This window comes from Anopheles cruzii, chromosome 2 (assembly GCF_943734635.1).
Source record: "Anopheles cruzii chromosome 2, idAnoCruzAS_RS32_06, whole genome shotgun sequence".
Lineage (NCBI taxonomy): Eukaryota > Metazoa > Arthropoda > Insecta > Diptera > Culicidae > Anopheles > Anopheles cruzii.
The window spans coordinates 39,364,137-39,589,136 of NC_069144.1; the positions used below are offsets into that span (position 1 = coordinate 39,364,137).

At 47.2% G+C, this 225,000-nt stretch overlaps 21 protein-coding genes across 24 annotated transcripts; 13 read left to right on the forward strand and 8 right to left on the reverse strand.

The window, feature by feature from the left end:
- Positions 1-17,175: 17,175 nt before the first annotated feature.
- Positions 17,176-28,098, reverse strand: LOC128279044 (prominin-like protein). Its single transcript, XM_053017765.1, has 12 exons — positions 27,804-28,098; positions 27,456-27,729; positions 26,961-27,313; positions 26,766-26,890; positions 24,756-25,201; positions 24,176-24,668; positions 23,952-24,095; positions 23,513-23,851; positions 23,312-23,433; positions 21,686-21,736; positions 20,860-20,988; positions 17,176-17,418 (listed from the first exon to the last, which is right to left on the reverse strand). Exons 1-12 carry the CDS (start codon positions 28,096-28,098, stop codon positions 17,304-17,306), a joined length of 2,886 nt encoding a protein of 961 aa, XP_052873725.1. The 3' UTR covers positions 17,176-17,303.
- A 24,922-nt stretch (positions 28,099-53,020) lies between these two features.
- Positions 53,021-53,947, forward strand: LOC128279045 (fibrinolytic enzyme, isozyme C-like). Its single transcript, XM_053017766.1, has 3 exons — positions 53,021-53,235; positions 53,313-53,709; positions 53,768-53,947. The coding sequence occupies exons 1-3, from the start codon at positions 53,021-53,023 to the stop codon at positions 53,945-53,947; spliced, it is 792 nt and encodes a 263-aa protein (XP_052873726.1).
- A 272-nt stretch (positions 53,948-54,219) lies between these two features.
- LOC128267650 (brachyurin-like) lies at positions 54,220-55,174 on the forward strand. The gene is made up of 3 exons (XM_053004536.1): positions 54,220-54,461; positions 54,522-54,930; positions 54,995-55,174. The coding sequence occupies exons 1-3, from the start codon at positions 54,220-54,222 to the stop codon at positions 55,172-55,174; spliced, it is 831 nt and encodes a 276-aa protein (XP_052860496.1).
- Positions 55,175-55,580: 406 nt separating this feature from the next.
- Positions 55,581-56,604, forward strand: LOC128267344 (chymotrypsin-1-like). The gene is made up of 3 exons (XM_053004155.1): positions 55,581-55,897; positions 55,963-56,359; positions 56,428-56,604. The coding sequence occupies exons 1-3, from the start codon at positions 55,581-55,583 to the stop codon at positions 56,602-56,604; spliced, it is 891 nt and encodes a 296-aa protein (XP_052860115.1).
- Positions 56,605-57,162: 558 nt separating this feature from the next.
- LOC128267859 (serine protease 1-like) lies at positions 57,163-58,177 on the forward strand. The gene is made up of 3 exons (XM_053004806.1): positions 57,163-57,476; positions 57,542-57,938; positions 58,001-58,177. Exons 1-3 carry the CDS (start codon positions 57,163-57,165, stop codon positions 58,175-58,177), a joined length of 888 nt encoding a protein of 295 aa, XP_052860766.1.
- A 190-nt stretch (positions 58,178-58,367) lies between these two features.
- LOC128277878 (chymotrypsin-like) lies at positions 58,368-59,437 on the forward strand. Its single transcript, XM_053016474.1, has 3 exons — positions 58,368-58,878; positions 58,956-59,197; positions 59,261-59,437. Exons 1-3 carry the CDS (start codon positions 58,368-58,370, stop codon positions 59,435-59,437), a joined length of 930 nt encoding a protein of 309 aa, XP_052872434.1.
- Positions 59,438-60,356: 919 nt separating this feature from the next.
- Positions 60,357-62,373, forward strand: LOC128279047 (phenoloxidase-activating factor 3-like). The gene is made up of 4 exons (XM_053017767.1): positions 60,357-60,792; positions 60,860-61,267; positions 61,528-61,738; positions 61,803-62,373. The coding sequence occupies exons 1-4, from the start codon at positions 60,357-60,359 to the stop codon at positions 62,371-62,373; spliced, it is 1,626 nt and encodes a 541-aa protein (XP_052873727.1).
- Positions 62,374-62,473: 100 nt separating this feature from the next.
- Positions 62,474-63,373, reverse strand: LOC128279048 (collagenase-like). The gene is made up of 2 exons (XM_053017768.1): positions 63,129-63,373; positions 62,474-63,062 (listed from the first exon to the last, which is right to left on the reverse strand). Exons 1-2 carry the CDS (start codon positions 63,371-63,373, stop codon positions 62,474-62,476), a joined length of 834 nt encoding a protein of 277 aa, XP_052873728.1.
- A 317-nt stretch (positions 63,374-63,690) lies between these two features.
- On the reverse strand, positions 63,691-66,869 carry LOC128277989 (SAGA-associated factor 29-like). 2 transcript variants are annotated; one of them, XM_053016610.1, is made up of 3 exons: positions 66,747-66,834; positions 64,341-64,660; positions 63,691-64,279 (listed from the first exon to the last, which is right to left on the reverse strand). In XM_053016610.1, the coding sequence occupies exons 1-3, from the start codon at positions 66,783-66,785 to the stop codon at positions 63,691-63,693; spliced, it is 948 nt and encodes a 315-aa protein (XP_052872570.1). In that variant the 5' UTR covers positions 66,786-66,834. The 2 variants fall into 2 exon arrangements, with proteins under 2 accessions (XP_052872570.1, XP_052872571.1); XM_053016611.1 differs by lacking the exons at positions 63,691-64,279; positions 64,341-64,660 and adding an exon at positions 65,537-66,684 and having other exon boundaries at positions 66,747-66,869.
- Positions 66,870-67,702: 833 nt separating this feature from the next.
- LOC128267729 (uncharacterized) lies at positions 67,703-71,052 on the forward strand. Its single transcript, XM_053004619.1, has 6 exons — positions 67,703-67,761; positions 67,843-68,978; positions 69,059-69,259; positions 69,333-70,020; positions 70,095-70,255; positions 70,349-71,052. Exons 1-6 carry the CDS (start codon positions 67,708-67,710, stop codon positions 70,944-70,946), a joined length of 2,838 nt encoding a protein of 945 aa, XP_052860579.1. The 5' UTR covers positions 67,703-67,707; the 3' UTR covers positions 70,947-71,052.
- An 863-nt stretch (positions 71,053-71,915) lies between these two features.
- On the forward strand, positions 71,916-74,582 carry LOC128269131 (mitochondrial thiamine pyrophosphate carrier-like). 2 transcript variants are annotated; one of them, XM_053006502.1, is made up of 2 exons: positions 71,916-72,211; positions 72,288-74,582. In XM_053006502.1, exon 2 carries the CDS (start codon positions 72,422-72,424, stop codon positions 73,343-73,345), a length of 924 nt encoding a protein of 307 aa, XP_052862462.1. In that variant the 5' UTR covers positions 71,916-72,211; positions 72,288-72,421; the 3' UTR covers positions 73,346-74,582. The 2 variants fall into 2 exon arrangements, with proteins under 2 accessions (XP_052862462.1, XP_052862463.1); XM_053006503.1 differs by having other exon boundaries at positions 71,916-72,206.
- An 89-nt stretch (positions 74,583-74,671) lies between these two features.
- Positions 74,672-86,044, reverse strand: LOC128269130 (palmitoyltransferase app). The gene is made up of 9 exons (XM_053006501.1): positions 85,744-86,044; positions 83,224-83,764; positions 82,802-83,147; positions 82,592-82,703; positions 82,352-82,506; positions 82,155-82,276; positions 81,957-82,086; positions 81,667-81,742; positions 74,672-76,544 (listed from the first exon to the last, which is right to left on the reverse strand). The coding sequence occupies exons 2-9, from the start codon at positions 83,379-83,381 to the stop codon at positions 75,340-75,342; spliced, it is 2,304 nt and encodes a 767-aa protein (XP_052862461.1). The 5' UTR covers positions 83,382-83,764; positions 85,744-86,044; the 3' UTR covers positions 74,672-75,339.
- A 908-nt stretch (positions 86,045-86,952) lies between these two features.
- On the reverse strand, positions 86,953-89,243 carry LOC128269051 (actin-related protein 3). Its single transcript, XM_053006397.1, has 6 exons — positions 89,038-89,243; positions 88,640-88,820; positions 87,806-88,574; positions 87,658-87,740; positions 87,506-87,589; positions 86,953-87,430 (listed from the first exon to the last, which is right to left on the reverse strand). The coding sequence occupies exons 1-6, from the start codon at positions 89,079-89,081 to the stop codon at positions 87,335-87,337; spliced, it is 1,257 nt and encodes a 418-aa protein (XP_052862357.1). The 5' UTR covers positions 89,082-89,243; the 3' UTR covers positions 86,953-87,334.
- Positions 89,244-89,577: 334 nt separating this feature from the next.
- LOC128269357 (MICOS complex subunit MIC13 homolog QIL1-like) lies at positions 89,578-90,281 on the forward strand. The gene is made up of 3 exons (XM_053006799.1): positions 89,578-89,699; positions 89,767-89,917; positions 89,976-90,281. Exons 1-3 carry the CDS (start codon positions 89,692-89,694, stop codon positions 90,180-90,182), a joined length of 366 nt encoding a protein of 121 aa, XP_052862759.1. The 5' UTR covers positions 89,578-89,691; the 3' UTR covers positions 90,183-90,281.
- A 42-nt stretch (positions 90,282-90,323) lies between these two features.
- LOC128269356 (proliferation-associated protein 2G4) lies at positions 90,324-94,213 on the reverse strand. The gene is made up of 5 exons (XM_053006798.1): positions 93,947-94,213; positions 93,286-93,383; positions 92,209-92,823; positions 91,517-91,649; positions 90,324-91,215 (listed from the first exon to the last, which is right to left on the reverse strand). The coding sequence occupies exons 1-5, from the start codon at positions 94,038-94,040 to the stop codon at positions 90,890-90,892; spliced, it is 1,266 nt and encodes a 421-aa protein (XP_052862758.1). The 5' UTR covers positions 94,041-94,213; the 3' UTR covers positions 90,324-90,889.
- A 3,039-nt stretch (positions 94,214-97,252) lies between these two features.
- On the forward strand, positions 97,253-99,947 carry LOC128277709 (vitellogenin-1-like). Of its 2 annotated transcripts, none has more exons than XM_053016209.1 (6): positions 97,253-97,446; positions 98,262-98,557; positions 98,620-99,018; positions 99,079-99,313; positions 99,383-99,420; positions 99,500-99,947. In XM_053016209.1, the coding sequence occupies exons 2-6, from the start codon at positions 98,311-98,313 to the stop codon at positions 99,712-99,714; spliced, it is 1,134 nt and encodes a 377-aa protein (XP_052872169.1). In that variant the 5' UTR covers positions 97,253-97,446; positions 98,262-98,310; the 3' UTR covers positions 99,715-99,947. The 2 variants fall into 2 exon arrangements, with proteins under 2 accessions (XP_052872169.1, XP_052872170.1); XM_053016210.1 differs by having other exon boundaries at positions 98,281-98,557.
- A 526-nt stretch (positions 99,948-100,473) lies between these two features.
- LOC128278340 (nedd8-activating enzyme E1 catalytic subunit) lies at positions 100,474-101,973 on the forward strand. Its single transcript, XM_053017052.1, has 2 exons — positions 100,474-100,658; positions 100,722-101,973. Exons 1-2 carry the CDS (start codon positions 100,502-100,504, stop codon positions 101,912-101,914), a joined length of 1,350 nt encoding a protein of 449 aa, XP_052873012.1. The 5' UTR covers positions 100,474-100,501; the 3' UTR covers positions 101,915-101,973.
- A 242-nt stretch (positions 101,974-102,215) lies between these two features.
- LOC128275534 (centrosomal protein cep290) lies at positions 102,216-109,601 on the forward strand. Its single transcript, XM_053014079.1, has 11 exons — positions 102,216-102,393; positions 102,431-103,562; positions 103,634-103,789; positions 103,856-105,333; positions 105,403-105,556; positions 105,621-105,849; positions 105,919-106,132; positions 106,193-106,581; positions 106,659-108,086; positions 108,155-108,327; positions 108,948-109,601. The coding sequence occupies exons 1-11, from the start codon at positions 102,216-102,218 to the stop codon at positions 109,573-109,575; spliced, it is 6,159 nt and encodes a 2,052-aa protein (XP_052870039.1). The 3' UTR covers positions 109,576-109,601.
- Positions 108,395-110,646, reverse strand: LOC128275544 (charged multivesicular body protein 5). Its single transcript, XM_053014090.1, has 2 exons — positions 110,480-110,646; positions 108,395-110,391 (listed from the first exon to the last, which is right to left on the reverse strand). The coding sequence occupies exons 1-2, from the start codon at positions 110,546-110,548 to the stop codon at positions 109,783-109,785; spliced, it is 678 nt and encodes a 225-aa protein (XP_052870050.1). The 5' UTR covers positions 110,549-110,646; the 3' UTR covers positions 108,395-109,782.
- A 2,416-nt stretch (positions 110,647-113,062) lies between these two features.
- LOC128278201 (homeobox protein orthopedia) lies at positions 113,063-140,151 on the reverse strand. Its single transcript, XM_053016876.1, has 8 exons — positions 140,118-140,151; positions 133,343-133,587; positions 133,088-133,249; positions 115,222-115,291; positions 114,967-115,101; positions 114,621-114,749; positions 113,377-113,603; positions 113,063-113,248 (listed from the first exon to the last, which is right to left on the reverse strand). Exons 1-8 carry the CDS (start codon positions 140,149-140,151, stop codon positions 113,063-113,065), a joined length of 1,188 nt encoding a protein of 395 aa, XP_052872836.1.
- Positions 140,152-180,652: 40,501 nt separating this feature from the next.
- LOC128267542 (retinal homeobox protein Rx) lies at positions 180,653-222,887 on the forward strand. The gene is made up of 8 exons (XM_053004398.1): positions 180,653-180,866; positions 180,993-181,106; positions 190,361-190,642; positions 190,853-191,032; positions 191,069-191,644; positions 191,757-191,923; positions 221,657-221,822; positions 222,184-222,887. The coding sequence occupies exons 1-8, from the start codon at positions 180,653-180,655 to the stop codon at positions 222,885-222,887; spliced, it is 2,403 nt and encodes an 800-aa protein (XP_052860358.1).
- Positions 222,888-225,000: the final 2,113 nt, after the last annotated feature.

Sequence of the window (225,000 nt, forward strand, 5' to 3'; positions counted from 1 at the left end):
CTGGGGCGGCTGGGGCGGCTGGGGCGGCTGGGGCGGCTCGGATGGCTTCCGGGTGCTGGTCTTCAGTGGAATGATTATCGGATGACCATTCCTTCGTTTTTATACCCAATTTTTCTTAAACAATTCTTCCATTGCTTCCGTGGTGCTGGTGTGCTGCAAAGGTTTTTTTTTCTTTTTTCTCTATCGGCCCACATTCTGGGTTTTTGTATCTGTGTCATCGGTGCCAAAACCTCTTTTTGTTTGGATTCTTCTGGGTCGGTTGCAGTTTTGCGCCTGGTCCGTTTCCAAGTGTTTTACTTTCCTCCTCCTCATAATATGAAATTGTAACCTGTGAAGTACTCAGGGTTGTATTTGGAGTTAGGTGCATTATCCCGGCTCCAATGATGGACAATGTGCTCTGCTCTGTTCCCTTTTGGATGGTTAGTTTGGTTTGGCGTGGGGCAATATACAGCCACTCATTAGCGGTGAGCGTGGCGATCCATATATCGTTCACTGCTCTAGCCACTCTCATTTGGCATAAGGCCGTGGAATTCCTGTAGTACATTCCCGTAATACAGTGGCGACTGTCGCGTAAGTTTTCCTAGGGTTTACCGAGACTGCATAGGTTGTGGTTACCGAGTCTCTTACAATTGTTGAACTCCAAAAGGGAACCGAGCAAAGCACCTTGTCCATCATTGGAGCCGGTATAATGCACCTAACCCCAAATACAACCCTGAGTACTTCACAGGTTACAATTTCATATTATGAGGAGGAGGAAACTGATGTCGAACTAACACCGGGCTATGTGGATTTGCAGCTCGCAAATTTTACCCTAGACCAAGAGACAATTGACAGTATTCCCGCAATAAACCACAGCGCGTATTCATTCCTAAATCAGAAACAGATATTTGATATACCCACATTCCCGGTGCTCTAGATAGTCTAACCTCTAGGCTGTATATTGCCCCACATCAAACCGAACTAACCATCCAAAAGGGAACCGAACAGAGCACATCGTCCATCATTGGAGCTGGTATAATGCACCTGACCCCAAACAAGCCCCTCTATTCCCGTTCTTAGTGCTTCGAATTTTTTCTGCATCTCCTGGATGTGCATGTCTATACTGGCACTAGCATTGGTCACTGCATAGAAAATATCGCTAATGGCTCGATTTTCGTGGTCCAGAGTGTGTCTAATGTTCTCTTCGTTGAACCGTAACTTGTCCAGATCACTGGAGTCCATCCCCCCTATATACTATATGAAGCCGCTGGCGATTCTGCGTGGGAAGAAACTTCTTATGTAAGCCTGTTCTGCCGTGATTTTTCCGGCCATTATTTTTATATTTGCCTGTAGTAAACTGCACTTGTTTACACCTAGTTCTGAGATTATTTCCTCGCATGCCTTTCCATAATTCTCTTCCGTTTCCGCTAATGAATGTGTTTGGGCAAGCAGTTGGGTCAATTGGATGGTGGTGCGGAAAGTTACTGACCCTTGCACCACCAGAGTGTCCCCCAGCTTCTCCAAGTACAGTATAGTTTTTGATTTTTTTTTTTCTACCAATGTGACAAGATAAGCAAGGAAGGGAACGGGGTCCTCAGTCCCATAGTTCGATGTCCTGCCACGATGGCAGAACATCGCCCTCTTCCTCGTCTGTCTCGTCCTTTATGTCTATGAAGTTCTGCCTGTAGTCCTCGTCCGACATTAGTCGGGCGATGAGAAAACGGACGTCCCACTGCGTGTTGGGGTCGGTGAGGAGGATGTCTCGACGCCTGGTGTGGTGTTTGTTGTATTTCTTTCCGAGCTTATTTCAATTAGCCAACACCGGCACATTCGTGTTCCGTGTGGCGTCTCTGCCAACACTTACTTTATTGAGTTCTAACTTCGATCGAACGCCCTAACATCGATCGATCGATCATCTTGTTCCGGGCGGCGTTCGACAGAGCTGCGGCGTTGTCCATCGGGGCTTCGGGCGACGTTTGGCGGGGCTTGCGGCGTCCGTGTACCGTGCACTTTATTATTTATACTTGATTTTTTCGCATGCATTTCCTTGGAAGCCTTCGGTGCAACGCAAATTCTTTTTCTTTCTGACGGTGTCTGGTGGTTGCCGCCGGGGTGGCGTAATGTTTTTCTTTCTTCCTTCGGCGGTGCAGCATGGGTCTGGCGCAAAAATCGGAGCTGGGTTGCAGGAATGGCTCGTGCCGCGGAATGTGTGTTGCAACCGAGCAACTTGATTCCATGGCGAGCGCCTTTTTGTCGCGCCTAACTGAGCTGGCTCGTTGATGCTGGGCATTCTGGAGCGATCGTATGTTCGGCGCGGCGTTCTGTTCCCTGGCGCATTGTATGGGGTGTCGCAAGGGTATAACGGGACTTCCTTGTCATACGCCGCCCGTTGGTAATCAACAAGCCAACTATGGCTTGATGTGGCTATCGGTTTTCCTGCTCGACGTGTTGTTTCAAAGTCCCAGTCTTCTCGTTTTCTTCCCTGTTTTCCTGTAGGTTCCTCGCCTTCTACCTTCGTTATAATTATTAGTATTTTTTTTTCTAAGTCTCAGCCTGGTTTCTTATTAATGGTAGCTCCGGGTAGTGTTTGGTTTAGCCTGTTGTGTCCGCGGTTGCGAGACACTTTCGGATCGATCAAAACAGGTCTACTCGCTTCTATATCCAACTGAAGACTGTTTATAACCGATTAACGATTATGTAGACGGTGATATATAAATTATTTGAAGGCACTCCGTAATTGTTGATCGTCAACCGTTCGGTTGATCCACCTCTTTATTCTTTAGCGGTCTCCTATGAACTGTCTTAATCTAAAGTGAGTTCGTTCTGAGAGAGTTGGACTAGACAACCTCGAATGGTTAGAGAGAGAATCGAATGGTGCGAGGGCGCGGTTTTGCATGCTCAGTGGTTCTGCGTTCCCATGGGTGCTGAACCACTTACCAATGCTTACTTTGCGTGGGAATGGTCAACGGATTGCAACGTCTTCAAATGTTGCAATCGTGACCGATTTGGAAAGGGTTATTGGACGAAGTAATGAAGTAATTGGATGAAGTAATATACTCGTGGGAAACTATGCAAGTTACGCCACAATTAAGATTGATTGAGGATTTGGATTGGGTTCTATATATATAAATCTGCATTCGCGCTATAATATTCCCAACCCCATTTTCCTTTCATTTGATAAGAGATTTCCTTAAGGCCAGAGCGTTTTCTTTTTCTTCAATTATTCATGTTTTTCTTTTTATTACCCGCATTATTACGGAAGAGAAAAAGGTTATAAAGGAGCGGGGCCTGTTCCCGCTGTGTGGGGGCCCCTATCAGTCCCAGGTCTCCCCGTCGAGGGAGGTTTGCTCGGGGCTCGTCGTCCCTCTTGCTCCAGCGCCTCTCTGAAAGTGATAACGTAACGGGGGCCCATTGCCTTTGGGGCAGAACAACGTTCGCCGGGTCTGCTAGTTATCAATAAGCCTATTCATTGTGCTGTTAATAATACGCAGATCTTCCGCGTCTGGGGTCCCTGCTAGAAATTTCCTATAGCTTCCTAAAACGTCCCACCTCTTACTTCTAGCCTTACTTGCAATCTTGTATAAATTTGACTCGACTGCGTTAACCTTATCATGTAAAATGTTCGTCATTGAGTTCAATGGAATGTGAGTTTCATTTGCTACTTAGACAATTTTGCGAAACGTTTCTTCCAATTCTGTTATGTTTACATGGTGCCCTATTTTCGTTTCACCTGTTTCTATTTTGCAATGCCCGACTTCCAGCATCAGTACAGGGTCATTTTTTAAGTTTTTCACAAATAACATCTGACCTTGGATGCTTGCTATTATAAAAAAAAAGAATTAGTAGCCCACCAGCCATCTTTTCTCCGTTGTTTTTCCTATAATGAAGGAGAGAAAGTTTTTGCAAGTCGATCAGTCGATCGGCAGCAGTACACATTCTGTACACACTTACCCTTACTTTTTGCTAACTTTTCACTAACGAATAGCACTAGCAATGAACCGCTCCACCGAGTTTTTTCCGAGAATCGCATGCACTTTTTTGTAATTCACTATTTGGGTTTTGCTTAAAATATTATTAGTGTGGAAGCGGATAATAAAAATTCGACGTGACCGTTTTTTAGTGCTTTCTTTCTCGTGTTAGTGCTAATAAAAGCAACTCCATTGGTTTTGGGCCACCGTACCACGTACCATCAAACACAACTGTACATACCAACTGCCGCAACACTGAAAATTGGAAAACCTACATCGAATGAAAAATGCAACACTAATAATCTGGTTCACATACCAAAGTAATTTGGTTTTTTTTTATTGTTACACGTCATTTTAACACTTGTCCGATGAACGATGATCAAGTTTCTGTGACTGTATTTTTACAACCAAATTGTAGTACTCATCGCACAGTATGCTATGAGTTTGGCGATTCCGCATTGTGCCATTGTTCCATAAGTTGTAAACCTCTACCACTTCAAGAGGAACACATACTTGTTCTTTGATTGCCAACAGCATCATGTCGCGGAAAGTTGCGCAAATGTCCTAATCGGAAGGAAATCTGTATCCGTGCCTCCTAAAGGTGCGTCGTGAAATTTACGCAACACTGTATCGATCTCATCCCCTGTTATTTCTATCTTTTTCATACCTGCATTGAAGACTTTAAAGGAAACTCCATGTTTGTTTCCCAAAAACTGTAGCATTTGCAATATTTTGAGCTGCCTAATCTCTCCGAAGGAGATGACGTCGATTTCGACGCTTAATCCTTCCTTTTCGGAATACGTTAACAATACCTGATTAAAACGGTTAAAGAAAGTTAATCGTGCGTGCCAATCGCTGGTATTGGCATTGGGCACATCCGGTGTAACAACTCGATGGCTGTTACAATCGTGAGATGGAAGGCCGTTGTCGGTGGCCGAGGAGCGCGAACCTGAAAATTTCGGATAATCGCAAAACCACTCCGATTCGCGTCCAAAATCCAACTAAAATTTATTAACTAATTATTCACACTCCGGTCTTCACACTCGCTGCCGTTCTTGGCGCCCCGGCACCTCGCTGCACCTCCCCGCTCGTACCCGCTTGTACCCCCTCGCTGAGCTGTTGTTTCGGCGCGCGCCCGGCCGCTTGTCGGGTCGGTGTCCTCACTCTCGCGACGTCAGCCAGTTGGCGTCTTCACCGCTGCGAACCGGGGCCGGACCGTCGGGGGCTCATGCGCGCATCCGCGCTGACTTGGCGGTATCGGCGAGTTGACCCCAAATTCGTGGACCACCGTTTGTGTCGTCGGCTACGGCGCCCGCTGTCGCTGGGCTGTTGTTTCGGCGCGCGCCTGGCCGCTCGTCGGGTTGGTGTCCTCCCTCTTGCGGCGTCAGCGAGTTGGCGTCATCATCGGTTCGGGCGGACCGTCGAGGGTTCTTGATCGCACCCGCGCTAACTTGGCGGTATCGCATTTCGGCTTCCGCGTTGGTGCGCCGATCGGGCTGGCGTCCCCGTGTTCGCGACGTCAGCAAGTTGGCGACATCACCACGTTAGGCTGGACCGTCGGGGCTGTCGATCGCACCCGCGCTGACTTGGCGGTATCGGTGCGTTGACCCAAGTTCGTGGATCACCTGTTGTGTCGTCGGCCACGGCGGTCGCTGTCGCTGAGCTGAGTGTTTCGTTTTCGCCTGGCCGCTCGTTGTTGCCGGGGAGGGGTACAAAAAAGGCGGGGGGGCCGCGTCCAGTTGGAGCGACCGAGAGTTAAGGCTGGAGAGGTGGGTGCAGGTGGGTCGGGTCGCTTCACCGGCATTGCACTTCACACCATGGTAGCGGCTATGGTCGGCACGTAGTGTTCACTTATCGTCCTGAATCCCGCGCAATTGCTCTAGCCAATGCGAGCCCATTTTGTATTGCCACTCTATCAGCACGATCAAGTTGTGGTTTGCAACATTCCGCGATGCCGCCGCTGCTCCTATCTCATAAAGTCGCTCCACCAATGCTGTGTAGACGGTTATATGAATTATTTGAACACCACTTTTGATGGTCAACCGTTTGGTTGATCCAACAACTTTATTCGTCAACGGTCTCTTATCAACGGCTTAATCTAAAACTCAGTTCGTTCGCAGAGAGCTGGACTAGTCAACCTCGTGGTTAGTTAAAATGGTGCGAGGGCGCGGTTTTGCATGCTCAGTGGTTCTGCGTTCCCATGGGTGCTGAACCACTTAGCAATGCTTACCTTGCGTGGGAATGGTCAAGGGATTGCAACGTCTTCAAATGTTGCAATCGTGACCGATTTTGAAAGGGTTATTGGACGAAGTAATATACTCGTGGGAAACTATGCAAGTTACGCCACAGCTGCCTTTGCGAGACACTCCACTGTTTTCCACCGTAGTATTGGTCGCGCGCTTCACTTTCCAGACGTCTTAATACTGACGCGATTTCGTGCACTAAATCCTGGTGGTACCGGTCCGCCATTGTTGGTGTGTTTCTTCACTGTGCAGTCTATCACTCTATTATATCGTATCTATCGTATAGTATTTGCACTTTATACTTGGTTCGGGGCGGCCGCAGATTGGCAAGCCTTTCTAAAGGCACGCTTTGCCATGCGTTTTGAGTGTCACCGATACAAGGTCATTGCCAAATGTATGGCCACTGCAACACTGCAACAGCACGGAAGCTGTGCATGTGCGTTTTAAGGTGAGTTGGGGCATAAATGACGTTCTCGAGCATGGGTCTGGATTGCTTTAGATCCGCCACGTCCACAGCGTGCTGCAAGAGCATTTCCTGTGTCAGGAATGGTTTCAGGCTGATGTTGAGGCTGGGCACCATTTCCCATGCTATCGCCTTTTCGGTCGTTAAGCCTGACACATACCATTTGGCCGATGGTTCGAGAGCCGTCTCATTCCCGGTGTCGGTTACGAAATATGTCACGGATGTGTGCAGGGTCGTCAGAATTTCACCCGGGTGAAGGGTGAGCATCCCGACGCCCTGCAAGGTGATCGTTGTTTCGCTGCTTTCGTTGGTGACTGTTGCGTGGGTACGTTCCGGTGCCAAAAAAATCCATTCGTTTCTTGTCGGTGCCTTTATCCAGATTGTGCGGCTGGTCCGTACGATTTTTAATGCGCATGAAGAGGTGTGATTATGGTAGTGCAAGGACCTACCCTGTGTCTAGGATCCTGCAATTCCTCCTAAGTGGAAAAATACCTACTTCTAAATTACGTTGAGCGATCGGGCGGACTGACGAACCTAAGTCTCGAATAAAAGATGTTAGACGTCGAGGGGTCAACTTAATAATCAGCACGCGACGACGTTCCGTCGACTTTATTATATATATACTTATGATTCTTCACCCGTTGGGGTGGATAAAAAAAACTTTATTTAATTGAAAGGATGCGAATAGTCGCGAAATGAAAACCGTCTGACACTTTGAGCTGCTAAAACTGAACTAACTTCGAACGCGCTAAGCTAAACCTAACTGACTTAAGTCGTCGCTCTGTCCTGGCCCTAACTTGATGACTTAGCGTTTGGCCTGGGAACGGAATGTTCGATCGCGCCCGCTGTTGGTTTCGCGTCGCCGTCGTCGTGAAAATGCTGCGTTGCGTCTAGACAGCTGGACGCTGGCACCTGCTTCTGGGCTGCACGCGTGGAAACTCGTCCTCTGCTTGCCCGCTGCCGTCTGCTGGTGATTTCGCGTGGCTTCTTGTCGTCGCGAAATTGCTGCGTTTGGGTTTCTTTGACGATCGTTGATCATGGTTTATCGCTGTGGAGCGACACCGTCCGTAACTATATATCTTACAAAAAATTGTTGGTCGCCCCTCAGTACACGCACACGCTTATTAATGCTATCCTACTCCCTCACGCTTTCCCCAATGTTTTCCAACTTTCCCTTAGTACGTTTTCCGGATCCGGGCTTCCGGGCTCATGACTTAACCTAGTTGCGTTTACGTGCCGAGGTTCCAAGGGTGTCCCGCTGTGTTTGACCCACCCTAATCTACCTGCCGTCTGTCAAGGTCGCGTTCTCCGCTTCCGCTCCGTCTCAGTTGGCGCGATCGCTGAGGGGTGATAACACTGTGAGGTGGGATGACACTTTGATAAGTAAGTCTCGGGCACCAAGTATCCCATTTCCGTTCTAGGGTCCCTGAATATCAGGTTGTCGGTCAGGGCTATTAAAGTAATAGTATTGTTTGGCACCGGCTTGCAATGCCCTGGTATGCCTGGAAAGGGTCTCGTTTGATTATTGGTATGTTCAGGGTAAGTTGTATTAGCAACCCCGGAACTACTGTTCGTGTGGTCTTGATAACTTGGATAATTTCCGGAGCTATCCCCCCGGTATTGCGGCTGGGGAACGCCTGGCGTGGTGGCAAATGTTGTGCGTAGTCTTCCAATTTCTCGATCACTTTAGTAGGGTTAATGATTTCCAGTAGTTCCGTCCCACTTAATTGATCCTTCAACAGTACTTTTATGAACAGCTGTTGCTGGTGGTGGATGTACCGTATCATTTCAGCTATCCATAGCCCGGCCTCACTCAGGTCTTGGTCCAGCGCGAACATTGTGCGGTATTGGTTCGTAAGATTCAGCCCGGCTTCTACCTTAGTGCGGATGGATCGGTCTTCCGCTTGTATCTGTTGGAGACTATTATTCACTTGCTCGGTAGCCTTTTTAATTTCCTTGTATAGTGTCTGAACCACGTTGGTTTGATGGGTGATCACCGTGCTTAATCTTTCCTCGTTGCCCCTCAGAGTGTCCATGTTGGTGTCGACCCGACTCCGATCTTCTGAATCTATGACTCCCAAATAGGCCCATATTCCTCTCGGTTGACGTGTGGAAAAGAACCGACATAAGTACGTTTTGTATGTTTCTATTTCTGTCAATTCCATCTGTAGAGTCTGATTCAGCTGTTGGCATCGGTTTGACTGGGTGTACTGCGCCATTTTCAGGCACTGATTATTGTAGAACTCCGTTGCCGTTCGGAGGTATCTTATTTGCCGTTCCATGGGTTTGTAATCCATCACCGCCGTAAGGGAGAATGTAACTTGCCGAATCATTACCGGTCCCCTGTCCTGCAGGAACAGGGTCGCCGGTAATTCCCGCATCCCTTGCCCCTGATCGCCATGGGTTAGAACCCATAGGATTGTGATCCACATCTTGATGATCGCTTTCAACATCTTGATAGCACGGTTCTTTTTGTGGAGCACAAGTTCGTGTTTATTGTTTGCACTATTGTTATTATCGCGGCATAGTTACACACAAACAACAACAACAAAAAAACAATGCGTGACGAGTTCACTATCCACCGGATAACTACTATCGACACGGATTCAAGGTCCTGTCACGGTCGCCAGATGCAACAGCACGGAAGCTGTGCATGCGTGAGTTGGAGCCGGTGTCGGTGGCCGAGGAGCGCGAACCTGCAATCTTCGGATGCAGTGAAAGTCTACACCGTTTCGCGTCCAAAATCCAACTGATTTATTAAAACCAATTATTCCAACTCCGTTCTTTAAAATCGCTGCCGTTCTTGGCGCCCCGGCACTTGGCTCTTGCACCTCCCCGCTTGTACCCCACCGCTTGTCGCTTGTTGCCCCTCCCCGCTTGTCGGCCACGGCGGCCGCTCGTCGGGTTGGCGTTGTAGACGGTAATACATGAATTCTTTGAACACTTTTGATAATGTCGCGAATAAACTGTTTTTATTTTGGGCTCTACCCATAAACTTGTACAAATTTACTCCTGTCCTGTCACGGTCGCCATGTAGACGGTAATACATGAATTCTTTGAACACTTTTGATGGTCAACCGTTTGGTTGACCCAACACCTTTATTCGTCAACGGTCTCTTATTGACTACCTAATCTAGAACTCAGTTCGTTCGCAGAGAGCTGGACTAGTCAACCTCGTAGTTAGTTAAAATGGTGCGAGGGCGCGGTTTTGCATGCTCAGTGGTTCTGCGTTCCCATGGGTGCTGAACCACTTAGCAATGCTTACCTTGCGTGGGAATGGTCAAGCGATTGCAACGTCTTCAATGTTGCAATCGTGACCGATTTTGGAAGGGTTATTGGACGGACGGTTATCGTGGGAAACTATGCAAGTTACGCCACAGCGTCCTCACACTCGCGACGTCAGCAAGTTGGCGTCATCGCCGGGTTGGCCGGACCGTCGGGGGCTCGATCGCACCCGTGCCGATTTGGCGGTTTCCGCATTTCGGCTTCCGCGTTGGTGCGCCGATCGCCGATGCCACCGGCCGTCCGTTGCTGCCGGGGGGTACAAAAATGCAGCTTCCCCTTGGAGCGACCGAAAGTCAAAGGTAGAGAGGTGGGTGCAGGTGGGTCGGGTCGCTACACTCGTATGGAGTAGTTTCTACCAGCAACGTGGTAAGTATGATACTGATCTTTTCCTCCTCGTACTGTACGTGGAACGAAGGGCGACTCTTAACTACCGTTATATTTTCCGGTAGCTCGGTCTCTATTTGTTGGAACAGCCTATCTAGTTCGTCTGGTTGAATTGGTTCCATTCTTAAGATACTGTATTTTCTCGTTATGTTATCCATTGCTTCGTAGGCTATCAGTGTAAGCTCCATTATACGCAGTCTTGCAAGGAGTTGTTTCTGTTCTGGATTTGCATCGGCTATCTGCTGAACTAGGTCTCTACTTTTACTTTTGAATTATTTTTCTATTTCTTTAGATTTCTCGTTTACCGTGCTGAGCAAGCTTAATATTTGTTTACATCTCATCTCATATATATCATTTTCATTTTATATTTTATTTATCATTTTATATCATTTTATGTTATTTATATTTATATGCCCCGTTGAATTAAACACGTGGTTCAAGGTGGTTCAAGAGGACGCCGCCGTTGTCTACTGGATTTATATTGTAGCTAGCAACGGTAGCTGCTCCGAGGTACATGAGTATGAGCGCGAATTGTGTCGGGGGTCGGCTTTCGTTGAGACCATTGGTCTGCCATGTGCCTCAACGCCTTTTTGATGTCTTGGATGGGTCCAAAACTCCACCGAAGTGTGGAGCTGACGGAGGGTTGAAGCTGTCCTGCCAAGCATTGTAAACGGGAAAAGGCGTTTTGATAACTTGAGGGTAGCGTTGTGTCATCAGTTTTCCATAAAAGTCCGACCTCGTATTGTTCTCCCTTTCGAACTAGGGTTTTGTCTATGATTTTATTAGTCCTTTCTTGTTCCATAGACAGCAGCTGGTTCGTTGCCCGAACTCCGAAAGACTCCGAGGAAAAAAATTTTTTTGATCAGCTTCTTCCGCTTCATGGATCATGAAATACTGCGGGTTCTCGCTGTAACTTACTTGTTCCATCCCAAAGGCTGTCCAGCCTCCTGACCGCCATAGGTTCCTTATTTTTTCCGTGTCAATGTTTTAGTGGTATCACGACATGGCTGTTGTTTAGCCCTTTCAAAATAGTGGGATGTGCATCGTCGTAGGATGTTACGCTTTTGTCCCTCAGATGATAATATTGAAAGTCTATCGACTGAGTCGGGAGTTTTAGATTGGTCACTGTTCTAATTGTTTGTAACTTGTACTCTTTATTTTCCTTCCCCCCCTGTAATAAATGTTAAACTGATCACGGTCGCCATGTAATAAACGCGACAAACTGTCCCGGCTATGTTGCCGACCATGTGATGAACGTTAAATGACTGGACACATCTTTACAGTTCAACGTCGATCATTCGACTGTCCGCTTTATTCATCATCATAGATAGGAAAGGTTCGGAATTCGCTGTGTCGAAGAGTGTGGACTGAGAGGAGAACTTTCGACTCGATGATCTATTCCACTCTTCAAATTCACTCTTACTTTACGGCACGATTCGTGCCGAGTCACGGTCGCCATGTAAAGTCTTAAAACGCGGAGATGAAGGTTCTTAGTTTCGTGACAGTCCTCCGAAGACTATCTTCCGACTGTGTTCTTTATTCGCAAACATAGCACTCCAGTCGTTGGAGTGGGTCATCTGCCTGACCTACTAACCTAAATTTAGGGGTTTGCATTTGGCTTTGACCAAACATGCCGGTGGTGTTTAGTAAACACGGTCCGCATGTTTGGTCAACGCTTGCAGTCGCGTCCCCGAAGCCCTGAACAATCAGAATCACACCATTCCGTTAATCACACCTTCCATCCATAATAATTTATTGACAAAATTAAATTAATATGAAACAATAATTCACAAAAGAAGAACAATAGAGGGGATGAGTAGAAAAAGAATAAAATGTAAAATAAAACACTGACTAGAAAAGTACGTACGTACTGTACGGAGAAAAAACGGGTCAATAGAAAAAAATCACGGAACAGTACAGTATCTGTAGCCAATGGAGAACTTTAGAAATAAGCAAAAGAAGAGGGAAATTGATTCAAGATTCTAAACAAACATACATCTTAACCTAAAACCTGAGTGTAACACTAGCAAACTATTAGAGGCGGCAGTGTACTAAAAAACGAACGAGTGTTTGGCAGTACGTATCAATTTGTTTCTTTTCTTAGGTTATCGAAAATAAAGCAATACAGTAATATATACTGGAACGATAACTGTTTAAATGTTAACGATTTTATGTCTAACTTCCAGGTTTTTCCAACACAGACAAGAAAAGGAAAGATTGAGAGAAAAAAATCATGGAAGAAGAAAATAAATACATACATAGAAAGTAAACGAAACGAAGAGAAACAAAGGAAAGAAAAACTAACAAATACTGATAAATTGCTTTGTTACGCACGATACAATCGGTGTAGTAACCAAACAACGGTTAAGTACGTAGAGGGACCGTAAAAGCGTAAAGCGAAAAAGAAATACGTAAACACGTCGAAATAGCACAAACATATGAACAACAAGATGCTATGTTTATCTTAAAGAACGGAATGGGACCTATTTCATGAATTGATTGCTCTTCCTCAATTTGTTGATTAAAAAAACTTACAGGCATGGAAGATGCCAAATGCAGTGCCATTTCCTTCACAACGCAGGGGGCTTAATCCGGTTTACTAAATTAGGCTAAGAGCCAAAAAAATGACACCAAAAAACAAAATCAAACAATTCAAAAATAAGGAAATTAAATCGAGGAATCACAAGAATGTGAAGGAACACACGCAATACAGTAATGAATGCGTAAATAATGTAAATTTATTTGAGAACTTTAACACAAAGCGCATAACGGACTAGCTGCCGTAGAATTTTCCTACAGCGCCATAAGCAATTTACATTTTAAGAGTGAAAGCTGACAGAACACAATAGCACAATCCTTTTACAATAATAGATACACTAACAACCAGACAGAAACGTAAAGTAATAAAGCTAGTGCTCGGTAATTGATGCTCCTAAATTTAATATTAAGTCAACACAGCCAACGAATCGCGTAGAAGCAGCCCCCAGCAGTACAACCTCCGCATCAACGATTAATAAGGCATAATACTGCCAAAAATCCTCACTCAATCAACACGACGCCACAGAACATAATCACGACCAGCGGCTTGATCCCGTTGTGCAAAACTTGACATGAGCGCTAGACAAACAACGATCAGGACGATACAGGCGCGCGCCTAGCAGCATGCGCAACCGCACCAACTTGAGCCGCTTCTCGCCTAAGTGAGTTTCAATCACCGTAAGATGGAAAGGCTCCGTTACCGCATCAACTCTTGCCTCACTCTCATGCAACTTCCTCTCGGCCAGTCTCTTGTCGTCTTGTACCTGATCGTCCATCATCACGCCAGCCAACGCCGCAGCAAAACACCGGTCAGTACCATGCAAAACCACGCTGCAAAGGCCACAGACGTGAATCACTCGGCAGACTAACGAGAAATATAAGCATCGTGAACACTAACTGCATTGACGCATTCCACCCGCCATTTGGCCACAGCGACATGCCAAATTTCTAGTCGGTAGTCACAACGCTTGCACCGTTCAACGAACGAACCTCGCAGTAAAATGTGCAACATGGCTTCGAACAAGATCAGCCCATTAATGAAGCAAACAACTCCGACCCGTGACACCGCGGCAGTTTGACCGACACTCCGAGCAGGTACACACCACCACAAGGCGGCCAGGCAAGGAGAAAGCGATAATGGATTTATTGGTCCGTAAGAAATGGATTTATTAGTCCGTAATTGATTTTAACAAAACAAACTGCCGCGCACATTCAGTGCCTGATCGAGACTCGGGCATTGTTAATGTGATTTATAAGGATGCACTTTACTCACGTTAGGTAATGTAGCATCGGGTGAATCACAAGCCGGTTGAGACGTTCTCCGAGATGTCGCCGCGTCGTCCAACTGGATGTAAACTATGCTGTCGCGTGATCTTACACTCGCGAGTATCCCACTTCTGACATCATAAGTGGACCACAGGAAGCAAGCGACAAGCAAACGAGAGGAACAAGATCGAGTTCTGCCGCGAGTCGTTGTGGAGAAGTTGTCGGAAGCTGAGTGGCTGTTGGATGGAACTGCCCACAGGGGCATGTCGTCGAGATTCGAGTGTGTAGAAGGAGAGCGTGAATAAAAGTAACTCTGCGTGTAACTTCGACGGGGAATGGATCCGGTCTTCTGAATAAACCAGCAATACACTATTCAAATCGTTCTCTGTGAGTCTAATTCAAAATCCGAAAGAACTTTGAAAGGTGGAAAACCCTGAAAAGGTAAGTGTGCCAAAGTGTTGGCCGATCTCTTCCGGAACGGACGACTGATGCGATCAAAACTGGAGCGGCTCGGTTCGGTTCACATTGGTCATCAAAATTTCTTAGACAATCGCCCAATACCCTTGGTGTAATTTTATTCATATTATCACTTTATTTTGCTCCTTACTCGCGCACTAATTTACCGTTCTTTTGCCGGGGTTTTTATATACTTTCGTGCACGTTCGCCTTGCTGTCTGTCTAAGTCGTGTCTTTTTTCTCGGTTTCCAAAAACGCATTTTTCTCAAGGCTTTCCCTGGAAACCCCGCGCCTTTTTTGCGTCGTGCCGGTTTTGGTTGTATTCCATCGAGGATCCAAACGATATCTTCCTATGCTCTTTACGTGGTTTATTCCAATTCGGTGATGGTTATTAAACTGTGTGCCACACGAAGATGCATACATATGAAAGGTACACTTACAAATCGGTTTCCTGTTTCCATAATTCTCGTCGAAAAACGAAAAGCACAACAGACACACATCAAAGTTAGTTGAAAAGCTTCGCCAGCCCATCATGTTGTTTCCGCGTAACGAGTTCTATTGAAATGCGCACATTTTTTTACTCTTTCTTGTCTTCATTTGTTTGCGGTTCGCTTCCGTTTGCACCACACCACTGCTCCTTGGTGCCATTAGTCCTTTCGTACGTACCATCATCTAATTATTGTGAATAACGTTGCCATTTGGTATATTATCCATTGTTTTGTATCTTCTGTTTGTTACTAGTTCCTGTTGGTTTATCTATGTAATGTCCGTGTGTGTCTTTGTGTTACGGTAAATACGTGATTCATAGGCATTTGCGCGCCCCTCGATAAGGATGGGTTTTATAGAAGGATAAAAGTTTTGTTTTATAGATTTGTTACTGTTGCTCACCACAACATTTTTACGCTCTTGTTCGTCTCCTTTTCGTACTTACTGCCCGCGTCGCCGCAAGCACACACGTACACTTATAGTTTGGGGACAGTTTTTTGTAGCAATATTTTACGTTGAGAAGAGTTCATCCAGCAGCTGTATCGTAAGTTTACATCAAATTCGAGATGCATTAATGGGTGTAGAAGTAAACGTGAGACAGTTTATAAAAATGGTTACCCCCTCACTGTCGTGCACCAGAGGGTGCGCAGCAGATCGCGATCGATCTCTATTCATTACGAACAAATGCGTTTCTTCTTCACTACAAAATTAATCCATCGGACGTATTAAAGGGTTACGCTGCTATTACGCAGCAAATGCTCCATAAACGCACAACGATGACAAGATGGTTGTTTTTGTCTATCGTCATCGCATGTGGCCCTTCCCTTTTTCAGTATCACTAGTTGGCAACATAAAATTCGCTTTAAAAACATTCCATTTTCCTGCTTGCCAGAGAGTTCGAAAGGCTAAACTGTTGCTAAACGGTCGTTTCTGTTCGATATCAAAAATGAACAATGTCTATACTAAAAGCTAAGGTGTCAATTCGATTAAAAAAATTAAAAAAGTAATTCAATAATAGCATTTCAATAAAATAAATTTACGAATACGCCAGTAACTCTAGGTGAGATTCTGCTAATATTATACAAACGACCTCGGCTCAGCTCAATCGTAATCTAACACTGTTCCTTTGCACAGCTGGAGAGCGTTGACCCCGTTTGTTTGTTTACTGATCACTTCGTCGAGTAGTATATTTGAAAGCCTTGGTCGGGTGTATTTTACGGGGTGTGGTTTAGAGTAAAAATAATCAGCCTTGGTATGTCTAGTAATCGATCGATTTTCATTCCGGTACCGGTTTTCGAGCAACAATTGAAAGCAGAAACGCCGTTCAAAGAAACACTTTTGAACCAAGCTTCTTCCGTCTCACATTTTGCTGGTGCCTTCAGTCGAACAGTGGCAATTTCTTGTATAATTGGCTACGGACCGATAAGCGCAAATCGATCACATTCGACGGTACTTGACAAACTGAGAACACATACTAGGATCACTAAACGATACATTCGGAAATCCGACAGCTAGGTCGCCACACTCTACTGAAAGAAACTAAATCGATACGACGGTTTTCGCACGCGCAAGCCGATGGGTGAACTCAGACCGATCCAAAACAACCGCGGCACGGCGGATCGAGGTTTGGTCGAGTTTATACATTGAGTTTGTGTGTTTGGAATGGCTTTCGGTAGACTTTTTGTTTCAGTGAGCATACGTAAAAGATGAACTTAAATTCGGAGTCAGTATCGCGTCCCCTCTTTTGATTAAAAATATAAGCAACTTTGCATCCTACGTTGCAACGTGTCACCAATTTCCATCGATCAAATCAAATAAATTCTCGCATAACGGATAAGTTAAGCAAAAGTTCGCACGCTTCCCAGTTTTACTCGAAATAGAAATGCTATAAAATTCCAAACGGTGTACATTTGCGCCCGAAGTCCTTATTCCTACCATTCTTATAATTGCGCCCTGTTTTGATGGTTTTCCGAAAACAAATGCATAATGAGTATAAAATCTAACAGAATCAGTGTGTTTAGTGTGTGGTTTTACCAAAAAAAAAAAAAAAAAACAAGGAAACAAAAAACATCTACAACTTTGCGTTCTAGCAAATGTTACGCTCTGAAATGTTGCGAAAACAGAGTGCCACCCGGCGGCGGCGGGCGCTCTTGGGTATGACGCCGGCAATTGGCACTGTGTGATGTGCATCGCCTGGAACTCTGCTTGTTGTTGGTCGACTGGGGGTGCACCCCCTTACTCGTGTTCACTCGGGGCCCCTGGATAGTAGTACGGTGGGGGGCGCTCGTATTCTGCCGCCGGTGGAGCCATCGGAGGGTTCTGGTAGCGTGGCGGAGCACCGTCCCAGTTTCTGCAAAGACGGAGACGGTGAAAATTTACAGAACACGTGCAGTGATAGGAGCGCTAGCTAAAGTTACTGTGTTGGGGGAGGACCGAAGCTAACAAAATGTCTCGAAGGCAAAATGTAAAAACATGTAAAAGAAAGACAAATTTTGAATCTATTTACACAGCCACACGTACACGCGTCACCATCATTTCGCGACTCCATCAAACGATCGTCGAAGGCATACACCACACAAAGAGTTCGCTAGGGCTCTTGGACTCCTTGGACACTCTTTCAGACTCAAGGTTCTGATGGTTTCCACATGCCAATACTGCTTCCTTACTCCTAAAACAGCCAATCAGTACCTGTGTGCTCTCTTTGTCCAAGAGAACTAACTTTTAGGTCTAAGTTTTGTTTCGAACATTTGAACACCATTGCCATTAGTAAACTCGGAAGCTAAACTGACTCATCCACAGCAAGAGGCGCAGCAGGAGAATTCCGGAATAGGATTCGTATTTCCGCGACATCGACAGTGCTGGTGGTGGTGCAGGGATTGCTAATCGCCACGAGAGGAAAAGACTACGGGGTTACGGGAAGGGACACAGTGTGCGTGCCGTGACCATTCTCAGTCGTTCGTGCGCGTTTTACTCACGGATCACAGCAGAGTTAGGCACGTCAGTGATCTCGTGCCTTTGTGTGTTTGTGTTCGTGTTGTGTTTTTGTCCCCCAAAACGCGGCTCTACGGAATGGGACGATAGTGCTGCTCGTGTGGTAAACCGAGCCCGCCGGACCGCAGCCGACTATCGCACGGCATGTACTGGCACCTTTCGAAGACAGCGTTCCGCCGGGGGAGGACACAACACGCCCGGTCAGGCAAATGTTAGCGGTAAGAGACAACGGTAAATAATACATTTAGATGATACCCATTCACATTGCGTTCCCTACACAACATGTTGGAAGGATTTATCTAGTATGGCTCGCCATCAGCAATAGAGAGGAACTAGAGAGTGATAGATGTAAGCGATCCTGAGGGGGGTACTAGGGTAAAAGGAAACAGTCAAGGGCGCGAACTGGAACTACTACACCAACAGCTAGAAGAACGTACACAACACAAGCGTGCACAAAGTGGAAGTGGAAATAAAAAGGATCGAAGCAAACCGCGCATAGCAACATTCCGTTAAACACCTAGGAAAAGAAGGGTCGATCAATGGGTCGAATTGTAGATGTACAAAATGGTGCGTAAGACGCCCAAAGTCCAATCAACCTTTAGAGACCGTAGTGCAGCAGAAGGAGCAACTATAGGGTGCGCAATCTTTACCATTCTTTTTATCTTATTAAAATAATGGCTGAATGTACACTAGAAAAACAGGACAACAGTGCGGCCAGAAGAGGAAAAGAGAGAGATAATGTGAGAAAAAGAGAGATAAAGAGAGAGAAAGCGAAGAAGTTAGCACGACCAGTGTGTGAGAACAACACCCAACAGGCATACAGAAGCATTGACGCAGTGAGATGGAAGGATAGAAAGTGAATCAGAGTCAATCAAAAGAAGGTCCATAGAGACACATGAAGAAACAATGGGAAAACTACGGCACAACAGTAGCACAATAGATCGGATCAGATTAGTCAGCATCACGGTGAGACAGCGAGAGAGAGAACGAGAGAGAGACAATAGCGATAATGATCGAATGATTTTCTGAACCTGTCACGCTCTCTTAGTGTCGATCTTCCTTACGATGCATCTTTCCTCGTTCCTCCTTTCACTCTCCCTCTTTTTCTTTTGCTTTCTTTCTCTCTCTCTCCACGAGGGCCACTCCTAGTACTGGCCATCCCGGGTGGGCTTTCGGTTGGCCGCAACCGAATCAGTCTCAATATCGCACAGGATGACCTCTCTTGCTCTAGGAGAGCTCGCTGCGATCAGTACTTTTCATAGCCACTGTCGGTGCGCGCCGACGAGTGCTTCCCGCTTGACTCTTCACTGGCCAACGAGCGGGGCCTCCGGAACGACATGGTGCGGAACTCGAGCGGCGACGGAGTTCGAGCCGGCAGCAAGGCCATCGAACGCACCGAACCAACGCTACTACTATTGCTCCGGCTAACACCGCCACGCTGGCGATGTGGGCTGTGGCCGGGCCGATTATGGTGCTGGTGGTGCCGCCGATGCCGTGGCGTAGGTGGCAGGTATGTTGCCACCGTCAGCAGATCGGTCGAACCACCGACCGCCGTCGCCACAGGTCCCTCGCCCAACGAGAGTTCGCCGGTGTCGTACTGTTTCAACGCTGAGTGGAAGTCGTCGAAAAAGCTGTTACTAAACAGGCGGCTCAATGCACGGTTCGGCGAATCGGTGACGGGTGCCTCGTGGTGTCTTCCCCGGCCGCCGCCACCGCCGGATGACTGAAAGGACGACGAGAACGACTTTCGATCGCCGCACACCGGAACAGGAGAACCGCCCATTGACGACAGTTCCTGGGGCGATTCGATCACCAGCGACATGGGCAGTGACATTGGCAAGGGGGTCGAGTGATGACGCTGGTGGAGGTTGTGTTCGTGGTAAGCCGGTTGGTGGCGCTTGGTGGATGTTAGTAGTAGTAACGACGGTGAGGAAGCCGACGGTTCACCAGGAATTAGTACCGAAGGAATGTGCGACTCACGACTGTCCAGAAGAGCAAAGATGAGAGGGAGGAAGGAATTAGCGACGGATTGACCAGCGCCAGGTACCCCGTCGGACAGAACGAGGTAGAAACGCATGTTTCTTGTGGTGGTGGATGTATTGTGTTAAGGACTCAGGACACTTTACACACACACACACACACACACAGGCATGAAATCTAGCGATGCACATGGAAATGCACTAAACAACTTCGTGCATATGGTCATTGAGGTAGGTGGAACTACACAAAAAATCAGGCTTCCTCTCTCTATCCCTCTGGCCCGTTGGAGTGTGTTCGTCCCAGTTTCCCCTTTTTCTCTAGCGCCTATCACTCTGCTGCTAATCTACGCCACTATTCTAGCACAAAAATCAAACACGAATGCACGAGAAGGTGTCGATCGGATCTAGGCATCAACTTCACATACGTTGTATGATCGATCTTGTTGATTGTCAACGATACTCATCAACCTTTGCAATAAACACACGCACACAAACACACATCGTTGGGGGCTTCAAGGGTCGATGGAAATGCTCCAACAAAAAAAAACAGTACATTAATGTGTATGCTTATGCTCGATAATGATGGAGATTGTGGCGATTGTACGTATGTTCGTATGTGAACCGTGTGCACGCTGTTTTGTGTGTATGTTGGGCGAGGGGTCCGAAGAAAAAACGCAAGCGGCCTCCCTTTCGACGGGGGGCCTCTTTTCGTTACGTTTTTCCTTTCGCTTCACCCTACTCTGGCTGGCTCGTAAGTGATCGGTTAGCCGAAACGTAGTGCCGTATCTCTCCGACAGCAACGGTAACACAGGCGTACTTACTTCGGGGCCATATCATTGTAGCGCGGGTCGCGGCTGTGCGAGGGGCTGCCTTCCTCGTAGTATATCTCCCGCCGGTCGCGCGAATCCCGACGACGGTCCTGCTTCTTGCGGCGCTTGTTTTTCGGTCCACTAGAAGAAGCACAGTTTGTGAGAGAATAGGGAAGGAAAAATAAATATGATTTCAACGCGATGCGCGCGGCATTGTTCAGGCCTCTATCAAATGAAGGCGCAGTTTTTGCGCAGTTCATCACATTAGGCACTACTCGTAAATATACAATACAGAAACGGAGGAAAGTGAAATTCCCGGACACTAACTAGGGTGTGAAAACGTTTGAAAATAAAACTTCAAATTATATTTCGTTATTCCTATAGTATTTTGAAATGCCGAGGAGCCTCTCTGATGGCACGATAAGAAAAAGGACGATGGGTGGTAAAATAAAGCAAGTAAGGAACCACTCGCAACCCAAAATGGAAAGAAACTAAAACGATCGGAACAGAAAACACGAAACACATGTAACGCAGGCAGGCAATCAACAGAAACAGGTTATGTATGGACGGTTTTGCTACAAACAAGATGCTAAATGTATGCGCTGTTACTGATACTGGTTAGTGTTTTAATGGACTCATATCACGACGACCTGGGGCGGCCCAGTTTGGCACAACCGTTTCGACAAACATCGAAAACATTTTCCAAACAACTGTAAAATAGACCGCCCGCTACCGAAATTCCATCCTACTTGGGCCGACATAGGAAAGGTTCGGCCAACAGTTCTATCATCCCGTTGGCAGCGTTGTATGACTTTTCGAAAGACAGAACAAAACTTACCTCGCCAGAGGAATATTATCACGCTCGGTGTAGGCGTCGTACAGATACTCACTGCGAATGAAAACGGAAAAGTGACAAGAAGAGAAACGATACCACAAAACATAAAAAATCGCACTTTAAAGCTGCCATCACCACCACACGCACGCACGCAACACTTGCACACAGCAATAAAGAGGATTGTGAAAGATTTTGGCTTATCAATATTCTCGGGGGAGTAACATAAAATACCACTCTGGGGTAGAGAGCTCTCGCTTCACAAGCCGGAAGCTGGGAGAAAATCGACCACAACCAACTGTAATAACACATAAACTTAAAGAAATCTACGATTAGAGGTCCAAAACAAGGAGAAACTAGGTGAAAAGGGTGAAAATGATACCATACCAAACCATAGCAGAACAATGCACGTTTTGCTTGTACAACGAACGTGTAATACAAACTCGAGTGCAATATGCTTTTTCTAGCGGCGTGAGTGAGTAGATGTTTGCCAAAAAAGGTCCCTCCTGTGACCGCTTCGGGTCGAGAAAATAGGGAACAGCGAGAACAGTTCACGACAGCTGCTGCGCTTTGGGGAGTTGTCGCGGGACCAGTGCCATCATGTACTGCTTTGTCCCGGGGCCGAAACGTGAATCATTGCCAAAAGAACACGTTTAAAATTTTCGAATTTAAAAGTGCCAAAAGCTCTCTGAAGACAACAACATGTTCGGTCTCCTCTTCTTTTCGTGAACTGTTTGCTTTGCGAAAAAAAAAATCCTTACTTTATCTACACAACACGAGAAAAAAGGGGACATGAACAGTGATGAGGGTTACATATGAATGTTGCCTGGCAAAAAGCAAACGTCACTAAACGGCTCTAAACTTACCTATTCTACTATCGCTTCCCAAATAACTTCTATAATACATCCGCATCCAACGGGCCAAGGATAATGCGCTACATTAAGGGGTATCATGCTCAACACATGCTTTTGGTTTTAAAATGCAACAATGCTAATAGGATTAACAACACCAAATAGAGATGAAAGTCGATGAAAACAAGAAGAAATGATATATACAAACAAAACACATCCCCATCAGTGCCTTGCTAACTACTCAAGAAAACGAACCGACCGCCTCTCGTCTACTTCCGTTTTAGTATAGATAACGATTGTTTATTGCACCACAGTTACTCCTTTGCTCCTTGTCCCGGTGATGATACATAGTTTTTTCGGCTAGAAATCATGCGTTTAGTAAGCGACCAACTGCTGCTGCTGGTGGAATGGAAGCGCGTGCACTACACACCTCTCATCGTAATACTGTTTTATTAAAACTAAGCGTTTGCCGCTGTGAACATGCAGGGAATCTTACTCACTAATAGGGCACATGTTATTATTGTCTAGCAAACAGCTACGCGGTCAGGAGTTACAACGAAACAACACTACGCCACACACCTACGCCTTAAACTTATGGTAAAACTTAAAGAGCTAACTAAAAAAAAAAATGATTGCACTACTGATTGGAGATGTTTTAGAAAATATTCAGCTCTTTGGATCGATATCGATTGGCATGCAGTGGAGTGGAAATATCTTAACTCCTTTACAAGGAGTACATTCGGGGATTGGAGAGGATTGGAAGAATATCTTTGGCACTTACGATTCTACCATCGGCCCCGGGTAGGGGTCCGACTTTTGGTACAGCGTGGATAGTTTCACACCGAAGATGATCGACGGCAGGAAGAGTAGCAAACACCAGCCAACACCTGCCCAGAATCCATTCTAAAACGGAGCGGAAAAACACCCGATTAGAGCGTAAGATTCTATTGTGACAATCGAGGCAAACGGCTCAAATACTTACGAATGGATCGACGACTCGTTTGCAGGACGCCACTATCATCGACTGGTAGACGTTGTACACTGGTCCGCAGAGACCAATGTCACGCTGGGTCGCATCGATCACCAGGTTAATGTAGGCGAAGATCTGCTGCGTGAAGCCGTTCACCAGCTCCTCGGTGACGTTTTGCACGAACGTTTTACCGTACTTGTTGATGTACTCCTCCGCTTCGGTGATTTGGGTGAGAAATTTGTCGATGGCATCGGAGAATGACTTTTCGCCAAACTTCAAACTGCTGTCCAGCGAAGTGGACAGTTTAATCAGTTGGTTCGTCGAAGCAATCATCGGATCGACGAGATTCGTCTGCAAAAAAGAACGCACAGCACACCGACATGGATTAAACCAGTGCCCAACGGATTGCTGAAGACGGACACGAGGGGACGCGGGCTCGCGATCAGCTTACCTGATAGGAAGACAGGTGGAGTGCTTGATTTTTGAGGTTCACTTTAATGTCATTCATTTCCTTTCCGGGTGGCACACGGTTGGCTACTTCGCGCAGCTTTTCAGCAATCTCATTCAGGTTGTACTCGGTAATGTTGAAAGTTAACTAAAAATGCCCAAGAAATGGTTTTAGTGTTTGATCAAATGACACGACAAGTGCGATTTACTCCGCGCACGAACACTCACGTTGTCCGTAAATTTATCCACATCGAAATCGTTCAATTTTGACGAGCCCAATGTTTCGATGTCTCTTCTAGCCTCGGGCGTTAGAATTTGTACCGGCTCGATCCGGATCTTGTCCTTCAACGCTTCCAGCTCGCGCGTTATTCCATAGTCCTCCGGGTAGTCGCGTATCGTTCGTATGTCGACAAAGTTGTGCATCTTCAGCACCTTGTAGATGGATTCGTTTCTTTCGCAGGAAACAATCACCTCACCAATGTGAATCGGTTCAATCGTTTCGCTCGCACGCAGCTTTGCCTTGGAACGCTCGGTTTGCGACCGCAGTTCCGTGTACAACCGATTCAGGTTCACGAATTGATCAACATAGTTGATCAACTGATCGTCGCCCGGGTTGCGTAGCGAATCACATGCCGCGCGGCGTGCCACGGTACCAACGAGGAACGAGGCCAGCGATACGGCCAGAATCACAGAAAACGTCAGGAAGATAAGGGCAACGGCACTGCAAGAAGAGCGAACAACAGAAGGATCAGGATCGAATGAGCACACAGAGGCGGCGTCTGACGATCGTTTTCGGTGCACCACTTACAAAATTAAAAACCGTCCACCGGCACCCTTGTTGCAGCAATCGTCACCGTAACCATCCGGGCGTTTACCGCAGATACCGCACAGCAAACCAAACACCAGGCAGATCAGAATCAACAGCAGCACCGAGCTAATGCCGAGCCCCGCATAATACCGGTAAATACTGTACTGCTCGATGTACTCGTCGGCGGTGTCCAAATGCTTGTACGAGTTGTTTCCCAACACGTTGGCAACGTCATTCAGACGAACCGTGAGCATGTCCGACACCTCCTTGATGGCTTTGCCGGTCGAGTCGGATGCGGCCTGCACTTTCGGGATGTTTTCCAGCACCGTTTGCTTCAGCCTGTTCTTCAGCTGGTTCATTTGCTCGACGCCATTGTAGATGGCACCGCCCAAACCACTGTCCGTCAGATCCGTAACGCTTTGAATGATTTGCGATAAATCTGGCAGCTGGTGGATGGGAAGGAATTTAAAATACAAACGTTAGAATGCTGGGTCTAACTGTACAGTTGAGAAAGCAATGGCACGTCGAAAGAACATAAGAAAACCAATTATTAATACAGGTAAATGCTGCACAAAGGTACACGTGCACCGCGTTTCGTTAGAGATTAAGTTTGCATCCTTCGTAACTCGATCTGGCAAGGCGCTTTTGTAGATGCTGTATCTGTATTAAGTTAATCCTAAGATTTCATTTTCCAATTAAACCGTTTATAATCGGTTCCGTTGTTGATTCAGGTTTGGGCACTTCCAATTCGGTCCAATTGTTTTACAGCTCCAGCCAAAAGTATGCAAGTCAGGAAAGAGTGATAACAAACAACAACGGAAATACATACTGACACAGAAGATAAAACAAAATCATCGTTTTAATACACACATACCAACAAACACACTAAGTATTATAAAGTGTAAAACATATTGCAACAAACAATGTGTTAGAGATCATAGCATACAAAATGAGAAGATAATAAGAACAGCACACACACACACACGATCGATTGGAACGAAAGAATAGACAATATGAACGTAACATAAACTTGTCCAACACTAGCACAGAAAAGCCAAAAGAATCACCTACCCTGGGGAAGTATCTGTCTTGTATCTGTTCGATGATGAGAATGTGGGGTTGAAGAGAACAATGTCCGAGATGAATAAAATTTCAAGAACCGGTTAGTAGCACAATGGTTTGTATAGGTGTTTCGCATTAGTGGTGGTAGTAGTGAAGGTGATGGTGGTGATAAATAAAGGATGATATACCTGATTCCCGTGTCTCTTCCCTTCAAATGTACTGTTTGTTTAGGAGAGTGTTTGAATAAATTAAACGCAAGCTTCATCGATGGTTTCGAACGACATACGGTGATGACGAAAAACGATGGAACATAAAATGATTTAACTTGCTTCATGACAACAAAGCTTCATGACATGATATTATCAGATGAACAATGAACGTATAAATAAATGTTCAAATGAAAGCTGAATGCCATGGACGAATGAACAATTGTTTCGTTTTCATGATTCAATAGAGTGATAGAGTTTGATCGCTTGGAATTTGAGGAAACTAACACAAAATTACACAAATAAAACAATTAACAAAATTCACAATTAACAAGATGATTTGTTGCATGATCACGATGCCGATGTTTTGCATAAACAAAAACTGTTGCTAGTCGAAACATAAATTAAACGAAACTTGTTTAAATACCAATCTCTATACGATTGAGATATCATATCTCGTGGCAAAGAAAATATCACCAATCCAAACCAGAAGGTCCTTTGCACTGATCTGATAAATGATGAAATCAACGAAACCATCCACAAACCAACTGTGTTAGTAGTAGCGCCCACGTATGTCAATCTCGGTGGGCCGCGAAATTAGGATTAGTTTCAGCATATTCGATTAGTCGAATTGGCCGCCACCTTCCACCACCATCACCAACACACACTCAAACGCATCAAACATTATTATCAATGGTGCCTGACGCTAAGAGCACCAGCTGCTGCTGCTGCTGCTACTTACCGAGTTGTAATCGATACCGTTCACATTCAGACGCCCAATCTTGTAGTCGTCCATCACTTTGATGCACTCCTGGGTGCCACATTTGTTGAGCGATGTCAACAGCTCCCTTTTCACTCCTCTTAGACCTAGGAATGAAGTGAAAAGCAATACCATTAAAATATTATCCATCAACATGGAATGCGATCCATTCCTTACCATCGTTCAGCTGGGAAGCGGTGATTCGCAGATCACTCGTCAGTTGCTTCATCTTTTCCAAACTTTCCCGGATGCCCGGTAGCTTTTCGACGAACTCGTACAGCTTGGTCAGCTTCTCGGCCTTCGATTCTTCCTCCAGTCGCTGGATGATGTTGCCGGAGGCGTCGTGCAACATTTGCTTCAGGTCAGCGTTCAGTTCCTGATAATTCTTGTTCAACAAGTGGTCGATGTGCGTCGAGGTGGTCTGCATGAAGAGTCGCGTATCGTGCACTCCCTGCCGAGCGGAAGTGGTTATGTTCTCTACGCCATGCTGCATGTAGCTGTTCGTAACAAACGCCACGACAACCCCAAATCTGCACACGGTGGAAACAGAACAGAAAACCTTAGTGTCGGAGAATGCACGCTTGCTGCGCTTCAGGCCCAAAGGGCATAGAAGCCATTTAAAACCCCGACGGGTGGGTCAGTGGTGGCACCGTCGTCAGGAGGTTTACTTACACCAGTGCCGAGGAAGAACAGATCAACAGGAAACCCAGTACCGCTCGGCGGCAGGTGTCGTGTTTCTTGTCGAAGGGCTGCGATCGGCCACCGCATCCGCCAAAGCACCGACAGCAGCACAAACAGAGGCCCATGATGGGCATGATCGCGATCGTTACTACGCAGATGGCCGTCACCAGCAGCAGCGCCCAGTACTGCTTCAGGAGCGGGCCCCAGTTGTTGTCTTTAACATTTGGCCCCGCCTCGATTGAGCCTTCCTTTACGATGATATAACCTAAGGCGAAACGAAAAAAGGATTATTAAAATCCAGTTCGTCATCGATTTGTTTGCTCCATCGTGTGCACCTACCTTCTGGAATGGGAGTTTCATCGACGAACAGGTTGATGACGTGATTGGTGATTTCGTACAGCGGCGCCATACCACGCGCATTGTACGACTTTGAGCTGAGATAGTCGGCAGTATCGTTAAATCGGGTAAATTCAGTCGCGCGGATTTTCAGGATCGGTTCCGCCTGCGCCACCGCTACGAGCGCACTAGGTAGGATGAGCAATAGTAGAGGGAAGCCAGCGAGCCGCAGGCCCTTGAGCAACGGTTGCCGTCGTTGGGACACGGTCGCAGAACCGGATACGACGTGTGCCGCCATTGTGTGGTGTTTAGGTGATGATCGTGACGATGGTCACTCGGTCCTCGATTTCGGGTGGTTACGTTTCACTGTTGGTGGCAGACTTTACGCTGTTGGCCACTATGGGTTCCGGTAATTCTGGAGAGAAAGCACCAAGAGAGATAACGAGAAACATATTACACATGATGCTTAAGGTTATACCATACTTAAAAGTACGTCTGCAAAAGATAATATCGCTGAAGGTTACAATCGTCTAATGGATGGCTATAAAAACTATGGCCTATAATAGTTTGGTCTTTTGGTTTTCCCAGCATCACGGACGTATTGCGAGACCGCTATCCACGACCAACCGTAAAGCTCGGAAGGCTTAAAGAATCTCACAATGCTCGCGTTGAGAATTAATATTTTTTAGCAGAATCATAAAATGATCACAGTAATAAAATTGTTCATGCGTCGGCCTCGTCTCAGGGTTTTTCCCATTTTCGTTTCGATGATGCTACGACTGACTTGAGAAGAAAAGCATCGCAAGCGACAAAAGAACATACGCACCGTTCAAGCGATGTATTTCTGCTGTTTACAACCAATCGTATGCGTCATAGAAATAGCTTTGGGGACAGCGTTGTAAAACCGTCTTGTCTTTCACGGTCCACCACAGAAAGGATTCCGATGTTGCGGTACAGTTAATCCTGTTCACGCCAGATCGTAAAAAACCCTGTGTCTTGCACCAATATTCTCTCAGCAATAACGGACACATTTTATGCGTGTAAGCGATCGCGAGACGGACCCAGAGGCGACGGCCAATGACTCATTTGACCAGGTTCTGGTACGCTACGCAGCAAACACCGTCGAATTGCACGGCGGAACTGAAGGTCCAAAACCGGAAAATGGTACACGAGAGAGAGACAGACACTCACAGCGGAACCTTCACCGGGTCCACAAATAAAGCGGCACGCCATTCTTCAGTCAAACTTCACGCGAAACGGTTTGCGGATTAAGAAAAAAAAAGAATCTTTTCTTTCCCAAGTCGCACTAACATTATTACTGCTAACGATGCCGATTTTACAAGCTCTCAACCGCAGACTCTGTCGAACACCATGTCCATTTATTGCTCCGTCGACAGCACCGTTTCGTGATTTATTTTCCGCTCTGTGCGCGTTTGTCCATGTCGCGGCGCCGCTGAACAGAAGTCAGTGTGAAATACCGGTTTTCCGTTTCGGTTACGGTTGGCCAATCATCATCAGCTGTTCTTACGGAACATTACAGGGGACGACAGCGGGTAAAGGTTTTCAACGCTATGGCCATTCGAACGGGAATGAAATATTCCATAACGGGGGCCTCTACCGGAGAGTAACGAGCTGGCCAGTACCAGATAATGTTAGGATGTGAATTGGACCAACTACCACAAAGACAAGACACTTACAGGCCGCCAAGAAAGGGCAAAAGAATTAAAAACATATCGTACAAAATCGAGTCTCATTCGTAGATAGTTTATTGGAGTGAATTCTAATGCTAAGGCTCACATCCAACATACATAAGGCGTAGTTAAAGCAAAAATAACACAATACCAGATGCGCTCGAATCATAAGCCAATTAGCCAAATTAGATAAGATAATACCACACCCGAAGGCGCGAAAGTGCAAGGAAAAAGCATCGAGCATCGCTGCAGCATGAGTCATGAAGGTAGCAGACAACTCTGACACACACATGAGCCAGCGTCTCAGGGGTTAACCGACTTGAAACCCAAACGTACATGCTCTAAAATTATTCTCTCTCTCAGCTTCCCGACGGTTCCCGCCGCGGTGTCGTTAACAATTTTCTGTGCCAAGGAACGTGCCGTTCGAGTTCGGTGGATGCCCAACAAAACACCGTGGCGTATTGCACCGGCCCAAGCGGCTTTGCGTGGGTCCGCAACAGCACACGCGCGTGACGTGATGCGACGAAAGTGGCCAACCTGAACGTGCCTTCGCTGCCACCCATCAGCGCCGTTGAGAAGTTGGGAGTCGCCATCACCGCATGGGGTACACAACTCTGGGGAATGTAGAACTTGGCTGTGTCATTCGGCTCCCGGGGGGTGTACCGACTGACTGTGGGACGCTACACCCGGGACGGGACGGGATGGGAAGTTTGACTTCTTTTAACAAACTTTCTTGCGCACAATTCGCGCTTATGAACACGCTTTATTTTCCAAACAACTGTAACGGTTTCGCACGTCAAGACGAGAACCCCCCAAAAAGCCCTCAGTGAGTCAAGTAAAGGTGATGGAACGCACGTCTACGGTGGCGTAGTTCTGCCGCAAAGCGAAGCAGCATAATACATTCCATCGGACCATGTTTTCATTATCGTGGTCACCACCCATCCCATGCACCCCCCACGAGCCACCCAGCAACGGTTCGGGTCGACATGTTTCCGCATCGCCCAAGGTCCACGGTGCGTTACGAGCTATTGTGCTTTTGCATATGCCGGTGTTGAAAAACCAAACAACAACATACTTTTCCGCTTGCTAAACCACTCGTTTTTCTACGCGGGCGAGCGACTCAGAAGTTGTGTGTGGTAAGGGCCGAAAGGGTTACTGTTTCATCATCATCTCGCACAGAAGGTCCACGGTGCCGCGCCCAAGAAGAAGAAAACCCCCCCAAAGTGGCTGCCAGAAGCAGGAAAAACAAAACGCCCGTCTGTTCTCAGGAAGACAGCTGCACCATGTCTTGATCGTGCGCCGCTGTGTAAGATCTTTGCAGTACATGGCTCCCATGAGACGATGGGGCGACAGCCATTTGCACATGGAATCGGTGGTCATTTCATGCGATTAATGTCCGTCCGCCGCGTCCGTTGCAATCAAAACCGATTCACACATTCTGCCAAAAGCGATGTGAAACGATCACCGAAGCCAGTTTTGGAGTATGTGAGTCACAAGCGTAAAGTTGTGGAAAACGTCCGATGAAAGTTTGTGTAAATTGCAGACTTAACGAAGAAACAGCTCTCCAAATTTGGAACTTCCCTCACCAAATCGGGAAAAGCCGATCAAGTGGGTCAATCAGTCGTGAGACTGCAACGTTTCGCATGCTAATTTGAAGCGCATACAGAAAGTTTTGATGAACCATATGAAATCAATAGATCAAAATGTCCTTTATCAACGCTTACTCCCTTCTAAAATGCGAATAAAAACATCAAAAAGGGTACCGAAATGCCTGAAATCGTGCTAAAATATTACCAAAACGCAACTGTAACGTCATTCGCTCGTAACACGATGATTCACAGAGGAGTTCAATAAAAAAAAATACAATCGTTTCATTTCTTGTTCAATAAACACAACACCGTAATGCGTTATCGCTGAATAAAGAGCATTTCTCGCCAGTAGTGATAACAAGAATCAGCGCCAGTGTTTGTTCTTCTGCTATCATGTGTCGTGGAGCGTGGAGTGTAGATCAAACACGGACAAAACACCACACAAACGGTGGTTCTTTCTGCGTTCAAAACTAATTGCTGTCCTGCGCTGAGTAGCGAGTGACAAACATTAATCACTCGCGACACATAAAACCTGACACATGGCACAGCAAAAGACGAAATATTGAAGGGCCACAACACGGCATGTGGAAACGGTCGAAACTATCCACTCTACCAGCACACGTTGTGACATTAGGAAAGCTATGTTTGAGCGATCCATTACTCCGTTCACCGCTAATGGCCGATAGAACCGGGAACTAAATTAACCCATCCAATCGCAAGCTGGCTTCCCCGTTGACGTCGTGTCATGCCACATGGCACCCACCAACGATTTGAGCAACAGGGCGGGCGGTCAGTCAAGTAGCAGTGGGCTGACCAGCGGGGCGCGAACGTTTAATTGCTTCTAAATTCTTTCGGCTAGAGAACCACGGCCACAGCCAGGTGGCCCCAGATTAGAGAATGAAGTTAAAAGTCGGCTTCTTGTACCGATCATAAAACGGTTACGCTGTGTGCGACGACCATTCACTATTCGCTTCCTTGAAAAACCTGCTCCAAGAAAGATAGTGATCTGTGGACAAATATTGTATTGAACAGTTTGTCGTGTTAGTAGACGGACAGACAGATAGACAGACAGATAGACAGAGAGACAGACAGACAGACAGACAAACATAAGTATTTATATTTTCTGTTCTGTTGTTCTTTCTATTTCTGTTCTGTTGCACATAAATAATAAGCTGCACGTGGCAAGAACCTTTGTGGATCGCATTGCGGAATTGCATAAGGTAACTATTACAGTTGATGGAAACACGTTTCCCAGAACCTTCGTTGATCACTTCAGATCAGAAAGAACTCGTGCTGTTGCTGACAATTATCACATTTCTTATAATAAGTAACCTAATAAAGGGTACAAAAACCGTACCTGAATTTCGTCCATACCTGAATGTGCCTATCGGACGACGAAAAGGCACGTATTCTTGCGTAACACCAAACCAACTTATCATACGAGAAGGAAGTCGCCCAAGTTTTTCCCTCAAACTTTAACCACGCGCGCCACCAGGCACGGGAAGCCACTCGTTCAGCGGTCCGGAAGTCCGGCCGTTCATAATGTGGGCACACCAACAACAGGCACATCCGAAACCAAAAATAAAGGTACAAAGAAAACCACCGCACGTCAACCGTAAAAACCGCGACGCAGTTTCTTTTCCGATCGCATAACCTGAGAATGTAGGTTGTTCCCGCGGGAGAACGACCTCCTCGGTCACTCTCCGCCAGCAGTAGTAACACGATGATGTTTATATTTTCTTTTCGTTTTGAGCCCCCCGCGGGCCCTTTGAGAGGCACTACTGCGGAAAGGGAAATTAAATCAATAATTTTATTACCTTGCACCGCCAGCAGCGTTGGCACAAACAACATCTCCGCAGCGCGCGGACACGGTGATGCATTCTTTTTTCTTGCGCAACGAAATGAGGTCTCGAGTGCGTCTGAGCAGTCGCGCGGTGTCTATCATCGGCATTTCTGCGATTTCCGCCTGATTGTTGACTTTTCTTTATTGGCAACCCGCAACAGAAGCGCAACGGAACCGGATTGTATGTTCTGCTGATAACACGTTTGAGCGCGATAATCCTCTCTCGGTCCAATTCGATCGGTCGGGTTGGTGCATATTCATAACAATCGCATTGGAATGAAACATAATTATTTGCATAAAACTACTCCTCGATATGGTTCAAAAAGTTGCAGCATAATTTAAAAACAATTTCAACGTCGTGCACAACGTTATGACAATTCTCTACTCTTTCGCATAGGTTGGCACCTGGACAAGTGTGACCCCCGCCGGGTTTTCCCACATCTTTCGTGGGGTTTCGATGACGATGACCACAGTATTCGAAACGGAATTGAGTGTGGGCAAAATCGACAATGTGGAAATGAAATGAACTGGTCCTCTAAAAAAAAAGGCCACAACTCACTTTCGGCCATCGAATATCGCAGCCAAATAGCACAACACAAACCCTTCCCGACCTGAGCCGACCCCGGGAGACGGGGAAACCAATTTTCTTTCGCTCGATTTGTGGCACGGTTTTCGACATCCTCCCGCAGTGTAGTGGCCGCCGCCGCAGTATTTCTTCGGAGAAAGCCACACTTCCTCCGGGAGAAGCCCGAGACTTCCCATCGAACAAACGCTTTGCCAACCCTCAGCCGTCGGCGGCGGTTGCCTACCATTGGCACCCTGATTATCGTGTGGTTGCCAGCACCCGCGGCTCGGCTAACAAACCCGCGAGAAAGTGCCAACCGAGTCTAACAAATCAACCGACGGACCGACCGACCGTCAGCGGACGACACTCTCTTTTCCGAAGTGGGTCACCAGCCACTCCAAGGCGAGCGGCGCGTTGAAAACAGTCGAAAGAAACAAAGTACAAACTGCTGCGCTTCCACGATGCCCTGCTGCTGCCCCTCGTGAGCGGAGGGACCATCACAACTTTTTGTGAATCTCCAATGAGCCCTTCCAGAAAAATGCTTCTGCGGGAAGTGTACTATTTTCTTCGAATTGGAAACGGGTCTCGAAGTGGGGCCACAGTTTTATGTATTTCTTTCTGTTGGCCATTTGCTGGAGGTCGTCACTTGGAGTTCTCTACTGACCGGGGCTTCTTGCCATTGTCAATAACATAAATTTTATTTGACTCCAGCACAAACAACTAGTCCGGTCCGGTGGTAGTGATTATCCATCGCGACAAACGACCCAAGCTGACCGTAATAATACGCCATAATATTGCAAATTCTTTTCAAAGTCCTTTCCAAATGTTGCAGAAGTTAGAACAGCCTTTAAAATTGTTTGTACAATAAAATATCATTGATTCAGTACATATGGATTTGAGCTACCAGCTACCAGCATTTGTGAATCGAAAGAATCCCACCGACCGACGCATATATTTGAAAAAGCGCCAAAAAAGGACTAAGAGATGCATGATTTTAGAAAACGACTAATAATAATCACAATGAATAGCCTGCTTCCGCATCCAATGGAGCACAAATTGCAGTTCATAAAATGGTTGAGATAGAAAAATGGTACACAGCGGAAAAGAGAGAGAACCGAGAAAGACCCACCAAGAACGAACTCTTTCAGATGATAAATATTCATCAGTAATACTCACAAATACCAATCTTCCATCAAACCAACACACACACGTGCCTCCAAAGTACCGATCTATCGATTGGATAGAACATATCTTTTATTAAACACGCTGTCTCTCTGAGGGGGGATTCAATTTCCTGCCACAAGATTGTGTTCCAGGGCTCAGCATGCCCCAACGCGCAATGTTGTGTGCGTGTGCCCCGGTGAAAATGGACGCGCGGTGATAGAACCGCAAAAAAGGAAGATGTCGAAAGGGACACAGATGGTGGTGAACCTGTCACCAGTGCACGGCGTGGCAAGTGAATACCGTCCGTCCCCGTACGCCTTCCGGTCGAGCCGCCGGGTCCATCCCCCGGTCATCAATCATTCAGAGCATGACGCTCCTCGGAACCGCGGCGTACCATTACCATCTTTCTCACGAACGCGTCCCCTTCGCCCCGACTGGTCACTTTCACCCAACAACGGGTGTTGGGTTGTTGACCATCAACGCCACAACAGACTCTGTGAAACTGCCCCCCGGGAGCCACACAAAAGTCGTGACTTTTGGTCGTGACACACGCCGCTGTTCCTGTGGTTGACGACCACTGGAGAGTCCTCGACCGCAAATTGTGCAAGAAACGCGCGTCAGGAGTGCCAGTATAAAGGACATAATCGAAAAAATTGATTGAAAAATCCTACCATTCAACCACACAATGCACTCTATCCCATCCCAAGCTTCATCGGTCCCATCTCTCTGGGAACAATGGCAAGTGGCACACACACAATCCCGGGGTGCTGCATGCTGATCACCTATTAATTCTTCACCCAACCCGGGCTCCGTGGCAATCAACGTGGCAACATCATACCATTAGTGACACCTGTGCGCGCCGAGGGAACCCCACTGCGGACAACATCACTAGGAACAAACGTGGCCGGCCGCCCACTGTCTCCGGGAACTGTACGTTATCGGTTTGAAATATGCCAACAATCAACAGTGGCCTGTGTTTGCGCTGGAGACCTGAGGTTGACGAGCAACTCTCAGACGGACTCTCTAAGAGAGGCCTCCGGTAACGCGTTCGCCACGATAAGCTACTGCTGACGACGCGACATAGACATTCTTTAGGTAACGGACAAGACAAGGAAGCCACAGCCGACGTTGGACCCAACTGTTGGTGTTGGCTAGCTCCGTTGGAGACAAAATGTGGTGATATGTGGGCATCGTAAGACACGCTAAGCCGTGTCGTCCTTCGTCCAAACTAACGTGTTTCAATAAAAGCTAACGGGGCGAGCTTATCGCCGAATAGCGCTACTATCCACATTTATCAGCTGGCAACTGGTTTGGAGGTGGTTCTGATTTCTGGACCTAAACATGTGTCATTTGCAAATGATACGCTCGGACGCTTCGTGACAAAACCGCGTAATGGTTGATGGTTTCTCCAATCCGTTTTTGTAGTCCAGAAATGGATTATTTCCCGACGCCCGCCACAAAGTATGGTTTCCTGGTTTTGGACATAACTCTGAATCAGAAGCGCCTGGGCTTGGCTTCGACTGACTTGATTGATGTAATAAAGAATTACACAGGTGCGTGTTTTTATAACACCTCTAATCGACATTAGCTTCTACGCCGTTGTTGACGCCCTCCAGTATGTTTGATCGAAGGTTTTCCTAGATTGTACTGGGTTATTCATTAAATTCGGAGCCTCGATTAGAAAAACACATCTTCATGATTTGAAATACACTTTGAGATTCAGTATGGCCTTCCTGAACACCAATACACTTGTTCCAAGAAGACTCCAATTTATAAATTCTATCTTCATGGATTTTTGCCATTTTCAAAATGCTCTTGCGACACGGTACATTGTTTCATTTTTAGCGAATGCGGCGCCCATTTTGCAAACAGTTTTCTGGAACCCAATACTTCAGTCAAAATATTGATTATACTGCTCAATGAGATACCATTGAGGCTACTAAATCTCAGACGTCAGACGATACTAAATCTCTTTAAGTGATTCGATGATTTTCCAATACGATATCCGCTATTTTTTACGATTTCAGGCATTGTGTCTGTTTTTTTAAGTGGATCGTCTTGAAGGCTTGCACGACCACGTTTAAGCTCAGAGACCTCCCTTTAAATGTACTAATTGAAGGCGAAGAATCCTTATACACTTTCAACATTCGTCCATAAACTTCCTTTGCTTTTAACCTTCTAAAAATAAAAGTTCAATCACATCAATTCAATTTTTCAGTTGTAAAAATTACTGTGACACGTCGATACTAAATGGTTTGTAGAAAAATATTAAGTGACCGATTGAAATGAAACTTCACATACTTTCATATGTACGAAGAATGTACCAATATAACCAAAAAAAATTAGGCTCGTAGCAGCGCTCTTTGTTACCGAGGATCCGAATTTAATGAACAACCCAGTATATAAAGTATGGTGGACCTATAGAAAGTGCATATCCGGCAGGCGAAACGTCTTCTCAACAAACATACTCTGCGCAGCTCTGAATCGGATCATATTGTCCGCCCTCAGCAGTGAACTGTCAAATATCTGGCCCGATGAGGCATTACACGTCCCGCGTTTGAAAACTTTGCCCAACCAACTTTCGCGGCGGCGGCTTAGCGTGAAGTCGAAGAAAATAACAGAATTCTGTCGAGGAGGGTTTAAAATGACACGAAAAGCTGACATTCGATACATTTTTCCCATTTGCTTAAAAGAAAACCGAAGACTCTACTGCCCCGTGCAGCAGCTCCCAGTGACCCAGTGACCTCTTGTGTTGACAGCCGACGCCGACGAAACGCTCCCCACGCTTGCGGGGCCGGGAAAAGTTAATCCAGAGACAGTGTGCACACCCAGGGCACTCTGTATGTGCCGCCTTTAGGGGTTTCCCCGAAAACCCAGGCCAGGTGGGCGTGTGGTGGTGCGCTACCAGCTGTCCTCCACAACAAGCTCCGTGCGTTTCATCGTGGACGTGTGTTAAATAACCTCTCAAAAGCGGGCGCATATCGCTGCACATGCGTATGGGCTGCGCTCTAGCGACGTCTGGCGTTAGCAAAAATGCAAATGCAGCAATCTCAACCGGTTCTGTGAATGCCACACAGTGCTACGACCTACGACCAGCGGCGCCGCCGAGGATATCGCGCACGACTTGTCTGGGGAATTGCAAAGTTCTGCGAAAATTCGTCACACCATCGTGTGGACGTGATGCACGACGAGAGACTTTTGAGCGAGGTAAAACGGTGCATGATGCATACCCATACCCATGACCCATGGTGCATGATGCTACATACCCAATGTGTGAGATATGATGGATCTGAAATGAAACGGAAGATAACATTTATTAGACATCTCCTAGCATTCAACACGGCAACAGCGAGTACTTCAAAATAAAGCCATGACTCAGTCGTAGCACGGAATGTGGACTTTCTTCTGGTGGAATTCCCAACTGTAGTGATTCCCCCGGTCGTCGTCGCCGAGTGACCATCACACTGGTCTGCTGTCTGGTCACGGTTTATCTCCCCGACGTCGAGGTAATTCAGCATGAAATGAAAAATGTCGCCCCTGTCCGCCGTTGTCCAATCTACAGGGGCCGCGCTCTTTGCAGACCTCAACAAAGTGCTGGCCCACAACAGCTATTCCCTCCTATTCTTATCACCAGACTTTCACAGACCATCATCGGAGACGACTTCACCACCACCGGAAGGCGGCTATAGTGTCTTGTCTCCCAAAGGCAACTAACGCGCAAAGCAGCCCTCTTGTAGGTCAGTGGGCATTTCCCACACCGTAGATCCAATTTCCTTTTCCAATTGGCCAACAGTCGCGCGGTAAGTCGGAAACCTTTCCTTTCAATGTTGGCCGCCACGCGCAACCATTTCACTTTCAGCGTGTTCCGATGGAATCATCAGAGCCTTCGCGGCGGTGGTACGGCCGTCCTTAACTCAATAAAATCCATCGGAAGTACTTGGCCTGTGGCCTTTGCTTATCGCGCCATACCCAGATTACGACCACAGCAATCGCGTCGCTTATCGACGTAGAAAGTGCGCCAATCTGTTCCGTGTACCCATGGACTGTAAATACTTGATGGATTCCCCTGAAGGGATGGAAGCGCGCAAAGGCACCCCCCGGGGGGGAGAGTTTCATAGAAGGTCCTACCGAGAAGTTTGCAAACATCAAGCACAAAAAGCCTTTCGGAGATAACTCAACGCGGAATGCTAAAAGGTCCAACCAATTTCTTTTACTTCTTCGGTAGCAATGTTTACAGAGCTACTAGGGGCCACTCAGCTCCCACCAGACAGAAACCTCGCGCCGCTGGGGATTTGTAATGGAAAGATTGCTTCATTGATTGCCTCTGGGCAAGAGAAACGCCCTTCTTCATGGAAATAGACGAAAGCCAAATTAGATCTCTCTTTCCCCGGGCCCGAGTGAACAACCTGTGTCACCTCTGATGGTGTGGAACCTGAAACAGCTGCTCCAATGAGAAACCACTACCACACACACCTAGGATTCGAAATTCAAAACACTGTCCTATTTGTGGTCTCTGCTCCACCTGCTTCACTTACCTCCTGTGTCACACTCTCGCCACGAGCCGATATGCACGGAGGAACCCCTCAATTTCCACCACGTGCGGAGGCCAAATTTGTTTCGTTCCGCTGTTTACGGCGTACGACACCGAAGCGCCTGCTGTTCCAACAACAACCACCATCACCATCGCCGCACAGTTGGCAGGAAATTGCTGATAAACGCATCATCATCGCAATCTACGCATGATGGAGCAGTCTGATGACGATACCCACCAGCAGCACCGGCAGCGGCCCTGGCTCTGGCTCTGGGCGAGCAAATCAGATCAGATTTGCCTTGCTACGTGCGAAAATTAATCCACGGATGATTGCTACCCGTCGGCGGGGAAGATAAGCCAGACAACCGGCCATATGTTTCCATTGGGCTATAGGACCCTAGGCATGTTGTACCTCGCGCGGGACTGTTGTAAAGTGAAGTACGTACTTACGAGTATTTTTAATATCCCAGAACAACGTGCCTCGTCGTAAGTCGCTGTCGATCAGGCGCTGATCTTGGTACAGATGATATGCCCCCTCAATTCTGATAGCAATTCTCAATGAAGGTCATCCATCCATCAATCATTATCTTGTGATTAGCCCGCCCCCTTTAAAATAATGCCAATCTGTCCCTGATTGGCATCAGCTCATCGTTTTGATTTGTTGACATGTTCAAAAATGTTGACAATAAATCTGCAAACAAGATTAGATTAAACTCAAAAGGACCGAAAGCTACCGTCTTTGACGGGCGCACTTAGCAATGATCGTAGATCCTGACTTTTACAAGAAACATTATAAAATTACTGAAAATTAATACCTGGAATAGACAAAATGTGGAATCGACTGGGTAAGACTTTTATGAAAAACATCCTACTCCCATTGCGTACTGCTTATCGATAATCCCTTAGATGGAATCCACTTTCGTAATGTACTCCAACAGAGTGCCACGTGTCGGCAGTAACCGCGTCCCACAACCCTGTCTGTCGCTCCACAAACAGTCCGTTGCCTTCTTAACGTCAACCGACATTTGATCCTGCAGTGCTTTGCAGCCAAGACTGAAAGTGTCATCACGTCCAAAGTGTGTTTGCGAAACATTTAATCCTGCGGAGGGATATTAAATCGCCACACACCGGTCGGTGGCACGTGTAAACCATTTGCGGGAGTGTGAACTTTCCGCGCTTCTTTCAGGCAAAATGATAGCAAGTCCGAGCAGTAGGTGGATAACCTCGTATCGAATGATGCTACATTAAAATGGCGCAACAAGCGTTATGCAAAAAAACAGACCCACCTTCCTTCGTCCACTCCGCGATTAATCATCATCACAACGCAAACCTGCGGTCATTAAACTCACCAACCAGCACAACCAGAGAACCGCGCCGAGAGTCTGGTTCCCGCCGACGGGTGTAAGCATATGCTCTCCCGTTCTATCTGGACGATGCAGAGACCCGCGCCCGCACTGATATAGCATTTCTAAGTAAACATAACAATGGCCAACAACAAGCCCCACGGAGAAGCAGGTCCCTCCTAGAAGGAACCCCCCCGCCTAAGAGTGCGGCGATGTGGCCATCGAGCAGAACTAATTAAAAGTTACACCGCAAATGCTACTTTGCAGCGAAGCAGAAAAAACCCTCCCTGGCAACGGAGATCGGATATGAGCACCGGCTGCACCGAACAAGCCGAACCGGAGTTCTGGGCGAGACGGCGCGGTTCGGAACAACGTTTTTTTTTCTCTCGTCCCACTGTCGTTAAGCTCCAAAACTGAGCATAAACAAACTCAATCTTGAAGATGCGCGGCGCGATAGGTTAAATTTGAAGCATAAAGAATACATCGAGAGGGGAAAACAAGACAGTAAACACCGACGAACCAACAAGAGAAATATATCTTGCGTACGGCGGCGGCGGTCACAACAATTTATCGATTCGGGAGGGTTTGTTTAAACATCACTTGCGTTCGGTGTTATTACTTCTTTCTGGGCCGAAGGGAGTTCTATAAACAAACGTTCGCCAGAGTAACAATCACTGCAAAGTTTAATAAACCGACTAATTGTAGTAGACGTACGCCACAGCCACCATCCTTACGGTCAAAAGGATGAGTGCTTTGACAACGAGTTTAACCGAGTCGGCTTCTATTCCTTAAATGTCAGTTAAACTGTAGCTTTATTGTAAGTTGCATACTTGTAGTAGAATGTGAGAGAATGTTTTAAAAGATTACCTGAAAATGGAACCTTTTGAAGTAAATTCTAAATGTGTTCCTTTCGACTTCCTCTTTCTATCCTTCCGTCGACAGTGCTGGAACTGTGTAACGAAAGCCTTCCACAATGAGTTGTTTATGTTGGTATGTTTATGACCTCTGGTTGTTAATCATTGATAACTAATGTTGACCCCTGGGTGCAAGGGTTTTACCCTTTGGAAACCTTTTAAAAGTCGGAATTTGCATCCCAGGTCCTCTACAAATTATGCGTCATGGTAAGATAATGGCACGCGGCCTGTTCTCTGCACTCTATTCCTTTTGGTTACCGGAATGTTTTACCCGTCACACGGAAGATCCTACCGACCAGATTGCAGTGTGTGTACCTGGCCACGTTTCCTGAAAGGCAGCAGAGAGGTTTCCTGACAGGAGAGATTACTGCCTTCTTTTCTGTACCTCTTCGAGCAGAAAGAGCATGCGTCCACTTGTGGTCGTTTAGAAACAAAAACACCGAACCCACCGAACGGTCGTCTCGGAGACGGAAATTCATTCTAAGCAGTGCCAGGAAAACCCACTTCACAGTGCGCACCTCAGAAGGTCTAGAAAAAGGCTCTAGAAAAATCAAATAAAAATATTTACACTACCTGCGGTGTGGGCGTGACACGCGATCCGTTTCCGATCGGTGCCATGCGTTTTCCAATCATATCAGTATCCTTATCGCTCCCATAACATTTAAAATCCTTTCCACAAACGCGGTACACGCTACGAATGGATGTAAAAAGGTTGTTTTTTTACCTCCAACAAAAAACAATAAAAACCGAAGAAATAAGGTAAGGTCGGCAAAACGAAGCTAGGGAAAGTGGTGGTGGCCACCAGTTTCGAGGCTGCCCTTAATGAGATGCCACTAACAATTGCCGGTTCAATGACGATACACACTAAAGACGCTTACGTCTGGCTCGATCCTTCGTTAGACGTTCGCCCAATTGGTCGGTACTGGCAGCCAGAGAGTCAAGACACGCTAGTAGTTGACCACGGCCATGATGGGCGAACATTTCACGAAGGGTATACGAATAGTTTTTTTGGACCATCACTGTGTAAACCCCCAAAATAAGGTCATCTGGCGCGGCCCGAGAGATCACGAGATTCGGACGGAGCTCGGAAACGGAGTCCGCGAACGTACGAAGTGGTGGAGAAACTGTGAAGGGTTTTTATTTTGCGAGAATCGCCCCTCACTGACTTGCCTCATTCATTCGGCCAAACGGAGTTCGGGCGGTGGCCATTGTAGCTCAACGCAAAATGCAAGCGGATACCAAACCAAACCGCGGGGCGGTTTGTGCTAATGTTTATGACTCTCCCAGCCTCTCAAGCCGAGAGACCACTAGAGCGCATTGTTTTGGCGCGTGGTCGTCGAAGAATGGGTCAGGCTGGGTTGCACAATTCTGTATCTTAATTCGAGGCTCTATCAAAGTCAGTCTGGGCTACCATTCACCAGTCCCCAGGCGGGGATCCACTTCCCCAGGCGCCGCGCACGAGATGTAGTTGAAGGTTTGGTCAGGTTTTGTTTCATTGTCGAGCTGCTGAGTTTCAGGGTGGATTAGTATGACGCCTGTGATTTTTCAAAACCTTAACTTATCGATAACTCAAGGTTGAAAAACATATTTTAAAGCAATCGATGAAAAGAAACTTTACCTGATCCACCTCACGCAAAATGATGGCACAACAATCTGCATAATCCAATACCCATCTTTTGGCGTCGCCGACCAATGTTTTGCTTTTTTTGCCCAATTTCGTACTCGCCAATTTTACGGTTGTATCATCGCTGAGATGCATGTCTATTTATTTTTCTGGGGTTTGTTGGTTGCTTCCTTGTGCCCCGCTGTTCGAGTTAATTGAAGTTTGCTTTTGCAATTACAACACACCAAACGTTTTGCCCGTGCAGTGCTGGACCGCGACGAGGCACATAAAGTATAATTTTCTATCACCGTTGATGATCGTCTTTTCTTACTCCTTTTTTTCATTTGCATACCGCCCCCAGCCAGTAGAGTGCCATGTGATCTCCTCTGCAGGCTGCCTTTTTGGTGGGTGCATTTCGCATGACGGACAAATTTTCCACCCACTTCACTGCATCGTTTTCTCACCACACCAGTACTATAATGATTTCATTTGTCTGCCGACCCACCACGAGTCGTCCAACCCCCGCGTCTCTTCACGTTCGTTATGCTCACTTTGGCACAGAAAAAAGGCGTAGAGCAGTAAGTAATCGCAGCCGAGGACCGGAAACCGAGAGAATTTATAATTGGATCTTCAAAATGTGCAACGCTTGGCAGACACTCCCGTGGCCCGGCCCGGGGGGCATGAAGACGTTTTGCTATGCGTCCTCGCCGGCCGCCTTGCGGGGTGGATAGGGTTGGTACAGAAAGTCACACTTGCACTTTCTTGTACAGTAAAGTTCGAACCGAAGTCGAACAGCAACCCCAACCAACTCTGGTGGGAATATTCATTCTGATTTCTCAACCGGAAAGTGGGGTTGGCACTGGTCGGTGCCCCGCCATTTACAGGAAAGCGACACACAACGCCAATCAACGGAAGCGAACCACCGGCACCAAGATTTACATAATCCGGAGCTCTGGCCTTGATGAAAGGAGTCCATAATTTCAGGGTGACTTCAGGGTGCTCTTTCCTGATTTTCTTCGGAATTGTTGTACAGCTATGTATAATTCATTAAGATTCTTAGTCGATATTAGGACTTCAGCACGGAACATTCTGAGCTGAACGAACCGAACACACCCGGCGATAAATGTAATGTTTCGAAAAATAAGGTCAGCGCGTCTCTTCGATTGAAAGAACCTGCGAACGCAGCTCACTAGGAGCCCTGAAGGGGTCACGAAACGGCGCAACGGCTCCCGGAGAGCTGCAATAAAAACGCACTCTTTCGATGACGCCGACTACCACCACTCCGATGGAACCAATTACGCTTTTAACGCTAGTTGTCTTATTTTGTCGTAACTTTCACGGTGACAGCCCGTCGTCATGGGGAGCGAGTTGCGCCACTCCCATGCCGGTGGCCGACGTTCGGTGGGGGGCACCCGCGATCCACCGGATTTCGGGAGGCCCCACAGGAAAGTTTCTAAGCGAGGAGAATTTAATTAAAACACATATCCCCCATCGCGCGCCATGCTGCTGCTGCTGCTGGGGATCCAGTGTGCAGTTCGTGTCAATTGATGTTGACTCTCTTTGGTTGTGTGGCACGCGAAGAGTAATAAAACCACTCCGGCGGTAGTGAGGAATCCCCTCGGAAGACCGCTGTCTATGATCTGCGTGGCGCTATGCCGCTCTGTGGCGCAAACAGCGAGATATTAAAGAAGCCTAACAACAGACCTGTCCATGGAGCAATAGTCACAGTTCCACATCTAGTTCAGTTGCACCAAAGTTATGCCACCACATCACCGGCCGCAGTAGTCCTTCTTATGGCGCCCGTTTGAAAAGAAGATCGATCAAATTTGGATCCCATCTTTCAATGACAGGGAGCCACAGGACCAGCTACCATTGGAGAAATATCGGTACACGTATCAGCGCTGCTCCACAACATTGCGCGCCTATTATCTTCGATATGCGCAGCGCACTTCTTCGGCGCGCTTCCGACGGTTGCGATGCGGTCAGCGATGTACAACTTGCGAGACATGTGTCTTTTGGTCGTGGCGTGTCGCGTTCTTATGTTCGCTTGTTGACCACCACCACCACCACCACCACCACAGTGCTAGTCACTGCAGCAATTTGCTGATAGTTATCGATTTTCGTTTGCCGCAACGTCCCAGTTCCATTATTTTTCCCCGATCCCCGACAGTTCGTCCGACAGCAAACGTAACAGGTTTTTCCAGGTGACAGAAAAATAAGCGCCTAGCAAGGTGTATTACTTACAAAGTAAGATCGGAAACTCGGATTCTATAGCTGGGAAAACGGAGGGAAAATGTATGATGCACTCAAACATTACAGTGACACCAGTTGGAAAAGCATTACTATTGTAGCCCAAATACTACAATAAGTTAGGCAAAGAATATGTAAAATGACAGAATACGTTAGTTTTAGTATATAAGATGAAAAATTGAGATCAAGAAAGGATTGTGAAAAACATTGCTAGAGTTTATCGCCAATAATGACCAACACTTCTATGAGAAAAGCGTTCCGAAGCTATCTTCAAAAAAGCAATAAATTTTCCAACTTAACGGTGCATATTTAACGCAAATCGGACCATTGAAAGCATCATAAAGTTTTGAAGTACAAGCAAAAATAATGGATTACTTTTTCTCCAGCCGTATATGTATTTACGTATCAACTTCTGTTTCATGAAATTAAATTCTGATTGCATCACTTTTCAATATCTTGGGCATTTGCAACGTGGCACTTTGGCCAATTTATCACAAAGAGTCCGTGTTCGTTTGACTTCATTAAGTCGGAGACGAGAGTACTATTCTCACAATGAATGCAATCTGTTCTGATAGTAAAGTTTCAGCCTTGTGCATTCCAGATTTACGAGAATTTCAACAGAATAGTGACATTGTTTGCGAGGCAGAATATGGTAGAAATGAAACTGTGTTACCCATAGAAAAGGCTTTAAAAAATTAATCTCTGCCATAAGATTGCGCTCCTACCTCTTCAGGACCCACACTGCTGCACGTTTTATTGTTCAGTTCAGAAGGGTAGCTTGGCTTGGAAAAAGTAAGCAATTCAAACCCCAGCATACGATAGCATAATGCGTGGCAGATGCGAGTTTGTTGAAGGGTGCACAACTAACTGAACAATCATCCACACATTCTACCTAGAACGCTCACTTCTGGCCATTGTTGGCGAAATGGCTGTAGGCGCAAACGTGAATGAGTCACAACACGTAAGATCCCGTTGAACCATCCGTGTGCTGTGTACCGTTGTTTCTGCTTAAGACCCTCGAGGTATGGGCACAGACAAGTTGCCATTTTTTTCTCTATCACACCGGCAAACCCCTTTTTGTTCCAATCGGCTTAGGACCTCCGCTTTCCGGCCATCTTTCTACAATGCAACGCGTGCCCCGCTTGCCAACCTATTCGATGTTATGTAAGAAATGTGTACGCTTTTGTAGAGCACAAAAAAGAAGGATTTATGTGGTTGATGGTAAAATTATCTCCTAAAAAGCAGCCTTAAAATGAAAAGCGGACTTCTGGACCAACCGATGCTTCGTAAAACCACCTATCTATCGGTAGCAGTATGCTGCTGCTGCTGCTGTATCTAACAGGTAAATGACCGGCAACCGTCATCATCATTGGCATCAGCGACTGCTCCACATAGGGGCGAGTTCCACCGGGGGACAGGGTGCGCATACGCTTACTAACAGCAACGAGCGAAAATTGACCCTCCATTTTATGCGCCCATTACCGGCCCGCGGACGGCGTTTATTGGGGTCGTAGATGCATGAACTAAAAACACACACATGAAGCCGGATTGAGACGGTGGCAAACGCCAGCGTCAGGGACTGGGAGTTCTGCCACCACCCAACCTAGTTTAATGGCGAATTGCATTTTCCATTCTAAAGCCCGAGCTGAGAGCTACGAAAATTGCTTCCGACACGCGATATACTCTGGTCCGGGGTCGGAAAATCCGAACCAAATCTGGTGAATTGATGAAAAGTGGGGAAAGAATATTTTAGAGAGAGAGAGGGAGAGAGGTGGCATAGAAGCCGAAAATTGGGTTGCACCAAAGAGCATACCGAATGAGATGGAAAGACTAACTGTCCGATGCTGTGTTACAGAACCGCTCGGGCGGCGTGGAAAACGGTTTCTTACTCAAACCCAGAAGTAAACACAAGCCGTGAACGTTGCAGCGGTGAGTTGAAGCGACAAGAAAACCCAAAACGGTGCTCCGATGGTTTAACACAAACACAGATGTTGGTGCTCGGCCAGAACGGAGGCCGACACTAGAAGTTGTTCGGTGAAGGGTTGAAGATTAAACGCAGACACACACACCCGCCCGTTTCAACTCCGAGAAAGAGAGAGAGGGCGTCTCCGTGAACCTCTTTCCTAGCCCCGGACACCATGCGGGCCATTGTGACAAGATTCAACATGATGCTGCGCTCCGCTCTGGTCGAGAGTTTATGCTTGCCGCTGCTGCGACAGCGGGTCTGAAGAACAGTTACGTTAATCATCATTAACTCCTTCGTCTGCGTCATCGTTCCACGGTTTCCAAGGGGGGGCCAGCAGGAACTGCAGTCGCAAGAGCGACACATGAGGCGCGCTCGCCGAAAGGAAAAGAAAAACGGACACGTGGTTAGAAACCGTAATGAAGGTTAAACGAAGACCACGCGGCAACGGATCTCTCTCTCTCGCTCGCAGCAGACATTTTGCCTTGTGTTGAAACCCGCTACTCAACTTAATCGGCCAACGCGTAGTGGCCAACTACTTCAAACTTGAAACCAAGCGTTGCCAAGTATTGCCAAAACGCGCTGAATCGGCAGCAGACCTCAAGAAATCGATTTCGTGGTCCGTGTTCTTAGCACAAAAGAGTCCCCCAGCCCGCGCCCCGCACCTGCTTCAATTCCAAACTCCTGACACACTTCTGGAGATCGGAGGATCCGCCGACGAGCGATTAGTGTCGAGTGTGGCTCAAGAAGCCATCTCGTCTGCCGTGAAGTGGAGGGAACTTGGCGAGTCAGCACGGACTCCGCGCGTCTGATGGCACACTTTCCTCCTCGGCACGGGGCGCAGTGTGAAAGGAATGACATCTTTTGGTCTATCGTTCGGTCCGCTAAGGCGCGCAGCTTCAAAATAGCGGAGCATACACACCGGGGATAACCTGTTCCTGCGAACATACCAGAAAGCGGAAGCGCCGACACCGTCGCCTATGTGGCATCTTTGTGGGAAACGGCACGGCTTCGTGCGGGGATGTGAGAACTTTTTCTAACGGAACCTTCGCTAATGATAAGACCATAACGCAACCTGTCTCTGAGCTACTCTTTTGAGCATTATCTCTTCGGGTTGCTTGCTTTATGCTTAGATTTCCGCGTCTCTATCGTAATGGCGACATGGCTTTCTGGCGCGGCGCGTACAATATTTCTTCATCCTTGGTAACGGAGTGCATTTTGGGTCAGGTGGTGATGCCGCCAGAATGCTTACCTAATTTACCGGTTTCCATGGCCATGGTCAATAAGTGAGAACGCAGCGCTCCAAAACAAAAAAGGATCTAATTGTGCTGGCCAGACACGCGATGGACCCCACCAATTCGCAGTACATAACGCACATAACGAAGCGCGAAACGAGGATGACCTTTAAGATCAGTGAGCCACAAAAACGCTTCGAAGGCAAATGTTATTAAAACCATACGACGGCCCGACCCGTGGCTGTGTGGATAGCCTCTCCAACAAAAAACCTGTTGGCCTCAGCTGGTCAGCTGTCAGAAGTGCGAAAAGTCCGAACAGACACCGGTCGTTGGGCAGTTTAGCCGAGTCGATCGATATGTTACAATTCCGAAAACTGTCAACATCTGGTTTTGTCGCGGAACGTGTGTTCCGTGGTGCCCAAATAAACGTACTCGTATCCTTTGTTTACAAAACAACCAACGACACTTCGGTAAACGGTGGTGAAAACGACAAAAAGTGCTCATTTGAAATTACCTACGCAAGCATCCTGCAACACCTGAAGCGGTTTATTAGCAAACAAAATTCGTACGGCCACATCATGCACGCGCCAGGGAGTTAGCTTTCCGGTAAATAAACTACACACACACACGTAAAACACACAGCGCAACAGTGACATTGTGCGACAACAACAGAGTGTGAGAGCATTAGCTACCATTTCCCGTTTGCGATTCTACCCCAAAACATGACCCATTCTGTCCAGAAGGCTGTGTAAATGGCAAACAATAGCAGTAGAAACTATCCGGAAACGGGACCTCTCGCTCTCTCGCTGCCGATGAAGGCTAAACAGCAACATACTCATATTCGCGCGACACCGGAAAAGCATGAATCTACAAACGAAACTCATCTGCCGGAAGAGGGGCACCAGTTTACGAACACACGCACGGCTGACAATGACGGCGATTTCAAGGAAAAGTTCTAAATGAACAACGCCGTCCATTTTCGGGCGGAACAATTCGCAAACGACCGTCAGCAAAACAATGGTGGCGCAGGGAACAGAAGGTCCGAGCTTCGAGCTCGGGCGGTCGTTCCGCATGGGTGGCAGCACCAAGCCCATCCATTGGCACCCGCACCAGCCCCCCCAGTGCAGGTCTCAGCGGTCAGCGCAGTACGCCGCGCCGATGGCTTGCCCTCTTCCGGTAGGGCAGCAGGCAAGGCAAGTAGACTTATCGGGGCGTTGATATGACTTCTGATGATGATAGCCCTCAGATAGCCGACACCCCACACATTGTTGCTCAACGTGTTGCACCGCCGATCACACACCACCGCCACGGTTTGTAATTCGTTGAAACAACACAAGGTTCTAGTAGTGGGAAAACCTTCACCGAAACTGGTTTCATTCGCGCCAACGAAAGCACACCACCACGAGACTAATAGACTGGCCGATAAAACGAAGAATTTGGGTTTGAAGACGTGCATATCAAATGCTTTAGAAGAACTCTGCGCTAAATCGTCACCGGGTGAAACAAAGCAAGAAAGATCATGGCTCAACACACGTCCTTTGGATGTTTCGTCCCGTTCGTCCTTCACAGACGTTAGTCTCCCCGGTGCAACATCAGCAGCAGCATAATGCACCACTTCTTTGTTGTCTGCCGGTTTACGGGTCGCAGCAGCAAGTAGTTCGGTTGGACAACGGAAGATGATATCGAAAGTTTTGTAGCACGCAGAAAAGGTGGCACATTTCCAACAGCACACGGTGGTCTATATTTTATGCTATCACCTGGCGGGTCTGCAGACATTTGGCCCTGCCGTAACCGCAGAACGGTAAACAAACTGTGAGACAAAAAAACCTTATGAAAAATTCTGATAAGTAAATGTTACGTATTGTGAAAGTGGTCCTGTTTGTCATGGATGAATCCGACAGATTCATATATTTTTTATTTTAAACATGTGTGGGGTTTTTGCATAGTTTCATCCTTTGTGTCTCGCATCGATTAGTTTAAAAGTGAAACAATAAATTAACATGAAACGGACTACCACGAATTGATCGTTTCCGTTGTGTTGTCGCAAAAAACAAAAAGGAAACTAGCATCTCCTAGCGCAAGCTTTTACTGCCCTTATCATACGTTTGATAGAAGAAGAGTGTGAAACGTGGTTTTGAACTGTTTCAACAATCGGTTCACACTCTCCTGTAAAAAGTACATTGTGTTTTTTATACAAACCAACCAACATGGGTCGACCCCTGAGCCGTTTCGGTTCCCGTCATTCGGTAAATAATCACGTTTCGGTGATGTGGTGGTGTGTCCATGCTCTTATGCGATGCGTAAAGTGGTCGATATGACCAACAGACGAACACGCACGTAAAGATAACTCCTCGTCAGCTTGTTCCACGCCCGTCAATGGTTGCGTGTTACATTTTTTGATAAACAACAAAACAAGGAATATCCCAATGTTTTCCATTTTTGGCTCCGGAATGCTTTGCACTACCCCAGGATTCACACCACGTTACACATAAGAGTAACTTTTCGCGTAGTAATAAAATTACGTCAAATTAATTCCAGTAAATTGAATCAACTCCTTTCGGAACCTTGGAAATATCCCATCATCGGTCAGCGGCGAACTTCCGCCTTCGATCATGCAAACTCCATCCGAAAAAAACCTTGCGGCAAATGTATGGCTCAGCAGAAATGACCACTCAATGGCCGAACTAATGGCAAACCGCGTCTTACAAAATCCCATAGTAAACGGAAAACGGTTCGTGTCGGTAGCAAAAGCAGGAAGAGTCGTCATCGTACACCGTTTCTTGGCGCAAAGTTTACTGAACTTCCAAACAACCAATAAATTTGAAACCAATTAAGTGCTGAAGATTCACAATGACTCCGGCGGTCGATTTGGTTCATGGCCAGCACAAGGCAATCAAGCGCGCCCGACCCATGCTGCTCGCGGCGGCCTTCGATTGGAAAAGCTAGTTCTATTTTTTTGCAACGGATCCTAATAGTCCTGAGCATAATACAGCCTGAGCTTTCCTAGAGAATGCAAGAGACTAATTTCAACTACATTTTGCCCATTGATATAGATTTTGTTGAAACTCCATTGTATGATACAATAAATTACAACGCATTTTTGTACAAAGTACGGAAGCTAAAAGTAGATACCGAAGGATACCATTACAAAATTCCCAAAGGCGTACTCAAACGAGACAGGATGGCCTGGATGATACATACCGTCGTTTTTTTATTGCAATCTAGTAAACCGGCCGGAAGCTCACATGCTTTGTGTACACTTTCTTTCTCGGGTTGCAGCCGTGGTGCGTGCGAGAGATTGCTCTCGTGGCGCTCGTCGCTCTCTCAGACTCGATTCTCAGGATCTTCAGCACAAGAATGGCGTGCTCTCACGCTTTTTCCTCTTTCTCGCACTCGCGAACCGCGCCGCCGTTCTCACTTTGCTGCGTTTCAGCTAGCCCGTTCTCGCTCTGTCACCTGGGAAGGACGTGAGCCGCGAGTGAGAGGGAGACGTACGCACACAGTGTGAGGAGAGCCCAAAGCACCGCTGCACAAAACAAAGAAGCCCACCAAAGAACGGCCCTCTCAACAAAGATGGCAACCGACAACGCACTTCGGATATCTATTTGCTTTGCTATCGAACTAACAACATTTCACAGTGGCAGGATATACTTTTCATTCATCTTTTCGGCGCGTGCGGGACACTTCTTGCGCCGCTCTATTGCACTAATCTATCCCAGCATAGCACACGCACACATACACACTCACCCACACACGAATTCTCGCACTCCGTCGTCGTGCAGAACACACTACTCCAGAAGCACCTTTTCACACAGCCTACTTCATTGTCGAAGAAATCTGCGGCAAGGATTGAATCTGCCGCAGCAATCAACACGGGCGCTGTCTCCTGTGCTGCTTAGCAACCGTTCCAATTTTCGGCAAACCGATCAATCAATCACGCACACTCACACGCCGGGACAGCTCCTTGAATTTGTTTTGAATAACTCCGTGAATGTGCATGTGCAAACCGTTCTCTCTCACACAGCACACACGAGCGCACGCGTCCGCACGCGGCAAAAGCTGGAAATTTCTGATTTTTTTCTGGGCTGTTTCTTGGGCCATCCGATTTTTGAACCTAACTTTGACACTGCGAACCTGATTTTCAAACCTGACTTTCGAACCCGCTCTCTGCATTTCTTCGTTCTTCTCTTTTCTCTCCGTATTTCTCTCTTCGTTGGCGTTGCGTCAGAAATGTCATCGTGAAATGTCAGAATACATTTGAAAACCGCATAGATGTTTGTTAACGGTTTCAAACGAAACGGCATACATTCAAGGTATTTCTGATTTTTGCAAACTCAAGCTTCAAATCCAGCTGGAAATGTATGTAGCATTGTTGCTAGCACATAGTTGCAATGTGATTGCAAACTGGAATTATCGAGTGGTATCAACGGTATCAACGGTTGATATCCTTATCAATCAGTGCTGCCGGTGTACATTGAACTTGGAACCGCCAACACTGTGCTCAGTTCGAAATTGTTCGTCAATCAATGATGAAGCTCGTCTTAGTGCTGTGTGCCATAAGCGTGGCCAGTGTGATGGCCATGGGCCGGCCCGAGTCACGTATTTCCGGTGGAACTGATGCTGATCCACAGGCAATCCCCTATATCGCAGGGATTCTAATTTCAGGCTCTAACCGCCATTCATTCTGTGCCGGTATACTAGTTTCTCCAACACACGTTCTCACGACGGCCAGCTGTGTCTCGAAGTAACGTTCAATCCAATTTTTTAGTGCGCGCGTGTCTCTTTAAATCGCCGATTTTTTTTTATTGGATCATCCAACAGCCAACCGACGATGACTATTCTTCTTGGTGCCAGCGATATGACCCGCATACAACAGTTCATTGGTGTGGCCAACACGCTCATCCATCCTAATTACAGCTCCCTCCTGAACAGGGATGATATTGCCATTCTAACCATGGATCGTCCGACACCGCTGAACGAGTACATTCAGATTGCGAATCTGCCGCGCTGGGCGCACGTTGGTAACTCTTTCAACGGTTTCGGTACCACCGTCAGCGGTTGGGGCAACACCGGAAACCGAGACAACGAACCCGTACCGATTCAGACCCTACTTTCGATTCGGACGCCTGTTGTTAGTAACACGGTGTGCGGGCTGTCGCACAACTTCATACGCGACGATCACATCTGCACCTCCGGCGACAACGGTGGACCCTGTGATGTAAGTTCTTATGACTTGCTACTTGACTTCCTGTTCCTTAACGTACATTCTAACCCAGGGAGACGATGGCGGACCTGTTACGATCACGGAAGGGGGCGAAACCGTCGTCATTGGCATGCACTCGTTCCACTACTCGGGACTCTTTGGGTGCGATCGTGGCCGGTCGGCTGTTCATGTGCGACTCACCAGCTACCTAAGCTGGATCGGAGCCAACTCGGACGCCATCATTGGACTGTAATCCTGGCAATCTGCAATGAATCCGCAAACCCCTGCGAAGTACGTCATTGCAAACCTGCGATCAGTCTGGATACATGCCCCCCGCCGTTTGGCCTGCTATCTTATCAAACTGCAATAAACCATAATTCGCATTATCACTGCACAACCCGGCGGGGGATAATCTTTGGCCTTTTATTAACTCCTCTGGGAAAGTCCATTCCTCGATACTGCGTCTTCGAGGTGCGTTTTGAACAGTTGAAATTGTGCGTTCGAATTTGGTGCACCAAAGACAACATGCGTTCCTCGTTCGGAGCAGTCGTTCTTGTGCTGGCTTTAGTAAGCGGCTCGCTTGAGCGTACGCTGGCCATCGATCATACGGTGCCGTCACCTCGCGTCGGTGATGGAGAACCTGCGGCCCCGGGGCAGTTCCCTTTCGTAGCTGGTATTCTGATTTCGGGCTCCTCAGCTCGTTCATTCTGTGGCGGGGCCCTCATTTCTACCCGTTTTGTCCTTACGGCGGCTGCATGTATAGTGGGGTAAGGATTTTTAATTGACATTACTAGAAGCTGGTAATACATTTAACTCAATTTTCCTAGTGGCAACTCGTTCACCGTTTTGTTAGGTGCTACCGACATGACGCGTATAGAGCAGATAATTCCAGTGCTCAACATTCCGTCCCACATTATCGTACACCCGGGATACAGCTCCTTGCTAAATCGGGATGACATCGCCATACTGCAGCTATCCCACGAAGCTAACCTAACGCCCACCGTACAGGTGGCCAACCTCCCGCGCCGCTACCACACAGTCTTCACGTTCAACGATTGGCCGGCAACGGTGGCCGGCTGGGGTAATACTGGGAATCGCGACAACGAACCCATTCCACTGCAACAGCTGCTGTATGCGATCGGCCCAGTAGTGTCCAACTTCGTCTGCGGCATCTCGCACAGTTTCATTCGTGACAACAATATTTGCAGCTCCACCGATAATGGTGGACCGTGCAATGTAAGGATAATTTAACATTTCTCCTATTCCTGAAACGCTAATGAATTATCATCTTACGCAACAGGGCGATGAGGGTGGACCAGTTTTCGTGACGGAGGGCGGCGAGACGTTCATCATCGGTGTCCACTCCTTCCACTACGATGGACTATTCGGATGTGATCGAGGCCGATCGTCGGTACACACTCGCGTGACCGAGTACCTGGACTGGATCGCAGAAAACTCCGATGTTGTAATAAGGGCGTAAAATATAAAGCGAAAATAAAGCATCCCTACTGTAAACCTATAAAGCTAATTTTTTGTACCATCTCCGTTAATTCGGGGTATTTCAAGGGGTGGAATAGAGCAAGCTGGTTATGCGATTAACGACATGTAATCGTGTTTTATATTCAAAAACAGAAAAAGAAAAGATCACCGCAGTGATCTTTTTCGCCATAACGGAATCAAAGAAAGTTACCATTACCTTATCAGGAGTGGGATTAAGATTATTTGGCTTCTCCTCATCTGTACCCCAGATATCAATGCTGCCAAATCACGAAGTATGGGGATTAGATTAGCGAATCTAATCTGAATATCGATCATTACCTGGTATAAAACGATCAACGCACGTCAGTGACTTGCCTAGTTACTGTTCAGCCGACAAGTAGGTAACGATGAAGTTGTCCATAGTGCTAGTGTTAGCTGCCGTTGTTGGTGCCGCGTACTCGGTGCCGGTCGATCCACAGGAGATCGATTGGACACTGGTGAGGACGCTTCATCAAACCGATGCTATCCGCGCAAAGCAAGGACTACTTCCGGTCACCGATGATGAAGTTCGGTCCTCGCGCATTGCCGATGGACAGATCGCTTCCTCGACGCAGTTCCCGTGGGCAGCTGGTATCCTGATATCCGGCTCATCATCCCACAGTTTCTGCAGTGGAGTGTTGATCTCGCGACGACATGTGCTCACGGCCGCTGTGTGCATTTCTGGGTAGGATTCTTGAATGAAGTCACTTTGAAGAGACCAAGCCTAACGCTTAGTTCAATTAATCGCAGATCGAACACCCTCACCGTCCTTCTGGGTGCAGCTGACATGACGCGTGTGGAGGAGTTCATTGGTGTCACGAACATCCTGTCGCACCCGAACTACAGCTCTTTCCTCAATCGGGACGATATCGCCATCCTCACGCTCGATCGTGAGGCACCGCTACGGGACACCATTCGCCCAGTTGATCTCCCACGATGGAGTGACGTTGGCAACTCTTTCAACAACTGGGCTGCAACGACCGCCGGTTGGGGAAACACTGGCCGCCGAGAGAATGAACCCATCCCAATCCAGAACTTGTACTTCGCTATCGACTCCGTAAATACCAACTTCGTCTGTGGACTTTCACATACTTTCATTCGCGACACACACATTTGCACATCCACTGATAATGGAGGAGCATGCAACGTAAGTCGTAAGGAGCTGTGAGAAGGTGGAAAACGGAGTAATTTTCAGAGATTCATGTATCTTTTCAGGGTGACGAAGGTGGTCCAGTGACAGTTACTGAGGGCGGCCGTACGTTCCTCGTTGGTATCCATTCGTTCCACTTCTCCGGTCTATTCGGTTGTGATCGTGGACGATCCGCTGTGCATACTCGTATCACCGAGTATCTGGGATGGATCCAGGCCAACAGTGACGCTGTGATCCAGTAGAGAAATGTGCGTTGTGGAAGAACAAGAACATCGCACTTGAAGCTCGCAAGGGTGTTGTTCTCGGATGATAGTAGAAATCATGGAAATATGTGTAAACAACAACAAGGATTAATGATTGAATAAAACCAAAATAGCTCAATTTGATAGTTGAAATTGGCTATCAATTTTGAGATATTTAAAAAATATTAAACAAAAGTCTGTTAAAAATATTCCCTATGACATGCAGACAGTCAATAAATCATAGTGGATTTCTTGCAAAATTACCATCTTGACAGGATTGTGCGATAGCCCTGTCGAACACTGTATATTCCAACTGAGATTTAATCGTGAATACAACCAACACACAAAGAGGCACAGTTTAATAGCTTAGCCTGGCGAACTACAAAACAAATCAGACAAAGCTGTGTACTCTTATCTTTGGTGGAAATAACTAGAATAAAAGATAACGAACGGGTGAATTCGATAAGAGTTGCCGACATAAATTTAGCTGCTCTCAGAGAATAATCGAACAGTTGTATTCGGTGATTAGCCCGCTGTTAAACGCATTTTAAAGTGAAAATGCGATCATTGCTTCTTCTAGTTACTGTTGTGGTTGCCACGGTCAGTTCGGTCGCCGTCGATCCACGGACGATCGATTGGACACTGGTGAGGACGCTCCAGCAAACCGATGCTGTCCGCGCAAAGCAAGGACTACTTCCGCTCACTGATGAGGATGTTCGGTCCTCTCGCGTTGCCGATGGCCAGATGGCATCTGCGACGCAGTTCCCGTGGGCGGCTGGTGTTCTGATATCCGGCTCATCATCTCACAGTTTCTGCAGTGGGGTGTTGATCTCACGACGACATGTGCTCACGGCCGCGGTGTGCATTTCTGGGTAGGATTCTGGAGAGAAGTCACTTTGAAGAGGCCAAGCCTAACGCTTAGTTCAATTAATCGCAGATCGAACACCCTCACCGTCCTTCTGGGAGCATCTGACATGACACGTGTGGAGGAATTCATCGGGGTCACGAACATTCTGTCCCATCCGAACTACAGCTCTTTCTTCAATCGGGACGATATCGCCATCCTGACCCTCGCTCATGAGGCACCGGTCCGGGACACCATTCGCCCAGTTGATCTGCCGCGATGGAGTGACGTTGGAAACTCGTTCAACGACTGGGCTGCAACTACCGCCGGCTGGGGCAACTTGGGTCGTCGCGAAAATGAGCCCATTCCAATTCAAAATCTACACTTTGCCATCGACTCGGTGTCGACCAATTTTAGATGCGGTCTGTCGCATACTTTCATTCGCGATACGCATATCTGCACCTTCACGGACAATGGAGGCGCGTGTAATGTGAGTCATTACATTCGGCTACTCGAAGAAACGTGTTTTTATTCTATTTCTATTTTGGACAGGGTGACGAAGGTGGTCCAGTTACTGTGACCGAGAGTGGTCGTACATTCCTCGTTGGCATCCATTCGTTCCACTTTTCCGGTCTATTTGGGTGCGATCGTGGACGTCCTTCGGTCCACACCCGAATCACCGAGTACCTAGGATGGATTCAGCAGAATTCCGATGCTATTGTTAATTGAAAAAATAAAATACTTCCCTTATCACCATTTGTTGATATTAATCCCAGCAGGTGGTCAGTCTGCGGGACTTCCAGAAATGCGTCAGTTGGAGTCAGTGCGAAAATACGATAAGATTAGAACGGCAATTAACTGGCGAACGGTAGCAATGGTTATAAACATTCAGGGAACGCTTATCCTCCATCAGTGAACGATGAAGTCGCTATCCGTAATCGTCCTGCTAGCGCTTTGCGTAGCTGCGCAAGCAGCTATTACGCGCCTGGAAGACATTAACTGGGCTGAAATTCGACCGGTACAGGAGAGTCCTCACTTCAAGGCTAGCCGAGCAGCGAGCAGTGTCGGGCGATTTCTGGCCAAACTTGATGAACTCGAAGGTCCTCCAACACCAACACGTAGCGCGCGCATCAACAATGGAATCGTCGTTGGCCCGACAGATATTCCGTACATTGTCGGAGTCCTTGTCTCCGTCGAACGGGGAACATACTTCTGCGGAGGTGTTCTCGTGTCGGAAATGCATATCCTAACGTCCGGTTCCTGCGTCGAGGGACAATCGTCCATCACCGTGCTACTCGGAGCGAGCGAGATTGCTCGCGCTCAGGACTTCGTCATTGTCAGCCACGTCCGGATGCATCCCGATTTTAGTTCGTTCTTCCAATCGAACGATCTAGCCATCTTGACCCTCTCGCGGGCGCCGCGGTTCAGTGGTAAGTTCAGTGGCTGGACGGAACAGAGCACAATAGAAGAGAATAGTTTGCTTATCGTACGGCGTTGGTTGTTTCAGATCAAATTCAAATCGCACGACTTCCACGGCGGGCCAATGTAGGTGATTCGTTTTCCAACGCCTGGACCACCATTAGCGGCTGGGGCGAGACGGCATCCAACACCGGTGAAGCGCTACCAATGCAGCAACTTCGTTCCGTTCGCTCGCAAGTCATAACGAACTTCAGCTGTACGATCAGCTTCCCACTGTACTTGCGTTCAAGCAATGTCTGCACCTCATCTGACGGTGGTGCGCCTTGCGTGGTAGGTCGCTTAACTCCGGTGCCTGGAAAGCCCGCATGATGGAAAACACTTTTCTTTTTCAAGGGTGACGAGGGCGGTCCGGTGACTATCGTTGAAGCGGATGGACAGCCGACGGTTATCGCAATTCACTCGTACACGTATTCTCGAGGATGTACCAGAAGTTGGCCTGCGGTGCACACCCGTGTGACGGACTACCTTAACTGGATTGAAATTTACACCGGTGCGAATATTCGCGCATAAGCTTTCGGCTGTCGATGACTTTGAATAATGAAAAGATTTATTTCGAATAGAAAACAAACTACACGATGGTTGTTAAACATTTTGGAGTAGATAAATCGGTATTATTATTATTTCTTATTATCATAACGGGTAGAACCGTATTGAGGATCAACTTAAAGGTTTGCTCTCAAATTGACGGGGGTTTGATTGTTAGGGTTTGAACTGACGTCTTTCGCTTTGAAACCGATTAATCGGCGCAGCGCAGACTGATGATCTACGGACGAACCATAGATAAATCGGTACGTTTTTCGAAACAGACCGTCTTCTATCTTGGCATCCTTACGCTTGCCGGTTGTGCGCTGGTACAACTTGTATTCTTCTGCAATTATTTACCAAGTGGATAACCAGAATCAAAAATTTTCCTAACGATAGTAATACTAGGACTTTCAATTATATCATTTTTTGAATAATATCATTAGGTTTTAAATGCTCAAAGTATACCACACCTTTCATATCCCACCATATGCATAGCATAACCTTTTCACAGTGAATATTTCGCTTTGGTTACGATCGACCTGGTACCTGGTTCACCAGGGATTCTGGTGAAACAAAACTCAGTCACCTTTCTTTTGTTATTGGTGCAAGGTGTTAATAGTGGGCGAGAAATGTTATCATTTTGCTGCTCCCCCGCGGGCGTAAACAATACGATTAGGAAGGGCAACAGTGGCCATCCAATCGTTAGGGTTTTAAGGCCCAAGGGTGTCGTGCGCCATTCGGAAATTGGTTTTTGGTACGCAGTTCATAGTCGAACATTGTGCAAAATCACGGCCGATAAGCTAATGAAAACCGCGAGCAGCGATTACAATCAGTGGCACTGGGCATTGAGTGGCCCAGAACCCACAGGGCTGTTCATTGTACGTCTGTTGGTAAAGGAAAGAGGATGTCCAGGTGCTTCGTTTTACTGCTGCTGGTAGCTGCTGTTGCAGCCACTGGGGAAATTCGCAACGCCCAGGACGTGGACTGGACACGTGTTCGACGGTTTTACGATCCGCATGCAGATGCACCAGAGCGGCGCATCAACAATGGCGCCATTGCTGGCCCAACCGATGTTCCGTGGGCTGTAGGACTGCTGATATCGTTGTCCTCTGGTACGAACTTCTGTGGAGGTGCCCTCATTTCGCCAACCCATGTGCTGACAGCGGCTTCCTGCGTCAATGGACAAACAGCCATTACGGCCATGCTGGGCGCGAGTACTATGGCTACGGCATCCGATTTTGTTCCAATCTCACACGTCCGCGTACATCCGGACTACAGTTCGTTCCTGGATCGTGACGATATCGCCATTCTGACCCTTGCCCGTGAGCCTCGCTGGAGTGGTACGTTCCCTTTGCCGTGCAATCGACTCGCAATCCCTTTCTATAAATGCTAAACCCCAAATTGCAGATCATATCCAAATTATCAACCTGCCGCGGCGGATGTACATCGGGCACTCGTTCAACAACTACGTCACCACTATCTCCGGCTGGGGTGAAACCGGAACCAACACGGGCGAACCGCTTCCGATGCCCAACCTCCGCTTCATTCGCAGCCCGGTCATCACCAATTTCAGCTGTGGCTTGAGCTTCCTGTTGACAAACATCCGCAACCAACACATCTGCACGACCACCGACTCAGGAGCTCCGTGCGTTGGCGATCAAGGTGCTCCGGTGACTGTGACCGAGAATGGAGACACGTTTTTAATCGGTGTTCACGTGTTTACGGCATCGCGCTGCGAACGTGGCCGTCCTGCAGTGCATGTCCGCCTTACGGAGTACATGAATTGGCTTGAACTAAACACCGACGCCATCATTCGTCAGTAGAGAGCGAAAAATGCCACCGAGATAAACAGCTATTTGGTGACAATCCAATGGCTCTTTATAAGGGGTTAATAAAGATACTTTTGTTAACTAATCGCAAATGACGTACTTTTCTTGGTCATCTTATCAGGTGGGAATCTGTGGAAAACCCTAAGAGACCTTGCGTTATATACCTGTAGAGACAGTTTTCGAGGGTCCTTTCTCAGAGTGGTGTCAACATGGGGTCGAAGTGGTTTGTAGCTGTACTGCTCCTAGTGGTTCTCATCTATCAGCTGGCCGCTGCAGCCCCCGAGAGGTCTCTGGCTGTCGAACCGAACAGACGCATTAACAATGGCGCCGAGGCGGGACCGACGGATATACCGTTCATTGTCGGTGTGCTTGTTACGTTTCCTTCCCGAACCTATTTCTGTGGCGGAGCACTCATATCATTCTTTCACATTCTTTCATCGGCCAACTGTGTCGATGGGTAAGCAGGTTTTCGACTTAAAGCCGCTCATTCCAGGGTTTTTAACGTATTTCTTCATTTGCAGCTACCGCACAATCACGGTGATGCTCGGAGCATATGATATGTCGTTGGTACAGGACTTTATTACCGTTTCGTCGGTTCTGGTTCACCCGAACCATAGCAGCTTCTTCGACTCAAACGATCTTTCTATACTGACGCTTTCTCGCATGGTCCGACTTAGCGATCGAGTGCAGATTGTCAACCTTCCTACGCGTCTGTATGTAGGTCATTCCTTTAACAACTACGAGGCTACCATCTCGGGCTGGGGTCAGACGGGTTCGAGTACCGGTGAGCCTGTCCCCGTTCGACGGTTACTGTATTTCCGCGCCCGGGTAATCACTAACACCAGCTGCTTGGTGAGCTTCCCGTTGTACTTACGCTCGAGTAACATTTGCACATCCACGGACACGGGTGCAGCCTGCGTAGGCGATGAGGGAGGTCCGGTAACGGTGACGGAAAACGGCCAAACCTTCCTGATTGGTGTGCATTCGTACAGCTTCTCGAGAGGTTGCGAGCGTGGTTGGCCCTCCGTGCACACGCGTATTACCGATTACCTAGATTGGATCGAAAGCAACTCGGATGCTGTTGTGGCATAGCTGTAAAAAGCAAAGATTTCATTCCTCCGACTTTACGCAGTTTGTACATTTCGGAAGTAATAAAAAGCATTTTACACGAACTCAACTCTTGTTTCACATTTTAGTAGTCCTCCCGAATAACTACATCCGAGTTTTCGCCGATCCACGCAAGATAGGCCGAGAGCCTTGTGTAGACAGCGGCCCGCCCCGCATCACAGCCGAGGATCGAATTGAACGAAAACACTCCAATTTGTGTGGTGGTGCCGTCAGCGTCCACAATGGTAAGTGGTGCTCCGTTATCCCCGGCGCAGGGTGAGCTTACTGCCCCATCAGTGCACATGTGTCCATCGAGGATCGTGTTCGTTGGCAGATTGATTCGGCAAGCCAGATTGGTCAAAACATCGGCCCTACCGAATCGCAACTCGGCCGAGTTAGTAATTCCTGATCCGAAACGACCCCAGCCGAACACGGTACCTTGCTGACCAGCAAAGGTGGCCTGCACTTGCCTCATGTTCGGCAGACGAATAGGCCGAATGCGATCGGTTGAGGCCACACTGCGAGGCAGCTGACCAAGTGCCACATCAAAGCTGTCGCCGCCATCAACGAAGCTCGAGTGCAGTATGAACCGTTCGATCAGCAATCGCTCCTGGCCTTGCTGTGGTTGATCGTCCATTCGTAACCCTCCAATGTAAGCAAACGCAGTCGTAGCGCTGAAAGGCGACGATAAAAAAATTTCCCATTAACTGATGGAAGTTACGGTGAATGGGAATGCTTACCTCTGGACACAACTTGCAGCCGTGAGAACGTAGTTGGACGAAACCAACGATCCGGCACAGCGGCCTGTGAAGAAGATGGACGTCGAGTGGGTTATCAAACCCACGGCATACGGAAACTGTCCAACGGATGCTAGATCTCCACCGACGACTCGCTCATTAGGGTGTCCTGAGAGTGAAGCCACAGAATCACATCCTACGATCCATAGAATCGCCCCAACTAGCAAGGCTTTTGGACTGATTCCCATTGTTTCCGTGTAGGTATAACGAGAGTTAGGCTACTTCTGACTGGCAATTATGTCCTGGGATTGGTTTTTTATACAGACTACCGATATTGCTGATCAAACGATTAGATTATCAACCTCGAAACGCAATAACAAAAAACGATTGGATCACGAATTGGACGATTGTTCTAGTTCTCCTGTGGTTGGTTGGCAACAGATTTTCGGCCGTCATCAATGACGTCTAGCATAAAGGTAGATAAGATTAGGCCAAGGGTACGTTTATTTTTTGCACTTTATCATCAAACCCCCCACGCTGGTGATCCCTGGGATCCTAGAACGCTTTAGAAGTTGTCACGGATCTCGACGTCCGAGTTGTCCCCGATCCAGTTGAGGTAAGATGACATGCGCGTGTGCACTGCGGCACGGCCTGATTCACAACCGAGGATCGAAATGAACGAGAACACTCCAATCTGTGTGGTGGTGCCGTCAGCGTCCACAATGGTAAGCGGGCCCCCAACATCACCTTGGCATGGCGAGCTGCCCGCGCCATCCGTGCACACGTGCTGATCGGCGATCGTGTTCGTCGGCAGACTAATGCGACAGGCCAGCGTCGAAATGACTTGGGCGCGTCCGAAGCGGAGCACCTCCGAGTTGGCAGTTCCTTCACCGAACCGACCCCAGCCAGTGACGGTGGCTTGTTGACCGACGAAGGTCGCCTCCACCTGGCGCAGGTTTGGTAGACGCACGGGGCGGACACGATCCGAGAATGGCACCGGAAGTGGCGTTCGGACAAGCGCCACATCGAAGATGTCGGGCTCCGATTCGTACTGCGGGTGAATGATGAAGTCCGTTACCGTGACTCGCAGCGCTCCGGCTTCGCTCGCATCATTGATGCGCAGGCCGCCAAACACAGCGACGGCACTCTGGATCCTGTAACGCAATTTTAACCATAAGCCAGAAGCTTGATGTACGCAAACAAAATACGTCCTACCCGGAGACACAGCGTGCGGCAGTAAGGATAAAGTTGGCCGAAACCAACGATCCAGAACACTGGCCAGTGAGCAGGATATTGATGCGAGTGATCAGACCGACCGTGTAGGGGAACTGATTGAGTGTGGCCACATCGCCCCCAACAACGCGCTTGTCACGTGGCAGGTTCGCCGTAACAGCGACCAACAGCAGTGCGAACACGAGCAGCGATTTCATCTTGAGGATTTCACCAAAACTAAGCTCATACCGAGCGAACCGATGGCTTTTTAACGGATAAGCGCTACCAGTCTTATCGAAGCCGAACGTCATGTTCCACCAGCGCTGATAAAAAAAGATACATTAGTCGAATCGAACGCCTCGATGCAGGTGTGCGGTGTTCGTGCGCAATTTCGTTTAGGGATTATGTGCCTTTGAAATGGGCGGCTAGTTTGCAGTACATGATCATATCTAGAAACTTGGAACTGCAATGAAGCATCAATACTTCGGCAAAGGATCATGCCAAACGGCGCCATGAAGACTCCTAGCCTCACCAGGTCTATGGGTTTTTCCAAGTCGGGTGATCGAGCTCAGGCGATGTTCTTCGCGCTATCATCTACGAGATGCTGATAGCACTTGTAGTAAATCTGTTGCTAATCTCCTTTTCGACAGTTAGCAAATAATGATGATAACAACTCAAACTGGATGGTTACATTTCTCGACTACGAAGCTATCGTGCTGTTTGCAGGTATTTGATAACAGAAAATATTAAATCAAACGCGTTGTTTTATTCCCAATGCCTAACGGATTCGCGGGACGATAAAGGCATTGCAGCAAAAACATAGCAAAAACAAAACATAAAACCAACAACCTCTCCTGATAAGCTGATATTATTGCATCCTTTTCCTTTTTGTTGGCTGCATATCTTGGCCTAACGCTGGTAACAAACAATAATGAACTAAAGCTTACTTAATGATACTTTACTTGAAACGTTTCGTGATTGGAGATAAATGATACGTTAAATTGAAAAGAAAACTGGTTTCTTTACGTTTCTATATAAACGTTTCGTACAAATAAGAAAATAATACAAGGCTGGATAAATTCAAAACTACCGAGGCATAACAATGAGTGTTTTGATTCGGATCTTTATTAGTATCGATGAACCATCGATTATTTATTGATATATTCAAATGGGGCTCAGGAGCATTCCATTTTTAATAACCTTAACGTATTTAACTACCGAAGAGGATTTTGTAATGTTTGTGGATTCAAGAGAGTGTGTCGCCGCAACCAGATTCGCTTTATTATAAAACAAACCCCTTCGTGTTTGTTGTGAATGCTTTTGCAATGAGCAATTAATATTGTTGGTCGGCATAAAAGCCTTCTACTATTGGCTCTTCCTTCGTATGCACGGAAGTGTGGAAAGGAAGGGTGCTGCCGGTTACTCCCGCAACGCATCCCGCTGTTGGAAAAGAACCACCACTGACCCCGGCACTGGTCATAGCATTGGAGATATGCGTTTGGGACTGTCCTTGAGGCTGTCAAGAGGTGGTTTTTTTGTTCTGCTTTATCGCAATCACGTAGCGCTGAGCGACGAACAGTGGCGGCGAGTACCCGTCCGGGTAGGAAGGATCTTCGAACAGCACCTCGTACTCTTCGTTGGCCGTTTGTGGAAGTTGATTTATAATGGCTTTATAAAAACAAGTCGTCTGGGGATAGAGCGCCATCACGGTGGTTCCTTTCGGAAACAGTGCCTGGCCATCCGTTTCGGGATTGGCACGCATAAGCGGAAGTGGCACGATCCGTCGTCGGCTCAGAACGTGGCGGTCTTTCTGCTCTTCGTCTATATCGTCCACTTCGTACTTACTGGTTGAGGACACGTACAGTACCACCTCGGCGAGAATCCAATTTTCTTCTCCCTCCTCGCTCTTGACCAGCGCCGCCACCATGTCGCCCGGTTTGGCTATGTAGCTATTGTCGGCAGGGATAGAACCGCACAGTGGTGGAACCTTTTCGCCGGGTTTGCTAACGAACAGAGGCAATGTTTGGGCCGATATTAGCAGCATTTTCATCAATGCGCCTCGCCGGATGGTTTCCTTGTTTCCAGCGTTGCGCGCTTGTATCCGTCGCTCATTGCGTATGTTACGAATGTCCTGAATTTTTGCCAAAGCTTGACGTATAAGAGCTTCTTCCTGTATCGCATCTTGTAAACCGATTTTGTAGATTGTTTTAAGCTTATGGTTCAGGGCAGGAGATTTATCATCACTGGCAATCTTTGATAAGCGCACCATATTATTGATGTTCGGTTCAATGCGTTTGCGTTCAGTTTCGATTTCACAAACTAGAGTCTTGAGTGATTTTAGACGGTCCTGGGAATCATATACGCATTTAAGCCAAGCCACCGTGTGTATAGAGATTCTAGGAAACTTACCTGCACCTGTAGCATTGCTTGCTCCGCGGTTAGAGGCATAATTTAACTCGATGAATGTAATGGATCCAGAAACGGAAATTTGTTTTGCTTAGCTCACAATGTAGTTGTTTACACTGATGGTTTACTATTGTTTACTGTTTTGATTGCGTCCCGACTTCACGGCTGTCAAATATTCGAGAAACAGTTCTCGAATCTTGCGTGCAAATTTGTTCTACTTTCTCATATAAAAGAAGAAAAGAAACTTTGGAAAGTATTTTAAACAAAATACATTGTCTAATTTTATTCGCAACTGGTAAATATCGTACAGATTGGCCAGGAAACGAAATTTAACCACCGTCAAAACAGGTGGTTTTTTTTTTTTTAATTTTCCCGATTCGGGAAGGTGGTTGTGTTTTTCCGTACGACAAATGTCAGAACACAGTTCGAGAATTAAGCCCGCCTCATCGCAGCAACCGCGACTGTACAACATATTTATGTTTCGAAGTGGCCAGATGGTAAGCTAGATGCGTATTGGGTTCGCGCATTAGAAATAATATTTCTCGATTAACGGACGTAAATTACTTGAAAGAGATTAGTGGAGCCGTAAAGACTTGAGTGCGGTGCTATTTTGACAAATATCCAGTCACAAAATTTGATGACGTTGATGACAAAAGATTTGCCGCCCAGCAGATATTGCACCGTGCGCACACACGCACCCATCATAAGCTAGGTTAGTGACATTTTTGGGCAAATCGCGCCGAATTACCTGGGCTTGTGCAGACCTGATCGATTAGTGAACAAAAGAATGTGCCTTTCGCTATAATGAGGTCACCCTAATTTACGTCCGTTGCGAGCATTATGAGTGCAACGAATGAAACAATAATTTTAGTTTGACGATTGCACTTTTCACGTTCACTTAGATGTGTATTCTATTAACAACCTTCAACGCACTAAAAGAATTGTTTGTTACAGAAATACAAATATGATAACCAAAGAGAGACTAAGTGACAATGCGTTACTAGGCAACATATCGACGGTAAGTGATCGACCCTCAATGGTTGCTGCGCGGCTGCGGGAATCATCCATTAAGCCATGGTCCCTGTGTCTGCATCCACAGAATTCCAGCTTCGGACAACATACTAATTTGGATGGCGAGAGTAACGAAAATGACGCTACTGTGAATAGTACCAACCATCCGTCGCAGGAGTATAAAAGAAGTGACGAAAGCAATGGCAAACATCAATCGACCGAGCAGAAAACCGAAAGTTCTAGTCACAGGATACGGATTACGGGACTGCTAGCCACCGAAGACAGCTGCAACGCAGTGGACAACAAGATAGTTGCAGAGGACAATGTAGAAGAGGACGCGGGTGGCTCGTCCGTGGACAGTGATCTTTCTTTCAATGGAAAAATTAACAATTTGAAGAACGACCATGGTAGAGCACCTAACAACACAGTGTTTACTCTCAATGCTGGCGTTGGTCAGGGCACCGGATGCGAACGCATTGATACCACAAAAAGCATCGATACAGAAAGTATCGCCGAGAGTAAAGAGGCAGGAACCGAGCACAATCAGCAACAGAAGAAGCAGCTAAATGCTTCGGCAGAAATATTGGCGAAAGAAAACAGCTCCTGGATGCACTACAACAACGAAAAGTCTCCGGATTTGTTTGCTGATGATGATACGGTCGATGCCGTTCAAAACTACGACACTGACGGCAAGATTGACCGAGCAGATGAATGCGAAGAGCTGAAAAGCGACACCTTGCGACGATCGAAATCATGGAACAGGTCCGGACTGGGACCAGCCGATTTGGAATTTCTTGACGACGCAGATCGCAACGATCATGTTGAACGTATTCTGCTCAAACGTTTGCAAGGGTCGCTTTCTGGAGTTCCACCGCCACCCTCTCTCACCTTCTCGCATATCGAAGTCGACCACATGTTGACGCTGTACCACGAAAACTCGCTCCAATATTTCACTGCCGCTGCCAACGAAAACCCCTTGAACAGTAGAGAACATCAATGCCTCAGCAAACCAACGCACACCACTGACCAGCTGCCATCGATCGGATGGCCCGAACTTTTGCAGTATCGTGCGCATGGAGTGCATTACAACAAATCAACCGTGACGGAGAAACTGGAACTTCTTGGACTGAAGTATGTCGAACGGTACATAGGCGCTGAAACTAGTTCGTCGTTTAATGTGACCAAGTCGCCGACGAGTGCGAAAAAACGGAACCAACGCATGAAGTACGTGTACGCAGACCCGTTGTTCTGCTCATTTTGCCTTTCGGAACGATGTTTTGTCATTTCTTTCACTACCTTTGCAGGATGTTGAATAAATCGCCTGGCAACCGTCTGAGCCATTTGGCGAAAAGGCGTGCCATTTTTTCGTCGGCGAATCTTTTGAACAGCAGTGTTTGTGGCAAAGCCAACGACAGCATTGCGGGGAACGGTCCCTTAACCGCCACTTCCCTATCTAGATTGAATTCATTCCGACTGTGCAATAGACAGGTGCTCATGGATCCCAAGTAAGTATGCGCTATGCTGCAGAGAGGTCCCGAAGAGATTTCTGTAACATATTGTTCACTTTTTCGACTGTAGAAAATCCGACAACCGACGCAAAAATAAAATTAAAACCCCAAAACGTCGTACGCCCGGACTTGCAAAGCCGTCACCTCGCCGCCGAACACCGGGATCGTCGGCAAAAAAACTTACACTTCCGGCTGCTAGTTCAAGTGCGCGATCCTCGCAACAGCTGCACGTACCAGCAACAAGAGAATCGTCCAAACGTGCCCTGTTCCTTAGCCCACAGAACGGTTCAGCCACTTCCAGCCAAGATCAGCAGCACCTAGCAGCTAGCCGTAGCAAACAAATTAATCGTTCGCTCTTTTCGGAGACGCGTTTGCAGAAGTCCAAACGCTCGCTATTTTCACCTCAGAAAACTGGTGTCGAAAATGATAGCGAACGTTGCTCTGCTAATCTAAAGCGACGGCGATCGCCTGAAGTTGTCGACGATAACGAGAATGAACATGGGCTTGGCGAACGAACGGAGAAAATACGGCGCACGGATGGCGGGTTAGCTGAGGAAGATCTAACACCTCGCTCACTCAAGCTAGCGCGCAGCAAGAGCTTCTGCGTCGGAGCGCAAACCATAAGGAGCGTGACAGCGCAAACGCAACCGGGAGGTGAACCAGGAGTCAGCGGTAAACCACTGTTTCGTGCAAACTCCGCCACAATTCCTGATGCCGGTAATCGACCAGCGGTGACGCTCACGGAAGTTCAGAGACAGGTATCAGGCGGTGTCAAGCGAAACATAAGAAATCGATTACCAAACCTTTGATTTTTTTCCCCTTATGTCTACAGAAACTATTTTGGGCTGTTTCCCAGGCGTTACAAAGTAAGCAGATATCGGTGAAGCACGAACTGTTCAAGGAACATGCGTCCAGATTGGTGCGGGTGGTGAAAAGACTGTTTTTAGAGTTTAACGATCCCTTGATCAGAAGTACGAGTGAGAAATTGCTAAGGTAACAGAAACATTTGTCTTCCTTCCATTTTGGGTGCTTGCTGAAAGCCAAACGGAAAGGAGACTAAATTCATCTCTTCTCCTCCCTCAACAGACTGGCCAACAAGCATGTGTACGAAGTGATACAAGGCAAAAGTTGGGACGATATTTATTTTCGCGAAAAGACGCGCATACTGAATGCGCGAAATATGACTAAGTTGAAGGGCTACATCGGTCCGGACGAGTATGAGATGCACAAATCGCAACGTGCCGTCTCCATGGCCAGCATAACATCCCTGGACAGTGCATCCGTCGATCGTTCTTCACAGCTCAGTGCAAGCCAGAGTTGGGCCTCTTCACAAATTTCGTCCGTTTGCGATCTGTCCCAAGTTTCAGAGGCGAGCAGTGGGACAAGCGGTTTAAAAGCGCCGGCGCGGAACGTAAGCTTCAGTTCGGATTGTGTGTCCGAAACATGGGCTGGTGTTCCTACGACGACGGCTCTGAGAGAAAACATCGACAGCGAACTTCGGCAACGGTCGTCAGCGCAAAAGCAGGCGTTCGCCTTCTCTGGGAGGGATCAGAAAAACCTAAGCCCGTTTCGGGCGGACAAGGCGTCCTGCGGGAATGTGCACACCCATAACAACAAACTGCTGGTCGGTGGTGCCCTTACTTCTAGTATCCTGAAGGCGAAACGGCAGATATCGTTCGAGTAGGCGATGACTCTGATAAGCTATCTTTTGTTACCTACTCGTTATCCAAGCAGGCGCTTCACTTTGCATTTACACCTTTTTCTTACATTATGTGTGATCAATTAATCAGTTTACGGCCACGGTTAGACTTTAATTACTTTATTTGATTACTGGCTTCATTATGGCCGTCTTTAAATTAAAACAAAAACTTGGTAAGCATTTGTTTTGGCTTTTCTTTCGGGGTCAAACTTAAATTCTTATTGAGTTCCGTTGTTTTGGTTCGTTGAAAGCCAGCCAAATTCTTCGTTAAGAATTGCGAGAAAAGTGACACCGGCTGTCATGTTGCAGAACGTAAACAAACCACGTTCGTAGAGTACGCAAGGGCTGCTCTCACTCACGCCAATTGCTGCGCTCCAAAACATTACCGTCCTGAGCGTGAGCAGTTTGTTGTCGTTCGACGAATGCCTGTGAATGGGCCTTGCGACCTTGTTTTTACAGTGAAAGTGGGGAAACTAAAGGATTCAAGGGGGCGCACGTGCGAGTTGTCACGGGCTTGGATCCGTTCAGCAGTCTTCGGAAAGTTTGTTTACGAAGCAGCAGGCTCTGTTTCGTGCGCGGTGCCGGTTAACTTTGTGTGTGACGCGCTCACGCAAAACCCTGCCAATAAGCATCGTCAAATGACTGGGTGTGTGGAAATCAACACGAACTATAAATAGCCACGCACATGGTGCTTGGTGGTGTGTGTGTTTTTGTTTTTCAAATCGTCGCACGTAACACCACGAGCTGCCGTGAACCGCGCACGACGGTCCCAAAAAGAACCCCAATCAAACGTAATTCGAATGCACGGCAACGGATCACACTTTCTCGTATTCGGGTCGATTCGTTTCGGTCGCCTTTCAAAGTGATTCGCGACACAACTTTGTCGCGGCAAGTGAATGCGCATCTCCTTCAAATTTGGGCCACGAGCAGAGGAGGGCAGGGGGCGGGGCACCCAAAAGCACCTCAGCACAGGGCGAAGGTACCGAAACGCTTGAGAACGTGACCTCCCGCGCTGCTTCGTCACCGAAGGCGGAAGCTTCGATGGGTCAACCTTGAACGTGGATGTTGTGGAAATGGAACGATCAGCTGTGTTTCCTCGGCTGCTGCTGCTGCTGTCGCTGTGTGGGCGCTTCGTCGGCAGTGTAACGTTGCTCGTGGTGCTAACCACCTCGCCGGTAAGCGACAGCGAAAAGTGGTAGTGAGCTCGGCCAGTCATCGGTTTTCGATGGTGATATAACACCCAAGGTGAGGTGAGAAATTCCGTCCGTGCCGCGTTTTCCAGGCGAGCATACGTATCATCGTCTTACGCGAGACATTCTCATGCAGAGTGCGAAGTACGGTGGCGGTGGACGGTACCCCTTGATTCCTGTGGAAACGGCCTCCACTCATACCGAACGAATGCATTGAGAGCAGCCCACTAAGATCCTGTGCAGCCGGCTGCTGCTGCAACACGTGAAAATATGGATCGCGAAAAGAACGAAACGTCTTCCAACTCGGGCATCGCGGGAGGCGCTGCCGGGTGTATTACTCGCTTCATTTGCCAGCCGCTCGACGTACTGAAAATACGCTTCCAGCTTCAGGTGGAACCGCTCAGCGAACAGCACGTGACGTCCAAATACCGCACCATCGCCCAATCGACTCGCCTCGTGTACCGCGAGGAGGGGCTGCGCGCTTTTTGGAAGGGCCACAACCCGGCCCAGGTACTGTCCATCATTTACGGTGTGGCACAGTTTTCGTCCTACGAGCGTTTCAACCATGTGATGCGCACGATCGACGTGTTCGAGCGGCACCACAACGCGCGCAACTTTATCTGCGGTGCCGCGAGCGGCACGGCCGCCACCGTGATTACGTTACCGTTGGACGTGGTACGCACGAGACTGATATCGCAAGACCCGGGCCGAGGCTATCGCAGCTCGGTGCAGGGGCTGAAGCTAATCTACCTGCACGAGGGTGTCCGCGGTCTGTACCGGGGCCTGGGGCCAAGCGTGCTGCAGATCGCCCCCCTCACCGGCGGCCAGTTTATGTTCTACAACATCTTTGGCAGCATGTTTCGACAGTATTTTAATATAAGCACGAGCGAAACGCTGCCCGCCATCGAGCTGTTCATCTGCGGTGGGCTGGCTGGTATCTGCACCAAGCTGCTGGTCTACCCACTCGATCTGGCCAAGAAGCGGCTACAGATACAGGGGTTTGCCAAAAGTCGCCAGACCTTCGGCCGGCACTTTGTGTGTGATAATATGTTCCACTGTCTGTACAGCATCGCCCGGCAGGAGGGCTTCATCGGGCTGTACAAGGGCCTCTATCCGGCGCTGCTGAAGGCGTGCTTCATGTCTGCTTTCTACTTTGCCATCTACGACGAAATGGTGCTCATCTTGAACCACTGATAGTAGCAGTCCTGAACGCCTTGTCCTTCACGCCTTTGCCCAGCACGCGATGCATAACGTTTAAGCAGCAGCACGCCGACTACCGTTCCTCCCGAGCGGGATCTTTGGTTGGAACGCTCGAATAATGCCTTCTTATCGAATAACTTTACTTCATCAAACGTAGTAGCAAAAAGACTCTCGTAGGGTTTTGGGGTGTCGTGCGTGAGAGTGTAGTACTTTAAACTGCGAAACAAGAATGCTTACCGAGCAGCAGCTTGACACAGAAGAATGGTCTCTCTTTCGATGGGGCTGCGCCTCTTGCACAATCGTTACTCAGCGCGCTCAACACAGATTACGTTAAGCCATTTGTTTTTAAATTAATTCAACTGAACCCCCTAGCATCGGACACGATCCCAGTGATATCTTGTCCGATACCGATTGCGAATGGCTGAACAAGTCTCAGGAAGTATAATTTTAAAGTAACAAATACACGCTTAAACGCGGAAAATATATTATTTGCACTACATCTGCCGCCACCATCGACGCTCTCAAAGGAACTGGTTACAGGGGTCTTATTAATATTATTATTATTATTATTATCATAATTATTATTGTTTCTCGCGCATCCAGCACACATTATCCTCGACGTCGCTACATTTTACAGCTTCATTCTGCAATGTGTTAGGATTATGCAAAACTTGTAGCGATGTGTAGAAAGCGAAATGAATCTTAGACGAGCACGCACTGATGTACGAAAGCATACTTAAAACCCGTCAGTGCTACTCCAGGCAAAATTCCTGTAGAATGTAACGCTTAATGTAGTTGGTAATCGCAACGACGAATCACTCAAACACCCCTCTTAGGCTTAAGCGTTGGCCAACGCTAGGATATTCAAACCTAAAGTGTCGTAAAGAAGGACGAAGGATGTATAAAGTTGTGTATTGAGAAAAGCGACCGCAGCTAAACCAGAAGCTAAACCAGAAAGATGTAGAAGATTGTATTGCAATGAAGCAATTAGCTCAGTCTGCAGACAGAAATGGGCAAACACGAGCGAACTTTGGAAAATTTTGTGAGTTTTAGTTGAACCATGTAAACGCGATTGTTTAAGCGCATGTTTTTGGACGACAATAATGCGAAAGAATGTAACTTCAACATAGCCAGATCGCCGTGAATAGACTGTAAGGATGCATACTGTAGGCGCAGTTCAACAGTGAAGTGTCAATTACGTAACAAAGAATAATGTTCGGAATAAAATTACATCATATCTAAATCCTGTCCCGTATCTCACTTTCAACTCAACCCCCATTGGTCATTTCGGTTTGCATGATTCTCTTTATTATAATTGCTTCTATCGAATACAGAGACATCTACATTCTTCACCCGCGTTCGGTTCAAAAATATTCCGCTCAGTAACAATTGAAACACGCACAAGTGTTTACTAATTTCAACAAACTTCAACTCATTGCAACAATGTTGTGTATTTCCCGCTTCGATTTTAGTCTATCAGAGGGCAGTAGTGAACTTCCAGCACTGCTTAGTGAGCAAACCTAATGTACATCTGTAGTTCCAAAGTGTTCTATTCAAACGCAAAAAAGTCGTTGTTTTTAGTATCACCACCCCCGGGCCTTGAAGCAATCGTTTGGGAGTTCAATATAATTACTGACTGAAAATGACACGCTTTTAGAACGAATGCTGTTAGTATGTTGCTGTATTTTGTTTTCAACCTATTCGTTGCTACATCGGTTTGGCGCTTTCGGTCCACCATTTCAGCTGCCGCCGTATCGTCCGTGTCCCAATCGTTGTACTTAGGTTCAACTAGTCGTTTTATCCTGTCCCGGCGTCCCAGCGATTCCTCGTTCTTTGCGGGTGCCAAATGCTGTTTTCTCTGAGATTTTCCTAACGATTCATGATCTATTTACACTTTTTCCCTGCCGAGCACGCTTGAAGTTTGTGTGTTTGAACCAACCAGAAGAATGTTGTGAACGTGCTCTGCCTGCGATCGCGATAGGGACTTTCTACACGATCGCTGTCTTTACGAGACAAGACTGTGAATGGTTGCCAATGGAGCCGTCCAAGCTGTCGAGATCGAGCGCCGTGTCGATCATGGTCGATTCTTGCAGCAATCGCATCCGACTGGCACTGGGCGAAATGAACCGGGGGGAACCGTCCCCGTCGTTGGCGTTGTTGTTGCTCGTCGCATTTTGCGCCGTCGTCGATGTGACGGTGGTGCTGTTCGTCGGTCCGATTCCCATTCCGTTTGCTGACTGTTGCTGAATGATCGCGTTCGGATCTAGCATTTTGATGACATTCTTCATTTCGATCGTACTGATCGGTTGCGACGCTTTCAGTGCCGGTAGCGGTGCGTGCGACGCTCGTTCGGAAGGATGCGGTTTCCCCGAGGATGGCGCCGCTTTTGGTGTGGCGAACGCACTGCTTAACACGGGATCGTCGAGATCGAGATCGTTGCCAATGAACGAGGAACTAAGCAAGAGTGTGGGATCAGTCAGCGGTTGTTGCTCGATTGCAGGATGGTTTCCGCTTGACGAATGCTTGGGAAGGTGCTGTGTTCCGGCCGTTAATTGGTGAGAGTTGGCACCCACCAAACTACTCGCCGGGGGCTGAAAGTCCAGAACAACGCTCGCACCCATCCCGGCCGCGCCGCTCACGTTGGAGTAGACGTGCTGGTGATGATGCTGATGTGTGCCACCGTTTCCGACCGAGAGCTCGACCCCCGATAAATTACTACTTCCCTGACTGGTTCGTTTGGGCGACAACAGCCCAACTGCTGACCCGGACGGTGACACCTGGGCTGGCGGAATGTTACTATAGACATTCTCGTGCCCACTGACGCTGCATACCATCATCAGCTCGCTAACGTTAATGATTTCGTCGGCGCTCTGAATTTTGTCACAATCGTTCATCAGCAGACTACCGTAATGCAGCTTGCTCGTGCTGTGCGAAGTCACCGGTCCGGGACCACCACCGGGCACTCCGAGCGATGGATCACGGAATAGATTCGTGTAGCTACCGGTCAGCTGATTGCTTCCGTCATCCGGCGAACCAATGTGCGGTCCATCGGCTAGGGTCGTTGGCTCTAGTTCAATTCCATCTTCATCCAGCAGGATGGTGGTGGTGGTCGTATCTTCTATCGCCGACACGTTGCCCGTCGTAGACAGTGGCGCTTCATTCTCCACCAGGTGAGCTACGCTGTTGGACTTTCCTGCATTAGAAACGAAATGCGAACGGGAGCAAAGTTAGTATCATTCTGTAATGATAAGCCGAAGTCATTTAGAAACAAAACTGTTTCCTTTGTTTTTAATTTTGATAGCAATTGATAGTTCAGGTAGTACAATATGCTTGTGATAGCTAGTTTGAAATGAAAAATCTAAAAAACACGAGATGCAACTTTCGACTACAAAAGTACAATGCGCAACGATTTGCTACCAAATGACGACAAATGCAGACTAAACTAAAGATCAACGAAATATGAGTTCTAGTGTTTATAGTCTCATCCGTAGCATAATGTACAGGAATGGATGAACTATGACAATGTTCCGAAATCAAAAAATATGTAGTTTGGTGGGCCATTTTAATATGATAAAAATATTTGTCGGTATCGTAGGTTAGGTTATATACAGCATTATCAGCGTTGGTTTAGTTCTTTTAATTTAATGTCCAATATTTAGTATACGAACTTTCTGTGGTGTGTTGTTAAAAATGTTTAAAAGTGCATTTTACACTAAAATGTGCAAATATAATCACAACCCTTTGCTCCATCAGTTTGTGTATAATGTTTCTTTGCGCTCGGTGGTACAACCTTGTTTATGCCGAATGGGTTTGTTAGAAACGAGAACATTTTATTTCAGCAGAAGACCGTTTAAGACTGGAAAGGGCAACACAAGAGCGGTAACCCAAACCCCCGATTGTGTAACCCAAATTAACATTAAACATCGACATCAGAGCAAAACGCAAAACAATGGCAACAAGCAACCAGCTATGGGGAGAAAAGGATTGATTTAAGGGGCAAGAAGGACAGACTAAAGATCGCAGACAGTAGGATGCATACTGCGCTTCTCAGAAAGTAACAGCAAACGAAGTCCAAAAGCCCGATATCAGCCAGTGGGGCAATTAAGAAAGAAAGAAAGGTCAGGACAGATGTTAAGCAAACGAGAGAGCGAGGGAGAGAGAACAATTTGGAAGGGTACAAAAGTAAAAAAAACTGCATAAAAATTACTTTGAAATACTGAAGTGTATCGGCGAATAGGGTAATATGATTAAATATCGTTACACTCACCCACCACCACCACCTACAGCGCCTAACGTGTGTTAAACCGCGAGATGTGCACCATCTCTTACGGGACTCGGAGCAAATAAAAGTTGTAGAATTAGAGAAAAGTATTAAGAATGGGCCTTTGCTCAAAGCTCCCCACTGATCCAACAACAACGAGTGCGTGTCTGCTTAAATTTTTATCTCGCTCTGACTGAAATCAGTAAATTTCTTCAATCTAACTCAAGTGAATGGTTATTAGTTTATTTTGAAGTTCATATTGGTAAAACCACAACACAGCAAAGAATGCACTTTCATCAAGAAACCACAAACAATCAATTAACAACAACGGTCGACGGTAAATAATGTTCCGAGGCATGGTTTTAAAAATATCGTTTGCAAGGAATGACAATCTGACTATCTTTCTTGTAGATATCACGAGCTAATGATTCCATATTGAGTAATTTCTTAGCACGCGGAGGTTGCTCTGCGACCTGCGGCTCAACTGTACGATAAGTAAACGTTGCTTTTTTATGTAAACTATTAAAAAAGTGTCAAACTGTTGTTAACACGTGAAAACCAGCACAAACCTAAAGAACCTCCACTTTAGGATATTTTCTTATGGCATTACTGTTTAGGTAACTTCATAACACAACCATATCTTTATTGTTGACGGCAAACTATGAATGCCAATAATGGGAGACTTTCAGAAAATCTTCTTTGTGGTCAGTATTTACTTCATATTGTTATTAGCTCTCTTATACAGTGGTTTATTTAGTCATTCGCGCGATTCACCCAAGCCTTTTAGGCTTCCTTACTCAGAACGTCCTAGGGACGTGGAAAACCTTCGTTTATCACATCATGCATAACAATCAACTTTCTACCATTTTTCATTACCTGTAAGGATTCCGTTCTATTTCGTTTTGAAACACTTTCCTTTGCTCTGTGTGTTGTGTTTTGTTTTTAGAAATTGTTTTTTTTTTGTTCTTGGAAAATGGCCGTGTCGTAGAAGAGAAAACAAAACAAACGAATGTAGCAAACAAGCAACGGAAACATAAACCATTAAAACGCTCGGGGCAATCGGCAATCTGGCTTACATACTGGCGACCTGCATCTATTCCAGCACTATAGCTGTTGGACACTACTTTCGGCGGATCTTAAGACAATGCGCTATGAGCAAAGTATTGTGCACTACTGCAGCAACGGCAAGGGAGTCAAGAATGCTCGAACGATGATGGACTAATTAGTACATTTTTAGAAATTTTGTAATTTTTTTAGTTAATGTATTTCTTACATGAAACATTATGTAGGCCCCTTTTAGGGGGGGGCCGTATGGTAACCATGAACTATGAGATTCTTCCGCGATTCCGTTCCAGAATGTCGGCATAGTAAAAAATTTGACCCAGTTCTTCTGCTTGCATCCCCGGGAAAAATAGTTGAATGCAACAACAGTTGAGTCCATCAACACGCTACACGTCCCATTTTCGAATTCTGCCCTCTGTTAGGACGGTCCTGGATTAGAACCACCGTAGGGCAAAATTGACTACCGATTACCGTGACCAATGCATTCCTAGCCCTGCGTTAGTTTAAGACGTAGGTCCGTCAAAATCAAATAAGTAAATCACAACATCTCGAGATCGATGCTGATGACAAGCTTGTAGAACAATGATCTTTGAAACAAAACCATCTTTGCCCAAATTCAAAGCCATTATCCACGGTCAGTGCCAAAGGTCAGCACAAAATAAGCATTCATTCATGCAATGACCAAACGTATCGTATTACTATGCAAAGCAAATGCAAAATATGCAAACGAAAGCCAATGTTGTTACCAACTTGCTGCGCGAAGACGATGCAAAAGTGTTAGCATAAAAGAGGCAAATAGTTTCATGTTTGTATAGGGCAAAAACCTGTGCTGTGACCTGCGGCCAGTGTGGTAGGAACTGGAAGCGGAAATAATGATGCTGTGTGGCGTGACGATCGAGATCGAGAAGGATTGACGTAGGAAATTATAAAAAATTACAAAACTAAAAATGTAGTATATGCTAGGTTTCGTTCGTAGCATCCTCGTGTATCGAGTTTAGGTCGAAATTGTTAAACTGATACTCGAAAACGTTTGAGAAGCGCTTCTCGCTTCCGCCACGCCGCTGTACGTACGGACTGCTTCCGGCACTGGGACCATTGTTGTTGCTGCTGCCACCGACCCCGGACGATTTGTTTGCCTCATCGTATTTATGATACACCACTGGCCCGCCACTCTCATTGCCAACCTCGACAGCCGACGATCCTCCACCACCGGTGGCCATATTGATACATTCCGCGTATGCGGTGTTGCCACTATTGGCCGTGACACCACCAAGCGTCGACGTGGTGCTTAACAAACTGCTCCGGTTGCTCGACACGCACGTATTAGCACTCCAGAAACTGGGACTGAACTGACTGAACGACAGAGCCGGCGATATCGGATTGGTGCCAGCCGCTCCGGCACCCGATGCCAATGGTGAAGCGAGTGCCAGCGGCGGCGTAGATTGCGACGATTGTACTTGATAGTTTGTTTTCTTGTAAAACTTTCCACCGTACAGCTGCTGGCCCCCCGTATCAGCTTGGTGATGGTGGTGCCGGTGGCGATGGAAGCTCCCGGAGCGTTTGCCCACTCCAGCTCCCACCTTCGGGTGGAGCATTGGATCCAGTTCGCTCTTACAACTCGGGCTGCTGCACCGCATCGTCCGTGGGCTACTCGGGCAAGTGTGCGGTACGGAGGATCCGATCGTGTGCTGATCGGAGAGCGTAATCGTATCGTAGCTGGCCAGATAGGAACCGGAGCCGGAACCGGACGGTAGCAGGCCATTGCCGCAGCGCCGGTCGAGTGACGAAGTAGCTGAGGTCGTGTTCGATGATATGGTTGCAGTCGACGAAGACGCCGAAGATGATGATGCCGTCGACGAGGAAGATGCCGACGAAGTGTCCTTTGTCAGCATTAGACCGTTAGTGTAGGGAATTGGACCACTGTGGAAGTGATTGTTCAAGCTATTGTTGCTGCTGCCTCCTGCTACGCTCAGGTGCGATGCGCTGTCACAGCACGCAGCAGTACCGTAACCGGTGGCGTTATAGTATCCGGATAACTTTGTGCCCATCGGATCGTGCGGAAGTAGCTGCTGCTGCTGAAGTGGATATTGCAAATCGTGTGAGGATTTCCGTGCTCCGATTGCCCGATTTCGATGATACGGATATCGAGGCAGGGTCACATTGAGATTCATGTGCAATGGTTGATGTTGCGTTTGCTGCTGCAAGTGAGCCGTCCAACTACTTCCAACGGTTCCGCCGCCGCTTCGCTGCATCGAGGCTAACGAGTGATGCGGATGTTGCAAGAAATCCGACTGACTTTTTAGCAGCGGGATCGACACGCCACCTCCCAGCATCGGGGCCGAAATCTGCGACGGTGACATTCCGCCGCCGTGCGATGAACCCAACAGCTGACTCTGGTCGCTGTAGCAGTAGTTGCTGCTACGACTAACGCTACCCGTGTTGTAGTTCGATTGGGGAGCAAAATACTTAAAGTTCGACGGTATCGGCACTGATCCGGCCGACAGGTTGTGGTGGTTCGGAACGCACAACGAATGCAGCGACACGTTATCGTAAACCGCCCGGGAACAATCGATACCATCCCCGAAGAGGGATGTGTTTTCGTTAGCCGTTTCCCGTTCGATCGCATCGTTTGCGAGTGGCAAGTTATTAGACGGTTGCAGAAGTTGCAGTTGTTGTTGTTGTTGTTGTTGATGGTAGTTGTGGTTATGATGTGCATTGTTACGAAAGGACGCGTTGTCGGAGAACGTGGAAGTGTTATTCGAGAGAGTAAGAAGATTGCAAGTTGCGGAATGGTACAGTTGCGGTTGTTTTGGCGAGAGGTTCACGTAAGACAAGGATAAATTATTACATTGTGATGGAGATTGTGATGATAATTGCAGATGGTTCAGTGGTTGGTTAGTGTTAATTTTAGTACTCGCTTTGGTTGCGTTAATTAGGTTCAGATTGTTTAAATATGTAGCGCCGCTACTAGCGGGAGATGATGGCGACTTACCATTTTGTAAGTTATCGCAGCTGCGCTGACGATACACGCCACCGCCAGTTCCGTTGGCCGCGTTTTGGAGTTCATGCTGAAACGGGAAAGAAAAAAATCACAAATCACACATTCCCGCAATTACGTTTCTATACAACAAAATGTAGATCGAACTCGATCTAACTCTAACTCGGTACCGAGGAACTTGAAGAATAAAAAGTAAGCCGTTCTCTAGGAGCCAACATGCGAAGAGAAAACTTACACCAAATTGAGCGTCGCCCGTACCCTTTCGTGGATAGTTTTGTACTTACATCTAAACTATAGTGTTTATTGAGCGTGTCCATTGCCGGTTGCATCACGACCAATGGCGGCACGGTAGCACTGTTGTACTTGTCAGTGGCTTGCATTTGCGTGCGATACTCGTCCGTAACGACCCCCCGTCTGCAATGGTTGAAGAAATGTTCTGGTCTGTCCCTTCAGTTGGTAAAGATCGTGACTAAACTCCTTACCTGTCGATCAAGGATGGCGTAATGGGACCGCAAAGTATGTGAAAACAGTTTAGGCAAATGTTGCCTTGTGAGTAGGGATTGATGGATTGCTGACCTCCTTTGGAGCTGAACGATCCTTTGATCTGGAAACCCAAAACAAAGTCATCAGTGGATATTAGCCTTAGGATACGTTTGACTCGGCTGTGCTGAGTGCATACATCTTCATTCGTTGTTTGATCACTCGTCGTAAGATAAGTGTGAAAACCGGCCAAACCGATGACAGACCACACGGAACAGAAACATATTACGGCTATTATCACACTGGAAGGAGTCCGCTTGACAACGTCAATAAACTGATTATCTTCCTTCAATACTGAAAAAGTGGCCCGGCAGGCGGAAGAGGGTCAGCTTTGTCCGCAAAGAGAGAAGTTTCCAGGCTGCTCCACGCAGATACTTACACATTACTACATGGGTCGTTGTGCAGGAAAATATGAATACTGCTAGGAACGCCAGAGAGACGATAAACATATAGAAGAATCGGTAGTTTCGCTTACCGACACAGTTGCCCACCTAAAATAAGAGATGATGAAGGATTTTAGGGATTACGTTTTTCCAAAACGTTTTACGGTTTCAAAGTTTCCAAATCCAAATCCTCGTCCTCTACGCACCCACGGACAGTGATGATCGAAACGATCGACGCAATTATCACATAGGCTGCAATGCGAGGCCCGTGGTGGTCGGAAGATTTTGCAGGTGAAACAATATTTCAGCTTCACCGTTTGGCCCTTCACGAACACCTCTTTCGTGCGGGGCGGTGGTCGATAAGTAGGGCTGTTCAGCGAGTTCGGCACCTCGATTTGCTTCTCGATGTAAGCCGCCTCATCCTGGGAAGCACGTGGAATGATGCCCGGGTCACTGAATGCCGTCCTAAAGAGGGCACTCAGCGTGAAGACGAACAGTATACCGCCTATGATCGGTATCGCAGGTGTTATCCGTTGCGCAAGGAATGGACAGCTACCGAAGGGGAAGAGAAGACCACAAATACGGTGACTAAACAATGGTCAAGCTACATTTATCGATGTGAACTTACTCGAAGACAAAAAATAGTCCACTTGTAACGGTTATGAGTATCACCGTAAAGTAGAACACTCCCGAGTTCGGTGCCGTCATCAGGTACCCGTCGCAGTAAAACTTGTTCCTGCCGGCAAAAATTTCCCACTTTTTTGTCACTTTTTGACTCGGGGCCATAGTTTTGCTATGTTTTACTATTTTCGCTCTGAACGGCTGCTAACCGGATCTTGGATTCATCAGGAGACGATAACTCCCTGTGTTCACCAAACAATTGTTAGTTTGTACTACAAAGATGTGAGCCCGCGGGAACCATTGGTCGTGTCGAGTTGGAGGACGATTTATTACTCCTTATTTATCCTCCTAAAATTAGTCAGCTGCAACGATGGATTCAATCCTCCGGCTTCTGAAAGCTCGAACAACAACGTATTTTGCTTTCGAATGTCACTTGAATGGTAGTTTCCGGTTTCTGGCGTACGCTTTTTGAATTTTTGAGCGGAAATGATGGATGTCTTGTTTCTTGCTTTTGCTCCAGCCAACGAGCCAATTGTCGTATTACATTTCTGTTAAAAAATAAACATGATTACATTTTCAGTTGTTTATCGAAAGTACTGCGAAGAGAGGAAGAGGAAGCGAAGAAATTGATTTGAATGTTATTTTTAACACGATTTTCCACAAGAACTGTTGCCATTCAATTGCCATTTAACATTATTCTTGAGCATCTTCCTTTTTTACAGTCTCAGTTTTACAGTTTCTATTAGAAAGTGAATCAAAATCGCGAACTGAATGCAAACTTACGGAAGTGCTCAAGAAAGCCAAACACATTTTCGCAGCATAACAAACAACAACGCCTAGCATGCCATGATTCACCGTTCGCCAATGAAGTGTTAACCTAATTATTATAGGTCTGAGCAGAAGGTAACGTACATTGACCCAATGGTGATCGATATTTTACAAGGTGGTTGTGTGAACATAGAAATGAACATATACATTTTGTTGCTTAAATAAAAACAATAACTAAGCGACTAACTAAGAAAACTATAATTCATATAATATTCATAACAAGCGTTGAGTGGTTGGGTTGTTGGGTTGTTCCGTGTTTTTGGTGATTGTGACACTTTGAATATTTCCTGATCTGTTCAACATATGCTGGTTTTTGTGCTTTCTACTCGAATAATTTATGGACGAAAATTAAAGACATTTGCATTAACCTAGAACACATATACATTCTTGTGGACCTTGGAACTTGGATCGATCAAATTCACACCATTTTCTATAGCCCCGTGCATCGGATTACCAATACTCTGAACTGGCCTGTCAATATGTTTCATTTAATGCTTCAACAATGGACATGTAATGCTTAGTACAGACGGTGGGACCAAAACACGAACAGTTGGCAACTTGCTTCGAAATAAATTGGGTAATTTTCACCGCCTCTTGCTGGTTTCGAAACGAGATTGGCACTCGGTCTTTTGGGAATGCCAACGCAGGCTGCTCTATGCTATGGATAGTTTTTCGAACTACAAACCCCCAGGAAGTAACTTACTTATTCTACTGGAGTAGATCAACAGGCGTGACAACGACAAAATAAAATGACTTCCTTGCCGTGGAATACGTAGACTTGTGAAGAGAGGTGAAAGGTGTTTGCAGAAACGCAATGATAAATTACTTCACAGTAACAACGTAAAAGTGCGATAGCGGCAGGGAAGAGGTTTACTGATAAGATTACTCCTACACGACCGTCACATCATATTGATTTTTTGGCCACGGCCACACAAAATCGTGCAGTTTGATCGCAGATATCGATACACCTAGCACAATTTAACAGTCATTGTTCAGGGTCCGAAACAATTCTGTTCTGAGGCGAAACATTAATTTGATTAAATATTATACCTTGGGTCGCGAGTTAAGATGATTTGCCAACAAATACGAGAAGACGATCAGTTGTTAAAGCAACAAAGCAAACATCAAATGAGACAAATTCAAACAACAATGGTCAAATACACATTGTAACGCTTTTCCCCATCTATTAGTTCAACAGTACTGCACCTTGATGCAGTGTATTCAAACGATTGGAGTTTGTGAAATATTGATTTTTTAAGTTTACTTTCTTAGACGATTATTGCGGGTGAAATGGCGCAACATTATGTCGAACCTGCTGCATTAGTCTAGCTTGCTGCGATGCACTCCACAGCCCTACTTTAATCGGTGTTGTAAAAACCAAACACACGTTCCAACCACCGTCGGATCTGATTGCGAATTGTACGTGCCACTTTCGATATTTGTCAATTTTCTCTTCTTCACCTTCTCGGGCGCATTCTTTAGAAGTCGATTTGTAGACCGCTAACAGCACGGCAACAGCGACACACACAATATAATGGAGAGTTTAGGACTGGAAAGATAATCGCTTTCGATTTTCAAGTCGGATCATGTTTAGTTCACTTCCACAGCCCTTTCAAGGGCAGGTGACAATTAATATCGAGACATTAGCAATGAGCGATAACAGAACAAGCGAAAACAACGCACGCACTGCGAGGCATACCTTAAGCTGAAGTAGTTGCAAAATTTCGATGCTGATGATGATTTGCGATGACGACGTTTTTTGTTTTGTTTGTTATTAGTTTCTTCCTTTTCTTCTGCTTGGTCACACTAAATGCCCCCTCGACAAAGCGGCACAGTTTCGTGAAATAGCGCACAGTAACAAGTGAGATATCGACAGTCTGCATCCATTATTGCATTATTGTTTTCCGTGGCACTGGTTTCGATTGCGAATCATAAGGCAATGTGATGAAAATATGAAGTGCTTCTGTTGTTGCCCACCCTTCTGTGAACAATCGCTGTGTTTTTGTGTTGGCCCAAAGAAATCACTTGCTCTGGACGAATAAACGAATGCTGAATTCAATCCACATGATGGCCTGCGGCTGCGGCACACGACCACTGGAAACGCGATGGAAACACTCTTTGCGTTCGACCTTTTCCCCAAAAATAGGCTCCTCCACTGAAAACTCCGCAACTCTTTCTGACAAACTAATTCTACGAACACACCAACACCTACGCATTTTTTTGCTTTTGACTGGAAAACGATAAGATTCGGCATCGCTCAAAAATCGGAAAGGAACATTCCGTCAAAGTGAGACTGGGGGACCACACGATGCATAACTGCGCTGCCACACGGTGAATAACAGCAGATATAACAGCCTCATATAACAATTTTGATAGTACAGCGACCAGGCGTCAAAAGCGTTGTGGCTCAGCAGACCCTATAACACGACGTTATACAGGGCGCATACCAGATTTGACACTATGTTACGTGTTACGTGTTACGTGTTATAGTTATGTGCCGTGTGGCAGCGCAATTATGTTTTATAGGGTCCGCTGAGCCCCAAAGCTTTTGACACATGCTTACCGATTAAGTGTCAAATTTTGTTATGTTACTTTATTGTTACTGCGGTGCCACACGGCACATAACAACGGATATAACAGCCTCCTACCGCGACAATTTTGACAGTAAAGCGATCAGTAGGTGTCAAAAGCGTTGTGGGTCAGCAGACCCATAACGTGTTACGCGTAACCGTTATGCACAGTGTGGCAGCGCAGTAACATTCGTAACACATAACAATTCACATAGCGCCATAGATTCGTTCATTTCGTTGGTTTTCAAACCATCTCGAGGCGCATGAAGAACACACTGAGAAAACAAGGGTTTTGTAATGTAATTTTATTACCGAATTGATTCTATATTTAAACGGCGCCATCGATAGGTTACAAGCATTAACTCGCAACCGACTGGTTTTGTGCAACAAAGGAAAGATCGAGAGATATAGTAATTGTACAATACTGCCAACTTGAACTTTAAATTTATGCTATTGACTCTTTTGCTTGTATTACGCGTTTTAAAATACATTTTTTGCTCTCGTCAGTCTCTTGAAAGCAAATGAATGCCGACAAAGCTGACTGATGTAATGTTCGATAGCTCATTAAGAATATTGAAGAATCGATGGAACATAATCAGGATTCAGTAGTCCACGGATCGCAGATTAGTTTGGTACATAGTGTCCGGAAGTGCACCTTGTTTTGTTATGGTGTCTCATTTTGTTACTTCAACGATGCACTCTTTCTCGCAGCAAATTGAACTATGTCATGGTGCCGAAAACGGGATTGTGACGACAGATGCCCGGCCCGTACTCCTCATAAGCGGCTTTGGTGTGGCAAACCTGGTAGAACTCCGGCTGAATAGATAGGGTTTCGAAAGAAAATAGACGCTATATGTCTGTGATAGGAAGAACTAGACCCAGCATTCTTACCGTAGAAGCAAGCATGCTACCACCAAACCAAACGGCGTATCGTTGCATGTGATGGGAGATAACCGAAACATCAATCGGTTTAGGCTGCAGAGAGAAATTCAAGTGGTAATTTTAGTTTTAGTTCGTGTTACCGATCGTGCGCCGAATAATACCTTGATTCTTCCTTCACTCAAGTTCTCGCTTATTCTCAAACGTGCGTCAACACTTCGCTTGATATCGCGCTGCAATCTGCGACCTATGAAAAAAAAAACAGAAAATAAATTCCAACACCATTCTATTAGCATTGTGTGCCAAACATACCGAAGTCGCGGAACATTGTCGATCCGCCACTAAGAACGATGTTGTTGTACAGCGGTCGCCGCACATCGATCGGACAATTTTGAATGACCGTATCGACAATCTCCGACAGGGGTGTCGTAAAGTCCGGATTTGAAAACTCCGGATGGAAAAAAATTTCTGGTCCTAGGAACCGCTCGTATCCAACGTCCACTCCGAAGGGATTCTTGGTAATCGCGTTTATGCCTTCGTAATGGCGCATCCACTTGGCTGGTTCCGAATCGTACTTCGCAAACTCTTTCGCAATGTCGGGGCAGATGTAACAGTAACGTTCCTTGATTGCTTTTGCCGTTTCCAAACTTTGCTCAGGCGGTATGCCGACTTCACGCTCGCGCAGCAAGCTCTGGATGAAGGAGGTAATGTTGCGGCCCGCAATCGGAATGTGTTTGATGCACGATCCAATCACATAGCCTTCTGCGACTGGAATGACGTGAGTTACACCGTCACCACTGTCCACTACGATGCCCGTTAAGGTACGCTCCTGCACGGGACGCGAGGCCCAGCTGGCAGCCAGCGCCAGCACAGCCTGAACCGCAATGTAAAGGCCTGGGACGTTGAACGTTTCGAACATGATCTCGGCGGTGTATTCACGGTTTTCCGGCGTGTTGAGCGGTGGCTCCGTCAGCAGAAAGTGATGGTCCTCTGGTTCGGCGCGCAAATATTTGAAGATGCACTGCTCGAGAAACCGCTCCATCAAGTCCCAATCTTCGACCAATCCATGGCGCACCGGATACTGTAAGGAATTTATTGGACAGTGGAGAGCCACATCCGCCATCGATGATTCATCACAAAGCCTACCTTCACCGAATACCCGGTGGCATCGAATGCTTCGTCCCCGATGAAAAAGTCCAAATCTTCCACCCCTTTGGTAACCCGCCGTGCACTCTGGTCGCCGACTTTGGCCGACTCCTTAATAGCGATTGCGGAAGGAATGATAAACTGAGGTTCCTTGTTCGCCGCGAAACCAAGCTTGGTGTAGCTGTAAGCATGTATGTGTGATGGGCCAAGAGGGTGGCCAATTAGTGATAAGATAAAAGACAACCCGGGGTGACATGTTGGAATTAGATCACTGCAAACTGAACGAGTTTTGCAAAGTCGCACAGATTTTGCAGCACTCTCGTTTTATGCTGTTCGAGACCGCGGCCAATCGATTGTTTATTGACCATCGTTCTTCTCAGGAGCGCGATGACACATACCCAGTTCCTACATCGATCACACAGGCTGGTAGCCGTCCGGTCATTTTAGTTTACACTTAATAACATACAACACACAGGCTCGCGCGAAAACAGGCTCTCTTTGGTAAGTTCAGCTTATGAACTCTCTACGAAATGCAACTTCGGTACAAATGCAACAGTTCTTGGTAAAATAAAACCACACCTTGAAAGACAGACTTAGCTTTGCTACAGACTCAATTCTTCGCCACGGATCATGGCTGACAGAGTTACCCAGTTTCTGAACCGGTGTTTGCAGTGTATCGTTCAAAACTTCAAGGGAACGTAAACAAAGAAAAGATTATGAAAGATTCGCTGAATTACGCTGCGCTGGTTTCTTTATCAATCTGCACTACGAAGAGATACTCTCAGAAAAAGCATTATATTTATTATTTGTCCCAAATGTTGCCACAAGACGATCTTGCAACTATGTCTTCCACGCGATGAATGGTAGTTCCGTTTGGCTAACCCTATTTCATCGCAACTAATGTCATCGAAACAGCAGAGTCAACTGACAGATGCGATTTTTTGTGTAACTTACGTAAAATAAAAATAGTGCAACGAATTGTTCGCGAACTTGAAAAATTCGCATCAAATTCGCAGTCAGTTCATCGCCAGGGTCAATCTGCGGCTAATCAAATGCTTCGGTATGAACGGCAGAAGCTGCAAACAGTTTAAGGAGTAACACGAAACCTTTGTGACTTCACTTTTCAGATTCGCTATTAAAACTGGTATAGCCGGCGGTACCGTCTACTACACCAAAAAAGAAGGCATTTGGGATGAAAACACGGAACAGGTGTACGAGCGGTACGCCGCCGCAATGCGGCCACATGTGCAGTCATTGAAACAACAAATTCCCATGGATGTGAGTCGCGGGGACACAATATTTCCGTTCGGGACTCTATGTTTGCGTTCGATTTCAGGTACCCGCGCTTCCGTCCAGCGGCGAGATGTGTTTTGTTACTAAACACTATTATAATGAAGGTGTGAAGAGTACGATTCACTTCATCCGTAAAATCCCGTGCTACGCTGGACAGTTGGCGATGAAAGGATCGAATGCAATAAAGAAAGCTCTGGACGCCCAGCCACAACCAACACCTACCGTTGAAGCACCGCAGGCTAAAAAGTAAACAGTTCTTAGTCAACAATCAACTTAATTGTTGATTTAATAAAAATGATTACAACTTATCGACATATGTTTATCGTAATGGATTCAAGTATTGCCTGTTTCGGTTCCGATCGCCACTTAAGCATAACTCGTTTTCTTATGAAACGTACTAAAGAGTTTATTGTAAAAAAGTGTTAACATAGGGTGACAAAGTTGGGGTTTGCACTTTCCATGCTTCAAACAAAGGTATGCTTTAAAAACACTAGCTTAAAACGGCTAAAAAGTAAACGAAAAAAACATTAACATTGAAAAATTGAATGAAGTAACACAAGGTCAGTTCGGAAAGGAGAGCGAAATTTAAGTCCACACATCGAGAATTTTCACAAAAATCACGATTTCGAAAGGAAAAACGAAAAAGTCTTGTGATATTCGTGCAGACTTTATACTTCTATAAACAATTTACGTTGCCATAGTCGAGCCATAACTGTTACGGGCGATGAATTCGCCGCGAGATGGCGCTAAGAGCGACTACCTTGCCAACAGGCTATTTTTAGACACGATCACGTCCGCAATCGCAATCCTTTCGCAGGAAGGCAGTTTTGTTTGATGGGTTTGTAGAAAACAAAGGGAGTTTCCACCGAGCGATGAAACTTTAATTGAGTCGACATCAAGTGTGTTTATCCGGTATAAAGAGCAATCGATGAGGAAAGACAGTCAATCGGTCTGCTGTTATGCCTTCGTTGGGGCATCATCCTCCTCATCTTCGCCACTCTCCGCTTCCGCCTTATCGGCGGTACTGGCAGCTGCAGCCTTGTTTTTGTTTTTCTTGCGCCGCTTTTTCTTGTCCTTTCCGAGTCCTGAAGCATCGGGAAGAGTGATCAACGGGTTATGTTTGTTCGCCAGAACCAGGTCCGTGGCGAGCAGCTTCTTCATCTCCTCGTCCTCGACGCTGTGCTCACTCTCGTAGCATGCCGCTTCGAACGGGTAGCCCGTAACAATTTGTAAGCCATTCGGCAAAATGAGGACCGTATATTTGAACTGAGCAACGAATTCATCTGAAAAGGGGCAGAAAGGAGCGTGTTTAGAAACGACCACATGGCGCAAAGTAAGAGTGGGTCTTGGAATATAAAATGTTGTCTGAGCCTTAAATTATAATCTCGAAATATCGGGATCAAGAAATATCACCAATTCGAATAAATGTGGGAAATCATATAGAATGACACACACAATATCCGAATAGAGGCTTCAAGAATCAGTGGAGGATACTCTAGCAAGGTGTCTGGTCGCAAAACTTTTTAATACAGCAGTACGCAATTCTCCTTGCAGAAAAAATAAGATTCTTAAATTATAACTTACTGTGTTTTTCGTATAATACTTGGAAAGGTTCCACCAGTTTGTGCGTTACACACTCGGTAACGCCCATTTTGGCCTTCGCTTCCTCCTCGAAATTGCGCAGATTGAATGGCATTGGCCCGTACTTTTTTTTCACCTGTTACACGGAACAAAATAAATGCATTAGAGAAACTATTGTAAACTTAACTTGCATGTGGCATCGTAACATGGCCATGTTTGTCCATATTGTTCTGTGTTTGTTTTTACCCTCAGATCTCATAATCTTGATACTACTCATTGGGCTGTATATGCTCTGGCAAGCACGCGGTCTTAAACTGAAAGGATCAGAGCCAAATCAAACAGAAAATTGGAATGTAATGGGGAGCGAGCAGGTGCCGAAGGTGTAATTACCCTCTATTCACCTCTCCCCTTCGTACATCGCATTTCTGGACAGCTTTGATGGACTTCAGCAAAGAACACACGCAAGCCATTTGCCTACACATTCCCTCGAGCGCTTAGTTTTCATCATTGGGTAATTAAACAAACACCAATGCACAAGAAGAGATACACTGTGCTGCGGCGGCGGGGGGATTCGAACCACCGCATCATCAATATTTTCTTCTCTCGCAGAAAAAGGACATACCACTCTGCCGTTTAAGCCACACTTAATACATTCGCATGATCTTCGTTAGGACATGAAAAGCGGAACCACTTGCCTCAGCGTAGAACGCACGGGACGATTTCAGCTTGAGCAGGTAATTTTCTTCCGTTTTTTTGTAGATGGACACTTTTGTGTCCAGCTCCTTGCCAAGTCCCTGGCCGGTGCTGATTAGCACATCCATGGCGTACACTTCGTACTTCTCGATCTGGCACTTCTCGTGCTCCTTCTTTTGCGGAATCGATGGATTCTGGATGATGGTTTTTTCACCGTCGATCCGGAACTGCTTCAGCTGATGGCTCAACATGCCCTCGATCGGTTTGCATTCGAAGGCGGACGCAATCTTCTGCACTGCCTCCGTGATCGCATAGTTGCTATTACCGTCCTTCAGTAGACGCAACGCAGCTTGACTGGCGTAGTATGCTGCCAGCACGACATCGGCCGATCGTCCTTTGCACTTCAACTCCGGTGTTGCACCAACCACGATCGTGTGAGCCGCTACTGCAATGAACCCATCGATATGTGCTCCCAGGTCAATCTTCACAACATCGTTCTCTTTCAGCACGTAGTCGGGATCGTTGCGAGATGGCGAGAAGTGACAGATGCAGTTGTTCACCGACAGGCATGTCGGGAAGGCGACGCCTTTCTTCATACCTTCTTCATTTTTGTAGTGCTGAAAAGCCCAAACATACGGTGTACATTATAGGAAAACTACGACACAACCAAAAATAAGTAAAACTTAGTAGTTACTTTGTTTTATACAAAACAAAAAATAATCGTGTTGCCCTCATATATCATTGTGCGTATCACGGGAATAATCAGATACTATCTAGTGTTTTTGGCTCTTCACTGAAGTTTTAATCATTGGACAACACGAAAAACCGGAAGAAATATTTCTCCCACAATGCTATTTTGTTGTTTTTCAAATAAAGAAAAGCGAGATTTGAACTTACGCTTCTCTCGGTCGAAACGCGAGCGCGATTTGCTGAGAAAAACAAGCGATTTAACGAATAGGATACGGAGTACCGTCACGTAAAAGGCTTCTATTATTGAACTATGTTCTATAGGTTTGTTATTTTGATCACATTATACCCAACTTGGAGGGTTATTGCTCGAAATTGTATTAGAAACTTACCTTCTCGGCTTCCTGTAGCAACATGCTGTCACCCTTCTGGCAAATCGCTTTGGCCGACGCACCGACAACACATGCTCGAATCGCTGTTAGAAGCGTTCCTAAAGAGTAGATAAATAGCACTCGTTAATTAATGAAGCATAATAGATGTATTTACTTATTTTTTAGCTACGCAATGCACTTCACGGATAAGTTTGTGCATAACTGTAGCATAAGACGATGTAAAGCACGGTGAAAGTGTGTTACACATTTTGGAGGTTATAGACACACGGGCCAGCTGCTGTTCCGTGCATTCAACTCACAAAAACCAGTGCCGATTTCTAAAGTCCAACTGAAACCAGATTCAGCTGCCATCTGGCATCGCTGATAAGAACATTCACGTTGATTTGCCATCAATATCATTTTCAAGAAAACGTGGCTTTCCCGGTGTCGGAAGCCGGGTGTGGTGCCTTTGTGTAGCATCACTCGTTCATATGTATGTGGTGGTGGGTATTAGCCGCGCAACCGACAAGAAAAGGGCACCAAAACTCCAAATATAACTGAGAGTTTTCGACGCACGAATTATATTCCAACACGACTGAGTGAAAGGATCCCCATGCTACACAGGACATTGGGGCGTTTGCCGGTAACCCTCCGCTGCTGTTTATTTTAACCGAACACTTACGATTCACAATTTCACCGGCAACTTTGTACTTCTCGACGACGGATGGATCGTCGATTGTACTCTCCACCTCTTCCTGTTTCTCAACTGGAGGCATGTTGTCACAGCGACCGTTCCTATTTCACGGGTTGCACAAATGTATCTCTTCCAGACACTTTACGCAACGGTATCCGAGCAATTGAAAGCACCTTCGAAATCGGAGTTCTGGATGGCGAAAGACGACAAAATATCCCGAACGGAATTGCAAACGATGGCACCGCACGTTTTGCTTTGACGCGGCAGTTTTTCACTTGCCACTCGCCCAAAAAAAAAATCCCGACCGTTCCGGTGGTTGTCAAGAAATGACGGCAAAACCGTGCGTGCATTTCGTTCGCTCAAGTTGGTAGCATGAGTCTTCCCGAAACTGAACGAAGGAATATTATTTCAAAGGCATTGTTTCGTGCAGAAATATATGCAATTAGAAATGGGTTTTTCTGGTCGTGTAATCAAGTTTATTTCTCAAAGATTTTTGTGATTTTTTCTCCTTTCTCAGCCAGTATTTCTTCGATATTGCGTTTTCCGTTTAAATCCGTGAACCAGTTCAAATTATCGGCTATGAGATGGTGGTTATTGCACCCGGCGCATGTTACTATGACGACTCCGTTTTCGTATGCTTGTTTGGAGATAATTTGTGCGTTTCGATGGCTGCACACCTTGCATGTGTATATGAGGTTCATTTTCCGAGGTTGCAGTCGTCCTATTTCTTTCGCAGAGTCTGCTGGAACCGAGCAGAAGGCTGTAAATAGTAATTCGATTAACACTACGCCTGTAAAGTGATGCAATCTGCGACTCACGTGCTCGAGATGTGTAATTACACATGAGGCGGGTATTGCTGGGTACGGTTTTATGGTGCAAAGGTGTGGCCATTTGAACAAAACATTTTCGCCAATGGTTATTCAATAATCTCCTTAAAGAAGCCATTTCTTTCTAAATTGTATCACAGAACGAGGTAAAACTTGCAAAACAAAACAAAATTTTGACAGTCTGCTGATCTGTCAAAAAGCGGCGGCAAAAAGATGGGCGGCTGAATAAGATACAATAATCTATATATATAAAAGAGTACCGCGTTATTGTTATTCCTTTCAGAACTCAAGAACGGCTGAACCGATTTGGCTGAAAATTGGTGTGGAGGTAGCTTAGATCCAAGGGGGTAACATAGGATACTTTTTATAATCCGATCGCGTCACAATGAAGCCACAATACGCACAATGTGTTTTTTTTCATATGCAACGGGACAGACAGAGCACGCAACAGCAAACAATTGTTGGCTTCTCTTTCTCGCTGATGCAAGGTCCCCCCGCCCCCTTTCCCCATCCAAATAAGGTCGCCGCGATCTCTTCCACTGAGGCGGCATCGACAAACGATAGACAGAGAGCGAAACAGCAAGCAATTGTCTCTCTCTTGCGTATGCTTACACTCTCTCTCACGAACGCCGAATAGTTTGGCAAATTGTCAGCGAGTAAGAGAGCTTCCAGTTATTCTCGCGATTGTGAGCAATTGTTTAGCGACAAAGGCCAGAATTCTCGCAGTTCGACAATTCGACGGCTCTCATATCTCCTTTCATCCTTCGCGTCGTAAAAAAATTAACGTGCGTGGAAATAATATTGAATACATTATTTTTAAGCACTTTCTTATTTCGATGAGTAATTTTAATCGTAGGGAAACATTTATCAGTAAGTATTTACTTAAAAATAGTGAAATTGTACCGTACAATGGTACACTACAATGGTCCATTGTCCGTACCGTGTCCAACCATTGTACCGTACCGTGTTTCATTTGAGATGGGTTCGAATGTTTGGATTTTTGTTTGTTTGGGAAAAGTAATGAAGGGTTAAATTCGTGTCAATTCCAGAAATCCTGATCTTGAGATAAATGAGGAGATACCAGCTAACAATTAGGAATGCCAGCGCCAAATCGTGAACTGAATGACGTATATAATCGAGATGTTTGGCGCATGTTGCGAGATGTTTTGGACGGGCAATGATTTTACTGTCCTGAAATTTCCGCCAAACACTGCCAGTAATTCCAAGATCAGCTGACGAAATGAAGTGCTTCTCTTCTTATTGGACAACGACCGTTGAACGGTTTTAGCCTGCACCAACCAGCGACAATGTTAATCTCTGATACTCTTTCTAAACGTTCGTTTTTACGGGCCGGGTTGTTAGTCCCGCGCCAACCCCCCTGGAACGCCGGAATCGGGAATCGAACCCATGGCCAGCTGCGATACAGGGACGAGCGTTACCGACTGCTCCTATCACCGGGGGCCCATTGCCTCTGGGGCGAAACAGAGTTCGCCGGGCCTGCTAGTTTGAATATATTTTTAAAACATTCATTTGAAAAAAAAAAATCGCCTGTTAAATATGCATAAAGTTATATGAAGAACAGAATGATTCACTGAAGAATTTCATATTTAACAAACATGAAAATTTCGCATAAGATAATGACATTCCGAAAATAAAGTAAAAACTTCAAGTAAAGTAAAATTGGGCGGACGGGCGGATGGAAACCTGCAGAAAACACAATTTATTTCTATGATGCAACGAATGTTTTATGTTGTTTTTAAGGTAACCAGAACTTTTGGTGGTCTTCACTCAAACGTAGCACGTATACGACAGTGTGTTTAGCCCCTCTTGCTCAATATTCAGTAGTCGACAAAGGAGGATAAAATAACAAAAAAATGTTTGGCCTGTTAAATATGCATTAGATATCCAAGCCAAATCCGTCGTCTGCTTCGGTGATTCAAAGGTATGAGGGAAGTTTCATAGCGCTGATATAATATTAGTTATTTAAAATAGCATCGCTGTGATTGAAAATCTTTCAACTGCACAGCTTTCACAATGCGGAATGTACAACTGTGATGAATTTCACAAATATTTCGTTAATCATATTCGTATGTTAGACAGTTTCGTGATGCGCGTCCAGAGTGACTTTAAGTGTCCAGTTATAAGGCGATTCTTGCTCTCCTTGAGATGCACCGCTGCGTCCGGAAGTACGAGTCGATTGCATGACGACACTGGTCATGATCAAGGTAACGTGCGTGCAACATTTCATTTTTTATCTTAATCTATGGACAACCATGCTTACGCACATGCTTTGCAGTGATTTACGGATTCGTCACAACGTTTTAAACGGTCCGCAACCAGTTGTGGACGCTGCGCCAGCACTCATACACGTTGCACCAATGCTTGTGTGAGCATCACATTTGCAATGCGAAGTCGATCCTGAGCCTGAGGTGTAGTATCTGGCGCCAGTATCTCATTGAACGGTAGCGAAATAACCACGCTGGCCACACGGCGTATCGAGCGATAGACGCAATCGGATTCCCGATGCCTATAAAATATAATATTCGCCAGATCCCAGATTAGTTCGATTCGACAACTCGATTGAAGCTGATCGGACGAATCAGTTTCTCTTTGCCACTGCAAATAACGTGTTAGTGTGTTTTAGTGCCAAGCGGAAACGTGGTATGTTCAACTTTTTAGAAATGTAGGGAAATTGAGATTGAGAATGCAGCCGAATAGTAGTATACACTGGAACAGAAAGTAAACATCTTTCGGAGACACAATATATGATTTTAAACACGTACCTGATTCATTCACCACCTGAGTGGCATTACAATGTCGAGTCGATGTTTGCCACAATGCTGAGTTTAGCTATTAGCAATTCATATGAATCGGCATCTTAAATAATGCTTCGGGCTGATTGTCTCAAGCCAGTGTCTTAAAATAAATGTAGTTTGAAACACGTGGAAGCTTAACAATTAATTGACATTCTAACAGGTATGAAAATATTCTGCGAGAAAAATGCATTTGCGTTCCACTTTGTTAAATGCTTTTGTTGTAAAGTACACTTATTACGGCCTCAATATTCAAGCAAAAATGAGCGGTCTTAGCACTTCAGGTAGAGCTTAGAATAATTTGAGTTGTATAAACACTTGAATTTGCGAATGAATATTGCCTGCGAAATGCTTAAACCACACAAAAAATTAAATGCAAATATTTGCTAAATCCTCTTAGACTCCTAAACCAAACACGTAATGAAGTCAACGTGAAAAAAAATTTCAATGTGAATTTACAAGTAGAAATGGAATAGGAGTTACGTGATCGGGCAAAGATGAGATTGAAGGGTATTTTGGCAACTGAACATGTTTGAGAGCGCGCTTTAGGACGATGTTAGACGAATTAAATTTTTTTATGATTAGTAATTCTAACTGTACAACAAAGAAGAACAATGAACTTGTTTTCCGTGTAGTGTTTCTCATGCTGCTTTGTTATTGCAGTGTTTTGTATCGTTTCTAGTTCTCACGCTCTCGCAGATCGGTTAAAGCGATGAGTAAGCTGACGATCGTTGTAGTGTTGGCGGCATATTGCTGTTGTTGTGGAGTAGTAAGTGCAATCGACTTTGGTGGATTTTTTAAAACAACGGGAGACGTCGCCAAGGTAGCTGCCAAGACGGCAAAAGGGGTGGTTGAGAAAGTTCCGGAACTATTTTCGCCAGAACAACTGCTGGAGTTCGGTAAACAATCTATTATAGGCTTGCCAGCCGAAGCGATCGCTGCTACGATCAATCAGATATGTAAGACAATGGAATATTTAACGGTCTTTCCAAGTGTCGAATGAATGTCGTACTTTTTACAGGTTCGGTGGCCTTACTGACGAATGCGACGGAGTCGGAAAATTCAGTGAACATTACTGATATGAATTACATTTTAATGACCGAAGACGACAATGTTACAATACCATTACTGGAATCCGATGATCTGTGGAAAAACGATCTTTTTAACAAAAAATTCCAAACCGTCATTTTGGTCACCGGCTGGACCTCCAATGTGAACGAACCGAATCGTGCGATTGATACGATCTACAAAGCTTATGCGGCTCGCGGTGGATGGAACTTTGTAGTCATCGACACTGCGGAGTATGTAGATACTCTTTACACCTGGTCAGCATTCAATACGAATGATCTTGGAAAGGGATTAGCGGATGGACTGAAGGGATTGATCAAGTATGTGCCATTGGAGAAAATACATTTAGTCGGTAAGTAATCGTCGATAAAGTGGTTATTACCAAAGAAGGAAATTGTGAACTCTTTCACAGGTCATAGCCTGGGGGCGCACATTGTTGGTGGTGCCGGTAGACATTTTCAATTTTTGACCAACAAAACGATCCCTCGCATTACGGGTCTGGATCCGGCAAATCCTTGCTTTAACGAGGGAGAGTCCTTGAGTGGCATTCAACGGGGTGATGCCGATTTCGTAGATATCATTCACACGAACGCTAAAGTGCTCGGGAAAAGAGATCCAATAGGTGATGCTGACTTCTATCCGAATGGGTAATTGTTTTTTGAAAGTGCTAGAAAAGGTAGCTTCCAATTCTTACATTCGTCCTTTTTTCCTAACAGTGTGGTATCTGTTCAACCCGGATGTCTTGACCCATCCTGTAAGTAGTGTAGATGATTTACTTAATTATTTTTTAGTACCCTGTCTAATTCTTTTATATGTTTTGTAACTTTATTAAGGTTCACACAAACGTGCTTGGGAGCTTTATGCTGAGACTGTCTACCCCGAAAACGAGAAATCTCTTCTGGCGATCAAGTGTAACTCCTTGTTGTCTCTTAATACTGGAGGATGCGTAGGAAATCCAGTTCCACTTGGTTTCGCATGTCCCACATCTTCAAAAGGAAACTTCTTTCTTAAAACAAACAATAAGTCTCCGTTTGCCATTTTATCGTAAATTGGAGTCATCAAAACCGGAATATTATCAAAACAATAACGCAAACTTATCGCATTGATGTTGATATTACTTTGTTATACCTTTCGTTGCACTGTTTTTTAATACTTTCACTTATCTGAAGCGCACTTAAAAATTATGAAAAAGCATTTTGATATGCTTAAATAAGTATTGTGTTTTATACATTTTTCTTTTGCGTTTATAAATAAAGCAAAATAAGACAGTTTCTGGTGGAATTCTCCTTCGGTTTGAAACCTGTTTGAAGCAATGAAGCCTCCGTGCACAAGTGATAACCTTCTGCATATACACAATTTTTCCAACATTTCTGCTGATTATTTTTTTCCGAAAACGGGGCACAAAATATCGATTGTGGCTGTGGCTGCCTTCGCTTCAATTTCGCTTCAATTTCGCCGAAGAACCTCGGTAGCCATTGACGGTTACGGCTCCTTCATAATTTTCGAAGAAACATGGGCCGATGATGTCGCCAGACCAAAATCTGCACCAAACAGTCACTCGTTGTGGTGTTTTCGAGCCCCAAAAGTAATCGGTAGTTCAAAATCCGAACACTCGATGTCCCATCCTGTATAACGATCGTTTTGAATGTACTGTGCAATACGGCGGCTAACTGAGGCCGTTACGATTTTCGCGCTTCAGCGTAACGCACAGACAGGCGGCTGATAACGCTTGCCTTGCTTGTCACTGTATGTTTATGAAAATTTGCGGCCTAATTTCTCATCTGTTTGTGCAGGAACAATAATTCTGCAACAATAAACTCGCGAATAAACTCGAAATGGAGGTAGCCACGCAGAATAACGATCACTTAAGCAAACGCTGGACTCACTTGCGCAAAATACTCGAACGAACGGGTCCGTTTTGCAATCCGAATTTCGCCGCTTCGTCAGAGACGCTAGAGTTTTTACTGAACACATGCAAAATATTGGTTATCGGTAAGTATCGGTGTTCCAGGGCGCACTTGTCGGTCTCGGTAAAACGGTTGCTCTGCCTTCCAGGTGCTGGCGGATTAGGATGTGAGCTGCTGAAGGACCTAGCACTAATGGGATTTCGAGATATTCATGTGATCGACATGGATACGATTGAGTTATCGAACTTGAACCGGCAATTTTTGTTCCGCCGGACGGATATCGGCATGTCGAAAGCGCAGTGTGCGGCTACATTTATCAATGGGCGCGTCCCGGGGTGTGTCGTGACGCCGCACTTTTGCAAAATTCAAGACTTTGATTCGTCGTTTTACCGCCAATTTCACATAATAGTGAGTGGTTTGGATTCGATCGTGGCCCGGCGGTGGATCAATGGGATGCTTATATCGATGTTGGATTACAAGGATGATGGCACGGTGGATGAATCGTCGATTATTCCGCTGATCGATGGCGGCACCGAAGGGTTCAAAGGCAATGCTCGCGTGATACTGCCGGGAATGTCAGCGTGCATCGATTGCACGCTGGATTTATTCCCGCCACAGGTAAACTACCCGCTGTGCACTATCGCCAACAAGCCGAGGCTGCCGGAGCACTGTATCGAGTATGTGAAAATTATCCAATGGCCCAAAGAAACCCCATTTGGTGGAGATGTTGCTTTAGACGGTGACGATCCACACCATGTAACCTGGGTGTATGAGAAGGCCCAGGAGCGAGCCAATAACTTCAACATTACGGGACTATCGTACCGGTTGGTGCAGGGAGTACTGAAGAATATCATTCCTGCCGTTGCCAGTACGAATGCCGTTATAGCGGCAAGCTGTGCCACGGAAGTGTTTAAAATAGCTTCCGGCTGCTGTGAATCGTTGAACAACTATATGGTTTTTAATGATGTCGATGGAATTTACACGTACACTTATGAAGCCGAAAGAAAACCGGATTGTTTGGCATGCAGTCAGATTCCGCGATCGGTGGAAATAACGGATCCAAACTCAATGACTCTTCAAGATCTTATCCAGCATCTGTGCGATAGCCCCGAGCTACAAATGAAAAGCCCCGGTCTGACCGCTCTGTTGGACGGCAAAAATAAGACACTCTACATGGGAACAGTAAAAAGTATCCAAGAAGCTACTAAAGGCAACTTAACATTATCGCTTACGGAGCTCGGTTTGAAAGAAGGACAAGAGATTATGGTTGCCGATATTACCACACCGAATACGATCCTTATTAAGCTAAAGTTTCCAGCAAACGAAGTGGAAATGTCTTAAAGTGTTGAGAAACTCCCCTAAAACTGTTGCAAAAACATTGACCGAATAAAAAAAAAATGCTATAAGTTCAATTTTGTAATTCGTGTTATAGGTCAGTTATTCAAACCAATCTTTCGGTAGTTCAAGCGAATTGCAGCGCCATCTGGAAACTCCGGATTGACGGCGAGAATATCGTAAATTGGTTCGTTGTAGCAACCGCCTGTTGCCATGGTAACTGTAAAACAAAAACAATGTAGTTGGTTAACAATCATCCAACGACCTCAAGTGTTCTCGTGATTTGAACAACGTAGTGGCCTTCAAAATGGATTGGAAACATCTTCTGTCTTTATCGCCGCATAATCTGGATGATTTACGTAAGGATGGCGCTGCACTCGAAATTGCCAACATACCGACCGATCTCAAGCTAGATAGCAAAAGCTACAAGAAACTGTTCCGTTTGGCTCAGATTGCGTTAAAGTTTCGAAATGAACAGGTACTACGCACTCCCCCACGCACCTTTGAACAACATCACACAAGTGGCGCATTTGCAGGTCAAAGTAATGGAAGGCAACAACGAACAAGGAAGCCAGGAGCGACTGCACGAATGGAAACGGACCGTCGAAAAACTGGAGCTGGAACGGCACACCCTTCGGACGAAGGTGAAGGAGCTGACGGAAGAAAATACCAAACTGCAGGCCAAGCAGACCGAAAGTGCGTCTTTCGGCAGCGATGCTGATGACTCCCCGGATGCGCTTTCGGAGATCGAACGGCAACAGGAGTTGTACAACAATATCAGCATGAAAAATAAGCACATAAAACGACTGCTGCGGGACATTGATGACTTGGAGAAGCGAAACAGCTTTCAGGTTGACACGATCAATCAGTTACAGATCAGCTTGAATGATGCTACCTTAAACCTAACAGCCCTGACCCATCAGTACGAAGATCTACAGACGCTGTGCAAGGAACATGAGAGCAGCATCGAGCAAGCGAATGCAAAGATTAGCTTAATGGAAAATGAAATTGCGCAACTATCGCATGAAAAGGGACACTTGACCGACGAGATAACTAATGCCACCAAGCGACACGAGAAGGAAATGGCTGAATTGCAGGACCAGTTGAGCGGCAACGAAAAGGACATGAGCGACCTGAAGGATCGCTATAACGATCTTTTGGGTCAATTTCCGGGCATTGACATTGAAAATGAAAGAAGGGAGTACAAACTTATGGCAGCTAGCCTTAACGAACGGGATGAGGTGATTGTGGATCTGGAGCAAAAGATCTTGGAAATGTCGAAGGAGATGCATCGGTCAACGGACGTGATGAACCGTATCAGTGACGAAAAGAGCCGCGCCACCAAAGAAAAACAGAAAGATGGTCAATGTTGCAACGAATATCGATTACAGTTGGATAAGGCCAATGAGCGATGCCGCGAGATGCAGGAAATTCTCAGTGGTGTCGAGGAAGACAGCTGCCTCAAATCCCGCCAAGCCGTTGAAGCGATAGAAGCACTGAGGCGCTACGAAAATGGCGAAGAAGGACTTGCCAGTGCTTTACGGAAAATCAGCCGATTACAGGAAAAAGTACGAAGCCGTGACAAACAAGTCAAAGAACTGATTTCGGAGATCAACTTAGCAAATGATATTGCCCTGGAAAACGGAGTTCTCCGGTACGTTATTGATGGTGAAAGTTTGTTGATGGTTTGTGTATAATTTGGTGTCAATTTTTTGTTTTTTGCAGCCAACGATTAGGTCTCCCGGACGATGAAGTCGTTGCAACAAGTGCAATATTGGCGAACCAAAGAAAGGTAGCGAAAGTGAACGAGCGTCTTGCGTTGAAGTTGCGCGCATCGGAAGAAATTAGGTTGCAGCTGAAGCTGGAAAAAAATGAACTAAAGTGAGAAAACTGTCTTTTGCTTGATCGCAACACTCTGAAAACCTAATTTGCTTCTTATCCTTGTAGACGTAAATTGGCCAATTTAGCACACACCGACAAACAAAACACGGAAACAGAAGCTGAAAATGGTGACATCGTGGATGGTGTGACGAAGTTTTGTGAAAATTGTACGAAACAATACAATGCCAAAAATGCTGCACGTAACTGCAGGGCTTGCAGACTCCGGCAAAGCTTCAACATCTGTGACGCGTGCGTTGGTCAATTGAAAAGCAACTTTGAGGATCGCGTAAAGAGTGAAGACCAGCAACAACGAGGTACGGTTGCGAGCTCCAACAATAATCGTACCATTGCGTTGGAAAAGCTTTACGCAACAGTTTTGGAGGAAAACGAACACTTGCGTCTGGGAATGCACGAAATTTTACAAAAGCTCCGAGACTACGATGCCATGTCCGAACGGTTGACGATCGATACATCATTGTTGGACAGACTGTTGCGTGTGCTTGAGGACCGATCAGGCGATCTTTTGGTGAACTCGGAACAAGACACAGTGCTAAAGGAACCAGTAGCCACGGTTGTCTCCAAAACAGTTCCAAAGAGCGTGCGGTCATTAGAAAGTATGGACGAGACAAGAGATGGGTGCAACCAGGCGGATGGATCTAAGATGATGGTTCGTTTAGAAGAACAAGGCCAGGATGATTTCAGCGAACAGGTATTACTGAAAGCGGTAGAGATTGACAGACTGACGGAAATGCTGGAGCGCCTAAGGCTAGAAAACAATCGTCTTCTTTCGGTACAAGATGAGCTCTATGTTACTCAAACACTCTACAATGAACTGATGGCCATTACGAAAGCATCGGAAAGTGAGAAAGATCAAATACTTGTGCAAACCGTTGATCGCTTGAAGAGTATAGAATCCGGTGTCTGCGTTCTCCAGCGGAAGGTGGATTATTTGAAAACCGACAACGACAACTTGCAGAACACATTGCGTACTATCAAAAGCGAACATCTGAATCTATTACATGCACTGCGCGTGGAGCTTACAGAGAAGAGCGCTGCGTTGAAACAGTTTGAAACGAACGTTTCGTGCACTCGAAAGTCTCCCGATTCGCTAAACGGCGAGACGATCGAGAAACTGGAAACGGAACTGGCGCGCATGAAACTGGAAGCAACGAATTTTTATCACATCTTTCTGAGAAACATACAAGAGGTAGACAAAGACCATCTAATCGATGTAGACTACAGCATGCTGAATCAGGTTGGAGTGGTAGATGTGAATTTAACCGTTGAGTTCATAACGAAGGAAGAATATAGGAAAATGTTTGATAGAATCAACCATCTCGAACGAGAGCTGCAGCGTGAACTGGTGAAAAATGGCCACCTGGAAGAGCTGCTGAAGATATCGAATGAGCAGATCCGATCGCAACATTCTCTCATATCCAAATGCTCGGAGGACGAGGTGAGCCTGCGACACTTGGTAGTCGACTTGCAAAGCACGTCGAACGAAAAATATCTACTGTCCAGGGCGCAAAAAGAACTGATTGTTGGTGAGTATATTTATTTGAAAGTTCGTAATCTCCGCACACAGAGTTAACAGCAAATGTTTGAATTGTTAGTTCGTGAGCAGGAGGAAAAGTTGAAGGTTGAAAATGCTAAAATGAAACAGAAGCTGTTGGAAAAATTAGCAGAATTGGACACACTCAAACAGCGGCTTGAAGAACAGGCGACAGAGTTTGCTGCACAACAAAAGGATAACGTTTTGAAAATCAGGTCCCTAGAATCATCAATACTTTCATAAGTGAGTGTTAACAACTAATATGACATGGTTTTGCAGATTCCTGAAGAAAAGTCTACAAATGTTGACGAAAAATCATCTTGCTGGTACGCCGATGTTTGCAATCGGAGATTTTGTGAAGCTGTACGCAAAGTTGTTAAGCCTGCGCCAAAGCCTTACGGAGGACCAAAAACATTATTCCAACCGAACTCGCGATGAGGAATATGATCGATTGTTCGCCAAGATGAAGGACGCAGTTGCGGGAAACGATATGCAGGACAAGATAAATGTAGGATGTAGGGTTGCAAAGACTGTTAGCTCGTGAACATGGAACTGACAAAAGTAACTTTGTTTGCAGCTGATAAAATTTGAAAGTCAAAGTGAGTACCTCACCAGGCAACTGATTCTCTGCCAGGAACAGATTGATCAGCTACACTCGGAAAATCATCAGCTTAGGTTGGAGAAGGTCGAAAACACTCGACACTGGGACACAATCAACCTGCTTTTCGCTGACGGTCCTGAGAAGAAGCGCCGAGATACTCAATTCGATAAAGAAGTTCAAGTGTCGGTTGGTGAGTTACGAGTTTGCAGCCACAATCTATGCGTTACTAACACCACCAATCCTACTTTAGAAACATCATCAAAGTGCATCAATACGATTCCTATCATTGAAGACCCCATCATTATTGGAAGGCCTAGTAGAAGTTCTTCCGGCGATACAATACACGGAGGTGATGATCGTAAGGAAGACATTCAAACGATTAAATATATTAACGAGGACTCAAACGTCGCCATTGAAACTGTTACGAAAAAGTCGCTAGAGTCCCAACTGAAGCAGGCAATGATACTGGCGTCGACACGTAGCGCATTGCTGTTGGAAGCCGAAAGTAGACTATCCGAGTTCCAGGGTCGGATAAGTTTGCTGGAAAAATCTCTTGAGGAAAAAACTAATCTTTTAAATCAACAGGAGAAATCTGCCGACTCGGTGAAAAATGAATGGCTAGAGGATAGCATTCTTAATGTAAGTATTCGGTAGAGACAAAATGACATTCTGTTTGTAACATTTGTCAAGCGTTGTTAATTCCTCGACGCTTTCAGACCACTATCGGGTCGCTGCAGAGCCTTCTCTTGGAGAAGGACACAACTTTGTCGCGATATCAGGATCTGCTGAAGGCTGAACGTGTCGAACACTCGCGGGTATACGACGAAAACGTGGCGCAGATAAGGAATCAGAAGAAGTCCATCGATGAACTTGAACAAAAGCTGTACGAGAAACAGAAAGAATGCGATAATCTTTCCACACAGCTCGACGATATCGGTAGGCTGAAGGCAGCGCAAGAGGACTTGCCGGAAAAGCAAGTGAATGAAGATGCCTCCACCAAAGCAAAATCGGACGACATAGTGTACACGGACAAAATCATTGAAAACATTTATGAGATAGACGAGAAGAAGGAGCGAGAGCTGCAGGAACTAAAGGTGCATGTGGGAATGTTGGAGAAAAATCTGCAGGACGCAGAGCTGGAACAAAATCGCCTCCAGTTACACCTTCGCGATGCCATTGGGCGGGAGAAAAAGTTGGAAAAGGCGCTCCGCGAAAAGGATTCTGAACTGGCAACAGTGAACGAGCGATTGTCCAGAGAGACGAACGATATTCGAGAGCTCACGGAAACTATTGCCCACGCGCAGGAGATTCAACAATTGAAGGAGTTGCTCGAAGAAAAGGATCGCCACATACAGGATCTAACGGAAACACTGTCCCAGTTTCACGAGGATCAAAGCAACTTCATGAACGACACGTCGCTGCACTCGGCCGAGCAGGTTTCGCAGCTAAGTGCCGATCTGAATCGCAGCGAGGCCAGTAACCGGGTGCTGAAAACACAGATTGAAGCCTTGAAAAGGCAGATCATCAGCATACAGCAGCGAGAGAAGCAGTCGCGCGAATTAATCAAAACGCTGAAAAATCAGCTAATAAAACGGCCCGTAATTGCGATGAAGTCTGACCGATTGTCAACACCTCGCGAAGATCAAATGGCGCGGCGAATGCAGCAGCTAGAATCGGAGCTCCTCGAAACGAAAAATGAGCTGCGGAAGCAAACGATGGTTAACGAGAACCGTCGGGCAAAAACGGCCGCAGAGTTGGACCTGTGGAACAAACAGAAACGCTGGCAACAGATGGCCGAAAGGTTGAAGGTGCAGCTGAAGGAACGAGAGATGGAATTAGAAAAGTTGAAAGTACACTTCAACACTGCCAAAACGACGATCAGTCGACTTGAGCGGGATCGCGTCCGGTTGAATTGTGTCGTCACTGGTTCGAGCGTCCCGGTGTCTGGCACGGCTGGACTGGAAAACAAGTATCAAGGAGCAGAGCCATCGGAGCAGTGCTGTAGCACCGACAGCACCGAGTCCGAGGGTACTAGCATCACGACTCAGATGTTGACCCAAAACCGAAAGGAAATTATAGAAGCTCTCAAGAACCGTATCGAAGCCCAGCAGCGGCGGATTGTGGCGATGGAGCTCGAACGTAGGGTGAGTCTTTGAAAGAAGTCTTTGGCCGACAATATGCAAAACATTTATTTGTCTGCTCCATAATGCAGGGTTCAAACACTGTTGCACATGAGCTGGAAAAGATGCAGGAAAAGCTCTGCGCCATGGAAACTCAGAACGTTCGTTTGGAGGCAAAATCTCTTCAACTGCAACTGGACAATGACATGTTGCGGCAGAACGATGAAAATGATCGATTAAAACGGCAGATAGCACATCTTGAAGAGTAAGTGATCGGTTTTGTCTATTAGTTAGAAATTAATTTATCTATTGTATTGTTAATCGAACATTGCTGGCTGTTATTTTACCGTATATTTGAACGACGCTTAGTATTTTTCATAGAAGTAAAAAAGGCGCAGCAATTGATGGATGAGTCAAACGAAGGTAACAAACATTTGCCTTTTAAACCCCATACTGCCTTCGGTATGACCTATTGTGTTTTGCATTAGAATTATTTACGAAAAGCGCGTTTTTGCTTGATTACATACAATTTCTCTCCTGACACATCTCTGTGCTGTAAAATAAATACTGTACATCTCCTGTTCGCCGGAGCAATACTATCTCATAGACTGACGTAGATCTGTATTTGTTGCAGCCGTTGCTGTTCGAAACTGAAAGGTGGAACCAGTTCTTTAGCTATTGGGGTTTCCCGGATCGCCGCGAAAGGGGAATCCCGCATAGAATGATAACGTTCAAGTCGATCATAAATGTTTACGGGATGTTGGTTCTCTAACATCCCGAAAACCTGTTTTTTCTAGATTTGAGTGGAACATTTCATCGTTTAGAACAGACAAAACGTGTTTTTGATTAACTTATTGATATTACTTTTTTTATTTTGTTTTACAGATTTATCATTACATTGAAAGAGGAGCTTTCGAAAGCCACTGCCGGGTGTCCGGAGTCAATCAATTTTGAAAATCTTTGCGTCAGATGTAGCCGTCGCAAAGGGGCAAACGATTTGGTGGGACGTAACGCCACTCTGGAGCAAACAGTGCTTACGCTACAACGTATGGTTGAGAAGCTGCGATTTGAGAACAAGCATTTGAAAGATCAGAGATTGCGCGAACGAGAACCTTCGAATGGCGCGCCCGGTAGAACCGTGGAGAAGGAGTTATACGAGCGTCTGAAGAAGGATTACGAAAAGCTTCAGCTAGGACATGCGGAGGCGTTGAACAAAATGTCGATGCAACAGGTAGAAATCGAGCTGCTGTCGAGTGTGAGCTGCACCCGCTGCAAGGTTCTCTCTGGCGGAGAACCTTCGTTGGCAACCGCGGCCAACAGCGGTGACCGTGCGGCACTGCTCGAAGAGTTAAAGGATAAGCTGGAGAAGAAAAGCCAGCTGTTGGAAAAGGCCAAGATTTTGCTTCAACGTGCCGCAGCCAAGGAAAGATACCTGAAGGAACAGATCGATCTACTGAGGCGCAAGTGCTCTGATCTTCAGAACGTGCCAGTGATTGACGAAATAAGTGAATAAGGAAAGAGTGAGCTTGAAATATGATATGAATTCATTGTACAGGGGACAAACGAGACGATTCAACGTTGCGTAGACTACACTGTCCACCCGCGATAGACGATCCGTTTTAACTTATGAGATAGCTGTACTCTTGGCCAACGAAAGGGCGTGTATCCGGTAAAACAATGCTTTTTTTAAATAATCGTATTAAGGAAATAAACAAATATCTTAGGTTGTTTTTACCGAAGTAGGAATTTTGGGTAATCCGAATTCGTCCACCAAAATACCGTCCTTGTTGGTCACACTGTCGGCGCCTGGTTCCTTATCTGGCGCTTCCGGAGCTTTCACAACATCATCCAGATAGCTGGCATCGTCATCGAGGGCTATTTCATCGCCCAGTGCATCGAGTTCGGCTTGTAGCTCGTCATCGTCCACCTCTGGCATGCCATAAGTTCGCCCCATGGCTTCTTGAACCTCATCTGCTTGTTCCAGCATATCGGCCATATCGTCTTGTATGTCTTCAATTTCTTCGATGTTGATCTTTTTGAACTCTTTCTTCATAGATTTCATGCCATCCTTCATAGCGGTCACCGTTGCCTGGGTGTCCTTAAGCGTTTGGTGTGCAAAGTTGGCTTGTTCCATGTTGAACGACTGGTTCCGAAGGTTCTCCACTTGACTTTCGTATTGCTTGCGCTGCTTCAGCACACGCAGTGCCTTCTGTTTGACGGCATTCTTTGCGGGTCCTTCTCGCATCTTCGCCATTTGATCCTTGTACTTTCGCAGCTCGTTGTCGAGCGTTTTCACCTTACCCTCAATCGCTTCGGCTCGCGTATCGACCTAAAGAAACCAGAAACCCGTGTGCGAGCATTGCCCAGATGAGTCATACAGAGTGATGAGCAATGAATCAGGAAACAAAAGAACTTACACCAGAGATGCAGTCGCTTATGCTTGGACCCGGTTCCTTGGGTTTCGATTTACCGAACAAACGATTCATCGCTAAACTGGTTGAATTTGTGCCTACAAAACAATAAGTGAATCCGTACGATGTGCTTTTAAGCCAAGAACAAAAATTGAACTGCGAAGCAAAATGTTTTGTTTGTTTGATTGGAAAAACACGGCGATTTTTTAAAGGTTTGACAAGCCGTCAAAGGTGACGTTTCTACGTACTGGCTGCGTACGTGAAGCATTTGAAATGAAAATCAACTTTCGCCGTTACCAGTTGGGGTAAACAGTTCTCTAGTAAAAGCCGGTCCAGGGGAATAGTTATGTCGAAAACGCTTATTATTATTGCCATATTATGGTATGGAACCGGAAGCAAGTCGTTTGGTATTATGGTATGGAACCGGGCTTCGGCAAGTCGTTACGGAAATAACGTTTGGGTACGCCAGTCCAAGTTGCTTGGACCAATGAGGCATTTGGCGTACTCAACGAGCCGACTTTTCTTTAGATCTGGGCGTTCCGTCTAGGTACAAATAATGGCAGTAACATGTCGTGTGCCAACAATATTTTTGAAGCCATCATCCTGCGCAGGGAAAGATCCGTAGCGACGAGGCATTGTGGCGACTAGTTCGCTTTCAATACCCAAACCGAACTACAACTATTATACATGGTGCCTATTCATATATTCATTTAGTTTTGGAAGCTTCTTATTTGAATGTCCAAGATTAAGTTGATTAAAAAACACATACCCTCGCCGTTATTCTAACATTTGTAAAGATAACTAAACTTACGTTACTTCTGTTGGGGTTGAGGGTGTCCTTTTCCCCTATGGATCGGTTGAAATGAGGAAAGCGCCACTTCGAATCTAAACAGCGCGAAGTGTTGTTGCCAAAATAAAAGGAGGATCTCCCCATCGTTTGGGGTAGTAATTATTGATAATGTTTTGTTCTAAAAAATCTCACACCGGTTCAGTTGATTCAAATGAATACTTTTTTTTATTCGATATCAATATTTTAATTATATTCACTAACATACATATTTGCTGACCCTTTTGACATCGACATCATGCAACTTTCTTACTCGTTGGACTGACTATAGGACTGACGAATCGACGAAGCCCGTCGTGCGATCTCCTGCACGTGAGCATTCTTCGATAAACACGCGTTCCTAGGTGATCTACAAGATGGCACCATGAAATTACTATTTGATCGCACTACTGCATCAATCAACCAAGTTAAACTCGTGAGAAAGTACTCGTGGAACGAATGAAGTTTCGTCGATCGGTTGAATCGGTCTGCGGGATTTAGCTTAGTCCGCGATGCTACCAGTAAGTGTGGTTTGATAAACTTAAGTACATTGAAAACAAAGAAAACAATAGATTTATTTAGGGCGTATTTACAGAGGGTGTTTCAATGGCCGAATGATACACTTCATTATGATGCTGCTTTCTAATGTTTCGCCGTTAAATTCCGCGAATTCGCGATTCGCACGACTTCAGCACAGCTTTCGATCGATGCTGGATGTATACTCTTCTTACTTTGATCTCTCGTACTTTGTATGTGCTTGGGGTGTATATATATATATAGAATTTAGTATATTTCTTAATGTAGTTTTTTCGTCTGTTGCCCTCCCTTACTAATGTTTTTCTTCTTCTTATATTCGTATCGTAGAATCGTATACATATTCTCAAGTCTCTTGAAAATTGTGTTTTCCCCATATTCACTATGCTCGCCGACATCGTACAATCTGCGTGATTCCTGTTTTAATTTTTCTTCTCCTCATTGCTTCGTCAGCTATTTAGATTTGACCTACGTTGCGTCAACGTCGTTTCGTATACACTGTTTTAGGCTCGATAGTTTGCTTGATCACTAAGAAATGTATTCTTGCATGTTTAAGGAATGTATAGTGATGGTAACGGGACTTTGTGCGAATATCAAATACTCGTTACCAAACGATTTAGTTTCGCATTAACGAGCCTTCCATGCTCGTCACAATAACACACCTCCTGGCACAATGAAAGCTTTCTATAACTTCCTTGGATTTCGGTCTAAGAAGTGGAGACTAATAAAGATTCAAGTATACCTTAATGTTGATGTCCATTTTCAACCCATTTTTTACGTTTACAGCTTCACTATTTAGCTGTAATCTAAGGATGGAAATAGACTGCTTACACTGTGCACAGGTGCGACAGGCCCATTCCAATATTCCACATTTGTTTCTTTTATGTTTCTGAAAGTGGGACCCGATTTCGGGTCTTTAGTAATCGAGGGTAGGATACAAAAATCAGGGTGGCTAGTATCAGATATAGAAACGATTCAAAAGGTGCTTCAGTAACGAAATTAATAATCACTATTCCAACAAAGACGAACAGAACACGGACTCTCTGCGATGCTCCGTTGCTCCTGTGCGGAGCTATCGGGGGCTGATAGATAGTCGGCTCAAGCAATCCGTTCGCCAGTTTGCCGATGCTCTAATACTGTGCCGGTATGTGGTTCTCGCCGAGATCTTGAGCCTGCGCCTGCGTCCACTGCGGCAGGCGTCGGCCGTACGGTTACTTGAAGAACTGCAGTCAATACACCGAGTTGTGGTGATCGTAGTTGTGAGCATGTAGATAGGATGGCATGGTTTGGTTGAGCTCCGAAGCGCGGCGCCGCAGTGCCGCTATGCTGTGGCCCCGCCAAACATCGTCGTCTCCTTCGGGCGTGCCGGTCGTCAGGTTGTGACAGTTGCCGATTCCGTGCTGATTGGCACCGGTCTGCGCGAAAGGAAGGACCAAAAGAAGTTATAGTTTGTTGCGCCCTCAAGTTCTTCGTTAGGAAAATGACCAAAACACGGGGTCACGGGTTTTGAACCGAATGGCCAGTGAGTCACCCCGCAACGTACCATATCTCCGTTGGTGGAGGCATCGCTTTGACTAGCACCTTGTTGTTGCTGATGCTGCTGTTGCTGTTGTTGCTGCTGTTGCTGCTGGGGCTGGGTCGGTTGTTGGCCTCCGTTCGACAGGGGTGGCGTAGAGGGCGAGCAAGCGTTTATGTTTGGCGGGGTGGATGTGGGTGAGTTTCCCGTGCAGCCTACGCCGCCTACCGAGTGTTGGTACATCATCGTATCACCTGCGGAAAGGAGCACGTTCCACGTCAAACGGAGTTAGAACCCCTGACCAACAGCCTGCCTGCCCATGCATGGCCCGATGGTCCGATAACTTGTTTATCCGTCGAAAAAGAAAATAACAACATGGCAGGGAGGCAAGAAAACCGGAAAAAAACAACCCAGACTAGGACGTTCAATTTAGCTTAAGCAAATATGTCCGCATCGAAAACATTCCTCCCGAATGGGTCGCGACCGCGACACACACACACACACCGGACCATCGGACCATCCGCTTTACCGGCTTTTGCCGAAATCGGAAAAATACTCGAGCTCACGTTGTGGCGTTGTGGCCACCGCGCTTAAGCGCTTTTGAGCTACGAGCATGAATAATTTTGTTTCGCTTCCGAGGTGCTAATGGGCCTCGCACACCCGGATGGCCCGGCCCGAGCGTCGTGCAGTCGGCCGGTCGTGAGTGCGTGAAGGTTCGTGGCAAAGGGCCAGGGCGGCGCGCAGGGGCTGGGTGTGCCAGAGGTGTGCTCTTTGTGGCACTCGGTTTGGGGTGCAACCGCGCGAAGGCGCGAAAGAAGATGATTTTCTGTTTTTTTTGACTCGAACGCCGCTGCCGCTCCTGCGACCGGGACCGCGAGCCTTCTCCTCCACAAAGGGGGGTGAATTTTGGGCGAAGGTTAGTGTCTCAATGACACCATCAAACCTCAAAAACTACGTTAAACTTAGTGGAGAATTTCTGGTACTTTGGTGTAAGGTTATGGATGTTAGTAGCTATGTTTTAGATTGGTTGATTGTTTTCTGATGATAAAATCTAGTCACGTAATACATCGGTCAATAATTCCCGGTCCGGCTACTTAAAATATCAACTCCATATCCAACTAATGAATCTTTGTTTCATTCCTTGTCATTCAAAAACGGCGACCATTCAGAGCGATTGGCACGTTCTTGTAAAACAGCGAATCCGGACGCGCAAAGTAGGAGTTCGAACAAGCTTGACCACAACAGCAAAAGTCTTGAATTTAGTCATTTACCTAGCGCTGCATTCAGTCCATAGTTGTGATACCCACCGGCACCCATTGCCGAGGATATGTTGATACCCGAGTTGAGCCCCGTGTTGAGCGTGCTGGAGAGCGAAGACGATTGGTTCAGCTGACCAAATCCTGACCACAGGATCACCCACCGCCGCAGTTAGTAGTCGAACCGAAACCGAAAGTCGGGGGGATGTTAGAAGTGTTAGTTCGTGGGCCGCCGGGTCGCGCGGAGACGATAGGAAATGAGGAACATAGTGGCGCGTGCGCATGTTAGTATCCTTACTGTGGCGTATTAGGAACGGGATTGCTCGGGAAAGAACTTTTGGGAGGAGGGTACAATACCTACCGGCGGTCATCGGATTGACTCCAACGCCCCATCGATCGCCCCCGAACATCGACGTGCCGCATAAACTTTCGCTCATTGCAATGTTGGTAATATTAGCCCCGAACGGTGGCAGTCCATGGGACGGCAGGAGCGCACCTGGAATGGGAAAAAGGGCACCAAACGGTTCCGTCATTAGCGACCCACCTTCTCTCTGTTCGGCCCACAGCATCCTGGCGACGGATGCTGTGTGGTGGCGATTCCCTTAGCGATTCTTACCCGGTGTGCGAAAGACGTTGGTTGTCTTCTTCCGCTTTTTCCACTTGGCTCGTCGATTCTGGAACCAGACCTAGAATTACCAGACGGCGAAATGGTGGATCAGATGGTGGAATCCTGGGCGCATAAACATCGAACGGCGAACGGCCACAAAGTGCCGCCCGTAGGTTGGAGAATGATTTTAATAAATTTTAACTACCGCTTTACAAATCAAAAGTTCATTAACAGTAAAAGTAAAACTAATTCCACGCCACGGTAATGGTAGACGCCCGAGGTTTTTTTGCCTTCCTTGCGCTGTCTTAGAAAAGGCGCCAATGCTGTGGGCTCCCTCTCGATTGGGGAACATCAGTGTGAGTTATTTTTGTTTTTCGTTGTATTAGCTTTTTTGCTGTCCTTTTTCGGCAATCCACAGCCGCGGCAGCCGGGGTTGTAATCACGGGGCCTATTTATTATTCACTGTTGTTTATCATCACGATTATGGTTATTATGAACGGGGAATGGCACAAAATAGGGCCGGTGTCCTGGTGAAGTAAACGAGAGAAAATGAAACCCATGGCGTGGCCGTGTCACGGCCGGGTTTGTAGCGCACGAGGGTAACACCAAATGGTGGTGCCATCGCCAGCTCTGTTGCAATCAGAAAGTGCAACAGAATCCGCAATGTTGAACGAAATTCGATGTCAACCGATGATATACCACTCTGCACGAAGCAGCAACGTTCTTTGGAGGGCGCCACTTCACGCTGCCCGTGCAGACAATGATCTACGATAATGACACCCGCTTGTGATTGTAAGTTGTTTGGTGAAAAAATTAGGACCGGGATCTTCATTTGAACGCCTGTTTTGGTAAACGGTCCCCGGAAAAGTTGTCCCAATTTCGCTTTTATGTGGTTTCTTGGGCAATTTGGATGAAAATCATCGAGAGGAGTGACACGGACTCGACTTTTGTGATGAGTGTTGAAGCGAAAAGAGATTGCTTAAGCATCAGTTGGTATCACTTGGTCGGTCACGTTGAAAGTTTTCCCTAGACCAACTGCAAAATCTGTCGAATCATCAGCAGTACCGGCTAATAGGAAAACATTAAGCTTTAAACACATTAAAACAGCATTGTTGCTAGAAAAACCAACACAGCCCCCGAGTTTGAGACAGCCGACGCATCAGAGGGCTCCTTACCAGCCCTACTTAGCGCGTGCCACTAGGGACAGCTTTTTATAGACACACTGCATTGCACTACAGTTGCCATTGCGAAGGGAGCGAAACGCATGGCATGGCATTGCTCGGCAGCAATTCGAACATATGCGCCGTGCGTAAAAAGGAGTGCCCCCGAAATGAAGGCGCACGCGAAAGGCGCCTGGTCCTGGTGCCCGGATATTACGCGTAAAAAAGTCGAGCAACAACACAGCAAACCACCGTATCATCGTTTGTTCGTGCCTGATGCAGCATATTTTACCTTCGAAAGTGTATGGAAATATGCGACCTAATGAGAGGAGAACAAAGGCCGGCATCCTTTGGGCGTGAAAAGTCATCCGCTTGACTTTGATTGACTCGACAGGGACGCGGACAGGGAGGGTGGACCGGATCGGATTAATGGATTTCAATGCCCAAGATCGATCACCACCCGCCCGGCAGAGGGATGTAGACTTTGAAAAGGGCCCAGACAGTGTTGGTTGAATTATGACGGGTAATGGTGCCAATTTCAAACATCACACGTTCCGGTTGGTTGTGGACCAGTTTCCGTGCGGACGGATCACCTCATCTCCCAAATTGTCCGATAAACTTTATGTGCAAGAGTGTTAAGCACAGTTTTAATGCCCTCAATCATTCTAACTGTTTCAGCTGCTAATGTTTCTCTTTAAATCGGTGCGTTAATACGATTGTTGGCCGAGCTAGATAGGGTAAGTAAAACTTATTTTAAACAACAAGCTTTTCATCACACCCAGCCACAGAGAACAATAGCGAATGAATGAATAAACAAACAATTAAAGATTGTGATTTGACACGTCAAATGATTCCTATAGTTTGTCATCGATTATACAATTAACATATTTTGACTATTAGCAGGACACGTAAATTCAATATTAATATGGCATTCATTATAGTCAAAGTTTGTGACAAACTGAAGGTACTCCTAACATGTCAATAAAGAACGTGCGCCACTGTGTTTCTGTGGTGTCGAATGCCGATTTAAAATAGTTTTCAGGCAATGAAGGAGTCCTTATCTCTGCCGTTCTCAAGATTGGTTGCGTATCGTAAACGCGAGGGAGTGGTCCAAACATATTGATTTCTGTTCCGTGGAGTGGCCGGTGTAATAATAATCATCCCAGCAGACATCCGTCAAGGCGCACCCGGCAACCGTCGGTTCGGTTCGGAAAGTTATTTATGTCTCACTCAGCGCACCAAATGCGATAATAATGTTGTCAAACGGAAAATCATTTCTCACCTCGTCCTTTTCCGGACGGATCGCACAACCGGCGCGCAACATAAAGTCAGTGGGCAGTGGCGCCGCTCGCCAGGGTCACCACAGCATGCACAGTCCTGGCCACCTTACGCCTTGTTGTTGTGTTGTGGTCCCATTTCGACCATCAGGACACCGGAACCGGTGGGGGAATCCTTTCCATTTATCTCGGGCGTCCCGTTCGGACAGTCGGGCCCGGGGCCAGGATGATTAATTACCTCTCTCATTACGACCCACCGCCACCCGTTACGGCACCGCAGCCCATCGTCCGGCGTCGACCGCAAATTCGCAAACGCACATCTTCGGGGCCAGGCAATCTGTCTGGTTCGGTTCGGTTCGGCCTGACCGGCTGGTGGCGGATGAGCGAACCGTGATTTCGTGGGTTTGGTTCCGATAGATTTATGTAAGACGCTTCGTCCGACATCGCTCCCGGCGGCTTCTTAGAAGTGTTTTCCTGTACAAGCGTTGGCGGCAAGCGACAAATATAGCCTGGCCATGATGGCGCCGTTGGAAGTAGCGAAAGCTGGAGAAAGCTGTTTTTTTTCTTACTCCAACAGACACAGGCGGTAGGTCTGCCAATGGTGGCTCCGTGGCGCTTCCTGGCCGTAGATTTCTTCCTACTTTTTCCCCTGTCGGATGGCCGACGGTGTTCCTCCGTCCGCCCAAAGATCCGACCGCTGTTTCGACTGTGGCTGATAAAATATTAGTTTTCCCCACAGCGACGATGTTGCAGGACGTTTTTCCTGCCCTCCGCGCCCAACCACATCGCCGCGGTTGCCTGAGTAGCGTCGAGTAGAGCCGCTGAATTCTCCACCGGCCAACGGCTGAATTCCCCATGGGCGGTTCCCGGTGAGCTACACGTAAAACTACTTTGGCTCGGAGTGAAATATAAATGATGGAAAATAAAAATCTATGAAAAAACCGACCGACGAAGTCCACGCGTTGGCAGTGGCAGGCGGATGCTGGTACCGAGAGTTCGGGAAGAACGGTGCATGAGCAATATTCGCGCAAGGGCTTGTCGAAAATGTTGCCAACCACAACTTGCGATAACGAAGCATGTATAGCAATATTGTTCGCTATGTATACGGGGAAGAAATCTTATGTATACGCATGATTCTTCGGTGGCACGGTGGATTTGGAATGCCCAGTTCTTTGTAGTTTTCGCACGCTAAGCCGCCGTTCTAACACGTAACCAGCGATGGTCTGTGAATGCGATGCGAAGAAAAAATCTTGCCCTCTGACGAGTTGATGGATGGCACCCAGAAGTTGGTTTAAAATATTTATCGGCGGATTTCACACCCTTCTTGCTTGGCGGGTAAGAAGTTGACGCTATTGTCGGTCCGGATAATGCTGCACTCCACCGACCGACTGGAACTGTCCCGGTTGTCGGTTGTCGGAAAGTAGTCCCTCGGGGACAGTGGTTGCATGACACCCGACATTACTTGTGCATTATAGTTGGGCAATGGGAACACCTGTTCGATGGGCGGATTTCAAGGTCCAACCTTGAAGGATTGTCGTTCCAGATTTGTTGAACCGTTTCGCTGTACTGTAGTAGTGACTTGGTAGAATGTCTATTTTATTCTATTTGAAAACAGTATCAGAATGGACCTAATAAATTTGAATTTGGGCAGAGATAAAGCGACTTCTTTTGGGTTGCTTTCGGCCCGGAGCTTCTGTTTGTGGCTAGATTCTGAGGCATGGTGAAGATGAAACAAACTGTTCGGTGGCACAACCATTCAAGTTGCCGTCGGCATTTAGGACATCCAGCTTCGCTTCGACGGCACAGACGGGACCCGGGGATTCGACCAACCGTAACATGGAATTTGGATGAGTAAATAAACCTGAAACTAATAAATATTTTGGCAGGTCGGTGTGAAGTTGTGTACTAATGTCTACGCTACCATGCCCATGACGGTGCCGCCGTTGATGGCCTGCTTTGTTTGGCCATCAGTGTTACAGGATTGCTGCATGTCATTTCACCCACCGAAGCAGGTTCGTTCAGTTGCTGCTGGTTTTATTGGCGCTAACGCTCTCGGAAGAGAACATAAAGATTTGTTTTAGAATAAAATCTACCAGCCAGATCTCTTCGGACTCCGAAGAATATGTTACCGTGTTGTTGCATTTGTTATTCAATGCGCAATTGATTGGTTTGACGAAAATTTGAGCTACAAAATCAATGCTTTTATTTACAGTTGGCTTTGATTTTTCTTGAATTCAGCCGCATTTGGAATACACGCCCTTAGCTCATTATTTGTTTCACGTTTTGTGGCTTACACTTTCCAGAAATTTCGGCATAATATTGGTTAGACTAGACTAACAAAATGCTTGCTTGTTTCAGTCCTAATTTCGCTTCTTTTAGCATTTGGTCCAAATTGTGAATTCAGTTAAACTATTAAAAATGTCAGTTGCCGTCGGTCAGACCTGCCAAAGCCAACAAGCCGAAATCTAGTGTTTTAATTGCATTTTCGGCTTAACTTGCGAGTTAACCGTATCCCGTAACTGTAGCAGCAAACTTTGGCAAGGCCAAACCGTTTCTTTGCACGCGCAAATAGAAAAGTTTCGTGACTCTAAAAAGGGAGCCGTCGTAGCTGCTCCAGGTGCGTTGTATCCTACGGCAGTCCATTAAATTGAATATAAAAATTGAAGTTGAGAAAAGTACGGCTTTTCCCGTATAGAAGATACAAAATTCGAAAGGACGTTTCTTTTCGTTTGTTTCCCAGCCGACCCGAGCAGCAACATGGTGGGATGAAAGCCTCACCGAAAAGGACGGCTCCGGGCAATCCTGGCCGCCCTGGCGCGCTCAAGGCGATGGGGAAGCAAACAAAGCACGGGCAGCAAGAAACAATAAATAGAAATCGCGCATGCTTCTGAAAAATTCATTCCCCGTACCGTGGTGGGTAACGACCCAGCGGGCGCCACCGGAGGCGGGCTGATCCAAAATGGTGGCGCAAGCGATGAAAATTTCAGCGGCAGAGATTTTCCGCTTTCTCACTCTCGCATTTCCCCTTCTTTCACGCTACCGCCACCAGTGGGGCGCTGGCGGGAGGGGCAAAAGGGAGTCCCCGGTTGTGGCCGGTTCCGATCCATCGATGTGCTAGTATTGGTTCGGTTCGGTTCGCGTTTGAAGCTCTTGCGTATCCAGCACCGGACCGAATCGGCAGCATTCCAGTCGCTCCCCGTAGCGGATGGGAGTGTTGCCCAGGAGACAGAGTGGGTTCAGGACTCACCCGAGCTCGAACGGTCGCCCTACGGCGGTCCGGGAATGCCAAATTTGATATTTTCCAGCCGAAGTACCCTTCAACGTTGAACACCGTGCTCGGGGAGCGAAAAATGCGAACCATTTCAAATATCCACCCGGTTCAACTTGAATCGGTTCCGTTGGAGACCTCCGGAGCAATAACTCGTCCTTCGAGGGCGATACCTAAGACTTGGGTTGAGCCCTTAAAAAAAGGAGTTGGCGCAAAAACTTAATACTCCACTCAACAAGCCACAATGATCCGCCAATGGTTGATGGCTGAAATGGATTCCAGATGCGTGCGCATGGCCGCACACTGCCATGGCTACGGGAGTGCCAAGGACTCCAGCAGGGTAATCGGGCAGTATGGTGGTCCCATTTTTCGTAGGCATTACGGCACTTGGCAGTAGCATTTGATGTAGTAATAGCAATCTATTATTTTTCCATAAATGGTTTTCATAATCTTGCGTTGAACAAATAATAAACTTTGTTCTCGGACAATTGTTTCAGTATTGTTCGAATGCTCGTCAAAGACTCCTTATGTTGCCGAGTTTTAACAGCTCATATGGAACAAGTTTGTTTTCGATAGTTTAAGAAAACTGCCGGTGTTTGTAATCAACGACCGGTACGTACGAAGACCATATCAGGTGATGCCAAATCCTTAACTGAATCCGAAGTCTATTGCAATTCCAAAGCCACAAACAATCCGTTTTAAGCAATAGAAACTATGGTCCATCACGCCACAATATCGGGCAGACCATATCGATAAGGATTGACCAGAAGTTCAAGGAGCTTGGCTGACATGCCCTAACGCGTTCTTTACGTGATTCGGCCTTGGTATTAAAGTAGAATACCCTCGCTGTATTACCACATGGAAAAAGGTTACTAGCAAAAGAACACACAAATAGCAGAACAGGCAGAACAACAACAAGCAATAGAACATACTTTAGAGACACATGACAAACGAATTCGGGACATGGTCCTACAATAAATTCCCTCCATGCCACTATATCTGATATCTTGCTTGACGCATATTCCACAAAATATTGTAATCTTATTGCAAGTATTAAGATCCGTTCGTTTCTTGATATTTTATAAGAAACAAATCCGTACTTAAAAGATGTCAATGAGAATACCGTACATGCCGATGAAGCTTTTCGACTATTCGACATTTCGGCGTTCCTTTGCTACGTTTTGTTTGCTTGAGCAATTTTGGCTCGTTTTGGTTTTCGGCGCTTTTAAGGCAACATCGTTCTCGACGGCTTCTGGCGTAGGAAGAAACACTCATTCTGCACGTAAACATCGCTGGCTGTTTCGATGGATGCTGGCGAAGGTAAACGGATGGACGGACAGATCAAAGAGTTTTACGACAATGGTTGTTTGTTTGTGAAACAATGCGTCATACGGTGGCTTCCGTAAGCGAACACAGCACACACACTCACCCAGGAAGTTAAGTGAGAAGAAAGAAGTAAAATCTTTATCTATTATTTGGCTAATATTTCTTTATCTATTTGAATAAGAAATTATAGAAATGGGGATGCAAAACTGTTCCTTCCGCATACAAAGGTGCGGGACGAACGCGAGTGCTGTTTGCGAGTGACTGGTCGAAAATTTGATTTGCATAAAACCCTGACAAGACGTTTCGTCCTCGGCGTCGTCCCCGGTGGAGGAATTTGCACGAAAATACCTAACGCCACACCTGTTACAATCCTACTTCTGTGGACCGCCCGAGACGATCGGTAATTGCTGGTAATTGATTGATAGGCTTCTAATTTTGAGGAACCCGTGGCTCACCGAGGCCCTAAGCACGGAGGTCCGCTCTGCTCCCGGAACGTGGTTTTAGACAGTTAGTTTGTACGTTGCACTTGTTCCGCTAAATGAAACGCCACGGTGGCGCTCGGTGTCAGATTTGTGACCGATCGTCATCTCGCCCATCATTCATTCGCCATCGTCATCAGCCAATCACTCGCTGAAAGCATTTTATTGTTTCATCCTAACGAGGCTCAGCCTCCGTGTGAGGCTCCGTACGATGGTGGACCCGGTTGACTGTCGCTTTAAAATGCCTCTCCGGTGGGTTAGAAGACACATCGACTCCACGAGCTGGTGAAGAACCGATGGGGATGATGAGAGCTTTTCATTACGCCTTCAAACGAAACGATGCGCTTGGGTTCCACTTTCGCTTTTCCCATCGGCTCCATTGTGCGGCTCCAAGAATGGCCAACAACCAGCGACGAGGAAGGTGAAGACTTTGTAGCTCGCCGCTTAAAGGTGACGACAAGCAGCGGCAAGTTTTGCCGTTTGTCTTGGGGCGTCTTAGTTGTTGTCTTGAGAAAATCCCCGTGTGTCACTGTGCCGCAAGAAGCAGACGCAGACTCTGAGACCCGGACCCGGCCGGCCGGGTCCGGCCGGTGCCGCCGAACGGTGCGCATGTATTTATTATCAATTTTCTGAAAGTTTCATGCCTCTAATCCTCGCATGAATTAAACCAGATTAAAAGCTTGCCGTTTACCGGGGCGTAATGTTTTACGAGCATTGTCTGCGGTTGAGAACGAGTTGCACAATGACGAGCGTGAACGTTGATTTGCCACCGCACACCGCCAAGCTACGCCAAGAAACGCAAAGCCGTTTTGCTACATTTAATGCTAAGGTCCTGGCGCTCTTCTGCTGAGCGAGTCAACGGCGGGATGAATAAAACAATCGGCCGCCTGTTTACATTTGCGTGACTCGTTTTGCATAAACGGTGGATAGACCGATTTCGACCAAGATCCTTCCGACCAAGTGCTTCCGTTCACGTATTCACTGGTGTAATTTTAATCAACAATTTAAATGAAACAAAATACCCGCAAAGCAGTTCAGTGTCAAATTGAAATAATGCACAGCACCCATTCAAGTCCCATTCAAGTTGCAGCTTAGCTTAAACATAATTTAAAAGGTTTATTAAACAGTCCAAAATGGCGCTCGAAATGTTGTGTGAGTTTTTCTCACGATTCAAGTCTTTTTATAGAAGCGAAGACAGTTCGAACAGATCGATTCGAAGAGTGTCAGAATTTGCATCCAATGATCGCAATACGTCGTTAAGAATAATCACAGAACGCTGATGACTGATATCTACTGCAGGGTAATGTCCCTGGTATGACCACACCAGATATCATTGGCTGTTCGTCAATTTTCGCACAGTGTGACTTATTTGTGTCGATGATAACAAGAATAACATTGAAGTGGCGAATTTTGGAAAGCATTTGATTCGTTCATAGACTCCAGAAGGGCGATTCGAACGATAATCTATTGAGTTACTGCGAATCATGTATTTAAGTACTAGAAAATTACAATCTATTATTAAAAATGATATGGAAAACATCCGTTGTACTTCTATAAATTTAGTTCAGGAAGTTATTTTGAATTGATTCACCTTTCCGCACAGATCTATCAGGTTGGCTAAAAAGAAATCGACGTTTTTTGGGTGAACTTCAAAACTATATTTAACAGGTTTCCAATGGTCCGATTTGCGTCAAATATGCACCATTTTGTTGGAAAATTTATTGTCTTTTCAAAGATAAGCTTATCATGCCTCTCTTGTAAAAGGATTAGTCGTTATTGGCAAAAAACTCTAGAAATCCATTTTCATAATCCTTTTTTAATCTCAGTTTTTCATCACTCAGAAAATTTTGTAATGCGTGAAATAGGTGTCAATCGCTTAGTGCGAGGTCCGGACTATACGGTGGATGCATTTAAACTTCCCAACCAAGCTCCCGGACTTTCTGGTGAGTCACTAACAACGTGCGTGACATTTAGTTTTCCTTATGGAACACAACACCTCTTCTGTTGGCCGATTCTGGTCGTTTCTGGTCAATTGTTAGCTTTAAACCGTGCAGTTGTTGGTAGTAGAGATCTGAATTTATTGTTCAGCCACACGGGAGCGACTCATAATAAACGATTCCTTTCAAGTCCCACCATATACCCAGTAGAACCTTCCTAGCCGTTATTTCTGGTTTGGTCACAGGTTAAGCTGCTTCAACACGCTTATACCACGACCGATTTCACACAATATTGTCGTAAGTGACCCATTTCTCATCCCCAGTACCCATCCGTTTAAGAAATGGTTCGATTTCATTCCGTTGGGCCAAAACTGTGCAGATGGCCATCATGTTTTTTCGTGTAATTACGGTGGCGCCCAAACATCGAGCTTCTTTGTGAATCCAGCTTTGCGCAAATGGCTTTAAGCTGTTCGATGATTGATCTTTAGCTCCTGGCCGATGCTCTGATTACTAAAATGCCGATCTACTTTGATTATTTCTGTGATTTTATCGACATTTTCGATGACGTGTCTGCCTAGGCTTTAACATAAAAAATAACTGAAACGTGTCAACGAAACCAAAATTTGACCCAACTAGCTGTTAGAGTATTGGCACCATGAACACCATGCGAAATTTCAGCGGCCTAGCTGGAATTTTCACCTTTATCGGACAAAAACTGTAAAATATACCGAATTTTCTCTGCGTTGACCTCCATTGTTAACACCCTGTAACTCACAAACGAATGGAACAAACAAAAAACAATGAAAGCATTTTTTGAAGTGTAAAGAATCAGCTTTAAAACGAGCCTAAACTTGAAACTGTACGATCGATAGTTTACGAGATATCGATCACTAAAGGCATCTATCGTGAAAAACGTCGATTTCTTTTTAGCCAACCTTATAATAAAATTCCTCCGCCTTTCGCATTACATATTTCCGTTTAGATTGAAAAACTGTTTGACGGTTAAATGGAAAATGAGATTTGAAAAAAAGTGTTTTACCCCAAATAAACAGAATAATCAACCGTCCACTTAGAAACTTCATATTGCGTTAGGTAACTCTCCGCTTTAGTCATGTGCAGAAATGTGATTTGGTTTCGATAAACCCCCGTGCGAATGTTTTCAATTTGCATGTTATTAATAAATAAACAATAAATCGCAACTCCCCAATAATACTTTTATTACATTTTCATTATATTACACTTTGCGGGGTCAGGATTTGCGACACGCTTTCCCCTCTCTCTCTGTTTCTCTTTCGAGAGAAGGTATCTGTCGATCCCGGTCGACCCTCGTCAGCCCGGTCGCCCGCGGGTTGTTCCGAGCATTACGTGCGGCTCTCTCAGCGGGAAGGCGTCCGATGCCTTGTCACTGTCTGTCCTTTCGGCTAGGGTGGAACAGGTCTCGGCCGAGGGGACGGCTCCGACCCGGGATTGGTTTCGGTGGGCGAAAAATTTGTCTGTCCCGTGTTTGTTTTTGGGCTCGTGCAAATCCTGGCCAGTAAATGATGAACTAGTAGCAGTGTGCGACTTTGCACACTGTGCTCGTCATCCGGTTAAATGTTTATTCGGCAAGTAGTTTTTAAAAATATTTTGGGAACTAAACTCCCTAATTAGGTTTCCATAAATAGGAGACCGCTCGGTAAATGTGTTGGTGCGAATTTTTCCACTCGACATAACTTGGCCAACAAACCTGCACCGGCATTCCGGTGTGGCTGGCAACGTTTTTGCTGCCGGTGCGGGGACCCGCCAGGGCGATTACTCTCCCGACAGCAAACACCAGAAGCCAATACGGTCGCAATGAGCCCCAGATGGCCCGTGGCAGACAGGGCCAGGAATAAATCTTTTCTCTCCGTTAAATCTATTCTGGATTAATAGCACATTACTAGCCGCACTATTTATCATGTTGAGAAAATCTGCACCCAATTCCGAGGCAGCCCTCGTTCGTGGTCCGCCGCCTTGCGACGATGCGCTGGCCCTTAGGGGGAAAGGCTTTCCTCGACACACACCGACCGCATTTCTTCGGCCTTTTTACAGGCCCAGGGAGTGACAAAGATGGGGACCGCGTGGTGTAAATGAGATGACTTTTTGATTCGATGTCTCACATCGACCGTGATCACCACATAGGGCCGGGCCCGTTCGTTGTCCTTCCCCGCCCTGCCGGCCTGCCGTTTGTTTGCTCGTCATCAGTTTCACGGCTAATTTCCGCCCGTTCGGCCGGATCCCCTTTGTGGCCGTATCCCTGCTGGGCCGCCGCCAGCGGGACCGGATCTGGGTCGAGGCCGGGCCGCGAGACGTGAGTTTAGAGTCGTTTTCCTTGTACCGCAGCCGCCGCTCTCTGGCTATGGGTAGGCTATTATTTATTAAAATCGTTACAGCGTTTCGAAATTTGCTCGCCGCCGCTGTGCCGATAGACGGGGCCGACGAAGGGACGGCGGGAAAACTTTCCGGGGTTTATGTGTTGCGATCTTTCCGAAACAACAACGGAGCCAAAGAGTGTTGTGGTGTGCCAGCTACCATCGGGACACACGCACACACACGGGCGCGAGAACCGTGCTTGTGTTAAACTTAAAATTAAAATTACTTCACGTACATTGTTCAGCCTTTTTTTTTATCCTGTCGAACTCTTTTTTGTCGCCCTCGTTCAACGCAGGATAATAACTTCGACCGGTGCGTTCGTCCTTCGTCACAGCGTGATAAAAATAACAGGTGGATAACCTGTCAATACCAACCTCCCGAACTCGGTGCCAGGATCCCGATTCCATTTGCCGTTTTTATTAAATTTCGCCACGTGGCGTGCATTAGCGAGGTGGTGAGGGAGGTGGCACGCGTTCCGTGACTAATTTCTGTGTGTAGTTGGTCGTTGGCCGTTGGTCGACCGTCTTTGTGGCGCGTGCAACAAGTCCGATTGATATAGAAAACCCATGTTGTTTGTGTCAACCATTCAACACTCCTAATTTCCGTTGCTGACAATGCGTTAATTCACTAGTGGGCTTGCGGCACTAGTGCGATGTAATACTACTCGTTAATAAGAGGTTCAAGAAGGTATTATTTGATAAGAAAAGTATTACATTTGAAGTGCCAAAAAGATGTACGCAACATAAGCCTTTGTACGTTCTTGTTTGACGGAAACGTGTTTTATTCGATGCTACATGTTTCCACAGTGAACGAAAAGTTTGAAATGTTCAGTGAGGAGATATTAAGCAAAGATGAATTTTATCTGTGCTCTGTTCCAAATACTTGGGAGTTTCAAATTTGAATTAATATGATAACGTTTTGACTAGCCTAAACTTTCAATTTGCCTAAAAGGACTTCTCGGAAGCTTCGACAATCTTAAACTATCTTTATTAGTTATCATCGACATTTTCAACAATGAGTATAGAGCTTCTTTCTTCAGTTGAAATCAAGCAATTTAATTGTATTGTTACTTAATTTGCAACAGTAAAGAGGTTGTAATATTTAGCCATTTTTTCGCTGTACGTATTATTCTTTTACCTACATTTGAACAAAATAATTATCCATTTTACTGGCACACAATCCGAATGCCACTAGCAACAATACTGATATTTGTGGAGAACATTATTATGTTTTCAAATTAGTGCGAGGAAAGTTACAATTTAAGCTAGATGTAAAAGACAAAAGCCAAAGACCTGGACGATTGTTTCCCCCCAAAAACGCAAACCACAAGTCTGGGTGAGAAGCAAACAACACTCCGGTTTAAAACAATTGTGCTGTGCGAACCGAAAAACCGCACCGCGAGACGTCGATTGTCGAAACACCGGGCCCGATTCCGTGGCCCTGGAGAACTGACTGGAGAAGTAAACCGGTCCGCGGGAGTCAAGAATTCGTGGGCCCTCCGATTCGAACGATTTCGGTGCGTTCTTGGGCACCCGGGCGAACCGTATCAAATATCCGATCGACCACATCGGTGGAATCGGTGGCAGGCGATCCTGTTTCAGGTCACAGTTGACGGGCGCAAGTGGCCGGTCGTTTGGACTGCTTCATTTTTTCCCCCCATTTCTCGTGGTGTCACTTTGACAACTTTGGTTCGAATTTCGATTCCGACCACCGGCTATTGACCTGACAGGTTGTTGTTTCTTTTGGAGTGAAAACAATTTCCCGGCACTTCAATTGCTATGCTGCAATCGGGTGACGATTCCATATTGGCTGCCACTGTCGGAGCTAATGCACGTGGCGTAGTAAAATGGGAAAGCGATGCCTTTAAACCCACCCAACGTTTGGTGGTTCTGCATCAGCCGGAAGGACAACAAGCTACCCGAAACCACTGGGTTCGGCTGGTTCTAGGTGAATTTATTTATGCACAGGGATTTCGGAAGCCTCCGGCACCGAGGATTAAGCGGAGGAATTATTTCCGCATATAAATTGACATTGTGGGGATTTGGGGAACAACAACTAATGCCACACACACACACTATGCCGTGACCGTTTTCGTGGTGAGCTCACCAGCAAAGCCCGGCCCACGGGTTACCCATTCGTTTACTGGGCCCGTGCCCTTTAAGATGGGCGCCGCCGCCGCCGCGTAGGTTGAATTCGGCTGGAAAGGATCTGCATTGGCGTGTGGCTTTTTGTCGTCCTTCCGTTCGCCCAGGACCAAGCCGTGGCCCAGGCGTTGAGCATTGTCACGAAAAGCCGCCGACGTCGGAGAATAAAAGAGGCTGAAAAATGCCATGCCATGGCAGAAAGGCAGAAAGTGTGCAGCACGAGCACTATCATTTCTCACCATTTGCCGCGCTGGGCTTTACACCGTTGACCCCCGTTGGAGATCACGGATTTTTTTTTTTTTTTCATTTGCTTGACTCTTGGCACCCGGCTTTGGTGGACTGAGGCCGTAAATCGCCGCGTAGAGCCTCGGAAAAGCCAACGCCAACCGTTCCGTGGGCCGTGCTGCAGGTTGCGTTATATTTTCTATTCCTTTGAGGTTTCACTTTGACTAACAACGTAGGACACATTTACCGTTTTAAAGGCGAGACAAATTTGAAATAGTTTTAAAACGTCATAGGACGTCTGTAAACGTTTGCAAATAACCAAGGCTGTTGAAAATTCGCATATAACCATAAACAGCGAAAGAGAACACAAAACCAATGTCAGAATACCAAATGTCTCGCGCTGTTAAGCATGACGATCGGCGGCACGTACCGTTTCCGATAAAGTAACCAATTAGTGGCTATTATCTCTCAATTTGATCATACCGATACAATTACACGATTGGGACGGGCTCACAAACGCTCTAATTGACTCGGTCACAGTGGAAGAATGTGAAAGTAATCCCGTCTTAACTGCCCCAGCACACCGGACCGGAATGCGTTCCGGAATTGGCCAACGGCAATGGCAGAATGACGAGAAAAAATGGTTTACATAAGGTCGGATGGCGTTAGCCCATGGCCCTAAGCTTCCTGGTCCTGGCAGCTTCAATCAAAACATCAAACAAATCCCGTCGTTCCGTCAACAAACGCGCGGGCATTCCGGTGGCCACACCGAATGTGCGAATGGCGGTGGTCCCTCGATTCCGATTGAGCCGGCGGGCCATAAAGGCCTGCCCTATAAAGTCATAATGATATCATAAAAATCGAATAACGAAATCCACCCCAGCCTGGGCCTGGGGAGCGGAGTGCTTGATCCGTAAACTGCCGCGAGCCCGAGAGTCTTCCCTACGATGTCTATCGTATCGCGATGATTTGGTTCTTTTTATGTGCGCCCCACCGGGGGCTACTTTACGCGCTACTGTGTGTTAAAGTTCCATTAGAAGAGCCACAAAACTTTCGCCACCGAACGGCAGACGGATCAGGCACATTCCTGCCCTGTTACCTGGTGGTTTTGTTGGTTAGTTAAATCGAGTCACCGGCACTGGAGAAGTTGAACTTTCACTATTAAAGGACCAATAGTGGTTTCGGCAGGATACTGTGGGCCGCCCGCACTACCGTTGAGTCGCATCCTGGGAGAGTTGGGATGCTCCGATTCCGCAGTACAAGCGTTGAAGAGGTTTAATGGAAAAACAATGCTACGCTTTCAGCGTGCTGGCATCCTGGCCCGGGTTGGTTGGGGCCCATTAGGACCCCCCCTCCCGGCCGGGCCGTAAACTTGTGGAATTTATGTGCATATTCGTGGCTCGTGGCCTAGCGATCCCGACGGCGAGCGATTCCGATTGTTCGTATTAGCTCTTCATAATTAGTATGATTAACACTAACTTCGTTTATCAGTCTTTAGCCGAAAACGGTTCCGTGGAACGGTGAGGCAATCAAACCTACTGGTGTTCTTCGACCGAAGGAAGGAAGCCAAAAGTTCACATCCACCTTTATGGCATCGGCAGCCTCTCCGGTGCTCGTGTGATTCTCGTATCAGCCGCCGTCCAATCTACATGATCCCGATTTAAGCCGCTGCAATAACCTTGAAAACACTTTTTCGGCTTTCGGCTGCCGAGCTGTGGCCGCAGTGTGAGCCATTTTCCGGTGCCGGAGACAGGATCAAGAAGTTTACGGGGTGCGCATTTGTTTTGCCCTTTATTGAGCAAAGTTTTTATTGCGGCCGGAACACACAGCATGCGCGCTGTGTTAAGCAGCTGAGAGAACGTGATCAGATTTTTGAACTGTTAATCTTGTGCTCTCAACTCATTGATTGATTTATGGCGCTCAGCATAGCGCTGTCACGTTGGGGGGCCAGTGGGGATGGTTCGGATTACCGAAGGTAGCCGATGAATATGCAGGACCTGCAATGAGGGTTTTTTTTCAATTTTTTAAACTGTTTTATACAGTTTCAGTTGGCATACAGCTTCGAAGAATCTTTTAACTAATTTTCGAATACAAAGTAGTCTTCGAATGAGGAGTCTTCGGTTAATCGTTAATCACCTTATCACGCGCAACTTGAAGGGTGCATGAATTTAACTTCAAGTAATGTGGACCTACAGTAAAGGCGAGGATAAGGAAATCTGCTTACAGCAAGAGGATTTGGATTTCAAAGAGATTAGGCTAACAACTGAAAGCTATATGAAATCTCTCATTAAACGTGGTTCCAAATGTGGACACCTATCTTGGAAAATAATTAATTCAATAGTAGGTAGAAAATCATAATTCACACAGATTGAAACAAAATGTTCAAATTCTTTTGCAAGGATACCATCATCCATTGATAAGAACTACATAATGTTATTGGAAAAATGATCAAATTTTGCTGACTGCTTTCATATAAAGGCTCAAATTGGTTGGTTACGATAGCAAAAGAAACAAATATGAGGTATGATAGTTATCGATGTTGCAAGCCGCTGCAAAGGTGAACCATTCTCACGTCAGTAAGGTACTGACTCATACCAAACCGAAGTGCTGTCACATAGCTGTCTTTTGAGACATTATACATCCCTGCAAAAATGTACGTGAGGCCGTTCTTTCTAGGTCCATAGTCCCCTAAAGACGTTTCCTTCCGTGTTTGCTGGTCTTCTAAGAGAGTGCGAAGGTTCAGGATGACGATGGTCAGCCAACATGCGGGTAACATGTGTCAAAGATCAATTTTACGACCAGATGTCTTCCTGCCACCGGTCGGTCGGGGAGTGGAATGAGTTAGGCCTAGGCCTTAGACAATCATTAAGGACAACGGAGACACCTGTGGTCGAAGAAGTCGGCTGGCAGGAAGGACACTGATCCGTGTTTATGTAAATGTGCCAAGGAAAGTGGGCTAAATAATCATCATGCCCAACAGAAGCACAACAAATTATCCGACTATCCGGCCACGGGACACGTGACACGAGACAGGACCGACCCCGCCGGACGTCCGGTGTAAAATGGGGTTAGGTAAGTGATTCATTTGGTCGATTTAATTGTTAATTAGTGAGCTTCTCGGGCCACATTTCTGGGACGTTACACATGTAAATCGACCGTCTACACATTCGCTTTGCTGCGGAATATTCGCGTCCTCCGGAGTGGCGCGGAATTTATCACTTTGGTGGCTTTGCGAACGAATCTGCATAATCTTGGAATCTTGGTCCTGATGGTGTGTCCCAAATAGCTTGCGCTTAAAAAGATGCAGCACTGCAGAGCTAATGGACGCTTAGCCGACTCAAACGACCCATAAATCCTAAACACCGCGTAATGATGCACTATTGTTTCAGACAATCAACAGTCAGAAATTAGACGCACCATCTGCAAACAAATACACACACACGCGGATGGGACGGTTTTTGTGGGGTGCGCTCGTGTCCTCGAAGGGCCGCCGCCGCCTCAATTTCAACACCACCAAGCCCCGTCTGAATCCTCATGAGGCGTGCAAAAGTGATTTATGCTAAATGACCGAGGGTTGAAGGTTACGAGCTGTTGAGCCCGCGACTGGGTTTTTTAAATCATTGTCCGCTTGGATCCTAGGGGAAACACGTCGGAAACACTACACTGACCTGCACACGGGACTCCGTGAGCCCGATCCGCATGGCGATCTCCTCGCGCATAAAGATGTCCGGGTAGTGCGTCTTCGAGAAGCAGCGCTCGAGCTCGTTCAGCTGAGCCGGCGTGAAGCGTGTTCGGTGTCGTTTCTGTTTTCCACCATGTTTGTCAGAATTCTAGGTGGAGAGTAAGAAAAGTCGTTCACCTTTTTTGGGGGACGGCGCTGGCCGCTCGGCGGTCCATGGACTCCCCCGCATAGCTACATTTACCTGATCCTGGTGGATGTTGTGCGGCTCGCACAGCGTGTTGGGCCCTGTGCCGGCACCCTGGCCCCCTCCGCTCGAGCCACCGCTTCCACCACCGCCCGGGGTGGCCCCGGCACTGCCGCTGTTCACGTGCAGCCGGTTGGCGTTGCTGTCGGCGTTGCTGGGTGGATTGGGGACCTGGCCAAACCCGGGCGCACCGCCGTGCAGCGATGTGAGGCCCGACTTCGGCAGATCGCATTCCTTCGGTCCTGCCGGGGGGTAAAAATGGTAAACTATTAACCGTTACATGATTGGACTAACAAGTTTGCGGGGACATAATATATTTAAATAATGCAATGACAGCAAGTTCGGTAATTAAGTAATGTTCAGTTTGGTTTGTAAATAAATGGGACGTCTACAAAAAATAAGAAACACTAAACTAATTATAAAAAGAAATCTATAGGCCCACATCGATCTTATCCTTTCGAGATTCGTTCTCTGTTCTTGTCACTGAACTGTCACTCGCTCATTAGTACAGGGCTAGGATAATGTTTTACGCCCAATTGAGCACACTTTTGCGCCATCTGTCTAATGACCTAGGAACGTTCCTTTTCGCAATAGAAAACCCCTGTTTAGTTGCTGTGGTGCTATTCTGCATTCGTCGTGTATCTCCTGAGCCTGACACTGAGAGAAACGTGATAAGCTGGAATTTTTTTCCACAAATAAAATTATTTTAGATAATGCCTGCAATGGAGGTCTATCATGGTCAAATCTTTCGACATCTTTTCAAACCCTTGAACCTCTCAGTAATTCGATCACAAACAACAATAAATAACTACTCACTTTGACAGAGTGTAAACGTAAATAATTTTTTTTAAACCACTCGAAGGATATTCGAATAATGAATATTACTTGTTTAATTCTTCGGGGCACGATCAGTCCACTAGAGCAACTGAATGTTTATGTCAATTCTAGTAAGGGTTGCTCAGTACCAAATTTCTGATATGGGCAAAACGGAGACGGAAACTTTCACATAGTCTACTTAGATACAGAATAAAGATAAATGGCCAATGAGTTAACCAATAAACAAACAAACAAACAAACAAACAAATATGCGATCTTCAGCAATCATGACCTTCAATGGGTGATCGGTGGTTCTCCAATAATCTGCCAAGAACACTCGTATTTCTATCACGATGCCTGTGTAGACCCGTGAGTTATTTTATGTCTGAATTTAGCTGAGAGTTACCTTTAACAAAAGATGTTTTGGTACAACTGGTTAAAGTTTCATTGTTTTCCAAGACCCACACTGATTTTATGATGGAACACACCTTCTACTGAAACATAGGTCTATGGTTTTCAGTTTCTCTTCTTTAAGCAACGTTTTCCTTGCAGCCAAAGCAGCATCCCATCCAGGAGTGATGTGTGTACATTCGAGTAAACACATATTATGACGGGGGCTGCACGGAAACCTTAGAGACAACCTCGTTCTCAAGAACATGTTTCGTTACGGCCCAACCGCCCGCTTGTCATCGGCTTTCCGCCTGCCTAAGCCTCAGCGGCACTGCGATGACTTACTTAATGCACATCGTCATGCCATTTCGTGTTCATTCGCCTTCGCAGCGCCTTGCCAACTGGAGGGCAGCTTAAACGCTGGCTGTCTTTTAAACAGGCTCATGTCACCTCGGATCGCGCCACGACCGATCAGCCATCCGTCCATCCGGTGTGAAGCGGGCTGGCAGTGCCGCAGCCGCATACCACTCGGTTCCCGGTGATGATGATGCACGACGGTGTCTGTCAAGTATAGCACACTTGTGCTGCGCTGTCCTGTTTCTCGCTGTCCGCTTGCTGTCCCCGCAGCCCTACGGCGTGATACGTATCAGCAACACTTTTATGCTACTCTTCATATGCAGGTGTTAATTTTAACACATATATACGATTTTGGCTACCGTTTTGTGATGCAGTTTGTCAGCTTAGTGAGCGCCCCCCTCGGCTGGTGCCCCCCCCACCGCTGGTGCCCCCAATCCGTCGCTCGTAGATTTTCGTCAACTCCACGTCCGCAGGGAGTCGGGATGCTTCGCACGAAAAAATTTAAACAGACCACTGATGGGGGGCACGGGGGGGCAACCAGTCCGAGTGCCGAGATGCTCTGCACCACCCTGCAGCCCTTGGGCAAACACCGCGTTCAGCTGTTGGGGGAAAAAGGATGGCTTAAATTCCCGGGCCCCACGGACCCCGTCCCGGAGAAACCACCGAAACATGAGAAATAACTACACGCGAAGCGAAGTGGCAACTCGTCCGGACCCCGGCCACCGAGTTAGCTGGCGTGACGTTCGTTCACCGGCCAGATAGATCACGCCCGGGGCCCTTGGTGGTGTCTCTCCGGTGGCTCGCTGTAACACGCGAACATCCGAACGATAGCGAAAGATTGATGAAGCCACCGGGGGCCTCTCGGGCCTTCAGGCCTCGAAGGCTGTCAGCCGCTTTCCGCGCCCGATTCTCAGCCCTGTCGGTGACTTGTGGCAGCGCACCGCAAGATCGACGGTTGCGGTTGGTTTTGGCTGGGCTCGTTTATCGGTCGCCTTTTGGACCCTCGAGTGGGTTTTTTCTGAATCGCAGAAGAAGTGTGCCTACGGAATGCCGCCGCCGCCGTACGCGGGCTTCTGCATTCCAAAAGGAACGAAAACGGAGCTCGAGAATGGGCAGAAAATTCAGCGAAGCGTGAAAACCACATGTCGGAAGGCCTGGTCCTGATAAGCAGGAGTTAAGACTCTGTAACGATCCCACGACGGGGTCTTGTTCTGTCAAACTATTTGTTGTTTCTGTTGTCGGGAGCTGAGGTAGTTCATCACCTTTCAGGCCATCTCAATTATCGTTGCTTTAGAAGTTTGGGTAATTGAGTTATTTAAGTAAGTACTTGTAAGGGAGCCCAGTTGCAGCATCGATACGGTGCTCAATATACGTCTTTAGTAGAGTGTTTAGCCTAATAATGGGCATAATATTTGCGTTAGTTCTTCGAAGTTCCGAAGTAGCATGCCTTAAGTCCAAACTTCCAAACCTGAAGTCCTGAATGCCAAACTGAATGGCGATGTTACATTTATTAATAGATTTATCGAAGAAAATCAAATAGAGGATTCCACGTGGACCTTCCACAAACTGTGTTGACAATATCCAGAACCTTTTCACGTATTCGTGGTGGTTATTCCACTGGAAATATGTGTTATGCTCGAAATAGGTTTATCGCGACTTTATCCGCGTCGGGCGTCAGGTATTCTTCTATTATTAATTTATCATTATGCCTTTCACTCGTTTCAATATTTGAAACAAATGCTTACGAATGTACGTTCCATCGCTCATCAAGCATAACTATCGTCCTCATGGGTCCTTTTCATTTTGCAAAATTAAAACCATCCGCCGTGTGGTTCATCGTGCGACCAGAAAATTGCTCATTCCGGAACCTTTAAGCGAATGCACCACATCCAACGAGTGCCTTCCATCAGCTTGTCAGGATATACTCCGCTGCCGTTGACGCTCAAGGTTGGCCGACTGCGGTCGCGTACGCGGTTACGTGGCATATAATTTAATGTCGCCGCTGGAAAAGGCGCGTCCCTTCGCGTGACCCGGGGACGAGTAAAGCTTAACGACGGAACAAGAGGGAAGCCGTCGCGGTGAACTTTAACGTACCCGGCCCGGCCCGGTGACGTTGTTGGTGGCTGGATCGATACGAGAGCCATAAAAAAGTATGGCCACTCACATCTGGTGTGGTGTTGTCTGGGGTTGGCACTTTTTAATACGGAACGCCCATCTCGTGGCCCGTGATTAATATTTAAGAAAGCCTCGCGCTTCGAACGAAAACTAAGCGTGACAACCTTTGTGGGCAGGTTTGGAAGCTGCTTTAAAACCGGAGCCAAGCTAATGAATTGAACATCATCACCGGCGGCGGCCGGACGTTCCAGCATTCTCAGTAACGCGTAATGCACTTATCCGATTTACGTACCATTGTTTGCAATGGATTGCGCATTAACAGAGTGCCAATGCTTCGATCGCGTTTACATGATAAGTGTAACGCCAAAGCCGGGCCCTGTCACAGCAAGGACCCCAGCACGGACGGCACGGCGCTCCATCCATTCCAGCTTGTGCAATAAAGTGCAATTTGCCACATTTTATCGGAAAAATCGATTCGCCCGGTTCGTGCACACGATTCATGCCCGACGCCCGGAGCGGGAAAATGCGACAAAATTTCCCGAGGACGAGGATCTCCACATTTCATGCTCCCCGCCCCTCCGCCAGCACCCACCAACCGTACGAACGGTTGGAAAGGCCATCAACGGAAATCCTTCCAGAATTGCTTCGTGCTTCTCTTTTCGCCCGCTGCGGCGAATCGGCTCACGCTATCTCGGCCCGTTGCGCGATGGAGGGCATTCCCAGCAAATGCCCTGTCAAAAAATAGAAGTGAACAAAAAACGGAACGGTCTCCTCTGGACTGTCCGCCGTCAGCCAGCGGCCGCCATACCATCGGCACGTACGAGTGTGTCCCCGGCATGCTGCGGGCGGCCGTACAGAAAGGAAAATAGGTTTTAATAAAATTAAATTAAACATTATCACCATTTCATTCTACGGAGCAGCGTCGTTTGGCTATGTGCAATGGATTCGAGGGCTAAATATAAAGTGCCCAACGTGGCCCCGGGCCACTGGGCAACGGGCGCCTCGGGCGCCGTGCAGTGGAACAATAAAGGAAATGGAAGTGTCTGGCAAGGACATTCGGGATGGAAGTGCCCGTTTGGCACGGCCGGAACGACCCGTAAAGTCATCGCGGCAAACGGTTTCGTTTCGTGCTGTAAATGGGACCAAAGTGCGACTAGTCGAAGGCAACACACTTTTTGCCGGCGAAAGCCGTTATTCGGTTCGAATGTTTCGAAAGTAACAAACACATTTCTAGGCTAGGGAATATAGGGTGCGTACGTGTGAGGTCGAACGTTCTTCTGACGGGTTTTACCAATTGTTGTTCGATTAGAATATGATCTAACAATATTGTTGGTATTTTAGAATATGATCTAACAAACTTAGTAGCATTTGAAATGGAATCAGCATAGTAGTGTAATCAGCAGAATAATATTGTGAGGTGAGGTTCAGGTTCCTAAAAATTTTAATTTTGCCAGTAATTTTAAGGTAATCAAAATATAGTACGATTCCGTTCTTGGCGATCTAGTTTAAAAACCTTTTCATGGTATGGTAGAGTGCGTAATTTGTTGTAATCATTTCAGGCGTGACACAGTGGACCAGGCACCAGGACTCTGGTAAAAGACTGGAGCCAGTTTGGTTTACAATACGTATGCGCATTGCTGTTAGTTTATCCAACTAAATTTGCACTAACGAACGGTGAAAGTAGCTAATTGTACCTGCAGCTGCACAGGGAACGTCCACTTTCCAGCACCAGCCGGGTGTCACATTCAATTATGGCGTTTCAATTAAATGATCATAATTTCAATTGTTTACCGCTTAATTACCACACCATTAATTATCATTTTATGAACGAAAATTTACATAACGCTTAATCTTTGGCACAGCTTCGTTGGCGCCGTTTTTACAGCTGGCCACGGTTTGGTTGACACTCGGTTCGTTTTTCCAACCCGTTTCTACCCGTTCACCCATCGCTCCATGGTGTCCCATTGCGGTTTCCTGTGATTGCCGGCGACGACGAGTGCCTCTGCCTCTAATTTGATCTTCATTAACCGTTTCACTACACCATCCTTGTGCGCTCTGTGCGCAATTTACTGCAGCTTAATGTGTTCTGCGTGCACTAAATTACGGTTGTTTGCTTTTCGCTGGCGAACAAAATGAATCAAGTCAATAAGCTATGGCCGCGGATTGCAAGGTGCGGCCAATTTAAGCTCGTTACAGGCGAACGGCGAATAGGCAGAAGCGCGATGCATCCAAGAACTAAACGATGGGACGCCAAGTTATGGTCGTACTCGCGAAAGGTACTTTCTATAGTGCCTATGGTGAGCCTTGGCGACCACCATTCGGGTGAACAACATCAATTATACATAAATTGGTAAATTGGTGGCAAACGATAGCAGTTGAGCGTGTTTCGGTGCATTTCGGCAATTTCGGCGAAGGGATGTAATGCATCATATCGAACTTGCCCTGAAGAGAAAGATCCACACGAATTTCAACACTTGTGTATCGTAATCCTTTCAGGTGGAAATGCGTTTATTAGTTTTCTTTTGGAGATAAATTTCTAATAAACTTTTGCTATTATTTGTTGCTTCATAATATAATTTATAAAGTGCAGCCGACTTAAGCAGCCGGTAATTGTGAGACAGAGAGTTCAAGGTATATGCTCAATTTCCTTGATTAACGAAAGCTTCCTCAAAGGCAATTGGCTCAGATTTGACATAGTTAATTCGTCGATTCGGTTTTGCATATTTAAGCAAATATCAAACCCTGAGTCCGGCCAGGACAAATAAAGTAATTCCGAGTCCGAAAGTCCGGGAATAGTGAACATAGAGTTGCGAATGAATTGCTTAGTAAGATTATCATTTTTGTGGCTGAACTTCGTCCTTTTATGTTCAAATGAATATGCTACGAGATTCGGGGGTTTGCTCCTGGCCATCAACAAGATTATTTGATTGGTCCTTTCGAGTTCCTAAAGAATTTTTTACACACAAATTACATTACTTTATTGGCGAAGTGATCGGTCAGGATTCTTCTTCATATTACTCAGTGAAACAAGACACCGCCATAAGCAATAATGTAATGTAAGATGACTGTCTAACAATTCGTTTTATAAACTCACCACCCAATCCTGCCGCGTTGAGATTGTTCAGCATGTTTGCTGAGAAGTTGCGTATCGATAGCGCCGACAGTTTGACAATCTTTGTTTCCGAACCAACAGAAAACTCAAGCCTCACAACATGATGAACATTCTGGCGTGGCGTTATTCCTTCGTGCGTTACTCGTCATAGACGCGGTTTGAGACGGTTTGCTGATGGAAATCGTATACTTCGTCGTCACCCACTATAAGCTCAGTATTCCTGCCGTCCCTGTGACAGTGGTTCTGCAGTGTTTGGAGTTCTTAATTTGGAGCCTCACTTCGGGTTCAGCAGAAACACTTGGCGGAACTCAACTCACTATGCACGGTGCAGCGGTATACAGTATCACTCTCAGGACACTCTTTGGCTTTGCGCCTTGTAGAAGCCTTGCACAGTAACGAAGCGTAAACAAAACGGTTCAAAACAAAACAACAAGGATTAATGAACAATCGGAGGCGAGAAAAGAAACACAAACTATCACGCCACGGCACGCCACCGCAACACGCGACACACCGCGAGGACACCGAGGACACTGGACGGCACGCGGCGACTTCGCACACTTCTCACGCTTATTAATTAGGCTTTATTAATTAAATAAGTAAGTAACAAATTAAATTCATTACGGTCCCGGGTCGGTCTGGAGGAGCAAATTATTTATCAAAACTCCTCGGCTCGTCGGCGCAACAGCTTCGGAGTGTGTGCGGGGTGTGTGCGCACCGCTGGCCGAATGATGGTTGCTCTCACAGGACGCCCGCGTTTAAGCCGTGTGCAGGACTGGCCAGACACCTTAAGAATGCACCCCGGATACCGCCGGACTCGCCGGATGGCGCTGCACCTGGGGAAGGTGCGCCAACCCCACCGTGTGTATGGGTGTGTGTGTTTCCACGGTCGGCGAGAGCGAGAACACACTACACTCCGTGATGCCCCCTTGGCCACTTTTCCTCACCCCGCGCACTCGTTGTTCGAACACTTGGACCGCGGAACGCGCGATGTTGTGGCGGTTGAAAACGGATTTACGTGGGCCTCCGGCGTATCACGGAATACGTTCGTATGCGTGCTCGGCAGCGGAACGTCAGCAGTCGAATGAAGGCCCGCGACGGATCGCGGGTTGTTTGAGGCTTCAGAGCAAACCTTTCTTGGCGATTATGGCTGTGTGGGTTAAACAAAGCAAGCCGAAGAGCGAACGAGAGATCCAGCTTCCTCCGGGGGATTAAGCTAAGGGGCGTGGCCACGCGGGAAATCAGTGGGGAAAATCAACGGGAAAATCAGCGGGAAAATGCACGTGATTCACGTGGCGCCATGACAGTTGACGCATTGGCCACTCCCCCGTTTCTTCGAATTAACAGCATCTTTCGTGTTCGGATGGCGATTGCGCAATAGAAGGGTTCCTTTTTTGCATTCCTGTCGGCGGGCGGCTGCATTCTTGCGCCCATTCCGTGCACTCGGGACGTCTTTCGTTCGCCTCCGGCAATTCGGGCGTTTACGGAGTTACGGCAACTTTTTCAAACCCAAAAATCCGGGCCGGACGTTTTGCATGTGTTTTGCACGGGAGCCGAAGTCGGAGCGAAAAATGATCTCATCTTTCGTTCGTTTTTTTCAGGTTGGTTTGTTTTGTGACGTTCGTTTGCGCATTGACCAATGGTTGTTTTCTTCGTCGGGCGCCTGCCTGGGCTAGCAGCATTGCCGATGTTAGTTTTTCCGCCACACCATGACGGACGGTGCGGACGGATTAAGCGAGGAAGGGGATACATTTTCCGGTGCAACCCGTCGTCCGGAACACTCACTCCGGCACACACACTGGCGACCAAAAAAGAAGAATCAAACCAACCAAAAAAAAAACTCGTACGTCGCAACGCGCATCCTTATGCACCGTCCTGGTGCTGCTGCGGGGTTGGAAAATCTGCCGGGACCTCCAGTTAAAATGGCCAGTCTAGAGCCGGGCCCTAGGCCCGGCTCCCGGCGTCCGTTCCCGTCGTGTGTCCGGTTGACGTGAGTGATGATGCAAATATCTTTGCTGTCGTCGGAAGAAACCTGTTTTCCACGCCGCCACTACGGGGTTTCCACTTTCGGGACCATTTTTCAGACTCGGGACTCTGCTGGACCCGGAGCAGCAGCAGCCCGTGCGGGGGGTGGGCGAGGCTAAAGTGTGTCCGTTGGCGCGCGGCTACACGGACGGAGCAAATAGTCACGTCAAGGACAAGAGTGCCGCGCAGCGGAAGGAAATTGTAGTTTCCACCGACGACCGACGACTGAAGCCCACAATATTTCTCTATTCGCGTCACGGGTGTTGAGATATGAAAAAGGATCAACCGATTTGCAGCGCGATCTGATACGTTTGCCACTCGGGAAGTGCAATATAATCTAAGATTGGGGCGAGAAAAATGGGGATGGCAAAATCTCTGTTACTCTTCCGTTTGGTTCTTTGGAATTGTCTACAAAAAGTAAGGTTAAATAATAAATGTCTTAAAATCCAGTTGAATAACTAAATATTTGCAAACGGTTTTGCGAAGTTTTCATATTTTGTGTTTACTTCCTTGAGAATTTTGTTACCGTCTATGAGTTCTTGTGTTTGTAAGATCACAGAGACTATTATTAACTTTTGGGATTGAAAGTAAACATCAATATTTCTACAGCAAGAGAGAAAACTCGTGGCAAATAAAGCTCTCGTTGTATCAACATTTTTCTAATGTCCCAAAATAGTTCCCTTTCGACCGTGGGTCCATCAGTGTGATACGAAAAACGGTGCAAAATATGCATTGCCAGTCCGCCCTGACCGAGTACGAGTAGCGTGCACTTTGGGCGCCCGGAATCGCAATCCCCCCACGTGTGGGGACTTTGTCCACCGAAGGGCATGATTTACGCCTTATCATTCGCTAAGCCATTGATGAAAATCGGAACAAAACTTCGGAGCCCACAGCGGAGTGTGAGCACACAATAAACGAATGGTCCGCGGTGGTGAAGCGAATGGTCCGGTTTGTTTAAAATCCGAGCGAAAGGCCGTTAAAATGTAAAACACCATAAATCGAGGGGGCATTCACGGGGACGGGCAAAAAAGGGCTCCGGCAGCAGTGCCGGATGTTTTCCCGGGGTGCCTGAGGTCTGCGCCGCTCCAACGCGAGTAAAGCTCTAAAGCGCAGTTAGCGCAGCGACTGGGGATTTGCGCAGGGATTTGGCGTTTGGAAAAATTTGTCGTTTTGAATGTATATTACCCCATTAATGCTTAGTTGCGCTCGCGGCACGTCCGGCAAAAGCTTTTCGCAATTGACATAAACTTGGGCCCCAAATCCCGCTGCAGTCGATGCAGTCGATTTATGTTGCACACCAAAGTGACCCATGCATCTATGCACATCCGTGTGGAGAAATGCACATCCGTGTGGAGAAAGGCGATCTGCCTTGGGCCCCCAACATCCATTGTTTACGGTATTGCGTTTGGCGATCATTGTCATGGAGGGCACCCAAACGAGGAAACAGAATTTTTAAACTGAGTTGTTGGATATTTTTGAAATTGTTCATCAATTAAAGGAACGCACGAAATTGAATAGAGTTGAATACGTGCAACAGAGACAAAATAACACGCCTTGATGTCAACATGGGGTTTTCCAATGTGTCCTCAATTTGGACTCAAAACGCACGGCTACCGTTTGGAAACACCGTCTGAGTCTGAGTTATAATCTGAAAGAGTTCATCAAAAGTGTAGTCAAAAATGTTATGATCAGTAATTGTAGTCAGTAATCCATTGCTGTTGTTCTTGTTAGTTGGAGGTTCGATTCTGTTTCTGAATTTTTGAAGCTACAAGTATATTGAGGAAAGCTTGTATATATCGAACGACCGATTCTAGCTAATCAAACCCTAACACAAACCATCGCCATATTAACGACAAAACATATTTACTGAACCGATCAGAGATGATACAGTTTACTTTAGTTAAGCCGTTAAGCCTCCGAGATGCGATCGAAGCTCGATCTAGCTGCGATATTTCGATCGCTTCGCGAGACGGTGATATCGAAAGGGAAACGGGAAACCGAGGGGAGGGGGGTTAAACCCCCCTTTGGCATCGTGACGGAGGACGTTTTTTTCCTTCTTTTTTTGACTCGATTGACCACGCTACCACCAATTGCGCGGCACCGTCCGTCCGCAGAAGGTTTGTCACCTTCACCTCCCCCCGGTATACAGGACGCTTGAATATGATCTACTCACGATCTTCGGACGGTTTTTCGTGGGCACCTTTCGAGCCTTGTATGTCGTGTGATGTCGGACCGTGAATAAACACACACCATGTTGTTGTGAACCGCGAATGGACGTCGTCGTCGAGGTGCGAAACGTAGTAGTAGCAACGCATGGAAAAGTGGCCACCGAGCGGATGGGGCAGGGAAGGACAGGTGAGCAAAAGTGCTCATCCCCAAACCAAACATGGTGGCTGCCACGGCGTCGTTAGTGGCCACGGCACTGCGCGGGCTCCCATCGTCCACCGCGTTGGAAGCGCCATGTTGTCGATCGCGCAAAAAATCAATTATCGTTCATTATCACTACCAGCAGCGGGGGAAAACGAACACATTTTGGGCACAGCGAGACGCCGAACAAAAGCCACACGGATCCATTTGGATGGCGTGCTGGACGAAGACCAGCAAAGGTTTCGGGTAGAAAGAGTTTCATAAGAAACTAGTTGAAAACATTTCATAAGATGCTTTTATGTTAACCCACATTTATCCTTTGCCGATCCTAACGCGGTAGCGAGCGATAAGGAAATTTAGGCAAAGCTGGCAGTACTGTGTTCCAAATCGAGACTAAGCTTACAGATTATATGAGATTTATCTGCGTTTAAACGCCTAAATAATTAAGAAATTGGTTCCAAAATTCAGTTCCGCTGCGTTTTTCTCCTTGGATCTGTTGGGAGCCCCCGTTAAAAACCGTAATCCGACAGTGAAGTTAAAAACCACTCATCCGATAAACAATAAACTGAAATCGATAAACAAACATTGGGATGGAATCATAATCGCAAACGGGCGATGCGACAACAATGGCAACGGATTTTTCCGCTCGCCACAACCTGTTCGAGTTATTTTACTACATTTTATTGATTGAAGGTCGCCGGAATGATGCATGATTTGCGTGTCAGAACGAGCGGACAGAAATCAAGGTTCAGTGTTGCGGTCTCTGTCCCTTGCCTTCGATCACTGCAAGCACCGAAGATGCAAATTAATAAGAAACTGTTACAGTAGATTAGCGTGTTGATAATTTTTGCGCCTTAAAAATGGAACTCGCAAAGAATGGACCGAACAGCGTGGAAGCTAATCCTGTATCGGCTAACTTTCGTTGGCTGCGCATTGCCACTAATTATCGAATTGTTATTTAAATGTAATGAGAACGATTGATATTATCTGAACATTTGATAATCAGCTCATCACCTCACCGTTGGCCATGACTAGTGGATTGTGTGGATAATACAGAAAAGTTACCTCAAAACTAGGCTGTCCTTTTGAGCCGCCAAATCGGTACAGCGATTCCCGATCAGTGCACGCGGCGGCTTTGATTGTAACTTTTGTCACGTAATTTAATTAACATTTGACTACCGAACAGCGGCCCGCATTGTCCTGCGGTGCAGCCCGCAGGCAGGAAAGTATTAAAGTTTCATTCAAAATTTCCTCAACATACGACGGCACCGGCAAGGATCGGTTAATTAGCACCAACGGTCCGGCCATCCGGACCATGGCCAGCCAGAATCGGGCGCCTGTCATGGAAATGGTGACTACCTTCATGATGGCTCTATGCTCTCTTGGCCGGGTCTTGCCGAACGGCTGCGAACGACGCTACGTACGGTTCGATTGCATTGCGCTCGCCGAGCCGGGAGAGAACCAACCGAGTGCCGGATGAATGATTAGAATTTAATTAACAAAATGCTTGCCTGTCGAGTCCATCATCCCCCTGCTTGCCACCGCTGGCCGCTCTGGCAAATCATACCTTCAGCGCGTCATTGTCAATTGATGAATGTTTTTAGAGCCGATTCTCCGAACCGGGGAAACCGAAATCGCCGAACCGAAGACCGAGCCGAGGTGGGCGGGAATGAAATGATGAATGATTTTGTAATAAATGTCACGCAACCAGTGGATCGGCCTGCGGTTACCAGGGCGGGTTAGCCGAAGGACTCGCGCGGGAGCGTCATCATTCGTCATTTTCGAGACAAATGATAAAGCTACTAGCTCTTTTTGGCATCATTTGCAAAAGGACGAACATTTGCATTAGAATGGAACTTCTTTTTCGAACCAGGTTAGTAGTACCGATTTTGTGTTGGTTTGGAACCCGATGCCTTCGTTAATGCGCCAATGTTGTCGTCAGCGTGAAATAAAATCAAAGACATTTATGTGAACATCCTGCATTCGGCTTATCGAAAAACGGATTTAATGTTTTCAACGACATGTCCTTTTTAAGTGCGTTTCATCGGTCGATTTAGTGGAACGTGTGATAAGTTAAACAGGAACAATTCCATGTGAATCAGTTCAAACAAATTCTTCTGCATCGAAATCGCAAATGTTCGCTCACCACCTGACTTTCAATTATTTCTACGCTGTAGCTGAATTTTTCCGCTTGTAGGATGAAAGTTTCTAAACAGTTTAGGGGGTCGTTTGGCATATGTGGATGCTTCTGAAAGGCCGTCCCGATATGAAATAGTTTCACATACACTTCGTTTGGGCGCTGCACTTGCATCAAAATTAAATCACCGTCCGGTCCCCGTCGGAGCTGAGTGTGGAAAAACGAATTCCCCACGGCAGCTTGTTTGATGTGATCCCCAATGGGCTCCGGGTTTAGAGCAGCACGCACACCGGCGATTCAGCCATCGAGTCGATTTCCAATGGCCGCTCCAGCACCAATAACATTTCAATCAGCAGCCACTGTTGAATTTCCAACGCAACATTTCCGGCGAACCGTTCCGTTCGGGCCTGGGAAACGGCAGCACTTTCCCGGGTTGGGGGTGTGCTTATCCACGGTTGAGTGCGGCGGCGGGCTGGGCGGCGGCCCGGGTGGATTCGAAACATTTTTAATATCGCAGCGCTCGGCATGCTCGAAACCCACTTCAGAGCCCGACGCCACCAACCGACGTCAATGGCAACGGTTTTCCCGGGACGCAGGCGTCATTGCGGCCGCCCGGGCCACGGATCAAGCGGGAACTTTCTAGCGGGATCCAAATGAAACCCGGTGTCGCCATGGGGACCGCATTCCTATTCGTTCTCTGCGCGAAACTATCCTCAACAAAACCTCCGGGCATGCCGGGGTTTCTGGTACGGCAGAGGAAGGGAGGGCGTGTTCAGGTGGCAAATGTAGCAATGTTACTTTGACGAGGTTTTCGAGTAGTCGTTCATCGTTCTCCCGGGCCACGTGGCTCCGCAATGCTTGTGTGCGCACAGCCTCGGTGCGACTCCTTCGTGAGCCGGAAAATCCGGAAAATATTAATAAAATACACTATTTTGATAAAATATTCAAATCAAAATTCACCACATAATTAAATGCACGTGCCCGGGGGTTCGAAACTGAACCGTTCCACCGTGTGCCCGTAACAGTCCACTTGGCTTCCTCGGAGGGATGTTTCGAATAAGAAAAAGAAACACAACACACCTGACAAACAATGCGCCTCACAAGTGGCCCGCTTCTGTTCCCACCCGCTCTCCGTTCGCTTTCTAGGGATGATTTCCGGTTTGGCCGGGCAGTGCCGAAAGTAACACACCCTTCCCTGCTCTCGATGCATCCATTTTTTTTTGGGTGTTTCGGAGCTGCACGCACGCAATAAAAGTTAATACTTTTCGACGTGAGACAGAGGCCAAAGATCGCACCGTGCGTGGTCCCCCGGGCGGATTGTGGGTCGGCGAGGATGTATTTTCGGAAATGCCGCCGAAGGGTGGCCGAATCGTCAGATCAAAGCCGGCCCGACGGCGGCGGCGGCGGCATCGTAAAATCTTGCGGCGTGACCGATACACGCAACACCGGTTTTCTGGCCACTTCATCAGCAGCCACCGGGCGATAATAATGTACGTGTGTGTGCTTTGTAGCGTCTTTTCCGGCATGCACCGACCCTGTCGTCGCTTTCCCCGGTTCGGTGTCGAACCGCCACTGGACTGGATAAGTGGACCACGGACCAGGCATCAAGTGAAAATCTTGTGAATGAATCCGTACGCTGGTCGAAGAACCCCAACGAACATCTTTGGGTAAACGAATGGCAACGTTACAGTAATTTTAATCAAACTACTATTAACCACAGGAACCAGGAGGACAACTCAGACAACTCGGGATGTTTAGAAGAATGGCCTATTTGAGTCTTTGTTGTTTAATTTAAAAATTGCCACATTAACTTCCTTGATATACGGTGAACATGAGGGTAGCTCTTTACATTTACCTTCAGATTAATTTGATTTTACCAAATATTCAATTAAAAACCGTCTACAAGAGTTTCTGGCATAGCATAATTTTACGAGGCGGTCTACGTTAATTTGTAATGATGATTTGAAACCGAAAGTTATCCCTTTTCTTGCCGATTAGTCCTTTTTAACGGTTAAAGCTCGATTTTAAAGTAAGCAAGTTCTAACAGAAAAGCTCCATTGTTCCTGTGCTTTTATAGCATGCGAGCTTTCCGATTTGCAAGTTGCACGCAAGCGAACGGAGCGCGCTTCATACTTTGGCCGTTGGCGCTAGTATGCACTGAAGAGAAAACGTTTTAAAATAACCGACAAATCAACCGAAATTACCAACAATATGGCACAATTTCTTGCTAACTTTGGGTTTTTAATTGTATGTCTACGATGTTTGTTTTGGTTATATCATTTTTATATATACGGGTAAAAAGGAAGTTATCTAACCATGTAAAATTATCGAGGGTATTTGAATAAATCATACAACAATACCAGCGGGAACTAATCAAAATGTGTGTATTCTTAGTCTCAAATCTTACCGTTGTTTTTTTAATTTATTTGCATAAATGCGAACAGCAGATTATTCTCGCTTTTCATTGAATCCTTTTTGTTCCTACCACTGATTTACTTGGGTTTGATCTGACTAATGATACTTCTTCTTTCAAGAACATTTTCTGGCATAGGTTTCACAACACATTGAAGAACATTGGCGTTGTTTTCGGCTTTGATGCTGGTTCGGATGCTGCGGTTCGATTCTCGTTTCAGTTGTTGTTGTTTTCTGCTACACTATCGGCCGACTGTCTTGTGAAATGTCTTCTTCGGAAACAATGAGCAGAAGCGGCATGCTCTCTACTACTCGTTGACATATCGCATTTTACAAATCATTGTGTGTTTCAAAGGAAACCCGCGCTGGCATTGAAAAGGAATTAGCAGCTACTTAAGGCACCTTATACTTTGGCACCTTCGCCGCGCCGGAACTCACACGCGGGAAGATCTACAAACAATGTGGCGTCACATCGATCTTTCCCCTACTAGGGCTGCATTAACATTAGTTAACCACTGTTCCAAAATCAGACCCTGAACGTCTTACAGAGTGTCCGAATCCGAGCTGAGTGCGCAACGAAGCGAAACATCCTTTCCTTCTCGAACCACTCGAGACAGAATTGTTTGGAAAAAGCAAGAAACCTATTTGCACCATCACAAAGAGAAGGAAGGATCGGATCGTTTCGCCAGCGGGGCCACCAGGTAACATAAGTATGCGGTTTGGTTAGAAAAACTTTAATCGCATCCTTCGTGAGCGGAAGTGATGTGATTGCTGACAGCATTACAGCAAGTTAAGCGATGTGCTTGGCCGGATATTTTGTCAATTGTATACTGTTTGTTTCAGCCTAGAGTTGATTTCTGCATTGTTGTGGCCCGCTCCGTTTCGTGGTTTTCTCACTTGGTATCAAATTTACCATGATTTCAAAACTTCAGAAAGACCGAGTAAATAAATTTGCGAATTAAAACAATAAGATTGATAGCAGATAAAAGATTGCTACTGTTTCGTATTTCTAATTTGAAACTATTCTATGACTGAGGGAAGGAGAATTTATCGCAGGCCATGGCTACTCGGCGGTTGTAGCAGCCATATAAAAGAAGACATGTGCTATGTCTTCCTTCTTCTTGACTGCAGGTAAGGTCAGTAAAATTTTAAATGAAATTTGACAGATTAAAAGGATTTTTTTCCAAACCCTCACACTCACTGATACTTCTTCTTCTTCTCTTCTTTTTTGGCGCTACAACCGCTGAGCAGTCTTGGCCTGGCACCAGAGACAATGCTAATCTCTGATGCTCTTCTGTAACATTTAATTTTTACGGACGGGATTGTTAGCCCCGCGCCAACCCCCCTGTCACGCCGGTATCGGGAATCGAAACCATGGCCGGTTGAGTTACAACCGATCCCGGGATTCGAACCACGGCCAGCTGCGCTGACAGCGAAGAGCGTTACCGACTGCTCTATCAGCGGGGGTAAACTGATACTATAAAACGTAATGTAATTTCAGTTTTAGTTCGTATTCGCATTTTTTTCTATGCTCGGGATCTTATTGAAGGATCCATATGTTCTGCCCCAAGCCATTAGGTCAAAACCACCTTTTAAGTAGCATACTTCCTTACCATTATAATTGTTATCTTGAGAAACCTTCCGAACGATCGGGCGCGTGCTGAACAGAATTCTATCGCGATCGATCATATCTTGCACCGATACCGGTATGATCCGATGCCGTACGCAAACAATAGACGCAAAAGCCGGAGGATGAGGCAAGAACGGGACACCCGCCGCTCCAGGCTGATCCTGTTTCAACCATTAAGCCATCAACATCGAGAGGAGAGGCTGCCGTGCCTCAGATTATCACCCAACCGGGCGGCTGCGAAATGTGCAAACGTCTCAGAGCCGTCGTGCTCCGAATCTGAGTCACATTAGGAAACGATTTAATCTCCTCCGTCTATTGTTTGCTCTGGCAACGGAGGAACAATCGTCTGGAGCAGCGGCCATCGAGCGAGGTGATATCTTTCGCCGGCCGTGAGTCGATCGAATCGGTTTCGGCTTTCGCCCAGTCTCGGGCTGCCCAAGGGGAAACCGACCCCGCCTGGTGGCAGAAAGGGCCAACATGATCCGACATTATGCGGTTTCGGTCCAATTGTGGCCGGCGTGTCGAAATTAGCTGAAGTGTCGACGGGGCTTGGGCGTCGGGATTCGGGCTCCCGGGACGGGCCGCACAAAGAAGCACCCAAACAAAAACGGGGAAAACAGAAAGGCTCAAGTATTTCGGTTTCATCAATGTCTCTGTGTTGTGTTGTTGGACGCCTAAGCCACCCTTCAAACGGAGCATAAAACAAACTTCCAATCCGTCCACGCCGTCGGCTTCGCACGGCTTTGTCCAAGGGGCGGCTGCACCGTGTGTCCTTTGCCTTGTGTGTGTTTGGGTAAACGGCGTGTAATATCTGCGACCGGCCGGCGATCGTGTGGCGAGGTGTGAACATGAGTCCCACTGCCAACAACACCCCGGAAAAGGGAACCGATGTGTGAAAACGGATCATTAGCGCAGCGGGAGGGCCGTGAGCAGGCGTGAGACCGTGGCTTGGCTCGTTACTTTCGAATGTACAGTCGAAAGCCCCAGACAGGACATCGAAACGCAACGTTCAATTGATTCGGATTATTTACACGCCAAAGTAGCGAGCTTGTTTAGCTTAATCGAAAGCAGAAGAAGCGAATGAGCGAATCCTTTAAAATGAAGAGTGTCTCATCGATTAGCGCTGAGTCAGTTCCACTTAGCTTTAAGATTTTAATTTTTTCTTGCCTCAGGGTGCCTTCCTCAGGGTGACAAGATTCTCATTCCGTTTTTTAGCCGTTCTTGGAGTGTATCCTTTCACAGTTTCGAGATGCCTTAGGCCTTAAATAAATGTTAAATATTAGGGTAACTTTAGGTAAAAATACAAGTTGAGCTGACAACTCAATCGATAGCATTCGACCCAGGGACTCATCCTTTGAGTTGATCTTTCAGAATGCAATGTAATGGCTTAAATACTCTTACCATTAAAAACCCCATTATTATTTAAATATGAAAGCAGAGTTTTTTCAGAGTTTTCCATGCTCCAGCCTTTTTATATTTACCCTGTAGTTTAAATATAGTTTAAAAGAACATTTTAAATTTACAGTTCTTCATGAGATCACTGAAAAAAAAAGTGGCAAACAAATCGCAAAGTGACATACGTGAGGAGAGAACGATTGAATGCATTCGCAATCAGGGGCTTCATTGAATGGGGATCAAGTTAATCTTAAACCATCCGTTAAATTGAGCTCCTTCCAGAAGTAGCGCCTGGGACTGGGCCGATCTTTTTCGGGGACCTGCTGACTAGTAAGGGCTAATTCGGCGCCACGTTCTTGGGGCCGAAGGTAACGAAATCTTGCGGTGGTAAGTGAATCCAATTCGAACGCTACGCGCTGCGAAGCGAATCTGGAAGTTGCTTTAAAGGTTAGGCTGTAATTCGGTTACAAGTTCATCGGTTAGCATTAACCCGAGCAATTCGCAGATGATTGGGTTTTGGTTGGCGAACTCGGCCCGCGGGGGCGAAAGAAGCAGAACAATATCCTTTCTGCACAAAGCTACTCGTTGGCTCGGGGTTCAGGGCAAGTAGTTTTTAAACCAGTCATGTACTGCATTTTTTTTAAATGTATGTTTATAGTTTTAAAATGACGAACGACGATCACTACACTCGATGTAGCTCAATAAAAGGATGCTCCCAGAAAAGAACCTATACTTTAAGGACCGTCCCGATAATCTAACATTTCAAACTAATCTCAGCCTATCTGCAGTAGCTTCAGCCTCCTTAACTTGGCTTTTAGCCGGACTTCAGTAGCAACAACAAGAGCGGTTCGTGTTTAGCGAGGTCACCGCGAGCGACCAAGAAATGAATGTCCGAAAATGGCTTTAGTACTATTTCGAGCCGGTCGCCGCTTCCTTGTTCTCGAAGCGAGGAACCTAAACCGAGCCCGCTAACGAGACCGGTTCACGGCGTTTTAGGCCGTTGGCGCAGGATCCGCCTGCGCCGTGCTCCTCCCCGTAATGAATGTGTCCGGTCATTAATTTAATTTGACGAGATGAAAAATCAGTTCTCCAGCATACGTGCGCACGCGCTCGAGCGCAATTAACCGGCGGCCGAAATCGTGGTGAAGTGGGCGAACGAGCGAGAATAGGATTCGGGTCCGTCCGTCGGCCATTACGGCCAACTCGGGCCACGGCCAGGAAGGCGGTTTACGCACGCGATCGTACGTCGGCAAGAAGGAGAAAACTGGCCGTCACCGAAAGCTCCTTACCGTTGTTGCCGTGGCGGTCAGCATCGTCGGGCTTTACCTCGATCCCGACTCACGCGCGAATCCTGCACCAGCAGATTGCGCGCACTAGACGCTTGATCGCCGCTCGGTAGCAGCGCGTTGTTCACGAACACGGGCCTCCGACACCATGGGTCTGGCCGTCACCGAAAGCTCCTTACTGCGCGTCGGGTTGTCATCGGTGAGCAGCAAACTTTCGGCGACATGCATTCCCGCACCGCACATCACCGATACGATCGACGATCAAACGATCCACTTCGATGGTGTCATCGGTGGTGGTTCCTGCTCGGCAGCACCGTTCTCCGCGTGCCGTTGCTTGTGGGCCGCATTGTTCAGCACCTTCGCGTCGAGCCGTTTCATCTGGCCGGCTTGCGACGTCCTGTGCTCCGCGTCATCCACTTCCATGGCAACTGCTGCTACTGGTGCTGCTGCGACTGATTTTCCCATATCGACTGCAGCCGCGGCACGATCGGCTGATTGCTCCTCTGACAAGTCTGGCTTCCTTGCCTCCTTTCCCCGTAAGCTGCCGTTGAGTCTCGTGCGGCTCGTATTTAGGCTGCTATTCTTCGCCGACACACCGAGCGTCGTTGGTTTGTCGTCTCCATTAAACACTGTGATGCCGCCGCTCTTGCGGCCGAATGGCTTCGTTGGCGGCAGGACACTAACACATCCATTCACCTCGCATCGCTTGGTGGTCGTTGCACTCTCGTCCCTTAGCGCGACAGTGTTCTTCTCTTCCAACGCAGGTAGCGGTCCTTCTATCACACGCACGAAATTGTCCCGAACCGTACCACTACGATCAATTCCGATCGGTTTTGAAGGTCTCGTTGGTGCTCGCATTCCGTACACTGCTCCGGGTACCGTTGCTCCACACTCGGCGAGGGCATAGGCACGTCCGGCAAGGGCATAGAATTAGGGATGCCCGGCGAGGGCATAGGCACGCCCGGCGAGGGCATAGAAGTAGGGATGCCCGGCGAGGGCATAGGCACGCCCGGCGAGGGCATAGAATTAGGGATGCCCGGCGAGGGCATAGGCCGCGAGGCCGCATGAAAACGTAACGTCAGGCGCGGGCTAGCAGGCTATCGTACGAAGACCTCACCAGACAACCGCGTCGTCGTACTGGGGGGGAGTGTTACCAATAGCCGCGGCTATTGGTAGAGCCAGCTAGCCGCCACAACACATCACAACAACAAAGTGACAGCCGCCGATATCGGTAGAGCCAGCTAGCCGCCAGCCAGCCAGCTAGCTTGCATGCCAGGCTGCAAACAAGCTGAAGACCCGCATACGAGCCAAGAGAGATGATCACCGATCGACTCACGAGCGAGAGAGATCATCGGTCGACACTCTCTGGGACACTCTTGGCATTACGAAAGAACCAGGAGTGATAAGCGAAACGCCGGACCAGACGGACTAATTTTGAGTGTTGGCAATAATAGTCAAACACCGCGACCGTTCCGTATCTTGAAGTCCTTTATTATCGATCACGAAAGAAGCGATCCGAAAGAAGCGACTCAAAATTAGTCCGTCTGGTCCGGCGTTTCGCTTATCACTCCCGGTTCTTTCGTAATGCCAAGAGTGTCCCAGAGAGTGTCGACCGATGATCCTACCTCTCTCACTCGTGAGTCGATCGGTGATCATCTCTCTTGGCTCGTTGGCTTGGCTTGGCTCGTATGCGGGTCTTCAGCTTGTTTGCAGCCTGGCATGCAAGCTAGCTGGCTGGCTGGCGGCTAGCTGGCTCTACCAATATCGGCGGCTATTGGTAACAATAGTTTAAAAGAACATTTTCAATTTACAGTTTTTCATGAGATCACTGGAAAAAAAGGTGGCAAACAAATCGTAAAGTGACACACGTGAGGAGAGAACGATTGAATGCATTCGCAATCAGGGGCTTCATTGAATGGGGATCAAGTTAATCTTAAACCATCCGTTAAATTGAGCTCCTTCCAGAAGTAGCGCCTGGGACTCGGTCGATCCTTTTCGGGGACCTGCTGACTGGCAAGGGCTAATTCGGCGCCACGTTCTTGGGGCGGAAGGTAACGAAATTTTGCGGTGGTAAGTGAATCCAATTCGAACGCCACGCGCTGCGAAGCGAATCTGGAAGTTGCTTTAAAGGTTAGGCTGTAATTCGGTTACAAGTTCATCGGTTAGCATTAACCCGAGCAATTCGCAGATGATTGGGTTTTGGTTGGCGAAGTCGGCCAGTGGGGGGCGAAAGAAGCACAACAATATCCTTTCTGCACAAAGATACTCGTTGGCTCGGGGTTCAGGGCAAGTAGTTTTTAAACCAGTCATGTACTGCATTTTTTTTTAAATGTATGTTTAAAGTTTTAAAATGACGAACGACGATCGCTACACTCTGTGTTGGTACTATAACCAGGAGCGCTTAAAAAAGGATGCTCCCTGAAAAGAACCGATGCTTTGAGGACCGTCCCGATAATCTAACATTTCAAGCTAATCTCAGCCTATCTGAGTTTGCGGTAGCTTCAGCCTCCTTAACGTGTGTTTTAGCCGGACTTCAGGTCACCGCAAGCGACCAAGAAATGAATGTCCGAAAATTGCTGTAGTACTATTTCGACCCGGTCGCCGCTTCCTTGTTCTGGAAGCGAGGAACCTAAACCGAGCCCGCTAACGAGACCGGTTCACGGCGTTTTAGGTCGTTGGCGCAGGATCCGCCTGCGCCGTGCTCCTCCCCGTAATGAATGTGTCCGGTCATTAATTTAATTTGACGAGATGAAAAATCAGTTCTCCGGCATACGCGCGCACGCGCTCGGGCGCAATTAGCCGGCGGCCGAAATCGTGGTGAAGTGAGCGAACGAGCGAGAATAGGATTCGGGTCCGTCCGTCGGCCATTATGGCCCACTCGGGCCTCGGGCAGTAAGGCGGTTTACGCACGCGATCGTACGTCGGTAGATCGGTCGGCAAGAAGGAGAAAATTAAAATTAATTGATCCAACAAACATGGCCGGCGAGGATCGCCCACCCCACACTTAAGCCCCTGAGCGAAGGCCAGCGAAAACCGCGGCACATGCGCTTGAAGTGCGCCCGAACTTCATTGGATTACGCTGGCCACCCCCAGGAGAGCCGAAGGCACGCGTCCGGATCCGCTTCACCTGTGCCATTGGACGCGAATGGGCTCGAAGAACGTGGCAATTAGTCCGCGTCCGCGTACTCTACTCGGCATTGGTCAAGAACGTGTCATTACAGCATCCTGTTGGGGAAGATGTACAGATTCACGGTGGGTTCTCGATATCGACGCAGATAATGTAGGATGTGGACGTTACACTTTAAGCATCGAAGGAATAAAATACAGCTAATATCAAAAGTGGAAATGATTATTGGAAATCAATTCAAAGTGAGCTACTATAACGCTGGTGTAATGACATACTTATGTACAGATTTAGTAAAGAAAATTTCAATTGAAAGTTCAATTAGGTATAGCCCAATCTGTCTAGGTTAAAAATATTGGAAATACAGACCTGCATAGAACTGCTTGGAATATTGTGGCTACCTAGAAGAAGTTAAGATTACAGCGTTAGTAACATCCGACAATATCACCAGAGCGGATTGAAACTAACAAATCAAGGGCTTAGCTCATTTTATGGCAAATGTAATAACAACACATAAATAAATAATACCTTTTGAATGTAAAAAATTAACACAGAGACATTAAAATGTATTCGATAAGCTAAAGTTTCTATGCTTGCTTTGCAATATGCTTTGTTTAATTTAAATCTTTCCCTCCACGCAGATAATTTCAATATTGCTAGTAAGACCGATAAATCTAAGTCTTGTTCTATCTAAGTTGTAACAAAGTGCTAGTAAAATAGTCAATATTTTGATAATTATCAGGCCAGTTATTGAGCACCACGGGACACTGGTTTAGCAGATAACAAGAAATCTCAGCCATTTATTATAATATTGTTCATGAAGCGTGATCATATTAATGAAACAATAGCAGACAAACTGCTAATTGCACTACATTCCGATTGATCGAATGCTTAGGCTTGATACAATTAGATTGGACGTAGAAAACTACAAACATGTGTTCGGGAAAAAGGACTTTCTCGGTATAGATAAAAGGGACAATATAGCAAATTTTGTTATTGGTAGGTCTAATTATAGCTACGTCACAAGGGTTTGCGTGGAGTTCGAAGAGGGATCATTACATGGATGGAAGGATTTGTTCACCCTAAAAGTAGCACATTATTGAACCGTTCGAAGGGCCACCATGACGAATAAAAAAAAAATAAACTTGCTATCGATCTATAGCATATATTAATCTTATAATATTTATTGATATTAACGTAATAAATACCACCAAAAATGCTAATTATTCTATCATCAAGCTGCGGGCGATTAAAACATAGAGATTGACGAAAGTGACGCGTATCGGCTTCAGATATCACGATGGAAAGAGAGTCAAACCGCGCCATATCATCCGGTTATCATAAATCCCGATAAACAGTATAATGACTTATTCGCTCAAGAGCAACAGATGTAAATGCCAGAATGGGCTGATTAAATCTTGCCTTCCCTCGCGTGCGCATGGTTCATCACATCGATCTCTGCCATTTCGGAGGATTCGTCGCCGAAAAAGCAAGGCACACGCACAAACCGGAAATGTGACCATTTTCGTTCCGACCGTAGCGTAGAAGATAATGGAAGTTTTCCGATGGTTAATAGAAACTGTTACTGTCGAGCAGCGCGTTCGCTTCGCGTTGATGGCCTCCTGCTAAGAAAATGAAATAATTTGATCAAAATCTGTTCAACGGTGCCTGCGGGCGCAGCAGCGGGACGCAGCGCTCTCCCCTGGCATGACCTGCGACCCCCGCGTTTTGACCTGCTGCCAGGGGGTCCACAGTTTTGGGCTCGAACCCGAGGGCGTTGGGGGCCTTTTCGATCAAACGTTAACCCGTAATTATGAATTCCGTGCGACAATGTACTTCAAAAGTCGCGCCAGCCGCACGGCACTGTCGCTGCAGCCCAGGACGATTGGCTCACCACTTGAGCGCTGGCACGAGCCATCCAGCCTGGTCCAGCATCCCGCCAGGCATCCTGCCGTCAGGCTCGTCAGAAAAAGTAACAGAATTGTGTCACGCCTCGCTTGGAAATTAGACAGATGTTAGGGGTCCGGCTCGGGGTTGTGGCAGCGTGAAAATTATGCCTATAATCTGCGTCACGGCGTGAGGTCACGTTATTCACGAGGCCACACAGTCAGCATGTGTGTGTATGTTTTAACACTGTTCGCAAAATGTAAATATGAACCGGCAAGGGAAGACTCAAACTGGGAACACAGTATTTTCGATGCTCGTTTTTGCACAATTGTGTGTTTGCAGTGAATTAGGAAACGTTAAACATCATCAACAAAGAGGTTCGGTTGACTCGTGTAATCAGCAATAGTTTGCTAATCGATGACGCCCTTGTTTCTGATCGATCACCGTCAAGCATCGATCAACACAAATCTCATTGCTCGAGACCTGATAAATGTGATGACTTGTTAGAAGGATATCTTGAAAAGTAGATTAAGTACGGGTTTCTCTACTTCCAATCATAAGATCAGTTAGTAAAAAACAGTTTTTTTTAACCTTAAGGAAGCGAACTGGTCCGTAGTTATACATCAAAAACAGATATTTCTAGGAAATTTTTTGTCAAATAATGTTTTAGTTACTGTTTGGCCGATTGTTGAATTGACCGTCTTGAGGCTGTCTAGCGTAAAGTCACTGGACTGGTTAACCTTTCCTTGCGCACACCTTTTCTTACCGTATTTGGTGCATTTTGCTTGAACTCAACTTTCTTGCCGACAGACGTCGAAACGCCCCTCGTTCCTTCATTGCCTTTTGATTATCTATTAGCAGAAACGCGTTTACGATCCTTAGGGAATCAATATAACCCGTTTCTGTGTATGGTCAATCCATTTGGCACATTCGACGATTCTTTCAGCTATAGAAGTTGAGATCTGATGTTCTCGGATCGCTCTCGTGAGGTTCGCTGGTTCGGGCAGCGTTTTGTACCTTTTATGCCAAATTTTTATGACGATCGAGGCTCGAACTCAGATCAACAAATTTCGTATGTATCAAAATGTCATCATTTGGGACAAAACAAATAAATATTGTTCGAGAGAGACCATGAAACGTATTCTTCGAACACGAGATCGTTCTTTTGCCAAACTAATTCCTGCGGTCAAACTCTGCAGCCAATATTTTAGATGATTCTCCGTGGTTTATTCGACATTCTGCAGAACTCATACCTCCCAGGCACACACACATACACGTGAAAGGAAGGGCAAATCGTTTTCGTTAAGCGATTGAATAACGTTCGTTACCGCACATCTGAGCAGCATCGGTCGCGGTGCATCAAAAGTGCAGTGCAAAAACGCACAACACCTGCACGGAAAAATGCATTTTCGTAGTTCTTGCTGTCTTTTTTTGTTTGCGTAGCTACATATTTTGGCCGGAGCGCAATGTAACACTCGTGCCATCAATTCACGGGGCCCCCGGGGGAACCGTCAACCGACGAGCCAATCGTTGAAGAATGGTGCTTCATCAAAAGGTGCATACAATTTGATAGAAGTAAATAAAATATAAACTAAATCAAAGTCGATTGTGAGTGGGATGTAGTTTATTCTTTATTTCTCCCCTTCTTTCGCTCTCAGTATTTCCTCAGTGCCGGGAACTCCCAGTTGACACTGCACATCAATCCGTGGCGAGCGGCCACAACAAAGTGTGCACAGCAAAAGGGACACACGACGACGACGACGAGGACGACATCGGGGACGACCCAATCAAACACACGGTACCGGAAAATTCGCCCCATTACGGGGCGAATATCGATAAATAAAATCGAACAAAATAATCCATATCTCCCATCCGGGATGGTCTGGGCGGGACCGACCGACCGACAGGAACCGGAAAGTAACGCTACCCAAGCGATGATGTGGCACTATAATCGTTTCGTCTCCCGCAAGTCATCCGGCTCTCCGGAGTCCGGAGTACCCGGAAAACATCATCTTACGTTAGCAGTCAACTAAAATTGAATCACCATTATCGATTGATCGCTGCGAGCCTAACGGATTGGCCCTTTTGAGCAGGAGAGAAAGACAGAGAGACGCCCGATGAAGCAAAAATTCCTACATTCACTTAGGGACGTCACAGACCATCACGTGGAAACACAGCGCACACACCTTCAGCCGATCGATCCTATCTCGCGCAGAATCCACGTCGGAATCCTGCGTCCCCAGGAAAAATCCGAGGGGTTTATTTTATAAATTCGATTTACATTCTGATGCTCGATCGTTCGGTCAACGGCGGCCGGCGATTGAACGGAGGACGCGTCCTTTCCCGGAGGACGTAATTCGGTTCAGTTTTTAATGTCTTTTATTGTATTTTCATCGTTCAGCTTCGTATGGACCGGTCGGGTTTTCCCTCCTTTTTGTCTCAAATTGGATTTTATCAACTTTGTTTGTATCAATCACGGTCACACGCGCGATTTTAGTATAAGGGAAGAGAATGTGGATGTCTCAGGGATGCCCTAAGCCAAATAAACGGTATTATCGTGCCAGCTAACAGGAATTGGTATGCTCAGTTTGGCCGCGGAGAAAAAAATATAAAAATAGTGTATGATGGACATTAAATAAGCTTCTTCAGTAGTGTAAGTCTGGTACTAAGCGATTACCACCTTTTTCTCGCATTATAACTCTTGAGTAATAAGAAATTAGGATCAAGAGGAGATTGTTAATATCTATTACCAGAGTTTTTCGCCAATAAGAACCAAGACTTCAATAACAGAGACACCATTAAGTTACCTTTAAAATGGCAACAACTCATACAACAAAAACGGTGTATATTTGACCCGAATCAGAGCATCGAAAACATTTTAAACAACGTAATGGTTTTCTTTTAGCCCAACCTAATCTTTTAAACAAACGCATCTTAAGAGTTTATCGACACTCTCTCCAACACCGCTCGGAGGCACAGTTTCCACGTACTCGTATTCACCACAAACATAAAATGGATCCCGTCCCATCCGTCCGTCCTGTGGCCGACCCAATTGCCTCGGCTGCGGCGGCATAATTCAATCGATTGAAAATGGAAACATTATCGCTTCCGGTCTCGTTTAGGGAACGCCCTGCGGCCGGCGAACCGGGCGAGAGATAAAAAGTGAAGCACAAGACCCCAGCGCCACCAGAAATAGATGCGAACCCCCTCCCGGGTCCACCTTCAGCACCGTCAGGAAGTGTGTATCCTGCGTCGGCGGCCGAAGGACGCCCGACTCGGTTGAAAACGGGGAATCCAATCGGTTCGCTTTTCCCGTTCCCATTAAGATGGGATTGGATGAAGTGTATAATTTTCGGGCAAATTGTGATTGATTTGATTTGGGTTCGGTTCGGTCCGGTTCGACGGCCTTTGCCGGCCCGGGGATAGAGTGTGGTCGCCATCGTTTTAGGCAGATCGCCCGCTATCCGGGGTCACCATTGCACTCCTGCGCCTCTGCACCAATTATCCTGCGTCGTTCCGGAACCGGACCGTTGCTGCGCCGCCCTGAACGGTGCATCTCCCGGTGCAGCCAGAGCCGACTCCGGCTCCGGGAACGAAGGCGCTCTCCGTGTGTTCGATGAGCTCAAAATACGTAATTTGAATATTTTCTCAATTGCTTTACAATTCAATTAAAGCGTCCTCGGTGTTCGAGGGCGACAACGGCCTCCGTACGCATCGTTCCACCGAAAAGGACTCTCTGTGGGTCGACGGGTTGCCGTAGTACGCATACAGTTTTTCCCGCCATTTCTTACCCGACCGGGCGCAGTTTTTTGGCTGACCCGGCCGAATTAGCGGATGTCGAGTTTGCGAGATTAAAGATAAACAAGTGGACCGCGTTAGGTTTAGGCCGAAGCCCCGGCCTGGTCGGAAGGCTTGATTTGCAGCCCAACGGTACGATTTCCCAACGACGTCTGTAAGCCGGTCGATCCACCGGTGACCTGGTGGCGAAAACGAAACCGAGTTCCGGAGGAGCTCCAAGGATGGAGCGGCCCATAGTAATTGGATTGCTTTTCCTTCGGCCACGGTGAGCTTTCGGTTACGAAAGTACCGAAAGTGGACAATTACGGGCCGCGTCCAAATTACTCCGGCCGTTGCTTCGGATAATTAGCGAATGGAAAATCGAAGAATGAAACGTTCCGTGCCGAGCCGTGCCGTGCAGTTTCCGTAATGTCCGCCGGTGCTAATGGTGCCCGGGCTGAGGCGATTTCGGTTTACGGGGTCCGAATCGGCGCGAAAGCGGCGCACTTCTCAAGGGTTAGCAGTAATTTCGGGCCACTTAATTGAAGGATAACGCACATAATTTGTGCATAATTTGGCTTAAATTTACTGAATGGGTGATATTTATCTGCAAGCTCGCGATGGTGAAGCGATTACGCTGACACATTAATGGTACGCGGCCATCACGGTGGAAATCGGACCCGTAATGTGTGGATTTATTAAATAAACCAATGCCATTACGGATCCATATGCGGTCGTATCGATGTTACGAGTGCAATTTTGTGTCGGGCGTTCTTTTTCGAGCAATATTTAAACGACCATCATCTCGCAATCCGATCATCAATCGAAGGCAATGACCAATCCCTCAATCGCCGCAAGCACCTTAGCACGGTGCAATCAAATACCTTTCCATCCAAACGTCGCCAGTCGATATCTTCTTTTTCTATTTAAATAGCATCCCCCGGGTGAACCCTTCTGTTTGATACAATTCTATTTATTGTCCGTTGTCTCGATGTGTCCGTTGGATTCGTCGCCTAAAAACGCGGCCTCGCCGCCAGCTGCTCGAACCCAGGCTGAGGCTAATTTCCCAATTTCCCAATTGGGCGCTGAAGGCAAGAGCTCCGGGGGCACCGGGGCAGAACAAATATTTTGTGAACCAACAATTATCAACTCCGCTGCAGTGTGTCGTCGCAGGTCGTGAGGTTTGGTGGTAGGTTTTGGCGAGGCGAACTTAAAAGAGAGAGACCGGGAAGTCCTGGGCCGAGGGTCGAAACCCTTGTGGGTTGCCGGGACGGGGACGTCCTGCGGTGAAAATCATAGGCCAAACATGTTTTCAGCTCTGTAACGAAGTTGTCCCCGTCGTTCCCGTGTTTGAGTCCTTCGAAATCGATGTTTGTGACAGTCGCCGAGCCGAGTGGGTTCAAATAATCGAAGGAGATTGTTCCGCGTGCTCCGGCGCTCGGCGGAGGGAAATCGAGTTTTGTGCACATTTCGGTTTGATTTCGTGTTGATATACATTCTTCTCCATTTTTTTCTTTTTGTTGCTTCGGGCCGCACAGGAATATCGGCACATTTGCGCCATAAGCCGTGTTAAACCTAATTACACGTTTAGGTAAATGTTTTGCTAAGGGTGCCTAAGAGGGTGTTGTTGATTCTAGTCCACTGTTGTTGTTGTTGTTGTTTTGGAGGAAATAAAGGCTTGAAGTACTCGGCACTCGGTGGTAGAGACGGTTCCCACCCATTCGGAAATGGATACCAAGGCAGAAAGGCGACCAGAAGACCAGCCAGCCGTCAGCTTGAAACCACACACACGTAAAACCTACTCGGCGCATTCTTGGCCGCATCGCAAGCAACCAGTTTGGATGTTAATTCTGCCGTTTGTCCTGCTCCCTGGACCAACCGAAGCGCTCTTTCCGACAGCCCAGCGGGGTGTCTGTTCTAATTGGTCGAATTATGATCTCATCACAGCTAAACGATGCTGTCCGCAATATGTGACACGCGCATTGGCCGTGCGGTTTACAAATTTAACGGAAAATGTACTCTCTGTCTGATGATTTGACAGTTTCATTTTCAAAATGGTTCATTATGGGCAGCTGTGGGGAAAAGTGGGCATTAAGGTTGATCCCCACAAACTGTCAGGACATAAAAACGCCAGGTTTCATACCGAACGCACTAAACGTATCCTGGTAGCAAATTAACTATTTATTTTCTGTGTTCATTAGAGTTGGATTATGGAATGATGTCTAATAGTTCCTAGTATCTTATCTATAACCGAACAGTTTCTCTTCTTAAATAGTTCTACATTCACGTTTTAAATTCGTGTATTGAGTGCCATTGCAATAAGGAGTAGTTATATAAATTAAGATATAAAGTGAAGAACTGCTATACAAATGTTCGAATTGGTAAAAAATCTACAACTATTAGAAATTATTTTACTTTACCTTGTAGAATCACTTTACGGTTACCCTTGTTACATAATCAGTTTGATTGAAGAATTGAAGATTGCCGAATAAGGTTCGCTTTTCAAAGTGCCGAAAGCGAGTTTGTTTCGGAATCGGGCCATTTTTAATCTTATTTCGCAAATTTCTTCATCCTTCTGGGACCCTTCTTCCTTGCTAAAATTTACACGAGTCATCGTATCGTGTTTCAGTAAATTTGCTGGGCCGGCGTACGCGTGTTTCTTGCCCAAAATGAGTCAACACATAAATAAACTACAAAAATTACTGTCAGTTCGTACATAACAAAGCCGCTCTGCCAAAGCCTACTGTGTTAGGCTTTTGATACGCTAAAGTTATAGTTGTCAAAATATATGTATGCAAATTAATATATGTCCTATCATCGGTGATTCGTGTCGCTGTCGTGTGATCAAACACCAAAGCCCACCAGCAGCCAGCCACGGGTTTCCGGTGTGGCTCCGGCGCATGCGACCGCCAGGGCAAAGAGGACATCAAACTAATTTGAAATCTATTTAACCGTTACGTCGCCCATCTCTTGCGCCAACGTGTGCGCCATCGCTGCACCGAGGCACTGGAAGAAGCGAATGACCATCCCTTGCACGTCACGGCACCGTCAAACGCATGTGATTATAATAAAACTAAACCAACACACTCGAGCGGTTTGGCCGAAGTTTCACGCTCAACTTTGCCCCGCTGCCAGCGAACATGTTCTGATGAGCGTTCGTGATAAATCAGAAATCCGGTTCCCGGTGTCTCGATGCATCAGGATCAACCGCATCATCAATGTCAAAGTTAGTGCAGCCAGCGGAGCGTGCCTCGGATGTCATAAGCGCGTCTGCGGGCGCATCCTTGGCCCGGTACGATGCCCGCCCATGCTGCGTCGGTTGCGACCGAAAACTTTGGTCACCGTTCACACACACCTACACGCAGGCAAGCGCCGACTCGGCACCGGCAACTACCGAGACTGCCACGTGGACATAAAATAATTAAATATATTTTCATTACAATAATGAGTTTGTTTGTAATTAATCTCAGGTACTGCGGCGTTTGAAGCGAAGCGCGTCTCGTCGGTGTGCCGTCGACGGTTTAGAATGCAGCGGGACACGAAATTGACATTAGGACATTGGGCCCATCGGGTGTATGGCCGCTAAGCCGTCCCGGGCGCCTTCCGGGCGGGCTAGCCTCGCCGCCGGTTGGCGGTTTTGTTGGACCAAAGTTTGCTTTTCATTTCCCGACATTTATTTAGAGAGATGGAAATGAGCCTGAAAATGAGCCGCTGGCCGGCCAGGCTGGCCCTTCAGACCCAGGAGGCCCTTCGGAGCCCGGGGTTCGGGTTCGATATTTTGATCAAGGAACATTTTCATAAATCTCATTTGACACACAACTCCTGATTCGGTGGCGGTGGCAAGGTAAACGGCAATCAATGGACGCAAACAGCGAACGTATTCGCTTCAGTTCGATTCCCTGGCCAACGGCTCCAAAAATAGTCCACCATTGGCGGCTTATCGGCGGTCACGATCGCTTGCAATCTCCCAACAAGATGTTGGATGTTTGTGCGTCCATTTTGTTTCCGGATGCACCTTAAACCCCTTTATTTCTGTATCTTTCCTATGATCCGAAAGCAACAGAATTGAGCAGATTATGTTGCCAGACGCTGGCAACGCCAGGACTCCCAGGGCCCGGACCCGGAAGAATGAGTAGACAAAGCGTAGAGCTCACGTAGCTGCGAGTCGCATTTTCCGGAAAATCATCTCCGTTCTTCGCACCACCTGCTCCAGGGGGTTGTGCTCCTCTGCCTCGTCCTCGCCGGGAACAATGGGGTGCGAATGGGGGAGCGGCGCGCACACAATCATCGCGGCATAACGACATTAAAGCGTAGTTTTGCAAAACAATTTCCCCGAGTAAATAAATTCAATTTAAAAGTCATTATTAGCATTGCGCAAAATAATAGAGCCGCTTAATTTCGCCTTCCCCAGGGCACCTCGCTCGCTGGCCGCTCTTGGCAAGAAACATCCTGCCGAGTGAGGTCATGAGGGTGGGCTAGCGGAGCGGGCACGAGTTTGTTGTGTATTTTCTTATTCATCGTTTTCGAAAGTCAAAATCTGACTTGACAGAACTTCACCGAAGGCGACACTAGCCCGTTCGAAGTCGGTGTGCGTAAAACGTGACCCACAACAGACACCTTCGTGATTATGCGCTCGTGCGTTAACAGACCAACATGGCTTCCCTACAGGCCCCTAAAGTTCCCTATGCTGGATAGTATTGAAAAATAATCAAATGTTTTGAACAATTACTGTCTAGCGTGGAAACCTCCAAGGAAATGTGGAGCATGAACCGGAGGAATGCAGATTAAAGCTGACAATCACTGTAATACTAAACTGTTTCTTCAAGCAGATGTCTTGCACATTTTAGCGGACCCGTTGTCAGTGTTAGTTGCTCATTCTACTTGGCGATTATTTATTAACCTTCTCGTCTAGTAACGTGCATTGCAATGCCTTTGTCTGATTATGCCTGAATTACCGCGCGCGATTCGATTAATTACCAACGGCAATACATATATTGATAGGCTAATGTTGTAATGCTGAAGTCACGTTGCCCGCGTAGTGTATGCAAATGAGTTTAAATTGAATTAAACACACGACCGTAAGCTAACACCAATTATTACCAATCATCTCTCATTTTGCGTGCAGAACATTCGAGTTCATTTCGATCAATTATCGCGGTCAGCGTCTTAGAATGTGTTAGTTTCTCACCGATCGACAAGGTTGGTTCGATTTGGTGTGCCCGAGCCGTCCCCGAGGTTCCAAGGCCGAGGCATCAGGCATTGGCACCGAAGGAGCGCGTTAGGTGATTGGTCTTTTTGATTTCATTAAGATTAGCTTCGCATTTCAGCTCGAGGCAAGTGCCGCTCGCTCGCTCGCCCATTCGCCTTATCAGTCCCATCGCGTCCCAAGAATGCGTCTCAATGGACAGGTAATTCGGAGCAAAGTTTAATTAATTATTCAAAACGTGACGAGAGTCTGACGGCTGAAAGCAGAGCAGAGTGGATTCGCAAAAGTTGCCGTTCCTCCAGACAAGCCGCCATGCAGCGGGGCGAGGACGGAGGATTTACAAGGACGCGGACGAAGGCGCGCCCCCTTGGAAGCCGCCCGTTTTGCGAAGGAAGCGCTTGAACGCACACAGAATGAGCCAAGTGCCGCCGGTCGCCAAAGATTAACCCAGACTCGTGTTGGAAAACGCTATAATCTCTCACTTGTGGTTTTGTGTGTTTGTCTGTGTGGGTCCAAAAGGTTGAGACGGACAGCGTAGCAGCAAAAGATTGGCATTTTGAATTAATTAATTTTAATTTTGCCTGTCAATTTCAATATCAATCTAACGATCGGCCCGAACGCCGTGGGTGGAGTAATAGGTCTCTATGGTCCGGTTTATTGAGAACGGTTTGACCGGTGTGGAAGTTCGGTTTCACGATTCGAAGGATACGAAAAAAAAGGATGCTACCGTATTTGGGCGATGTGCATTTTAAAGTTATACCAAAACGTTTTGAACAATAATAAAAATCGATTCATATAATTATCAAACTAACTTCCTTGGTGTACTACGAGGAGAGCTGGAAGTCCGATGTGCGATGACAGCTGCCAAACGGGACAAAAAGAGATCGCAACACAAAAAGGAGGAAAGGATCCGTTGCACTGTGGGATATTATTTTTTTGTTTATTTTTTTTTTATTTATTTATTTATTTATTTTTTTTTGTGGACATGTTAACATGGATAAAACAAATGAAGGTTTTTTTTTTCGAAGTAATTTTTATCATTCTCTCAACTTTGACAGATGAATACTCGGAATCTACGCATCGCAGAAAGCTAAAAATTCGGATTGGTCATAGATAAATTATCTATTTTAGGAAAAAATCCTCACTTTTAAAGGACGATTTATGACCTCCTTACTCCTAGTGCATTGGCTTTTCACACTCCTTTGCCTTTGTTGCTCGGTTGCTTGGTTGTTGTGAAGTGTTTGCCAACCCTCACGACAATTGCGCCGTTCCCCATCAGCGGTGGTAACTCAGTGCCACTCACGCACACCAATACACCAATACACCAATACACACACACACACACACAGCACACCAATACACCAGCGATGAGATGAATTACCAATCAATTGGTCCATTAAGATAAAAATGACGCCTATTATCTTTCTCCGTAGCTCCACCCATTTCGTGAAGCATCTTTGCGAGTTCGAGAGAGTAAAAGAGTCGAACAGATTTTCACCAGCATCCAGCACAAAATTGTGCGATTATTATTATTTATTGCACAGAATTTATGATGTCTTCCGTTTACTCGATTTTCGGGTGGTAATTTTTTTGTTTTCTCTCTTAAATTGCGATGCACAATAACAATGTTCATTGTAGGCCATCTAATTGCATAGTTTCACGGCAGTCTCCTTTTCCATCAATTTCACACGGGGCGCTTTAAACGTATAATTAAATTTCGCAAATTAAATTACTACGAAAAAACGGAGGTGCCACAATGCAGCAAGAGCAGAAAGGCGGCAATCGACTCTTTCGTTCTCTTATCACACTCGCCCGGTTTCCCCTCAATTCCCTTATCAATCTGTCAAATCAATTTGTTGCTGCGACGGCAACCTTTGGGCAACAACCGGTCTTCTCCCTCACCGTCGGGATCCGTGGATGTGTGCGTGTCGGTTCGGATCGGACTAAAGTGGCTGTTTAAATCTGCTGTATCATTTCGTTTGGGCCTAATCCTCTTCCCGACCGGTCCGGCCACAGCCCAGACCCCAACCAGCCCTACCGCCAGGAGTGTACTCGCTTTGAAAGATCAATTTATCTTCCCGCTTTTCTGCACCATCTCGTCATCCCGAGCGTCGTGGCTACCTCACCCAGCACACCCCCATTACAGCACACCCAGCTCGGTGTGCCGTACGGGAGCTCCGCTAATTTCTGGGCCACGACGATCGAAAAGATCCCATTCTGGCCACTAAGTTGCCGTTCGCCCAGCCGGGAAGGACCCCGGCGGTTGGCGGTGTTGGCTGCGGGTTCTCTCTCTTTATTTTCAAATTAAATAGTCTCCACCGGAGCCACCAGCCAGCCCCTCTCCGCAGCAGGGGCCACCGCCGAACGGGCGAGTAAACAGGCTTATGTTGTGTTTGATTGTGTGCGCCGTGCCGCGTCGGGTCGGGTGTGTGCGTGGATTCCGGCGGCGAAGGAGCCGAACAGGAACAGGACGCCAGAATGGAACGACACGATGGCACGAGCAGCAGAGCGGGTTACGGGTTTAAACGGGTTTAATTTCCAAAGGAAGACTGTAGGAGTCTAAATTTATAAGATAAATTTTCAACAGAAATCAATTTTTGCCTGTGGTTTCCCCTGGCAGTCCCTGTGGGGAGTGGAACGGCAGCAGCAGCAGCAGCTGAAATGTGATGTTTTTGAGGTTTTCTTGGCCGCCTGTATCGGCATCGGGTTCGGTACGGAGCACGGCATGGCGGGGCTGGAAATTTAATTGAGATGTTGGTTTGGTAAATGTACCATCCCATGGCCGTGGTTGGTGGGGATACGGCTTCACTCTTGGGATGCAAACGATGCTGGAGCGCCATCGAGATCGAGAGACGTATTCACTTTGCCGACGGCATTTTGAAGTTCCATCGTGGAAATCACCGAGCAACGCATTCGTTTTCTATTTCCATTTATTATTTATTTGTGTTAGTTTTATTTATTTCTTTCGCATTTCTCAGGACTCCTCAGGACTTTATCTATATATTGAAACTTGCATACGGTTCAATTAATGCTATCGTAATTAGTAGTTGCATTCTTTGTAATATAACTGGATGTGGTTTGGTCAATTTTAATTTGTGGTGACTACTTCACATGTTCTGGTGCCCAGAAATCGGTTAAGAAGGTGTTAGCATGAATTTTTTGGGTTTGCAGAAGGATAAAAACCCGTTTTCATCAGGACAATGCACGCAACATTGCATGCAAATTTTGCCATTTCAAAACTTTTATGCAATGTTGCATACAATGATGAAGAAAAATATTGTCTTCCAAAACTTGTATGCAACGTTGCATGCAATGTTGTGGGCAATCTTTTGTGTAGATCTTGTACGCGAATCATGCACCGGAAAATTACATCAAACTATTTGGCAAATAATAATACTGAAATATTGCAAAATTTGCATGCAAACTTGCGTACAATAGTGCATGCAAGTTACTGGTGCTACCTACCAGTCGTTCCTGCTCTCCTAGTCAAATTTCCGATTTATCGGGTTTCGGGATCTTTCGAATTTTTTCAAAAATTGTTTGTCCGTCGTCTGTTCCGCTTTTTCTTCAAAACTACTGAACCAATCCGCGTGAAATTTTGCACAGCATAATTTTGTGACACCGGACAGTGAATACAGGACAATTCGACCCTCCCACACCTCCGGGGAGGGGGGCTCCCATACAAACGTAACATAAAATTCAGTATAATCCGGGACGTTTTCGAACAAATCGAACCAAATTCTGCACGTGGGAGTTTTTGGGAAAGATAAATGTTGCGCTTTTTGAGCCACATTCAGCTTGTGCTAGGGAAGAAGGGAAGCCGTTTGGATACGTCACCAGGAAGTCCGATCCTCTGAAACTCCGTATAATCGAGAATGAGAATGAAATGAGGCGCCAATCGGGAACAGCTAGTCTATATATATAAAAGAGTACCGCGTTATTGGCTGTTTACTTATAACTCAAGAACGGCTGAACCGATTTGGCTGAAAATTGGTGTGGAGGTAGCTTAGATCCAAGGGCCCCAGATAGGATACTTTTTATAATCCTATCGCGTCACAATGAAGCCACAATACGCACAATGTGTTTTTTTTTCAAATACTGCAACGGGAGAGACAGAGCGAGCAACAGAAAACAATTGTTGGCTTCTCTTTCTCACTAATGCAGCGTTCCCCCACCCCCTTTCCCCCTTCCAACAAATAAGGTCGTCGCGATCTCTTCCACTGAGGCGGCATCGACAAACGACAGACAGAGAGCGAAACAGCAAGCAGTTGTCTCTCTCTTGCCTATGTCTACTCTCTCTCTCACGAACGCCGAGTTAGCTTGCGAATTGTCAGCCAGTGAGAGAGAGAGCCTCCACTTATTCTCGCGATTGTGAGCAATTGTTTAGCGACAAAGCGACAATCCTATCTCCTTTCATCCTGCGAGTCGTAAAAAAATTAACGTGCATGGAAATAATATTGAATACATTATTTTTAAGCACTTTCTTATTTCGTTAAGTAATTTTAATAGGGGAAATAGGGGTAGGGAAACATTTATGAGTAGGTATTTACTTAAAAATAGTGAAATTGTACCGTACCGTGTTTTATTTGGGATGGGTTCGAATGTTTGGAATTTTTTTTGTTTGGGAAAAGTGGTGAAGGGTTAAATTCGTGTCAATTCCAGAAATCCTGATCTTGAGATAAATGAGGAGATACCAGCTTACAGTTAAGAATGCCAGCGCCAAATCGTGAACTGAATGACGCATATAATCGAGATGTTCGGTGCATTTTGGGAGAAGTTTTGGAGACGCAATGATTTTAGTGTCCTGAAATTTCCGCCAAATACTGCCCATGTAATTCCAAGATCAGCTGACGAAATGAAGTTCTTCTCTTCTTATTGGACAATAACCGTTGAGCGGTCTTAGCCTGCACCAGAGACAATGTTAATCTCTGATGCTCTTTGTAAACATTCGTTTTTACGGGCCGGGTTGTTAGTCCCGCGCCAACCCCCCTGGAACGCCGGAATCGGGAATCGAACCCATGGCCAGCTGCGATACAGGGACGAGCGTTACCGACTGCTCCTATCACCGGGGGCCCATTGCCTCTGGGGCGAAACAGAGTTCGCCGGGCCTGCTAGTACATAAATAAAAGGTTTTACAAAAACCGCTTAATGATTAGCGAATACTGAATTCTCGAGACCGCATCAAAGATAGTTTCGCCTAAAACATTTTCCCAACTGCTTCTTGGTGCAACTCCATTAGCCATCATGCTCTGCCCTCAGGCTGCATGCCTCACCTAACGCCAGCAGCAGGAGCGCGCACGCTCTAATAATACACTTCTGGGCTAAGATTCTGGGGCCATTGTCGATAGCTCGTGCCTTCCGTTTCTACTTAAAGCTCCATTTGGGCCGCGTCGGTCATTACGCAGTGTTTCAACCGTTTTCCGATGCTCGTGCGTATAATTTTCGGCATGCCGATCCCACTTTCCACCGATCCCATTCTGCGTTCTTTACCAGATCCATAAATGATTTAGTACTTCCTTGCTTCCCTCACGCACGCGCATCGTAGCAGCCAGCCGTGATCGGTAGAGCACACAGAAGCCGTTCGAAATGTTGCGCCTCACGCCCGATCGCAATTACGTTGGCCATAAAAAATACACATTAATAACGCTACTCATATCATCATCATTAGCGAAGATCAGAAATGTTTGCGTCGGATCGCCGTTCGATCGCGCTCTCAACGGCAGTGCCGCCGCCGTGGCAATGCGCTTCTTCTCCGCTCCAGTTTCCCATTTCACTCTCGGTTCTAATAAGGCACGGCACCGCAGGCTCGTCCTTATCCGTGCGTGAGCCTCTATGGGTGTGTGTGTGTACGCGGTTTGCCTGGCGTTGCATTCACGTTTGAGGTTGTTTCATTATTTTGTAGCACAATTATTGGACTTCTGCCAACTTCTGTTCGCCAATTAGACCCCGCAACGAGCCCCGGGCGGCCTCTGCCGATCGATCACGGCGGGCACGGTTTTGCTCTTCGAGCTAGACATTCCGTCGGACTCGGCGGCTCGGCTGGTGGCTTCAATCTGGTGGCCCGGCCGCTCTGGCCAACCATCGCCAACCTGTCTGGCAGCAGATTGCAGCAAAAGTCGATCGGCCGAACGAAATTTAGATTTGGGTTTTGCTTGAAAACCCCGACGAACAGATGAACTCCAATTGCAATGGGCGCTCGTCTAATGAGACGATTAGATAGATACGGCAACAATCGCCACCGGTGGCCACGGGGTAGCAATTACAGTAGGTGTTCGTGAAAGTGCGATACTGAGCCGTTTCGAATTAGAAATTTGCTCCAATTGGGTGTTTATCGCCCGATTCAACGATTCGGCTGTAAACCGAAACCCGAACGCGTATCTTTCGGTTGTTGGATGTTTGGAACACCTTTCTTCGTTAAGTTATAATATTGAAAATAAAATACTTGTCCAGTAAATAATCTGAATAAACTAAATCTATCAAATACATCTCTTGATAAAAGCATTGACTGCTAACTAAAATATTAATCTCTTACTGAAGTTTTTCCCTTGTCCCTATTGACAAGAATAATATTCCTAGTTAGGAAGAACGAACATTGTATAAAACTTGAGTCCTAATCTAATACTACGCCTAACATAAGCTGAAACTGCTTACAGTTAACCACCAAACGGGTATTCAGAAGATGGAGCGAATGTATGTTGCGCAAGTATCAGTCAGATAAGTTCAAGGCTATAATCCAACGATGGCCTAAGTAGCACTAAGTCGTCGACTTTTATTATTGAACCATTATTTACGACTAACTAAATAAACAAATGAACCATCAAAAACATGTATAAATAGCGCGCAGCTGAAGTGCAAACAACCGCCACGAGCAGAAGGATGAAATTAAGGATCCAATCCAAAGCAGATTTATCCATCGAAATGGGTGAAAGCTGCGACTACCGATGGCTTTGAGGTAGAAGTAGTAGGCACTAGTTGTTTAGAAGTAAGTTTAGTAACTCTCTTTATGGTATCGGTTTGTAAACCTTCACTCGATTCAAAATGTTCACATAAATTGGAAAGGTGGCAAGTTTCAGCAAATTGTCTCTTTTGAAGGCAAAAACACGCAAACTCTCAGCACTCTCACCAACGGCGCTTCCTCGCGGTATCTGGTTTGGGGGTTCCTCATAAAAATCGTCCTCCTGCCATCAACTCTTACTCCTGGGAGTCCATTTGGAGAAGTCGTAATCACCTTCATTAGGCTCCAATTTCCACATAAAATCAGCGGCAACCCACCGGTGCGTTCCCGGTGGCCAGTGACCGGGTGAACGTTCGTCAGCGAAATTGGGACAACTGGCCTCACCTGCCGCGCGGTCCCATTTCCATTTGCGACACCCAAAAGACAGTTGGCACCTCGGCGGCCGGTACAGTGTCACCGCGCCGTGGAGCCTTGGAACCGGGCTTGGGGGCCATCAGCAGCAGTAGCAGGGCGTAATGGCGTGTTCTTTCGGTTAAGTGATTTCATTTCGAAAACATTCAATAAGTTGGAGTTGCTTATGCTCCTGTTGCTTTTATTGCGTCCCTTCGCCGGTCCGCTCTCCCTCATCATTAAGTTATTATTCACGCCGCAAAGGGTCGGCCATAGTGTGCCTCCGAATGTGCCCGCGGACGCGGAGAGAGAGAAAGGACGACCGTTGGAGGGCGCAATTTTATGCTGCCGTTCCATTACGGCGGAGCAAGCAGCGTGCTCGTGGAGCTAAAGGAGCAGTGGCAGCATAAGAACCGGGATTGCCTGAAGCCACTGACGGACTGACTGAGGGCGCGATCGTAAACAAAAGCCATTGGCCACCGTGATACCCTCTCCCCGAAGGAGAGAGAGAGCTCGCCCGATCAGCTCGTGGTGCTGGAGCCGATGGAAATTATGCTGGCCAGGGCCCGGAGTTGGGTCCATTATTCGTTGATGGTTTTCATCATCAATCAAGCGGCTCTAACCGGGTGAGTGAAGCGCAAAGTACCTGCGCTCGCGGCACACGAGCGCGCGCACGGGCTAATTGGTTGATAAGTGTGTTTTATGTAATATCATCGTGGATAATTTCATCTGCAGCATTCCGTGCCCCGCTGCCCACCGGCCAGAAGCATTGGGACCTTGGGGCCAGCAACGGGCGAGGCGACTCAAGCGAAGTGATTGTTCAAGAAAGTTGATAAAGCTTTTCGCGAATCTTTCGGGAAGCTATTGGGTTCATCTGTTTAAATATATAATGCATGTTTGAGGCTATAACTATCGAGGACGATGGATTTGATAACGATAAGCCACGCAAAAATAAGATATCAGAGGGGTAAAAGATATCGAAAAATTCTAAAGTTAAATGTTGCTGATCGCCATTTCGACATAGGCTTCATAGGTTTGTTGGCACCATCAGCCCCATCTCTAATAGAACAAAAATGGGAAAAACATAGAATGTGTCCCGAGCAGCAATTTGGCATTGTTTAAAAGCCATAGGACAGATCGGAATGTGCCCGACTAAATCATATTACAGCACGACAACGCACCGGCGCATTCCGATAAAACCATGGACATCGCTGTAAAATCCCTTAATTGTTAAGCGTTATCGCCCTCGCTATCTTCTTCAGACCTGGCCCGGTCAGATTGTTGTCTTTTTGCCTCAATGGAACATGCACTTATAGGGCAGAGCTTCGCCGAACATAAGGATGTTGAAAAATGGGTTGGTTTTCTTTTTTGGAAAGGAATCACGAATTCTGTGGCGGAGAGTGATTATTCCGAAAATAGAATAATGTTTAAGTTCTCCTGAAAATGATGTGTTTCCTTTATCAAAAAACTTGGACAAGTTCACCCTACACACCTGATAAGGCGATAGGTGATAAACCATGATACAATATGACCGAATTTTATTGCATTGGTTCAAGTTTTTCAAGTGCGATTATCTGCCACTCATTTGTTTTATAGAATTACTCAATTTATTATGCTAGTTAGTACAACTGCCTAGTACTTCGTTCGTCGATGGAGCAGTATGATTTATGTATAAAAAAGTTATTATTGAACAATTTTTTTGTTGTTAAGTTTTGCATATTATTTCCTGGTTGGCGTATAGTAAAATAGTTATTTTTTATTGAAATAATAATCTTTTATCGAACTGTTCCTGTAGTTATACTCTAAAGCAATACGGTGTTACCTGTTCTTGAATATTTAGAAAAACATTTTTCATAATTTATTTATGGATCAAACAAAATACGGCCCCATTACAATTCGTATGATGGCCAAATCGTCTCTATCCTCATCCTCATCGTCTGCCCCGCGGAAAACGCGATGGCGCGATTCGCCGAAAGAAAGTCATACTGTCTGCCACCGAAGAGCCGCAGGAAGAATCCCGAACCAGCGGATCCCGGGAGCGCTCCACACGATGGATAATGATCACCACGCGGCCGGCCAACATTCTTCATTTCGGCCCCCCTTTCGGGTTGCTACTCCCCTTGCTACTGCGTCGAAAGCCGGTAACCCTGCCGATGAGCCCGGTAAATGGCCCTCCGCTGGCTGGAAGAGCCCCAAATCCGGCCACCGGCCAAATCTAGAAGCGAACTCCGAAGAACGCAAAGTCCGGACCAATACCGATAATTGAAAGATTGCCGGGGGCAATTATGCTGAGTAATTTGATCAATAAAATGAAGGATGTCGATGATTTATTTTAATTGCACTTTCCCAAAAAGCCCGATGGATCACTCCGCGCGCGTGTGTGTGTGGCGCTTTTCCTGGCGTGTGCGCGCGCGCGGGACGCGTCGTGATCGTCGGCATCGAGCACCATTCACTCCGCCGAGATTTCCATTCTGTTCCGCGCCGTTTTCGTTACTGGATCGCCGCGATCGCCGCCGAAGTTTGCGGTTGCGCAGACCATTAATGCATTAATTTAAATTAGATTTTTGTAATTATAAAGCTTTTTTGGCTGCTCCCGGTGTTCGTTCCCAACTCGCCATGGCTTCGGGAGCACTTCACCGGCCGCCGGTGCTCCATTCAGCACCATTTGGTGCGTGGCTTCATTCAACATACTCGGGCGCGAACGAGTCTTACGCTTTCTTGCGCGCCGCGTGTGTGTGTGTTTCGCTCCATCCCCATTCCTAATCGGATTTCGATCCATTCCCCGCTCAGCGGCTTCCTCGCCAGAGCGCTTCACCGCAGGACACAGCCCGGGCGCACGGGGAACCAATTCGATCGATTGATGAAATTCGAATACTCAATCACTATTATTTGGAGTCGTAATCGAAATTGATTTCTCTTTCAGCCTCATCCTTTCCGGAACACGGTACGACCGTCTTCCACGGCCACACACGGAAACCGCGGTCCGGTGGTAGTAGTCCGGCCGTTGCGGCCGTGAAAGGCGAGCGGCCGACGGAAAATACACTTTTCGGCACTCCAACCGGCGCGCGCGTGGGCTCCGCAGTTTTCATCGCCGCCAATTTTACGTTCTGTTTTGTCTTCCCGCCGCACCATGCATCCGGCTCATTTGCATCCCCACCACCACCACCACCACCCGCACCGGTGGCAGAGTGTTGCGTTGGCAAACGGGTGCAATTAAAGGTACAATTAAATTCCTCGCCAAAAAGGCGAACACGGTCGCGGTCCGTGCCACTGTGTCGAAAGTGGATAATTATCCTGGCCCGCGCGCGGATGCCGGCTCCTGGGTGGCCCGCAAAGGGTGAAGAAGGGTGGGCGAATTGGGGTGCCCCCGAACAACAACAAATCGCCCTTTGGTTCCCGCCCGGAAGACGAGCTTTCGGGGAACTCGCCCAGGCTTAAGTGCAGCGCGGCACACACACGCAGCTGCACGGCCATTTTTGGGGCCGTCCCGTTTATGGACAATAAGCGGATCATTAAAGAGCCATAATGCTTCGGCGTCGTGCGAAGTGGAGCAGTTGTTGATTCCCCCCCCGCGGGCGAATCTGGTGCCAGAGGTTGTTGATTTACGATTCGCGAATCGGTAAAGTGTAGGTGATTATGTTGTATTTAAGGAAGAAAGTTACATCCTTTGGACCGCAAACACGCTCTTACTTGGGACGTTCAGCTAACGTAAACAATAATGACGATTTACACAAATAGCAGTGTCGAGCTCTAACACGGTCCTGTACAGTTTGCACAACTCTAGCTGTCTGTGTAAAATAGTTGCTTTACTGACAAGGTCGCCATGTGGACAAATTTGTTCGCGAATAAAATATGAAAATTGGGATATTTGAATATTATCAAAAACAATTCGTTTAAAAATAGGACATACAGGGTAGGTTATTGGAAATGAAGGCATCGGGTCTTTGACATAAGATGTCCGATCGTTGGAACCATCATCCCAGTAAAATTTCAGCCACAGGACAGTACACACCAAAAGAACGCACTAGAATTGTTCAGCTGTTCGTTCAAAATAATGTTTCAATCGTCCTCATTTCTAGCGAGGGACGATTTTCATCAAATGGAGGTGAAAATAAATAAAATTGTCGAGGTCCTTATATTACCGAAAACCCTCAATTAACAGCAACGGCAACCTCTTTACGACCAGAAAGTTACTGTTTGGTGCCGTATTTGCGAGGATGCGATCATCGGGATGCATTTTTTGAAGACGATGAGATCTTCTATTAGTGGGGTTATTTGAAATCCAAGACATACGTTAGCAAGCCATGGATTCTAGCTGTCCTCAAGAACAATACTCGCCATGAAATAGCCGCCGAAATATTGGCCACAGTGATAGAAACTGGATATTATGGCCACAACTGCGGAACAAGAGGAACAAATACTTCCACTTCCATTCTGTATTTAAAATCCTTGTAATGGAAATTCAGGAATAACATCCGAAGGAACGATAACTGTTAAAAAAATGATTATTTATTTCGTACTGTTTATTTGACGAATGCACTAAATTTTCGCTACGAGGTCATTCCCTTAATCCTTTTGCCCAACACAACCAAAGGGGCCACGTGAGCGAGGTCCCGACAGCAGGCAGAAATAGCCTGAAACACGTTTTTTGCAGTCGCGCAAGTCCCGAAATTAAACCTCGGTCGCTAGCCACTGACTGAAGCGCAGAGGAGCGTCCTCGATCGGTTCCATATTAATAAATTAGGAATAATTACCTTACCCACCGAGAATGACCCCCTCGCACCACCCCTCGTCGTCCCGGTCGGACCGGGCCATTCACTTTCCATTAGGCCCATCGCGCCATCCAGAGGGTGGCCCGATACAGCGAGGGGTTGAAGCGAGGGGCCGAAGCCGAAAACTCATCTTTCCATCGTGTTGTGTTCTTCAATTTATCCATGCTTCGAATTACGCCTCATTACGAACGCTCTTTGGTTTGGTGGTGGCGCAGGAAGATGTCGGCCCCGCTTGCGTGTGTGTGTAGTGGTGGAAAACGGGTTCCACTCGCGGAAGAGCGGAAGCAAATGTGTACCACAATTTTACGTGCCGTTCCCTCGAGCGCCATTGTGAAATTGGCTTCTGGAGAAAAATCCTGTTAGACCGCCGAGAGAGTGAGAGAGAGGGAGAACGAAGCAACGAGCGAGACAGAGCGTGTATGCACAGCATCCGGCCGTTTCAACGCACACAACCACAAGCACTCACCAGTCGCTCACGAAACCAAATACTCACATCACGCACACCATTCCGACGGCGGCCCACAAAACCCAACCCCCCCGGGAAAGCGAATGAAAAAACGGAACGGAGGAAAACACACACAGTCACGGAGCGGAGCGAAGGACTCGATCGACGGAGTCGCGAAGCGGGCCCGGCCAGATTCGGTTTCGCCTTTGGCGCGTTTGGTTGCAAGCACTTTGCGTGGCGTCGTGGCCGTTTTTCGCTGCTCGTTGTGACGTGCGTGACGTGCCGGGTTGTTGTTGGGCTCGTAACGGACGTTCCAGGACGCGCGTTGAGTGTGCTTCCCCCGACGGTCAGGATAATCGTTGGCGTTACGTAGTGAAAATTGCCCACATCCTGCGGGCGGCGGGTACATGCTGTGAGCGGGTTATTGTGGTGCGGTGACCTGCTGGGTGTGTGATCAGTGTGAACAGGAAGCGCCTTCCTTAAGGCAATCGGAAGTCGGGATCGAAGCAATCGCTGAGTGAGATATTCGAGTGTGCTGTGAATGTGCGATGTGATAAGCGTTCGGTAAATTCGATCGAAGCCGCACACGACAATCAATGGATCTGAGTGTTGTTGAGTGATTCATTGTTTAGAAACAGGGTGATTGTGGTTAAGGTTATCTAGCCGAGGTGTAGAAGGCATAGCGTTCGCCGCTGAGGTCCGCTCTGCTACGATGGACATCAAGTCACTGTCCGAGGTGCAGAAGCAGATCTTCACCAATCTGATCGAGAAGCTGATCGCTCGCAACAAGTTTCCACCGAGCGAAGCGGAAGACGTCCAGAAGCTGCTGGAGAACGTGCGCGATGCGAAGAACTTTCACAAGATCATGGAGAAACTGAAGGAATGCGGCCAGCTGGACGTCGATATCGAGGAAAACTTCCGCGAAGGTACGCGGACCCGTGCGCACCCGTGCGGATCCCGGCCCCAGGTCCGGGCCCACCTTCTTCGCACCCTCGGATACTAACTCGCCGACCGCGATTGCCGCGTTTCTTTCTATCGATTTCGATTTTCAGAGAATGGAATTTTCCTCAAAGATACGGCCAAAAAGTTTGGACCCGGCGGCCAAACACTCACACCGCGCCACACTATCGACGCAATATTAGGTTTGAATAATTGTGACAATGGAGGTAGGATACTAATGTGTAGCTCCTTTGGCTAGTGCTATGGTCCTGTAGTAGCTGGTAGGAGGGTAGGGAGGGCACACTAACACTTACGCATGTGCATGTGGTGTTCCGAATGAAGCACAAAATAGTTATTTTTGTGGTATAAAATGACGCATACATAATATGGCGATGTACTACGAACGGACATTTACTATATCTGATTTAGAATGTAGAATGTGATTTATTGGGAGTTCTCAGAATTCACGAATTTGAATTAGAAGCTCTCAAAACTATGTAACTATTCGGTACTATCTCGAAACGATCAGCAGATGAGTAATTCGAAAATTCGCAAAGGTACTCTTTAAACTATTTTGCATTGAACAAATAGATAGGTTGGCGGTCTTGTGACAGAATTTGGTTTGACAAGAATGAAACAAAATTGAATGGCAAAATGTTTCATTAAGCAACAGCCATTATTACCCCAAACATGCCAAAATAATGCTTGTTGCAATACGAATTCACACAACAGCATGCAGTGTTTTTGGTTTTTTGGAAATTTATGGCAGGCAGTTTTGAACTGTGTACTTCTGGCACATTTTTGTTATTTGCTTTATGTTTTATTGATCATCAGTTAAAATAGGGTCGAAGTTATATATTTGTTTCTGGGGAGCAATTTTAACTGGAACTTTACAATATTAATTTATTAAGTTTCATTGGATGGATAATTCCTTGCACTTTTTATTAAAGTATATTTTGGAACCTGAATGGTTGTCTGTAAGGCAATTCCAGCGGGTTCAAAACGTTTGAATCGGGTGGATAAGTGCAAAACTGATGAATTAGCTGTGAAAGTAATCGTTCGCGAAATGTTTCTTACTGAAACGTCGTCTTCTTGTTTGTTACACGAAAGGCTTTCGTTTGACATTGAAAAGTTATTGATCAGTTTCTAACTTAATGTAATTAAAAAAAAGTAAGAAAAGGGTAAAATAATGACAAAAGAAATGATAAAAGGCTTTCCCCAAAAAGGGTTAGACAATATCCAAAATCATGTCTTAAATTATCCTATTTGTTCATTTAAAAGCATTTTTATACTAGCTTTTCAAACATTTGTTGGCAATTATATTATTTAAACGTCTTTCGATCGTTTGCTTGTAAGAGTAAGCCAATTAAAAGACGTTTTCCAAAATGTTGTGGCATTTTAAGAATTTTTCGTCGGTTTCATTTCATTCGAATGAATCGAAAGTTTGCTTTTGTCGTTCAATGTTTAATGTACCTGAACGTTGTGACAAACATTTCGTTAGAATAAGTATCGAAGCCGATTTACGCGGATTATTAGTAAAGAGATGATTTTAGGATTGAACCCACACTGTTTGAGATACTTTTAATTCCCTGGCAGTCGAACGAGAAGAAAGCCTTCCTTCGCCATGTTTGCCGACAAGTATCGATTAAATAGCGATCGGCGAAACGCATATATGGTAGCAATTTCATCTCCCCACCGATTGTTTCTTTACTTTCTTAACCGAACGCATATGTTTCGCTTTCGTCCAAGAAACAACGAAACAATGCCCGAATCTTCTTACATTGTTTGTGGGTGATTAATTGCACGCATCGCATATCATCGCCCGTGCCGGAGCTCGAGCTCAGGACAATCCGCTAATCTGTGGCCCATTCAAGAAATTCCCACGACATCGATTGTTTACAAACCCCCGTTTCTGCGTGGCTGCTGCGAGCCTGGCCGGCCGCAGGAACGAATGGAATTCGGGAAGATAATAATGGTCCCACTAATTTGACGTTTCGGTTTCCAGCGCTCGGGCGGTGGTGGTGCTCCTGGGACCGTGAAATAGGCGACGACCGGTGGGCTGAAATTGACACGAGCCAATCTCTCCTATCTCGCGCCGGCCATTTGCCATCAATCAAACCCTTTGACGGGTTGACGGTAGAGCCTCGGCCAGCTCCGGGCAACTACACTTTCACTCACCATTGTTGCTCGCTCTCTCTCGCCCTCACGCACGCACGCACGTCCTTTGCCGTCTGTGAAAATGTGCAGCCGGTTTCCGAATCCCGGGGTCCCCGAAGGAGTTTGGCAAAGGACTGTTATCTTCGGTGAGGCGTTTGAGCGGGCCGTTTCAGGAGCAGATGGTGATAGTTGTTGGCAAAATTCGACGCGCCAACGCATCGATCGGCAGGCAATATCGGCTATTGGCAGCACTCTGGAGAGGTTCTCTCCAGATGCCCTACACTATTCGTCGAACTACTCGATCGTGCAACAGAGCGTGTAACACAATCGAGATTAACACGTTCTAGAGGCGCAAGACCTCGACCCGACCTCCGTCGAGCTCGAGTGGCACGGTGTTCGCCGTTGGAGTTAATTCAATTTAAAATCTCCTTTCATTGGAAGCATTATTTTCGCTGCTTCGAGGAGTTGCTTCGACCTAATGAAACCGGCCATCGCCACCGGGTTGAGTGAAGTATTTATGCTTCGCCCAAGGTTTCGCCGCTCGAACCTGTCCAGCTGTCGATGATTTTAACACGTGGTTTCGACGTGGTTAAAACTAAATTAATCAAACGATTTGTCTTAGCCGTAGCTGTCGCTGTGTGTTGCTCTCGCTTTCGCTCAGGGCACCATTAGGCCCGCACGGATCAAGCTCAGGGCCGCAGGGCGCTTGGCCTCCCGGTTTTTGATTGATTTATTAACGCTTCTTTATGTCCGGCCAGAAACACCTCGCGAGCGTTGGTGTTGGTGAACGGTTCCCGTTCCTGTTTCGAGATCAAGATCCCTCCCGAGATCGGTCTCAGCTCAGCGAATGGCTGGCCAAAAAGGTGGTCTGGACAAATCGGTCGGTTCCGCGAAACCGGTTCGTTCGCCTCGGGGCCGGAGCACGGCTTAATGTGGCTTCTGCGCGAACCATGAAAGCGCGGATAAATAACAATAAACCGAGCGCCGGACACCGGAGGAGCCGGAGTTCTGGCGGCGCCCCGCTCTCAACCTTATGTTTAGCACTTAATCAATCATTAAATGAATGTTACGATTGCTCAACGTGTGTTGTCGTGGTGCTTCCATTAGGCGTAATGGGCTCCCTCCGCACGGGTTATTATGAGCGCCGGTCACAGATTGTAGTAATTCTATTACTACGATGAAGTACGTCATCACCACCACCACCTCTCGGGGTGCCCTCCAGAAGACAGTCATTAGCTGAGTCGCTGATGCAGGGCTTGTGGGGTGCAGGAAGTGATGTCGGGTGGCCGTGGCGATGTCTCGACACCTTTGTTTTGCGCTGCCATTGACCCATTTTCGCGGATGGCTGTCGGTCCGTGTCGGGTTCATAATTCATTTCTTACATCTTCATTGTCCATGGCGATGAATTTAAATTGCAAACTTGTTCAGTTAACGGTGTGTCCTGGTCTCGCGGAGATCGCGCGCAACTTCCTACGGTGCGTTTAATTGGTTGCCACTTTACCGATGCCAAAGGGCTAGGGCTTAATCGCTATAAGTTCCTTTATCGGTTCAACAGTCCACGGACGTGTTTTGCGCGTTTGTTACGTTACTCATTGGGCTTTTATTTATTACATAAACAGGGCGGGCTGTGTAGTTAGATTGGCAACTTACAGGACAAACTTAGAACTAGTTGCAACGGTTGGTGAAAGGCATAACAGGCATAGTGAAAGGGTAATAACAAATCATTATATCAGCGTAAGAGGCAACCACGCAGCAAATCTGAGTTCAAGGTGCGATCGTCGTCTTAAACATCGAGCAGAACCGAAAAAGTTAAATCGACGAGGCAATATCGCATAATAAGATATCCTAAGGATTCAAAGCAGCAGTGCCAAAGAACCAAAAGAACAGGGAATAATTTGACAAATGTGCAAAAATGGGATTTTTATAAATCTACGAAGAAATTAAGTATCATTCTAAATAGTGTGCAATAGAACGCAAGAAAGTAACGTGTGCGTCATCCAAATAACCTACAGGTTCCATTCGGAATCCATAAAAAAAGGCTTTCCTTTTTTGTTGAGGTTTTAGAGAACTTGCTGTCAAATAAACGTTGGACATATCAAACGAAAACATTCGGCATTTAACGTTGAAAGTTCAAGAGTACCAAACCTAAATTAACTGCATCACAAGGATGGAGAACCTTTCTCCGGATGTGATGGTATTGTGTTCGCGATGATTCCATAACACGTTGTGCTTTTGTCGAAAAAATACAAAGCTCATGGTATTGGGGATAAGGTTATTTTGGACATTTACATTTCACATTTGACTTAATTATAAATTGAGTTCGTGCTGTGGGAATTTCTGTTCACCATCACTAACCTCGTTTCCGTTCGACTACACAATTGCATTTTCCTAACCAATGTTTGTGTTCGGACTCACCTCAATTGCACTGCGTTGAGTGGCCGTCGGAAAACCGACAAAACAATTATCATCAACACCACGGTACACTTCCGTGTCCGTGTGAGACCAAACGCCGCACTTACAACCTTCTTGAGCAACTCATCATCCTTTCACAGCACAGCACAACACCGGGGCCCGACAAACGAACCGTGACGGGGCAAGAAAGTGTATTAAATATCACTTAACTGGCCATGTTCGAATTTCGTCAGCATCATTGTTTTCTCATCCTTCCGGGTGGGGCACCCAAATGTACACACAGCAAATTAGATAAATTAATGGCAAGATACAGCACAATTAGTCCCATTTGGAGACCCTGCGCCCGACCGAAGACTTTTCCCCGCCACAGAGATGCCAGGCGCCCGGAGGTCGGAACCGAGCTGGAAGAGATTCAATAAGAAGACGTCTTCAGCACATGAAAGAGTTACCCAAATGGAAAACTAACTCAATAACGTCGAGCCGGGGGCCGACGACGTCGACGGTCGGGCAACTTTTTCCCGGCCCGCGTTTCGGGCATCCCTGGCAGCTGCTGCAGTTGCATCGTGTCTTCCGCCAAAGTCCGTTCTCGGGATGGGCCGGGGATAGCGAGGGGGCACATCACCTACAGCAAGGATGTCTGGGCTTCCTGTGTGAGTGTGTGCATCATCCTGGCTATCTTGATCTTGGCAGCATTTCTTGGCAGCGCTTCGGACGGGAACCTTCCAAGAGCGCTATCCAAGCCAGGGCTTTCCGGTCGGAACCAAGGCGCGCACTCCCTTTCCGATTGCGGCTGCGATTGAATGCTGCGATAAATGTGTTTGTGTCCGCCTAATCGAATCATGGCTCGCAAGATTCCAATACTCCGGCAGCAGCCAAGAAAATTCTAAACCGTAGACCACTCCATTCGTCCGGTCAGCGATCTGCACATTTTTGCTGCCACAAATCGATCGTCCTCCGATGACGCTGGCTGATATTATGCAATTACGTTGTCAAAGCGATCGAGATGTTTGCACCCGGGACCTGAAGGTATAGAGCTGGAAGTAGCATCGATTGGCTGCTGGTCGTTGGTCGAGTCTCAAAAGACTAAGTAATACAGTTGTTTTAATTGAACTATGGAGGCGGACATCCTGATCCACTCGATCGTCTTTTTAAGGTACGGTCGATTCTTTGATGGTAGATTACGGCGTAAGTAAATCGTTGAGGCAGCAATGTTCGTTCTGGTATGTTGAGGACCCTTCGTACGAATCGAATCCATTGGTTGGTTAATATATCACAAACATTTTTAAGGTATTTTACATTAATGCTGTCACTGTTTCCGTGACATTATGCTTCGTTTGATTGCCCTCTGCAGGGCAGTGTGATAAGAACTAATTTAATAAATTGAATCCTGAGCTGGAGCCTGAGCAGGATTTCGTGACCGCTCGTGGGTGACCTATCAGCGGGATAGTTTTCCATGTTTTCAAAGGAAACCACGCGATTCGCGGATGAATAAATTTCCAGCCAAGGGCGTACCAATGCCAGCACGGTACGCCTCTCAACAACCTCAGTCCAACTCGGCAAGAAACGGTTCCAAGGCATTAATTAATCGTTCCATCGTTGCTGAGTGCGCATTAAAAACAACTAAAGCGTAAGACACAAAAGCAGCCTGTTTGTTTACGGTTAAATGCTGCATCAATTTGCTTACATGTTTTCCATTTCTTTGCCCACGCAAGTGCCTGTCCTAATCCCATCAAAACGCTACAAGCAGATTATCGTGGAATTAGGAACGAGCGAAGGCTTCAAATATGAGACATACCGACGGCTCCGGTCTGGACCTAAAGGAATCCAAACAGCCTACCTTTTTGGCTTCATCTTTCCATCCAATACTCGGCCGCGCCCTCGGCTATGGCGACCACTTTGAAGGGACGTTGAAGATTTAAATCAGTTTGGTGCCATCGTTCCGATCCTTGCCCCGAGGATGCCCGAGGATTGCGAAGGAATCGAAGTGGGCTCGAAATGGAGAAAATGTGTAACTCAACAAAAGGTGCTGCTGACTTGCACGCAAAGAGAGCCGTCACATTTGGCAGTACCCGGTCTGGACAACCTTTGATCGGTTAGCCTTAGGTTAGCCAGTTTGCTTGCACCGTTTTTCTCGCGCCTCCCATCGTGGGGTCCAAAAAAGGCGGTTTCCCGATTCCGGTTCAAGCGCGCCAAGCTCCCCGCGTTTAATTTCCAGTATCAAAGCTAAAACGACAGTTAGTTTAGACTATCATTTCGTAACCCATAATGGGGGGTAGGGACCGATTTTCCTATCGCGTCGCGTCTTATTATTGTAATTCACTTAACGGCATCCTGGACGTTCACTTTTAATGTGTCCTTAATTGATCACAACTCGGCGATTGTGGGCACCATTCACCTCAGCGTTGGGGTTCACCTCGTTGTGTCAATCTCTCTGTTTAGGCGTGCGGGTCTATGGTCTGATATCGAAAATGATACATTGACAGTCCATCAAGATACGGAGCCTTTTGCTTTTTTACGGAGCGGCGTGATTTCGGTGGGAAAACCGGTGCTCGGGCGGCCGGGCAAGATAGGACCCAACCAAGGGGAGATCTCGGAGCCGCTTAAAATCTCGTTCGAACCTGGGGCTTTAATGAATGCAAGGATTCGGAAACCCCTTAAAATCCTTCCACTGATCCCGGGCCTGTTTCGAAAGCCCCGAATGTGTCCCGTAATCGTTGGCAACGGCGAACGTTGTTAACACACGGGATTTACGGTGTGACTTCCACTAATGGATTGCATTTGATACCCGACCCGCGTGATTCCCGTGATGGCATCATTCGACGAAGGAAATAAAAATCTCCCCCCGCCGCCCGGTCCGTCGTCTGTCACGAAGGACGCAGTTAACACGCAGGCCGGTGGTTAGAATTAGAAGCGACAGCTAAATCATGGACGTTAAATCACTCTCAATTAAATTGAATTTGAGCACAATTTAGATTAGAACTGCCGCCGCCGCCGCCGCCGCCGCCGCCGTCCGGTTGGGGTGCCCCGAGCCCCCGAGGAACCACGAACCCGTCGGGTTTTCTGTGTGGTCGGGTGAAAAGGGTGACCCGAGGGACCCGGGAGATAATGCAAACAACTAAAGCACAAACAATTTCCCCACACCGTGGGTTATGACACTTTGACATGCGAACCTTGGGCATGCACGGGTCCATCGTGGCCGCCGGCACAAACGGAGCTGGCCACCGTTGATAGTGCACCAGGAGAGACTCGTCGCTCGCGGTGTGGCAATGCTGAGACGGAACATCGGAAAATGCTCATTTTCCAACGAACGGTCGTGTCGGGTGTAATTAATTTGTCAAAAATAACTCCGTTTTCCGCGGGTTGTCGGTCGCAACGGTTTTTTGGCGGTGGCCCCGGGTGGGGGCCGCAGGCAGGGCTCCAAATTGTAACTTTCACGCTAGTAAATTACATTTCTTTCGGAGGTGTTTTTCAACCGACCAAACCGGAACCCGCTACACTCTGCTACCCGGGTTCCCTTCGGCGGTCCCAGCGATATCTGAGGAATTCTGTCCACGAAAAAGCCGGAACAAAGAACCAAAGCGCCAGAGCGCGAAAAGCAATTCCAAGCCGGCCCGGCTCTCGGTAATGGTCCCTCCCAAGACTCGCGGTGCGCGCCACGCGGACCTAAGAAAATGCAAAGAAAACGAGCGGCAGTCAGGCCGGCGTGGCGTTTCTTCACTTGCCTTTGGCGGAACGTGTCCGGGCACGCGATTCGAGTTAGCGGAAAAATTACGGCCAGTTTGAAACTTATTATGTGTTTTGTTGCCTAATTTCGATTAAGAAGCAATTCGCACCTTGCCCCGAAGAGAAGCAAGGGTCGCCCGCCGCCGGGCGTTAGCAGTCCGTTGTCTTCAACGAAGCAATTTTGGAAGTAACAGGAACAGGAATTTCTAGTTCCCCGATTTCATGCGGGTCATTCACCCGCAGTTAATCCGCACACTTATTTGCGCGAGTATTGAGGAATTTCAATTTACGGGTCAGCGGCTCGGTCACAACGTCAGAAGTCAGCGACGTTCAATAAACACGTTAAATCAACACGAAAGTCAAAGAGGCAGAACATCAAAGGCCGCGTCGCATCGCACAGGCCAATCGTGAATCGGTGACCCATTAAAGATGAAGTCAATCTGCCCAACTTATTCTGCCCCGCAATCTCCACGGGGAGCGCTCATGTTGCTGAACGTCAACCGTGGCATTCAGCGCATTGATTACAAAGCCAAGCATCGGGCTTTGGGGTTTGTGGCTTGATGATGATCCGTTTTTAGCTATTTAAGTAGCTGTTTCCTGCGTGCGTCGCCACGCTTCATTTCATTCTCATTTCTCGATTATCCGGCGTTCCAGAGGATCGGACTTTCTGGTGACGTATCTGATCGGCTTCCCTTCTCGCTTTCCGTTGGATGCACGGCAAAACTCGCACCAACTGAATGTGGCTCGAATTGCTTTGACTAAATTTGACTAAAAGTTTGACACTTGGGTTGACAGATGTATTCAAAAAATGTAGACAAACATATTCAAAAAGTGCCAGCTCTGTAATTTCGAAACTACAAAATGGATAACCCTGTATAATGTTATTTCAGTGTCTATGGTTAAACTACTGCACACTGAATAAGGTGCTACTAAACTGATACTCACATACATACTAACAATAGAATCGTTAGAATAATTATTACAATTGCTCAAATACAAATCAGCAGTACTTGACCGTTTCGGCAAAGGATGTGGATTGAAGTAGTTGTTGGTGGACGATCTAATGTACATAAAAAGTCCGTTTAACATGTTGCATGTAGCTTGTAGATGTGTAGCTCATAGCGTTTACCCTCGATTGCATTGCCCAATGAGTTACCGTCTCTAAAGGTTGACTCGCATCTCGTTGCAGGCGACTCGAGCGATGCGACCGATCTCAGTGCATCGCCCTTCGGTCAGATCAAGGTGTGCGATCAGCAGCAAATGCTGGCCGCCAAAGCGCCTCTCCCGGCCTACGGTACCGCCCTTGGCAGTCCTTCCGGCAGTCCGGACAAATATCAGCACCAGCAGCAGCAACAACAGCAGCAACAGCAGCAGCAGCAGTTGGCCAATTATCAAAATCACATCAAATCCCTGGACTTGGCCGCCGCCCTCGATCCGTCGTCCGGCGCGGGCGGCGGACTCCATCATCAGCTGCCGTCCCATCACCACCACCACCAGCAACACCACCACCACTCGCCCCACCACCACCATCCGGCCCACCACCTGCAGCACGCCCAGCAGCACCACCACAATCACCTCCAGCAGCAACTGCTCCAACATCCTGCCCATCAGCTACCTTCGCCGACGCACCAACAACAGCAACATCAGCAGCAGCAGCATCATCTTGCATTGCATCACCCCTCGCAGCATCCCGGTACGGCCACCGGTCACCCGTCCCACCTGGCCGCCCAGGCTGAGCTCGAGTACATGAAGAGCCTGAAGGAGACGAACAAATACTTCATCGACCGCAACTACCGGGCGGCCCTGGGGTACGCGGTGGCCGGCGGTGGCGGCTCTCGAGGAGCACCACCGGTGGGGGACGGTGCGCCCGAAGAAGAAACCGGCCCACCGGGGGCAGGCGGCGGCGTAGTCACCGACTACGAGGAGGACCTCATCGCGTCCGGGCCGCTGAAGCGCAAATACGCGGAGCGGGCCCCGGGCTCGGACGGTGGCGGGGGTGGAGGCGCGGAAAGCAATCCGTCCGACAGCTCCATTAACAAATATAATAAGCTGCATGAGTCAGCCGATAAATCAATTAGGGCTAATAGTTTCGATTATATGAAAAATTTCGACGAGCTCCGGGCCCGGCAGCAGGCGGCGGCGGCCTATGAGGCTGACCAGCAGCAGCCACAGCCACAGCATCACCTCCATCCGACGACCCAACAGCAGCAGCAACATCATCTCCATCAACAGACACAGCAGCACCTCCCGCAGCAGCAGCAGCAGCAGTCACCTTCGGGCGCGACTCCCCAACAGCAGCAGCACGGGCCGTCGGGTGGAGCGGCGACCGCCGATGACTACCGGCAGTCGGTGGACGGCGGGGACAAGGGCACGGACGACGGTGGGACGGTCAGCTACGCGTCCAGCGAGGAGCTCAATCAGACCACGTCCAGCGAGCAGGGCGAGAAGGTCGGTTCCGGTAGCGACGACGAAGGTAGGTCACACTAGATCCCTCTCGCTCTCCCTGTGAGCCGACTACTTACGGGTCTCGGGTTTTGTTGTGTCCCCCTCCCCATGCCGCTTTTGATGTCCGCCGCCACCCAAAGGAGGTGACGATAATTGCTCGAAGAAGAAGCACCGACGTAACCGGACCACCTTCACCACCTACCAACTGCACGAGCTGGAACGGGCGTTCGAGAAGAGCCACTACCCGGATGTCTACTCCCGCGAGGAGCTCGCGATGAAAGTCAATTTGCCGGAAGTCCGCGTTCAGGTGAGTCCCCAGCCACGGCGATTATCGGCCCCGATCGCCGAGAATTCGATTCCTTTGGGGGGGGGGCTCGTGAGGGACGCCCCGAAAAATGGGCAAAAGTTATTTGTTATTGTTGGTCCGTTGTTGTTGTTGTGGGTCGGGTCCGGGACGCCGGAAGTGCCTGCGGCCGGTGGGATTTCGAGGCGATTTCGACCCCCTTCAAGGGTGGCGTGCCGCTTGCGGCGATGTTCACCCTCTCGTTCACCAACATGCGGTGGGTTGGGGTGGACGCTGAAGGGGCGGCGGTGGGTCGACCCGTGCCGTGCCAAGCCAGGGCACTCTTAAGGGTTGGCTGGCAAATCGCGGCGGTAATTGAGTTTTCAATTTTCAACCATCATATGAATACGATTACGAGAGTCCCGGCGAGCGGGGCGCAGAGTGAAGAGAGGGACGAACCGGAGAAACCAGACCAGAATCGGGTCGAGGCCCAGAGAGGGCGTTTACGAGGGCGAGAGGGCCCGCGCGGTTTACTAAAATCGGTAATTGTTGCGTTTTTTGACGTCCAGCAGCGGCGCTGGGCTCGGAATAAGTTCATCAAAACGCTATTATTTCCGGGTGGCCACGTGGATTGGGTTGTTCGAAAAGGTTCGTCGATGGACTTCGGGGATGTCCTGTTAACCAAGGTTTCCGTAAATGGCAGGGTTCGTAGACGTGCTTTCAATCGGTGTCTTCGGAATGATCGGAATGATTTTTGACACATTACCAAAGGTGTTTGTTGTCTTGTGTTATCAGTGAGAATGATATCTTCCTCCTGAGACATTCAGAATGGCTGTAAAGGTTGGCGGAGCTTGAGCCGCAGAGCTTCACAGGTGCTGGCAGCTTATGATGGACGAGTCTCTTCCGATCCCATCATACGCTCTGATAATTTGACGCTCTGATTTGATGTCTTCAATGAAGAATGTCCGATAGAATATCCTTCTTTGACTCCAGATTGACTCTTGCTGTCCCCATTATCTCCATGATTTAACTACCTATTTAGACTATTCTATAAATTATAACCTGAAAAAGGCACCATCTAAACGAGACACACTTTTCGACCATCCCAACGCGGATCTCCACCCCGTAGCACCCCGCGGCCACTGGGCAATCTGGTGGTCCGGCAAGTGGAGGACCGCTTGAACGCAAAACTGTCATAATCGATTTTGAACGACCGCGCAAAAGGCGTGTAAGGCGTTGGGCGTGTCGGCGAGGGTCGAACGGGCTGAACGGCATCTGTCAATATTTTCCCCGGAGTCGGCCGTCGGAGTTGCGTTGATTTTTATTCTATTTTCGACGGGTTCTCCGGACGGGCGACGATAACTACATCAAACGATCGATCGAACCCTCGCTGAGTCTCTCGCTGCCCGCTGCCGGTCCTTCGAGTGTGTGTGATGGGCAGCGGCAGGCCCTTCAGAAAACGGGGCGCCCCTAACGGGCCTAATTTCTGCTAAATATTAACTTAACTTTATGATTTCATTACCGCTCGAGTGCGCAGATGGACCCTTCCCTTCTTCGGTCGGTCGAGGTAGGATTCGGTCTCCCTCTCTCTCCCGCTCGGGGATCCTTGAGGGAAATTAACATTTTCCAAACGCGCGCGCTCGTTAGATCCCGCATTCACCAAATCGGATTTGACGCCTTCGAAGGTTATGAACGCGGGTGTTGCGCAATAAAATTGTACAAACATTCGCCGGTGGCACTGTAAAAAGTCCCGTGATTGATGTGTCCCGGACCAGCCCGGCGTGAGTAATGCACCGACACCAGCCGGCTGGCTGGCTGGAAGGATGCACATCGGCCCCGACCTGTCAAAGGTAATAACGGTTACCAGCGCTACCCGGGCAAAGTGATTCCGAGACACGGAGTTGTGCAATTTGGTGGAGCAACAATGGGCCCCCGTCTCGGTGGCAGCTCCGGCGTGCTAGGGATGCGCGGGGCACACACACACACACTGTGGGTCCTGTTTAGTCAATACTCGGCGCTCTCCGGGTCTCGCGCCGGCCCCCGGTCGCGTTGTTTGTGGAAGCGAAATTGAATTTCGCGTTTCACCGAAACATAACCTCAAAGTGACGTTTCGTCACAGGGCACGACGAACACGGTGGGGGGCCTGGGTGCCTGGGTCGCACCGAATTAATTTCTATTTCCATGCCACACACTCACACACACACACGTAGGTGGTTCCGCAGCTTTATCTGTCAATTTTTGGGGCCACTCGCCGGAGCGCTCGGCACTTAGCGCAGAAGCCGGATTCCACCGGCACGGAGGCACAGAGGCCTTCGGTCCCACGGACGACACCTCATAAATTGACGCTGAAAGGAGGGGTCGCGCTGTAAACTTTGCACTCTCGCGGGCCCAATGGAGAATTTTCTGGAGAGGGCCCCTGGCCCGGCCCGACCCGGCAAATGGAAAACAACTTCGTTTTTCGACTCACCGCCGCATCGACCACAAAGTTCACCATCACACGGCGACGGACGGAGGCTTTTTACGGTCGCAACCAGCGCTCCTAAAACGCCACACATAATCCGATTTCGGTCGAATGTTATTTATTTAAATTCAATTTGCCGCCGCCGCCGACGCATGGCGACCGTGGCACCTGCGCGAGCGCCAGCCCTCGCGCACGGCCTTTAGCGGGCAACACCTGACGTGTCTCGGAGCAGCAAAGAGGTGACGAAATAAAAAAAGGAAACCACATCCGGGAATCGGAAAGCATCAACAACAAGCAAAATCACACCCGTAAACAACTTTCACCCGGCCCCGGCCACGGGTCCCAAACAAAAAAGGAACGCGGTCCCGGGCAGGGGTCCGAAAAGCCGGAACCGGCCAAGTTGGCCAAAAAGCAATTTCAATCTCGGGCGTGTCGGTGCGCGAAAATCGTTTAGTGATTTTGACGAATGATGTTGCGACATGCAACTGAAAGAGCGGCCGTGGCATGTGTGCGCCTCGGACTTCGAGGTGACGATTCGGGTCCACGATTTGCTTTGGAGCCCAACGACGCCACCAGAACGGGCTGTCATGAGTTTGTTTCGGCGAAAAAATTAAACCAACGCTGTCGCTGTGTGTGTTTTTGGCACTTAAAAGTCGCGTCACGGTTTTAAACAACATAAAATGGAAAGAATTCGAAGAAATGCCGGTTGCCAGGCAGTAAGTTACGCCGCTCTAACACTTGATGGTAGCTTTGATGGTCTTTGAACTACCAAACTCTTCTATCATCTGGTTCGTAGCATTAGAATACAATTACAGTACGTGGGCCAATAAATCCATACGACACCTCTATCAAAATGATCCCTTATGATTTAATTCAGGTTCTATCTTTAACTTTCGAGTGTGTTTCGGTTGCAACAATCTGATTCGTTCTAATCGGAGCCACATCTCTTACGCCGGAGTACTGTTAAAAAATATGCGTTTAAATATAAAAATATACAGCTCATCATTCAGGGATCTTACTATCTCCGGACTCGGACTTCGGACTTTTTGACCCATGCGCCTTTTCGAACCTTTCGAGAAAAGCACCGTTCAAACCAAGAAATGCCTAAAAAAGTATAAAAGGGCTTCTAGTCTAGTCGAAAAGAACCCTTTTGACGATGAATTGTTGACTTGAAGCTCGCACATCTTGGGCATGTCGCAAAAGAGCGGTGTATTGTCGGAGAAGTATCGAATGATCAATACGGGAAGTGAAGATCTTGAATCCCGAGACGGCTTGAGCCGACCGTTTGCGTTGTTCAAGTGCAAGTCCTCGTAGTGCCTATCAAATTTAAGCTTCACCGGCTGGGTCAGCTGGACTGGCCCAAGATGAAGCTTACTCTGAGGTTAATCAGGATACGCGACCTCCTGTTAGATTATCAGTGCGTAATTCCGCAGCAGAATTGTAATTCCTGTACTAAAAACGACTGAAAGGACCAACAGCATCACCCGGTTTGTCTACCGACAATAAAATGTGAACGGCAACGGAACTATACAACAAAAACACAATTTAGTTATGCCCCTGTGATAGAAAACATTTATTTTGCAAGGAAAATTTAATTACAATCCCGTGCCACTCATTTACACGCCGCGTAATTGTGGGTTCCGGGGGGGCCTCCCGGTGGGTTTGGTGCGGACCGCCGCTGGATCACCCGCTGCAAATTGCTCAATGATTCCCGCCGGTCAGTTATGCGGCTCGATTGCTCTGCCGTTGACTGTTTAATGACGAATTCACCGTGAACCGGCCCCGGCCCCGGTCTGTGTCACGGCGAATTAGCATAATAGATACTGGAAACAATTATAACAAATTATGGAAAAGCATAAAGAACCCTGCACATGGTAATTGACCCCCACCACCAGTCGTGAATCGGGGACGCGTTGTTTTTTTTTGTTGGTTTGGCACGCAATGCTCTGTTTTAATAATCCGCTGGGTCCCGGGCCCCGCTGGGACCAATTAATGTGACTACGCAAATGTGCAGCACACGTGCGGTGGGTCCCTGCGCCACCTGCGTGGTGGTGGTGGGGGGCAATTAAGGGCAGGCAAAGGGCTCGACCCACATCCCCACACATCCCCGTTTAGCGATCACGATTGCATCACGGTTGCAAAGTACAATTGAGTTTAATTTAATTTAAATGGAGCTTTGATTCAATTTCTAGCCAACTATTCTCGCCCCGGAACGAGGCTCCTTGGCCGGCGCCGGAAGGCGCACTGTTATGAAAATTGAAAAAGTGCAACCAAAGGAGAACCAGCGGGGGGTGGTGCACCTGGTGCACTCCTTCTCAGCCGCGGTTGCAATTAGCCGTTGCATGCACAGACCGAATGCACAGCGCCGGGCGTGGTTGCGAAAGTTTCCTTTTGGTCCGTCTAAAGCACGGCTACTCACGCCATTGCACCCCAACTCCTGGGCCTGGCATTTGAACGCGATTGGCGATCAAACTGCGTGATGCGTAATTAAACGGACCAAAACCTGGGGGTCACCGGGGCTGGCACCGATTACTCCGACGTGGCAGGACTGGACGTCTAGCGCCGCGCCAAGTAACGTGCTTTGACAGTCGGCACGGTACGCGCGCGCGGGGGTGCAATTAAACTGTCCCCGTCGGTGGCTCCATAAAAACGTGGAACTTATGGCCGGCGGAGGATGTCCTATCGCAAGGCCCCCCGACGGTTGCAAGGACCGCCGGTTTAGATAGCATCTTCAAATAGTTCACATTAGTTGAGGTAATTAATTTAATTAGTGTCGCCCGATCGCGTGCCGCGAGCGTGTGGCGTGTGTGGTGATTCCGGTGCCCCGGTGCCGTATGCGGTACGGGCCACCTGTATCCTGTAAATAGGGAATTTCCTGACGAATAAAACATCATGCGCAGTGCGGCGTTATGCTTCGCTGGCACGAAACGTGGGGGGCGCACGAATTTTGAGTAATCAGTAATCACCGGCCGATCCACATTTGATGGTCAAACCATTCGGGGACTATGTGAGTGTGTTACCATTCTTCAGTAGTCCTAGAGGACCCACGCCAATTCACAGTGCGGAAAACGGGTTCACAGATTACGATGGGCCTAAGGTTTCAACGGCTTCGAAGCTTTGCCTCACATCATGGTCCGGCCCAAAAGCAGTTCCATTTTCATGTCGAGGCTGTGCAGAACTTGTGGTGCATTAAAAAAAGTGGAACAATTACAAGATTATACACTCTGAGCTTGACTGGGAAGCCTAAGACACTTATTCACTTGAGGAAAAGCTGATTGCATCCTGGATATGCGGAATAAACTAATTGTCTACAAAACGATCGAGTAGTGCACTGAAGAAGACCGATCTCTTCATTTTCGCTCGGTTCCAACAGTTCATGATGGACGATTTCCGTTCGATCCCACCAAACACTCTAGCAGAGCGTATGTGCTATCAATCTAACCTTCGCAGTTATTTGTCGATGGTCTTTGCCCTTTAATCATGATCCCTTACATTGAATATTCTCACATTAAATCCATGTCTAGCCGTCCGTGTTTAGAAATGGTTCGAAATGGTTTCGTTTCGGTCACGTTTCACAGATTCGGTAGCGTTACTGACCCGTTTATAGTCCGCAAACATCACTTGGTGTTTAGTAAAAATCCAGTCTGAAACATCACCTTTCAAACAAGTGCTGAGAACATCTTGAACGTACTGCTTGATCGCATATCTCACCTAAATACCGATAAATAAGTCTACAGGCTTCTGGAGTTGCTGGCAAATAAAATCGCACGATAATCGTTCGGCGATAAAAGTGCCGCTTATTAACAACGAAACAAAACACCGACCCATTAATCAATCGCCCGCGGAGTCGCAGATCTGATTTGTCATTAATTTGTACATTTAATTGGACGTGGTCTGGTCCTTGGATCCCTGGCCTCTCGTCCGGATCACACACACCCACACGACGAAGCACATCATTACCGGTCCGTAATCCCTTTTTCTCTCTCCTAAAGCTTCGGTAATTTACCAGCTATTTGTCTATCGAATGAAGGATTACAATTAGTGGAGCTGTCACTGTCACGTGAGTCGGCGGCATCCCGAGCCCGGGATCAGATCTTATCTCCCGGCCCGACCCGACCCGGGGGCCCTTCAGATATGTCTGTCAAGTGGTTTTCCGTCCGTCACGACCGCGCCAAGAGAAAGGGAGCATCCTCGCAGCGCTTGGCAATAGATGAAACGGGAAATTCGAACAGGAAAGCAACCGAGAGCGGCAACAACGGCCAGAAACGGGCGGAGAAAAGTCAATCAAATCGAAAGATCAGAAGAGCGGAGCTGGAGGAGGACGCCGCAGAAGATGTATCCAATTTCTTCGTCTCCAGCATCGGAGCGAAAGGACATCCTGCGACGAAACGGAGAACGGGAAATTGAATAATCCGACCACCGCCCGCGCTGCGCCCATTGGGAACGTGATTTTTCCTTTTCGGAGACGCCATTTGAGCCATTCGCGTGTGGCGCACTTCTGGCCGCGTCTTGTTGTGTCTTCCGGAGCCGCGAACTGGCCGTCCGTTTCGCGCAATACACACTTAACGAGATCGATCGGGCGAAATGGGATTTATAAAATTTCATAACGTTAATCCGTGGACCGTGCCGGTCGCCGCTGTGTCCGGCCGGGCGTGGGCCGGAGGATTTATGTGGTGCTTGCCCTTCTCAACCCGTACCCAACCCGACCGGGGTCGAGCGCGCGAGCAGTCAGCCAAATCCAGATTAAATTACGCTTGACGGGGCCCTTCGTTCGGCTCCTTACGCCACGGGATCGTAGCGCCGCGGCGAAGGGTTTCGCATCTTCGAAGGGACCGTGCGCCGCGGAAGGGTTTGCGCCGGCCGGCCGCCCGCCGGGTGAAGGAAAACACATGTTTTCTCACATAATTATGGAAGATTAACACATTTGTCATGGTCCGTTGTGGAAGGTGACGTTTTTCGGGGGAGGGCGGTGTCTATTATGTGTGGGATAAATGAGACAAAACAAATCTTGAGGCATTAGTTACAAGCGTCTTTCACACTTGTAAACGTGCTGCTTTGAGCGACTTGCTTTGTGAATATTGTGTTGCCTTTTTACACTATGCAAGAGACACACAATAGTACGACAGCTGTGTCGCACGGCGTTTTAATTGTATCGTTTCACTTTTAATTTGGTGTTTTATTTCAATTGCTCCTAGCGACTCTAACACTCTACTTTCGACTCGACTTTTAGCGCTGAGTCTAGAGTATTTCAGACACCTTCCTTGTTTTCTGCGTGTCTTCAAAAAGGTGTCTTAAGTTCAGTTCCAACGGTGGCAGCAAAACTTGGTTTTATTCTAAGTAGAAATCCTTTGCAGGATGTCAACACAAGGCAAAGTTGCCACTACGATGAGGGATAAACTGGCAGCTGGGGCCATCGGTTACCAAAATCCGGTGTCATACTTGCACATGTTCATCTTTTTCATGTTGAAATGCTTCATTAAATAAAAAAAAGGTCTAAACAATTATAAAGCTTCATGTAACAAATTGGAATATAATATGATCGTAATAGATTATTCAATTCAACGAATCCTTATTCGTTGGGATCACAAACTCAGTGACAGGACAAAGGCTGCTATGATTCGCTCACTGAATGTTGTCGTTCCAGCAACATGGTTGACATGACATGAAATAGTTTGTTTGAGTCAAATGAAGGTTCAAAAGGGATTGCCCGTATCAACGAATTCTTCCAATAGAGTAGGATAAAAGTAATGAAAATAAACTCTTGTCTATAATGGCCACCGGAATGGCATATCGCAATCTAACCAACTAGCGCCTCAGTTGTGTTGGTTCTAAAACTGCTGCGATTAATTCAATTTCGAACCAATTCTTTGCTAAAAACTCACCACTTGAACACATTCTACTTCACTTCACTTCGCTTACAGTATCCCAACAATTTCTGCTGAATCCTTTAACCTTTGACGCGCTCCGTGCAAGAACCGTTCGCCTACACATTCACTCCACTAAACGCACCGAAAAGGAAAAAAAACCCGAAGCCTCAAGGAAAGCATCTTCTGAGGCGCACCCCAACAATGAGACCAATTTGTCTTCCAAATTGAACTTCAATGGGCATCGTAGTCCGTAACGCTGACGCGCTCCCAAGACGCTCCGGGAAGCGGTCTCCCCTCCGTTAATCATCGCAGGGCGTCCTCACGAAGGGCGAAGAAGATCCTTGTGTGGTCGGCGGTGGACGGCGGTGGTGGATCCTTACAGTAAATGGAATGGAAAATCGAGGAAAACGGGCGTTTGGTCCCCTCGCATCGTCTGCTCTCGTCGGCCTCTGGGGTGAGAAAAGTAGGATGGCCCGCCGGCATCTCTCGGATGTGGTTCTCGGACGACTGGGACGAAAAAGAAAATGGCTGACACGCTGGGTTTCGGGTCGGGTCGTTACGACGATGACGACGAACGATACAGAGCTTCGTCCTCTGCTCACTGCGCGTCTTCAGGACGACGTCACAATGGTTCACCGCTTAATCGACGGGTAATCAAATTATTCCTTTTAATGAACGCGCATTCGAGCACCGGACCACCACGCCCGGACCGGAGTCCACCGGAGTTTTTCCTCGCGCTCCTGCACCTCGTCGGAGTGGAGCACAGCCCCACAGAACGGACCCCCTACGGCCAGCCGGCAATCGAGCGCACTGTCAATTAAACTGGACTGCGCGAGTGCGAGGAGTGTTCGCCCGTTTCGGCGTTGATTATTTAATTTACTCATCCGACCATTCCGGGCCGACGGCTACACGGACTACGCACCCGGACTGTCACCGGCACCTGGCGACCCACCGCTTTTCCGGGGACCACAAGCCGGCGGCGGGGTAGAAAATTAATTCCGAAAGTTCGAACCCCGGTTGACAGGGACACGGCGAAACAGGCGCGCCACCGCAACGCCGTGCACCGGAGTGCACCGTATAATTATGCCGCCCAGCAACGACCGCCCCACCACCCCACCGGTCCACCCGTTTCGCGACGACCGAAAGTGCATCTCCGGGTCCGGGGTTCCGAACGAACGGAAATTGCTCTTTAATTAGCCAGCTACGGGGCTCACGGGACAGTGTCCTCCGTGCTCGGAGTCCCGCGCTCGATTCCGGGCGCGACCAGCGGACCCACCGAAACCGCACTTTCCGCCCACCTTGGCGCCCGGGTCCGGGGAGGCGGGGGGAGTTAAAAATTACCCCCAAAAGTAATTAAGACTGCGGAACTTGAATGCGTGGTTTCGAGCCGGTGGACAGAACCGAAACAGAGCGGCGAGCGGGTTCTTTGTTCCTGAGCTTGCACATCACCGGCAGGCCAGCCAGTAGTGGCTTCGGATTATCGATTCGGGTTGCGACGGTTGGGCCCCTAGTTTTGTGTAATAAATTTATTTTGCATTTATAAGTTGCAGCGCAAACCGCGCAATTCATTTAGGGGCCCATTTGAGGCACGGTTTATGGAAATCAGGGTGTTCAGATGGGATATTGGGGAGCGAAAGTTCCAATCAAGATGGCGAGTACGTATGTGTCTCCAAATGAGTGCAGTAATTCGATGAAAAAAGGTTGTTTCTAAGCTGGGTGTGTTTTAGCATATTTGTAAGCTTCACAACTATGATTTCATTCCTTCATTGGTGGTGAACGTTTAATAAGACTTTTAGAGCTGACTCCTTCGTATCTCTTAAAAGTCAGACGGTTCTATATGCGTTACGATACGATTTTTCTAATTATCCTTATGCTTTCTACAAGTCCTGGATCCTCTATCGGTTGTTAAGTTTCCGTTGACTCTGTCCACCTTTTGAGTTAGCGATTACATTTGGCTTTAATCCTTTCGCTTCGTTTCTCCTTTCCAACGATCGACTTTAGCTCCTTTCTGATTTCTATTAAGTAAATAGCAAATAGGAACAGGAAACTCCAGGTTGCGACTGTCACATGATGAACCATAACTGGAAAATGGGAGCTTAGAAGGAACGTTTTTGGAACATAATTCTTGTATTGTGCATTGTTTAATCTTCCAGTCAGAATCGAACCAAACTCTATGAACTGCTTCGAACACCAAATTGGACCTCACTCATTCTTATGGGTATCTTCGTGCTACTAGTACAAGGAAAGGTTAGACTACAGGCATACCTAAAACCCGTATAAACACTTTCTCAGTGGACCTTTTTGGCGGACGCTGAGTTTGGTTTGGTTAATTTTCCTCGATTCCGCCGGAAAAGGCCAACCATTCCGAAGCGGGTCGTAAACCATAATTGTATTGTGATATGGCACGTGTGCGTGCGTCTGTGTGTGTGTGTTTCGGCGCATTAGTTTTCACTTATCCGTTCCGGCGATAATGTCACCAATAAAATGCCGTATTTATCTGCGCGATGGAACAAGCGATTGCCGCCCATAGTGTTTTAAATACACGCGTGAGAAGCCCAGAACCCAGGTCGCCACGACGTCGCCAGGATATTCGTGGTCGGTAGCACTTTTGCTGAGCTCGCCGTCCCGAACAAAGCCGCCGGCCGCCTCCGGCAAAATCGTTAACATTAACTCATTTCCTTTAGCTGCCATTACAGGTGGCGCGTGCTTATTACTCGTAAAATTATTCCCTCCACCAAATCGGCGAATAGCTTGCAGCCTGTATTTAACCGGAGAGCAGCGGCGCGGTTCACGGTTAATCCTAGGCCCCCCAGTGCCACGTCAGACACACACAGGGCTGGTGGTGCTGGTGGGCGCCGCGCCAGGACTCAAAAGTATACCGGCAGCGCCCGTAATTCGATTCAATATGTTTTCCGTCGGTTCAATTTGTCAAAGTTATGCGCATGAAAATGTTGAAACTATGTACACACACCGGAGTGAGGCCAACCAGCCAGGAATGCAATTCCCATGCAAACGGAGCACGCACGCACGGGCGATCCGCGAAAGACAAATCGCTTTTCCGCGGGCCGGCATCAACGAGTTGGCTTTATTGCCGCGGTGCCGTTTGTTCCGTTTATGTGGCCATATGTGGAACCCAACCCTCCCCCCGGGGGAACCACTGATTCGAAATCGAAATTTCTCCACCACGGGCCCCCGGGGGTCCACGGGGCGACCGGCTAGATACAACTTTCCTGTGTCATTTTGTTTTATTGCACGCTAGCGTTTTATGGGAGTTTAATACGCAAGAGGACACAAATCGATGGCAGATGCCGGTTCGGTCGTGGTTGGGCAATACATTTTAGCATGTTATGAGCCCACCGTGTGCACCGGGTCCTCGCTGGCATGCGAACACGTATGGGGCGACCAAAAAACCGGGGGCTTCGGGCCCGCGAACCGGGAAATATGGAAAACCGTTTACGTTTGCGCTGAAAGACGATCGCAATTCATAAATCACAAAACATCGCTACACGCGTCGGTCGGTTGGTTGCGTTTAGCAAACGACCTTATTGAACTAATCCTTGCACACACACAAAAAAGGGCCTCGAAGGTTGTAAACAAACTATACAGCGGTGGTTTGATAAGTTTCCGACCCAACAAAGACTGGGGGCCTTGTTTGTGAATCCGTTTTTATTTTTCATCATGGTCACCTTGTAACTCTACACAGTTCTATCAGCGATGCCCTCAGCTCCGAAACTCGGTCAAATAGTACTCATATTACTAATGTTAAGTTCAAAGTTCACCATTTAAAGAATTTTGGCCATGTTTCCGCCGGTACTTACAGCATTTTTGCGCCCTGAACGTTCATCGTCTTCCCCAGCTCTTGCAGAGACACTTAAATTCACTGTAATAAATGATGACGCAGATTCCCTGTTTTGGCGACAAAAGAAAAAATACGGTTTTGTATCCGTGAGCCCGTCCTCGTGGGTCTCACTAGTCGATCAAAAACTTGTATTTCTTTCCGCCTTTACCTCTTCATGGTCGTGTCCCTGATTTTGACAGGGTTGAGCGTTCTTGTTTCGTCTATACTCCTGATCGAGGTCTCAGGTCGTTTGTTTGTTCTAGCTGTTCCTAACATTTTGATCTATCAGTGCGGTCGTTCTTAACATTCCCCATACACAGAACCCAGCTCATCTTTGATTTACCTAGGTGTTTTGCGTTTCAAAAGCAAATATTATATGACCCCCCTATACTCGATTTACCATTCTCTACTATATGAATTTAATTTCTACAAATAGTTCTTTGTTACTGTAAAATTGAATTATTTTGTTGAATGCAAGCAAAGGTCTCCACAATTAGGTTACTGTGGCTTGAGGTTGCGACACTTAAAATTTAACCTCGAATCACTCTTTCTTGTCGAGTTAATTACAGGGAAAATGGGTAAACTTTCTTGTACCCAACCGGGTATATAAAACCGTGTATCAACTGAATGCCTAATTCCGTGCACAAGCAGAACGCTCCGGATAAGCATCATAGAATTAAGGACCCCGTGCGCCTCGATCAGACTCTGGTTTATGAGTCCGATTAGGACCTTTATTTCCCTCTATGGATTCGCACACCCTGCCACGGGTCGGCGGTGTAGGCAAACAAGTTTCGCTCCTAATCATTCGGTCATAAAAATCATTAAATTTAATTCTCTTGATTATCAACCCCGGTCCGTTCGGCACCGGACTCTCTCTCTCGGTCCTGCGCTGAATGGCAGTCATTATGGTCACCGTATGGAGTGGCGAACGGCAGAACGCCCTACACCGCCCCCCCTTTGACATTCCAAAGCGAAACATCCAAACAACGTGTTGGCATGCTCCGTTGGGGAGTCGCAAAAACGGAGAGTCCCGACAGGACCGACCGGCATACCGGGTTTTTCAGCCAGTTTCCCAACCGACCACGGACAAGAAAAGCTGGCAACTGACCACAACCATGGCTAGGTGGATGATGGATTAAGGGTGATTTCATTACGAAAGCACTCGTCAGGAGGTCGTCCGAAAATTTCCCCAACAGGCACGGCACGAAATAATTACACCGTACCCAGGACCGGGACCGGGTCGCCCAAAAGTTTCGCGTGCGTGAAGGTGCAATAATAATAAAAAAAGTCATTAATTTATCCGCCGTACTGCAAACTCCCGGGCACTCTTCAGCACCTTGTCAGCGCGCGACACAGTGACACGTGTCTGGCCGACCGCCATCCCCAACCTCTGCGACTGGCGGGGGCAGACCGCACGATTATAGCTATTAGCATTATCTTTACGGATTTTCCACACTAAATATGGAAATAAACTGCAGATATGGGTCCCGATGGCGGTCCCAGGTTTTTTTTTATGGGGAGCGGGAGTTCCCCTTCCGGACCTGTCCTTGGGCGGTGGGTCCTTTTTCCCGGTTGTGCGGGTTGGTTTGGGTGATCCAAAGTTATCGAAACAAAAGTTACTATTCCCGCCGGGGTCCGGGTCGAGGGTTTTGCGCAATAAAACGGTAAATAAATTTGATAGATTTATTCGGCCGAAAGTAGTTTCGGACGTCGTTTCGGTGTGGGTTCGGCACATGTGGTTGCGGAACCCTAGTGAGGACGCATACACATGAGCTCATAAAGTTTGGTGAAATAAAGGGCCAATTTATGAATTAGAATTACAGCCACGGAGCGCGCCCGTCCGTGTCCTTTTTCGCGCGTGACCTGGTTTCCCTTTTTTTTTACAATGTATCACGGGCGACGTCGATGCCCATGAAGAAGGGCTATGAATATTTTATTCAGTTTTCCACGTTTTACGGCCCCCATATGCGCTCACGACATCACGAAGAATGACTGTTAGCGGTGTAAAGCCGTAACCTAGTTTGGCTATTTCTGAACACACTCTTCCTGGGCACTTTTGCCGACTGAAAACCGATTGGCGAGAAAGAGCCGAGATAGTTTGAATCCTCTTTAATAGCGCCAATTAGGGCGTCAAATGGCGTAAAGAAAGAAGTTGGAGGACGACCTCTTCACCTTTCTTCGGCGGTACCGGAAGCCGTTTCTTTACCCCGCAACCCACGGTGATAGATGCTTCCGTTTTATAGTTCTAATTTGAAGAAATAAAGGACCCGCTCACGCACTTAATGGCGCGCCACAAAACACGCCGACGGGTATTATAATTCAATTAACGTGCGCATCGCGGCCTCTTAAGGAACCGTTCCCAACTCGCGACGAAAGCTTCGCCGGCCTAAACCGCGTCGTGCCCTTGTCTAACGCGTGACGCGATGAATTATCGAGCAAATTGTTGGTTATGCGATATTTTAATTCGAAGGACTCGCGTTTGCGGTGGTTTTGCTTTGTTGCCCTCGCACAAAAACTCGGCCAAACCCTTTTTGTAAGCGGAAACGAGCATAATTTGAACGGCAAATCGCAATCCTTTCTCCACGTGTTTGTGTGTGCGCGCCCGGCATGATTTTGTTTATTAATAAAGAAGAAAGGATAATACATGAAGGCAGAGCTTGTCAGAGCAGCGATTCGTTTGGCGGCCCATAATTGGTTCGTTCGTGGTCCTCGCAGCCGAAAGTGTCACATCAATTGACTTTTGACATTTGCAAGTTTACAATGAGTGGGGCAGAACTCCCGAAAGGGAGGCGAAGATTAATCCCGCCATCGGTCGGTTCAACATCTGGCCACCCCGGTGAGCGATCCGCCCGCCAAACGGTTGACAGAACCATGCTTGATCCTGATGCACTCATTGTGTGCACGTTGGTTCTGGTGATCCCCTACTCTAACAGGTCAGGACATAACAAAGAAACGAAATTTGCATGCAAAATTCACTCCCCACACGGTCAGGCCGCCATTGTGGCCGCCGTGGCCAAACGCAAAGACAATGCAAATGGAGCTGGAGCGAGCGAAAAGAAGCCACAAAGTGCGCGAAGACACAACAACTCCACTCCACGCAAAAACAAACATCAATCAGCAGCAGAGGCCTTCTGCGCGATCGCTTCGCGGACGAAGCTGCGGATCGGCCGCAGACGGAATGAAATCTATACAGCACACAGCTGCGTAACGCGAGAGCGGTTCGCCTCTTTCATCTCGTCCTCGCGGACCTCTCGACTCGACCCGACTCGGGTGGAAGACCGCAGGAAGACGTAGATTTTAATTTGATTAGCTAGCCCGGGAGAGCTAGATGTTTTGTTTCGCCTCCCTGTGGCCCTCGGGACCGCAAACGGAAACCGAAGCTCGCGGCGTGGCGTGTTAAAATAAATTTAGAGAAAAAAAAAGTGAATCCACTACCACCGCATGAAGGACGCAAAGTTCGTGCCATAATTTCGGAGCGCGTCTGGCGCTCGGCGGTGCGCTTCCGGTGCCCCAGCCCCGGTGCTTGATTCATCATTCGATTTAATCGATCGTTTCGTAAAGAGCCGAACGCGCAGATACGCAAGCGCGCGCGCCAGTCCGGTCCAGTCCATTATTTTATAAGCTTAAATCGCACAAATTATGAGCCGCGTTTAGGCCGGTGGCTCCGAGCGCGGCTCCATTGCGCAGCTGTCATTTCCGGTACGTCGGCGCGGGCGCACGCGCACCCGCGGCGTCGGCGGCTGGGTTGATTAAATAGGACGCACGTGGAAGCGTTTGACGGCGAACGTTAATTTTGGCGGCTCCCGCAGGAAGCTCCAAAGCTCGAGACACGTCGATCCACGAAACCAATCACCACGGTCGATCAAAATAAACCCAGCCTTATTTCGTTGTGTTCAGCAGAATTACAATTGGTTATCGACGGGGCTGGTGGGCTCAAAACAAATAACATTTAATCATGTGTGATGTGCCCGTAAAGAATTGGTCTATACTAAAAATACTCGACTCTGAGGTCCAATAGTTATGCCCAATAAAATTAGATCTCGGTCAGAATTAGACTTAATTGACTTTCCTGATCGCTGAATGACTTGGAAAATTCTGTTTGTCATAATGCCAACCAGGTTTTTCAATATTTGTGGGTCCATATGTTCCCAAGCTTCCGAAATGGATGCCTTAAGGTCAATAATAAAACTGTATTGTTTCCTATCCGCATAAGTTTGCCTAACCCAGACATTTTGAACTGGATTTAGATCCGGACTTCGCGCTGGCCACCCAAGCAAATCGATTTTATGGGTAGCAAACCATGTTCTAGTTATCGAACTGGTGTGAATGCTAGCATTATCTTGTTGAAAACCCCATTTTTTCGGCTGTTGACAGCTGTAAACGGGATCAGACTATCTTCTAGAATCAGGATGTAATCGTTAGAGTTCATTTTACCAGATGTAAAAGCCAGACTGATCTTGCCCGTAGAGCAAAACCCAAGCTACACCATCAGAGATCCTTCTCCAAAGTTACGGGTTGAGAAGTACTCTGGATCTTTGCGTAAAACTCGCCAGTAGCCTGTTAGACCATTAAGTCAATCCAAATTAACCATTTTTCATCAGAAAAGATCACCTACACGAAGAAACCAGAAAACGGCATTGGTACTTTTGATACCAAATATGCTCTTGAAAAAGCAGAAGAAAACCCAAAGATATCATGTCCCACCGACGTTCCATGTTCAGTTTAGCAAATTCCACACGTTTTTGTTGGCTTAGATTTGGTGCCTTGGTCATTTTTACTCGAGTTATATTCGGGCTGTTTTGCAAAACCTTGCGAATAGCTTCCCTGCTCACTGGCAGATCCAGTGTAGATTTGATTTTTGATAGCGATACGGTCGAATTTGACGCCAATTTAACAATGTTCCACTTGGTTCTCATCGACATCTTGGATTTGTTCGGAGTACGCTGCACAGTTGCATACCGTTTAGGATCCTTTAACTAATTACGGATCACTTTATTGGATCTCTTAATTCTTCGAGCCATTTCTCGAATAGCAACACCCTCCAGCCTATATGCCTCTATCGATCCTTTTTCTTTTCACCTAGAACACTTCCTTTTGGGCATATTTAAGTAATCCACTTGCAAAACTCAAAGTGCGGCTATAGAAACGAATGACGGTCACGAAATTGACATATACTATTTTTGACAAACTTGATTACAGTGTTTACAGTTGTTGATTACTTGATTACAGTGTTTACAATTACAGTATTACTTGATTTTTTACCAAACAATCACACTGAAATTGCCATTATTCAAAAACTATGTTGCAAACATGATGAAGTGCGTAAAACTTGGATGCGGCTATAGAAAGTTGACAGAGTGTATCAGTTTCTGTACGAAAGAATCACCAGTTCGAACCCTGACAGTGCATATCAACTTGAGTGCAAAAATTTCGGTTGAAGGTTAATTATAAAAAAATGAATTAAATTTAAAAAAAATCAGATGTGTTAGGCACAAGACGATCACAAAATGTACCGTTGGTTGGCTGGTTCAAGGATTTCAATTTTTGTTTGTCATTGGTAGCCTTTGGTATCGCAAAATGCAACAAATCATCGGCAAAACAAGTTTATCGTTCTGCCGTCCATGCTCTGCTGTGTTCACGGAATACCGAATAGCGCTCTTAATAGTTGCTTAGCGAAACGAAAGAATACTTTATACTTTTCAAGACGTCACAACTATGCTAAGAACTATTCCCAACTTTTGGCCTTTCCGACAACTGTTGGTTTTGGTTCTCCTTCGAAGGCAAGGCTTAGTGCTAAGGTGTTTCTGTTTGTTGAGAATAAATCAATACTGCCCCTGAATGTCTGTGAAGCTTTGAAAATGTACCAAAAGCCCCGTAAATGCAACAGACAAAAGTGCAATATAAATTTAGTCTTCCGAACGGCTGCACCCGAAAACAAGTGGCGTAACAGATTAACGTTAATTTTTCCTGACACGTTTGCCACTTCGTTTCGAATGGCAGCTCGAGAGCTCGTGGCGAATATTTCAAATTTTCCATCAGCAAATTAAAACCCAATTTACCACTCAATTGGCAGCCAATCATTCGGATGCTCGCCTGCATCAATGGCTCATTAATTGACTCCCCGGTCCCGGACCAAGAAAGGACCACTAATAGAGCAGCCCCACGTGTCCCGACAGAGCATTCCGGGGCCGCGTGTTTCGCCTGAGCACAGCTAGTTGATATCAACAACCCCTTGTGGGCCGCGTGCTGCGGATTAGACCGAAAGTGTGGCAGTCGCGGGAAAATTCCGCATCCTGCGCCCGGGAACGGCGCGGGAAGACGAGTGGCCGTTGTTTTCCCGGCCATAGAAAAAGCCACACCGAATCAAATGGTTCATTTTTCCGTTCCGTCCTATTCCGCACCGTTGCACGCCACTGAACGGCAGACCGTTTTCCCGAGCCCGGGCCCGGGTTTCCGTGCTCCCTGCTTGATCCCGAAGTCCCGCCAAACGCGGCACCACCTCTACACACACACACACACTCTTTCGCTCTCTTGCTCTGTTTGTTTTCGTATTCGAACGGCGATGAAATTGAAATTTATTTCATCCGTCAAGGTGCCTTTCCGCCGGGCCGGGAAGTCCAGCGGGCGGAATAAGGGCGCACCTTCTCAGGATTTTTCCCTCCCAGCCCAGGGTCAACAAAAACTTTCCGGTCTCTTCACACCGCCTTCAGCGCCGGGACGCTGCCACTGCGGGACGCAATTGGGAGCAAAGTGAGCAACAACGCCACTCAACCCACGCCGGGGTTCTCTCGGTTGACTGAAGTTCAAAGCGATTTTTTCCCGGCGTCGTCGTGTGGCGCACGGAAAGTCCCCGGAGATGGTTGGTTCGTGGGGTCGCTTGTTGAGTTTTGTTTGGTACTTAGGCAATAATTTGACAATTATTAAACAATCCATTCACTTTATTTCGCTCTGGTCCCTCGGGCAGCGAGCAAACCCTAGTTTTGGGAATGAGATTTTTCGCGGAATAGATTCGATCCCACTGGACAGCAGAACCGAAAAGGACGCCTACCTAGGCTAGGGTAATCATATTCAGTATTGGTAACGGGCCTGGCGATTTGGGTTTGATTGAAAAATGAAATAAATAATAGCCGGCGGCGGTTCGGTTATAGATATTTGATTGAACTGCTGGACCTTTGCAACAATCAGCGATTGTTTGTTTGCATAACATTACATACATTACATACAGTTGTGTTACACAGTTGTGGTAATTCTGAGCTATAGTTATGAGAATTCAGGACACAAACCGCGATGTTCTCCAAACCGCAATGTTCATGTGTAACGAGCGTTGACCACAACAATTTGAACACACACATTTGAAGTTTTATTGATGAGAAGTATTATTATTTTATTTGATTTATGTGACTGTTCCTGTAACCGTTGAACTCGATTGTGTATTTGCCAAAGCGTTCAGCAGAAAAACATCGCATCGCAAATAAATCGAATACTTATACTACTGGGGCCAAAAATATGGGCATTCGCTTAGACCTAAAAATAAAGTAAATAAATTAGGTAAATAAGTAAATAAATCATTAGCATTCCCAACGATAACCTTCACTATGGCGAACGAATTAGTTTCTACCGTAACCACGTCCAGCTGTAACCGATTCCGATTCGGACAAACGCCTCTTTTTGATAGACTTGATCGTCAGCACGTCATTTATTCGCGTTCGACATTACTTTTCCTTTATGAGAAAAATAACATCCAATCGTCACGATGACGGCGACGGTCAATGATAAATAGTGCGGACAATTAAAGGTGAAGCGTTGCGAAAAGCGATTTCGTGCGCCCTTTGGCACCCTTCACGAAGCACGGAGTGCAAAAAGAAGTCCTTCCAGGACGGAAAACCACCACCACCCCGTCTGCGGACGGCAGACCGCAATCAAATTGTGGTCGATTTCTCGAAGGGAAGCAGATCGTTGCATTTCATTTGCTTTTTTAACGACTCCGGCAGTTCGTGTGACCGTCAGCAACATGCGGCGAAGTTCCCACTGCGCTGTCTGGTGGGTGAAACCGAAACAATCGAACCGTTGGGCAGGTGACTGGCACCCTCGAAGGATCGCCCGGCGTGGGGATGTTATTCCCCTAGCCGGTCGATGCTAAGAAATGTAACTTTTTTTAATAATGCCTTTCCACGGAGTTTGTCACAATGCGCCAATAATGTGTCATTCCGCCAACACTTCAAATAAGCTGATTCGTATTTTGTTTTGCGGGATTGATTAAATTTAATCGAGCAGTCTTGGCATATAGTCCGGATGATGAGCTGGACGAATTGCGTTAATGGTCGTGCGAATATTGTTAAGCGCGTCTTAAGATATAATCGTTGGCGATGTTACCGCCGCATACGGTGGCTTTATGGCTGCGAGTCGGTCAGATGAAAGGGCAGTGCCAGCTCGAGGATTGAGATTTCAAACGTGCCGTATTTGTGGAGCGCCGAGCATGGACAATGTCGCCTGGACAGCGCACATCTGCACAGAGCTGCTACTGCGCTAATTATTCGCCGCCAAACACGCGCAAAGAGCGCGCACAGGCGCTAGTCCTTCACATCAAGCGTCTCCGGTTACGGTCGGAAGGCTGCCGTCGGCCCGGGCCCTTTTTCAGATCGCGCTAGCTGGAGGTTTCAGGTTGCAGCAATCGAAACGGTTTCTCAGTGCGGTCGGCCCAGGCCTTTGGTCTGCGGGGTCTGTTTGGCGCATGCGTCAACAGTTTAATTAGTTTAGCGCACTCAAGGCCGAAATCCTCCGAAACTCCGAATCCGGTGAGAATGGCGGATTCAAAACGGATTGCACTGAGAACATTAGAAACGAACTTTGTCGTTCCGTTGGACTATGCTCGATGCTCTCAGTTCGATTAAAACCAGAATGGTAACGTTTGTAACATTTGTCAAATGCCCCTCGACAAAAAAAAGGATGTGACACACTCGTAACACTATTCGAGACCCCATTCTGCCGGTCCATATGTTTCCCATTTAAAATCATTAGACCGTAATTAGCAGTCCACAATGGGCAACTATCCACTTTTCTCACACAAAAGACTGTATCGAATAATCGTATCATAACGCAAGGATCTTCATTCTACCACTTCGTAGCCTTTGGGCCCTCAATAGCTTCAAAGTCCCTGTCTCTCTGTCTCTTCCATCGGTCCCGCATTTATTGGCCTGCTTCCTGTACCACTTTTACTCGAAGCTCGACACTCGAAGGACCTTCACAAGGACACGCAACGCGAACGGTGGGTTGCCTCCCGGTTCCCGGTTATTCGCCAAACCCATCCAACACCGTGCTGCTATCATTAACATCGAGAACCCAAAGGGGGCTTGCTTGCCGGGTTGTGTTTGTATCGTGTTTTTTTCCCTGGTGAGACTCTAATCCCTCGTTGTTTTTCGTCCTTTATTGTTGTTAAATATCCTCGGCTACATGTCACCTTTACATAATCACCCCTGGTATCGGTGCGTTCCGATCGCACTCGGCACTCGACCGAGCACAACCGCGCCATCCGATGTCGTTGTTTCGAATTGTTTCGCTTGTCGCTTGATGGAGCTGGCCATTAGCCAGATAACAACTGGGAACATGGGTATCACTTAAGCAACCGAGTCGCGCTTGTCATTCGAAAATGGGGCATGGGATCGATGATTGAATCGTATATTGATTTCATGACGAGGTGTGTGTGTTGTCCAGGTGGTACAGCCATTGTTTGACGTACCCACCAACTTTCCAGAAATTGAAATTGAAATTAGAACTGTTAGTATAATTAAGATTCCTTTATATAGCTTCGTAAAAATGGTAAAATAACAGTGTTTACCAGGAAGACTCCAGGAAGTCTTTATCAATTCACCTTTTTATGATTGGTAAGACTCTTTGGTGTTACGCGCACATCCCAAAATCCTGCACGAGAACCCCTGAACGTATCACGCCGTGTTTCCAACTTTTTGTCGATTGTCTAACGCATCCCGGGCCCGATTGTTGTTGCTTCAAAGAGATAAATGAACAGCCGAGCAGAAAGGACACCATCTTCGTCCTTTATTTCCGGGGCGAGAAAGATCAAACCGGTGCGATAGCGATCAATGGCGCCCGGAAAGTGACTGGCGACTGCCGGCTGCCGACTGCATTTGCATTTGACAGCTTAATTCTAGTCCTTCTAGGTGCAGCGGATCCGCACCGGCTTGTTGTCTCGTAGCCGAGGTGTGCCCGGCTCTTAACGAACGGTTTTCCCACAATTATCTTCGACGAAGTGTAGAAATCAAAAAGGTGATTCGCTACGCATCGCTCCGTTCCGCACGGCCCTCACACGTGGGTCGTCTTCTGTTTTCACTCTCTTCCGGCGGTGCTCCAAAAAAATCCACGTTTGCTGCTGCGACTACTGCAGCGAAAGACGTTTAGTCGGCCTGCCCGTGTCGTGTTCCTGCTGTCCTGCTGCTGTCGCTACGCCGGCCACAACAGACCACAACTCGACAGAAACAATCAAAGAACAAAACCAACCTCCCGGTGGTGGCCTCGGTTGTGCGAAAACAAACCTTTTCCCGGTGAAACGAAATCGGAATAGTCAACCTCGACTGGGGCCCAGTTTTCTTTGTCCGCGATCCGGGTATCTTGCCCCTGGTGCCAAACGGGCGCCTGCAAGGTAGGCAACACGCACAGCCCGAGAACCGGGAACTGATTGGGAAAAATCAACAGTGAGCCTCGGACACCTCGATTCTTAACTGGTGCAAGAATCAGGAAGTGAGATTCGAGAGATTTCGATTTCGAGATCAACACACCGAACATGCTCCGGCTTGCGGCCGGAACTGGTAGACGCTATTCCAGGAAACAAGTCCCCGGAGGCGATAAATGACAGAAGCCACCGGAGCGTGCGTAACTTCCCGTACCCCCGGCTGGCTTCCGTTTCCCCGACTGGCCCGGTCGGGCTTTGTCACAGTAACAAGTCGTTTACAGAAGTTGTGACCTACCGCGGGAGTTGGCAGGCCACGTGGCAAGTGTTTAATTAACCCTCTAATAACTGTTTATGGCCCCCAGTGCGTTTTCGGGGCGGTCGCACAGAAAGGACACGCACGTCGCCCGCTGTTTGGCCCGTCATCAGATCAGGCCCGTGTCGTCGACCATGTAATCCTCCGTCGCACCACACCGGTCGGTTCGTATTGATTCAATATTTACCCGAGGCCTCCGAGCCGCCGTAGGTGAACCGTGTGTCGTGGCTAATTTAATAGCGGAGAACAGGCCCTTGCTAACAAGGCTTCCCCCGGAGGATCAGTTGTGTGCTACGGGCTCGCGGTGAACCCACAGGGACTTCGGGAAGACTAATCGCCGGACGGAAGCACACAAATCGGTGGTTCTCCAATTCTGCGCTCGGACCGGACCGGATTTTTTTAAGGTGATGCGTCGCCTCGGAGCGTCAAAAGAGGATTGCATTTAATTAAAGTCGCGGAACCTTGAAAGGTGCTGGCAAGGACACTCACAGGCTGGCCGACTCCCGCGAATTCCGCCAACACAGAAGGAGGAGGCTCGCTCGGCCATGGGAACTCGGCGCTGGTGACCTGGAGAGGTGTGAGAACCGCTAGCCTCCGGGCATGCGCGCCACGCTCCTCACGCTGGTGTGTGTTGGGTGTCAAATTTTCCTTTGTACATTTCCCGCGGAGGGTCCGTCAAAGCGGCTGGCGGAAGAGTTTCTTCTCCGGCGGCAGACACTCGGCGCAAACTCCGAAAGATACTCTGTGGATGCTGTGAACCGTTTACAAGGCATCGTGAGGCAGACAATGGCCCTGGTGGGTCAGGGTGGAACCTATATAATTGGAACTGTTGCCACCAACAGGAACGGCGCCTTGGCGCGATGGCTGTGTGCTGGGCGGAATCGGTTGATGGGATCGCTGATTAGGACAGTGATTGGATCAAGCATCACGTTCGCTCACAACAAGGCGGCGCGCGCTTGTGTCACCGACGGACGGGAGCGGGTCCACGGGAAATTGGTTGTAAGCGAAAAATTAAACTCTTGTCTGTCGTGTTGCGTTTCCAGCGCCTACTCACGGGGCCGGCCAGAGTTCCGTGTTTCAAACGGTGACATCTTAATATAATTGAATTACGCCCCGAAGGGGAAATTGGCTTATTATCAATCATCGCCAGGCTTCGAAAACGCGCACCCGGCAACTGGAAATTCTTTTACCGATCGAAAAGATTTTATTTTTGCAAACTTGATTCCCTTATTGGCTACAAAATCAGGTGAACATAATTTATCGTTCAAGGCCAAATTTGGGCCACCTTTGTCCTTCGCCTTTTTTGGATGGGCTTGGATCACAGAGGTTCGCCAATTTGTATGTAAATTATTGATTTGAATGTAAAGCTTCATATAAAAATGTTTAAAAGAAATGGTTGCTTCGATAAGAAAATTGAAGATATAGTCATGGTAACCAAGGAGCAGCTGCCGAGTAGCATCCATTTATAAAAGACAAAATGGCCGCAGTACGAGTAGACGCACGGTAAAGTGTCTTTGCTGCCTGTGAAAATTTAAGTGAGTACAATTTCGGAGAAATTTAAAGCTAACTGGGCTAGTGCCAAACAGAATCTTCGGTCGTCTGTTTGTCTAACGAATGGGTGAAACGGCTCCACTTTAAATTGGTACAACTTAGCTTGGTTTTTACCCCTGGGTACATCATTCTTCAACAAGATCTAAGTTGGCCATAACACGCCTCTGTCCTTTCCAACTTACTGGAAGTAAACTTAGTTTTAAAAAGCTTTGTCCGATTCCAAAACAGAAAAAGTGATAAAAGTTTTCAATAAGGTTTAAGTATGCAACTAATACGAGCTAACTAAGTACTAACTAAGTACCATTAATTTCAAGTATAGCCATCTAACTACTTTTTGAGAATGAATTCGATGTGATAAAAGGCCGATTAATTGGCTCAATGGTTTTGATTAACTTTCCTAACCAATTTAAATGATCTACTGAAAAGTGCTCAAAGTTACTAAAGGCTATCGCTAATGTTGTCACCTAGACAGCTTACCGAATAGTTTTAGACAAAGTTCAGCGCAAAAATGTATCTAAATGTTGTGTCACCAGGTTTTGGGACGTAGAATTGCTTGTCAATCAAACGCGTTTCCGTTTGACTCGTTCACGATACACTCAATCAGTACGCAGTACATTGCAACTGAGTGCATTTTCCAATTTTCTTCTTCAAAAAAATGGTCAAAATTCTTCGTGGTCACTTTCCCGGCCCGTTCCGGTTCCCGGTAGTGCATTGTTCGGGCGATACGTACCGGTCGGCCACAGGCACTGAGTGCCGACGCCAACATAAACTCCAATCAATCTTTCGAACGATCCAGAATGCATCCTGACAACGCAGAATGTTATGAAAATATTGTGACCATTCGCCCATCCGAACCCAATCCAGGTTCCGCGATGGACGGTGGTCAGCATATCGAACTGCACATCAATCTAAACCCTAGCTAGCGGATTCGAACGACGACGGTCGTAATGAAATGAATGAAAGATGAAATGAAAGGCGCTTTTTTGCTTCTCTCGGCTTGTGGCCACAGCTTGAAGCCTTTCTTCAAAACTCTGGCCCCCCCTCCCCCGACAGCTTCCCGGGGACGAACAAAACGAAATTAAAAACAGCAAAAAACCGAAACGACACTCCCGCTCACGACGATCGAGGGATGGTTTTTGCGCTCGGCCTTCGGCTTCGGCCGCCCGAAAATGGACACGCTTGATGCAATAAACATCAATAGCGGCAACAACAACCCATGGCACCACAGGGAGGGAAGGTCCAGTCCTTTGCCACCCGCCGGGGGCCAGTTCCGACAAACAAGAATCAATATCAAAACTCCGACGAACGACGAACGAAGCCATGCCATGCGGTCGGTCCGGTCCCAGGTCCGAACACGGAGTGGAGAAGAAAAAATGGCGTATCCTGGGTGCCCAAAAACGCAAAATGAGTCCGCTTTCGCCCGGAGGCCCCCCGGTTTGAGTGTGGTTTTTTTTCTGGGGTGTGCCGGAACCAATCGCCGGAGCCCTCGGACCGTCGGAGAGCGTCCGGCGTTGACCTGCGGATCCTGCACACGCATGCTGCACGCCCAGAAAACTCCAATAATTGAAACCATGGCATGAAATAACTGTTTTAATTGAATCTATCGTGTGCGTTGTGAACGGCTCCGGCCATTCACAGCGGTTGTGGGGCTCCCGGCAGCGCTGTTAGGCTGTCGGTTCTGGGGATCGCTTCTGGAGGCCCCGAAATCGGGTATTTTGATAATCTAATCCGTAAACGGCAGCCTGCCAAAACCTAAACACGCGTTTGACGACGGAATTGATTTTAAAATTATTCCATCCCGAGAAGGGCAGCCGAGAATGTAGCTCCACTCGGTCGGTGACTTTCGATGCAAATGAGTGAAATAGTTTTGCCTACACTCCAAATTCCCGGACCCGGAAGTGTGAAGGATCCTTGGGACCGTTTTAGGCTCGGTTTTGTTATTGTTTCCTTTTTCTGCCCGTAGACCATAATGGAGGTTTCTAGAGAGTGGCATGTGGATTTGCGGAAATGATTCGAACTACCTTCTACCTCCCTGCTACCTCCACTAGATTTGGCGTACATACGACGGGAGGAAGGACCGAAAAGCAAAGCTTTGATTCGAGCAGATTTTCTCGGAAGATGACTCTGTCGTTCTCTCGGTCGGTGGACCAACAATCGACAACCAGCCGCACGGAACGGTAATGAATTAGGCAACCCGGTTGCGGAGGTGGCTGGCCCGCCAGCTCTCCCCTCCAGCCCTCGCCACCCGCTTAAGGACTCTCTCCGACACTCTGCGGAGCAAACTATTATGCAAATGTAATTAAAACTTTGCGATCCGTATTTACACAGCATTTTAATTAAACTAAATCACCGTGAACCCAAATGTTGCTCACTCGTGATTTAGAGTGTGTGTGTGTGTGGGTGGTGGTGGGGTAGGGGACAGGGAGGAAGGGGCCGGCCGCAACCGGATGGGGCTCAGCCGGAACTACGAAAACGCAGCGGATAGTTGGCGATACATCAGGACCGGGACGCGCCATTTTGAATGCTGGGGAATTTGGGGAAGTTTTTGTGTGGTTGTGTGTGACGATTCGGATTATGCGTTGTGCTGGTTCCACAGCTCGAAGTGAATCGATATTCGGTGAAGGGGCAAGGGCGCTCGTCAGCAGCAGCAGCAGCAGCCCGTCGACGTGTCGACCGAAGTTGAAATGGAAATTTGATTTTTCAATTACGATTTCGCAACAAGCGATGTGAAACACTTTGCGTGTCAAAGTTTAAGTGAACGTGTTTTTGGTGCGATTTCCATTGGTTACTGTAAATATTAGAAGCTGTTCATTCGTCATCTCCCCACAATGGTCTTCTGCGAATGGAAGTGAATTCGGGCAACATTAGCTTCCGGTTTTGGTTTGTCCACGCCACACACTGTTCCAAGGTTCCTGATTTCGAATAAATATGTACCGATTAAAGTAAGAGTAAAATTAGAGTAAGAGCGATTAGAGTAAGATTACAAGGTGGACGCATCGTAAGTGTTTCAGGTGTCTTTTAAACAGTATTTAAACTTTAAATGACGCCACAGTTCCAAGTTAAGAGACAAACCGGGGCCCAGCAGCTCATAGTAGATGACTACATACGAATCATACAAAAATCAGAATCAGAAGGTTATTGAATTTAGAAGGACATTGAATTTATTTATGCCGGGCGGCAGTTATTATGCTTTATGTTTAAGCTAGCACAATATATAATGAAACAGGACAGGCGTTCAATTAAAGCTACTTTTAAATCGTTCCTAAAACCGACAAGCGTGGCTAAACACTTGACCCCTGACGTGACGGAGCGCCAGCGTTCGCTCTCGATCGCTAACCATTTCAAATGATAAAGAAAAAGAAATGGAAGCCCGTCATGCAAATCTTGGCCCGAGTGAAGCCAATTTACTTTGCACAAACACAAAGTGTCACCGGCAGACGTCGACATAAATGAACCCGAGTTTTTACCGGCCCGGGAGGTTGGGTGCAGGACCTCCATCTTCAAGACGTTTCCATGGCAACCGCTGCCGGCGGGGGTGCCGGCGAACGTTTGAAGGTTTTTGTGACAAATCTTGAATATTAGTCGTTAGACCAGAGAAACGAGCTGTCAAAAGCGGGTTTCCCTCGCGGTTGGCTTGCTTTGTTTTCCATTGATTTTCCTCGGGAAAAATGGCTGCTGCTGCCGTCGTTGTGTTGCGCTAACGATGGCAAATTGCTAGATTAATTGATTGGATTAGGCGAGCAATTAGGCCGGGCAGGTCACAGAGGTCGCTAATGAGCGATACACAAACGTGTGCCCCGTCAACCAAATGGTCGTCTTCGAAGCCGTAATTGGCGGCTCCGACCTGCGACTTCCATCTTCTGCTCTGCTCAGTCTGCTCCGTCGGTCGGTGACACTATTCCCGAGGCCGCTGCCGCTGACCTAATTGACCGGTTCCGCTCGTCCGGCGACATGGCGAAGGCATTTCCTGGGCCAACCGGAGAAAATCCGTTGCCGCCCGAGAAACCAATTACTGGGCCCGAGCACTAATTAGGATGCTTTCGAACGGCTTTTCATGGCGGGCCGAAGATCGCGGGCCAACGAACAATGACGGGACGGGCCTCATCGATCGCCGTGTTTCACTTCCTTTCTCCGTGGCGGCCACGGTGACGCCGATCCGCCACCAAGAGCGATAGCAAATTTAATGGCTAAATTAATTATTTAATTCACAAAATTGATTAAGTTTTAATTTGCATCGCGAAGTGGTGCCAGTGCTCTGCCCCTGTGGGTGTGTGTGTGGAAAATGGTGGAACGGATGTGGCGGTGGTCGGGGTGTTCGTGGCCATCTCATTCGCTTCCACTTGGAGCCGGAACTGCGCTCTCGCAAAATAGCGTACTAATTGCATTTGGAAAGTTCTTTTTCTCGCCGCCAACCAACCAACTCCCGAGGGTCCCGAGAATCCTTGAGCGTTTCTCCGGTCCTTTGGGCGGAACTCGCGCGTTTCTCTTCTTCCGCGAATCACGCGGGAGTCTTTCGTCAAGACACTACGGCGGCGACACGGTTTGCCTTCAATCTTCATTTTTTAATTAAAAATTATGAAACGAAAATGGAATGCTTTTTGTGCTCCGCCGTCGTCGATGTGTTCGAGGGGTTTCCTATTTCCGTCCGCCCGTTACCCGGGCCCGGGACGTTTATTTTGCGTGACACTCTGCGCCTCGTGCCCGCCCCATGCACCGGCGCCCAAGAGAAATAATTCTCGCAATTAACCGTTTTCGCGTCGATTTTCCGTTCCATCAATCCCACCAGCGCCAGCGCTCGGTGGGAGGAAACCGGATTTTCCACCCGGTCCCGGTCTTCGGCTTTTCTTCGGCACTCTGCCACGGGAGCTCCTCCCGTCCCCGGCACGTCTAATTGCACGCTCTCTCTCGCCCGCTCCCTTTTTCCGCGTTGAATGGTGGCTGCCAATACCGCTGATGACGCTTTTAAAATGTAATTAAACGCTCATAAATGGAAAATAATTTCATTAATTTCGTTCCGGTCGCTTCTCGTTTTCCTTTTCGCAGGTTTGGTTTCAGAATCGGCGCGCAAAATGGCGCCGGCAGGAAAAATCGGAGAGTCTGCGGTTGGGACTGTCACACTTCTCGCAGCTGCCCCACCGGCTGTCCTGTAACGGGGGCAACCTTCCGGTCGATCCGTGGTTATCGCCGCCGCTGCTCTCGGCACTACCAGGTAACTACCATAGAGTGGCTTCTTCTGTGAAAACGATGGAATTTTGATTAATACGAACCAAGAAGCTCTCTGTCGTCTTTTCACTGTTTAACAGCTTGCTCTTGATTCCGTATAACTAAATTGCTATTCGTTTTATTGAAAAACAACAAGAGAGCACCGAGTAAGCCAGTTTGCATAACTTTAGGCGTAATTTGGTTATATCCCAATTGCGCCCAAAGTTATGCAAACCGTCTTGGCAAACCGTTCAAGCAAAGCACAACTTCGTTAAAAAATTTCTTGTGTGTGTACTAAAAATTACCGATACCGATTTCGTGTACTAAAAATAATCCAATCCCCCTTACGGGTTTCCGACGTTTCGTAGGGTTTCTGTCGCACCCGCAGGGAGTGTACCCGAGCTACCTAACGCCACCGCTAAGCCTCAACCCGTCCAACCTGGGCATGACGCAGCTCGGGCTGGGCCACCCGAACCCCAGCTTGCGCATCTCGCCCCAGAGCATGGCCGCCATGTCTCCGCAGATGACCGCCGGTGGCGGAATGCGGCTCTCGCCCCCTCATCACCTCAACGGTGGCCTTGGAGGGGGGCCACAGAACCTGTCGATGCCACCCTCAGGCCACGGCCATCAACCCAACCCGACGCCACGTCACCATTCGCCCCTCGACGGGGGTCAAACGTTGCAGCACCAACCACCGCATCCCGCACCATCGTCCGGTGGCTCCACCGGACCACCCAACTGTCCCGTCTCGTCGCCCCAGAACCTCTCCCTAACGCCCCCAGGACACCGCTCTCCGTCGGGAGCCACCGTCAGTTCGCAACCGCTCAGCCCTAGCTCATCCCCGACTGGCCCGAAGCACACCAAACTGGCACCGATCGATCCGGGCTCGGAATCGGACAGTCCAACGGCGGCAGACCAAGGGGCGGGTGGGCGGACGACCACCGCCACGGCAGCCCTCAACATGACGGTTCATCACTCGAGCGACATGCGCACCAACTCGATCGCGACGCTGCGCATCAAGGCCAAGGAGCACCTGGAGAACCTGAGCAAAGGCATGACCACCATGGTGTAACCGGCCTATACCACCTCCCAAGCATATCTCACCCGTTTGTACATAAGCCGACATAAAAACGGTGGCACCGATCGCAGACTAAACGTGGATCAGATCGGCACAGCCAACATGTGATTGATACGATTGTGTTTAATGTGTGCCCCTTGTTACTGGGTCACGATGAGCCCTCGAATACTCGAAACAAAAACGAAAAACGAAATGAGCTGTAAATAATCGAATCGCCAATCGTGGTCGTAGCGACGAACACTTCTACCCCCGAATGTAGGCTTCTTTGAGTGTAGGAAATTTTAAACGAAAGTCACACGGAAATTCCTTGAGGCGAACGAAACGGTGGACGCGTGTGCGCGTGTGTGTGTGTATGTGTGTTTGATTATTGAAGCCAGCCAGCCGGCAACGCCAGGGGAACATGCAACAATACGAAAAGAATTAATAAATAAGTGAAGAAAAATAAAACATCGTTTGTTTCTGTGCGTCTTGAGCCGCGGCGAGTGTAATGCCTATAAATATCCGGCTTTCTGGCCACTTAACGTCAGTTACTGGTGGCAGTTGGCAAACTAATTGTGGCGGAACTTGAAAAGTTTCCCGCTCCAGCCAGAGCGGGATATACAACCTGCCCGGGCCCGTGTCCGCGCTGCGTGCCGTTCCGCGTGGTTGATTGATTTGAATTTCCCATCGATCCGCGGAGCAGGGGCCACGCGGGCAAACAGTAATTTCCATTTTATTGCTTTAATCAACTCATCAAGTCGGGGCCGGGCCAACCTCAGACTGGCGGGCGGGCTACCGGGCGTGGGTTCGAAAGAAAATCAAAGGATGCAGTTGCTCTTATTCGCGGCCACCGGAAACGGTGACACGTCGGCACGTGCGCCGGCGATGTGTTTGCCAATAAGTGCCAGCCATTGGCGTGCGTTTGGGCAGCGTTTTATTTGCTTTTGCTCGTTTTTTTCTTCGGTAGTCAGTTCACCACTTCGACACAAAAGGCTGCAAACGGCCCACCGGGACGAATAATATGTTTCCAGCTTAGTTTAAACCGGAACGGAAAGAAGAAAATGGCGCTTCGGATGAATGTACCAATTACGTCGAACTGTCGTTTGATTCTTTCAGTTATTTTTTATGTCGAATATAAGAGGACTACAATGACCCTTATGGGAAATAAAGTGTACAATCAAAAGCGTCCGTAAAAGCAGTTGAAAGTTGTCAGTCCTGTTTGTAGAAAATTTTTCTTTCGGATGACAAATGGCTACGACGCGACCTTCAGAGGCGCGCGCGATGCGTTAATGACAGCAGCGCCATAATGAAATTTCGGTAACCACCGTTTGGTCTACTGGCCTGCAGATGGCGCTACGCGCGGCGGTAAAAATACTTGAGGATTTACAAATACGAAACGGTTGCTGCAAAACGGAAAGAGTTTTCTTCTAAGGCCTGAAAAGCTACATTATTTTCGTCTGTTCATCTGTTGTCTGTTCATTGTAGGCCACAATACACAATTCATTCACACGGCTGGGCACTGGAAAAAGACACGGCGAACAACAACGATCCAAAGAGTCAGAGAGTTTAAACAATCCTAAGGAACGGTAATGATTTTGAGCTCCACTGTCCATTGGCGATGCGAATGCGAACATTTGCGTTAAAAGCCACTACTTTTGCGTCTCTTTGTACGCCATAAAAATAGACACAATAGGTGATGCTCCATGTTGCAACAGGTTGTATGGGGTAGGCGAGTAAACGAGATGTCCACGTTTGGGGACTAAATATATCCTAGGTAGGCAGTAATTCATCATTTATTTTTATCACTATCAACTCGTCCGTGAACTGTCGTGTGGTCAAGCAAAACGCAACACCGAAGACGGTCGACTTTTCACCAAATCAGCGAATCCGAAGTCACCTCCAAGCGCACACGGTCCGTTTCGCAACACGCACTTTTCGGGGGCCGCATTCGATCGCATTCCATCGTGTTGAGTAATATCGGTTATAGCGCGCGCGCTGGCATCCAGCACCTCATGACGTCACCGCCGACGGCCCGACGCGGCGCGACGCGTGCAAAACTGGAGCCGGAGAAAATCGTGAAAATGCAATCGTCACCGAAAACAGCGAGCCAGGGGATCGCTCCAACGCG

Bases quoted from the DNA above. Each gene is read 5' to 3' on its own strand.
- LOC128279044 (XM_053017765.1), bottom strand. From the start codon at position 28,098: ATGGCGGCACACGTCGTATCCGGTTCTGCGACCGTGTCCCAACGACGG. The intron at 24,669-24,755 runs GTAAGTGGTGCA...CTCTTCTTGCAG, and splicing joins GGTGGACGGTTTTTAATTTT to TGCCGTTGCCCTTATCTTCC. The intron at 24,096-24,175 runs GTGAGTGTTCGT...GGGCATTTTTAG, and splicing joins TGGATAAATTTACGGACAAC to TTAACTTTCAACATTACCGA.
- LOC128279045 (XM_053017766.1), top strand. From the start codon at position 53,021: ATGAAGCTCGTCTTAGTGCTGTGTGCCATAAGCGTGGCCAGTGTGATG. The intron at 53,236-53,312 runs GTAACGTTCAAT...ATCATCCAACAG, and splicing joins ACGGCCAGCTGTGTCTCGAA to CCAACCGACGATGACTATTC. The intron at 53,710-53,767 runs GTAAGTTCTTAT...ATTCTAACCCAG, and splicing joins ACAACGGTGGACCCTGTGAT to GGAGACGATGGCGGACCTGT.
- LOC128267650 (XM_053004536.1), top strand. From the start codon at position 54,220: ATGCGTTCCTCGTTCGGAGCAGTCGTTCTTGTGCTGGCTTTAGTAAGC. The intron at 54,462-54,521 runs GTAAGGATTTTT...CAATTTTCCTAG, and splicing joins GCGGCTGCATGTATAGTGGG to TGGCAACTCGTTCACCGTTT. The intron at 54,931-54,994 runs GTAAGGATAATT...CTTACGCAACAG, and splicing joins ATAATGGTGGACCGTGCAAT to GGCGATGAGGGTGGACCAGT.
- LOC128267344 (XM_053004155.1), top strand. From the start codon at position 55,581: ATGAAGTTGTCCATAGTGCTAGTGTTAGCTGCCGTTGTTGGTGCCGCG. The intron at 55,898-55,962 runs GTAGGATTCTTG...AATTAATCGCAG, and splicing joins GCCGCTGTGTGCATTTCTGG to ATCGAACACCCTCACCGTCC. The intron at 56,360-56,427 runs GTAAGTCGTAAG...GTATCTTTTCAG, and splicing joins ATAATGGAGGAGCATGCAAC to GGTGACGAAGGTGGTCCAGT.
- LOC128267859 (XM_053004806.1), top strand. From the start codon at position 57,163: ATGCGATCATTGCTTCTTCTAGTTACTGTTGTGGTTGCCACGGTCAGT. The intron at 57,477-57,541 runs GTAGGATTCTGG...AATTAATCGCAG, and splicing joins GCCGCGGTGTGCATTTCTGG to ATCGAACACCCTCACCGTCC. The intron at 57,939-58,000 runs GTGAGTCATTAC...TATTTTGGACAG, and splicing joins ACAATGGAGGCGCGTGTAAT to GGTGACGAAGGTGGTCCAGT.
- LOC128277878 (XM_053016474.1), top strand. From the start codon at position 58,368: ATGAAGTCGCTATCCGTAATCGTCCTGCTAGCGCTTTGCGTAGCTGCG. The intron at 58,879-58,955 runs GTAAGTTCAGTG...TGGTTGTTTCAG, and splicing joins GCGGGCGCCGCGGTTCAGTG to ATCAAATTCAAATCGCACGA. The intron at 59,198-59,260 runs GTAGGTCGCTTA...TTCTTTTTCAAG, and splicing joins ACGGTGGTGCGCCTTGCGTG to GGTGACGAGGGCGGTCCGGT.
- LOC128279047 (XM_053017767.1), top strand. From the start codon at position 60,357: ATGTCCAGGTGCTTCGTTTTACTGCTGCTGGTAGCTGCTGTTGCAGCC. The intron at 60,793-60,859 runs GTACGTTCCCTT...CCCAAATTGCAG, and splicing joins CCGTGAGCCTCGCTGGAGTG to ATCATATCCAAATTATCAAC. The intron at 61,268-61,527 runs GTCAGTAGAGAG...TACTGCTCCTAG, and splicing joins AAACACCGACGCCATCATTC to TGGTTCTCATCTATCAGCTG.
- LOC128279048 (XM_053017768.1), bottom strand. From the start codon at position 63,373: ATGGGAATCAGTCCAAAAGCCTTGCTAGTTGGGGCGATTCTATGGATC. The intron at 63,063-63,128 runs GTAAGCATTCCC...GTCGCCTTTCAG, and splicing joins GCTGCAAGTTGTGTCCAGAG to CGCTACGACTGCGTTTGCTT.
- LOC128277989 (XM_053016610.1), bottom strand. From the start codon at position 66,785: ATGCCTCTAACCGCGGAGCAAGCAATGCTACAGGTGCAG. The intron at 64,661-66,746 runs GTAAGTTTCCTA...TTTTTTTATCAG, and splicing joins AAGCAATGCTACAGGTGCAG to CGCTGGTGGAACATGACGTT. The intron at 64,280-64,340 runs GTAGGACGTATT...ATTGCGTTACAG, and splicing joins GCCGCACGCTGTGTCTCCGG to GATCCAGAGTGCCGTCGCTG.
- LOC128267729 (XM_053004619.1), top strand. From the start codon at position 67,708: ATGATAACCAAAGAGAGACTAAGTGACAATGCGTTACTAGGCAACATA. The intron at 68,979-69,058 runs GTACGTGTACGC...CTACCTTTGCAG, and splicing joins AAACGGAACCAACGCATGAA to GATGTTGAATAAATCGCCTG. The intron at 70,021-70,094 runs GTATCAGGCGGT...TTATGTCTACAG, and splicing joins TCACGGAAGTTCAGAGACAG to AAACTATTTTGGGCTGTTTC.
- LOC128269131 (XM_053006502.1), top strand. From the start codon at position 72,422: ATGGATCGCGAAAAGAACGAAACGTCTTCCAACTCGGGCATCGCGGGA.
- LOC128269130 (XM_053006501.1), bottom strand. From the start codon at position 83,381: ATGGCCCCGAGTCAAAAAGTGACAAAAAAGTGGGAAATTTTTGCCGGC. The intron at 83,148-83,223 runs GTAAGTTCACAT...CCCCTTCGGTAG, and splicing joins GGACTATTTTTTGTCTTCGA to CTGTCCATTCCTTGCGCAAC. The intron at 82,087-82,154 runs GTAAGGAGTTTA...CAACCATTGCAG, and splicing joins ACGCCATCCTTGATCGACAG to ACGGGGGGTCGTTACGGACG.
- LOC128269051 (XM_053006397.1), bottom strand. From the start codon at position 89,081: ATGACCGGACGGCTACCAGCCTGTGTGATCGATGTAGGAACTGG. The intron at 87,741-87,805 runs GTATGTTTGGCA...TTTTTTTCATAG, and splicing joins GACAATGTTCCGCGACTTCG to GTCGCAGATTGCAGCGCGAT. The intron at 87,431-87,505 runs GTAAGAATGCTG...CTATCTATTCAG, and splicing joins GTAGCATGCTTGCTTCTACG to CCGGAGTTCTACCAGGTTTG.
- LOC128269357 (XM_053006799.1), top strand. The intron at 89,918-89,975 runs GTGAGTCGCGGG...GTTCGATTTCAG, and splicing joins AACAACAAATTCCCATGGAT to GTACCCGCGCTTCCGTCCAG.
- LOC128269356 (XM_053006798.1), bottom strand. From the start codon at position 94,040: ATGCCTCCAGTTGAGAAACAGGAAGAGGTGGAGAGTACAATCGACGAT. The intron at 93,384-93,946 runs GTAAGTGTTCGG...TCTACTCTTTAG, and splicing joins TGCCGGTGAAATTGTGAATC to GAACGCTTCTAACAGCGATT. The intron at 92,824-93,285 runs GTAAGTTTCTAA...TGGGCTTTTCAG, and splicing joins TGCTACAGGAAGCCGAGAAG to CACTACAAAAATGAAGAAGG.
- LOC128277709 (XM_053016209.1), top strand. From the start codon at position 98,311: ATGAGTAAGCTGACGATCGTTGTAGTGTTGGCGGCATATTGCTGTTGT. The intron at 99,019-99,078 runs GTAAGTAATCGT...ACTCTTTCACAG, and splicing joins GGAGAAAATACATTTAGTCG to GTCATAGCCTGGGGGCGCAC. The intron at 99,314-99,382 runs GTAATTGTTTTT...TTTTCCTAACAG, and splicing joins GCTGACTTCTATCCGAATGG to TGTGGTATCTGTTCAACCCG.
- LOC128278340 (XM_053017052.1), top strand. From the start codon at position 100,502: ATGGAGGTAGCCACGCAGAATAACGATCACTTAAGCAAACGCTGGACT. The intron at 100,659-100,721 runs GTAAGTATCGGT...TCTGCCTTCCAG, and splicing joins ATGCAAAATATTGGTTATCG to GTGCTGGCGGATTAGGATGT.
- LOC128275534 (XM_053014079.1), top strand. From the start codon at position 102,216: ATGGATTGGAAACATCTTCTGTCTTTATCGCCGCATAATCTGGATGAT. The intron at 106,133-106,192 runs GTGAGTTACGAG...ATCCTACTTTAG, and splicing joins AGAAGTTCAAGTGTCGGTTG to AAACATCATCAAAGTGCATC. The intron at 108,087-108,154 runs GTGAGTCTTTGA...TCCATAATGCAG, and splicing joins CGATGGAGCTCGAACGTAGG to GGTTCAAACACTGTTGCACA.
- LOC128275544 (XM_053014090.1), bottom strand. From the start codon at position 110,548: ATGAATCGTTTGTTCGGTAAATCGAAACCCAAGGAACCGGGTCCAAGC. The intron at 110,392-110,479 runs GTAAGTTCTTTT...TGGTTTCTTTAG, and splicing joins TAAGCGACTGCATCTCTGGT to GTCGATACGCGAGCCGAAGC.
- LOC128278201 (XM_053016876.1), bottom strand. From the start codon at position 140,151: ATGCTGAACAATCTCAACGCGGCAGGATTGGGTG. The intron at 133,588-140,117 runs GTGAGTTTATAA...ACCCCCCGGCAG, and splicing joins CAACGCGGCAGGATTGGGTG to GACCGAAGGAATGCGATCTG. The intron at 115,102-115,221 runs GTAAGAATCGCT...TTCCCATTCCAG, and splicing joins CAACGTCTTTCGCACACCGG to GTGCGCTCCTGCCGTCCCAT.
- LOC128267542 (XM_053004398.1), top strand. From the start codon at position 180,653: ATGGACATCAAGTCACTGTCCGAGGTGCAGAAGCAGATCTTCACCAAT. The intron at 191,924-221,656 runs GTGAGTCCCCAG...TCCTTTTCGCAG, and splicing joins TGCCGGAAGTCCGCGTTCAG to GTTTGGTTTCAGAATCGGCG. The intron at 221,823-222,183 runs GTAACTACCATA...GACGTTTCGTAG, and splicing joins GCTGCTCTCGGCACTACCAG to GGTTTCTGTCGCACCCGCAG.